This window comes from Dendropsophus ebraccatus, chromosome 13 (genome assembly GCF_027789765.1).
Source record: "Dendropsophus ebraccatus isolate aDenEbr1 chromosome 13, aDenEbr1.pat, whole genome shotgun sequence".
In the NCBI taxonomy this organism is placed as follows: domain Eukaryota; kingdom Metazoa; phylum Chordata; class Amphibia; order Anura; family Hylidae; genus Dendropsophus; species Dendropsophus ebraccatus.
The window spans coordinates 21,052,391-21,312,812 of NC_091466.1; the positions used below are offsets into that span (position 1 = coordinate 21,052,391).

Sequence of the window (260,422 nt, forward strand, 5' to 3'; positions counted from 1 at the left end):
TGCTGCCCCCAGTTATATATAGACCCCCTGTGTGCTGCCCCAGTTATATATAGACCCCGTGTGCTGCCCCAGTTCTATATAGACCTGCTGTGTGCTGCCCCCAGTTATACATAGACCCCCTGTGTGCTGCCCCAGTTATATATAGACCCACTATGTGCTGCCCCCAGTTATATATAGACCCCCTGTTTGCTGCCTACAGTTACAGTATATATAGACCCCCCTGTGTTCTCCCCCAGTTATATATAGCCCCCCTGTGTGCTGCCCCCAGTTATACATAGACCCCCTGTGTGCTGCCCCCAGTTATATATAGACCCCTGTGTGCTGCCCCCAGTAGTATATAGCCCCCCCTGTGTGCTCCCCCAGTTATATATAGACCCCCTGTGTGCTCACTAACCCTTCCCATATAGCAGTAATCCTCCAAAAAACCAAACCAAGTAAAAAAAAAAAAAAAAAAACACATACTCACCTGGAGCGCACGTCTCCTCTTCCCCAAACTCTTGTGGCCGCAGGCAGCATTTTGCCTGCGGACACAAGAGGCCGTACTCCCAATCGCATAACAGTGCACCCACACACCCCTGACCCTGTAGAACAGTGCCCTCAATGTTGTTTACCTCATGCTGATCCTTTACCCTGCACTCACTATACTGCTGCATCATAAACAACCAGGGAAACCAGCTGCCTCATAGAAAGCCCAGCAGAGGAAGATAGCTCCTCCCACACTGGTCACATGGGCATGACGTCATCAACGGTCCTTTACACCTCTCTGTCAGTGCTGCTGTATGTAACTATGAGCGATTGTTACTTACCCATCCAGACTACGCCACCTGATGTTTGGCGCCCTAGGCCATCGCCTACCCCTGCCTACTCTTTGTCCCGGCCCTGCCTGCAGCAGCTGAGCTGTATGTTGTGGGCTCAGTATTACAAAGGGGTCCTGTAGGGGAAACTTAGACAGAGAGGAAGAAACATCATGAAAAGAAATAATATAATACAGTAGCTACTGTATAATCTTGATAGCTTCACGCCTAAAGGCCACAATGTGTAAACAGATCTAAACTTCTTTATCAGATAAGGGAGAAGAGACTGAAAGCTACACTACCGTTCAAAAGTTTGGGGTCACATTGAAATGTCCTTATTTTTGAAGGAAAAGCACTGTACTTTCAATGAAGATAACTTTAAACTAGTGCTAACTTTAAAAAATACACTCTATACATTGCTAATGTGGTAAATGACTATTCTAGCTGCAAATGTCTGGTTTTTGGTGCAATATCTACATAGGTGTATAGACGCCCATTTCTAGCAACTATCACTCCAGTGTTCTAATGGTACAATGTGTTTGCTCATTGGCTCAGAAGGCTGATTGATGATTAGAAAACCCTTGTGCAATCATGTTCACACATCTGAAAACAGTCTAGCTCGTTACAGAAGCTACAAAACTGACCTTCCTTTGAGCAGATTGTGTTTCTGGAGCATCACATTTGTGGGGTCAATTAAACGCTCAAAATGGCCAGAAAAAGAGAACTTTCATACGATAGTCTATTTTTGTTCTTAGAAATGAAGGCTATTCCCTGCGAGAAATTGCTAAGAAATTGAAGATTTCCTACAACGGTGTACAACGGTGTGTACTGCTCCCTTCAGAGGACAGCACAAACAGGCTCTAACCAGAGTAGAAAAAGAAGTGGGAGGCCACATTGCACAACTAAGCAAGAAGATAAGCACATTAGAGTCTCTAGTTTGAGAAACAGACGCCTCACAGGTCCCCAACTGGCATCTTCATTAAATAGTACCCGCAAAACACCAGTGTCAACATCTACAGGGAAGAGGCGGCTGCAGGATTTTGGGCTTCAGGGCAGAGTGGCAAAGAAAAAGCCATATCTGAGACTGGCCAATGGGCAAAAGAACACAGACATTGGACAGAGGAAGACTGGAAAAAAGTGTTGTGGACGGATGAATCCAAGTTTGAGGTGTTTGGATCAAAAGAAGAAGGTTTGTGAGACGCAGAACAAATGAAAAGATGCTGGAAGAATGCCTGACGCCATCTGTTAAGCATGGTGGAGGTAATGTGATGGTCTGGGGTTGCTTTGGTGCTGGTAAGGTGGGAGATTTGTACAGGGTTAAAGGGATTCTGAATAAGGAAGGCTATCACTCAATTTTGCACCGCCATGCCATACCCAGTGGACAGCGCTTGATTGGAGCCAATTTCATCCTACAACAGGACAATGACCCTAAACACACCTCCAAATTGTGCAAGAACTATTTACAGCAGAAGCAGACAGCTGGTATTCTATCATAGGTAATGGAGTGGCCAGCGCAGTCACCAGATCTGAACCCCATTGAGCTGTTGTGGGAGCAGCTTGACCGTATGGTACGCCAGAAGTGCCCCTCCAACCAATCCAACTTGTGGGAGCAGCTTCTAGAAGCGTGGGGTGCAATTTCTCCAGCTTACCTCAACAGATTAACAGCTAGAATGCCAAAGGTGTGCAATGCTGGAATTGCTGCAAAAGGAGGATTCTTTGACGAAAGCAAAGTTTGATGTAAAAACAATGTTATTTCAAATACAAATAATTTTTTCTAACCTTGTCAATGTCTTGACTCTACTTTCTATTCATTTCACAACGTATGGTGGTGAATAAGTGTGACTTTTCATGGAAAACACAAAATTGTTTGGGTGACCCCAAACTTTTGAACAGTAGTGTGTGTGTATATATATATATATATATATATATATATATATATATATATATATATATATTTATTTATTTATTTCTATTTATAGGTTTACGACTAACTTGTTTCTTCTATAGCATCTGGAATAAAAGAGGAAACCTAATGCAAGTAATTGGTTAATAGATTATTTACTTTCCTTTATGTCAGATGAATAAAGAACATTTCACACCGCATGGCGGAGCTGTGGATTTATGGTTGAGTTGTAGCTCATGGCAATTATTTTTCTTTACACATATACCACAACTGGCTGTTTCTTGCCACAAACTAAACATGCAAGATCTAGTACTATGATAGTGTCAAATGATTTCTAGCTACGGTGATGATGAATGTTTCAGATAATCCAGCTACTGTATTTTTCTATAGGATAAAGACAAGATTTATTCAAAATTATATTACCCATCTTAACATGTAATTGCTGTATAAGCCTAGTAATTGGTTGTAGTATTCTTAGCAGTAACAACTGCAACTTAAAAAGGTTGTCAGGCGTTCAGCATTTTTTAACATATTGCTGCTGGCAGTGTCGGACTTGCCCACCAGAGCACTGGAGAATCCTCGGCTTAAGAACCTGCACTAACACTGACTGACTGGTTGTTTCTCATTGGTTCTTCATTGGTGGGCCCCCAGGATCATTTCCTCTGGTGGACCCCAGATGCCCCAGTCCAACACTGGCTGCTGGTGCATATAAAACAATAAACATTCTATGCTTACCTGTCTGTGCTCCCCCGGTTTTCTGTTGCAGTGCCACTGGTGTCCCCCACTGACTGCAGAGTCCCATCTCATCTCGGAAGTGACAGCCTGCTTAGCCAATCAATGACTGAGATGGGAGTGTTCAGACCTGTACTGATCAAGAGGGCAAGCTGCTCTGTGTTAGAAAAAAATATTTAGGCTTATAATGGAGCCCAAATCTTTTTTTCTTACACAGTGTGCTCCTCTCCCCACTTGTTTACTGGATCGTACTGATTGGGCGAAAACTCGAACCTGGACTAATCAAAACATTACATTTAGACAAGACATGTCTAAAGTTTTTTTGAAATGACAGGTACATTTTAAGTAGATGGGGAACAATCTGGTCCCCTTCTTTTTTTTTTTTTTTTATTTAAAATTTTTATTAGAAATTTTTCATATAAATTTTACAAACACGGCCGAGAGATAATCGGCCAAGCCACGAACATGTAGCTTTATCAAATAACAAAATTTTATCAAGTAACAAAGTTTTAACATCCAGCGCTAACTAAACAATAACATTACAACTTACAACATGTAACGTACAACGTACAGTCCTGCAATAATAAAGATACATTGCTTTAAATATGGAACACAGGAAAAAAAAAAAATTTGGTCAGCTCTCCTAGAACACCATTCACACGAGGCAGGAGCACGTTGCTATGGCTGAAGTTGCAAACACACAAAAACACAAAAAAATGCAACAGCTCACCGCAATGGCAATATACAGACCCACTACAGACATGAAAATAGTTAAAAGCAGCCCCCCAACTGCCAAAAAAAACTTCCACAAAAATAATGAGGCTCTTGCTTAACATTGGAAAATGGTGTAAACTACCCCACCACGTTAGGGTGGCCTCATACACGGGGCAGTCCTACACTGTACTATGGCCTCTTCATGGCATGAAATACGCCTATGCTCTGGGCATGCAAGATCTGTCTTATACCGGCATAAGACACGTACGTCAGGGCGCACGGCACTGGGCTTCTGTGTACCAACACACACGAGGTATTGGATATTGTAATCTTTGTTGCCTAGTGATATTATTAGGGCTTACATTAAGGGGAAGCTGTACTATGATGCTCCCAGCGTTTTCACCTCTTGTGTAATTTCCAATAGATGTTTTTCCACTATTAAAGAGAACCAATCACCTAAAATTAACTGTCCCTATAATAAAAGTTTCTCTCTCCCTAAGTCTATTCCTGAAGATACAGACTGCATTTACAGTCTGTATCTTATACTGTACCCAATCCTGTATAGTAGTAAAAGTATTGCTGGGCGCCGCCATCTTGATGACGTCACTTGCGTTCCAGCGGTGCGTTCCAGCAGTGGAACGCAACTGACGTCATGAAGATGGCGGTGCCCGGGAATACTGCACCGCTATACAGGATTAGGTAAAGTATAAGATACAGACTGCAAAGGCAGTCTGTATCTCCATAAGGTCTACTTATAAAGATACAGACTGCCTGTGCAGTCTGTATCTTATACTTTACCTAATCCTATGTAGCAGTGTATTGAGCCGGGCGCCATCTTGATGACTGGAACGCACCGCTGGAACGCAAATGACGTCATCAAGAGGGCGCCCGGCATTACTGCACCGCTACAAAGGAGTAGGTAAAGTATAAGATACAGACTGCAAAGGCAGTCTGTATCTTTATAAGTAGACCTTATGGAGATACAGACTGCCTTTGCAGTCTGTATCTTATACTTTACCTACTCCTATGTAGCGGTGCAGTAATGCCGGGCGCCATCTTGATGACGTCACTTGCGTTCCAGCGGTGCGTTCCAGTCATCAAGATGGCGCCCGGCTTACTACACTGCTACATAGGATTAGGTAAAGTATAAGATACAGACTGCAAATGCAGTCTGTATCTTCATGAGAAGACTAATAGGTTTAATTAGGACAGATATACACAGCGATCTCGCGCTGTATAGCGCGAGATCGCTGTGTATTTACAGAGCGGCGGGCAAAGGCTCATGGGAGCTCTTCCTGCCGCTCTGCATGCCGGGAGCTTCCTGTCACGCGCCGGCTCTTTTGAAAAGAGCCGGCGCGTGACAGTGAAGAGAGACATGAATAAATTAAAAACGCGGACAGAAAATTCCTTAATTCTATTTACAAATATTAATAAAAAAGTAATTTAAATAGAATTAAGGAATAAAAAAAAAAAAAAATCTTCCGTGATTGGTTCTCTTTAAGTATGTAGCCCATGTGCTTTGCCAATTCAGTTCTGATTCTTCTATTCGTTATTTGATATGTATTTTTTAATTAAGTATCAATAAAAAGTAATTTTATTAATATCATTTGGGTTATCAGCTATATGTTTTTATAGTACACAACGCCAGAATTATACATGCAAGGTATATGTTGCTTAGGTGGTTAACAAGATGAATGTAACCCATTCAGTGCAGACTGTCTGATTTGGATATGCAGACATGGTGAACATGAAAACCAGCCTAAGCAATCCCAATAAAGAGTAAGTTTCACAACTGTACTGCATAGATATTTCCAGTGGGTTTATATCACTCTTTACCCCTTAGCGACCCATGACGTACCTGGTACTTTATGGTGCCACGGGGGGGGATCAGAGAGGGGTCCCGCCGGGACCCTGCTATGAATGGTGCCGCTCCTGGCTGTGATCTATAGCCGGGGAGCGCCTCTATTAGCCGGCGCGGGTCCCGTTGCTGTGCCGGCTAATTAAGCACCTCAATGCAGCTGTCAAACATGACAGCTGCACTGAAGTGCTTCATACTTTATAGCCCTGGTGTCTAGTGGGACGGATCTTCCCCCCGTGATGCGATTGCAGGGGTAGATCCATTCTTCTGGCCGTGCCAGGCCTCAGCGTCGCAATGACGCTGATCCCGGCTCGGCAATACATTGCACTGGCCTGCAGCAGGCCAATGCAATGTATCACCGATCTGATTGATCTTTGCTGTGTATATACACAGCATTGATCTCTATGAGAGATCCGTGCTGTGTATATACAAGTCCCCCAGGGGGACTTCTAGTTTATGTAAAAAAAAAAAAAGTAAAAAATGTTTTTATTAATAAAAAATCCCCTCCCCTAATAAAAGTCCAAATCACCCACCTTTTCCCATTTTATAAATATAAATAAATAAACAAATAAATAAACATGTTTGGTTTCACCGCGCCCGTAATCGCCCAAACTATTAAATTATCACATTCCTGATCTTGCACGGTAAACGGCGTCAGCACAAAAAAATTCCAAAGTTCAAAATTGCACATTTTTGGTCGCATCAAATCCAGAAAAAAATGTAATAAAAGTTATCAAAAAGTCGCATTTGCGCAAACAAGGTACCGATTGAAAGTAAAGATCATGGCGCAAAAAATGACACCTCACACAGCCCCATAGACCAAAGGATAAAAGCGCTATAAGCCTGGGAATGGAGCGATTTTAAGGAACATATACTTGTTAACAATGGTTTGAATTTTTTTTAAAAGCCATCAGATATAAATATACAAGTTACTGTACATATCGTTGTACTCGTAACAACTTGAGGAACATGCATAACAAGTCAGTTTTACCCCAGGGCGAACGGCGTAAATGCAAAACTTTCCGAAATCCAAACAAATTCCGTTTTTTTTTTTTTCCAATTTCACAGCGCAAATGATTTTTTTCCGTTTTTGCAGCATATTTTATGGGAAAATAATGCCTGTCATTGCAAAGTACAATTGGTTTTGCAAAAAAAAAAGGGCTCATGTGGGTCTCTTGGTGAAAAAATGCAAGCGCTATGGACTTTTAAATGTAAAGTGGAAAAAAGCAAAAGTGCAAAAACGAAAATTGGCTTTGACCTTAAGGGGTTAATGTAGAGAAGAGCTGCAGGTTTATGGGATATAAGATTTTGAGGATTTATTACTCACTTTTCTAATTTTGATAGAAAACTTTTGTCAGTTCTGTTCATGCCAGGCAGGCTTCCCATAGATAAATCTTAAGTTAAACTGTGGTTATGTAGAAGCTGATATGTAGAGTAAATAGGGGAAGTCAAAATGCAACAGAAACGTGACTATACAGATCTTTCTGTGACCACTAGTGATAAGCATTCCCCACATCTACTACATAGAGTAACACTTCTGGTAGAGACCTACAGTCCTCACCCATCACACTGAGCTGTATACAGTATAACATAGAACCAGGGAGGAATGTTCTGTTGTGTCTGGTGCCGTCCATCATCATCATCATTGTAGATCTCTTATTATACAGCAGTGACAGGATTACACAGGAGGACATGGACCTGGAGAGATTTCTGATATTTGCTGGTTTACAACTTTTTCTTCTGAAATCGGATTCTTATGTAACAGCAGAGACTGAGGATGAAGGTAAGACCCCTCTTATTGTATCTGGATTAGTAATGTGCACTGTACATCTATTACCCGGAGTCCTGACATTTGTCTTCATTGTGAAACAATAACCTGTGCCGGTCCCCTTATTGTATGGATACACAGGATGTCACGATGGAATTATGTTTTATCTGTAGATAATTCTATGGACTGTGTCTGTGTTTTCTGAGATTCATTCTTCTACATTTCAGATGTAATAATATATTTTACGCTTTGCATAAATCAGTATTCTCTTTTCAGTATCTTTAGTAGAGATGAAGAAACTTACAATAAATCCAGGTTTGCGTAAACCCGAACACTCAGCATTTGACTCCTGCTGAAGAAGATTAAAGTGACTCTGTACCCACAATCTGACCCCCCCAAACCACTTGTACCTTCAGATAGCTGCTTTTAATCCAAGATCTGTGCTGCGGTCCGTTCAGCAGGCGATGTAGCTATTGTCCTAAAAAACAACTTTTAAACTTGCAGCCCTGTGCCCAACAGGCGTGGCCTAGAGTGACTATGCATTAGGCTGGAACAACCTCTCTGTCTCTCCTCCCCGCCCTCCTCATCATTAGGAAGGCTCCAGGCAGATTACCTACTATTCGTCAGCCCGACACATGGGCTGGATTGTTAAGACACCTGTGCAATGTTCAGACAGGATAAAATGTTCCAGTGGCATTCCTAATGATGAAGAGGGTGGGGAGGAGGGACGGAGGGGTGGTGCAAAGTTAGGGCACAGATACGCCCGTAGGGCATGAGGCTGCAAGTTTAAAAGTAATTTTTTAGGACAATTACTGCATCACCTGCCAAACAGACCCCAGCACAGATCTTGGATTAAAAGCAGCTATTTGAAGGTACAAGTGGTTTGGTTTGGGGGGGGGGGGGGGGGGTCAGATTGTGGGTACAGAGTCGCTTTAATCACTAGAGCTGCATCCATCTTCTCCAGACAGCGGGAGTCAAACATTGAGTGTTAAGGTTCACACAATCCCAAACTTAATATAGTATAAGTTTGCTCATCTCTAATCATCAGTTTGTCATATATATTATATATACAGTAATATAACATTCCTGCTATAATAAAGTACAGTGGTGCCTTGGATTACGAGTATAATTTGTTCTGGGACTGTGCTTGTAATCCAAATCACTCTTAAACCAAAGCACATTTTCCCATAAGAAATCATTGAAATTTAGAAAATTGGTTCCCCACCCCACTCTGAAATAGCTGTAGTAAGACACCAGCTGACATCCCTTAAAGCCGTTTGGGCAGCAGTATCTTTCATGTCACTTTTCTCCTAAAAAACAGCAACTCCTCTATATTTTGCCATCCTTGTGCAGGTGTACAGACAGGACAATTTCTCAGTGCCTCTAGAAATATAGATATATATATATAACATGCATATATGATCGTGACTATACTGTAATGTGTATTGTCCATCTGTTTGAGAAATAAAGAGGAATTACTATGAGAGTGTCATGGATCTTTCTATCCTTTTAAATTCTAAATTAATATTCATATCTAATATGTATTTCCTATAAGGCTATGTTCACACAACGTATTTTTTCGTATTTATATGGCCATTGTTGCAATTTGCACCAACAGCCGTATAAATACGAAAAAATATGTTGGCCGGGTGTCTATGGGATCCCGGCCGGAGCGTATACACATAGTTAAATGGATAAGTTATGATTTAAAGCTGTTGACACATGCTGCCTTTTTACTATTCTGATAATTTTTTATTGAAGTTTATGGAAAAGCAATTAGGTAATAAATCTGCTGTTAGTGTGGCATTGACAAGCATTGGTACTTTGGTATACTGAGAATACCAAAGTATTATAGAGAAAAGAAATAAATAAACATATATACATGGTATTGTTGTAATTGTAATGACCTAATGTTAGCACTGGGACACTGGCAATATAGGCAGACAAAACAAGAACAGTGAGCCCTAAGTTGAGCCCGTCCACTGTCCCTTCCTACTTGCCACAAGATAGCCCCAGGCAACTGCGGGCAACCAAGGTACCGGTCCCTGCACTGAAATAGGTGGATAACATGTAACAGGACAGATAAACACAATGCAATCAAAGTCCGGGTTGGCAACAGCGGGCAGCGAAGTACAAAGCGACAGGCAAGAGGAAGGTCCAGACACAGGCACAAGGTTCAGGGCAGGCAGCAAACAAGGATAGTCAAAGCAGAGAAAGCTGAGGGTCAGACACAGAATGAGAATCAATACAAAGTTGAGCAATAGTTGTAGAACTACAATAACCAGCAAGGATTGCTAGAGCTGAATACTATTTATGAAGGATCAGGGACCTGATCCTCAACACAGATAACTTGCACAGCAGCAGGGTTAACCCTAAAGCTGCCAGGCAATAGCAAGCAAGATGAATGGGGCTGAACAAACCTAATCGACACCTGTGTTCAGATATTGGTGAAAACCTAGCCTGCCCTTAAAGTGGACTAGGGATTCATCCCCACAGACACATTTCTGGGAAATATAAATTTCTGCAAATTTGGAATAAAAAAAAAAAAAATGGCCGAGTTCTGAATAAACGGTCAAAGTTTGGGTGACCCCAACTTTGACCGTTTATTCAGAACTCGGCCATTTTTTTTTTTTTTATTCCAAATTTGCAGAAATTTATATTTTCCAGAAATGTGTCTGTGGGGATGAATCCCTAGTCCACTTTAAGGGCAGGCTAGGTTTTCACCAATATCTCCCAAACAAATGGGCGAGGTATGGCATGAAGCTTTACAAGCATTGTGAAAATGTATCCGGATATACATACATTTTCCAGGTAAACAAGGGGAAAGACACACGCATTTAGCTCCTAGAGTGTCCATCTGTTTTTAAACAAGCGTAAAAATAGTATGGGATTTTGTTCACCCCATACTAAACCACGGATATCTGCTGTATGTGGACAATTTCTATAACAGAATTTATCTGCTGAATTGTGCATGTGGCACAATTTACAAAAATCAGCAAGAAGTTATTTAAGTTATTTAACAAACAGCCATTGCCCAGAGGGGAAAGTAGGGCTGTTTGCTCAGACAACTTGATGTTGGTCAAATAAAAGGACAGGACAGGTCTTGCAGCCCTCAGTGCCTTCCAGAAAACCTGGTTTTAGTACAAAAAATTGTCAGTGTACCTAACCCAAATGGCTGTATACAATTTTTTTACCAGGAGGAAGTTATAAAGGTGCTCATTTTTGGAGGCCAGGAAGTAGAGGCCAGCAGTTCCTGGGTCATTCAAAACTTTTGGCATATCTCTATTTAAAAGTTTTTCCAAACTACAGTGACACTTTAATTGCAAACCAGAGTGGTGCTGTCTCTGGAAGAAAGTGGCCATGTTTTTTGACGCTGGATAACATCAGTAACTATAGCAACAGCTATGCGTCTGGTAGTAGTAGTAGTGCCATCTCAGCAGGAGTTGCCCATCTGACCAGGAGACATGTTGTTTAGGAAGATACAGCCATTGTGGACCAGTTGGCTTATTCTCACTCATATCAGAAGGAGACAGATTCTGATACTGTGATGTTGAATCAGATGTTAGTGGATCCTTTCTCCTCCTCCTCCTGTACAGTTACTTCTCACAGTGAATGAAGCAATCTTGCCCTTTTGTTTCATAATCTCTGACTTTGCTGCCCTCTTCTAGTGGGGCCCCATTTTTATTCTGAGAAGACAGCACTCAGGTGCTAAGGACAATGATAATGATGATGGTGAGTTGTGTGAGGACAGACAGCTTTTGGAGCGTGTTCCAGAGGTGGTAAAGATGGAAGTAGTGACAAATAGCTGTGTTAGTGAGAATTGTGGTAGATGAAAAAAATATTAAAATAATAGACTCCTTGTTCACTAAGTACTGAAAGAATCCTGAGAGAATTCTGTATAGAAGTGTACTTACATGGAATGGGTTTTTTGAAGGTTGTTGCTATTCAAAAAGTTTAAAAGGTGCAAAAAGATCAAATTAAACATTAGCTTTTAGTGACCAATGAGGCTCAGGCTGTGTGGCTGTGTGCAGAGAATTACAATGTGGTCACACAGTTGGGTCAGACTCTTTCCACTCTGTGCTTTTTCAGTGTCCAGCAGGGGAATACAATAAATTGGGGTTCACAACTGTATGGCTATGACAGATTATACTTAGTGGCAACTGTAATATGGGGACTCAGAACATATACTATACAGTTATTTTTTTTTTAATTTAAACATTGTTCTGTTATTGGGCCCTCTGATAAGCATGTGGTCTTATTAGGAAAATTATAAAAATTATAAAATTAAAAACGGCCTGCACATTCGGCCCACACTGCTGCTGGATTGTGCGACTGGTCCCTTGCCCCATCGTCCCTGGTGCAGGAAGTGCGCCAACGGCATCCCTGGCCACTCGGTGTGGCAGCCGTTCCTTCTGATGTAGCCGCGGCCAAGGCCTCACCAACCCTGGCCCAGTGGTAAGAGGTGTTAGCCATTTGTAATTAGCTGACTGAGTGCCAGCTGTCTGATATGATCTGGGATGGGACTACTGGTCTCATAAGTATCCTCCACTTGTATCCATTCCTGGTCTGCGAAAGAGCCTAAGACCCTGAGTTCCCTCTTGACCTAGCATTTGTTCCTGCATTTATTCCCGGGCATTTTGACTTTCTGGCTTTGACTTCTGACTTCACTACTGGACATGTTTTTGTACTGCTTTGCTAGTGTGTATTTGACCTGGACTTCTGACCCTGAACCATTGTGTTGTCAGACTTGTCTTGTTCGTCCAGTTGTCCAGTTGTCCTCTGCCGCCAAGGGCAGTTGAGGCAAATAGGCAGGGACAGTGGGGTGGGTGCCAGCGTCAGGGCTGCACGTGTATTGTTTCGTTCAGTCCCCTACTCGAACATACTGTATATGGTAGCAAGAATATAATATAAAGAAAAAACATTGTTTTACATTGAATATTGTATTGTTTGAGATATATTTATTTATTTTTACACATAATATATATCTTTTTCTTTATGCAGAAAATAATAAGTTGAGACTTGTGAATGCTGCCAGTCCATGTGCTGGAAGAGTGGAGATTTATCATGATGGAGAATGGTGGGCTATCTGTAGTGATGACTCCTGGGATAAAGCAGATGCAGATGTGGTCTGTAAGCAGCTGGGATGTGGTTCTGCTGTCAATGCTACAACTGGAGCCTTTTTGGGGAGGGGAACTGGGTACATCTTGCTGGATAATGTACAATGTGAAGGAAATGAAAAAAACATACTGAGCTGTCAAGCAAACAAGATTGGGGATCGTAACTGTGATTCCAATGAAAATGCAGGTGTAATATGTTCAGGTAAGAATCTAACACGGTCTTGCTAAATTACTATATATACCTTCCTAATGAAGCAGTTATCTTATTATTTTTTTCCTTTTTTTCTCCTTGCTTTCTAAAAGCCATGTTGGGACATGCTGCATTTTTCACACTTTTGATGTTACTATAGTGTATTATTAAAAAAAAAAAAAAAAAAAAAAAAAACAAACACCCTTGATTAAACAACTTAAAAGAGGGGGGAAAAAAAAATAATGTTAATAAACGTCCCTGGTGGTCTAAGGCAGTTAAGGGGTAAAAGTTTATTGAAGTGACAGGTCCACTTTAACACTCTTTATGACAGAACCTTATATCCACACATACACAGCTGAAAATTAAGTTTATATAAGACTAGTGATGAGCGAGTACTAAAATGCTCGGGTGCTCGTTACTCGAGTAAAGAACCACATTGAAGTCAATGGGAAACTTGAGCATTTTTGCAGGGGACCAAAGCTCTGCACAGGGAAGGTTGTGTGCAAACCTGTCAACCTCTGAAAATGATAGAAACACCACGGAAATGGACAGGAAACAGCAGGGGCAGCATGCATGGATGCCTCTGGGGCTGGCTAATGGCACCATTATGACAAATCATGGGCAACAGCCGGGTGGTGGCCCTTAATACAATTTTGCTGACCCAGACCAAGATGGGCAAGGCACATGTTGGGAAAGCACCCAACTAGGTGCAACTGAGAGGACTTTTGGTGTAGTCTATGGAGTATAGGTGTAGCTGCACTACAGGTCCCAGCAAGCCAAGGTACAGCAGCAGCAAAAATGATTACTAAGAGGACTTTGGGAAATTTCTTTGGGGTCTATGTGGACCACGTGCTGTCCCCTTTCTGGCACCAGTCGCTCTGCACAGTGTGCAGCAAAGATGGCGGTAGCTGCTTTACAAGTCCCAGTCAACAGCCAAGAGGAGGCCAAAAAAATGTAGTTGTAGCCCTTAGAAGGACTGTTGGGTCATTTGTGGATGATTCCTGCCTAATGGTGCGTTTACACAGGCAGATTTATCTGACAGATTTTTTAAGCCAAAGCCAGGAACAGACCATAAACAGGGAATGGGTCATAAAGGAAAGACTGAGATTTCTCCTTTTTTCAAATCCATTCCTGGTTTTCGCTTCCAAAATCTGTCAGATAAATCTGCCTGTGTAAACGCACCATAACAGACACTAATTTCCACCATAACACTCTCCCTGACAGACAGCAGCTCTCTCCCTGAGCTCATCCAGCCTACGTGTGAAGCGAGCATCGCGGGATCTGGATCTTATATGCCCAAGTCATCTGATCTGGCCCGCCAATCGCTGCTATTGACATGTAGGGTTCCCACGTGATGCTACGAGCTAACAAAGACTCTCCTGCATAATGATTGGCTGAGAAAAAGACGCCAAACATGCAGGAAGAGGAAGATGCCTTTGTCTAGAGTATCGCGAGATGCTCGTCCGAGTAACGAGTACCTTAGTACTCGAACAAGTACCAAGCTCGGACGATATAAGACTAAAAAAAACTCTCTTAAAAACTCTATAAATATAAAACAGTTTTTCCTACTTACATTTACCTATTTCTGTATAGACACATACTTTACATTCATCACATGAGAAAGAAGATTGCACTTCCTTGACATTGCCTTCAAAGTGTGGAATAGAGATGGCCATGACCTAGGAGAACTGCCCACATTATCCGTAGTGGGTGTCAGATGAAATATATAACTGACATCCCGCTACAATAACTGCAACAGCAACATTTAAAGGAAACCAAACACCGGAAAAATGCCCATGAAGCTACAGATATAGGGGGAGATTTATCAAACATTTATCAAACATGGTGTAAAGTGAAACTGGCTCAGTTGCCCCTAGCAACCAATCAGATTCCACCTTTCAAAAGAGTCTGTGAGGAATTAAAGGTGGAATCTAATCACTTTACACCATGTTTGATAAATATCCCCATAGTGTATTAAGGCCCCCAGCACTGATACCAAACATGTAGCTGATGCCTGCCTGATTTCAACATAACTCCCCAAAATTTACTTTATAAATGTCCCACATGCCTCTGTGATGAGCAGCAGCGGACCTCTCTGGGCGTGGTTCTCATTGCAGTGCATTAGGGCTCATGCAGACTGAGCAAAAGACAAGGAATTTCTGCTTGAAGATTTCTGCTTGAAATTCCTCTTCTATTCTGCTTCGAGGAGAATAGGAGCTGAATTTGTGCTGAATTCGAGTGGAATTCAAGCGGAATGCAAGCAGAATTCAAGCCGAATTTTAAGCAGAATTCAATCCCCATTGACTTCTATAGGATTCCTCTAGCAGAATCCGCCCATGCCACATGTCACTTCTTTGGGCAGAAAGCAGATCTGTGGCAGAAAATTCTGCTCGGAAATTCTGCAGTGTGAACAACAGAGTGGAAATCCCATTGCTCTGTTCATTCTTTGGGTGGGTTCATACTGAGGAATAATGTCCGTGGAATTCCGCAGTATGTCCACGCGCACCTTTCCGCTGGCTCCATAGACACCATTCTATGGGCCGGCGTATTCCGCTATCCCCCGAAAGAAGTGAATGTTTGCATATTCTTTTTGTTCAGTGCCAGGCAGAATGTAATGGGAAGGCTCAGTGAATACTTTTGGAGTAAAATTAAGATGTTTTTTTGTGGACAGATGTACCCATATTTAGGGGATCATTTCAGTGGTTGTAAATTGCAATGATCACCTGAATATGGGTACATCTTTTCACAAAAAACAGCTTAATTTTACTCCAAAAGTATTTACTGAGCCTTCCCATTACATTCTGCCTGGCACTGAACAAAAACTTGTATGACATGTATTCCTTTGTTCATGTGTTTAGATTGTTACCTGCACTGCTTTCTCCTTAGGGAATTCTGGGCAGAGACTTTATACAGTACTGGGGGGAGGTCTGCACATGGGGAGGGGGCTTCTAAAGTGCTGGGGAAAGTGTTACATGGGGGAGGGGGATAGGGAACAGGTCACAGTATAATGCTGACATTCTTATTGCCGGCTTTTCACTGCTGCTCCTATCCCTGTCAGAGGCTTCTGAGGGGACAGTAACAAGGTGATACATTACTATTATCTAGCTATTTCTTTGCTGTTACAAAACTTGTTACTGCCCACTCTGAAGTGTCTGACACAACTGCAACACTCAAAAGCCAACAATAAGGTTGTCAGTCAGTATTACACCCTAAACTATATTTAATTGCAAAAACATTGATTGGTTTTAATTAAGCTATTGAACAACGAAAATAGCTTTTTTAGGACGAAACTTTGTTTTATTAATTAAATATATTAACTATTGCAGGGATCAGTATTATTGCCGGCAATTACTATTGCTGATAATACCGATCACTGTAATACTGCTTCTCTGCTTCCCCAGGGAGCAGAAACTTTATTAAAACAGCTCAACAATTGTTCAGCTGTTTTATCAAACTCGAATAGTGCAGTATGCTCGTCCGAGTAACGAGTACCATTGAGTACCCTAATACTTTAACGAGTACCAAGCTCGGAAGAACATGCTCGCTCATCACTAATCACGATCAAGAGTATCTTGTGAAGAATAGCGGATACGCTTAGACAACGTCCTTAGGGATAGATGGTCACATGGGCTCTTGTTCGTTTATCCTGACACTACACTCATGCCAAGAGTTCCACTGGTCAACCATATTCTGCTATGAAGGAATTGAAGGCGAAGTTCAGACACCAAAGCGACAGACAAGACATCCTCATGCAATTTTTAAATATCATCTCTAGAGATGAGCAATTTAGTAAAATATTCGAACACAACAACACAACTTATTTTATACTTCATTGCCAAACAGTTATTGACCTGGCTTGCTGGCCTCTCTATTATTGTGTATTCCGTTTGTCTTGTCTGTGTCTTGTGTCTTGTCAGGATGGGACTGGCCTATTAAGTAGTAGTTTTCCCCAAAAGGCAGGGACACATTAGTGGGAGCAGTATCAAAGCTTCACCTAGTCTGTGAATTCCGTGTGCCCATGACCAGTTATTCACTAAGAGGCTGAGGTTCTTCCTCCACACTGGCCGTACGACTGCCTGACTGATATTCTCACTGGAAAAACACAGTCTCGCAGCCATGTCAGAATATATTATATTGCCCATGTATGGGGTGCAAAGATTTTCACCAAGTTGGACCTAAGTGGGGCCTACAACTTGATCCGGATTTGACAAGGGGTGACGACTGGAGGACAGCATTTAGGTTCGCCTACAACAGAACCATCTATACGCCATATTGGAGAAGTGAGTTTTTGAGAAGACATCTCTGCCGTTACTTCATCATATCAGACAAGTGTGCGTGTGTGTGTGGGGGGGCATTAAAATTGGGGCCCATTACAGAGATCGGGGGTATGGAGGTTGGACCCCCTGCGGTCTCTTACTTGTCCCCTATCCTGTCAATAGTTTTGCCTGGACAATATTTTTAAGGACCAGGGTCCATTTTTCAAATCTGATCTATTTCACTTTATGTGTAGTGATGAGCGAATAGTGAGATGTACGAATATCGAATATTTGAATAAATATCCCGCGAATATTTGAATATTCAATCGAATATTCAATCCCATTAAAGTCTATGGGAACAAGTATTCGATTAATTAACTATTAGACCATTTGGGGGGTAAAACCGTGAGCTGGGGGATTTGAACGCTTATCGAATATTTATCGAATATTTGTGGGATATTCGTACGAATATCGAATATTCGAATATCTCACTTCAAATATCTATTCGATCAAACAGTATTCGCTCATCACTATTTATGTGGTTTCAGCTCTGCGATGTTTCTATGGTGTCCCACCACGGGTGTTTTGTATGCCACACCTGTCACAAAAGCCATTTTTCTCCAAGGTGATGAAGGTAGTCCGTTATTTCACCACTGATACCAGTGTGGTTTGTATGTAAGCTTTTATCTATTGCACAGTTCCAGTGAGCGAGAGGTTACTTTTCCTTATGTATTGTGTATTTTATTGACCAATAGAGATATGCTTCTTTTATACCCTATCACTTCTCTTCTTTTCTTTATACACACCTCTCCACCAATCCCAGGGAAGCACACTAGAAATTCCCTGTAGGAGGAGTTTTGCACTGGTGGGAGGAGGTGGAAGTAGCTTAGTCTTACTCAAATTCTCGTGGGAGGAGGACACACAGAGTGGACATCCCTGCTGTAGTTGAGCCAGGGCCTGGCTTTGCCAGGACCCCTATCCCGGACAATTCAGCATAGTCTAGTGTGTTAGTGAGTTCAGTTCCCACGTGTATGAAGCAACTAGAGACTCTCAGTTTCTTTATCTCTATCAACTATTTCTAATATGCAGTGCTAAACACTATAAGGAGGACAAGTCAGGAATTAAATCAAGCCCACACCAAGAACCACTCTACAAAGTGCAGGGCAGTATCCTAAGCTACCAGAGGGACTGGCCTGGATAGGACAAAGCAACCAGATGGTCTACGTGTCCTATCTCGCAGTGCAGGTGAAACCGGGAAGGCTCGGACACTTAGCTTCACCCAGGTAACCAAGGCTGGGGCTTGTGTCGCCCTGTTAGGACGGGTAACTCAATACTGTAGGGAAGAAGCTGGCCACACAACAGTCTAAACATGGGCACAAGTAACTCCTCACTCTCAAGTATCTCTCAAGTATTCTTCTTTTTCTCAAGTTCTGGCAGAGCACAGTAATACCTTGGGTTGGGACTCCCTTAACAAACTCCTCCACACTGCTTCACTCTACTCTAAACTATCTAAGCACCACTACAACTGCCTCTATTGTCTACACACATTGCCCTTAGATACTGAACAAAAGCTTTATACTGTACTACACTTTACAAGGACAAGTTCAGCAGCTACTAAAACAGGGTTGTGGGGCAATAAAATTACACTATCTACAGCCTAAAAAAATAAAGTTTTTTTTTTTTTTTTTTTTTTTTTTAATGAAAATAAAAACACAGACACATGCAGAAAAGCTATGTTGTCAGGGGGTGACAAAACACAGGGTTTTTTTTACACCAGAAATGTAATGGCAAAGTAATGTTGCTGTTTGTTACAACTGTTGCAGTGAATTGTGGCTCATGTTCCTTAGGTCACCGAGAATACAGGCTGGTGGATGGGCCTAACACTTGCTCAGGATATTTAAAAGCGCTCCATGGTAATACATGGGGATCTCTCTGTGAGTTTGATCAAGAGCTAATAGCAGCCAATGTACTCTGCAAAGAACTTTATTGTGGAGAACCAATACCATCATCACTGACCTATACAAGAAGACCTGGACCAATATGGACAGAGCAAATTCATTGCACTGGTAATGAGTCCAGACTATATGACTGTATAAGAGTTCCTGGGGTTGAAAGAAACTGCACCAAACTAAGTCCTCCCTCTATCCAGTGTGAAGGTATGTGATACTTCTTTTGTTTCAGATTTTAAGCCCTAGGTGCTGCAGGAGCTAGCAATTCTAGAGATATTCAAGATAGTTTGGTAATTATTGTGTGTGTTTTTTGTGAAAAACACCAAAAGGAAATCATGAAAACTTGAAAAATTATCATCCCCTCTCTATTTTAAACTTATGCTATTCAGCGTGTGGTAAAAATAACATATTAAATGTATTTTCTGGGTCACTGTGGTTATGGTGATGGCAAATTTGTATCTTTTTTTTTTTTTAACTGTTACTACTTTGGCATAATAGAAGGTATCTTTCAGGTGGATTGACAAAACACAGCAATTCAGTTTTTTTTTTTTTAACAGTGTGAACAATGCGGTATAAATAATGATATAGTTTCATACCTTGGGTCACTACGGACATGGAAATATCAAACATGTATATTTTTTGTGCATTATGCTGACAGCCTCTGACCCAGCTGTGTCGAGGCTTATCCATGGAAACCCTAGGCCATGGAGACAATTGAAAGCCAGGACCTCTCTGCAGGACTTCACATCATATGAGTATAGTTGTTCACCCCACTGGAACCCATAACATTCCGCTGTCATGACTTAACAGCGGCATATAACGGGTTAAACTACCTGGAGTGGCCCAAACACTTATTCTGACCTTGCTGTAGAAAGCTGACAGGATCAGAATATGGCCAATTAGTGTTGGGGTCTCACATCTCAATTAGTTAGAGAATGTTGTACAGGGGGCCTGTCCATTTGGCCAGTTCCTGATGCTGTGCCCATGGATTTTATGTTTGTTATCCACATTTGCTGTGTTCCTGGCTGTCTAGCCATTACTAGCTAAACCACTTGGGGTGTGTCTACCACTGATGAGGAACCAAGGCCTGTCAATGCTAAGGTGGATCTTCAAGTCGTCCCAGCTCTGCAAACCGCATTGAGTTTTTGTCACTAGACAATGGTTGGAGAAGTGCTTCTAGCCTTATGTCACACTGCAACTTCCCCTTTACTACAATAAAGGCTAGAGGTGGGCTCCTCCCAGTAAATTGGCTGGGGCCTGTACTCCTGGAACATGCTGCTCAGTTTTCTGTTACAGACTCTCTTCTATACCATGAGTATGGGTATCTTCAAAGTGTACACAACTGAATCCTAAGCTGTTAGAACCCCCTACATCAGAGTGCCATGTTAATTGTGCTCTCTAGGTAGTCCACCTTGTAACCTTGTTATCAGAGTCAAAACCTCCCAAGTCAAATGCTGCAGAGGTACCCCACTAACTAGCTCCTGATATGCCACCTGCAGCTTCTGGTATCATATTAAAAATGGCTACATCTTTAGGTTTTTCTTTCAGAACCATCACTGTAGCCAGCTTATGTCGGAGGCCATCTTCCCAGGTCAACTTCAAATAGTGGCAGCCAGCAGGGGGCATTATTACTCTATGGGGGCACAGCATGGGGCCCTACTACTATATGGATTGCACAGCGGGGGCATTAATATTATTATTATATGGGGGCACAGCATGGGGCCCTATTACTATATGGATTGAACAGTGGGGGCATTATGATGGGGGCAACCCACATGAAAACTCATATAAAGCAGAATTACTACTGTTAGAGAGCCCATGGGTGAAAAGAAAGTTAAGAAATTGGCTGGAAAAGTGCAAAGCTTAAAGGGTAACTATAATTTAAGTAGCCAAAAAATGAAATTTCTCAAATAAAAAGCCCACGTGTTACCCTTTAAAAAGAGCCCTAAACTATGTTGATAGTGTGTGCGCTTGCTGAGATATCCTCAGTTATTTGGCTCAAAAGAATAAATGAAATTTTCTCCTGGCTGACTGAAAGTGGGCGTCGCCTCTCCCCGGCTGGGTCCCTCCATTCACTGACCAGCACCTTAGAAGGAGGTGGGGAAGCAGGTCTTGTGTCTGTCTGTGTCAGGGCTGTTATCTGATGCTGCTGTTAGAGACCGTAAAAAACAGCTACTCTGTATGGATTTTTAGGAAGGGGCGTGTCCAGCAGGATTGCAGAAATAACACAGGAGCAGACAGAGAGCTGACAGGACATTCAACTTCATGGTTTAAAAAAACTGTTAATTTTAGCTTATTAACCCCTTAGCGACCCATGACGTATCTGATACGTCATGGTGCTGCTCGGGGTGTTCAGAGCGGGGTCCCGCCGGGACCCCGCTCTGAACGGCGCTGATCCCGGCTGACACGTGCAGCCGGGCAGTGCCTCTATTAGCCGCCGCGGGTCCCGTTGCCGCGCCGGCTAATTAAGCCTCTAAGTGCAGCTGTCAAACCTGACAGCTGCACTTAGAGTCTTAGGTAAACACATCCCTGGTGTCTAGTGGGACGGATCTCCCCCCCGCGATGCGATCGCGGGGGGGAGATCCGTTCTTCTGCCCGTGCCGGGCCTCAGCGTCGGAATGACGCTGATCCCGGCTCGGCAGTAGATTGCTATGGCCTGCAGCAGGCCATAGTAATCTATGACCGATCTAATCGATCTTTGCTGTGTATATACACAGCATTGATCTCTATGAGAGATCAGTGCTGTCTATATACAAGTTCCCAAGGGGGGCTTCTAGTTACAGTAAAAAAAAAAAAGTAAAAAAGTGTTTTTATTAATAAAAAATCCCCTCCCCTAATAAAAGTCCAAATCACCCCCCTTTTCCCATTTTATAAATATAAATAAATAAATAAACATATTTAGTATCGCCGCGCGCGTAATCGCCCGAACTATTAATTAATCACATTCCTGATCTCGCACGGTAAACGGCGTCAGCGCAAAAAAATTCCAAAGTGCAAAATTGCGCATTTTTGGTCGCAAAAAATCCAGAAAAAATTTAATAAAAAACGATCAAAAAGTCGTATATGCGCAATCAAGGTACCGATAGAAAGAACACATCATGGCGCAAAAACTGACGCCTCACACAGCCCCATAGACCAAAGGATAAAAGCGCTATAAGCCTGGGAATGGAGCGATTTTAAGGAACGTATTTTTGTTAACAACGGTTTGAATTTTTTACAGGCCATCAGATACAATATAAGTTATACATGTTATATATCATAGTAATCGTAACGACTTGAGGAACATGCATTACAAGTCAGTTTTACCATAGGACGGACGGCGTAAATGCAAAACTCCCCGAAATCAAAACAAATTCGTTTTTTTTTCAATTTGACAGCGCAAATGATTTTTTTCCGGTTTCGCAGCATATGTTATGGAAAAATAATGCATGTCATTGCAAAGTACAATTGGTTTTGCAAAAAATAAGCGCTCATGTAGGTCTCTAGGTGAAAAAATGCAAGCGCTATGGACTTTTAAACTTAAAATGGAATAAGCAAAAGCGCAAAAACGAAAATAGGCTTTGACCTTAAGGGGTTAATGTATATTGCAAAAATTCTTATCATGGCTTAAGCTAACTAAAACTTAATGGTCAAAATGTTTATTATTTACGCTTTAAGATGTTTGACTGGCGAGTTATGAAGTGTGACTGCAAAAAATCTTCATGGTGGTCTGGGCCAGATGGAGAGGTAAAGGAAAATAAAGGCCTCAGATTTGCATTTTGCATAAAATTATTTGGTAAGGGTGTCCTGAGGTAAAAAAGGTTGGGAAACACTTTTCTATGCCATAATACACAAACTGATTCACCCTAGCAATCCCCAACACAAGCAGCCCCCGTCATGTGCCTAGGCCCAGTATGAGCATGTGCGTGGCAGTAGCTGTAGCATCAGTAAGTTAGAGTTTGTAACTCTTCTCCAGAGGTTATGTTTAGAGATGAGCGAACTTTTCAAAAGTTCGGTCCGACCGGACTTTTGGATTTTTTCGGAAAGTTCATTCCGACCGAATTTCTGATTTCTTCGAATTTCAAAGTTTAAAGCATCTTTATGATACGGAGGTAGTGTATTTGGTTGAATTTAGGGCTATACATGTCAGTAACATCATTATCTTTTCGATTTCTCAAAGTCAATGGCAGGAAACTCACCATTACAGGGTCTATGCAGGAAACTCACCATTACAGGGTCTATGCAGGAAACTCACCATTACAGGGTCTATGCAGGAAACTCACCATTACAGGGTCTATGCAGGAAACTCACCATTACAGGGTCTATGCAGGAAAAAAGTCACAAATGCAGTGAAGGAGCAGCAGTAGTCATTGGAGGCCAGTGGAGGTCCAGCAATAGTCATTTGAAGCCAGTACAGGAGCATCAGTAGTCAACATGGAGGCCAGGCAGGAGCAGCAGTAGCCAACATGGAGGTCAGGCAGGAGCAGCAGTAGTCAACATTGAGGCCAGGCAGGAACAACAGTAGCCAACATGGAGACCAGACAGGAGCAGCAGTAGTCAACATTAAGGGCAGGCAGGATCAGCAGTAGCCAACATGGAGGCTAGGCAGGAGCAACAGTAGTCAACATGGAGGGCAGGCAGGATCAGCAGTAGCCAACATGGAGCACAGGCAGGAGCAACAGTAGTCAACGTGGAGGGCAGGCAGGATCAGCAGTAGCCAACATGGAAGCCAGACAGGAGCAACAGTAGTCAACATGCACTTTTTTTTTAAGATACAATGCTATACACCTGAACCAGGTATTTTAGTCTCTCAGGATAAGACGGATGTGATATACACACTTTCAATCAGAAGGGTCCAAGTATAGAAATTGGGTACAGTATATGTATATATATATATATATAAGTAGTAGGCTCTCTAGCGTAACTCCCTTTAAATTATCCAAGTTAATATGTATAGTCTTAGATATATATCGTTTCTGGTTATATCATAAATGATTGATTATAATAAGTCAGAATTGTGTATAGAGACAAATAATTTTTATATTCATAAGATGAAACAAATAAAAAATAAAATTAACCAGTGAAGAATACAAGCAAAATTAAAAAACACACCTGTATCAAGATTCATAAGGCTCTACAGGCATATATATATCAGTATATATATTCATAGTATGATAATCACAGGAGTATATATATTCAAATTCTTAGTGTAAAACATATAAAAAAAACATAGCAAAGCTTGAAGGATGTTTCACAAAAAAAAGGGGTATCTTTGTGTAGTATATTTTATAAATGACTATTTTTTATAAACGATTATAGCAGTACGATCTTGTCCATATGCGACTCTGCAGGGCCCTTGCAGGTCGCAGTGGTTTGTAGTCACTGTGCTTATGGTAAATATAGAACTGTTCCTCTGTTAGTTGATTCGAGATATATTATATCACTTATTAGTAGTTATGCTCGTATATGCAGAGGTAATACAGTTAAAATAGAACATATTACTGAGGAAAGAACGGAGCATCGTTCTGAAACGCGTCTAATAAGAGTTGCAACGTTATATATAGCAGAAAGACGCATTGTGCACAATATATCACCAGTCCGCACTTCAGTTCTGAGCACCCAGCCACATTGGGAGAGGCAATCAGACATGAAACATACCTCCTGAAGCTCCACAAATGTGAGAGACAAGATCTTTGCGGAATACTCTGTGGAGAACCTCCCGAATGAAGGATCTCTGAGCAGGAGAAGTTCCATATCCATCTACATGCTCCTCACTAACTGCGGCCGCAGATACTGCAAACACAGAGACTTCGGACTGGTGAGAGGTGTACTTTCACCGCTTTTATTCTATTCTATTCTATTTTAACTGTATTACCTCTGCATATACGAGCATAACTACTAATAAGTGATATAATATATCTCGAATCAACTAACAGAGGAACAGTTCTATATTTACCATAAGCACAGTGACTACAAAGTCGCATATGGACAAGATCGTACTGCTATAATCGTTTATGAAAAATAGTCATTTTTGAAATACTAGAAAATGTACCCGGCGCTGCCCGGGTAAAAAGTGTCAATGTGTATAGGGGGCCCTGTATACCTGTAGTATAGAGTTGGTGGAGGTGCTGTATACCTGTAGTATAGAGTTGGTGGAGGTCTTGTATACCTGAAGTATATAGTTTGGGGGTCCTGTATACCTGTAGTGTATAGTTTGAGGGTCCTGTATACCTGTAGTGTATAGTTGGTGGAATTCCTGTATACCTTTAGTGTATAGCTTTGGGGTCCTGAATACCTGTAGTGTATAGTTTGGGGTTCTGTATACCTGTAGTATAGAGTTGGTGGAGGTGCTGTGGCAGTGTTATCCAGTCACAGTATGGCGGTATTGGTCAGGTCTGGTATGGCGGTGTTATCCAGTCACAGAATGGTGGTATTGGTCAGGTCTGGTATTGCAGTGTTATCCAGTCACAGTATGGCGGTATTGGTCAGGTGTGGTATGGCGGTGTTATCCAGTCACAGTATGGTGGTATTGGTCAGGTCTGGTATAGCAGTGTTATCCAGTCACAGTATGGTGGTATTGGTCAGGTCTGGTGTGGCGGTGTTATCCAGTCACAGTATGGCAGTATTGGTCAGGTCTGGTATGGCGGTGTTATCCAGTCACAGAATGGTGGTATTGGTCAGGTCTGGTATTGCAGTGTTATCCAGTCACAGTATGGCGGTATTGGTCAGGTGTGGTATGGCGGTGTTATCCAGTCACAGTATGGTGGTATTGGTCAGGTCTGATATAACAGTGTTATCCAGCCACAGTGTGGTGGTATTGGTCAGGTCTGGTATGGCAGTGTTATCCAGTCACAGTATGGTGGTATTGGTCAGGTGTGTTATGACAGTGTTATCAAGTCACAGTATAGCGGTATTGGTCAGGTCTGGTGTGGCCGTGTTATCCAGTCACAGTATGGCGGTATTGGTCAGGTCTGGTATGGCGGTGTTGTCCAGTCACAGTATGGCGGTATTGGTCAGGTCTGGTGTGGCAGTGTTATCCAGTCATAGTATGGCGGTATTGGTCAGGTATGGTATGGCGGTGTTATCCAGTCACAGTATGGTGGTATTGGTCAGGTCTGGTATTGCAGTGTTATCCAGTCAAAGTATGGCGGCATTGGTCAGGTGTGGTATGGCGGTGTTATCCAGTCACAGTATGGTGGTATTGGTCAGGTCTGGTATGGAGTTGTTATCCAGTCACAGTATGGAGATATTGGTCAGGTCTGGTGTGGTGGTGTTATCCAGTTACTGTATGGCAGTATTGGTCAGGTCTGGTATGGCGGTGTTATCAAGTCACAGTATGGCGGTATTGGTCAGGTCTGGTATAGCAGTGTTATCCAGTCACGGTATGGCCGTATTGGTCAGGTGTTGTATGGCAGTGTTATCGACAGTGTGTCCGTATTGGTCAGGTCTGGTATGGCAGTGTTATCCAGTCACAGTGTGGTGGTATTGGTCAGGTGTGGTGTGGCAGTGTTATCCAGTCACAGTGTGGTGGTATTGGTCAGGTCTGGTGTGGCGGTGTTATCCATTCACAGTAAGGCGGTTTTGGTCAGGTCTGGTGTGGCGGTGTTATCCAGTCACAGTATGGCGGTATTAGTCAGGTCTGATATAACAGTGTTATCCAGCCACAGTGTGGTGGTATTGGTCAGGTCTGGTATGGCAGTGTTATCCAGTCACAGTATGGTGGTATTGGTCAGGTGTGTTATGACAGTGTTATCAAGTCACAGTATAGCGGTATTGGTCAGGTCTGGTGTGGCCGTGTTATCCAGTCACAGTATGGCGGTATTGGTCAGGTCTGGTATGGCGGTGTTATCCAGTCACAGTATGGCGGTATTGGTCAGTTCTGGTGTGGCAGTGTTATCCAGTCACAGTATGGCGGTATTGGTCAGGTATGGTATGGCGGTGTTATCCAGTCACAGTATGGTGGTATTGGTCAGTTCTGGTGTGGCAGTGTTATCCAGTCACAGTATGGCGGTATTGGTCAGGCTTGGTGTGAAGGTGTTAAATGTGATGTCTGGGGCATCACAGGGCAGCAGCAGCTAGTAATACTGGCCTGTATACATGTACTGTATAGTAGGAGTAGGGGGTCCTGTATACCTGTAATGTCCTGTATACATGTACTGTATAGATGGAGTAGGGGGCCCTGTAAATACATGTACTGTATAGATGGAGTAGGGGGTCCTGTATACATGTACTGTATAGATGGAGTAGGGGGCCTTGTATACATGTACTGTATAGATGGAGTAGGGGGTTGTGTATACATGTTCTGTATAGAAGGAGTAGTTTGCCCTGTATACAAGTACTGTATAGAAGGATTAGGGTGTCCTGTATACATGTACTGTATAGATGGAGTAGGGGGTCCTGTATACATGTACAGTATAGATGGAGTAGGGTGTCCTGTATACATGTACAGTATAGATGGAGTAGGGGGCCCTGTATACATGTACTGTATAGATGGAGTAGGGGGTCCTGTTTTCATGTACTGTATAGATGGAGTAGGGGGTCCTGTATACATGTACTGTATAGATGGAGTAGGGGGACCTGTATACATGTATTGTATAGATGGAGCAAGGGGCCCTGTATACATGTACTGTATAGATGGAGTAGGGGCCCTGTATACATGTACTGTATAAATGGAGTAGGGGGTCCTGTATAACTGTAATGTCCTGAATACAGTACATGTACTGTATAGATGGAGTAGGGGGCCCTGTATACATGTACTGTATAGATGGAGTAGGGGGTCCTGTATAAATGTACTGTATAGATGGAGTAGGGGGTCCTGTATATACATGTACTGTATAGATGGAGTAGTTGGCCCTGTATACATGTACTGTATAGATGGAGTAGTTGGCCATGTATACATGTACTGTATAGATGGAGTAGGGGGTCCTGTATACATGTACTGTATAGATAGAGTAGGGGGACCTGTATACATGTTCTGCATAGATGGAGTAGGGGGTTCTGTATACATGTACTGTATAGATGGAGTAGGAGGTCCTGTATACATGTACTGTATAGATGGAGTAGGGGGTCCTGTATACCTGTATAGATGGAGTAGGGGGTCCTGTATACATGTACTGTATAGATGGAGTAGAGGGTCCTGTATACATGTACTGTATAGATCGAGTAGGGGATCCTGTATTCATTTACTGTATAGATGGAGTAGGGGGACCTGTATACATGTACTGTATAGATGGAATAAGGGGCCCTGTATACATGTACTGTATAGATGGAGTAGGGGGCCCTGTATACATGTACTGTATAGATGGAGTAGGGGTCCTGTATAAATGTACTGTATAGATTGAGTAGGGGTCCTGTATAAATGTACTGTATAGATGGAGTAGGGGGTCCTGTATATACATGTACTGTATAGATGGAGTAGTTGGCCCTGTATACATGTACTGTATAGATGGAGTAGGGGGTCCTGTATACATGTACTGTATAGATGGAGTAGGGGGTCCTGTATACATGTTCTGCATGGATGGAGTAGGGGGTCCTGTATACATGTACTGTATAGATGGAGTAGGAGGTCCTGTATACAAGTACTGTATAGATGGAGTAGGGGGTCCTGTATACCTGTATAGATGGAGTAGGGAGACCTGTATACATGTACTGTATAGATGAAGTAAGGGGCCCTGTATACATGTACTGTATAGATGGAGTAGGGGACCTGTATAACTGTAATATCCTGTATACATGTACTGTATAGATGGTGTAGGGGGTCCTGTATACATGTACTGTATAAATGGTGGAGGGGGTCCTGTATACATGTACTGTATAGATGGAGTAGGCGGTCCTGTATACATGTACTGTATAGATGGGAGTAGGGGGTCCTGTATACATGTACTGTATAGATGGAGTAGGGGGTCCTGTATACATGTACTGTATAGATAGAGTAGGGGGCCCTGTATACATGTACTGTATAGATGGAGTAGAGGGCCCTGTATACATGTAATGTATAGATGGAGTAGGGGGTCCTCTATACATGTACTGTATAGATGTAGTAAGGGGCCCTGTATACATGTACTGTATAGATGGAGTAGGGGGTCCTGTATACATGTACTGTATAGATGGAGTAGGGGGCCCTGTATACATGTACTGTATAGATGGAGTAGAGGTTCCTGTATACATGTACTGTATAGATGGAGTAGGGGGTCCTGTATACATGTACTGTATAGATGGAGTAGGGGGCCCTGTATACATGTACTGTATAGATGGAGTAGGGGGTCCTGTATAAATGTACTGTATAGATGGAGTAGGGGGTCCTGTATATACATGTACTGTATAGATGGAGTAGTTGGCCCTGTATACATGTACTGTATAGATGGAGTAGTTGGCCATGTATACATGTACTGTATAGATGGAGTAGGGGGTCCTGTATACATGTACTGTATAGATGGAGTAGGGGGCCCTGTATATATGTACTGTATAGATGGAGTAGGGGGCCCTGTATACATGTACTGCCCTGTATACATGTCCTGTAGAGATGGAGTAGGGGTCCTGTGTACATGTCCTGTATAGATGGAGTACGGGGTCCTGTATACATGTACTGTATAGATGGAGTAGGGGGTTATGTATACATGTACAGTATAGATGGAGTAGGGGGTCCTGTATACATGTACTGTATTGATGGAGTAAGGGGTCCTGTATACATGTACTGTATGGATGGAGTAGGGGGTCTACCACTTATTTCTGTGGATCTATTGTGAGGCAGCTTCCCTAGCAACCACAACTCCCTGTGAAAATGAAAGCAATAATCCTATTGGTTACTAAGCCTCTCAACTGCTGTTTTCTCTGGGCAGCTGCAGCTAATTAAATGTGGGCAGTGTGGAGATTTTCCAATTTATCTCTATGGGGCGCCGCTCTTCCCCCTTTCCCTTCCCTCCTGTACATCTGGTGGGGACGGGACTTTTGCTATAACCTTCCCGGGCACCCAATGTATCTGTGTGCCAATTTTGGAGTCAAATGGTTCAGGCGTTTGGAAGTCTATATGGGACAGACGGACAGACAGACAGAAGGACAGACAGACAGACAGACTTTCATTTTTATGATATAGATACTACACAAAGATACCCTTTTTTAATTTTGGTTTTTGTTTTGTGAAACATCCTTCAAGCTTTGCTATGTTTTTTTATCTGTTTTACACTAAGAATTTTAATATATATACTCCTGTGATTATCATACTATGAAGATATATACTGATATATATGCCTATAGAGCCTTATGAATCTTGATACAGGTGTGTTTTTTAATTTTGCTTGTATTCTTCACTGGTTAATTTTATTTTTGTTTCATCTTATGAATATAAAAATTATTTATCTCTATACACAATTCTGACTTATTATAATCAATCATTTATGATATAACCAGAAACGATATATATCTAAGACTATACCTATTATCTTGGATAATTTAAGGGGAGTTACGCTAGAGAGCCTACTACTTCTATCTATATCATAAAAATGAAAGTCTGTCTGTCCTTCTGTCTGTCTCTCCCATATAGACTTCCAAATGCCTGAACCGTTTGACCCCAAGTTTGGCACACAGACACATTGGGTGCCCGGGAAGGTTATTGCGAAGGTCCTGTCCCCGCCAGATATACAGGAGGGGAGGGGGAGGGGGAAGAGCGCCCCATAGAGATGAATTGGAAAATCTCCACACTGTACACAGGAGATATAATTAGCTGCAGCTGCCCAGAGAAAACAGCTGTTGGAGCCTTAGCAACCAATAGGATTACTGCTTTCATTTTCACAGGAAGTTGTGGTTGCTAGGGAAGTTGCCTCACAACATCCACAGTAATAACTGGTAGACCCCCTACTCCATCTATACAGTACTTGTATACAGGGCCCCCTACTCCATCTATACAGTACATGTTTACAAGACCCCCTACTCCATCTATACAGTGCATGTATACAGGACCCCCTACTTCATCTTTACAGTACATGTATACAGGACCCCCTACTCCATCTATACAGTACATGTATACAGAACCCCCTACTTCATCTATACAGTACAAACAGTACATGTATACAGAACCCCCTACTCCATCTATACAGTACATGTATACAGAACCCCCTACTCCATCTATACAGTACATGTATACAGTACCCCCTACTCCATCTATACAGTACAAGTATACAGGACCCCCTACTCCATCTATACAATACATGTATACAGGACCCCCTACTCCATCTATACTGTACATGTATACAGGTCCCCCTACTCCATCTATACAGTACATGTATACAGGACCACCTACTCCATCTATACAGGTATACAGGGCAGTATTACCAGCTGCTGCTGCCCTAAGTGCTAAACCTGAAGGTGCCCCATCCTCACTCACCAATTAGCATCAGGACTGGTAGGTAATAGCTCCATCACATTTAACACGGCCACACCAGACCTGACCAAAACCACCACACCAGACCTGACCAATACATCCATACTGTAACTGGATAACACCACCACACCAGACCTGACCAATACATCCATACTGTAACTGGATAATACCACCACACCAGACCTGACCAATACATCCATACTGTAACTGGATAACACCACCACACCAGACCTGACCAATACCGCCATACTGTGACTGGATAACACTGCCACACCAGACCTGACCAACACCGTCACACTGTGATCGGATAATACCGCCATACCAGACCTGACCAATACCGCCATACTGTGACTGGATAACACCTCCATACCAGACCTGACCAATACCGCCATACTGTGACTGGATAACAACAACTCCATACCAAACCTGACCAATACCGCCACGCTGTGACTGGATAACAACTCCATACCAGACCTGACCAATACTGCCATACTGTGACTGGATAACACTGCCATACCAGACCTGACCAATACCGCCATACTGTGACTGGAAAACAATGCCAAACCAGACCTGACCAATACCGCCATACTGTGACTGGATAACAACTCCATACCAGACCTGACCAATACCGCCATACTGTGACTGGATAACACTGCCACACCACACCTGACCAATACCGCCATACTGTGACTGGATAACACTGTCATATCAGACCTGACCAATACCGCCATACTGTGACTGGATAACACCCCCATACCAGACCTGACCAATACCACCATACTGTGACTGGATAACACTGCCATACAAAACCTGACCAATACCGCCATACTGTGACTGGATGACACTGTCATACCATACCAAATAAGACCGCCACACCAGACCTGACCAATACCGCCATACTGTGAATGGATAACACCGCCACACCAGACCTGACCAATACCGCCATACTGTGATTGGATAACACTGCAATACAAGACCTGACCAATACCACCAAACTGTGACTGAATAACTCTGTCATACCAGACCTGACCAATACGGCCACACTGTGACTAGATAACACTGCCACAGCACCTCCACCAACTCTATACTACAGGTATACAGAACCCCAAACTATACACTACAGGTATACAGGACCCCCGAGCTATATACTTCAGGTATACAAGACCTCCACCAACTCTATACTACAGGTATACAGCACCTCCACCAACTCTATACTACAGGTATACAGGACCCTCTATACACACTGACACTTTATACCTGGGCAGCGCCGGGTACATTTTCTAGTTACTCATATTTGCTGGTTCTTGGTGCCAACCAAGTAGTGCACTCGCTGTACACCCCTCTTCCTAACAGTACTGTTAGGTTGAGTTTTTACACTAGAATTTTTCACACACACACACACACATATATATATATATATAGCACTTTTTTTAAAGATACAATGCTATACACCTGAACCTGAACCAGGTATTATAAGACAGACGTGATAGGACTTGTATATCTGTACTGCACGTTTTGGTTCCGTGCACCCTTTTCTTTCGCCCTCTCTATATTTCTCTCTCAATCACTCGATGTTTCTCGTCTCCGCTTTCCTAATCTTTCCTTTCCCACAATATCTTCTCAGTAGTCTGTAGTACACCACAACAACAGCAGCTTGCTTCCTCTCTCTCTCTGTCCCTCTACACACTGCGTGGTATGGGATCCAAACCAGCTCCCATCCCATCTCTAGTCATGTTGTTTTCGGACAGTGTTTCTCAACCTTTCAAGTTAATTACCCCCATTTGATGAGTTTTCCCAAGGATGCGATTGATTAGAAACGTTGCTTTATTGCTTCTCGGCCTTTTGGCTAAGATCAGGTGTAGTATCTGTTCTTAACAGTTTTAGATCTGATATGTTCCCAATCTGGGGACCATATTTTAGGGTGCCTTCACACCTACCGGATCCGCAGCGGGTCTCACTTCTGCAGATTCGTAGCGAGAACCGATGCGGATATGGTACCATTCACCCCTATGATAGCACATACTCGCAGCGGGATTGACATCCCGCTGTGAATATGTGCTTTAACCCCCCGCTGTCCGCAGCCCCGCTGTCGCATCCCCCATCCCCGGCCGCATCAGCCCATCCTGCAGCTCGCCGCCGCCCACACCCCCGATCCCCGGCCGCATCCTGCAGCCCGCCGCCGAGAGCATACATTACCTGCTCGGCGGCGCGGCTGCAGTGAGGCTCCCGGCTCCGGTCCCGCTCAGCTGATCTGCCTTAATTGTATTTTTAGAACATGGAGAGAAAGGAAGGAAGCCTGAAACACACTGCCACCATAGGCTCTGCCAGCAATTGATTCCCAGATCAGATTCTCCCCATAACAATGTGACTGACCAGGGGACTACATTGTGGTCATGCAGTTGGGTCAGGGGCTCTTTTCACGCTGTTTTTTCAGTGTCTACCAAGGGAATACAATACATTAGAGACTTCCCAACATACAGTATACCACAGCTATATGACAGATTCTACCTAGAGACGTTAGTCATACTTTTACTCCAATGTTAAAAAATAACATACCATGCAGTATGTATTTTTTTTTTCTTCACTTGACCCTGTTCTATGGAATAGCACAGATCCAAGAATTACAGTACATAGAAACGCTGAAGCAGAAACCAAAATGACAATCTTTTGACTTTTATTGTGATATATTCGTTGTGTGCTTTGGAAGATTCCCTGATGCATTTGGCAACGAAAAAAGGTGTGAAAACTGTCTCAGTTATTTTTAAAGCACCAGCAACTATCAATGGTCAGATGTATCTGAAAGGGTATTGTCAGAGGAATGAGACCCGACCGACATGTTGTTCTGTAAGGCAGTCTTCACATTCAGCCAGTGGTCTATCTCAGTTTCCCTCAAGCACAGTAAAAAAGTGTTGGATGGAAACTGTCATTTGAACTAATCCTATTTATTTGAGTGGGACCGTTAAAACTATCCAGCACTTGAATTTGGATGCCAGATCATCAGCCATGAAGGATGGAAGAACACATCTTGTAGGGTTTTTTCCTTTGTTGTCTTCAACAACTGATGGTCAATGAAAAAATAAATAAATAGGAGGCCTGATGACAACTGATGCATTTTTGTGCACCCCCCCCTGATACATGTGAACCTTGCCTAGAGATTTATTTCTATTGAATTTTTTTTATTTTTTATTGCAGAAACCAATGAGCTGAGACTTGTGAATGCTGCCAGTCGATGTGCTGGAAGAGTGGAGATTTATCATGCAGGAAGATGGGGGACTATCTGTGGTGACTCCTGGGATATAGAAGATGCAGATGTGGTCTGTAAGCAGCTGGGTTGTGGTCCTGCTGTCACAGCTACAACACAAGTCTATTATGGGAGAGGAACTGGGGACATCTGGCTGGATGGGGTACGATGTAGAGGAAATGAAGCAAATATAAAGAGCTGTGCAGCAAACAAGATTGGTGACCATAACTGTGATCATTATGAGGATGCAGGTGTAATATGTTCAGGTGACAATTTTACTCAGTCTTGCTTAGTTCAAATTATATGAAGCCCTTTCTAATGGAGCAATTTTTTTATTTTCTCATTTTTTCTTGTTTTCTTCAAGTTGGGATCTACTGCAGTTTTTAAAGATACACTTTATGTTACCTTATATATTACGGAAAAAAAAAAAAAGTATTGTTTGAAATTGAAGAATTGATGTGTCTTTAAGACTAAGGCTGGGTTCACACTGCGTTTTTGTAGTCTGTTTAATGTATCTATTTCTAAATAGTTACTTTTAGGCTATGTTCACACAACGTAAAGAGACCGGCCGGAACGGCCGGTCTCTGCCCAGATCATCCCGGCGGGTACTTAAGTACCGGCCGGAAAGATCATCCGGCCGGTACTTAAGTACCCGCCGGGATGATCTGGGCAGAGACCGGCCGTTCCGGCCGGTCTCTTTACGTTGTGTGAACATAGCCTAAAAGTAACTATTTAGAAATAGATACATTAAACAGACTACAAAAACGTGTTCTGATGTGGACGCATAGCGCGCGCCCGCATCAGAACTTCACATAGCATACAATGTGAAGCCGTTGTGGCCGATGGCAACAACGGCCGTACTTATACGTAGTGTTAACATAGCCTAAATGTACACACACAAAAAAGCAGTCAATTAAAAAAAAAAAAGAAAAAGAAACAACATATCCAGCTAAAGTTTACATATTTCTACACTGCAACATACATTCATAACATGAGCAAGTAGGTAGCAGTCCCTGGTCAGTGCCTTTAAACATCACACTGGAGATTACATGGACCAAGGAGATCTGCCGGCTATAGATGAGCACAACTTGAGCATGCTTGAATTCAGTTATTTGGCATTTGAATACTGATTGCTAAAGAAGTTACATGCATCCCTAGGGAAAGTCTGGGAAAACATGGATGCAGCCATAATTCTGCAACCGGAGTCATTGAATTCAAAAGTGTAAATTAGGCACTTTATCCAGGAATAGAGATGGGTGATTATATTTGTTTGAGTATACTATTCCCTTAAGTATTGGGGGGCTCGAAAGTACGAGTACTGTGTGGTACTCCTACAAAACAGCAAGTCTCCTCCCCACGTTAAATAAACATGTGACAAAAGGGCATATCCTGTTCTACCACCGCAGTGTTGGCTGCTGGTCTAGAGAAGATTGGCCGGCAACATCAGGTGACCTGGATGTATATAGACACAAGTCACCTAATGCTTGATTCACTTGTATTTCATTAGTGTGACGGCAAAAAAAAAATTACATACAATATACTATTATAAGGCTATGTTCACACACAGTAAGAGACCAGCTGTTCCGTAACCCAGCAGGGTCACGGAAAGGCCGGTCTCTGAAAAGATCATACCGGGCGGTACTGCAGTATCGGCTGGGTGATCTTTTGCAGACGCAGAGTTCAGAAGCGGGTGCATCCGTGCACGCCCGCATCAGAACTCCCCACAGCACACTATGGAGCCAGCGGCTGGAGACGCTCGCTCCATAGTGTGCCCTGACAGGGTTTTCTGCGGCCGGTATTCACTGAATAGCAGCCGCAGAAAACTGACATGTCAGTTTTCTACGGCGCCGGAAGAGATCCCGGTCGGAATGTATAAGCTCCGTCTGGGATTCCATAGAAGGCAAGGCAATGTATATTTTCGTAAAAATACTTTTACAAAAATATACGTTGGGTGAACATAGCCTTATACAGTATACTGATTCCAACAGTGGTACAGTATACTAGTACTGTTGTATAGCTAGTAAATACAATTGTAAACTGTGCTACAGTTTGTGTTTTTGAAGTATGCGGTAGCAGTATCCCTGAGTGACACATAAAAAAAGCAACTGACATACAGTATTGTATACCAGTATTAGATGGTGTACTCAGTCTGATAGTGGTGCAGTATACAGTAAGTACAGTTAATATACTATATTTAATTTTTGTGACGTTTCCATCACATTCTGAGGTTTTCAGATGGAACAGACACTTTCCCCTCTGTTGAGCAGGGACTTCTAAAAATTGCTCCAATCTCTAATTGACTTTAATAGGGTTCGTTACTTGATCGGCCAACTCAAGTATTAAAAAATACTTGGCACAAATAATAAGCATTCAAGTATTTTAGTGCTCACTTATCTCTATCCAGGAAACCAAACTATACGACAAAATTTTAAAAATTTCAGAAACATATCGCATGTGCATCTTATTGACTCATTCTTTCAGGGTCAAAGAGTCAAGAGTCAAAGTAATGGATAAGGGTAAAGACATCCGGGTCCGGGTCTGAGTGTTCAGACCTGTACTGATCAGGAGAACAAGCCAGAGATGACCGCAGCCGGTCCCGGTCTGAGTGTTCAGACCTGTACTGATCAGGAGAACAAGCCAAGAGATGACCGCAGCAGCGCAATCCACTTCCGCTCTGTGTTAGCTCTGTGTTAAAAAAAAAAAAAAAGAAACTTAGAAGTCTATGGAGCGGGTCTCTTTTTTTTCTCTAACACAAAGTGGGGAGAGGATGCACTGCAGCGTGATCCTCTCCCCACTAGTTCTCGGACTGATCAAAACTTGTCTCTATGACATTGAAAAAAAAAAAATAGCAACAGCAAAGTGCTTTCCGTACATACTACCGTACATGCAGTGTGTACCATGTCACCACATTGAGGTGTCCTTAGAGACATGGTCTTACTCTGCTAGAATAGGACCATGTCTTTGAGGACAACTTAACGTGGTTACATGGTATACTCTGTTTGCTAATGATTTGCTAAGATCCTCATTTTTTAAGTTTATATTGTACGTATGCCAGAAGGAGTATGTACCGTAAACACTTGCACCTGTAGGTTGCTGTTGCACTTCTTTTTTTTTTTGTCTGTACTTCAGCCAGATGCAGTGTGCAACCTACAGTGTGAACAGAGGCATTGGAGTGCTGCCAACTGCTGTATGTGGGTGTTTTGGCTACCTACTGTTGGCTTGCACTCCACCTATGTCTTGTGGGTGCTATAAATAGACATTAGGAGTAGGGATGAGCGAACCGAACCGTTACGAACCAGATTCGTTACGAACTTTGCAAAAAGTTTGGTTCGGTACCGAACCGAACTTTCAAAAAGTTTGTGACGAAGTTCGTTAAAATCGCAACGGCGTAGCAAAACTGTACTTTAATCAGAGAATAGAATAGGCTACAAGGGATTATTACTCCTATAATCCTTTGTATCCTGTTATTATGTGAATATCAAGGTGTGTGACGTCACTCCAGGAACAGGAAGTGCCTGAGCGTCCATGCTCTTTCTTATTGTGTGTCTAGACTGCAGAGAGAGAAGAGGTGTACGTTAGGCAGAGAGGGAAAACACATAGATTACATATCAAAACAACTGAATAAGTACAGGGAGAGATAGAGAAGGAGTATATATTGTTTGTGAGAGAAGCCGGAGAGAGGAAGATTAAAAAAAAAAAAAAAACGCAAGATACAGGGAAAGCTTGATAAGCTCATACATAGTGAAAGAGGCTGAGAAATCAAGAGTTAGGTAGAGAGAGGGAGAGATAGGCATCTAACTCAAAAATCGTGATATCTAGGGAGAGATAGGGAGAGAAAAAAAAGAAATAGGGAGATAAAAGTGAGAAGAGTCACTCAGGAGTCAGGACACGTAGCATTGAACCAGCTACTGTTCCGTGACAGAGAGGAGACGCTAGACGTTTGTGATCAGCTGTTCTAGGTGACGCTAAGTCAGCGCCTCACAAAAGCTGTCCGTTTGTGCTCTGCTGGTTGCCGTTAACCCCGGCTAGCTGCCCGCAACCAAAAAAGTAAAAAAAAAACCTTAAAAACAAAACAAAAAAAAAATTGGTTTGTTTGTGATCAGCTGTTCTATTTGAGGCGAAGTCAGCGCCACACAAAAGCTGTCCGTTTGTGCTCTGCTGGTTGCCGTCAAACCCCTCTAGCCACCCGCAACCAAAAAAGTAAAAAAAAACCTTTAAAAAAAAATAAAAAAAGTTTGTTTGTTTGTTTGTTTGTGATCAGCTGTTCTATTTGAGGCGGAGTTAGCGCCCCACAAAAGCTGTCTGTTTGCTCTCTGCTGGTTGCCGTCAAACCCCTCTAGCCACCCGCAACCAAAAAAGTTAAAAAAAAAAAACCTTCAAAAAAATTAAAGAAAGTTGGTTTGTTTGTTTGTTTGTTTGTTTGTGATCAGCTGTTCTATTTGAGGCGAAGTCAGCGCCCCACAAAAACTGTCCGCTTGTGCTCTGCTGGTTGCCGTCAAACCCCTCTAGCCACCCGCAACCAAAAAAGTTAAAAAAAAAAAAATAGTTTTTTTGGGATAACCTGTAAATTTCTGCTTTGCTGGGTGCCTCCAACCCACAAAGCAATAGTCACTGAAAATTTGTGACTTCTGCCCAATAGATTAATTCTTTTTCAAAATTTACACCAACCAAAGAACTATGTCCAAGCGTCCTACTTCCAGCACTTCCCAGGCAAGGACTGCAACGGCACGCGGTGAGGGTAGGAGAAGTGGCAGCACCAGGCCCGGCGGCAATGGTTCTGTAAGAACCACACAGCCAGCGGTTCTAGATTGGCTTACCCAATCCTCTACTTCCACCGCCCAAAGCTCCCAAACGAGGTCGGCTGGATCATCCGACACCACCCTTACATGGGAGGGTCAGCGACAGTCCTCTGCCCCGTCCCCTGTTATTACTATGCCACCCACCTCTGGGGCACCTTCTGCCAGGGAACTGTTGGCAAATCTTGATCTGCCTTTGGATTTTCTACCACTTTTTAGTGATGATGAGGAGGAGGATGAGGTAGTCCACCAAAGGCAGCAGGTGGAACGTGCAGAGACTTCAGAGGAGGTGGTGGCTGTAAGCCAGGGAAGGGCATCCAGTGCCACACCTGAGATCCTGTCCCAGCCACTGGAGGACAGTAGCAGTGGTGGTGATGATTTCGTCGATTGGACGTGGCGCCCCCATGCATTATTATCCTCAGTGTCATCAGGGGAGGAAAGTGAGGTGCTACCGAAGCAACAAGATCCCACTGCTGCAAGGATGCGAAGCACAAGAGGGAGGGGTAGAAGACAACCTACCAGGCAGAGTCACTTACCTCCAAGCCTTGGTCCTGAGAGGGGACCCTCAGGCAGCAGTGGCAGTGAACAGCCAGCAAGACCCCCCCCCGTGGCTGGCAGCAAACCACGGTCCTCTGTCGTCTGGCAGTTCTTTCGGCTGGGGACAGATAAGCACATCACTGGCAGGGGTGATAATCCTGGGACAACATCCATGAGGAAGCACATGGGAAGGAAACACCAACAGGCCTGGAAAAACCGTGACCCCAATACCACCTCCTGTCAGGATGCACCATACACTGCAGTTCCCATCATGCAGCATCCTGTCACTGCAACTCAGGCCTTGTCAGCCTCAGTTGCCAGCAGCAGCAGCACAGTCTCACTGCCATGTAAACCCCTAATGAGGCAGCAATCCCTGACCGAGTCCATGGGCAAACGTCAGGTGTACTCCAGCAGCCATCCCATGGCACAGAAACTGGCCGGACACCTGGTTAAGCTGCTGGTGCTTCAGTTAATCTTGTGGACTCCCAGCCTTTCAGGGATTTTGTGGCGTGTGCGCACTCCAGATGGCGAGTCCCCAGCCGGCCACTACTTCTCGAGCAAAGCTGTCCCATCACTGCACAGTTATGTGAAGAGAAAGGTTGGCGACTCATTGGGACTCTCGGTGTCCAAGACCGTGCACCTGAGTGCTGATGTCTGGTCCTCTAATTATGGGCAAGGGCAGTACATGGCAGTTACTGCCCATTGGGTCAACATCCTCCCAGGAGACCATCAGGAAGTTGGCCCATTCTTGCCACTGTCACCTCCACGGTGCTTTAGGGGGCCAGCAGCGGGTAGCACAAGTTCTGCCTCCACCACCACTGCAGTCCAAGCTGACCCAGTGTCTTACCACCGATGTCAGGCCCGCCGCTCTCAGGCTGTCCTCCATTTGGTGAGCCTGGGTCAAAGAAGCCATAGTGGGCATGAGCTCCTTCGGACCATCAGGGAGGAGATAGCTGAATGGCTGACCCCACGTCGACTAACGGTGGGAAGTGTCGTAGCGGACAACAGGAGGAACATTGTCTCTGCAGTTCAGCGGGGAGGGCTGACTCATCATTTCATGCACTACATGACCTTCTGAGGATGTCACGTAGAGTGTGCAAACATTTCAGCCACTCCTACGCTGCAAGGAACACCCTGCTCAGAATACAGAGACATGTCCCAACATCGGCTAATCTGCGACGTGCAAACCCGCTTGAATTCTGCCCTCCATATGCTCGACCACTTGTACGATCAAAATTTAGCTGTAACAGACTACCTCATGGGGCAATCAGGCAGCTTCACGCCACACTGCGACTTCCAAGTAACACACTGGCAGTTAATGCGGGAAGTCTGTCAATTGTTGATCCCTTTTGAGGACGCGACTCTCTTTGTGAGCAGGCAGGACTATGGGATCAACGACATCATCCCACTCCTCCATGTTCTGGAAAGTGCGCTGACCAACATCATCAGCGAGGATTCCCAGGCCACAACTCCAAGGCTGATCATCGCCTTGAGCCCAGAGCTGGATGAAGTGCAGATGGAGGTTGAGGAGGAGGAAGATGTCTACGCCAAGCCATTCCGCACACCGCCACCTGGCTTCTCTGCCTCTCCATCAAAAAAGGAGAAGATGGAGGATGAGGTGGTAGAGGAAGAGGAGGAAGACCCGAGCAGACCCTGGAACTACACTGAGGACAGTAGAGAGGAGAGGCGGTCATTGTCCTTGGTGCAGATGGCAAGGTGTCTGCGGGAGTGTCTGCGGAATGATAGCTGGATTGTGGACATCCGCCAGAGGGACCAATACTGGCTGGCCACCCTGATGGACCCTCGCTTCCGCCGCAAAATGGCAGAATTCTTCCTGCCATCACAGAGGGAGGCTAAACTGGTGTACTACAGGGACATGCTCACCAGTCAGTTGGTCTCAACTTACCTGCGAGACCAGCCAGGTTCCCAGACAACATCCTCTGGGGGGGGAACCAGCGCGCTCCACTCCTACCACCACTAGTGGAGGCATCAGAAGTCGCTACAGCCTGCAAACCCTCATAAGCGATTTCATGCAGCCAGCTGGTGAAGAAAGGACACAGCACCAGACTCATGGCGTGGACCAGCATTAGCTCAGCCACCAGGTCACTGTCTACCTTGATTCTACCCTGCCCCAAAGTATCACCGACCCCTGCAGTACTGGGCAGAAAAACTCGAGATTTGGCCTCAACTGGCAGAGTTTGCCTTGGCTCTGCTGTCCTGCCTAGCCAATAGTGTGGCGTCAGAGAGGGTATTTAGTGCGCAGGGTAACATCATAACACCGCAAAGAACGAGGCTTTCTTGCCACAGTGTGGAGATGCTCACTTTTGTTAAGATAAATTGTGCCTGCATTACATCGGATTATACCACCCCCTGCCTGATGTGAATGACTAAGTCATCAGTCACCCGTCTTGCATGGCAATCTGTGTGTCCAAGAAATTGACCTTGATATCCTAAATATGTGCTCAACGTAAAAATCTGTAATTTAACTTATTAAGTAATGTTCCCACCTTAGACCCCAATTTTTTAAAAAAAATCACCTTAAAAATTCCCAACTTAATTCGGATGCATTTGAAATAACAGATCCCCATTTCCAAATTTGATGCCCATGGTGTGTTGGCCATTTAACATCTCCACACCAGATTTATGCCTCACACCAGTGCACCGTCCAACCCATACCCCAAGAACAGTAGCAACCATAAAATAATCCCCACGACTATGCTTCAAAAAGTGTGGATTTCAGGATTTCACCTTTTGTGAACTATAGCCGTGGGGTTCTATCCCTGGCACCCGTGCCAAGGAACACTACTCACCATTTTGTGAGTGGGTACTAACTGTTCTTTAGGTACTTTGTGGATATCATGAGAGTAGTAAAATCTTGCACCGCAAATCCCCATGGGGTTCTTCTGTGTGCAAATTATTTCACGCCTCTCATGCAGTCACGCGTGAAATAAGGCTGTCTATGGGGTATATATCACGGAGGCTGCTGTCCTTCAACTGTGATATAAAAAACCACCACAGTTAGTTACAGCAACAAACAGTTGCTGAAAGGCAGGTTATCTTGCCTTCTTTACGGGTGCCTTTACAATGGGAGGCTTTTTTGTGGTTCCCTGCTGGCTAAAATCCACAGCGCATTGTTGGCTGATTTTATGCCACCTTCAGTACTATGGGGCTGGGTGCAAATACCCAGTTCATCGCAGAACTGCGTATGTCTGGCCGGAACCCTAGTACTGAATGCCATTTGGTGAACGGTATAAAAAGGCCCTGTGGATTTTACTCAGCAGACCCGCAGCCACATGTGAAGGTACCCATAGGGTGAGGTTTTTTGGGAGTGACAAAAGCGAGGGTGGGAGGTCACTCCCATACCCCATCAGGGTTTTTTCCCCTACCCACTTTAAAAGATAAGTCCAGGCAGTCAATATCTTTCTGTACCCTTACTTGACCCAGAAACTTATTAATTGACCAGACTTATCCTTTAGGCCAGCTGGTGACAGCACTTAAAAAACACAAAAGCATACATCCATTGTATTGGACGCTACACCCGGTTAGGACATCAAACTGGTGTTAAGAAAAAAAAATATATGTGTATCGCCAACAGCCATAGGCCCAGATTCAACAGGTTTGACACCAGAGTAGTAATTTGTAAATTTGTAAAGCAAGTGCCAGTGAGGTGTCAATTTAATGAAAATTGGACACGTATTTTTGGATAATGGAACTGGGGTAAAGCCTTCTTGAATTTGTACCTTTTTGAATGTCCTTTCTTCACCTCATGAATTCTGAGGGTGAGGTTCTCTGTCTATTTTACCGTATCCGTATTCTGCTAGACTAGGTGTAATGTTAGAGGGGGGGGGGGGGGGTTTAACGTAGACTGTCCTGTGCTGAACTCTACATTAACATGTTGTCATGTTTAAAGAAGTATTTTTACACACATGCATATCCTTAGCTTCAAACTTTGGTTGTCTTTACTAGGTCCTTCTGGGTCCGAAAGAATACTACTCCTACTAATGCCCCCACAGTCAATTGTCTATTTGGAAACTGGGTGGAAGCTGCCTTCTCAACTTGTCTGTTTGTAACAATACTAGCCTGAGAGCTATCAACTGCTGCCTTCTCCTGGTCCTCAACAGGTCTGTTTTAAATAATACTGACATGGAATCAATCAACTGCTGCCTCCTCCTCCTCAAGTAGCCGCTCCTCAATAATACTGGCTTGGAATTGATCAACTGCTGCCTCCTCCAGGTGCTCAAGCAGTCTTTTTTTAATTATACTGGGCTGGAATAGATCAACTGCTGCCTTCTCGTCCTCAATTAGCCTCTCCTCCATAATCCTGGCCTGGAATAGATAAACTGCTGCTTCCTCCTCCTCAAGTAGCCTCTCCTCGATAATACTGGCCTGGAATCAATCCACTGCTGCTGCCTCCTCCTGCTCTTCTAGTAGTCTCTTTTTAATTATATTGGCCTGTAATTGATCAACTGCTGCCTCATCCTCCTCAAGTAGCCTCTCCTCGATTATACTGGCCTGGAATCAATCAACTGCTGCCTCCTCCTGCTCTTCTTGTAGTCTATTTTTAATTATACTGGCCTGTAATCGATCAACTGCTGCCTCATCCTCCTCAAGTAGCCTCTCCTCGATTATACTGGCCTGGAATCAATCCACTGCTGCCTCCTCCTGCTCTTCTAGTAGTCTCTTTTTAATTATATTGGCCTGTAATCGATCAACTGCTGCCTCATCCTCCTCAAGTAGCCTCTCCTCGATTATACTGGCCTGGAATCAATCAACTGCTGCCTCCTCCTGCTCTTTTAGTAGTCTCTTTTTAATTATACTGGTCTGTAATCGATCAACTGCTGCCTCATCCTCCTCAAGTAGCCTCCACTCGATAATACTGGCCTGGAATCAATCAACTGCTGCCTCCTCCTGCTCTTCTAGTAGTCTCTTTTTAATTAGACTGGCCTGTAATCGATCAACTGCTGCCTCATCCTCCTCAAGTAGCCTCTCCTCAATAATACTGGCCTAAAATCGATCAACTGCTGCCTCCTCCTCAAGTAGCCTCTCCTTGATAATGCTGGCCTGGAATCAATTAACTGCTGCCTCCTTCTGCTCTTCTAGTAGTCTCTTTTTAATTATACTGGCCTGTAATCGATCAACTGCTACCTCATCCTCCTTAAGTAGCCTCTCCTCGATAATACTGGCCTGGAATCGATCAACTGCTGCCTCATCCTCCTCAAGTAGCCTCTCCTCAATAATACTGGCCTGTAATCGATCAACTGCTGCCTCATCCTCCTCAAGTAGACTCTCCTCAATAATACTGGCCTGTAATCGATAAACTGCTGCCTCATCCTCCTCAAGTAGCCTCTCCTCGATAATACTGGCCTGTAATCGATCAACTGCTGCCTCATCCTCCTCAAGTAGCCTCTCCTCAATAATACTGGCCTGTAATCGATCAACTGCTGCCTCATCCTCCTCCTCAAGTAGCTTCTCCTCAATAATACTGGCCTGGAATCGATCAACTGCTGCCTCATCCTCCTCCTCAAGTAGCTTCTCCTCAATAATACTGGCCTGGAATCGATCAACTGCTGCCTCATCCTCCTCAAGTAGCCTCTCCTCGATAAGACTGGCCTGGAATCGATCAACTGCTGCCTCATCCTCCTCCTCCTCAAGTAGCCTCTCCTCAATAATACTGGTCTGGAATCGATCAACTGCTGCCTCATCTTCCTTAAAGTAGACTCTCCTCAATAATACTGGCCTGGAATCGATCAACTGCTGCCTCATCTTCCTCAAGTAGCCTATCCTCCCTAATACTGGCCTGAAATCGATCAACTGCTGCCTCCTCCTCAAGTAGCCTCTCCTCAATAATACTGGACTGGAATCAATTAACTGCTGCCTCCTGCTGCTCTTCTAGTAGTCTCTTTTTAATTATACTGGCCTGTAATCGATCAACTGCTGCCTCATCCTCCTCAAGTAGCCTCTCCTCGATAATACTGGCCTGGAATCAATCAACTGCTGCCTCCTCCTGCTCTTCTAGTAGTCTCTTTTTTATTATACTGGCCTGTAATCGATCAACTGCTGCCTCATCCTCCTCAAGTAGCCTCTCCTCGATAATACTGGCCTGTAATCGATCAACTGCTGCCTCATCCTCCTCAAGTAGCCTCTCCTCAATAATACTGGCCTGTAATCGATCAACTGCTGCCTCATCCTCCTCCTCAAGTAGCCTCTCCTCAAAAACACTGGCCTGGAATGGATCAACTGCTGCCTCATCTTCCTCAAGTAGCCTATCCTCCATAATACTGGCCTGGAATCGATCAATTGCTGCCTCATCCTCCTCAAGTAGCCTCTCCTCAATAATACTGGCCTGTAATCGATCAACTGCTGCCTCCTCCTGCTTTTCTAGTAATCTCTTTTTATAATTATACTGGACTGTAATCGATCAACTGCTGCCTCATCCTCCTCAAGTAGCCTCTCCTCGATAATACTGGCCTGGAATCAATCAACTGCTGCCTCCTCCTGCTCTTCTAGTAGTCTCTTTTTTATTAGACTGGCCTGTAATCGATGAACTGCTGCCTCATCCTCCTCAAGTAGCCTCTCCTCGATAAGACTGGCCTGGAATCGATCAACTGCTGCCTCATCCTCCTCCTCCTCAAGTAGCCTCTCCTCAATAATTCTGGCCTGGAATCGATCAACTACTGCCTCATCTTCCTCAAGTAGCCTATCCTCCATAATACTGGACTGGAATCGATCAACTGCTGCCTCCTCCTCAAGTAGCCTCTCCTCAATAATACTGGACTGGAATCAATCAACTGCCGCCTTCTCCTGCTGCTCAACTTGTTCCAACAATACTGGCCTGGGTGCAATCAAGTGCTGTCGCATCCTCCTTGTAAACTTTTTTTTCCAATATTTTTTTTCACTATTTTTGCACTTTTATTCACTATATTTTATTAATTTTATTCCTATTATTATTATTATTTTTTTTTTTTCTCATTATTTTTGGAAATTTTATTTTCCCACTTTTTTCATTGTAATAGCAACTGCAACTAAACAAAGCTATACCCCATCACACTCCCACTATTGTAGCTGCAATTATTCAGCCGTTAGAGCAAGGGTAGTTTTCGGTTCGGTTCGGACCGATCCGAAATTCTCGAAAGTTTGCCAGATCGATTCGAACCGAACTTTTCAAAAGTTCGCTCATCCCTAATTAGGAGTCTATCCTCCCAGTTTGAAGGCTTAGTTTTAGCTCAGGAGAGGCCATTGCTTGTGTAAAAATGCTAAAGTAGGACCATGTCTTTGAGGACATCCTAACGTGGTGACATGGTACACTCTGATCAAACGGTTTGTTAAGTCCCTCATTTTTTAATATCTATACAGCAAGTTTTTATTGTGGGTATGCCGGGGGGGGGGGGGGGGGGCGGGGTTGTACGGTAAGCACTTGCAGCTGTAGGTTGCTGTTGCACTTTTTTTTTTGTCTGTACTTCAGCCACATGCAGCATGCAACCTACAGTGTGAACAGAGGCATTGGAGTGTTGACGACTTTTACTTTTTTCTCATGTCTCTATGACATGTCAAAAGTTTTTCAAAATGACGGTGACACTTTAAGAACACAGTGAACACTAGAAATACAATTTCAAAGTAATGTTGTTGTTTGTTACTATAGTTAAAACATTTGTCTCATGATTCTTTAGGTCACAGAGAATACAGGCTAGCTGATGGGCCTAATGCTTGCTCAGGACATATAGAGGAGCTACATGGTGATACCTGGGGATATGTTTGTGAGATAGGTCCAGAGCTAAGAGCTGCCAATGTACTCTGCAAAGAACTTTACTGTGGAGAAGCAGTGCCATCATCACTGACCTATACAAGAAGACCTGGACCTATATGGACGGAGCAAATTAATTGTACTGGTAATGAATCCAGGCTATCTGACTGTATAAGAATTCCTGAAGGAAACTGCTCTAAACTAAGTCCTCCCTCTATTCATTGCAAGGGTATGTGATAATTCTTTTGTTTCAGATTTTAAAGATTATTCCAAGCAAGAAAAGACAAAATTTTATGTATAAAGTTAAAGGTGTATTCTGATGTTACTAGTAGAGATGAAGTTGAAGGGGTTATCCAGCGCTACAAAAACATGGCCACTTTTTCCCCCTCTCTTGTCTCCAGATTGGGTGGGGTTTTAAACTCGGTTTCATTGAAGTAAATTGAGCTTAATTGCAAACCACACCTGAACTGAAAAGAGACAAGAAAGGGGGAAAAGTGGCCGTGTTTTTGTAGCGTTGGATAGCTCCCTTTAATGCTTCGGAATTTGAAGTGGGGGCAGTATTGTCACAAGGCCCATCCACTCTCACCAATCTCAGACCCTACAACGTCTTTTCTACAAAATTCTTCGATACTGAACATAATTATGACATTGGTAACCGGATATTACTTGCCATCAAGGCATGGCTTGCCATGGGTATTTGAGGAATGGAGACATTTTTTGTGGTTACTTACAGGCTTGGTACTAAGAATGTCAACACTGATGTGTTATCTAGAAGTTTTGGCTCCCCTGAACCAGCAAATACTAAACCTGGGAGCATCCTCTCCCCAGGAGTAGTTCTAGCAGCCATCTCCTCTGACCTTTCTCCACATATTATAGCAGCTCTAGAGTCTGCTCCTGAAGCCCTTCCAGAAGACAAATGCTTTAGTTCTCTGTCTCTCAGGTTAAAAGTTTTGGAGGAGGCACATTGCTAGCTGGTCGTCCAAGTATGAGGGATACTCAAAAGCTTCTATCCAAGGTATATTGGTAGTCATGTATGGCCCGAGAAGTTAAGTTATATGTTTCTGCCTGCCCAGTCTGTGCTAAGTGAAAGAACCCTATAAGACTTCTTGAGGGCCCCTTTCTCCATCATTTTGCCGTTATCTCAGGGCAACACCATGATCTGGGTTATAGCAGACAGGTTTTAGAAAATTGCTAATTTTGTTCGGTAAGTTATCAAACGTTAACTTATTGTCTGAATTTTTCTGTGAAAGTTTGAATGTTAATCTTTCATTTGATAATGTCCATGAATGGCGGAATGTCAAGGCACTCACCTCAGCATAAAATCACTTGCTTTATGAACAAATAATGTTACATTTCTTACAGCTGTGATTGCCTCTAATAGTAACCGAGTGGTCATTTCGACCAAGTGGTCCAATCGCTTCAGTCCTTAGTATAAGCTCAGTTTCCTTCTTGATCAGCTGGTTATTCCTGCCACCCCCTATCAAATTTTTTACTTGTAGTCATCCCATAAAGTGCAGTTCAGACAGGTTACCATTGTGCACTGAACGCAAATGTGATATGACTCTCGGACAGCCTTTACCTGTTCTCAAAGAACGTACATGTTCTGCAAATCGTTGATACAGTGGGCAAATGGTCTTACCAATATAATAAAAACCACAACTGCATGTAAGTGCGTAAACTACAAACACAGTGCGGCACGTAATAAAATCTTGTATTTGCCAGGTAAGACCACCTAGCCGCACTGTATCAGTCTCTTTCAGATGCCCTCAATAGCTACAATGGCCACATTTTTAATTACCTTCTAATTTTTTATGACTTAAACCATGTTTTTGTATCATTATTTTTCACCCTGGACAAATTTTTAAACCGTCCCTGAGAGTGAGAGGTGCGGATCAAGGTGGATGTTAGTCTTAGGTTGTTAAAGGGGCGTAAGGCACGGGTAGGGCGGTAGACAGAAATGAGGGAGAAGATATAGGGAGGTGCAGCACTGTGGAGAGCCTTGTGGATGAGCAGGAGGAGTTTTTATTGTATCCTGCGTTTAATAGGAAGCCAGTGTAGTGACTGGCACAGGTGGAGGCATCGGTATAGCGCCTGGACAGGGGGATTAACCTGGCCGCTGCATTGAGAATGGACTGGAGAGAGGAGAGTTTAGAGGAAGGAAGGCCGATTAGTAAGGAATTGCAGTAGTCTAGACGGGAATAAATCAGAGCGACAATGAGAGTTTTAGCAGATTCGACAGTAAGGAAGGGACGGATTTTAGAGATGTTTTTTAGAGGCAGGTGACAGGAACGTGAAAGGGATTGAATATGGGGAATGAAAGACAGAGCAGAGTCAAACATAACCCCAAGGCAGCGGGCTTGTTGTGTAGGGGCAGGCCCGGACTGGTAATCTGGCAAGGCGGGCAAATGCCCGCTGGGCTGGCCAGATCACCAGTTCGTGGGCCGCCCGGGCTGCATAATAGGAAAAAAAAAAAAAAATCACTGCTGCGGCCCGGTCCTGCCACCCGCTTCTTCCTGCCCGCTCCTGACGTGCTCCTCCAATCCAGTGGCCCCTCGTTGATTGGAGAAGCACGTCAAGAGCGGGACAGCCGGGCCGAGGTGAGCGGGCTGTGGTGTCGAGAGGGAGCTGCGGTGGCGTGTCTCCGCCCCGCCTGATCCCCCCCCCAAGTGCTGATGGCCGCAGACGTGCCGCACGCAGGCACGTCTGCAGGCACCTACACCAGGTCCCCAGCGGTGACGTCACTTCCCTGACGCGCCGCTGAGGACCTGGAGGAGAGAGAGGAGAGGGGCCGCCGCTGCCACCCTGCTGCAGCAGGAAGAAGATGCTGTGCATCGAAGATCCGGAGGAGGAAGCTGCTGGGAGCGAGGTGAGGTGAGTTTTTTTTTTTTTTTTACCCCTTCACATGTGGCCACATAGGGAGGGCTATTCTATAGGGGGGGGGGGGGCAGGGGGGCTGTTCAATGTGGAAGGGGGATGCAGGGGGGCTATTCTATATAGGAGGGATGCGGGGAGGCTATTCTATATGGGGGGGTGCAGGGGGGGCTATTCTATATTGGAGGGGGATGCAGGGGGCTATTCTATATTGAAGGGGGATGCAGGGGGCTATTCTATATGGTAGGGGGATGCAGGGGGCTATTCTATATGGGAGGGGGATGCAGGGGGCTATTCTATATGGGAGGGGGATGCAGGGGGGGCTTTTCTATATGGGAGGGGGATGCAGGGGGTTATTCTATATGGGAGGGGGATGCAGGGGGGCTTTTCTATATGGGAGGGGGATGCAGGGGGCTATTCTATATGGGGGGTTGCAGGGGGGGCTATTCTATATGGGGGCGATGCAGGGGGGCTTTTCTATATTGGAGGGGGATGCAGGGGGCTATTCTATATGGGAGGGGGATGCAGGGGGCTATTCTATATGGGAGGGGGATGCAGGGGGCTATTCTATATGGGAGGGGGATGCAGGGGGGCTATTCTATATGGGAGGGGGATGCAGGGGGCTATTCTATATGGGGGGTTGCAGGGGGGGCTATTCTATATGGGAGGGGGATGCAGGGGGGCTATTCTATATGGGGGGATGCAGGAGGGCTTTTCTATATGGGAGGGGGGATGCAGGGGGGCTATTCTATATAGGAGGGGGATGCAGGAGGGCTATTCTATATGGGGGATGCAGGGGGGCTTTTCTATATGGGTGGGGGATGCAGGGGGCTATTCTATATTGGAGGGGGAGGCAGGGGGCTATTCTATATGGGAGGGGGATGCAGGGGGCTATTCTATATTGGAGAGGGATGCAGGGGGCTATTCTATATTGGAGGGGGATGCAGGGGGCTATTCTATATGGGAGGGGGATGCAGGGGGCTATTCTATATGGGAGGGGGTGCAGGGGGCAATTCTATATGGGGGGATGCAGGGGGGCTATTCTATATGGGGGGATGCACAGGGGGGCTATTCTATATGGGGGGGATGCACAGGGGGGCTATTCTATATGGGAGGGGGATGCAGGGGGCTATTCTATATTGGAGGGGGATGCAGGGGGCTATTCTATATGGGAGGGGGATGCAGGGGGCTATTCTATATGGGAGGGGGATGCAGGGGGCTATTCTATATGGGAGGGGGATGCAGGGGGCTATTCTATATGGGAGGGGGTGCAGGGGGCAATTCTATATGGGGGGATGCAGGGGGGCTATTCTATATAGGAGGGGGATGCAGGGGGCTATTCTATATGGGAGGGGGATGCAGGGGGGGCTATTCTATATGGGGGGGTGCAGGGGGGCTTTTCTATATGGGGGCGATGCAGGGGGGCTTTTCTATATGGGAGGGGGATGCAGGGGGGCTATTCTATATGGGGGGATGCAGGGGGCTATTCTATATGGGAGGGGGATGCATGGGGCTATTTTATATTGGAGGGGGATGCAGGGGGGCTTTTCTATATGGGAGGGGGATGCAGGGGGGGGGCTATTCTTTATGGGAGGGGGATGCAGGGGGGCTATTCTATATAGGAGGGGGATGCAGGGGTCTGTTCTTTATGGGAGGGGGATGCAGGGGGCTATTCTATATGGGAGGGGGATGCAGGGGGCTATTCTATATTGGAGGGGGATGCAGGGGGCTATTCTATATGGGAGGGGGATGCAGGGGGCTATTTTATATGGGAGGGGGATGCAGGGGGGCTATTCCATATAGGAGGGGGATGCAGGGGGGCTTTTCTATATGGGAGGGGGATGCAGGGGGCTATTCTATATGGGAGGGGGATGCAAGGGGGCTATTCTATATGGGAGGGGGATGCAGGGGGCTATTCTATATGGGGGGTTGCAGGGAGGCTATTCTATATGGGAGGGGGATGCAGGGGGGCTATTCTATATGGGGGGATGCAAGGGGGCTATTCTATATGGGGGGGATGCAGGGGGGCTGTTCTATATGGGAGGGGGATGCAGGGGGGACATTTCTATATGGGGGAATGTACAGGGGGGGGGGGGGGTTATATGGGGGGGATGTACAGCAGGGGGGCTATTCTATTTGGGGGGATGTATAGATGAGGATGTTGCTGGAGCAAGAAGCCTAAAATGTCTGTCTGGCAGATCCCGTGGAGAGGAGTCATGGCCAGAGAAGCCTTCATGATGGCCGGAGCCAGATGGAGAAGAAAAGGAAAAGTGGACGGCTCTTCATGCAGAGAAGACGCCTACTGTGAGTGACAGGATGTAACTGCACTATAATCACTTATAAGGTCTGCAGAACCTTTATACAGCTGGGATCTACCTCTGTATCAGGGGCGTCAAACCCGTCCCTCCAGGTGTTGCAAAACTACAATTCCCGTCATGCTTTAGCTGTCTAGGCATGATGGGATTTGTAGTTTTGTAACAGCTGGAGGGACGGAGTGTGACACCTGTGTTCTATTGTCACTGTTCTGGGAGAATATTGGTCTTTATATAGTGGCTGTTATTTGGTGCCAGTATAGTGGTATTATCCAGTCACCATATGCTGAGGGTGGTGGGCATGGTGTGATGGTATTACTTGTATTATTGCTAATATTAGTGTTGTATATAGTGGATTGTATTCAGTCACAGTGTAGCGGTATTAGTCATTATGTGGTGATAATGGCTGTGCTCAAGGTGGGGTGATATTATTTGTTACTTATATACTGGTAGTATTGGCAATATTGGTGGGTGTGCTTAGTGACAGTATGGCAGTAACGTGTACAGTATGGGGATAATATTTGCTTACTGGTGTTATCAACTATGACTGTATTATCATGCACAGAAAATTCTAGATAGATAGATAGGAGACAGATAGATAGATAGATAGATAGATAGATAGATAGATAGATAGATAGGAGACAGATAGATAGATAGATAGATAGATAGATAGATAGATATTCAAAGTAGATTCAATGGCACTCCGAGATAAATTGCAAAATTCAGTGTTTATTCCAGTGTCCAAAAAGTTGTAACAGCACAGCAATAGGCAACGTTTCTGTGGCCTCACGCCACCATTTTCAAGCCCTTCAAGGGCTTGAAAATGGTGGCGTGAGGCCACAGAAACGTTGCCTATTGCCTATTGCTGTGCTGTTACAACTTTTTGGACACTGGAATAAACACTGAATTTTGCAATTTATCTCGGAGTGCCATTGAATCTACTTTGAATATATAAGGAAGTCCGTGGTTAAGACTACAAGAGGCACCCGTTCACACCACTGTTAGTGCTGCTGAAATAACTTACAGATAGATAGATAGATAGATAGATAGATAGATAGATAGATGCTAGGAGATAGATAGATAGGAGATAGATAGATAGATAGATAGATAGATAGATAGATAGATAGATAGATAGATAGATAGATAGATAGGAGATACTGTAGATAGATAGGAGATACATAGATAGATAGATAGATAGATAGATAGATAGATAGATAGATAGATACTGTAGATAGATAGATACCCAGTAGGAAATAGCTATCTAGTAGCTTATTATGTATCTTAGATTACACATGAGATCATAACCAGACACATTTTAATAATTAAAACCTTACTACTTTTACCACCATTATATGGAGTGCAGACATAGTCAGGATAAAAGGGATTTAAAAAAATATAGTAACTTTTGTCCAAAAACAGCACCACCCCTGTCTTCAGACTGTGTGTGGTATTACAACTTGGCTCCAAATTACTTCAATGGAACTGAGCTGCAATACCTCACACAAACTGAAGAAGAGTGTGGCGCTGTTTCTGGAAGAAGGTGGCCATGTTTTTATCCTTTAAAGGGAATCTGTGAGGTCCATTCCAGGTCTAGGGCTGTAGATCTCAACAGACAGGTGTGCGGGAGATATCACTGACAGGACCTTTAGTCCAGTGTAAACTTTTATAATTGTCCTTTTCATTACCAACTAAAGTTTCACAACAGCAGCAGCAGCAGCAGCACCACCCTATACGTCCATCAGTCAGAGCAGGCAGGGGCGGGGCAGAAGGTGCTGCTGTGGCTCCACCTCTGTGACACTTCAGCTGGTAATGAAAAGAATGATTATAGAGGTTTACACTGGACTAAAGGTCCGGTCCCTACGCTGGGATCTACAGCTGTGTACCTGGTATAGACCTCACAGGTTCCCTTTAAGGGCATGTTCATACCTAATCCAATGCGGATTTGATGCTTCTGATTTAATCAATTGAAATGAATGCATAAATATGCCACATCAAATCTACAGCAGATTATGTTATAGGATTATTTTTAGGTGCTGATGGTGGGGTTCACATGCTTAAGGGAGTAGTGGGGGACATGGCTAAATGAAGCAGAATTTGCTACAGCGTGTATTTTACACCGCTATCCATGATATGGTATATGGGCTGCTGGGGTCTGATTGCCAGGGCTGGTTTTAAGTCCCAGTCCGGCCCTGTGTAGGGGTTATGGTTGCACCACAGACAGAGATGGAGAAGTCAGGTGGGGGGCGGTTAGCAGAGGGAGCGAATACAAGCAGCTCAGTTTTAGTGAGATTGAGTTTTAGGAATAGGACCTTTTTAGCATGGTCCGGCCATCTTTATAAATAAGGCAGTGCAGTTAAAGTTGGGTAAACCAGTCACCAACCAATGCCTGCCTGCTACAGGTCTAAGTGCTTGAATGCCTGGCATATGTATTTGGGGGGAGGGGGGGGGGGTCAATTTAGGAAACCTGGTAAGCCTGTTTGAACAGATATGTTTTGAGGGAACATTTGAAGCTTTGGGTATTGGAGGTGAGTCTGACAGGGTTGGGCGGTAGACAGAGATGAGGGAGGAGATGTAGGGAGGTGCAGCACTGTGGAGAGCCTTGTGGGTGAGCAGGAGAAGTTTATATTGAATCCTGTATTTAAAAGGGAGCTAATGTAATGACTGCCATGGGGGGGGGGGGGGCATCTGTATAGCGGCTGGACAGGGAGATGAGCCTGGCCGCTGCATTGAGAATGGACTGGAGAGAGGAGAGTTTAGAGGAAGGAAGGCCGATTAGTAGGGAATTGCAGTAGTCAAGACGGGAATGAATAAGAGCGACAATAAGAGTTTTAGCTAAATCGACAGTAAGAAAGGGACGAATTTTAGAGATGTTTTTTAGATGAAGATTACAGGAACATGAAAGAGATTTAATATGAGGAGTGCAGGACAGATCAGAGTCAAACATAGCCCCAAGGTAGCGGGCTTGTTGTGTAGGGGTTATGGTTGCACCACAGACAGAGATGGAGATGTCAGGTAGAGGGCGGTTAGCAGAGGGAGGGAATACAAGAAGCTCAGTCTTAGCAAGGTTTCGTTTTAGGAATAGGGAGGACATAGCAATAGAGACGGCAGACAGACAGTTACTGGTGTTCTGTAGAAGAGCGGGGGAGATATCACGGGAGGAGGTTGAAAGCTGGGTATCATCAGCATAGAGATGGTACTGAAAACCAAACTTGCTGATGATTTGTCCAATGGGTAAAGTGTAAATGGAGAAAAGGAGAGGGCCCAGGACTGATCCCTGAGGAACCCCAACTGTAAGGGGAAGAGAAGATGAGGAGGAACCAGCAAATGATACGCTAAAGGAGCAGTCAGAGAGATAGGAGGAAAACCAGGAAAGAGCAGAGTCCTTGAGGCCGATAGAGCGGAGCGTGGAGAGGAGGAGCTGGTGGTCTACAGTGTCAAAAGCTGCAGATAGATCCAGGAGAATGAGCAGTGAATGGCCACCTTTAGATTTGGAGGAGAGGAGATCATTAGAGACTTTTGTAAGGGCAGTTTTGGTAGTGTGGTGAGGATGGAGACTGAAAGGGGTCAAGGAGAGAGTTGTAAGAGAGGTAGCAGGTTAGGCGGGAATAGACCAGGCGTTCCAACAGTTTGGAGATAAAAGGAAGATTAGAGACAGGTTGATAATTGGCTGTACAGGAGGGGTCTAGGGAGGGTTTTTTCAGTAATGGAGTGATGGAGTGTTTTAAAGCCGAGGGGAAGGCACCAGAGGAGAGGGAGAGGTTGAAGATTTTAGTAAGGTAAGTAGTGAGAGAAGGAGAGAGAGACTGGACAAGGTGTGAGGTAATAGGGTCACTAGGGCAGGTGGTGGGACGAGAGGAGGAGAGGAGTGTGGAGACTTCCTCCTCTATCCCTGCCTCAAAGACTCAGAGGGATGAGAAGGAACAGTAAGAGGGAATAGGATCAACACTACTTGGGGACTGGGAGGTGATTTCCTGATGGATAGTATCGATTTTTTCCTATAAGTGGGATGCTAGGTCTTCAGTGCAGAGGTTAGTAACGGGTTTCTGAACTTTGGGTTTGAGGAGGGAGTTGAGGGTATCAAAGAGAAGAAATGAGAGAGATAAAGTAAGATTGTTTAGCAGAATGAAGAGTGGAGTAGTAGCTTCTTAGCACACATTTATAATGTTAAAGGTCTGCTACAGTTTTAGACTTCCTCCACAAATGTTCAGCACACCTAGAACACTGTAAAAGGAAACAAGTTCTAGGTGTGTGCCAGGGTGGTTGTGGTCTGCGTTTTGCTGATTGAGGTGTGAGGGGTGCCATTTTGTCAAGGATTGTTTTGAGGGTGTTGTGATAGCATTTGACAGCCAGATTGGGACAGGAGAGTGAAGAAATAGGAGGCAGTAATGACTGTACAGAGTCTATAAGTTGTTGGGTGTTGATGGCATGCAAGTTTCTGTACATGACCGAGGTTGGGGTGTCAGGAGAAGACTGAGTATTAGTGATTGAAAAGGAGAGAAGATTGTGGTCCGAGAGCTCGGTAGGAGTGTTATTAAGGTGAGAAACTGGGCAAAGTCTGGAGAAGACCAGGTCCAGGGTATTCCCACCCTTGTGGGTTAAAGAGTCAGAATACTGAGAGAGGCCAAGGGAGGAGGTTAGAGAAATAAACTGATAAGCCGATGGGGAAAGTGGCTTGTCAATAGGGATATTAAATTCCCCCATGATGAGGGCAGGAATGTCAGAAGATAGAAAGTAAGGAAGCCAGGTAGAAAAGTGGTCAAGAAAGCGTTGTTGTGAACCGGGGGGGGGGGGGGGGGGGGGGGGGGGCAATAGATGACTGCGACTTTCAGGCAAAAGGGACGGAAGAGTCTAATAGTGTGCACCCCAAAAGAGGAGAATGAGAGAGAGGGTGCAGGGGGAATGACCTGGTAAGTGCAGTCCTGAGAGAGAAGTACACCTACTCTTCCACCGTGCCTGTTATCAGTAAAGATGAGCGAACTTGACGGATTTCTGGTTCGTATGAAACAGAAATCTCGGCGTCTGACTCCCGCTGTCTGCCGGCTCCGTGCAGCGGGTGGATACAGAATAGGGAATGCCTGGAAAACTGGGATACAGCCATTGGCATTGGCTGTATCCCAGTTTTCTAGGCGTTCCTAGCAAGTTCGCTCATTTCTAGTTATCAGGTCTAGGAGTATGGGTGTCTGACTGTTAAAGCCATGTTATCGGCGATCTGCTCATTGAGCCTGCCTGTGCAGGCTCAGTGTAGCAGATCGCCGATCTGACCGCACGGAGGCAGGTGAGAGACGTCCGGCGGTCCGTTTCAACGATCGGGACCCCCGCAGTCACACTCCCCCTGTCACTTACACTTAAACGCGCGATCGCTGCAGCGTGTCATTACCGGTGAGGTCCCGGCTGCTCACTGCAGCTGGCCCCCACCTCCTATGAAGTGCGCTTCGCTCCGGAGCGCGCTTCATAGCGGGAGAACCACCCAGGACGTACAGTTATGTCCGGGGTCATCTAGTGACAGACTTCCATGACGTAACTCTACGTCCTGGGTCGTCTAGGGGTTAAAGATGATCTCATCCTCTAATTCTGCTAAATACAAATTTGCGAAAGTTGGTGCTACTGGTGTCCCCATCGCGGTCCCAGCCTGCTGACCATACCACTGGTCAGCGAACTGGAACGCATTGTAATGGAGGACAAACCCGAGAAGTTCTCAAATATAAGATGCATATTCTGGTTCACATATCCCACTATGCAAGAGTCGACTCCGTACAGCCTGCACACCGGCATCCTGCGGGATGCGGGTGTACAGGCTCTCAACGTCGACACTTGCCAGGGACAACCCTTCTGACCTCTCAATTGATCCAATATAGCCAGTAGATCCTTCGTATCATGCAGGAAGGAATGAACATTGCTCAACAGTGGACGCAGTACCCAGTCTAGGTATTTTGAAACCCGTTCTGTAACCGAACCCCGACCTGCAATGATGGGATGCCCTGGAGGGCAATCCAGCTATTTATGGATCTTGGGGATCCAATACCAGTAGGGCTTACACGGAAATCTATTTATTCTTAGATGGGTGTATTGCATACATATGTATTGTATAGAGTGTTGGTTCTAATATAGCAGCTGAGTACAGGGAGGTAGGGATACTATGGGTAAAGGGTCCCTCCTGGATATTATTGGGTGTTTTAAGTGTTTTTAATTTAGGGTCTATGTAGGGTTGTTTTGTGTATGTACAGATATATGAATAAAGATTATGTATACTTATTTTTGAATTGATATTTGTGTGCTTGGTGAGTTTTGACATACCTCTGTTTCTTATATTCGGATTTGTGGCTGTATGTGAGGCTCCTGGCTCCCTTCAGTCCATATCAGCCGTTCACTGATTGGCTGATGGGGACTGAAGGGAGCCGGGAGCTTCACATGCAGCCACAGCACAGAGAAGATAATGTATGCTCTGGGCCGCAGGCGGAGAGGGGTTAAAGGGGTTGGGGTTACATACTCGTAGCAGAATAAAAATTCCGCTGCGGGTATGTAACCCCATTGAACTTTACACTACATGGATTTGCAGCGGATTTTGCTGCAAACTCACAGCGTGAAATCCACTGCGAATCCGGTACATGTGAAGGTACCCTAATTATGGTTTTCACCCTCGGATTTCATTCTCTTCTCCACCTGCAATTGACACACCACAGGCTAGCATTTCCACTGACGAACTGTACACAGTGTGGGCTCGGGTTCTGAGGAACTTTCAGGGTAGCCAGGAATGGCCAATACTTAAAACCAATAAGAGATGCACCATCTCTGCACTGTTTGTTGTTGGGGATCCAATTTTACTTCTAAAAATTTTAAATTAAGAGTCCCCTCTTTAAAGAGGACCTGTCACCTCCTGTGCCAGGGCAGAGCCTGCCGACCCCCCGCTAAAGACCCTTATACTTACCCTGTGCCCAAAGTCCCATTCCTGGAGCAGCTCCCGCCGCCGAGATATCACCGCCGGAAGCCTGGCGCGCGCATCAGAGATGAGTCTGACGCTCATAGAGAACGATGTCTCCATTCATTCTCTATGAGCGTCGGACTTATCTCTGTTTTGCGCGCACTTTTCGTTGGCCGGAGCTGCTCCAGGAGCGGGACTTCGTGCACGGGATAAGTATAAGTGTCTCTAGCTGGGGGTCGGCCAGGCTCTGCCCCGGCACAGGGGGTAATAGGTCCTCTTTAAAGCTTGCTCCTTGTTATGTTGATCTGTTTAATATTTTACAGGTCATCAATCCAGTTGTGTATAAGTTATCCCTTCCCCGTTCTTGGAAAGTTCATTATGTGTTCCATAAAAGAAATATGTTGTTCTGATATTGCCCACCCAAGATGCATGTTAATGCAGGGTGAACTTGAATTTGAAATTGAGAAAATAATTAACTGTAGGTAAGTCAGACACTTGCCGCAATATCTGGTACATTGGCGTGGGTTTGGCCCTGAGGAAAGAATGTGGGTCAATGCCAGGGATGTTCCTGCTCCACGTTTAATCTGTTTATTCCACAGGGCCTTTCCTCTCAAACCGGCTCCTAGCCTAAGGTGTTGGGTGTTCCCCCATAGGAGGGGGTACTGTCTCAGTGCTCTCAGTGTGTGAATTTGACTTGAATAACCAGCCCACTCTCTCTCTCTGCCCTTATTCACACTTTAAACTCTTCTGCTAGGAAGCCAACAGCTGCTTTCATGTTTTCTCGTGATTTCTCTTGCTCATTGGGTTAAGTTTTCAAGTGTTGCTATGTGAATCCTGATGCTTGTTCTATTAAGACCACTGGGGAGGGCTCCCTGGCTGCTATCAGGGATTGAGGCAGGAGTTCTGGCAACGTTTATTCATTTACACTCAGTAGTTGCCAGTGTGTTTGATCTCCACTAGTGATGAGCGAACATGTTCATAAATGTTCGCATTTACATGACGTCAATTGTTCAGGTTCAGTAGGGAGAGTAAAAGGAGCAGGGACAGCATCTGCTTTTAGTAAGACAGCAATATTCACAGTGGTTTTGTAGTTAGTCAGTGTAGGGAGGGAGAGCTGATCGAGTAGTTCTTAGAATGTTGTGAAATTGTTAGCGTAGGGAGGGTGTCAGAATCCAGCTGATTGTGGCATAGCATTCCTCACACATATTGCCAAATACATATATGCACGTCATTACGTATATACATATCGGTGAATAAAAGATACGCTAATAAAAGATGAGCACCTCGGAAGTGCTCTGCTATAACGCATTTTAAGCTTTACATCTAATAAACTCTATGCATGTGCATAACTCTAGACTGAAACATATGCTTCTTCTGGTTATTTGTTCGTGAATGTTCAACAAACCAATGACGATCATTTTTTTTATTTTATGTTCGCATTCCGGATTTATTTCTATTAAATATTGTGTGTATTTTTTTTTAATGCAGAAATTAATGAACTGAGACTTGTGAATGCTGCCAGTCCATGTGCTGGAAGAGTGGAGATTTTTCATAGAGGAAGATGGGGGACTATCTGTGGTGATGATTGGGATAAAGCCGATGCAGATGTGGTCTGTAAGCAGCTGGGTTGTGGTCCTGCTGTAAGAGTTACAATAAATGCCTATTATGGGGAAGGAACTGGGGACATCTGGCTGGATGACGTACAATGTAGAGGAAATGAAGCAAATATAAAGAGCTGTGCAGCAAACAAGATTGGTGTCCATAACTGTGGTCATCATGAGGATGCAGGTGTAATATGTTCAGGTAAGAATTCCACACAGACTTTATATTATGTATAAAACCTTTATATTATATATGAAACCCTTCCCAATTGAGCATTATTTCTTCTCTTTGCATTCTAAAAGCCATAAACAAAGTCATATGGAGGCTTTTTTATGGGACACATTGTAGTTTTTAATAGCAACCTTTATGTTACATATAATGTACTTTTAAGCAAAAAAAAAAAAAAAAAAAATCCCATGAGCAAGCAGGTTGCACTCCCTGGACAATCTTCAATGTACAGAATGAAAATGACATGGACCCAAGAGATCTGCCCAAATTATCAGTAAAGAATGTCAAATAAAATGTACAACTGACATCCCGCTACAATAGTTAGTAGTACTTGTTACTGAATCCTGACCACATAACCTCCTATCATATCATGGTCAATAGCTACATGTAAAGGGGAATTATCAGCAGGTTAGACAAATCTAACCTGCTGACAGGTCCCTAAAGCACGCAGGGCGCCGAGGAGGAAGGTATACCATACTGTTTTTATAGTTCTATACAGGGCCAGGAGAAGGGTAGGCACGGGTAGGCGATGACCTAGGGCGCCAACTGGTGATTAATTACATGGGGTGCAATTCATTCATTGATACTTCTGCACAGCAGCCTTGCTCAGACACAGCAAGGAAAATGCTCCTTTCCCCCAGGCATGTCCTTGCGGCCTGGCACCACCCCCCGCCCCCCAGCAGGGCCGCTTATGCAATCGAAGGGAGTCGAAGTGAGGACTTTGCCTCAGGCATGGTTGCCAACTGGTCCGTTTTCTCCGGGACTGTCACAGATTTGACAGGCCAGTCCCGGCTAAGTAATGTCCCGGTAAGCTCCACCCCCTGTGACGTCACCCCCCCCCCCCCCCCCATGACGGCCCCCAATGCACTGAAGCCTAGGCACAGGCTTTTTGGATGGAGGCTGTATATTCTGCCTCCAGCCACCAGAGGCCACTCTCTCCTCCCAGCTACAGGACCTGACAGCGAGGTCACTCACTCCTATCTGGGATAGAAGAGAACAAGATGGCCGTGTGTTGCAGGGAGCCAGGTAATAAGGTGTCCACATGAGGGGGATTATGCTGAAGGACTGGTATACAGTATATACCAGTGACTGGTATACACTGTATACCAGTCACAGCTCTGATTACCAGTCTTCCAGTATACTAGCCTCTCACACCAATGTATAGTTTATAATCCCCCTCATGAGGGCACCTCATTATACCACCAGTATTATACAGTGCTGTAAGACTGCTGGTATACTGAGGTGCCCACATGAGGGGGGTAATGCTGAAGGAGATAAAGCTATATACACTGATATAACCTATATTAGAACATCAAAAATTGTTTTAGATCAAAGAAAAAAATATATAGGGTCCACCTGACCTTATTTACCTATAGTAACCCCATAAATAATCCACAAAAAATTCTTTATAAATCCAAATTATTTTTTATTGAATCACAACAACCCATAGTCCCATAAAAAACATATACACACATGAACAATTAAAAACAGAAGGAGTCAGGACAATGATTGTATACATACTGTACATGATTAGTCAATTTTCTTAGAATGGCACAATTATCCCAAATGTTTATAGCAGTATTCACACTCCTGGTGTGGAGTGAAGGAGTCAGGACATTCAGACAGGGTGAGTGCAATAGCCATTATCTGATGGTTATCAAAGGGGAACACTTATCCTGCAGTGTGGCACTTGGTGTATACACTGGACTGTGGAAACAGGAATATTGAGTGCATAGGAATACATGTAGATATATAGGTGTTATATACTTTCTATATAATGTTTTTTGTGCAATAAATGTCTGCTGCTACTTGGGGTTCAGTGCAAAATACAATTGTGATGATAATTTCAGTTAGTGCAAACGCAGATATTACTATATATAGTGTGAATACTGCTATAATCATTTGGGATAATTGTGCCATTCTAATAAATTGACTAATCATGTATGTATACAATCATTGTCCTGACTCCTGTCCTAACCTCTTAAGGACAGAGCCTAAAATGGCCTTAAGGACAGGGGCAATTGCACTTTTGCGTTTTTGTTTTTTCCTCCTTGCCTTCTAAGACCCATAACGCTTTCTTTTTTCCACCTACAGGGCCATGTGAGGGCTTGGTTTTTTCAGTAACAGGTGCACTTTGTTATGGCATCTTTCAATCTGTCATTAAATGAATGACGGAACCCCCAAAATATCATTTATGGGATTTGGGTCAAAGAATGCGATTCCGCAAATTTTGGGGGGTTCCATGTTTACGTTATGCACTCAACAGTAAAACTGGCATTTTTCCTTTATTCTGCAGGTCGGTATGAAGACAGCGCTATGCAGGTTTACTAGGTTTTCTAACGTTTTACTATTTTTATAAGCAGTAAAACATTGGTTTTGTAAATACACCCTAATGTTCTGTTTGGTCAAATTAACCGAATTTGAAATTTGATATTTTTTTCAAATATTCATTATGCAATTCTGAAACTTGTGGTTCATTGACTTTTCCTCATTTGAGTGGTTCTTGCTGTCACGATCCCCGTGACTTAGGTTCTGGCTAGTAGGCAACCGGGCTCACTTCAGACCGTCTTGGATCAGCTACCAACCAGAACCTAACACCCAGTTACACGTTTTCTGCTGCCACCACACGTCACAATAAGGCTGACGTGACACCTTACCCTTATGCACACCTAAGGCAACTACAAATTAAGTCTATCAGAATCTTATGGTAATCACTTACCCCTGGTAACGTTTTACTTCAGAGACATAGGGCCTTTTTAGAACACAGGAAAGCTCTTATTAAAGTGAAATTTAATATCAAATAAAAAAGGACAGTGCATACAGTACAGGTCACAATAAAAAAAAGAGATGGTACAAAATATACAGACACATACATACACAGTAAAAACAGTTCTTAAAATAAAAATGAGAAAACCAGAACCTTCTTTGCTATCGGGCTGTTTGGAACTGGAACGCTATGGGGATTAGCAGGAACGGCGGGCCAACACACTCATAACAAGTTCCCCAAGTGTTGAACACTCTCCCATCATACTCCCTGCCTTATCAAGCATGGTGAGAGCAGTTGTCTCCCTCCCTCCTCTGACCTCACAGGGGGGGTGACAGGGACTATGCTAATGAGCTAATGGTCCATCTTTTATGACCGGAGACGCTTGCCTGAAGATTTTCAAATCCTCATAACTTGGCAGGCGCGTTTCCGATCAGCATTACAGGGACATCAAACTATGGGGCATCACCTGCCGGTCACGGGCATACCAACCATGGGTCTGGTGTGTACCCGATTAGAGGAGTTACAGGTTTCCCTGGGTTCCCCTAGAGCCACTTTCTTGCTTTTACAATGGTGGGTCCCTCTCCCTACCCTGCTGACCTGTAGCAAATCTCCTCTCTGGAATATGACAGCTTGTCATCTTTCTGAAGAGGTCAAATTTCTCCATAGACGTCTACAGTGACCTCTGTTTGTCTCCTGCGTGAACTCTGGATGCATATTGCAGCCAGACCCCTTGTCATAAAGCCATTACGCCATGAGGACGTTTTATTGCGCCCCCTGGTCTGGTAAGAGATAAGAGAACCCGTTAATATCCTGGACTCTCACTATATGGCCACAATCAACCTAGCCATGACATCTAGTGCCCACAGGAAAACAGGAAACCAGCTTTTAAAAAGAAACAAAAAAGGTGTGTAGGGGGGGGGGGGTGAGGAGCTTTGCCAAATATGAGTGATCAGGGATATTTTATTCAAGATCGTGAATATATATTGATCATCCTCACACTTGCCAATAACAGTTTTTATTTTTTATTTTTTGATTACTTTTCGTTCCACATCTTTTTTTACTCTTGTACTGTTCGGTTAAAAATGACCGATAGCCTTTTATACTAATCTCCAGCCATTTAAAAAATAAATAAATAAAGGAGTTATAATCTCATTTTGGTCCATATAGTTCATCTACTACTTTTTATCAATTTATCTAGGTCCTTTTAGTCCATGCAGAGTTACACATACTGTACATACATTTTCAAATGATGATACTATAGATTGATTCCTTTCCAGTATACAGTAGTTATGTGCTGTTCTTATAGAAATGGTTCAATTCAGTAATCAACCTTTCGCATGGTGATCAATGTGAATTATTTTTCTTAGCTGGTTCCTTTTATTAGCTGGGTCTATTATCTAATGATGACCTGAAAATATGGACTCCGTGCGACGGCAAAAGTTCATATGCTATAAACGCTCAGGTATACAGTACATAGGAAAAACCCTGGAGATTGTCCACAGGATCCAACAGCATGCTGTAGAAAGTGAACCAAGGGCTTCTGCTAGCACTGCGACGATACCCACAGCCTCCACCAGCAATGCAGCCAGCCTAAAACTAAAACGATGCGCCTTCTGTCCAACATCACAATTATTAATCATAATTATTACAATTATTATTTTTTTTATACATAAAAGGTCATTAAGAAAAAAGCAATCTCTGCATTTTTTTACCCCGTTCACCGTGCGGGAAAAGTATGGTTTTATTAGATCGAACGATTACACACGCTACGGTGTATAATATGTTCATTAACTTTATTATTTTTATGTGTTTTATGTATGAAATGTGAAGGGGGGGTTATTTTCACTTTTATTGGGGGAGGGGCTTTGGGACATTTTGTAAAACTTTTATTTATTTATTTTTTTACACTTTTATAGTCCCCTTAAGGAACTATCACTTACATACATTACATTCACTGATCCCTGCTATGCCATAGCATAGCAGGGATCAGTGTTATCTGTAATGTTCTGATTCAGCCTGCCTGTGGCAGGCTGAATCAGAACACTGAACCGAGGACTGCATGGAGGTAAGGAGAGGACCTCCGGCAGTCAGGAAATGTCACCGGGACCCCTGCAGACACGCGGCGGGGGTCCCGATCGCTAAGTGACCAGAGATGCTCCAGTCACCTATACTTCAACGCCATGGTCGTGCCATGGTGTTTAAGGGGCTAATGGCGGGCGCGGTGGGTGAGGGTGAGGGCCTGGCTGCAGATAGCAGCCGGTCCTCACTCGCTATGGGGCGGGCTCAGCTCGTGAGCCCGCTCCATAGCCCGAACCGTGCCAGGGCATACGTTTACGTCCTCCTGCCTTAAGTCCCAGGCAGTGAGGGTGTAAATGTACGCACTGTTTCGTTAAGGGGTTAACTTGTCCATGTGTGTACAGTGTATGATTATTTATGGGGTTACTATAGGTTAATAAGCTATATACACTGGTTTGAGAGGCTAGCATACTGAGAGATTGGTAATCCGAGCTGTGACTGGTATACAGTGTCCTAGCCGCTTACACCAACGTATATAGCTTTGCCTTCTTCAGCATCATCCCCTTATGTGGGCATGTCAGTATACCACCAGTCTCGAACCACACTGTATAATACTGGTGGTATAATGAGGAGCCCACATGAGGGGATGATGCTGAAGGATGATGAGGGGGATGATGCCGAAGTCTGCCCCAGTCACCCCCAGTCTACCCCAGTCACCCCCAGTCTGCCTCAGCTACCCCAAGTAGCCCCCAGTCTGCCCCAGTCACCCCCCCCCCCCCCGTCTGCTTCAGATACCCCCACTCTGCCCCATTCACCACCCAGTCTGCTCCAGTCACCCCGGGTCTGCCCCTAGTCTCCCTTCAGTCTGCTCCGGTCACCCCCGGTCTGCCCTAGCTACCCCCAGTTTGCCTTAGCTACCCTAAGTAACCCCCAGTCTGCCCCAGTCACTCCCCAGTCTGCTTAACCTCTTAAGGACGGAGTCAATTTTCATTTTTGCAATTTCGTTTTTTCCTTGTGTATAAAAGGCCATAGCACTTGCATTTTTCCACCTAGAAACCAACATGAGCCCTTATTTCTTGCGTCACTAATTGTACTTTGCAATGACAGGCTTAATTTTTGCATAAAGTACACTGCGAAACCAGGGAAAAATTCAATGTGTGATGAAATTGAACAAAAAAAACCACATTTCTTTTATTTGGGGGGTATTTGTTTTTACGTCATTCGCCCTGGGGTAAAACTGACTTGTTGTGCATGTTCGTTACGATTACAATGATATATAACATGTATAACTTTTCTTTTATATGATGGCTTGTAAAAAATTCAAACCATTGTTAACAAATATATGTTTCTTAAAATCGCTCCATTTCCAGGCTTATAGCGCTTTTATCCTTTGGTCTATGGGGCTGTGTGAGGTGTCATTTTTTGCGCCATGATGTTTACTTTCTACCGGTTACTTGATTGCGCATATACGACTTTTTGATCGTTTTTTATAAAAAAAAATTCTGGATTTGATGTGACCAAAAGTGCACAATTTTGCACTTTGGGATTTTTTTGCGCTTACGCCATTTACTGTGCGAGATCAGTAATGTTATTAATTAATAGTTCGGGCGGTTACGCACGCAAACTTTTATTAGGGGAGGGGGCTTTTTACTAATAAGAACACTTTTTTTTTTTTTAACACTTATACTAGAAGCCCCCTGGGGGACTTCTAGTATACGTGGACTGATCTCTCATTGAGATCTTTGCTGTATACTTATACAGCAAAGATCAAAGAGATCGGCAATCGCTTGCTTTCGGCTGCGGCAGCCGAAAGCATACGAGTGCCGAGCCGGGATCAGCGCCATTTTGGCAAAGACCCCGGCCAGAGCAGGATTTGTGGACCGCTCCTTCGGGACATTGTCCACATTGATCCACCCCACTAGACACCAGGGAAGTGCTGCATACAGTAATCGGATGCAGCTGTCAACTTTGACAGCTGCATCCTTTTACTGAATTAGCGGGCACGGTCTACACGTGGCACCCGGGATCGCAGTGGTACAGAGCGTGGTCGCCGTGTGGCCCTGCTCTGAACACCTCATGCGGATGCATGACATACCAGTACGTCATGCGTCCTTAAGAGGTTAAGCTACCCCCATTCACCACCCAGTCTGCTCCAGTCACCCCCAGTCTGCCCCAGCTACCCAAAGTCTGCTCCAGTCACCCTCAGTCTGCCCCAGCTACCCCCAGTCACCCCCAGTCTACTCCAGCCACCCCCCAGTCACCCACAGTCTGCCCCAGCTACCCACAATCACCCCCAGTCTGCCCCAGCTACCCCCAGTCTCCTCCAGTCTACTCCAGCCACCTCCAGTCTGCCCCAGCTACCCCAAGTCACCCTCAGTCTACCCCAGCTACCCCAGTCTCCACCAGTTATCCACCAGTCTGCTCCAGCCACCCCCCAGTCTGCCTCAGTCTCCCCCAGTGACCCACAGTCACCCCCAGTCTGCCCCAACCACCCCCCAGTCTGCCCCAGCCACCCCCAGTCTGCTCCAGTTACCCCCAGGTACCAAGGTTTCATAGGGCCCCATGACTACTAGCTGCACCCCTGCCCCTCATCTGTTCCTGTACTATTACACCCCTCATCCATTTGTATTGTTCTGACTGTAAAGTTGTAACTGGCAAATTCTGGACCCCCCCCCCCACACACACACAAACACACAAAAAAGAAAAAAAAAACTCAGGTGACAAGCCACACCCTGTAAACCCCACCCTCAATAGGCCACACCCACCAAGACCACACCTGCTATAAGCCACACCCCTTGTTGACAATGCTAAAGTGTCCCTGGAAAAAAATTTCAAATGTTGGCAACTATGCCTCAGGCGATGAGGAATGTGTTCATGTGTCCTCCTCTCTCCGTGTCAAACACACCCCTGTGCTGAGATGAATCAAGTTCAGGGTCTGTGTGTGCAGCAACAGTGTAACACAGGTTCTGTACCTGATTGGTGCCAGGAAATGAGGGAGCTTTGTAGATGCCTGAGCCGGCTGGAACATCATCTCCCCCAGTGCACTACAGTGTTTTGGCACATCACTGCAAGTGCACATCAAGCAAGTAGTGGCAATCCCGGTGGGCTGCTCTTTAGTTCACACAGTGGGGCAGCTGCTAAGTAATAAGTAATAAGTAATAAGGCTGCCTCTCAGTCCTGCCTGCAATGTTCTGATTAGTAGGTATGTTGTTGACAGAGCAGAGCAGAGTGCTGGTGTCCCCTCCCCCACTTACTGACCACGCTGCTGCTGTCCTCTCCTCACGGCTGGTCCTGGCTCCTAAGACTCTGCTCTGGTAAGTGATTATAACTGTGGTCAGTGATGGGGTCAGAAAGGTCACAGTGACTTCACAGATCCCCTCTGCTGTGCTGGAGACAGTTTATGCCCTGGCAGCTCCAATGACTCATTGACTTAGTGTATTTTAACCCTTTCTATCATTATTACTGGTAAACTCAAAATATAGATTGGCTATTCACTGTGTGGGGTCTATACTACGTTGGGACTATACACTATGTGGGGGCTATACTGTGTGGAGACTATACACTATGTGGGGGCTATACTGTGTGGGGATTATACACTATGTGGGGGCTATACTGTGTGGAGACTATACACTATGTGGGTATTATACACTATGTGAGGGCTATATTGTGTGGGGATTATACACTATGTGAGGGCTATATTGTGTGGGGATTATACACTATGTGAGGGCTATATTGTGTGGGGATTATACACTATGTGGGGGCTATACTGTGTGGGCACTATACCCTATGTGGGGTCTATACTATCGTGTTTACACTGTTCGCCCAATGATAAAACTGACATGTTATATATACTGTATATGTATATGTTTAAAATTTCTCTATTACCATCCTTTAAATGCTTTTATTTGTTGGTCTAAGGGGCAGAGTGAGGTGTCATTTTTTGCGACATGATCTGTCTATCTTTCTATCTATCAGTACCTTACATGTGTATATGCGAATTTTTGATCACTTTTTATTACAACTTTTCCGGATTTGATGTGACCAAAAATTTGCAACTTTGCACTTTGGTATTTTTTTGCGCTTATGCCATTTACTGTGCAAAATCAGGAATTCCATAATTTAGTAGTTTAATATGTTTCTTTATTTTTATTTATAAAAAAAAAAGGGAAAAGGGGGGTGATTCAAACTTTTATTATGGGATGGAATTTTTTTTTTTTTTTTACAATGTAACTTTTAGTCCCCCTGGGGACCTTTACTATTACAGTGCAGTATATTTATACAGCATTGAGCGATAAGATCAGTGCTGGGTTATAATGGGCTGCTGCTTTGACAGCTGCATCTAAATGGTTAATTAGCCGACTGTAACGCCTGGAGAAGTGGATCCACTGGACCGTCACCAACGATGGCACTAACCTCACCAGGGAGCGGAGTCTAAGGGGCCGCTGGTTTTCACCAGAGCCCGCCGCAAGGCGGGATGGACTTGCTGCGGCAGGCGACCCCCAGGTCGCTACCCCTGGCTTGGTTGCTGGTGACGGCAGGCGAGGCGTGGCAGGAGCAGTAGGCAGGAGATGGTACTGGCAGTGGTCTGTAGGCGAGACCATACGTGACAGGCTGAACACAGGAGCAATGGTGTCACAGGGGAACAGGAACCAGGAACAAGGAGTGGGGACCAGGTAGCGGACAGGAATCAGGAACAGGGACTTGGGACCAGGTAGCGGATAGGAAACAGGAACAACAGGGGGCTGGGCCAAACGCTATGGGAATCATGTAGAGGCTCCAACACAAGGGACAGGGCATGCTGGGATTTATAGGGGAGTGATTGGTGCAACTAACCAATTAAGGGCGGACTGGCCCTTTAAAACTGAGACAGCCGGCGCGCGCGCGCCCTAGGAGGCGGGGACGCGCGCGCCGGCCGGCACAGACGGAGACAGGCGCGGAGGAGAGGTGAGGCGCCCCAGGGGCCGAACTAGCAACAGCGCCGGGTCCCTACACAAGGACCCCGGCGGCTGCATGGGACAGGAGGCGGTCGCGGCGGCGACCCGGAACGCGGGAAGCCGCCGCGGCCGTGACACCGACTGGCTAATGCCCACCGCTCATTAACCCCTCAAACGCCGCGATCTATAGCAACCGCAGTGTTTAAGGTACTCAGTGACAAAACAAGCATCTATCACCGGGTGATCGGGACTGCTGCAGTCATGCAGACCCAGATGACCCCTTACTTTTTGCCACTAATTGTACTTTGCAATGGCAGATGTAAGTTTTGCCTAAAATATGGCATGTAACCAGAAAAAAAATATATGTGTGAGGGAATTGAGGTGGGGGCGGGGGGTTGGGGGGTTTGCACTGTTTGCCCTAGGGTACAACTGACTTGTTATACATGTTCCTCAAGTTGTTATGATTACAACAATATGTAACTTGTATAACTTTTATTTTATTTGATGGCTTTTAAAAAATGTCAATCTTTTTAAAAAAATATATGTTCCTTAAAATCGCTCTATTACCAGGCTTATAACGCTTTTATCCTTTGGTCTATGGGGCTGTGTGAGGTGTCATTTTTTGCGCCATGTTCTGTACTTTCTATCGGTACCTTGATTGCGCATATGCAAATTTTTGATTGCTTTTTATTACAATTTTTTTAGATTTGATGTGACCAAAAATGCGCAATTTTGCACTTTGAAATTTCTTTACGCTTACACTGTTTACCGTGCGAGATCAGGAATGTGATAACTTATTAGTTCAAGCGATTATGCACGTGGCGATACCAAACAGGTTTATTTATTTATTTTTATTTATAAAATAGGGAAAGGGGAGTGATTCTAACTTTTTATTAGGGGAGGGGATTTTGTATTAATAAAAAGATTTTTTTTTCACATACTGTATACAAGAAGCCCCCCTGGGGTTAGGGTTATTACCCCTGAGGTTAGGATTATTCCCCCTGGGGGACTTCTAGTATAACTACACTGATCTCTCATAGAGATCTATGCAGTATATGCGATCTGTGCTTTATTGCTTTCAGCTGCTGCAGCCGAAAGAAATAGAGTGCCAAGCCGGGATCAGCGCCATTACGGCACGGACCCCGACCCGGAAGAGATGCAGGGATTGCCCCCCCCCCCAAGTTTAAGACCCCCAGCTCCCTGAATTATGCCACTTTCATTTTTCATTTTGCATTAAAGACACCCAGTTCCTTTAATTTGAAAAATGGGAAAAGGGGGGAAATGAAACTTTTATTAGGATAGGATCTTTTTTTTTTTGTACTTTTAAAAGCTTTTCTAATTGATTCTTTAACACTTATCCCCTAGGAGACTATAGGATATATTGAATGACTGCCAGGTAACCATTTTACCTCTTACGTAAAAAATGAATAAGATAATCCTGTTGCAAAAAGCCAAACATTTCCCACTTCCAACATAGCACATATTAATTCTCACCAAAGTACAAGGTGCAAACCATGCCCCAAGAAAAGGATTATCCAGACTAGAGATGAGCAAGTAGTAAAATATTCGACTTTCGAGAATTCGAATCGAGTAGGCACCGAGATTTGATTATTCAAAAGAATACTCGATCCCATTATAGTCTATGGGAAAAAAATTCTCTGCACTTGGAAATCCAAATTCGACCACTTGGAGGTTACCAAGTCCCCCATGAAACCTCCCGAAACGATGCCAACACCTCCAGAATGATACTGTGACATCAGGGGGAGCATGCCTGGGTGCACCAAACACCCCAAGATCGCAATATAATGCCACTGTTTGCAATTGCAAATGAAAAATATTTGCAAACGCTTTACGAACATTTACGGCAATGTTCACACATTTCCTTTGTACTTCTTGCGCAGTGTTACATACATGATTCCAATGTGCATCCGTAGAGCGTCATGTTATTCGCGCATATCACGTGTAATGCTGTACGTATGTTACTGGAACAGTATGTATGTGTTAGGACTCGAGCCGTGCATTCAGCTCCTGGCATCGCAGATGTGTGTGGCCAAAGCATTCATAACAACCGCTCAGGCCGGTTGCTGTGGGCACGAAGACGGTGTCCATAGCAGCCGGACTGCTTCTCTTGTTTTTCACCTACTCTGCTCTGCTATTCCATGTTGTAGCAGAGGCCAGGGTTTCACTCCCCTGGCTGATCAACTTAGGTGTTGTGTGTGTGCTCACTGATTGTTGACGGACAGCTGACTCACCAGTAAGCTGTCAGTATCTGTGCAGGACCTAGAGCCTCAGCCCCAATCAAGCCTAAGGCTGGGACCAGGGCCGGCGTTAGGGGGGGGGGGTTTGGGGGGGGCAAACAAGGCAAATGCCCAGGGCCCCGTCCTCAGGGGGGCCCCGCACGCAGAGTAAGGGTAAGAGTAGCCAGCCAGCAGCATGAGGAGACGCGCAGCTTCCCCTCTGATCGATCAGACATCAGACCTACAGGGGCACACACACACAGCATCACATTGCCCCGATCGCGCTGCCCCCCTCTCACAACACAGCATCTCCCTGTTACCTGCCGATCGCTATGTACAGGCTGTGACAGGGATCCTTGGATGATGCTGCGACCCCCTGAGCCCGGCTGCTAATGATGCGATTGGTGGCTCCTGATGCTAGTCCTGTCACATGCCGATCGGCAAAGTGCTGCTGTGGTCCTGGAGAAGCTCTGTGCTGTTTGTCCCTGGGGGGAGGGGGGTGTTTTACTACACACAGTCTGTGCTGCCAGCGTCACCTTAAAAAACATCCGACCCACCTCCTCTCCCCTCATGTGATGCTCTGCAGCTTCCTGCTAAGTTATCAGCAGCAGTCGGAACGACAGGAAGAAGGGAGGGACAATATTGTGCAAACCTCTGCACATAAGTGAGACAGACAGCCCTCAGCCACCTAACATCATCCTGCTGATTAACCCCTTGTAGACTGCACCCAGCTGGATAAGTATGCTGTGTTTATGTGTACACTGTGCAGTGTTATGTGTGATGTGTTATGTATTGGTGATGTTGTCTGTCTGTATTGTTCTATGTATAAGTGATGTGCATACTGTGTGCTGTAATACTGTGTTTATATATGTGTAGGAGCATATGTCTGACTAGTTATCCGACTGACTATCTATCTATCTATCTATCTATCTATCTATCTATCTATCTATCTATCTCATCTATCTATCTATCTATCTATCTATCTATCTATCTATCTATCTATCTATCTCCTATCTATCTATCTATCTATCTATCTATCTATCTATCTATCTCCTATCTATCTATCTATCTATCTATCTATCTCCTATCCATCTCCTATCTATCTATCTCCTATCTCTCTCTATCTATCTCCTATCTATCTATCTCCTATCTATCTATCTATCTATCTATCTATCTATCTATCTATCTATCTCCTATCTATCTATCTATCTATCTATCTATCTATCTATCTATCTCCTATCTATCTATCTATCTATCTATCTATCTATCTATCTCCTATCTATCTATCTATCTATCTATCTATCTATCTATCTATCTATCTATCTATCTATCTATCTCCTATCCATCTCCTATCTATCTATCTCCTATCTATCTATCTATCTATCTATCTATCTATCTATCTATCTGTCTATCTCCTATCTATCTATCTATCTATCTATCTATCTATCTATCTATCTATCTATCTTATCTATCTCCTATCTATCTATCTATCTATCTATCTATCTATCTATCTATCTATCTCCTATCTATCTATCTATCTAGATATCTGTGATTGGGTGAATAAATCTTCACTATATACTACTGGAGTGCCGTCCTCGTGTTCAATTTTGTTATCCAGAGGAGTCGGGGGTCGACTTTTATGGGACGTGCACCCACCAGCTTTAAGCTATTTTTTGACTTCAAGCCAGCACAGTGCCGTCCATCTACCACTTTCTATTTATCTATCTATCTATCTATCTATCTATCTATCTATCTATCTATCTATCTATCTATCTATCTGTCTATCTCCTAACTATCTCCTATCTATCTATCTATCTATCTATCTATCTATCTATCTATCTATATATCTCCTATCTATCTCCTATCTATCTATCTATCTATCTATCTATCTATCTATCTATCATCTATCTCCTATCTATCTATCTGTCAGTCTATCCATATATATGTAATAATATCCAGTAGAAATACAACGGCACTCACCGGTGTCAGCGAAATCGATGCTTTATTACAGGAAGAGATATACAACAATAGCGCTCCACACCTCCTTTCTGTGGAACGCACATGCTATTGTTGTATATCTCTTCCTGTAATAAACCATCGATTTCGCTGACACCGGTGAGTGCCGTTGTATTTCTACTTGATATTATTATGATTGCTGGACTTACTGCTGTCTCAACGAGCAACACGTGAGCGAGTACCTTGCACACGGTACGCTTTGTTTACGGAGCCCAGGAAGCCGTAGTGCCTGCTCTGTCTTCTTGTGGCTTATCTATCCATATACACATGTGGGTGGGGGGGGAGCAATGGGTCATTGTCTTAATAAGTTTCATGCACTCACTTAATTGCACAGGAATGAGCAAATTTAGGGTTTTTTTTGCCTTTTGAGTGAAAACTGCATAAGGCAGGCAAACTTAATTTAATGTGCAATTTTTTGCATAAAAACTTGCGCCTGGGGATATGCTGCTGCGCACTATGCACAATACCTGCTGGATGTATATATGTATTTTTGGGGCCCCACTTTAGTTTTGCCCAGGGCCACATTTTGTCTAAAACCGGCCCTGGCTGGGACTACAGGTTGCATAAGTACCAGCATTTGTATCATGTTCCTGCCTGTGATAGTATCTAGCTCCTAGTTTACTTGACCTAGCGCTTTCCTGCATTTATTATCTGGTTACCTGACTTCGGCTATTAACCCTTTGACTACCCCACTGGACAAGATTTTGTACTTTGCTGCTCGGTTGGTTTTGACTTGGACTCCTGACTTTCCCTTTATTGTGTTGTGTATTGTCTTGTTTTGTTCTGTGTTCCACTCAGTTAGATCAGGGACTGCCGTCCAGTTGTCTGTTGCTATTAGAGCTTCTGAGGCAAGCAGGTAGGGGCAGTGGGGCGGGTGCCAGCTTCAGGGCTCACCTGTCCTTGTGTTTCCCTGTCCCTATCCTAACAGTATGACGTGCCTTTTTCTGGGCAACTACCACAATAGGTATCACGTGCCTTTTACTGGGCAACTGGCACACTAGGTATCATGTGCCTTTAACTGAGCAACTGGCACACTAGGTATCACGTGCCCTTTACTGGGCAACTGGCACACTAGGTATCACTACTAAAACCTATCTCTCTCTGCTCTAAGAACTCTCCCTGACTAGGTTGAAAGCGCATCTGCGGTTGAGAGGTGGGAGGCAAGTATTTAAGATTCAAGGTCATGTGGTTCAGCTATCCAATGAGGGTAGACGCCGTTTTCGCGCTGCGTGCGTACTCCCAGGGTCCCTCACGGCCTCCCTGCATGGTGATTGGATTAAAAAAAGCGCCAAGTACTATGGGAGGGCTTTCAAATGTTTGCTGGGTATTCAACACACTACTCGATTGTATTCAAATCTTTCGAATACCGCAATATTCGATCTAATTTGAGTGATTTAAAGCTATAGGAAGGGTTCTTGATGGGGTATATATCACAGAGAAAGATGTCCTCTAAGTGTAATGTGAGAAACTTTTAAAGCTACTAAAGCTTTACCTTCTTTATAGTACATTCTTCCGTCAATGGTTGCTTTTTGGTTTCTGCTGCATAAAACTCTCAGAGGATGCACAGCTGTTTTTCAGCCACCTTTCAGTACTATGGGGCAAGCAAATAATATAAAGTTTAGTAAGTAACTACCTCGTTCAACATTTAAACTGCATGTCTCCCAAATTCTACATAGTACTGACAAGCATAAAGATCCACTGATGGTTTTGTGCAGCAGCTCTGGAGCAACATGTGACTGCACCATTAGGATGAGTTTTTTGAGAGTGACCAAAGTCAGGATGGGATGGTCACTCCCATACCCCATTGGGGTATCCCACTTCCCTGTTCATTTAAGCTGGAGATGGCTTACACACCCCAAGAGATAAATGCATGGGTTGCGTCTTGCAGTTTGTCAAATAAATAACCCGGGTTGATATGTATGCATGTCCTGGAAAAAAGACAAATTTAGAAAGGTTTTTTTAACTTATTTTATTTTTAAAGAAAATACAGTACAGGGGGAAAATCTCCAACTTAAGGTTGTTGGAAAGTTTGCCTTGCCTTTGCCCAATTGACTGCGTGTTCATTTCCATTTTTTGGCAGTTGGATGGCCTATTCAGTTCAACTGTTGGATTGCAGTACGTTTACTTGACGTTGAAAAAAAAAAAAGGTTCTGTGTGTGCTTATTCACTGGGGGCTGTCTTTTTATCTCGTATGTTTTAAAAAATGAAAGTCCAGCAACAGTTACCCCCTTTAGTGTCAAAGAATGCCAGAGTGCTGCTGCTGCCACCTACTGGTGTATGTTCTGAGCCCCTCAGGGTCGATGGGAGTCTGAATGTTGCAGCTGCAATGTCCAGGTGTCTATTCTAGAGCCTTCCAGGACTAACACATTGCCCCTGATGGAGCTGCTATTTTAGAATGTCTACTGCTGTCCTGGGAGAAAGTCTCATTTTACACCGCTGATCCACAAGCGTCCAATGATGTAAATGGAGAAAAGGTAAGTATACACCATTGATTCACAAAGTGATTTGATGCCGCTGGTCCATCAATGTCCCCTGCTATCCTGGGAGAAACCGTCATTTTAGAACACTGATCCACCAATGTCAAATGCTGTGCTGTGAGAAAGTTGATAGACAAGGAGAAAAGGTAAGTATACACCGATGATCCACCAAAATTCACTTCTGTCACAGGAAAAAAATATTGATTTGATGCCGCTGGTTCACCAATGTCCACTGCTGTCCTGAGAGAAAGCGTAATTTTACACTGCTCATTTACCAATGTCCATTGCTATCCTGGGAGAAAGCGTAATTTTACACTGCTCATTTACGAATATCCACTGCTGTCCTTGGAGAAAATTTATTTTACGCCGCTGATCCACCAACGTCTACTGCTGTCTATGGCGGAAATTGAATGATTGGCTGATTGACTTTTTTTTTTTTAATTGTAGTTTTCCAATTTCTGACACTGTTACAGCAACTGCTGTTGAAAATAAAAACATTACTCCGTAATAGTCCCACTACTGTAGCTACTATAGTTTGGCTGTTTTAAATGTGTTGTCTAAAATGTTTTTGCATGCTATGGCATTAATATTTTTCCTCAATTCAATAATTCCATCTCCACTAAATTGTACAGTATGCAACATATGATGTTAATTTTTATTTCTATTATTTTTTTTTTTGTTAGCATTTGGAGAAAAAAATAAAAAATAAAATTAAAATTTACATCATATAAAACGAAAAATATGGTATATATATATATATATATATATATATATATATATATATATATATATATATATATATATATTATACTGTATTTTTCATTTTATAAGACACAATTATTTTCTGGCTAAAAAGTGCCTGCGTCTTATATTCAGGAGACAGAGCAGCCCGACACTGTCAGACTGCCCTGACTCCTTCCCTGATAGTCCGGAAGGCTGCATAAGCTGTGCAGTCCTTTCCATTCTCCTGTCAGGACTGATCAGTGAGATCAGTGCCCAGCAGGAGAGAAATAGGGAGGAGATTTGCACGGCAACCTACTGAAGGACCTTCGGAAGCTGAAGGACCTTTGGTGATGTCACAGTCATGTGACTAATCACATGAATAAAATCCCTCAGGTCCTACACTCCAGCAGGTCCTAAACTACAGAGCAGCAGAGGTATGTATGTTATAACATTGTTTATGCCTGCGGATATGTTTGTTTGTACAGCTGAGTGTGTGTATGAGTGTGTATGATATAGCAGAGCTGAGAGTGTATGGTGTAGCAGAGCTGAGAGTGTATGGTATAGCAGAGCTGAGTGTGTACGGTGTAGCAGAGCTGAGTGTGTATAATAAACTTTGATCCCTTCACTGCATTATCCCCTTCATGACCTTAGACCACCAGGGAAGTTTAATTAGCATGAAATATTTTTTTCCTGTTATCAGTAGTCCAAATCAGGGGTGCGTCTTATAAAGCGAAAAATACGGTATATACATAGGGCCGTATTTACCACTAGGCACCCGTGGTAGGGGGGGGGGGGGACTTTTTTTGTGTGTGTGTTGGTTTTTTGTCTCCCACCTCCTGGTCAGACGTGCCAGTAAATCCGATGACTTTTTGAGGGGGGGGGGGGGGGGTTATGATTAGGTCTGGTATGGCTGTGACTCCTGTAGCTATTACCTACCAATCAACCAATCCTGTGCTGAGAAATCCTTCAGACAATATGCAGACTGCTCTCATCATTCATTGAATGTGGAAATGTATGTTTTAGGGTAGTTTCACACCTACCAGATCTGCCGCTGCAGATTCCCAGCGTGATCCGCTGCGGATCCAGTAACATTCACCCCTATGATAAAACATACTCACAGCGGAATTGACATCCCTCTGAGAGTATGTGCTTTAACCTCCTGCCGCCTGCAGCCCCGCTGCCACATCCCCGCCTCCTGCAGCCCAGCCGCCTACATGCATAATCGCTGCCCCCATCAGCCCCGCCACTGCCCGCATCTCCCTTCCCTGTCGGCCGCCGCCGAGAGCATACATTACATGCTACTTGGCGTGGCTGCAGTGAGGCTCCCAGCTCCAGTCCCGCTCAGCCAACCAGAGCATGGCAGCACTGATCGGCTGAGCGGTATCCGAGCCGGGAGCCTCACTGCAGCCGTGCCGAGGAGCAGGTAATGTATGCTCTCGGCGGCGGCCGGCGGACTGTGGGGAAGGGGGCAGCAGGGGGTTAGAGCACATATTCACAGTGGGATGTCAATCTCACTGCGAGTATGTGCTATCATAGGGGTGAATGGGACTGGATCCGAAGTGGGACTGGATGCGAAATATGCTCGTAATCCAAGGCACCACTGTATGTATAAATTGCTTATAAAAAAACAAACAAAAGAAAAATATAAGGTCTTTTAATCCAAAAGTGTATATTAATCATTTTATCTATGAAAGGCCCCTCCCTGACTATTAAGGGCTTGAAATAAAGTAAAAAAATAAAATAAAATAAATAAAAACAAACCAGGTGCCGCCAACTTAATAGGTGGTGACAGATTTACTTTAAAGCGTAACTGTCATTTCAGGGTCATTTTTCTGAAAACATTAAATATCAAGCAATTTTAAGAAACTCTGTAATAGGTTTTATGTACTAAAAGAGTTTCCTTCTGGACTGAAAAAGCAATCTCCCAGCCTCCCCCCTCACATCAGAAGAAGCAGGATTTCTGTGTCCATTATGTGGCTATGGAGGGGGGAGGGGCTGTTAGGAGTGACTGAGCACGGAGGATTTCTGCACAGCACAACACCCTGCAATCTTCTCTCAGTAAGTTCATAGATAAGCACTGACCTTTCTGACACCTGAATTTAGCGTTTTAGGTGCCCAGAGAGTCTACAAACAGCTGACCTTCATGTCACCTCTTCCTGCTCCCTCATCTCCCTCGGCCCCTCCCCCCTCCCCCCTCCATAAGGATAGAATGGAGAGAGCAGAGCCCGTCTTCACTGGCTTCTCTGTAATGAAGACGTGTTTGCCTGATAATGCACAGATAAAAGTCAGGGGGGGAGGCTGGGAGATTGCTTCTTGAGTACAGAAGGAGGCTTTTTTAGCTGATAAAACCTATTACAGAGTTTCTTAAAATCGCTTATACTACTGATTTCTGCAATAAAAAAAAACATGACAGTTACACTTTAACCCTTTCCGGCACCACGGCGTACAGATGCTTTATGGTGCCAGTAAGACAAATTAGAGTCAGTACCCACTATTGGTAGCTGGAGGTAGCAGCTAGTAGCCAGCACAGAGCTGGCTACTGACAGCAGCATGTAAATGGCTTTTAATACCTTACATTTGTGGTACACTGGCTGGATCGGCTCCACAGAGCGAGATCAAGGGGAGACAATCATTATACAGGCAGCCCAGGTCCTCTTCTATACATGCCGGGCTGCCTGTGTTCGTCGATTGTTAGAATACAGCCCCTAGCAATTAAGTACAGATTCAATGGATCAAAGCAGTACATATATACTGCAATAATCTATTTTAGCAATCAAGGTATTGCTTACAGTAGCCCCATAAGGGCTCTATAAAACAGTTTAAAAAAAATATTTTTTTTTAATAAATAAATTATTCCCTCTCATATTTAACGTTTAAATCACCCCCTTTTTCTGTTTTTAAAATAAAAAATATAAACAAAAAATTACATATTTTCTGTCACTGCGTGAGGAATCGCCTGCACTATTTAACTACATTCCTGATCTCACACAGTAATTGGTGTAAGCACTAAAACCCACTAAAGTGCAAAATTACAAATTTTTGGTCACATCACATCTCAGAAAGCTTAAAAAGTGATCAAAAAGGTGCATATATGCAATTGTGGTGCCGATTAAAAGTACAGATCATGGCGCAAAAAATTACACTTTAAATAGCCCCATAAACCAAAAAAATGAAAGCATTATAGGTATGGTAATAGAGCAATTTTAAGGACATTTAGTTGTTTTTTTTTTTAGGCTTTAATTTTTTAAAACCACTAAAATAAAATATAAGATAAATTGTCTATCCTTGTAATCGTAATGACTTGGAGAACATCAATAACATGTCAGTTTTATCACATGGCGAAAGTGCAATTGGTTTCACAAAATATAAAATCTCATATAGGTCTGTAGGGGAAAAAATGAAAGCACTACGGTTTTTTAAACACAAGGAAAAAAAACAAAAGCACAAAAATGAAAATTGACCATGATGTGTAATGGTTAAGAACACAATTCTTTGCACTGCAAAAATGTTATGGCAAAGTAATGTTGTTTTTGTTACTTCAGTGAATTTTGGCTTTTTATTCTTTAGGTCACAGAGAATACAGGCTGGCAGATGGACCTAACGCATGCTCAGGAAATTTAGAAGCACTGCATGGTGATACCTGGGGATCTGTTTGTGAAATTGACCCAGAGCTAAGAGCGGCCAATGTACTTTGTAAGGAACTTCAATGTGGAGAAGCATTGCCATCATCACTGACCTATGCAAGAAGACCTGGACCAATATTGGCAGAGCAAATTCATTGTACTGGTAATGAGTCCAGACTATATGACTGTATAAGAGTTCCTGGAGTAGGAGAACACTGCAAACTAAGAACACTTGCTATTGAATGTACAGGTTTGTGATAATTCTTTTGTGTGAAATTTTAACTAAAAAAAAAATAATACAAATGTATAAAAGGGTATATTAATATCAGTAAGTTATCCCCTCATCTAAAACAAAGGTAATAACAAGCAGATCTGTGGTAGATCACCTGATGGGACTTGAGAATGGGGATATAATATTCCCATAATTCCTAGAATGAATAGTATTAATGGTGCCTTTGCGGCCACCACTCCAATCATCCATGGGGCAACTGAACTTTTACAAGTACTGAGTTGTTTTGTTGCAGTGATTGGGAATTTGTGTTGGTACTATTAATTGTGAAGCCAATTACATACCCATTCTCGAAATTAAAGGGGTTATTCAGCGCTACAAAAACATGGTCACTTTTCCCCCTCTCTTGTCTCCAGTTTAGGTGTGGTTTGCAATTAAGCTCCAATGGAACTGAGTTTGAAACCCCACCCAATCTGGAGACAAGAGAGGGGGAAAAGTGTCCATGTTTTTGTAGCGCTGGATAACCCCTTTAAGGGGGTCTCAGTGGTCAGACCACCACTGATCTGCTTCTTATATCCTATCTGGGAAATGCCTGATATTAAAGGGATTCTGTCAGTTCCAGGGCCCTACCTAAGGTGCTGACAGTGTGCTGTAGTTTGCAGTCCCCTTGTAAGCATTTTACCTTTTGGTGAGTTGTCCATGCAGTGGATTATACACAATTTCAGGTCTTCTACTGTAATGAAAAGTCAAACAGAAATTGTTTGTACCACACTCTTGCACTCCTCACCACTCCTTCCTCCTCCCTCCTCTTCATGAATATTCAATGCTGTCTGGCCTCCTGCTTGCTCAGCTGTCAGCCAGTGTCTCTGATTGCAGATCAGTTATATTGTTCAGTCTGGCACACAAAGGATTAAGTGAGGATGCCATGTGGTGTCCCACTGTAGCAAGATGCTGCATACTGTAAGGTGTCAAAATGATGGGTGTTCTGCTCCCGGACACATCGCTGCAGCTGATGATTGGCTGACATGATACTACACAGCTTTTACCGGTCCCCCCACCCTTCCTTAACGGAGCACAGTCTGGCCTTTCTGGAGCGGATGTATTCGGGTCTGCATTTTGATCCAAACTTGGACTTTAAACATACATGAAGTACATGTTCAGGAAAAATGCTGACCTGAAAAACGACAAAATTTAAAAAAATATCATTTACAGATAAAGTGTAAAACGCCAGAAGAAATGCCAAAAAATGCTGCAAACACATTGGCGTTTTTAGTGGCAAATAACAAACTAAAAGAATGTGTGAGACCACCCTAATGAAAATAGATTTAGTTCTATAGAATATTGTTTGTATTTTATTTTTATTTTTTTTATTGTTTTAATGCAGAAAATGAGGTGAGACTTGTGAATGCTGCCAGTCGATGTGCTGGAAGAGTGGAGGTTTATCACGCAGGAAGATGGGGGACTATCTGTGATGATTACTGGGATAAAGCAGATGCACGTGTGGTCTGTAAGCAGCTGGGCTGTGGAACTGCTGTCACAGTTACAACAGATGCTGTTTTTGGGAGAGGAACTGGGGACATCTGGCTGGATAATGTACAATGTAGAGGAAATGAAACAAATATAAAGAGCTGTGAAGCAAACAAGATTGGTGACCATAACTGTGATCATCATGAGGATGCAGGTGTAATATGTTCAGGTAAGAATTCTACAGTTTTACATAATTCACGTTATACTGTATATAAAATCCTTCTCAATTGAGCATTTTTTAATACTCTTTGCGTTCTAAAAACCCTAAAAAAAATCTATAGGAAGTCTTTTTATGTGGTACGCATTGTAGTTTTTAATGGCACACTTTGTTACCATATAATCTACTAGTAAATTAAAATATATTTTTGGTCTCAAATTGAAGTGTCTATAAGACTTTTGTATTGTCCCAGTATGTGTCTACTAAGCTTTATTCCACTTTGGTAAAGTACCTCTGTCAGGTATCACACTAGAAGGGGATGATGGTGTTTCCCCACTAGGTGTCACTCTCTGTCTTTTGTGAAAGTCTTTTCTATGATCACAGATAAAGGAAGGTAATTTGTTAAAGAGGACCTGTCACCCCCCCGTGCCGGGGTGACAGGCTCCCGACCCCCCGCTGGAGCACCCTATACTCACCTGATCCCGCCGGGTCCCGCTTCTGGAGGTGGTCGGGTGACTGAGATATGAGTGCCCGAAGCCTGGCGCGTGCGCTCCGCAGATGAGCCCAATGCTCATAGAGAATGACAGGCGAGTCCGACGCTCCGTCATTCTCTATGAGCGTTGGACTCATCTGAGGAGCGCACGCGCCGGGCTTCGGACGCTCATATCTCAGTCACCCGACCACCTTTAGAAGCGGGACCCGGCGGGATCAGATAAGTATAGGGTGCTCCGGCGGGGGTCAGGAGCCTATCACCCCGGCACGGGGGTGACAGGTTCCCTTTAAGTTATATTTGTCGTTTGTTGTCCTATCACAAGTGCAGATGTCTTTCCCTCACTTTCCCACCTATTACACTTCTCTCTCCTGTCTCCAGCATCCCCACCTATCGCAGAGAAGCTCGATACCCCTATAAAATGCGTAGTGTACGGGGCCTAAGAGTGTGTGAGTGGGTGCAGGCAGTACGTAATAGGCCCACCTGACAGAGGTTCTGGATGTCAGGATGGTAACTTTGCAGAGTTATGCGCCCCTTGGCTCGTGCTGTACGGTCGAGAAGGCACTGAATTTCTAGTATTCTGTTTCTGTGTTTTTCTGTGTCTGAACACTGGTTTATCTGCTCACTTGGTTTGGTGGACACTCCAGACTTCACCTGCTGAATTCTGTCTGGCCATGTCATGGTTAATCTTTGTATTTGTTCTGCTGTGACTGACAGGTTTTCCTGCCAGTGGATTTGTTTTGTCAGGTATCTGTGCTTGGAGATCAGGGGGATGGTCCAATTAAGTTCTGGACCAGAGCCCTGACCTCCTATATAACTAACCTTAGTCTATGCTCTCATTGATGGTTATTGACTTTGTCTCTGCCCGCTGGTATTTTCTGTGTATTTGCATTTCCTGATCCTTGCCTTATTCCTTGACCTCCCTTGCTTGCCGCCTGCCCTGACCATATTGCCTGGCCTTTGACTATGCCTCTTGGATTGGGATTTTGCATCTTGCTGCCCGATTGTTGTGACCTGGACTGTGTACTATTCTTTATTCTGTTCCGGAAAGTCTTTCCAAGGACTTTGAATCACAGGCAGCAGCAGAGCAGGATAAGTGCCCCATCTATAGGAAGAACGTAATGGAATACTTCTACTATAGGTTGGAAAATCGCAATAGACTGATTAAAGACATTGCCAATACCGAGAGACTGCGAAAATGCAAGTATTTCAGAGAGTGACTCTAATTTTACTGAATGCATGCTTAAAACCTTCCATGATGTAAAGGATTTATTCTTGAAAGAATTGAGACATCAAACTGATATTGACTTTCTAGAGATTTATATAAAAGAGAACCTCGCACCTAGGGGCCTAAGACATACAGTAGGGCCCATATTTAACAATGATGAGTGTTTTGTAACAGAACGGGAGAACATGTTGAATATGCATGCACAACAATTAATTGAATTAATTTTGGCCAAACGCAAACAGATATGTGAACAACTTACTTCTGAGATACATAGTACTTTAATCCAACTAGATAATTATAAGACACATAAGGATTTCCATAAAATCAACCATCAATTGGTTGAGCGGATTTATAGGTGCAGAAGGACACCATACAGACAAAAGGGTTAAAACTCCAGAGAGATAGGGGTGATAAGACACAAGGAACATATAGAAGGTGGAAGAGACACAATGTTACACCACTAGAAGATAAGGATGGGAGAGGAGAAGAGCCTAAACACACAAGTACTCATGGGGAAATGGTCCCACAATGCGAGAAAAGTGGCCCCAGAGGGTCCTTATATAAAAACAAACGAGGGACCAATTATAGTCCTAGGGGGGATCACGCTGGTTCAAGATATAGAAGAAACCCAAACATTCAAACCAATACACGCACATTTGTGAATCATAATAGAAACGTGCAAAATGGGAAGGAAGATCAACCCAAAGACAAAGATAAAAAGGAAAAAATTCCCCTGAATCCACCCAAGGCCAACATGGGAATGTGCAATGACATGACACCACATAGGAATAGTGGGACACATGATTGCACACCAAATAGAGTATATATCAAGACCCCCCTCCTCTTTAATACCATAGAAAAATTAAAAACGGACATTAGGTTCGAATTTCAAAGCCAATGTAATCTTCAGGCTGATACAACTGAGTTGGAACATTTATCACAACATTTAGATGTGATAGCTCATGAGATTGATACTCCTAATCCCAATGAGGAAGATCACAACGAGGAGACTAATACTATAGTAGATAACACCAATAAAGGAAGATAAGCTCTGGTCCCTTTTCTCAAACCAGCCCAGACCAAAAAAGAACAATGTTTTTTTAGGGGAGACCCCAAAGAGCCAGAAGTCCAAGAAGGATATCAAAATAATAAGGATATCAAAATACCAAAGGCCCAGTGTAATTTTCTCTTCTCGCCCTATGACGGCACCCCTGGAGAGGACCACCTCCTACTCCCATTGGACAGGAAACAGAACACTGGACCTTAAAAGAATCGCCTCCTCTCACCAACACCAGTTACTGTTTCCTGTCCCATGGGAGCAGGACGTGGAGGACGCTTCCTCCAGGATGGACCTTCATAGGGCTGGGGATCACCGGCATAGCTGTCTTACCGGCTCCCGGGGCGTCTTGGCCTGAAGTCTGATGCCCGTCCAGCACCTCCATTTGATCGGGCCCCGCGAGTCCTCCCGGCCCCTCTGGTGTTCTTCCAGGCGAGAGTCCATGGCCGGTGTGCGCACGCGCGAACAAGGGGTCGTGATGACGTAATGACATCAGACGCGGCATCCCCACGTGTCGCGGAACGCTCCCAGAAGCCGTGATGATGCCGGGCGGTACTTCCGGAGGGGGGACGTTCCCTATAGGCCTTGTCCAATAGGCCCAGGCCGGCCTGTGCCTGCTGGGAGTAATAGGAGACTGCGGGAGGGTGTGCCGCATCAGCGCCGCGGCGGGGGCGGGGCCAGCCAGCCCTAGGTGCATTTTGGCGCTATATTTAAACCGGCAGCAAGATGGCTCAGAGTGCTGTGCACTCGCATAGTAGAGCCTGCTGCTATTTTGTTGCTGTGCTTCTGCTGTGCCAGCTGTGGGACCTAAGGACCAATCCTGGGTCAGATGGAGTCCCAAGGCGCTGAACATTCCCAAACCTCTGCTACTGAAAATCCAACGGTATGGTGGGGTAAGAGGGGTTCTCCCCATATACATATTAAATTACACTGTCTTATTAGAATTTTATGGCTTATATTTTAGAAGGAATCCTCTAGAAAGGAGCGTACAAAGGGTAAAGAATGTCCTGTCTGCAGAAAGAGACTTAGTAGTGCATACAATAAGACCTTGTGTGGGGGGTGCATGAACCGAGTATTAGAGAAACAAGGACCATCCTTCATAAGAAACATGAGGGATATGGTTAGGCGTGAAATCAGGGTAGGTAGAAATGTCTTTGTAGTATCTTCTGATTTCCTTTTTTTCTTGACTCCCCCTCCCAGGGTGCTTATTGTTGTATTTCTGCAGGCTTCCTTACCTTCTCGCTCTACTTCCTCTGAGACAACGGTTTCACCTGAAGTCATTGTGATCCCCCGTCCTGACTCACAACCACCTACAGTTGGATGCTTCTCCAATTATTGAGTAAGATCAGGACCAATCAGTTGGGGTGGACGATCAGGGTGAATTAGTCTCCGAACCAGAGGAGGCCTCAGGAGAGGAATCCGCGGGGTCTCTGTTCCCAACTGAATGTATAGACTCTCTTATTAAAACTGTCAGATTGACTATGGAGATAGATGACACTCCTCAACCAATATCCGTACAGGACGTAATGTTCGAGGGGTTAGCTCCAAAGAAAAAATTGGTGTTTCCAGTACACCAGAGTATAAAGACACTTATTTGCCACGAGTGGGCCAATCCAGATCGGAAATTCTCTATCCCTCGGGCCGTAAGTCTGGTGTTAAAGCCATCTGTCTCTGAGATATATTATGTGGTATAACACTTCTATTGATTCTAATTTTTCTTATTTCTAGTACAAAAGGAAATATCCTTTCAGTCAGGAAGACTGTGAATCCTGGGAGGGGGCTCCCAAGATAGATCCTCCTGTTACGAAGATATCCAAGAAGAACGCACTACCCTTTGAGGATACAGCGGTGCTAAAAGATCCTCTAGACAAAAGGGCAGACATCTACTTGAAAAAGTTTTGGGAGGCCTCTACGTCTGCATTCAAGCCTTTAATTGCAACTACTTTAGTGGCTAGATCACTTAAGATATGGATGACTGAGCTCAAAGATAAGGTCAAGGAAAATAATCCGAATCAGGAGTTTAACCAGGCCTTTTCTACAATAGACAATGCAGTATCTTTTATTGCAGAAGCGTCTGCTGATGCGTTAAAACTATCAGCACGGTCAGCTGCCCTTTCAAACTCAGCCCGAAGGTCTATATGGGTGAAAGAGTGGAAAGGAGATACCACATCAAAAGCCAAGTTATGTGGAGTCCCGTGCGAAGGGAAGCTTCTGTTCGGGTCAGCCCTGGAATCTATCCTGGAAAAGGCCTCTGACAGAAAGAAGGGGTTTCCCCTTATACCCCAACAGACCAGTAGACCTTTCAGGGGAAGAGGTAGGAGGCCTAGGGGTGGAGGTTCCAGTGGTAGGAAAGCATGGCAACCTCAGAAGAAGAACAAGGGGTTCCTCTTTCCTTCTTCTGATAAAAAAGCTCCTCAATGACATAAGGTCCCTGTGGGAGGGCGTTTGGCTTATTATTTTTGACAGTGGTGTACAATTTCTGGTAGCACTTTTGTGTTGGAAGTAATAAAGTTTGGCCTTAAAATCTCTTTTTCATCCTCCCCAGGGGAAAGATTCGTATGCACCGATCTATCATCAGACCAAGACAAACACACGGCTCTTCTGGCTGAGGTTCATTCCCTTCTAGACAAAGGAGTACTAATCCCAGTTCCCAGGGAGCAAAGGGGAGTGGGGTTCTACTCTACTTTGTTTCTTGTGAAAAAGCCCAATGGTTCTTATAGGACTATAATTAATCTCAAACCACTTAACAGGGCCCTTACATATCAGAGGTTCCGAATGGAATCAATATCTTCAGCCATTCTGAATCTCTCAGAGAACTGCTTCATGACCACCATCGATCTCAGAGATGCTTATTACCATATTCCTATGCACCCTGACCATTACAGATTTCTGAGAGTGGCAGTAAATATGAGCTCAGAGATTTCACACTTCCAATTTACAGCCATGCCGTTTGGGATTTCCCAGGCTCCTAGAGCATTTACCAAAGTAATGGCAGAAGTCATGGCACATGTTAGGGAAAGAAATATCATCATTATCCCCTACCTTGATGACTTTCTAATTGTTAACAGTTCTCAAGTTGCTCTGGAGGCAGATATTAGGTTCATAGAGTCAGCCTTTTTCTCTCTAGGATGAGAAGTCAATGAGGAAAAAATCCAATAAAGCACCTAGTCAGCGGTGTAAGTTCCTTGGGATCCTCCTAGACTCTAGGGTTCAGAAGTCCTTTCTCCCAGAGAATAAGATTATCCAGGTCCAAACGAGAATCAGACATCTCTCTGCTAACCCCCTTACTACTATGAGATCAGCCATGTCATTGCTAGGACTACTAACATCTTGTATCCAGGCAGTACCGTGGGCACAATATCATACCAGAAGGCTCCAGTATCAAATTCTGTCTGAATGGGATGGAGTAACTGATTCCCTAGATTTCCCTCTCCTTCTATCTCAACAGACTATAAGATCCCTGCCTGGTGGGAGCAGCGGGAACATCTCGACAAAGGTCTTCCATGGAATATTACAGAAGTGAAGACCATCACAACAGATGCCAGTCCTTCTGGATGGGGGGCTCATACGGGGCCCCTTCTTCTACAAGGAGTATGGAGCCCGGAGGAAGCAAGAGAATCCCAGAACGTACAAGAGTTAAGAGCCGTTTTTCTCTCTTTAATACAGGCGCTACCAGAGCTTCAAGGGAAAAATGTAAGGGTGCTGTCAGACAATGCGGCGGTAGTAGCCTACCTCAATCATCAGGGGGGAACCAGGTCACCCGACTTGATGAGGATCACGCACCACATCTTCAGGTTAGCAGAACCCCATTTTCTCTCCCTGACAGCGCTACACCTGAAAGGAGTGAACAATGTGACAGCGGACTTTCTCAGCAGAAACAGATTAAAGCAGGGAGAGTGGGAGTTATCCCAAGAAACTTTTCATCAAATCTGCAGGCTCTGGGGGACCCCAAAGACAGACCTATTTGCCACAAGGACAAACAGGAAGGTACGAGAATTTTATTCCCTGTCTCAGGAGGACAACCCCACGGCCATAGATGCCCTAGCACAGAACTGGGGAAGCAATCTCCTTTACGTCTTTCCACCAATCAGACAGGTCTAAGACAAAGCAGATGCCATTCTAATTGCACCCTTCTGGCCCAGAAGGGTGTGGTTGGCCTGGTTGAGGAGATTATCGATAACAGACCCCTGGGTTCTACCAGAGAGACGGGATCTCCTTCACCAGGGACCAGTGCTTCACCTGACAGCGCAGAACCTTCACTTGACAGCTTGGCGTGTGAGAGGCAGCTTTTGATTGACAGAGGACTATCTCCTCAAGTTATATCCATACTCTTGGCCAGCCGCAAAAGGGTGACATCCGCAATCTACCTGAGAACTTGGAAGGCCTTTTGTAGCTATGTGAATCAGCCGATCAATGTGATTGCTCCTCCTAATATTCCACTTATTCTGGACTTTCTTCAGGAGGGTCTTAACAAGAACTTGAGACCAAGCACTATAAAAGTTCAGGTGTCATCCCTTAGTGCACTATTTGATTTCAGACTGGCAGAACATCCATGGGTCAAGAGATTCACAAGAACTGCCGCTAGACTGGCTCCCAGTATAAAAACCAGAGTTCCTCCATGGGACTTAAATGTAGTACTGTCAGGACTGACCATTTCTCCATTTGAACCAATGTTAGAGTTACCAATTAACCCCTTAGCGACCCATGACGTATCTGATACATCATGGTGCCGCGGGGGGTGTTCAGAGCGGGGTCCCGCCGGGACCCCGCTCTGAACGGCGCTGATCCCGGCTGACACGTGCAGCCGGGCAGTGCCTCTGTTAGCCGGCGCGGGTCCCGTTGCCGTGCCGGCTAATTAAGCACTTCAATGCAGCTGTCACACCTGACAGCTGCATTGAAGTGCTTTATGCACACTATCCCTGGTGTCTAGTGGGTCGGATCTCCCCCCCGCGATGCGATCGCGGGGGGGAGATCTGTTCTTCTGGCCGGGCCGGGCCTCAGCGTCGGAATGACCCAGGCCATAGCAATCTATGACCAATCTAATCGATCTTTGCTGTGTATATACAAGCCCCCCAGGGGGGCTTCTAGTCCATGTAAAAAAAAAAAGTAAAAAAGTGTTTTTATTAATAAAAAATCCCCTCCCCTAATAAAAGTCCAAATCACCCCCCTTTTCCCATTTTATAAATATAAATTAATAAATAAACAAATAAATAAACATATTTAGTATCGACGCACACGTAATCGCCCGAACTATTAATTAATCTCATTCTTGATCACGCACGGTAAACAGCGTCAGCGCAAAAAAAATTCCAAAGTGCAAAATTGCACATTTTTGGTCGCATCAAATCCAGAAAAAATTTAATAAAAAGTGATCAAAAAGTCGTATATGCGCAATCAAGGTACCGATAGAAACAACACATCATGGCGCAATAAATGACACCTGACACAGCCCCATAGACCAAAGGATAAAAGCGCTATAAGCCTGGGAATGGAGCGGTTTTAAGGAACGTGTATTTGTTAACAATGTTTTGATTTTTTTCAAAGCCAATAGATACAATAAAAGTGATACATGTTATATATCGTTGTAATCGTAACGACTTGAGGAACATGCATAACAAGTCAGTTTTACCATAGGGCGAACGGCGTAAATGCAAAACTCCCCGAAATCAAAACAAATTCGTTTTTGTTTTCAATTTGACAGCGCAAATGATTTTTTCCCGGTTTCGCAGCATATTTTATGGAAAAATAATGCCAGTCATTGCAAAGTACAATTGGTTTCGCAAAAAATAAGTGCTCATATAAGTCTCTCGGTGATAAAATGCAAGCGCTATGGACTTTTAAACATAAAATGGAAAAAGCAAAAGCGCAAAAACGAAAATTGGCTTTGACCTTAAGGGGTTAAGATACTATCCTGGAAACTCGCCTTTCTGCTTGCTATCACTTCCACCAGAAGGGTTAGTGAAATCAGGGCCTTCTCTATTATCCCTCCTTACATGACGATTAGGGACGACAGAGTTATCTTATCTCCTGACCCTGCCTTTCTCCCCAAGGTTGTGTCCAACTTCCACAGGTCCCGGGAGGTAGTTCTTCCCTCATTCTGTAATAATCCATCTAATGAGAGAGAAGCAGCCTTTCATACACTAGATGTTAGACGTATCGTATTACACTATCTTGACGTGACTAGAGACTGGAGACAGACGGACAATCTCCTCATATCCTTTCAGGGGAAGAACAGGGGTAAGGCAGCTACCTCTCAGACCATAGCCAGATGGGTGAAACAGGCCATTGGGGAATGCTATAAATCCAGTGGGAGGGATATCCCTGTAGGGTTTGGGGCACACTCCACCAGATCAGTAGCCACTTCCTGGGCAGAGAGGGCGTCTGTCCCACTAGAACAAATCTGTAGGACCGCTACTTGGAGTACTCCACACACCTTTTTTAAACATTATAGACTACAACTGTCCTCAACGGAGGATTTGACGTTTGGTTGAAGAGTGCTTCACACAGTAGTCTCTCCCTAGGCGGGGAAAAATTCCTAGTCTAATCTCCAGGGGTGCAGTCATAGGGCGAGAAGAGAAAACAAGAATTACTAACCGGAAATGTCTTTTCTTTGAGCCCATGACGGCACCCCGCCTAATACCCGCCCTCTAAAAGATCGGACATACCTTGACAGAGTTAATGTATATACTTTATTTAAAAAAAAAAAAAAAATATATATATATATATATATATATATATATATATATATATATATAATATGACACAGATATGCATACTGTTTTTTCTATGGAAAGGAGATATTAAGTCCATTGAAGAATTCACCTGCCATATCAACAGCAATACATGGGGCATTACTTTGACTCTGAATCATTTGAATGTCCAGATTGAGTTTCTAGACTTGATGATTAGTCATAAAGAAGGACATATTATAACATCTACCTTCTTTAAGGAGGTTGACTCCAACAGCTACCTCTCTTTCAACAGCGGCCACCTGAAGAAGTGGAAAACGAATATTCCCTACAGTCAATATAAAATAATACGCAAAAACTGTACAGAGAAGGAGACATTTAAGAAGCAGGCAGGTATTCCAAAAAAGCGTTTTTTTATCTAAAGGATACCCTAAGAAATTACTACACAACGCGTATCAGAGAACATGTGAGTTGACCCAAGAAGAATGTTTAAAGAAAAAAGAGGAAGTACCTGATGACCAACAGAAGACTAGAATTAATTTCATTACTCTACTCGTTACAACAAGTCACATAGAGATATCAAGAAGATCCTCCACAAGCACTGGTATCTACTGAAATTAGATCCATATATAGGTCCAACATTGCCAAAGGAACCACTGATCACCTACAGGAAGGCATCAACCATTAAAAATCTCATTGCCTCAAGAAGAGACGACCAACAAAATCGAGGCAGGTGTTTCAAAATGTGGTAATCCGAGATGCCTATGTTGTTGTTCCGTTGAGACGGGCACTACGGTATTCCAGAGTAAGAAAACAGGGCAGGTCTTTTCCATCAAACAAAAATTGAACTGTAAGTCATGCTATGTGATCTACGTGCTGGAGTGCCCTTGTGGCCTCCAGTATGTAGGCCGAACAACACAACCATTGCACTGCTGTCTCAATGGCCATAGACTGAACATCAAAAAGGGTTTCCTGAAACACGGGGTATCCAGGCATTACTTTGAACAGCACAATTCAGATCCAACATTTTTGAAGATCTGTCCTATTGATCAGATCAATGCTGGAGCTAGCAATCGCTTCGATCAACTTATTAAACGAGAAATGAATTGGATCTACAGACTGCAGACTTTACAACCTTCAGGGCTTAATGAAGTGACTGAACTAATAGTGTAATCTGGCTTTAGGAATAAATGTTTGCAACATCATATAATAACATCAGGCACATTTATAAGACAACATATGGTCTTTTATCTGATCTATATTCGATTATGATATCCAACTGAAGCCTTGACCTTCGTTTTAGAGATGGTTCTTTGTTTTGCTGTTATAGTAACATAACTTCAGAATGAGCCCAATAATCTTATCTATTGACTACTGTAACATCTAATGTAATCAAGGACCCTGATGTGAAGATAAATACTTTAATATTGCAACATGTGGTATTGAGACGGGGAGTTTTTTCCTTATTGTCAAGAAAATGTCTATCCAGGGGGAAATTTCCCTAATGGTAAGAAGAAGTCATGTCCATAGCGGGAATTGAACACATGTACTTGGCTCCCCAACAGTGTCCTCCTGTGTGAGGAGCTACAGCCTTACGCTGTTCAATGGGGAAGATTTCTCTAAACCTATACCTACAGTTATAGTCAGTCTAGAACTCCAGCAGAGTTCATATACTAATATGTTGCAGTAATGGTGTTGATACCTTATAGTAATAGCCAGGGGCGTAGCTAAAATGTCATGGGCCCTGGTGCAAAACTTTAATTTGGGGACCCCCCTTGACCGGTGACGCCATACCACTCCAAACCTACATATCCCCCTAACACCCTCACTCCACGCTGCCATTGCATAATACTACTGGACTGTTACTGCATAAAATCTACTATATAACATTCTCCCTCAGCAGTGACAGCTGGATTCTGCAGACTTTTTAAGTGATACATTCAGTAACTCACAGGGGGCGTTGTCTCTTCTTGTGACCTTTTTGCAAGTCGGAGTTCTTCAATCTTCCTTTTCTTCTCCTTCTTGCCCGGCCATCATGAAAACGTCTTCAGCCATGACTCGTCTCCACAGGATCTGGCAGAAAAACATTTTAGGCTCCTCGCCACAACATTGTCCTCATCTCTACAAAAACTCTCCATGTGTACTGCGTCACACAGTATCAGTGCCCCTCTGTGCCCTCATGTAAGTAATTATGCTTAATATGTCCCTCCAAATAATAATAGACAAGCCCCTTATGTGCTCCCATATAGTTTGTAGGTCCCCTCTGTGCATCCCCCCTGTAAGTAGTCCCCTGGTAGTTGCCCCCCCCCCCCCCCCAGTAAATTGGTATGCTCCATGTAGGCAGTTCCTCCCCTCCAAAAGGGGTAATTGTGCCCCCATGTCTCATGACCCCTGGCTGTAAGACCCCTCACCCTAACCATGCTAACCTGGTGGATATTTCCCCTCATGTAGGTAAAAAAAAAAAATAATACATACTCACCAGGCTCTGCAGTCCTCAGGCATTCCTTCTTCCTCCCTAGTGAGATGAAGGTGTGCCGCGCGTGGCATCGGTAGGCAGAGCATCCACTCTATGACCACGAACTAAGGGTATGGGCCCGGCAGAGGATGGCACTAGCACACAGACAGACAGCCCACCACAGACATATGCACACAGCACAGACCCACCCCACACACAGAACACAGCACACAAGCCCACCACACACCCAGGACACAGCACACAAGCCCACCACACACCCAGGACACATCACACAAGCCCACCACACACCCAGGACACAGCACACAAGCCCACCACACACCCAGGACACAGCACACAAGCCCACCACACACCCAGGACACATCACACAAGCCCACCACACACCCAGGACACAGCACACAAGCCCACCACACACCCAGGACACAGCACACAAGCCCACCACACACCCAGGACACATCACACAAGCCAAGGCCCACAACACACCCAGAACACATCACACAAGCCCACCACACACCCAGGACACATCACACAAGCCCACCACACACCCAGGACACATCACACAAGCCCACCACACACCCAGGACACAGCACACAAGCCCACCACACACCCAGGACACATCACACAAGCCCACCACACACCCAGGACACATCACACAAGCCCAGGCCCACCACACACCCAGGACACAGCACACAAGCCCACCACACACCCAGGACACAGCACAGGCATACCACACACAGCACTATACACACAGAACTTACAGAACGGCACCACAGAGACAGAGGGGCACGACGTGAACGGGCAGGACACAGACTTCACTTGGCTCCGGTGACCGGCCAGTATGTTCGCATAGTTGCCATCAGTCACTGGTAAGCCCCGCCCCCGTCGCGGTAAGCACCGCCCCCTGCGCCCACCGCGGCGCTAACTACACAGGGCCAGAGGAGGAGAGACACCATGGACAACTGGAAATATGGTAAGAGACTGACCCATTATACTTACCATATTTCCTGTTGTCCATGGCGTCTCTCCTCCTCTGGCCCTGTGTACTCTGCTGGATAGTTAGCCCCGCGGTGGGCGCCGGGGGAGGGTTTTACCGCAATGGGGGCGGGGCTTACCCGGGACTGATGTGTGTGGGCAGAGAACGGGTGGGGTACGGACCAAGAACGCATAGATGCCGGCTGTAACTGCTTGCATCCATGGGTCTGTGTGACCCATGAATGCAAGCAGCTTCGGGGACATAGCAAGGTGGCATGGGGGGCCCAGCCGGTCCCCCCTGGCTGGCGGGCCGGGTTGCTACTGCGACCGTTGTGACCTTTGTAGCTACGCCACTAGTAATAACAACCCAATCATTTGTGATAATAGTTTTAACTTCTTTTATAACTATGTGTATATCTTTATTATAATCAGCATTTGAATCTTCTCTTATTAATATAAGCTTTTAGAAAGATTTTAGTATAGAAATTAGAAAAACATTTCTATGGAGCACAGGGGTTGAGAACCCAGGGTGGTGGCAGCTCTTATATGCCAGAGCTCCGCCACTTACCTCAAGACCACCTAGCCTTATACATTTTAACCATAGAAACCACTAATGTTGTTTTAATAGGACTTCAGTCTGATTAGCAGATGGGAAGTGATGTTGTGATGACACCTGGGAACAGGGAAACCCTTCCGGGTCAATCATTTTAGTTTATCTATAAATGCTAGTGTGTAATGTACCTAATTATGCCTGATGAAGAGGGTTGTTAACCCTTGAAACGTTTAGCAATAAAGAACACATCTGGTTGGCAAGAACACTGAAAATCTCTGCCTCTTGATTGAAGTGGAGTGACTGTGCCTGGAGGTTTGAGCGCCAAGGAATCCACCATTGTTGCAAGGTCATTTGGATCTTTATTCTGTTTGTCTGTCTGTCTTGTATTTGTGTTCCACCTAGCCAGTGCAGGGACTTCCGCCCAGTTGCTCGCTGCCATCTTAGGGCAGATTGTGGCAAGTAGGCAGGGACAGTGGGCTGGGTTCAGTGTCAGGGCTCACTATCTTGTCTTGTCCCTGCTGTCGGGTTCCTGACACTGGACTTATCTTTATTCGGTTTCCTCTGTGCTAAATTGCTGTGTAGCGGTGTATGGAGACTGAACTGAGACAGAAGTGCAATTGGTGGCAAGAGAGAACTTCTGAAATGTAGGGGAAAATTCCCAACTGTGTGGCTGAATAATTGTGCTGCTCCTCTGCCTAAGTGATTGTATGATATTACAAAAAGCACAGATCATAGTAATGTATGAATACATTTGACACCTCTCTAATAAAGTGATTCTCTGTAGGAGTGTCTGTAGGAATTATGAGTATTTCTTAAGTGATACTACTGTAATGCCTCTCCAACAAAGGAACCCTCTGCAGGTGTATTTGGAGAAATTATGAGTATTTCTTAGGTGATACTACCGTATTGACTTTTAGCCATACTAACATACAAACAAGAGCCAATATGTCCCTAACAAATCGTCTTTCTCTGGGGAGAAAGTAAAGCCACAAGCAAAATATATAAATTCTTCTTCCCTAGTCAAGAGCCAGGGAAGTTGCGCAGTGTAAGAACAGATCTGAAAGAAGGAGAAGATCTGATTACCTTATGCAGCCCTTCTATGGTTTCTAGTGGGGTGGATCGCTCCTCCAGGACGTTGTCCCGGAGGAGCGATCCACACGTCCGGCTTGGGCCGGGTCTACGCCGTAATAGCGCCAATCCCGGCTTGGCACTCGATTGCTTCCCCCTTTTCCCATGTTATAAATAAAAATAAATAAATAAACATGTTTGGTATTGCCGCGTGCGTAATAGCCCAAACTATTAATTTATCTTATTCCTGATCTAAACGCAGCAAGCGCCAAAAAAATCACATAGTGCAAAATTGTGCATTTTTGGTCGCATCAAATCCAGAAAAATTGTAATAAAAAGCGATCAAAAAGTTGCATATGCATAGTCAAGGTACCGATAGAAAGAACACATCATGGCGCAAAAAATGACACCTAACACAGCCCCATAGACCAAAGGAAAAAGCGCTATAAGCCTGGGAATGGAGCCATTTTAAGGAACATATATTTGTTAACAATGGTTTGAATTTTTTTCAAGCCATCACATAATATAAAAGTTATACATGTTACATATCGTTGTAATTGTAACGACTTAGGTAACATATATAACATGTCAGTTTTACCCCAGGGCGAACGGCGTAAAAACAAAAACCCTCCAAATAAAAGAAATGCCTTTTTTTTACGTTGAATTTTCTCCTGCTTTTGCAGTGTACTTTATGAAAAAATTCGGCCTTTCATTGCAAAGTGTAATTAGTGGCGCAAAAAAAAAGGGCTCATGTGGGTTTCTAGGTGAAAAAACGCAAGTGCTATGGCCTTTTAAGCACGAGGAGGAAAAAACGAAAACACAAAAATTTTAATTGCCCCGGTCCTCTAAGGGTTAATAATAGTTTTTATAACGTAACTTTCCAATCTATGTTTTGGACCTGCGCCCGATACAGCCTCAAGGAGGAGTGGAGGAATTTTTGTCTTTGTGTGATGTGGCCAGACACGTCCTACACATAAAGGGTGTCTTGTTAAAAAAAAAATTAAGTAGAGCAGAATGCCAAATCTTGCCTCACTACAATTAGAATGTAACAGCAAAAAGGTAAAAAAAGGACTTGACACAGTTTTTTTTTTATTAAGTAGCGCAGAGCATCAAAACTACTATTAGGCTATGTTCAGACATTGGCCATGATTATTATGAAAAGATACGTTACCTTGCCATGTATGGGATCCAGGCCGAAGGGTATACACATAGTATACGCTCTGGCAGGGACCCCTAGTGGTGCCGCAAACAACTGACATGTCAGTTTTCTGCAGCCGCTATTCATTGAATAGCGGCTGCAGAAGGCTCTATCAGTGCACACTGTGGAGCGAGCGGCTCAGGCCGCTTGCTTCATTGTGTACTGTGGGGAGTTCTGATGCGGACACGCAGGGATGTGCCTGCATCAGAACTCTGCGGCTGCAAAGATAATCTGGCCAATACTGCAGTACCAGCCCGCATGATCTTTTCAAAAACCGTCCGTTACGTGACCTGGCTGGGTCACGGAATGGCCGGTTTCTTACAATTTTACGATATTTGAACATAGCATTAGAATGTAACAACAAATAGGTCAATAAAAAGGCCTATTCTAAAAATAATTTAAAAAAAAATCCTAGAAATTTTTTGTGCAAATATCACCTTTCACGTATGGCAGCAGCATGGACATGAGTTCTTTTTAAATTATTATTAGTAGCAGAGAGTGCCAAAACTTGCACCGCTACAATAAGAATGTAATAGCAAATAGATCTGGAGAACCTATTCTGGAGAATTATCAGCTGCCTGCCTGTCCAAGTAAATGATGTGCTGGTAGGCAGCCTATTCACTGGACAGAACTATATGCTTTGCTGTGTAGAAGCCCTGAAAAGGGCTTTTGGGATCCTGTCTGAATACAACTACTTAAAATCCTCACTGTCCCTACTCCAAGATCTCTCCCTCGGCTTGTCCTGCAACAACTAGAATGTAGGAGCAAACAGATGAACTAAAGCCTATTCTTCACAGTGAGCAGCTACCCTCCTGTCTGTGAGAATAAGCTGAAGATGTTCTGGTAGCCAGCCTATTCAAAGAAAATTTGTAGAAATATACTGTGTTGTGCATTGTACATTCCTAAGAAGGGCTTTTGGGGTCTTTTCTACCTACAATCAGCAAAATCCTCACTGTCCCTACTCCAGGATTTCTCCCTCACTACCTTCAAGATGGCCTCTAGTGACCAAACAGGAAACATAGTTATCCCCAATTTTTTTTTTACTGCATTTTCGGTCGGATGCTTGAAAACATGTTTTTTGAATAGTGTAGTTTCCGATCAAACAGCTACTCGATCAAGTACTACTCGCTCACCTCTAGTGTAGAGTAGGGATGAGCGAACTTTTGAAAAGTTTGGTTCGGTTCGATCCGGCGAATTTTCGTGAAGTTCGGATTCATACAAACCGAACCTAAAACGTACCTTGCTATAACGGCTGAATAATTGCAGCTACAATAGTGGGAGTCTGATAGGGTATAGTTTTGTTTAGTTGCAGTTGCTATTACAATGAGACACAAAGGACATAGGACACAAAGTTCCTTGGACCCAGTAGGGTGGAAAACAGACATTTGACAGTGGAACCAGCAGCAGTAATAGTACTGTATTGGACCCAGTATGGTTGAGAACAGACAATTGATGGAGGAGGAGGCAGTAGCACTTGATTGCACTTAGCCCAGTATGATTGAAAAGAGACAATTGGAGGAGGCGGCACCACTTGATCGCATGCAGCCCAGTATGATTGAGAACAGACTATTTGAGGAGGAGGAGGAGGAGGAGGAGGAGGCAGTACCTGATTGCTCCCAGGCCAGTATGGTTGAGAACAGACAATTGACGGAGGAGGAGGAGGATGATCAGCCTTGGAGTGGTGGCCTGGGAATCCTCGCTGATGTCGTTGTTCAGCACACTTTTCAGAAAACAGAAGAGTGGGATGATGTTGTTGATGCCTGCTCACAGAGTCGCGCCCTCAAAAGGGATCAACAATTGGCAGGGAATGTTCGAAGAAACCTGTGCACTATGAGGTTTATCAAGTGCCATACAAGGTGTATGTCTCAGCCCTCCCCGCTGCACTGCAGAGATAATGTTCCTCCTTTTGTGGGCTACAACACTTCCCACCGTTAATTGACTTGGGCTCAGCCATTCATATATTTCCTTCTCCTCCTTGATGGTCCGGAGGAGCTCCTGCCCACTGTGGCTCCGTTCACCCAGGCTGACAAAATGGAGGACAGCCTGAGAGCGCCGGGCCTGACATTGTTGGTAAGACACCGGGGCAGGTTGGACTGCAGTCAAAGCGGTGGATGGTTGCAAGCTGGTGGAGGCAGAACTGGCCCCCTAAAGCACCGAGGAGGTGACAGTGGCAAGAATGGGCTAACTTTCTGGTGGTCTTCTGGGGGAATGTTGACCCAATGGGCAGTAACAGACATGTACTGCCCTTGCCCATAATTAAAGGACCAGACATCAGCACTGGGGTGCACGGTCTTGGACACCAAGAATCCCAGTGAGTCGCCAACATTTTTCATCACAACTGTGCAGTGATGGTACAGCTGATGGGAATTTTTTTTGGACAGTTAAAAAAAAAAAAAAAAAAAACTTTTTTGTTGTGGCTATTTTTTTAACCTTTATTGTAAAGATGTAAACTGAGATTTTCACTTAATAAATTCGATCAGCTTGAACACTGAAGTTGCTTTCATGTGTCTTGGTTGATACTCACAGACAGCTGTCACATTACATTTTTGACTAGGCAGCACCCAGCATATCTGAGGAGACTAATTTAAGGTCTCACCCTAACAGGGATGAGGTCACACATCTTGATATTCACAGAAAACCAGGATACAAGGGATTATAGGAGTAATAATCCCTTGTATCCTGGTCTGTTCTGCGATTTTATTTGTTATTGTTATTTGAACCAGATTCGTTACGAACTTTTTTCAAAGTTTGTAACTAATCTGGTTCGTTACGGTTCGGTTTGCTCATCCCTAGTGTAGAGTTATAGATTGGGGTAAAGAGGAATTGTCTCCCATGGAAACTAAATCCCTTCTAGTTTGACCTGATGGGTAGGGAACGGGAGATAAAAGATCAGTGGAAAGAGATGACGGTGAGTACAATTGAGGTATAGCAACAGATGGGATTGTATTGGACACCTGTAAAGCCTTTTTGAGAGGAATTTTAAGAAAAGAGGTGGAAAAAAAGAAAAATGGATTCTAAACAGGAAGAAGAAGAATAAAAGCCATAGGTAATGAATTCCAAGAAGAAGTCTATTACCAATCATCAGCCGGGCATGAAGCACTGGAGCCTTCCTCCAGTAATTCATGCCCGGCCAATGCTCGGTAATAGACTGGCGCCATGTGAACCCGAAATCGATTGGTGGTTCAAAAAAAAGGAGCGCAGCACCAGCACCCCCATTTCAGCGCCAATTCTCCACTAAATTGAACAGTATGCAACATGCATTAGGTAGTCTTTACATCTAGCAGATGCAGACTCTGGCCAATGCTTGACATTTTGCCCATTGTGATCTCAGGCTGCTGTGCAGCTGTTTTACTGTAAGAAACTGGTTTCAAGATAAGTGCTTCAACAGAATCCAAAAGTGTAATTTTCTTTATCACTTTATCCAGGAAAGGCCCCGTTCCCTGACACATTTCGGGGTATGAAAAAAAAGTTGTTTTTAATTAAAAAAATAAATAAAACACAGACACAAAGCTATGTTTGAATATTTTTATTCATAGTCAGTGGTGCCTCCAGCTCGGTAGGTGACAGATTTATTTTACAAACACAATTCTTTGTACACAAAAAATGTAATGGCAAAGTAATGTTCATGAATTTAGGCTTCTCATTCTTTAGGTCACAGACAATACAGGCTGGTGGATGGGCCTAACACTTGCTCTGGATATTTAGAAGAGCTCCATGGTGATACCTGGGGATATGTTTGTGGGATTGATCTAAGAGCGGCCAATGTAATTTGTAAGGAACTTCAATGTGGAGAAGCAGTGCTATCATTACTGACTTCTACAAGAAGACCTAGACCAATATGGACGGAGCAAATTCATTGTACTGGTAATGAGTCCAGGCTATCTGACTGTAAAAGAGTCCCTGGGGTAGAAGGAATCTGTAACAACCTAAATCCTGTGATTGAATGTAGAGGTACAGTATGTAATAATTCTGTTATGTTACATTCTAAGATTGCTATAAATGAAAATACAAAACGCAATGTATAAAGGGGTGTTCTAATATTGGTAAATTATTCCCTTATCCAAAAGATAGGGAATAACAAGCAGATCTGTGGTGTTTCACCTGCTGGGACTTGAGAGTAGGGACATAATAATCCCATAATCCCTACAATGAATGGTATGGATGGTGCCTTCACAGCCACCACTCCAATCATCTATGGGGCCACTAAACATTTACTGAGTACTGAGTTGTTTTATTGCAGTGATTGGAAATCTTTGGTGGTGAAATTAATTGTGGATTGAGAAACAGTGTTATTCAGTGTTGTATTATTTAGCACATAACTGTACTTAATATTTCTATGGCTTAAGTGCATAACCTTACATTTATCCACATTAAAATTTGCTCTTTCTCTGCCCAAGCATCCAACTTATCCAAATTCATCTGTAATATTATAATATCTTCCTATGTGGATACTACATTACCTAGTTTAGATTTATCTGCAAATATGAAGATTCTACTTTGTAGCTCCTCTACAAGGTAATTAATAAACATATTAAAAAGAAGTGGACCCAACACTGACCCTTGTAGTACCCCACTAGTAACTGTGATCCAATCTGAGTAATTTCCATCCATGACCACCCTCTGTTTCCTATCACTCAGCCAGTTCCATTTACATATATATGCTGCTAGTCCCAACATCCTCATTTTATAGACCAACCTTTCATGTGGCACAGTATTAGATGCTTTGTAAAGTCCAGATACACAATGTCCACAGAGCCCCCAGGTTTATTGTACAACTAACCTCCTAATAGAAACTGATCAGATTAGTCTGACAGGACCAATCCCTCATAAATCCTTGCTGGTGCTGTGTTATAAGATTATTCTCATTAAGATACTCCAGTATAGCATCTCTTACAAAACCATCAAAGACTTTAGCCACCATAGATGTTAGACTTACAGGCCTATAGTTTCCAGGATCACTTTTTGACCTCTTCTTGAATATTGGTACCTTATTAGCTATGCGCCAGTTATGTTGAACAATCCCTGTCATTAAATAATCTTTAAAGCGACTCTGTACCTACAATCTGTCCCCCCAAAACCACTTCAGATAGCTGCATTTAATCCTAGATCTGCCCTGGGGTCCCTTCGGCAGGTGATACAGTTATTGGCCTAAAAAAAACAACTTTTAAACTTGCAGCCCTGTGCCAAACTGCTGTTGCCTAGAGTTATCTGTACCCTAACCTTGCACCACCCCTCCGTCCCTTTTCCCCACCCTCTTCATTATTAGGAATGCCACTGACAGGATGTTTCTTATTCCTCTGCAGTGAACACCGCACAGGTGCCTTAACAACCTAGCCCATGTGCCGTGCTGACACAGCTCATGAATAGAAGAAAATCTGCCAGGGGCATTCCTAATGATGAGGAGGGCGGGGAGGAGGAACAGAGAGGCGGTGCCAGCCTAATGCACACATACTCTTGGCCACAACCGTCTGGCACAGGACTGCAAGTTTAAAAGTTGTTTTTAGGACAATAACTGCATCACCTGCTGAACGGACCCCAGGACAGGTCTTGGATTAAAGGCAGCTATCTGAAGGTACAAGTGGTTTGGGGAGGTCAGATTGTGGGTACAGTGTCACTTTAAGTATTAGGAATAAGTGTCTGTCTAAGGCTAGGTTCACACTGCGTTTTCAGCATCCGTTTAACGGATCCGTTTTTTTAACGTCCAGAAAAATAGGGTCAGCAACGTTTTTTGGTCCGTTTTGGTCCGCCAAAAAAAATGGATCCGTTTTTTTTTATAATGGAAGTCAATGGAAAAACGGATGCACACAAATGAATACGTTTTTTGCAATCCGTTTTTCATGCGTTTTTTGCAAAAAACGGATGCGTTAAACGGATGCTGAAAACGCAGTGTGAACCTAGCCTAACACAGTATTTCATTCCTGCAAAACTCTCAGATGGAGATTTATGAAAGGATCCATCATGACAGGCATCTGTGTTCATCGGATAATTTATTTATATTAGGTTCCTTTTTTTACTTATGCGGTTCCTCAAAAGCCTATACAAAAGGTGCAATAAATTATTAATTAAAAAATAAAACTTATATGAGTTTTTTCCCCAAAAAAGTTTGTTGCTGTTTTTGCCTCAGTTTTATTTTTGGGTACAGCGCAAAAATATCTTGAGGTAAAATCAGGTAAGAAAAGTCTTCAAAAAAAAAGACCAAAAAATACATTTACTTTTTGTGACCAACGAGGCTCAGGCTGATTGCAGAGAGTTACTTTATGGTCATTCAGTTAGGCCAGGCTTTTTTCACACCATGCTTTTTCAATGTCCAGCAGGGGAATACAGTACAATGGAGACCTCCCAACATATACCACAGCTGTATGGCTAGGACAGATTATACTTATTTGCTATGTTGTTGTTTTTTTAGCACAATAGCACAAATACAACAATTAAATAAAAACTACCTTAACAGAGACCAAAATGACAATCTTTTCGAAATGAGATCTAACTGACATTGTTATGTTACTTGATCATCTGATATTAAGATATTGAGTGATTTGCGTTAACAAAGGGTATATATATATATATATATATATATATATATATATATATATATATATATATATATATATATTATAGCAGAAACCTTGGCACTGCTTCTTTTGGTCTCTGGGAGACCAAGTCAAATCTAGTCCAGCCTGGATATATAGACACTGTAGCACTGGTGCTCTGCCAAACAATCAATAGCATGTCCAGAACAAATAAAGCTGCGCCAAATTACCATAAATGTGCAACTTTATTGGTGTTCATCCCGCAAGGTCTCTGGCATACAGATCAGATCATTACATAATGGGTGTGTGCTACTTAGGCAACAGCCATTTTGTGCATGTTCGCTTCATCTGACCTCGTAGTACATATTCATTTCAAATGATCAGGAAAAGGATTTGGAAGTAAACTGCCCAGGTATGGAAACTAGAATGTCATATTAATGAATATCGTTCGTTTTTTTTTTTTTTTTTTTAATGCAGGAGCTAATGAGCTGAGACTTGTGAATGCTGCCAGTCGATGTGCTGGAAGAGTGGAGATTTTCCATGCAGGAAGATGGGGGACTATCTGTGATGACTCCTGGGATATAGCAGATGCAGATGTGGTCTGTAAGCAGCTGGGTTGTGGACCCGCTGTCAATGCTACAACAGATGCCTATTATGGGGAAGGAACTGGGGACATCTGGCTGGATACTGTACAATGTATAGGAAATGAAGCAAATATAAAGAGCTGTGAAGCAAAGAAGATTGGTTTCCATAACTGTGTTCATTCTATGGATGCAGGTGTAATATGTTCTGGTAGGAATTTCACACAGTTATGCTTGATTCACGTTATATATAAAACCTATTCCCAATTGAGCATTATTTTTCCTCTTTGCATTCTATAAGCCATAAAGGAGGCTTTTTTTATGGGACGCATTGTAGTTTTTAACCCCTTCAAGACCGAGCCCATTGATGTCCGGATCAAATCATTGCAATGCTGGGCTTCCTGGACACTGATGTGCGCGGGACTGCTCTCACTGCAGCGGTCCCGCACACATCTACAGCCCCTGAAGTCAGGAACGTGCATATACGTTCCTGCTGCACTTGGTATCTGCAGCAGAAACGTATATCTACGTATTGCTGATGGGTTATTAACACCTTTTATGTTACTATGTAATGTACTAATAAACAAAAAAATATATATATTTGTGGTCTCAAATTGAATTGTCTATAAGATTATTACCCATTACTGTGTAAGGCTATGTGCACACGTCGTAAGAAACCAGCTGTTCCGTGACCCCCGGACGGGTCACAGAACGGCCGGTCTCTGCCTGGATCATTGCTGCCGGATGATCTGTCTGGCCGCAGAGCTGTGATGCGGGCGTATCAGCGCGCACCTGCATAAGAGCTTCCCCCTGCACACTATGAAGCAAGCGGCTGGAGCTGCTCGCTTCATAGTGTGAACTGACAGGATTTCCTACAGCCGCAATTCATTGAATTGCTGCCACAGAAAACTGACATGTCAGTTATTCCTGGCCCTGTACGGGATCCCCGTAAGTGTATATGCACACTACGGAAATCACACAGAGAACTTGCTGTGGATTCCACAGCTCGTCCCCGCGCTCCCGCTTCACTCTCTACCAGTCCCATAGACTCCATTCTATGGTCAGACGAATTCTGCCATCCTTCCGAAGAATGAACCTGTCCATTCTTTGGCCGGACAGCGGAATCTATCTGACTATAAAATGGAGTCTATAGGACTGGTGGAAATGAAAGTTATCCTTGTGATTTACGTAGTGTGCACATACCCTTACAACATACATTTATCTTATTAGCAAGCAGATTGCACTCCCTGGACAGTGCCAAGTGCAGAATGGAGATGACATGGACCTGAGAGATCTGCCCACATTATCCGTAATGAATGTCAGATAAAAAATATACAGCTGACATCCTGCTACAATAATTGGTATCAACCACTACTGAATAACCCCCTAAGATACCATAGTCACTAGCTACATTTAAAGGGGTTATCCAGCAGTTGAGAAATATGGCCACTTTCTTCCAGCAAAAACATGTCTCATCTGCAGTTCAGATATGTTTGCAATTAAGCTCCAGAAGATTGCTTCCGTCCTCCTGTCTGTGCCCCTTAAAATGCAATCTTAGGTTTCAGGTGGGCTTTCAATGCAGAGTTCCGTTGTGGTTTGTAGTTAAGCTCCATTCACCCAAGTTTTTTTTTTTTTAATTTGGATGACCAGATTAAGGCTTTCAGCCGCAGAAAGCCCTGTCAGTTCACACAATGAAGTGAGCAGCTCCAACCGCATCAGAACCCTGCAGCCAAAAGATCTGGCCGGTACTGCAGTACCGGCCAGGATGATCCGTGCAGAGACCGGCCATTCTGTGACCCGGTCGGGTCACGGAACGGCCAGTCTCTTTACGTAGTGTGAACATAGCCTAAAGGAGGAAAAAAAACTCTAATTATTTTCCAACTGAGATAATTCTAAAAACATTACTGCTACATATTTGTTACAACACAACCAGTGTTTCTAAATATTTTAATTCATATTCAGTGGTGCCACCAACGCGGTTGGTGGTGACAGAAACCCAAGGGACCATTGTTATTGCACTGGAACAGGTAAGTAAATCCAACATGAAGATATGAGGAAATCTTGTACTCAGGGAGAAAGAATGGAGTTTGGAGACTCAAGACAATGTGGAGTGTATGGAAAAATGTTTTTTTTTTTTCTTTTTCCTTTTAATTATGGCTAGTGATGAGCAAGCATGCTGGACTGAGCTTGGCACTTGTTCGAGTATTACGGTACTCGATGGTACTCGTTACTCTTACGAGCATACTGCAAAGATTCAAGTTTGATAAAATGGCTAAACAATTGTTTAGCTTTTTTAATAAAGTTTCTGCTGCCTGGGAAAGCAGGGAAGCAGTATTACTGTGAATGGTATTATCGGCAAGAGCAATTGCTGGCAATAATACCGCCCTCTGTAATAGTTAATATTTAATTAACAAAAAAAATTCCATTCTAAAAAAGCTATTTTTGTTGTTCAATAGCTTAATTAACAGAAAGCGATGCTTTTGCAATTAACCCCTCAACGACCGCGGGCGTAAGTGCACGCCCCCAAAACCCGTGCCTTAACGCAAACGGGCGTACATTTACGCCCGCGTGTACACACGCAGCGATCGGGTAAGATGGCCTGCTATAATGTATAGCAGGCCATCCTAGCTTGTCGGCACGGGGGTGGTTAACCCCCCCCCCCCCCCGTGCTGAAGATCGCCGCTATTGGCTGATCAATTCAGATCAGCCATTAGCAGCGATCTTCAGCTTTCCAGATCATCGGTGACCCGATGACCTGGAAAAAAATGGCGGCTGGTGCTGTCCGAGGACAGCACCGACTGCCATTACTGAAAAAAGTAACGGTGGCCCGGTGCCACGGTCCCGATCACAGCGATATATGTCCCCAAAAAGTGTTAAATACCTGCTCTAGACCCCTCAGCTAGGTAGCAGAGGGGTCCAGAGCAGGTATTTGGGCCATACTCACTGGATCCGAGGTCCCAATCGGCGTCTTCCAGGTCCACAGCGTCCTCTTCTCGCGTCATCCTCCTTGCCTATTTCCGGCGGTCCCATTCGGCTATTTTCGGGTCCCTCGTGGTCTAACTTTGGCTTTTTCCGGAATACTGCCCCCTAGCGGCTGATAAGTGTATATTATACACTTATCAGTAGCTACAGGGATGGTCAGCATGTAGGAAATTGTTTTTTTTTTTCCCTATTTTTTTTTTTTTTTCAATTTTCCGCACCCTACTGCCGCTGAGTGCTGATCAGCATCGCACGAAAGTGTGCTGCTAACCAGCGACCTCCTCCTTTTTGGTGTAGGGTGTTTTTTTCTATATCCTACCGCCACGGTCTGCTGATAAGTACCGCACATATGTGCGGCCTTTATCAGCAACACCTTTTTTGGCGTCGTTTTTTTTTTATACTTAATGTTAAAAAAAAACGTAAAAAAAAAACACTACATCACACAAAATAAAGTTTTACACTACACCACTACACATTTACATACCCCATATACTAGTCCCCGTATAAAGATGGCCCCCAGGGTGTTTTCAGCGTCGGACGCATACGTTATTATTGCCTCCGACATCGAAACCACCAGTGAGGATGAATGGGGGGATCCTTTTTCCTCCATTCATCCTCATCATCCAGTCTGGGGGTAGCATAGTGTACGCTGTCCCCCAGACACGTCTTTTCCGCCAGTACCGTCCCAATAAGAGATGACGGTATGGTGTGAAATTCTACAAACTCTGTGAGAGTACCTCAGGGTACACTTACAGATTTCGGGTACGTGCACACTGCGGAATAGCGAAGGATAACCCTTTGTGCATTCCGCAGCTGGCACCCACCAACGGACTGATGCGGGCGCACGTCTCCACCCGTGTCATAGACTCCATTCTATGCATGGGCGGATTCCATCATCCGTCCAAAGAATGAACATGTTCATTCTTTGCACAGAGGGCGAATCCACCCGTGCATAGAATGGAGTGTGACACGAGCAGAGACATGCGCCTGCATCAGTCCGCCGTCGGGTGCCAGCTGCGGAATGCGCAGAGGGTTATCCCTCGCCATTCCGCAATGTACATGTACTATTACAGTGTATGAAGGAAGGGACACCCGAATCCAGCCCCAGATGCCCCCAGAAGAACCCACTCCCCCCCTCCCGTCCTCACAGTTAGTGGGAAGATCGTCCGGGAACTGAATTTTTTTCCCAGTGATGAGGCTACTGTCGTCTACCTTATGAGGGTTTTTGCCTTCTTTTGGATCAACACAGGTTGAATTTGATGGACACCTGTAATTTTCAACCTTATAAACTAATAATTGGCCTAATACCCCCAAAGTTAATTAATAATTGTCCCTTTTCCCCAGCTAAGTAGATATGGCCGCCATTCCCATTAGAGACTTGCCATGATGCAATTACAAAGCCTCTGTGCGGCCAGGACAGTAGAAACCCCCCACAAGTGACCCCATTCTGGAAACTACACCCCATAAGGAATCTAACAAGGGGGGCAGCAGGGATATGGCCCCCTGGTGACGCGCACATTCGTGCTTTGAAAATGAAAAAAATTGTATTTTTTTATTTTCACAGCACATGTTCCACATATGTGCCCGTCAACAGTGGGGTCCATATGCTCACTGCACCCCTTGTTAGAATAGGGTCACTTGTGGGGGGTTTCTACTGTCCTGGCAGCACAGGAGCTTTGTAATTGCAACATGGCCTCCATCCTCCATTCCAGCCTCTGAATGGCGCTCTGTCCCTTTGGTGGCTTGCCCTGTGCCCATATGGCACAATATGTCCACATGTGGGGTATTTTCGTACTTTGCGTTTTGTGTTAATTTTCTTTGTTAACCCCTTGTGGAAATGGAAAAAATCAAGGCTAGACCAACATTTAGTGTAATTTTTAAAACATTTTTACACTAAATCATTGATCTTGTCTTGATTTTTTCATTTTCACAAGGTGTTAAAAGATAAGAAAAAAAGAAAGTACGAAAATACCCCACATGTGGACATAAAGCGCAATGCGGGTGCAGGGTAAGCCTCCAAAGGGAAGGAGCGCCATTTGGTTTTTGGAGGCTGGATTTGGCTGGAATAGATTTTGAGGGACCATGTTGCACTTAAAAGGCCTCTGTGTTGCCAAGACAGTTGCAACCCCCCACAAGTGACCCCATTATAGAAACTACACCCCTCAGGGAATGTAACAAGGGGTGCAGTGAGCATATGGACCCCACTGGTGACGGGCACAAATGTGGCGTGAAAATAAAATATTAAATTTTTTACACTATAATGTTGGTTTAGCCTTGAATTTTTCATTTTCACAAGGGGTTAAAAGAGAAAAAAACACACAAAATGTGTAGAGCTATTTCCCACGAGTCCGTAAATACCCCATATGTGGACATACTGCGCCATGTGGGCGCAGGGCAAGCCTCAGAAGAGAAGGAGCGCCATTTGGATTTTGAAGGCTGAATTTGGCCAGAATGGATTATCAAGACAGTGAAAACCCCCACAAGTGACCCCATTCTGGAAACTACACCTCTCAAGGAATCTAACAAGGGGTGCAATGAGGATATGGACCCCTTGTTGATGGGCACATTTGTGGCGTGAATGTGAAAAAAAAATCTAAATTTTCACTTTCACGTCACATTGTTCCATATTTGTGCCCATCACCAGTGGGGCCCATAGGCTCACTGCACCCCTTGTTAGATTCCTTGAGGGGTGAAGTTTCCAGAATAGGGTCACTTGTGGGGGGTTTCCAGTGTCTTGGCAGCACGAGGCCTCTGTAAATGCGACATGACCCTTGAAATCAATTCCAGTGAAATTCAGCTTTAAAAAGCCAATTGGCGCTCCTTCCCTTTGGAGGCTCATACTGCGCCCGCTTGGCACTTTATGTCCACATGGAGTATTTCCGTACTTGGAAGAAACTGCACTACAAGCTTTGTATTTTTTTCTTTTATCCCTTTAAGAAAATGAAAAATTGAAGGCTAGAACAACATTTTAGTGTAAAAAATAAATTTTTCTTTTTTCACTCCACATTGTTCTGAAAATCTGTGAAGCACTTGTGAGGTCCATATGCTCACCGCACCCCTTGTTACATTCCTTGAGGGGTGTAGTTTTCTAAATGGTGTCCCTTTAGGGGTGTTTTTTAGGTTTTGGCACCCCAAAGCCTTTGCCAACCTGAAGTGGTACAGTCAAAAATGACCAAATATAACGGAGGCGTTGAAATTCACTAGGCGCTCCTTTATATCTGAGGCTTGTGGTTGCGTCAAATAGCGCAATAGGGCCACATATGTGGTATTTCTATGAACTGCAGAAACGGGGCAATCAGTATTGGGGTGAATTTCTCTGGTAATAAGTTTATAATTATGAAAAATATTGGTTTTACAATAAAACCTGAACAGGTCCCTAAAAATATCTGATTTTGAAATTTTACTGAAAATTTTGAAATTTGCTGCTTATGTTTTAAGCTTTCCATTGTCTAAAAAAAATTAAAGATAGTTTAATAAATGCCGCCACCATAAATAAGACATGTTGCTAATGCTATTTAATATATAATTTATGTTGCATATCCATTTTCTGTATAAGCAGAAAAGTTTCAAAGGTGGAAAAATTTTTCACGTTATTTTGAATTTTTTCATAAAGATTTGTTATAAGTATCGACTCTAATTTACCAGAAATGTAAAGTACAATATGTCATGAGAAAACAATCTCAGAATCAACCGGATAGGTAAAAGCATTCCCAAGTTATTAATGAATAAAGTGACACTGGTCATATTCATAAAATTTGCCTCTGTCCTTAAGGCCATTTTAGGCCTGGTCCTTAAGGGGTTAAATATACTATAAATAAAAAATAAATATATAAATTAATGTGTTTATTTATTTATATATATATATATATATATATATATATATATATATATTATATATATATAATATATATAATTTACAGTATATTTAATTGAAAAAGAATGGATTCCTGTTTATTATGCTATTGAACAATGAAAATAGCTTTCTTAGAACGAACATGTGCTTTATTAATTAAATATAAGCTATTACAGGGAGCTGTTTTATTGTTGGCATTTACTATTGCCGATAATACAGTTCAATGTAATACTTGAAAAAAGCGAATAAGGTCCTCTATACAAGTTAAATGAGGGAGAGTTGATAATATAATAAATAGGTCAGTAAATATCTGCAGAAAACTATATTACAGTTAGATAAAATACATGGTTAGTTTATTCACATAAAAACATGCATAAATGGGCTAAAAAGAATTATTCTGGTACCAGAGACTAATTACTACGAATTAAACGAACGAACTACGAACGAAAAAATATATAAATAACCTAGATTTGCATTTCCAGGAAAATACATAGTGCTTGAAAAGAGCGCCCCTTTACCAGTGACTTCCTTTTAAGAGAAACTTGGGTCCCGTCCCTTTAAGAGCGACTTGGGTACCGTCCCTTTAAGAGTGACTTGGATCCCGTCCCTTTAAGAGCTACATGGATCCCTTTAAGAGCAACCTGGGTCCCTTAAAGGGACCCAGGTCGCTCTTAAAGGGACCAATGTCGCTCTTAAAGGGACCCATTTCGCTCTTAAAGGGACCCATTTAGCTCTTAAAGGGACCCAGGTCGCTCTTAAAGGGACCCATTTTACTCTTAAAGGGACATATTTTGCTCTTAAAGGGACCAATTTCCCTCTGAAAGGGATCAATTTCACGTCTAAAGGGACCCATTTCGCTCTTAAAGGGACCCATTTTGCTCTAAAAGGGATATATTTCGCTCTTAAAAGGACATATTTTTCTCTTAAAGGGACCCAGGTCGCTCTTAAAGGGACCCAGGTCGCTCTTAAAGGGACCAAGGAAGCTCTTAAAGGGACCCAGGTGGCTCTTAAAGGAACCCATTTCACTCTTAAAGGGACCCAGGTTGCTCTTAAAGGGACCCAGGTCGCTCCTAAAGGACCAATTTCACGCTTAAAGGGAACCATTTAGCTTTTAAAGGGACCCAGATCGCTCTTAAAGGGACCCAGGTCACGCTTAAAGGGACCCATTTTACTCTTAAAGGGACATATTTCGCTCTTAAAGGGACCCATTTTACTCTTAAAGGGACATATTTTGCTCTTAAAGGGACCAATTTCCATCTGAAAGGGATCAATTTCACGTCTAAAGGGACCCATTTTGCTCTTAAAGGGACCCATTTTGCTCTAAAAGGGATATATTTCGCTCTTAAAAGGACATATTTTTCTCTTAAAGGGACCCAGGTCGCTCTTAAAGGGACCCAGGTCGCTCTTAAAGGGACCAAGGAAGCTCTTAAAGGGACCCAGGTGGCTCTTAAAGGAACCCATTTCGCTCTTAAAGGGACCCAGGTTGCTCTTAAAGGGACCCAGGTCGCTCTTAAAGGGACCCAGGTCGCTCTTAAAGGACCAATTTCACGCTTAAAGGGAACCATTTAGCTTTTAAAGGGACCCAGATCGCTCTTAAAGGGACCCAGGTCACGCTTAAAGGGACCCATTTTACTCTTAAAGGGACATATTTCCTTCTTAAAGGGACACAGGTCGCTCTTAAAGGGACCCATTTTGCTCTTAACCCTTTAAGGACATGGCCCATTTTCGTTTTTACGTTTTCGGTTTTTCCTCCTTGTGTTTAAAAGGTCATAGCACTTGCATTTTTCCACCTAGAAACCCACATGAGCCCTTATTTTTTGCGTCACTAATTGTACTTTGCAATTACAGGCTGAATTTTTGCATAAAGTACACTGCAAAACCAGAAAAAAATTCAAAGTGTGGTGAAATTGAAAAAAAAAACGCATTTCTTTTATTTGGGGGAAATGTGTTTTTACGCCATTCACCCTGGGCTAAAACTGACTTGTTATGCATGTTCCTCAAGTCGTTACGATTAAAACGATTTATAACATGTATAACTTATATTGTATCTGATGGCCTGTAAAAAATTCAAACCGTTGTTAACCAATATACGTTCCTTAAAATCGCTCCATTCCCAGGCTTATAGCGCTTTTATCCTTTGGTCTATGGGGCTGTGCGAGGTGTCATTGTTTGCGCCATGATGTGATCTTTCTATCGGTACCTTGATTGCCCATATACGTCTTTTTGATCACTTTTTATTAAATTTTTTCTGGATTTGATGCGACCAAAAATGCGCAATTTTGCACTTTGGGATTTTTTTGCGCTGACGCCGTTTACCGTACGAGATCAGGAATGTGATTAATTAATAGTTCGGGCGATTACGCACGCGGCGATAGCAAACATGTTTATTTATTTATTTATTTGTTTACTTTTATTTAAAACCTGGGAAAAGGGGGGTGATTCAGACTTTTATTAGGGGAGGGGGCTTTTTACTATAAACAACACTTTTTTTTTTTTTTTTTACACATATACTAGAAGCCCCCCTGGGGGACTTCTAGTATATACACTTGGATCTCTCATTGAGATCTCTGCAGCATAGATATGCTGCAGAGATCCATGAGATCGGCACTCGTTTGCTTTCGGCTGCTGCAGCCGGAAACAAACGAGTGCCGAGCCGAGGACGGCGCCATCTTGGACGCGTCCCTGGCCGGCATCAGTAAGGGAGATCGCTCCTCCGGGACAAGGTCCCGGAGGAGCGATCTCCCCCACTAGACACCAGGGAAACGTTGCCTCCGGTAATCGGAGGCAGCTGTCAACTTTGACAGCTGCCTCCGATTAGCTAATTAGCGGGCACGGCGATCAGACCGTGCCCGCTAATAGCAGCGGTCCCGGGCTACTCGCGGCACCCGGGATCGCGGCACTTCAAAGCCCGCTTTGAAGTGCAAGTGAGGACATAGGACGTACCGGTACGTCCTATGTCCTTAAGAGGTTAAAGGGACCCATTTTGCTCTTAAAGGGACATATTTTGCTCTTAAAGGGACCCAGGTCGCTCTTAAAGGGACCAATTTCACGTCTAAAGGGACCCATTTAGCTTTAAAATGGACCTATTTCGCTCTTAAAGGGACCTATTTCGCTTCTAAAAGGATCCATTTTGCTCTTAAAGGGACCCAGGTCGCTCTTAAAGGGACCCATTTAGCTCTTAAAGGCATCTATTTCGCTCTTAAAGGGACCAATTTCGCTCTTAAAGGGACCCAGGTCGCTCTTAAAGGGACTCATTTTAACCTTTAAGGGACCAATTTCAAATCTAAAGGGACCAGGTCGCTCTTAAAAGGACCCATTTTGCTCTTAAAGGGACATATTTTACTCTTAAAGGGACCCATTTCGCTCTTAAAGGAACCCAGGTCGCTCTTAAAGGGACCCAGGTCGCTCTTAAAAGGACCCAGGTCGCTCTTAAAGGGACCCAGGTCGCTCTGAAAGGGACCCAGGTCACTCTTAAGGGGACCTAGGTCACTCTTAAAGGGACCCGGGTCGCTCTAGCGACATGGGTCTCTTTAAGAGCGACATGGGTCCCATACCTTTTGGAGTGACTTGGGTCCCTTTAAGAGCAACATGCGTCCTGTCCGTTTAAGAGCAACTTTGGTCCTGTCCCTTTAAGAGCGACTTGGATCCCTTTAAGAGCTACATGGGAGCCTTTAAGAGCGACTTGGGTACCGTCCCTTTAAGAACGACTTGGGTCCCTTTAAGAGCGACTTGGGTCCCTTTAAGAGCGACTTGGGTCCCTTTAAGAGCGACTTGGGTCCCTTTAAGAGCGACTTGGGTCCCATCCCTTTAAGAGCGACTTGGGTCCCTTTAGGAGCGACTTGCGTTCCTTTAAGGGTGACCTGGGTCCCTTTTTAAAGAGCGATCTGAGTACTTATAATGGTAAAGATCATTGCTCGGTTACCATGACAATCTTACTCATGTCAGTGAGACAAAATCGTTAAGGACCTTCCATATATTACATCTTCTATTGGCCAATAGTGGACATGTGACTGTGGATGGTGTGATACATTGCATGACGAGACCTTAGAGTTCCTATTGGCTGCTATATTTCAGCTATTTTCATATGTGCTGTGATTGGCTGTTAGCGGTTAGAGTGTGGCCATTATTTGCAATGGGCTATTATTTTCTATGGGAAATTAGGGGTCTTTAACCACCAGGGCGTTAGTGTACATCCTGGCAGGAGGTTACTTTCCGCACCAGGACGTACAATAACTTCCCGGCTCCCGGTGCTCACTGTTTACATAAACAGTGATCGGGAGCCAAAACTAAACTGTCAGCTGATAGCTGACAGTTTAGTGTAGCTGCTGCTGGACCCCGTGAAGGGTTCCAGCACAGGCGATCACCGGCATCAGTGGATCAGTTACGATCCACTGATGCCGGTGATAACAGTAGTAAAACCGCCGGTCCCGGTCTCCACTGATCTCCGGGAATCGGGGGAAGCTGGGACGGAACTCTCTCCCCCTCCTCCCCACTCTGCAGCCGCCCCCAACACCGCCCCAAACCCCCGTCACTGCCTCCTCCTTACCACCAGCCCCTCGATCGTGACCTACCCCCCAGACTCAACCCCCCGCCGAGGAGGAGGGGAGGCAGTGACCCCTGCTGTGACCCCCTCCAGTGACCTCCTCCTGCTGCACCATGACCCCCCCATCCCCGCCACCATACGAACCCCCCCCCCCCCCAAACCCCCCCCCCGGTCATTGCCGCCGCCGCCACTGCTGCCGCTGTGCCGATACTCACCGGAGGACAACAGCAGAGGTCTATCCTTCCCCTGCCTCCTGGCAGCACTGGCTCTCCGGATCCCGGAGCTCAGAGTGAGTTCCAGGACCGGGGAGCCAGGGCTGCGAGGAGGAGGGGGAAGGAGCGATCTCTGCAGCAGCATGTACCAGCATCTGTGTAATGACGCTGGTACATGCTGCTATATACTGTGATTGGCAGCTCTGTGATCAGAGCTGCCAATCACAGTATCTGATCGTGGATGCAGGCTCTGATCCCTCACTTGTGAAAAAATCAGAGCCTGCATCCATATACTGTAAAACACACACATATAGTAAAATGTACCCCCTCCCCTGTGATCTCCCAGTAGTAAGGGAGATCTTAGTAAGTGTCCGTTAGTAAACGTCAGTCAGTGTCCGTTAGTAAGCGTCAGTCAGCGTCCGTTAGTAAGCATTAGTAAGCGTCAGTCAGCGTCCGTTAGTAAGCGTCAGTCAGCGTCCGTTACTAACGGACGCTGACTGACACCTACTAACGGATGCTGACTGACACTAATGCTTACTAACGGACGCTGACTGACAATTACTAAGCATCAGTGTCAGTCAGCATCCGTTAATAAGCGCCAATCAGCGTCCCTTAGTAAGGGTTAGTCAGTAAGTAAGTCAGTCAGTAAGTGTCTGTGTCTGTCAGTACATATCAGTCAGCATCCCTTAGTAAGCGTCAGTCAGCGTCCATTGGGAGATGTCAGTAAGCGTCAGTCAGCGTTCATTACCAGGTGTCAATAAGCGCCAGTCACCTTCCGTAAGTGTCAGCTAGCATCAGTCAGCGTCCGTCAGTGTCCGTTACTGAGCATTAATCAGCGTCCGTTAGTAATAGTCAGTCAGCATCAGTCAGTGTGCATTAGTAAGTGTGAGCAAGCGTCAGTCAGTGTCCGTTAGTGTCAGTAAACGTCTGTGCACACACAGATATAGGTGCTCCTTATCTTCTGAGCCCTGTTGTACGCCCATATAATACTTTACGTTCACAAATGGGGTATTTCTGTGCTCAGGAGAATTTGCTTTACAAATATTGGGGGGATTTTCCTCCTCCAAGCTTTTTGAAATTTGAAAAATTTGGGGTTTCACCAATGAATAAGTGTGAAAAATGGGATTTTTCATTTTCACGGCCCACTTTTGCAATAAACTGTGAAAAACCTTTAGGGTCCAAATGCCCATTGTACCCCTTGTTACATTCTTTAAGGTGTTTCATTTTCAAAATGGGGTCACTTGTGGAGGGGTTTCCACTGTCTTTGCACTAGGGCGGCTTTGTAACTGTAACATGGTCTCCTACATTTATTCCAGCCAAATCCACACTCCAAAATTTAAAGGGTGCTCCTTCTCTTCTGAGCCTTGTTGTACGCCCACACAACACTTTATGTCCACAAATGGGGTATTTTTAAAAACTGCAGATTCAGAGGAAGAAATGTTTTATTGCATTTCCCTTTTTTATAGCTGTGCGGTATGAAAGAAATAGGATTGAATTGGAATCTCTGCAAAGAAAATGGAAGTTTTTACTTTTCACACTTACTTTGCAGTTATTCCTGTGAAATGCCTAAAGGGTTAAAAACAGTTTAAAATGTCAATTTGAATACTTCAAAAGGTGAAGAGTTCAAAATAGGGTGATTTATGGGGATTTCTTGTATACAGGCCTCTAGAATATGCTCCAAAACTGAACTGGTCCCTAAAATAATTCCAAGTTTAAATTTTCACAAAAATTTTGAAAATTGCTACTAAACTATTACAGCCTCTAAAATCCTAAAAACATTAAAGCATGCTCACCAAATGCTGCCAACATAAAGTAGACATGTTATAGATATGAATTAATCAATAATTTATGTGGTATAACTATCTTCCTTATTGGCAGAGAATTTCAAATTCAGAGAAATGCAATTTTTTTCAATTTTTTAGAACATTTTGGAGTTTTTCACAAAAAAGTTAAAGGTATCGGCCAAAATGTACCACTAACATAAAGTGGAACATGTCATGAAAAAACAATCTTGGAACCACAAGGATCGGTAAAAGCATTCCAGAGTTATTAATATATAAAAAGACACAGGTCATATTTGAAAAATTTGGCTGTGTCATAAACACCAAAACTGGCTGTGTCCCCTAAGGGTTAAACGTAAATTTCTTAAAAACGACAAATCCGATCGAGGGCTTCGAAACGCAGTTTGAAGACATCTGTGCGCAAAGCGGTTCGGGCTGTATTATGCACAGAAAAATAGCTGGAAGAAGAAGAAACGGAAGAAGAAGAAGAAGAAGAAGAAGAAGAAGAAGAAGAATACGGATTACAATATAGTGCTTTTCAAGCACTATAATAAATAAAATAAAATACAATAAATGGAAAATACAAAGTCAGAATGTGTAATAGTAAAAGAAAAAATGAAAAATGCGGTAAATTATAAAAAATTAAAAAAAGAAAAATATACACAATAATATGCAAAGAATGAATAAAAATGGGTACGAACAAAAATTGAGATGTAACCTGTCCGATATGGATAAACGTTTGTGGACATTATGACTTAATTGAATGGAATACACACTAAGTGTAAATGATAATTGAATATTAATGGTAGTTCAGTGTGGAAGCAATTCATGAGATTACATTCATCCAAATAGCTGAAGTTGATCATCTGTATCGAGTGATAAATGATGACATGCCGATAAAAATGTCTTATTGCTTACTGAGACGTGCTCATGCGTTAGAAAAGCATTATTATTTTGTCCAAACAGTAAGATAAGTTCTTGTAGTTCATGAAAGAAGTGGAATTATGAGCATATTGTGATGATAACTGGCACTGACTGCATTCACTTTTTAAGCAGAGCAAAGGTACAGCACGATACTCTGCTTAAAAAGTGAATGCAGTCAGTGCCAGTTATCATCACAATACGCTCATAATTCCACGTCTTTCAGCAGCGCTTGGTTAAAACAAAAGGCTGTACAGAGCTGAAGTTCCGTAGCAATTGCAGCGGTGCCTAATGGTGCGTTTACACAGGCAAATTTATCTGACAGATTTTGGAAGCCAAAGCCAGGAATGGATTTGAAAAGAGGAGAAATCTTAGTCTTTCCTTTATAACCCGTTCCCTGGTTATGGTCTGTTTCTGGCTTTGGCTTCAAAAATCTGTCAGATAAATCCGGACTTACTTACAGCAGTTAATGTGTAGAACTGACGCTCCGGGATAATGTAGGACTTAAGATCTGGAACCATGTTGTGGTTGCTGCACAGAGCTGGTGTTCTGTGACATTTGCAGCTGGAAAAAATCAGTGAAACAAGAGTTAAATCCACTTGATGGTCGTGATATGAGAAAACACAGGCTAATGGTGTTGTAGGAATGACCTATGCAGTGGGATGCAATTGAAATTGAAGCATCCCGGCAGAGTGAATATTTGCTGAATGATAATGGAATTATGATATTTGAATCATGCTTGAATAAAAGAGCGCATATATAAATAGATGAATGAATCAGATCCGTAGTGAGTCGATTGTAACTAATAACATGGTGTACAGTTAATGGTAATTACTGGTAAGAACTAATAACATAATGTGCAGTGATTGGTATTGCCGATTATGACTAATAACATAAAGTACAGTAATTGGTATTGATATATGAATGAACAAGCGGGAAGAGAATTGAGTGGTTAACAGAAGGGCCTATAACAGCTATCAGTGTGAACTGAGTTGGCAAGATCGTAATGGGGCTGTTTTGTATTAGGGGTAAATTATTTGATGAATGAATAAATGAATGTATATGTGAATAAGTAAATGGATATGTAATTAGATGAGTAAATATGGATGAATGAATGAATAGATGGATAGATCTGTAGTTAGCATAATAGCCATTTTTTTTAGCTATAACAGAATGGATGAATGTGCAATGATGTAACAAAGTGAAAAAATTGATGTTGATGAATGAATTTATTAACCCTTTGAGGACCAGGCCCAAAATGACCCAGTGGACCGCGCAAATTTTGATCTTAGTGTTTCCGTTTTTCCCTCCTCCCCTTCTAAGAGCTCCAGCACTTTCAGTTTTTTATCTACAGGCCATGTAAGGGCTTATTTGTTACAGGAATAGTTGTACTGTGTAATGGCGTCATTCATTTTACCATAACATGTATGATGGAATTCCAAATATATTATTTATGAAGATATAAATTGGTGAAATCGCAAAAAAGAATGCAATATGGTAACGTTTGGGGGGTTCCTGTGTCTACGTAATGCACTATATGGTAACAGCGACATGACACTATTATTCTATAGGTCAGCCCGAACACAACCATATGCAGGTTTACGCAGATTCTCTAATGTTATATATTTTTTTTAAATGAAATCCTTTTTTTTGGCAATTAATTATAAATAAAATGGGACTATTGTGACGCTTATAACGGTTTTATTTTTTCACCTACGGGGCTGTATCGGGTGTCATTTTTTCCGCCATGATCTCTAGTTTTTATTAATACCATACTTGTGAAGATCGGACGTTTTGATCACTTTTTATTAATTTTTTTATATATATAATGTAACATAAAATCGGTAATCCGCGCACTTTTTTCCCTCTTTTCGTGTACGCCGTTTACCGTTCGCAATGACGCTTGTTATATTTTAATAGATCGGACAATTACGCACGCTACGGTATATTATATGTTTATCTATTTATTTATTTTTATATGTTTTATTTATATAATGGGAAAGGGGGGTGATTTCAACTTTTATTGGGGGAGGGGTTTTGGGGTAGTGTAATAGTGTTTTTAACTTTTTTTTTTTTTACACATTTGAAGTCCCTTTGGGGGACTTTTACATTCACTACTTGGATTTTTACACTGATGAATGCTATGCCATAGGCATAGCATTGATCAGTGTTATCGGCGCTCTGCTCATTGAGCCTGCCTGTGCAGGCTCAGTGACCAGAGCGCCGATCGGACCGCACGGAGGCAGGTGAGAGACCTCCGGCGTCCCGTTTTACCGATCGGGACCCCCGCAGTCACACTGCGGGGGTCCCGATCGGTAAGTGACAGGGGACTCCCCCTGTCACTTACACTTAAACGCCGCGGTCGCGCCGCGATCGCGGCGTTTAAGGAGTTAATGACACGCGGCAGCGCGATCGCTGCAGCGTGTCATTACCGGTGAGGTCCCTGCTGCTGATTGCAGCCGGCCCCCACCTGCTGTGAAGCGCGCTCCGCTCCGGAGCGCGCTTCATAGCGTGAGAAACACCCAGGGCGTACAGTTACGCCCTAGGTCGTCTGGGGACAGACTTCCATGGCGTAACTATACGCCCTGGGTCGTCTAAGGGTTAAAGGAGAAGTATGGCAAAAAATTTTATTCAACTATTGTATTGCTCCCCAAAAGTTATACAGATCACCAATATACACTTATTATAGGAAATGCTTATAAAGTGTTTTTTTCCCTGCACTTACTACTGCATCAAGGCTTCACTTCATGGATAAAATGGTGATGTAATGCCCCGACTCCCAGAGCTGTGTGGGCTGTGGCTGCTGGAGAGGATGATGGAAGAGGGATGCTCAGTGTCCCTCCAGTGCCCTGTGTCCCTCAGTGTCCCCTTGCCATCATCCTCTCCAGCAGCCACAGCCCGCACAGCTCTGGGAGTCAGGTCGTGACATCACCATGTTATCCAGGAAGTGAAGCCTTGATGCAGTAGTAAGTGCAGGGAAAAAAGCTGTTTATAAGCATTTTCCATAATAAGTGTATATTGGTGATCTGTATAACTTTTGGGGGGCAATACAATACTTAAATAAAAATTTTCGCCAGACTTTTCCTTTAAGCAAATTAGGAAAAAAACTAAATGGATAAATAATAGGTATAAAATGATTTGTGATTTATGTAAATAAAAGTGATATATACAGAGAAAATTAGATGTGGAGTTGTAACCATCAGCAGATACATAGAGAGTTGTATCAATCCACAGATGCGAATGATATATGTTATCTTTCCAGCCTTATTCATCATTTATCACTAGATACAGATGATCAACTTCAGCTATTTGGATGAATGTAATCTTATGAATTGCTTCCACATGGAACTACCATTAATATTCAATTATCGTTTACACTTAATTAGTGTGTATTCCATTCAATTAAGTCATACTGTCCACAAACATTTATTCAAATTGGACAGGTTACATCTCAATTTTTGTTCTTACCCATTTTTTTCATTCTTTCAATACTATTGTGTATATTTTTCTTTTTTTTCTTCTTCATTGTTTATAATTTACCGCATTTTTCATTTTTTTCTTTTGCTATTACACATTCTGACTTTGTATTTTCCATTTATTGTATTTAATTTTATTTATTTATATATACTTTTTTAATTTATAGTAGTTAGTCTCTGGTACCAGAATAATTCTTTTTAGCCCATTTATGCATGTTTTTATGTGAATAAACTAATCATGTATTTTATCTAACTGTAATATCATTTTCTGCAGATATTTACTGACCTATTTACTATATTATCAACTCTCCTTCATTTAACTTGTCTAGAGGACCTTATTTGCCTTTTTCAAGTATTACATTGAACTGTATTATCGGCAATAGCAATTGCCGACAATAATTCAGCTCCCTGTAATAGTTAATATTTAATTAATAAAGCACATTTTCGTTCTAATAAAGTGATTTTCGTTTTTCAGCAATAGCATAATTAAAATGCTTTTTCAATTAAATATACTGTAAATAAATAAATATATGTATACATTTATTTATATATTTATTTATTTTTATTGACAGTATATTTAAATGCAATAGCATGGATTCGTTTTAATTAAGCTATTGAACAACGAAAATAGCTTTTTTAGAAAGAAAATTTGTTTCATTAATTAACCCTTAGGGGACACAGCCAGTTTTCATTTTTGCGTTTTCGTTTTTTCCTCCTCGTGTATATAAGGCCATAGCGCCTGCATTTTTCCACCTAGAGACACAAATGAGCCCTTATTTTTTGCGCAACTAATTGTACTTTGCTATGGCAGATGTAATTTTTGCCTAAAATGTGCCGGGAAACCAGAAAAAAATTATATGTGTGGTGAAATTGAAAAAAAAAAAAAAGTTTTTTTTTTTTTTTTTTGGGGGGGGGGTTGTTTTACTATGTTCGCCCTGGGGTAAAACTGACTCGTTATATATGTTCCTTAAGTTGTTACGATTACAACGATATGTAACATGTATAACTTTTATTTGATTTGATGGCTTGTAAAAAATTAAAACCTTTTAAAGAAAATATATGTTCCTTAAAATCGCTCCATTCCCAGGCTTATAGCGCTTTTATCCTTTGGTCTATGGGTCTGTGTGAGGTGTCATTTTTTGCACCATGATGTGATCTTTCTATCGGTACCTTGATTGCGCATATATGACTTTTTGATCGCTTTTTATTACAATTATTCTGGATTTGATGCGACCAAAAATGCGCAATTTTGCACTTTGGGATTTTTTTGTGCTGACGCCGTTTACCGTGTGGGATCAGGAATGTGATTAATTAATAGTTCGGGCGATTACACATGCGGCGATAGCAAACATGTTTGTTTATTAATTAATTAATTTATTTTTATTTATAAAATAGGGAAAGGGGGGTGATTCAGACTTTTATTAGGGGAGGGGATTTTGTGTTATTAAAAATACATTTTTCTTTTACTTTACACATATACTAGAAGCCCCCTGGGGGACTTCTAGTATATGCACTCTGATCTCTCATAGAGATCCATGCAGTATAGTTATACTGCATGAATCCATGAGATCGGTGTTCTATTACTTTTTTGCTGCTGCAGCCAAAAGCAATAGAATGCTGAGCCGGGATCAGCGCCATTACGGAGCAGACCCCGGCCCAGGATGGATGCGGGGATCGCCCCCCCGCAATCGCGCCGCAGGGGGGCGATCCCCCCACTAGACCACCAGGTATGCATTTGAGCAAGTATTTAGAAGCAGCTGTCAACTTTGACAGCTGCTTCTAAGTACTTAACCCCTTAAGGACCGGGCCTGAAATGGCCTTAAGGACCGGAGCAAATTTTATGAATTTGACCAGTGTCACTTTATTCATTAATAACTTCGGGATGCTTTTACCTATCCGGCTGATTCTGAGATTGTTTTCTCGTGACATATTGTACTTCACATTTCTTGTAAATTGGAGTCGATACTTATAACGAATCTTTATGAAAAAACTCAAAATAGCGTGAAAAATTGTGAAAAAAATGCATTTTTCCAACTTTAAACCTTTTCTGCTTATACAGAAAATGGTTATACCACATAAATTATATATTAAATAGCATTAGCAACATGTCTACTTTATGTTGGCGGCATTTATTAAACTATATTTCATTATTTTTAGACAATAGGAAGCTTAAAACATTAGCAGCAAATTTCCAAATTTTCAGTAAAATTTCAAAATCAGATATTTTTAGGGAACTGTTCAGGTTTAAAGTGTATTTGAGGGGACTGTGTGTTAGAAAGCCCCACAAAGCACCCCATTTCAGAAACTGCACCCCCTAAACTCTGCAAAAGCACATCCAGAAAGTTTTTTAACCCTTTAGGGGAGTCACAGAAATAAAAGCTAAGTGTGTAAGAAATTTGAAAATTTAAATTTTCTGTGCAGAGATTTTATTGTAATCCAATATTTTTCATAATTATAAACCTATTACCAGAGAAATGCACCCCAATATTGATTGCCCCATTTCTTCAGTTTATAGAAATACCCCATATGTGGCCCTATTGCGCTATTTGACGCAACCACAAGCCTCAGATATAAGGGAGCGCCTAGTGAATTTCAATGGCTCCGTTATTTTTGGTCATTTTTGACTGTACCACTTCAGGTTGGCAGAGGCTGTGGGGTGCCAAAACCTAAAAAACACCCCTAAAGGGACACCATTTAGAAAACTACACCCCTCAAGGAATGTAACAAGGGGTGCGGTGAGCATCTGGACCCCACAGGTGCTTCACAGATTTTCCAAACAATATGGCTTGAAAAAAGACTAAAGTATTTTTTACACTAAAATGTTGTTCTAGCCTTCAATTTTTCATTTTCACAAAGGGATAAAAGGAAAAAAAAAACACAAAACATGTAGCGCAGTTTCTCCCGAGTACGGAAATACCCCACATGTGGACATAAAGTGCCAAGCGGGCGCAGGACGAGCCTCCAAAGGGAAGGAGCGCCAATTGGCTTTTGGAAGCTGGATTTCACTGGAATGGATTTCAAGGGCCATGTCGCATTTACAGAGCCCTCGTGCTGCCAAGACACTGGAAACCCCCCACAAGTGACCCATTCTGGAAACTACACCCCTCAAGGAATCTAACAAGGGGTGCAGTGAGCATATGGACCCCACTGGTGACGGGCACAAATGTGGAAAAATGTGACGTGAAAGTGAAAATTTTCATTTTTTCACTTTCATGGCACAAATGTGCCCGTCATCCAGGGGTCCATATCCTCACTGCACCCCTTGTTAGATTCCTTGAGGGGTGTAGTTTCCAGAATGGGGTCACTTGTGGGGGGTTTCCAGTGTTTTGGCAGCACGAGGGCTCTGTAAATGCGACATGGCGTTCATCATCCATTCTAGCCAAATCCAACCTCTAAAATCCAAATGGCGCTCCTTCCCTTCGGAGGCTTGCCCTGCACCCACATGGCACTTTATGTCCAGATGTGGGGTATTTACGGACTCGGGGGAAATTGCTCTACACATTTTGTGTTTTTTTTTCTCTTTTAACCCCTTGTGAAAATGATAAATTCAAGGCTAGACCAACATTATAGTGTAAAAAATTTAATATTTCATTTTCACGCCACATTGTTCCACATTTGTGCCCGTCACCAGTGGGGTCCATATGCTGACTACACCCCTTGTTACATTCCTTGAGGGGTGTAGTTTCCATAATAGGGTCACTTGTGGGGGGTTTAACTGTCTTGGCAACACAGGGGCCTTTTGAATGCAACATGGCCCCTCGAAATCCATTCCATCCAAATCCAGCCTTCAAAAACCAAATGGCGCACCTCCCTTTGGAGGCTTACCCTGCACCCGCATGGCGCTTTATGTCCACATGTGGGGTATTTCCGTACTCAGGGGAAATTGCTCTACACATTGTGTTTTTTTTATCTTTTAACCCCTTGTGAAAATGAAAAAATCAAGACAAGATCAATGATTTAGAGTAAAAATTTTAAAAAAAAAATTACACTAAATGTTGGTCTAGCCTTGATTTTTTTCCATTTCCACAAGGGGTTAAAAAAGAAAATGAACACAAAACGTGTAGGGTAGTTTCCCCTGAGTACGAAAATACCCCACATGTGGACATAATTTGCCATATGGGCACAGGGCAAGTCACCAAAAGGACAGAGCGCCATTTAGAGGCTGGAATGGGGGATGGAGGCCATGTCGCAATTACAAAGCTCCTGTGCTGCCAGAACAGTAGAAACCCCCGACAAGTGACCCAATTCTGGAAACTACACCCCATAAGGAATCTAACAAGGGGTGCAGTGAGCATATGGACCCCACTAGTGATGGGCACATGTGTAGAACATGTGCCGTGAAAAAAAAAAAAAACATTTTTTTCATTTTCACGTCCCAAATGTGGCCGTCACCAGGGGGCCATATACCCGCTGCCCCACTTGTTAGATTCCTTATGGGGTGTAGTTTCCAGAATGGGGTCACTTGTGGGGGGTTTCTACTGTCCTGGCCGCACAGAGGCTTTGTAATTGCATCATGGCATCCTCTAATGGGAATGGCGGCCATACCTACTTAGCTGGGGAAAAGGGACAATTCTAATTTATTTGGGGGTATTAGGCCAATTATTAGTTTATAAGGTTGGAAATGACAGGTGTCCATCAAACTCAACCTGTGTTGATCCAGGGGAAGGCAAAAAACCCTCGTGAGGCAGACGACAGTAGCCTCATCACAGGGGAAAAATTCCTTCCCGACTCCATATTGGCGATCAGAATAATCCCTGGACCAAGGTGACCCCTGAAATAGGAATAAGGGACAGAATTTAGATAATGTAGATCCCCAGTGACGTGTAGTGCGCCTTGGAGCGATCCAGTATGCAGAGGCCGGGGGGATCAGGACAGGTGGCACACTGGTAAATGGCGTCCTTCCTGATCCCCCTGTTACCCCACACTCTGCACTTCTTCTGGGGTCTCCCTTTCTCCAGTGTGGGGGACGTCACCTGGAAAATGTTGTCCTGGTGCGATACGGGGTCCTTCACATCCAGAAGCGCTGGGTCCGCTCCATGGCTGCTAAATATTAGGGCTCTATTACTGCTTCTGATATTTTCGGATTGTGCCGCAAGCTACAGTAGCTCGGGCAGCGAGGGACCGGAAGAGGGGGTGCTGGTATAAATGTTATCCCCGTACAGGTGGTGACCTTTATCCAGCAGTGGGAAGATCAGTTCCCGGACGATCTTCCCACTTGTTCCGAGGATGGGCGGGAGGGGGCATCTGGGGGCATCTGGGGCTGGATTCGGGTGTCCCTTCCTACATACACTCTAAGGGTACGTGCACACTGCGGAATCGCGACAGATAACCCTTCGTGCATTCCGCAGTTGGCACCCGCCGGCGGACTGATGCAGGCGCACGTCTCCGTCCGTGTCGTAGACTCCATTCTATGCACGGGCGGATTCCGCTCTGCGTCCAACATGTTGATGGAATGACTGATGATGGAATCCGCCCGTGCATAGGATAGAGTCTATGACACGGGCGGAGACGCGCCCCTGCATCAGTCCGCCGGTGGGTGCCAGCTGCGGAATGCACAAATGGTTATCCTTCGCCATTGCGCAGTGTGCACCTACCCTATATCTGTAAGAGTACCCTGAGGTACTCTCACAGAGTTTGTAGAATTTCACGCCATACCGTCATCTCTTATTGGGACGGTACTGGCGGAAAAGACGTGTCTGGGGGGCAGCGTACGCTACGCTACCCCCCAGACATGTCATTGGAGGATGAGGATGAATGGAGGAAAGAAGGATCCCCCCCATTTATCCTCACTGGCTGTTTCGGTGTCGGAGGCAATAATAACGTATGCGTCCGATACCGAAAACACCCTGGGGGGCCATCTTTATATGGGGATTGGTATATAGGGTATGTAGTGGTGTAGTGTAAAACTTTATTCAATGTAGCGTGGTGTAATGTAGTGTTTTTTTACGTGTTTTTTACAGTAAGTATACAAAAAAAAACTACGCCAAAAATGGTGTTGCTGATGAATGCCGCACTTATGTTCGGCACTTATCAGCAGACCGTGGCAGTAGGATATAAAAAAAAACCACCCTACGCCAAAAAGGAGGAGTTGCTGATTAGCAGCGCACTTTCGTGCGATGCTGATCAACACTCAGCGGCGATAGGGTGCGGAAAATAGAAAAAAAAAAATTGGGAAAAAAAATTTTTTTTTTACTACATTCTGAACATCCCTGTAGTGGCTGATACGTGTATTACACTTATCAGCCGCTAGGGGGCAGCAGAGCGCAAGATCCGAAAATAGACGACGCTGGAGCCGGAAAAATACGAAAATAGACGACGCTGGAGCCGGAAAAAGCCGATCGGGACTCACGGAAGAAGCCGAAGTCCCGACAAGATGAAGAGGACGCCGGGAACCCGGAAGACGCCGATCAGGACCCCGGGACAGGTGAGTAATGTACAAATACCTGCTCCGGACCCCTCAGCTACCTAGCTGAGGGGTCCGGAGCAGGTATTTATTACTTGTGGGGACTTTGATCGCCGTGAACGGCCGGCCGGCTGGCCGGCCGTTCACGGCGATCGGGACGGTGGTACCGTGACCACCATTACTTTTTACAGTAATGGCGGTCGGTGCCGTCCTCGGGACAGCACCGACCACCATTTTTTTTCCGGGTCATCGGGCCACCGATGGCCCGGAAAGGTTCCGATCGCCGCTATGGGCTTATCAGCCAATAGCGGCGATCGTCGGCATGGGGGGGGTTAACAACCCTCCATGCCGACAGGGAGAGATGGCCTGCTATGTATTATAGCAGGCTATCTCCCCCGATCGGGACCCGGCCGGCCGCGGCGCCCGTTTAAAGGGCCGACGTACCGGTACGTCATGGGTCCTTAAGTGACAGCGATCCATGACGTGCCGGTACGTCATGGGTCCTTAAGAGGTTAATTAGCGGGCACGGCGATCGGACCGTGCCCGCTAATAGCCGCGATCCCGGGCTACATGCGGCACCCGGGATCGCGGCAGTTCAGAGGGGGGTCGCCGCGCGACCCCCCTCTGAACTCCCATAGCGGCATGAGGACGTTCAATAACGTCCTGGTGCAGCTATGGGTTAAAGGAAAAGTCTGGCCAAAATTATTTTTATAGTGCTTGAAAAGCACTATATTGTAATCCGTATTCTTCTTCTTCTTCTTCTTCCGTTTACTCTTCTTCCAGCCATTTTTCTGCACGTAATACAGCCCAAACCGCTTTGCGCACAGACTCCGTTCAAACTGCGTTTTGAAGCCCTCGGCGGTGTGAGGTGTGATATCTATTTTTCGTTTTGATTGAATTTGTCATTTTTAAGAAATTTACGTTTAAAGACCCCTAATTTCCCATAGAAAATAATGGACAATTGAAAATAATGGCCACACTCTAACCGCTAACAGCCAATCACAGCACATATGCAAATAGCTGAAATATAGCAGCCAATAGGAACTCTAAAGTCTTGTCAGGCAATGTATCACAACATCCACAGTCACATGTCCACTATTGGCCAATAGAAGATGTAATATATGGAAGGTCCTTAATGATTTTGTCTTACTGACATGAGTAAGATTGTCATGGTAACCAAGCAATGATCTTTAACATTATAAGTAGCAGAGTTCAGTCAGTAAAATAGCAGAGCTGAGGCAGGCGTGTAGCAGGAACGGTATGCAAGCCGCACTTAAAGAGACGGTACTCAAGCCACTTTTAAAGGGATGGTACCCAAGCCGCTCTTAAAGGGACGGTACCCAAGCCTCTGTGTAAGAGGAATTATATAAGTCGCTCTTACAGGGACAGTACCCAAAGCGATCTTAAAGGGACGGTAACCAAGTTGCTCTTACAGGGACGGTACCCAAGCCGCTCTTGAAGGGATGGTAATGAAGTCGCTCTTAAAGGGACCCATTTAGAGCGACTTGGGTACCGTCCCTTTAAGAGCGACTTCATTACCATCCCTTTAAGAGCCGGGTCCCTTTAAGAGCGAAATGGGTCCCTTTAAGAGCGAAATGGGTCCCTTTAAACGTTAAATGGGTCCCTTCAAGAGCAACCTGGGTCCCTTCAAGAGCGACCTGGGTCCCTTTAAGAGCGAAATATGTCCCTTTAAGAGCAAAATGGGTCCCTTTAAGAGCGACCTGGATCCCTTTAAGAGCGAAATGGGTCTCTTTAACCCCTTGCCTCTAAAGCCTGTTTTGGCCTTAATGACCAAGCTAATTTTTTTAAAATCTGACCTGTCTCACTTTATGCGCTTATAGCTCAGTGATGCTTTAACGTATGCTAGCGATTCTGAGATAGTTTTTTCGTCACATATGGCATTTTATGTTAGTGGCAAAATTTGGTCACTACTTTGTTTTTTTATGTGAAAAACATCAAAATATCATGAAAAATTTGAAAAATTTGCATTTTATGAACCTTGAAATTATCTGCTTCTTAAAAAAGGAAGTCATAGCACATAAATTAGTTACTAAATGACATTATGAATATGTCTTCTTTATTCTGGCATAATTTGGTAAACATATTTTACCTTTTTAGGGTGTTATGGGGCTTAGAAATGTATCAGCAAATTATCAAATTTTCATGAAATTTCCAAAATGGATTTAGGAGGCTTGTACACTGAAAACCCCCATAAGTGACCCCATTTTGGAAAGTAGACACCTTAAAGAATTAACCTAGGGGTAAAATGAGCATTTTAACCCTACAGGGGCTGGAGGAAAGTGTTCACCATTAGACCGTAAAAAAATTGAAAATTTAAATTTTCCAATAATATATACGTTTAGATTAAAGTTTCTCATTTTCAAAAGGAACATGAGAAAAAAAGCACGCTAAAATTTGTAACGCAGGTTCTCCTGAGTACAACAGTATATATGTGGGCATCAACCACCGTAGGGGCACACAGCGGGGCTCAGAAGGGAGCGCCAAATAGCTTTTTTAATGCAGATTTTGCTGAAGAAGCTTCTAAACGCGCCTGCTTCTGACAGTTAACTGTTTCTGACAGTTAAAATGAAAAACCTGAATTTTTCCAATAATATGTTAGTTTAGTTTGAAATTTCTCGATTTCACGAGCAACAGGAGAAAAAAAAGTACCGCAAAATCTGTAAAGCAGGTTCTTCTGAATACAATGGTACCCCATACGTGGGCATAAACCTCTGTATGGGCACACAGCAGGGCTCAGAAGGGAAGGAGTGCCAATTAGCATTTTCAGTGCAGATTTTGCTGAAGAAGTTTCTGAGCGCCAAGTGCTTTTGCAGTGCCCTTGTGGTTCCAGCAGAGTAAAATTTCCCCAAAAGTCACTACATTTTGGAAAGTACACCCCTCAAAGAATTCATTTTGGGATTAGAGGAAAGTATTCGAAAGTAGAGAGTAAAAATTAAAAACTCGAATTTTTCCAATAATATGTTTGTTTAGTTAGAAATTTCTAAATTTCACGAGGAACAGGAAAAAACATTCACACCAAAATCTGTAACGCAGGTTCTCCTGAGTAGAACGGTACCCCATATGTGGGCATAAACCACTGTATGGGCACACAGCAGGGCTCAGAAGGAAAGGAGTGCAATTAGCATTTTCAGTGCAGATTTTGCTAAAGAAGTTGCCGAGCGCCAGGTGCATTTGCAGAGCCCCTGTAGTGCCAGCGGAGTAAAATATCGCCATAAGTCCCCCCATTTTGGAAAGTGAACCCCTCAGAGAATTTATCTTGGGGTGTGGTGAGCATTTTGACCCCACAGGTATTGGAGGAAAGTATTCAAAAGTAGACAGTAAAAATGAAAAACTCGAATTTTTCCAATAATATGTAGTTTGAAATTTCTCTTTTTTACGACGAACAGGGGAGAAAATTCACCATCAAATCTGTAACGCATGTTCTCCTAAGTAGAACAGTACCCCATATGTGGGCATAATCAACTCTATGGGCACACAGCAGGCCTCAGAAGGGAAGAAGCGCCAATTAGCATTTTCAGTGCAGATTTTGCTAAAGAAGTTTCTAAACGCCAGGTTTGTTTGCAGAGCCCCTGTAGCGCAAGCGGAGTAAAAAAAAAACAATAAGTCACCCCCTTTTAGAAAGTGCACCCTTCAAAGAATTAATCTTGGGGTGCAGTGAGCATTTTGACCCCACAGGTATTAAAGGAAAGTATTCAAAATTGGCCATTAAAAATGAAAAACTCGAATTTTTCCAATAATATGTTGGCTTAGTTTAAAATTTCTAAATTTCACGGGGAAAAGGAGAAAAAAGTAACCCAAAATCTGTAACGCATGTTCTCCTGAGTAAAACGTTACCCCATATGTGAGCATAAACCACTGTATGGGCACACAGCAGGGCTCAGAAGGAAGGGAGCATCAATTTGCTGGAGCAAAACTGCAGCTAGTAATGGTTATTAGAACAGCGCAGTTACTAAAACACAATTAAAAAAAAATGAGATTACAGGTAATGCGGGGTGATTACGGGCAACCTGGGTGGTTATGTGCAACCTGCTGTGGTTACGGGTAATCTGGAGGTGGTTACGGGCAACCTGCAGTGGTTACAGGCAGCCTGCTGTGGTTACGGCCAACGTGAGGTGGTTATGGACAATTTGGGTTTGATACGGATAAAATAAAGTGCTTATGTGTAATTTGAGTTGGTTACGGCAATCTGGCGTGGTTACGGGCAATCTGGAGGGGGTCATTGGCAATTTGGGCTGGTTAGAGGCAAAGTGGGGTGGTTAAAGGCAGTGTGCGGTGGTTAGAAACAATGTGAGGTGGTTAGAGGCAATGTGCGGTGGTTAGAGGCAACGTGTAGTGGTTAGAGGCAGTGTGCGGTGGTTAGAGGCAGCGTGCGGTGGTTAGAGACAGTGTGCGATGTCAGAGGTAACATGTGGTGGTAAGTGGCAACGTGCGGTGGTCAGTGGCAACGTGCGGTGGTTACGTGTAATCTGTCATGATTACGGGAAAGCCGGGGTGGTTACGGTCAACGTGCGGTGGTTACGGGCAACGTGTGGTGGTTACATGCAATCGGGCGTGATTACGGACAACCTGGGGTGGTTACGGGCCACCTGGGGCGGATACGGGTAATCTGGGGGGTTAGGGGTAATCTGGGAGTAAACTGCAATTATTACTTTAATAAAAAGTGTGTGTTTTATTTTTTTGTATGTTTTTCACTTTTTGTACTTTTACACATTTGTTTCACTGTATTATTAGGATTACTGTGATACTTTCTATCACAGTAATCATAGTTCAGTGAAAGAGACCAAATTGGTCTCTGTCACTTTAAAAGAGTTGGCTGGTTGTGGAGTGCATGCACACTTCATAACCAGCCTGGACGTCGAGGAGGAAGGAGCTCCCTAGATCAGGTAATGTATATGGGGGAGGAGGATGACTGGGGGACGGGGGTGACTGGGGGGGTGACTTGGGGGGCGACACTATCATTTTTTATCTCGTCACCAATCATTTATGGTGACAGAGGATAAAAAGTGCTTCTTTGCACTGGAAACAGGTGATCAGCGGTATATAGTATATACCACCGATCGCCTGATCCGGGAACACAGGGGTGGTCCCCGATCACTACCCCATGCTCTCCGCTACCTCCGGTGGCGGAGAGCATGGGGCTTTGATCATTTATTCATTTCCATCCCTGTGATTGGAGGGTGATCTGGGGTCTGATGTGGGGTCTGAGGGGACATTTTTTATCGGTGGGGGGAGATGAAAGCTATCGGCGGCGCCGGTAATTCCCGGTACCGGAGATCACCGCTATAACGGTAATAGCGGTTATCTCCGGTACCGGGGGACGAGGGGAGGGGGGCCGGGGGAAATAAAATTGTTGTGGCGGTGGGGGGAGGCAACGTGCTGCAGCCTCTTCCCGCTGCCCGATCGGCGGGAGGACACAAATCTCCCCATAGACGCTGCGGTCGCATTGACCGCGGTGTTTTTATTGGGTTAACTGCCCGGGGGGAGCGCGGCTCCCCTCCGGGCAGAGGCGGCAGGAGGATGCTGTGTGACACAGCCTCCTCCTGCTGCCCGATCGTACATAGGGACAGCGGGGGAAGGCAGGGAAGCCATGACGTTCCTGGAATGTCATGTTGCATTAACTACCTGCTTTACATGACGTTCCAGGATTGTCATTTTGCGGCAAGGGGTTAAGAGCGACATGGGTCCCTTTAAGAGCGACCTGGGTCCATTTAAGAGCGAAATGGGTCCCCTTAAGCGTGAAATTGGTCCCTTTAGGAGGGAAATTGGTCCCTTAAGAGCGACCTGGGTGCCTTTAAGAGCGACCTGGGTCCCTTTTAAGAGCTATCTGGGTCCCTTTAAGAGCGAAATGAGTCCATTTCAGAGCGAAAGGGGTCCCTTTAAGAGCGAAATGGTTTCTTTCAAGTGCGACCTGGGTCCCTTTAAGAGCGAAATGGGTCCCTTTCAGAGTGACCTGGGTCCCTTTAAAAACGATCTGGGTCCCTTTAAAAGCTAAATGGTTCCTTTAAGCGTGAAATTGGTCCTTTAAGAGCGACCTGGGTCCCTTTAAGAGCGACCTGGGTCCCTTTAAGAGCAACCTGGGTCCCTTTAAGTGCTACCTGGGTCCGTTTAAGTGCGAAATGGGTCCCTTAAGGAATGAAATTGGTTCCTTGATAAGCGACCTGGATCCCTTAAAGAGCGACCTGGGTCCCTTAAAGAGCGACCTGGGTCCCTTAAAGAGCGACCTGGGTCCCTTAAAGAGCGACCTGGGTCCCTTAAAGAGCGACCTGGGTCCCTTAAAGAGCGACCTGGGTCCCTTTAAGAGCGACCTGGGTCCCTTTATGAGTGACCTGCTGGACACTCCCTTGGAATTACAATGTATGTGTGTATGTAATGTAATGTTATGTACTGTACTTTGTGATTGAATACATTTATGGAATACTTTGGGGAGCAAGTGTCCTTACTCCCCAAAGTATCCCATAAATGTATTCAAGAAATACATTTGCAGGGCACCGAGCAGGGAGGGAGAGAAGTGCCATCTACCTCCTCCCTCCTTCCCTGCTCGGTGCTGGACACATATACACAGTACTACTCCCCCATTATCTGCAGATAATGGGGGAGTAGTACCTGTGCTATCTATGCCCATCACATCGCCGCCGCCGCTCACACAGGGGCCGCTCTTCATGCCCCCTCTGCCGCTCCCCCTCCTCTTCCCGGCTTCAAACTAACTATCGTGCCTCTGACTCCCTGTCGCCCGCGCCGCTGACTCCCATACGCCCGCGCCGCTGCTTACACTATCCAACTCTCTGCTCCTGCATGCCGGCCGCCTCAGTCCTCCCCCACCCACGGCACTCCTGGTGCTTCCTGGTGTTCCCGTCCAGGGTGGGGGCGGGCTGACGTGGCCGGCATGCAGGAGCAGAGAGCGGCGGCCAGATAGTGTAACTGTATAACTTTCCATAAGTAATAACATATAAAAAAATCATTTTGGCCGGACTTCTCCTTTAAATATTAACTATTACAGGGGGCGGTATTATTGCTGGGGATCGTGGCAATTGTTTGATTAGGCAGCCTCAGAGACATCCATGCATGCTGCCTCTGCTTTTTCCATCTCCATTTCCATGGTGTTTCCATCATTTTCTGAGGTTGACAGTTTTTCACATGACCTTCCCTCTATCGAACTTGGGTCCCCTGCAAAAATGCTCGAGTTTCCCATTGACTTCAATGAAGTTCGTTACTCAAAACGAGCACCAAAATGATCATTGGGAAATATTTTTCTCGAGTAACGAGCACCCGAGCATTTTAGTACTCGCTCATCACTAATTATGACCCTTTTCTCTCTTGTGATGGGTGGGAAAGGAAGAAAGGAAGGAAGGAAGGAAGGAAGGAAGGAAGGAAGGAAGGAAGGAAGGAAGGAAGGAAGTGTCCTTGCTCCCCAAAGTATCCCATAAATGTATTCAATAAATGCATTTGTAGGGCATGAGGGGGGGAGAGGGGAAGGAAGAGAGAGGAAGGAAGGAACAAACGAACGGACGAAAGAAGGCAGAGAGAGGAAGGAAGGAAGGAAGAGAGAGGAAGGAAGGAAGGAAGGAAGAGAGAGAGGAAGGAAGGAAGGAAGGAAGGAAGGAAGAGAGAGGAAGGAAGGAAGGAAGGCAGGAAGAGAGAGGAAGGAAGGAAGGAAGGAAGGAAGGAAGAGGAAGGAACAGAGAGGAAGGAAGGGAGAGGAAGGAAGGAAGGAAGGAACAGAGAGGAAGGAAGGAAGAGAGAGGAAGGAAGGAAGGAAGGAAGGAAGGAAGAGGAAGGAAGAGAGAGGAAGGAAGGAAGGAAGAGAGAGAGAGGAAGGAAGGAAGGAAGGAAGAGAGAGGAAGAAAGGAAGGAAGGAAGAGAGAGGAAGGAAGGAAGGAAGAGAGAGAGAGAGAGGAAGGAAGGAAGGAAGGAAGAGAGAGGAAGGAAGGAAGGAAGGAAGAGAGAGGAAGGAAGGAAGAGAGAGGAAGGAAGGAAGAGAGAGGAAGGAAGGAAGGAAGGAAGGGAGAGAGAGGAAGGAAGGAAGGAAGGAAGAGAGAGGAAGGAAGGAAGGAAGAGAGAGGAAGGAAGGAAGGAAGAAATAGAGAGGAAGGAAGGAAGGAAGAGAGAGAGGAAGGAAGGAAGGAAGGAAGGAAGGAAGGAAGAGAGAGGAAGGAACAGAGAGGAAGGAAGGAAGGAACAGAGAGGAAGGAAGGAAGAGAGAGGAAGGAAGGAAGGAAGAGAGGAAGGAAGGAAGGAAGGAAGAGAGAGGAAGGAAGGAAGAGAGAGAGAGGAAGGAAGGAAGGAAGGAAGAGAGAGGAAGGAAGGAAGGAAGGAAGGAAGGAAGGAAGAGAGAGGAAGGAAGGAAGAGAGAGGAAGGAAAAGAGAGGAAGGAAGGAATACATAAATGTATTCAATAAATGCATTTGTAGGGCATGAGGGGGGGAGAGGGGAAGGAAGAGAGAGGAAGGAAGGAACAAACGAACGGACGAAAGAAGGCAGAGAGAGGAAGGAAGGAAGGAAGAGAGAGAGGAAGGAAGGAAGGAAGGAAGAGAGAGAGGAAGGAAGGAAGGAAGGAAGGAAGAGAGAGGAAGGAAGGAAGGAAGGAAGGCAGGAAGAGAGAGGAAGGAAGGAAGGAAGGAAGGAAGGAAGGAAGGAAGGAAGAGGAAGGAACAGAGAGGAAGGAAGGGAGAGGAAGGAAGGAAGGAAGGAAGAGAGAGGAAGGAAGGAAGGAAGGAAGGAAGAGGAAGGAAGAGAGAGGAAGGAAGGAAGGAAGAGAGAGAGAGGAAGGAAGGAAGGAAGAGAGAGGAAGAAAGGAAGGAAGGAAGAGAGAGGAAGGAAGGAAGGAAGAGAGAGAGAGAGAGGAAGGAAGGAAGGAAGAGAGAGGAAGGAAGGAAGGAAGGAAGAGAGAGGAAGGAAGGAAGAGAGAGGAAGGAAGGAAGAGAGAGGAAGGAAGGAAGGAAGGAAGGAAGGAAGGAAGGAAGGAAGGGAGAGAGAGGAAGGAAGGAAGGAAGGAAGAGAGAGGAAGGAAGGAAGGAAGGAAGAGAGAGGAAGGAAGGAAGGAAGAAATAGAGAGGAAGGAAGGAAGGAAGAGAGAGAGGAAGGAAGGAAGGAAGGAAGAGAGAGGAAGGAACAGAGAGGAAGGAAGGAAGGAACAGAGAGGAAGGAAGGAAGAGAGAGGAAGGAAGGAAGGAAGAGAGGAAGGAAGGAAGGAAGGAAGGAAGAGAGAGGAAGGAAGGAAGGAAGAGAGAGAGAGGAAGGAAGGAAGGAAGAGAGAGGAAGGAAGGAAGGAAGGAAGGAAGAGAGAGGAAGGAAGGAAGAGAGAGGAAGGAAAAGAGAGGAAGGAAGGAAGGAAGGAAGGGAGAGAGAGGAAGGAAGGAAGGAAGAGAGAGGAAGGAAGGAAGAGAGAGGAAGGAAGAGAGAGGAAGGAAGGAAGGAAGGAAGGGAGAGAGAGGAAGGAAGGAAGGAAGGAAGGAAGGAAGGAAGGAAGGAAGGAAGGAAGGAAGAGAGAGGAAGGAAGGAAGAAATAGAGAGGAAGGAAGGAAGAGAGAGAGGAAGGAAGGAAGGAAGGAAGGAAGGAAGGAAGGAAGGAAGGAAGAGAGGAAGGAAGGAAGGAAGGAAGGAAGGAAGGATGGATGGATTGATTCAGGGCTTTAAAAAAAGGTGTTGTTTAAGGGGTTATCCAGCGCTACAAAAACATGGGCACTTTCCCCCTACTGTTGTCTCCAGTTAGGGTGGGGTTTTGAAACTCAGTTCTATTGAAGTAAATGAAGCTTAATTTCCAAACTGCACCTGAACTGGAGACAACAGTAGGGGGAAAAGTGGCCATGTTTTTGTAGCGCTGGATAACCCCTTTAATTAAAAAAAAAATTGAAACAGACACAAGCTCACACGAGACACAATTCATATCCAGTGGTGCTGGAAAAGTACAATTCTATATACATTAAAATGTAATGGCTAAGTTATGTTGTTTGTTACTTCAGTGAATTTTGCCTCATCATTCTTTAGTTCACAGAGAATACAGACTGGTGGATGGGCCTAACCCTTGCTCAGGACATTTAGAAGCGCTCCATGGTGATACATGGGGATCTGTCTGTGATGATGACACAGGGCTAAGTGTGGCCAATGTACTTTGTAAAGAACTTCAATGTGGAGAAGCAATGCATACATCCCTGACCTATACAAGAAGACCTGGACCTATATGGACGGAGCTAATTTGGTGTAATGGTGATGAGACCAGATTAAATGACTGTAATAGAGATCCTGCGGTAGGAGAAAGCTGCATGAAATTAGGTCCTCCTGTGATTGAATGTAAAGGTAAATTTTCATGTGTCAGTGTCACGTGTCAGTGTATAAAGCAGTATTCCAGTTTTAGTCAGTTTAAAGATAGGGAACAAAAAGCAGATCTGAGGATTTGATAATGGACTTGAGAATGGGAACATAATAATCATTAGAATAAACTAGAAAATGTACCTGGCGCTGCCCGGGTATAAAGTGTCAGTGTGTTCATTAGATTTGTTCTAAGGTGCCCAGGAGGCCAAGCTAAAGGTATTGTTTCATCTGAGATAATCAGTGGAATTAGTGTATACCTGTAGTACATAGTTGGAGGGGTTCTGTATACCCACAGAGTATAGTTTCTAGGGGTCTCGCATATCTGAAGTGCATAGTTGGGGGGGCTGTATACCTATACTATAGTGTATAGTTGGGGGAGGGTCCTGTATACCTGTAGTGTGTAGTTGGGGGGGCTCTATACCTGTAGTGTATAGTTGAGGGAGGTGCTGTATACCTGCAGTGTATAGTTGGTTAAGGTCCTGTATACCTGTACTGTATAGTTTGCGAGTCCTGTATACCTGTAGTATATAGTTGCTGCTGTATACCTGTAATATATAGTTGGTGGAGGTATTGTATACCTGTAGTTTAAAGTTTGAGGGTCCTGGATACCTGAAGTGTATAATTGGTGGAGGTCTTGTATACCTGTAGTGTATAGTTTTGAGGTCCTGTATACCTGTAGTGTATAGTTTGGGGTCCTATATACCTGTAGTATATAGTTGGTGGAGTTCCTGTATACCTGTAGTGTATAGTTTTGGGGTCCTGTATACCTGTGGTGTATAGTTTGGGGTCCTGTATACCTGTAGTATATAGTTGGTGGAGGTCCTGTATACCTGTATTGTATAGTTTAGGGGTCCTGTATACCTGTAGTGTAAAGTTTGGGGTCCTGTATACCTAAAGTATATAGTTGGTGGAGGTCCTGTATACCTGTATTGTATAGTTTAGGGGTCCTGTATACCTGTAGTGTAAAGTTTGGGGTCCTGTATACCTAAAGTATATAGTTGGTGGAGGTCCCGTGCACCTGTAGTGTATAGTTGTGGGGTCCTGTATACCTCTAGTGTCCTGTATACCTGCAGGGTCGTATTTACCATTTGGCACCCATGGTCTGGTGCGTAGGGTGGCTCCTTGCAGAGGGGCAGTACCCTCCCGTTCAGACTTGCCAGAAAATCTGGTGTCTTTTCGAGGGAGGTATGGCGGTATTGGTCAGGTCTGGTGTGATGGTGTTTTCCAGTCATAGTGTGGCGGTATTGGTCAGGTCGGGTATAGTGGTGTTATCCAGTCACAGTATGGCAGTATTGGTCAGGTCTGGTATGGCAGTGTTACCCAGTCACAGTATGGCGGCATTGTTCAGGTCTGGTATGGCAGTGTTATCCAGTCACAGTATGGCGGTATTGAACAGGACTGATATGGCAGTCTTATCTAGTCACAGTATGGCAGTATTGGGCAGGTGTGGTATGACAGTGTTTTTTAGTCACAGTAAGGTGGTATTGGTCCGGCCTGGTGTGGTGGTGTAATCCAGTTACAGTATGGCGGTATTGGTCAGGTCTGGTAGAGCAGTTTTTTCCAGTCATAGTATGGCGGTATTGGTCAGGTGTGTTATGACAGTGTTACCCAGTCACAGTTTGGCGGTATTGGTCAGGTCTGGTATGGCAATGTTATCTAGTCACAGTATGGCGGTATTGGTCAGGTGTGGTATGAAAGTGTTATACAGTCACAGCTGGGAAGAAAGGGTGTAGAAACTCCTGGACGTAGAAATTTTAAATTTAACTTTTATTCGTGCATTTTAAAATTCAGTAGTGGGCATAGCAGGACCTACGCGTTTTGCGCTGCTGCGCTTAATCATGGTCTAGTGTCAAATAAATCTCGTAATGAATAAAAACAGGTGACCAACCAATGGAAAGATCCCTACATCATGGATCATGTGCCTAAACAGCACAGGTGTAGCATGAATACAACTCCCACTCATTACATATATATTTGGATAAATCCTAAAACACTTATAGAGTGAAAGTGCATGCTAAATAGTAAAGCAAATTTAGAAATAATGATAAAGTAGGTCATTTTTGTAGTTAAGACCTTTGGGATACCTGGTGTCTAACCGGAAAATCATTTCTGCTTCCTTATGCAAGACCTGTTTGTGCCAGTCACCTCCTCTCGGTGGTTTTTTAACCCTTATAATGGCATGTGTGCTGAAGGTGCTGACATCCCCTCCGTGTATCTCAATAAAATGTTTCGCTGCCCCTGATACATTGGTCTTGTGTTGCTTCCTGATGCTTGTGAGATGTTCGCCAATGCGTTGTTTGTATTTTCTGATGGTGCATCCCACGTAAGACAAATTGCAAGTAGTGCAGTTGATAATGTAAATTACATGATCACTATTGCAATTCAGGAAGTCACTGATCTCATAGATTCTTTCCCTGGAACTATCGCTGAAGGTTCCTTTGTTATGAGTCACAAACTTGCATACAGGGCAACGTATGTCTCCGCATTTATAACTGCCCGTAAGCCTACGGCTGGTTTGCGGTGTCTCTGGGTGCAACATACTTGGTGACAACAGATCCCCTAGCGATCTGCCTCTGCGTGATACACATCTAAAACCCTGATCCAAGATCTTGGACAGGGTTTCATCCTGACGTAGGATGGAAATATATATTTTTTTTTTTGAGGATATCTACAATTTGTTTATATTGAGGTGAGTATGTGGTAGAAAATGTTATCGGAGTGTGTGACTCCTGTACACTTTGTGCTAAGCGGGTTGCGGTTTCTTTGCATTGTGTCTCAAAAACCGTATTGTCTGAACAAATGCGCTTTACCCGTGTAAACTTCCCTACTGGAATCGCTTGTATGGTGTTAAGGGGATGTTCACTCGTACATGTAATATAGTGTTTCCCGCGGTGGGCTTCCGGAAAACTGAGGTGGTGACAGCTTTTTTGGGAGCCGAGGCCTGTAAAGTAATGTCCAAAAAGGTAATTTCTGTTTTGTGAAAATAATGGGTAAAAGATAAATTAAATACATTGTTATTTATGTACTGGACAAACTGGCGTGCCTCCTCCTCCTCACCTCCCCAAACCAATAGCAGGTCATCTATGAAGCGGCCATACCATTTGATGTGGTGGAGGAATGGATTTGTTGGGGTGACGATGAACTGCTCCTCCCACCAGGCCATATAGAGACCTGCTAAAGTTGGGGAGAACCTGGCCCCCATAGGGGCTCCCTTGGTCTGCAAGAAGAATTCATTGTTGAAGGAAAAATAGTTATGTTTCAATAAGTATGTAGTTAAATCGACAATGAATTCCTTTAATTCATGGCTATACGTACTATATTTGTACGAATGGTGTGACAAAGCTGTAATGGCTAAGTCATGAGATATAGACAAAAATAGAGCTGTCACATCGCAGCTCAACCAGGAAAGATTGGAGTTCCACATAAAATTTTTTAAAATGTTTAACACTGAGCCTAAGTCCTTCAGGTACCCCGGTACTCTCACTACCAGGGGCTGAAGCAATGAGTCCAACCAGGCACATACCTTCTCATTAAGGGAGCCAACCCCCGAGATGATGGGATGTAAAGGAGAGGGGCTGGCTCCCTTATGAATTTTGGGTAGACCATAAAAGATTGGCAAGGTGGGATTGGCAGGAACAAAATAGTTATATTGTTTTTCCTCCATTATGCCCAGTGCTATTCCTTCCTGGACTATGTTAGACAAAGTCTCTCTGAAAGTCACAGTAGGATCTGACTGCAGTCTGCGATAGGTAGTGACATCATTGAGAATTTCATAGGCACTATCACAGTAAGACGTGCGATCGAGTAATACAATCTTTCCACCCTTATCGGCCATCTTGATTATCAAATTTTTATTGGCCTGGAGTTCCTTTATTGCATTTCTTTCCCGGTTAGTAATATTATTTTGGATGGAATTGGTGGATAGTTTCTTTAGATCTCGTTCCATGGCATATTGGAAATGATCCAGCGCCTCAACACAGGATTTGAATGGGTAGAAAGAAGGATTAGATGCCATGGTGGGTACATTGTGTATTTGTTCCTGCTGTTCCGTTTCACCATCTATGCCAAGCTCAATTAACTGTAAAAGGTTCACCTGGTCCTGGAAGAGCAATTCCACAAATTCATTGTTTACTATTTCATGTTCCTTCATAAGTATGGAGGAGGGCTCCAAGCAGGAGTGAAAAAAATGTCTTTTGACTGTGAGTAATCTAGCAAAACGATTAATGTCCATAAGAGTACGAAACACGTCAAAATGGCTAGATGGCACAAAAGTAAGACCCTTTTTTAATATGTTGATGTGGTCCTGGTTGAGTTGAAAAGATGACAGGTTGAGTATTTCATGGTTATCAGTGTTATTTACGGAGCTGGAGTTCTCCAACTTCATGGGGATTGCTGGTTCTGGTGAGTTAGAGGTGTGCACAAAATTGTTGTGTGCAGTGGGTGCGCTAGTTATTACTTGTTCAGACATGGGTGCGGATTGATCAGATTTAGAGAGTATGTTGGTCTGTTTGTGTTCAGACATGGTTGTTAGTAAGCCCTCCTGCGTCTTTCCCGTACGGGGTATCGCTGGGCGGTGTCTGTGTTTTCTCCCCGCACGTCGTGGGTGGAGACATACGTTGCCCTATATGCAAGTTTGTGACTCATAACAAAGGAACCTTCAGCGATAGTTCCAGGGAAAGAATCTATGAGATCAGTGACTTCCTGAATTGCAATAGTGATCATGTAATTTACATTATCAACTGCACTACTTGCAATTTGTCGTACGTGGGATGCACCATCAGAAAATACAAACAACGCATTGGCGAACATCTCACAAGCATCAGGAAGCAACACAAGACCAATGTATCAGGGGCAGCAAAACATTTTATTGAGATACACGGAGGGGATGTCAGCACCTTCAGCACACATGCCATTATAAGGGTTAAAAAACCACAGAGAGGAGGTGACTGGCACAAACAGGTCTTGCATAAGGAAGCAGAAATGATTTTCCGGTTAGACACCAGGTATCCCAAAGGTCTTAACTACAAAAATGACCTACTTTATCATTATTTCTAAATTTGTTTTACTATTTAGCATGCACTTTCACTCTATAAGTGTTTTAGGATTTATCCAAATATATATATGTAATGAGTGGGAGTTGTATTCATGCTACACCTGTGTTGTTTAGGCACATGATCCATGACGTAGGGATCTTTCCATTGGTTGGTCACCTGTTTTTATTCATTACGAGATTTATTTGACACTAGACCATGATTAAGCGCAGCAGCGCGAAACGCGTAGGTCCTGCTATGCCCACTACTGAATTTTAAAATGCACAAATAAAAGTTAAATTTTACATTTCTATGTCCAGGAGTGCCGACTTCTACACTCTTTCTTCCCAGCTAAGTCTTGCATGCGGTGTCTTGCCAACGCCTCGGAGATCGAGCACCCTCTCCAATCCTGCCTGCTGCTACTAGAACTACTTACCGGTGAGCTGTATCTCCTCTTTTTATTCTTTAGGTCTGCTTATCCAGTCACAGTAAGGTGGTATTGGTCAGGCCTGGTGTGGCAGTGTTATCCAGTCACAGTATGGCGTTATTGGTCAGGTGTGGTATGACAGTGTTATCCAGTCACAGTATGGCGGTATTGGTCAGGTCTGGTAAAGCAGTTTTTTTCCAGTCATAGTATGGTGGTATTGGTCAGGTGTGTTATGACAGTGTTACCCAGTCACAGTTTGGCAGTATTGGTCAGGTCTGGTATAGCAGTTTTTTCCAGTCATAGTATGGTGGTATTGGTCAGGTGTGTTATGACAGTGTTACCCAGTCACAGTTTGGCGGTATTGGTCAGGTCTGGTATGACAGTGTTATCCAGTCACAGTATGGCGGTATTGAACAGGTATGGTATGGCAGTGTTATCCAGTCACAGTATGGCGGTATTGGTCAGGTCTGGTGTGGCAGTGTTATCCAGTCACAGTAAGGCGATATTGGTCAGGTGTGGTATGACAGTGTTATCCAGTCACAGTATGGCGGTATTGGTCAGGCTTGGTGTGGCGGTGTTAAATGTGACATGCGGAGCTATTACCTACCAATGCTGATGCTAATTGGTGAGTGAGGATGGGGCGTCTGCAGTTTTAGTGCTTAGGGCAGCAGCAGCTGGTAATACGGCCCTGTATACATGTACTGTATAGATGGAGTAGGGGGTCCTGTATACATGTACTGTATAGATGGAGTAGAGGGTCCTGTATACATGTACTGTATAGATGGAGTAGAGGGTCCTATATACATGTACTATATAGATGGAGTCGAGGGTCCTGTATATACATGTACTGTATAGATGGAGTAGGAGGTCCTGTATACCTCTATAGATGGAGTAGAGGGTCCTGTATATATGTACTGTATAGATGGAGGAGGGGGTCCTGTATACATGTAATGTATAGATGGCATAGGGGGTCCTGTATACATTTACTGTATAGATGAATTAGGGGGCCCTGTATACATGTACTGTATAGACGGAGTAGGGGGTCCTGTCTACATGTACTGTATAGATGGAGTAGGGGGTCCTGTATACATGTACTGTATAGACAACAAGGGCGTAACTAGAAATGGCTGGGCCCCATAGCAAATTTTCCAAGACCCCCCCCCCCCCCCCCTTCCCCTACTGGAGAAGAAATGGATGCGTGGTTTTGGCCACATACATTGGCTGAATCTTTTCTTTTCTACATGGTTTTTAAATGCTTAAAATATATAAACAAGGTTGCACATTAAATGATCTGCATATTGTCTGTAGCGATTCTCTTCATAGGATTGACAGGTAAAAGCTTCAGACAATGCACATTTAACATATACAGCCATATCAGACCTAAACAATACCGCCATACTGTGACTGGATAACACTGCCACATCAGACCTAAACAATACCGCCATACTGTGACTGGATAACACTGTCATACCAGACCTGACCAATACCACCATACTGTGATTGGATAACACCGCCACACCAGACCTGACCAATACTGCCATACTGTGACTGGATTACACGGCCATACCAGACCTAACTATTACCGCCATACTCTGGATAATACCACCATATTGTAACTGTATAACTGCACCATACCAGACTTGAACAATACCGCCATACTATGCTGGATAACAGCCTGGCACTGCAGGTGTGTGTGTATATGTAGTTAAAAAGATAGATATATCCAGCCTTGTACGGCATGTATATGTCCTGTCTGGCACTGCAAGGAAGAATGGGACAATTCAAATTATTCTATGATTGTATGTAGGGTGACTACAATGCAGTCCTACAGGAGCTGCAATCATCCAGTCACCATTTGTGTCTGTAAAAATGGAACATGAATGCTACTATTCCTTCTGACAAGTGCCAGTGACTAAATACCCCACAGCTATGGTAACAACAAGGGAGATCCCCTCTTTGAGAAACAAAGTGATGGTGATTTGTGACTGGATAATACTGTTTGTGGGGTATGGGTTGCAATGTGCACTGGGTAAAGGCATAGAGCTGTTGTGGATAATACATGCCTGTGTTGGGGATTGTTTAATTGGTCTAGCCCATGGAAAGTAATGGTGCGTTTACACGAAACGATTGGCCTGATCGTACGATTAGCGATGTCGGATTAACAATTTTTTTTTCATAACGATCAGCGTTTAGACGGTACGATATATCGTACGGAAATTCGCTCTGCGATCGTTAAAGCCTATCTCACACATTGGTTAAATCGGCGAACGACTGTTCACACGGAACGATTTGCCAATTTTTTGCGTACGATGAACGACGATTTGATAACCTGTTGAAAGATCAAAATGTACAATTTATTGTGCGTCGTTCGATCGTTCGCTACGTTTACACGTACGATCGTCTGAATTTGACCGTTATCGTGCAAATTCGCACGATAATTGTTACGTGTAAACGCACCTGGGCGGGCTGGGTTCACACGCTGTAACTGTGCGGCTGTATTTTTTATGCGGCTGTAAATGTGCGGATGAAACTCCGGCCGTGGGAAAAAATAGACATGCGGCTCAAAACATACGGTCATTTACTTGGAAATCTGGTTCAACTAAAAATAACAAATAAAATGTTAAGAAAGTGATGCAAACACCTCTGGATGCATCTGGGAAAGCAGGGAAACAGTTTACATGAATCGCTATTACCGGGGTTTGCGATCCTCTGCACTATAGCCGATGTCTCTCATGGTTAATATATAGAATTAATAAAACACATTTTCGTTGTAATAAAGTCCCTTTTATTGTTCAATAATTAAATGTAAACGATTCCATCATTTTGCAATTAAATATACTGTTAAAATAAATATATATATAAATAAATGTATATTTATATATATATTTATTTTTTGACAGTATATTTAATTGCACAATGATGGATTCGTTAGAATTAAATTATTGACCAACGAAACTGAATTTATTTAAACGAAAATGTGTTTTCTTAATTAAATATTAATTAGTACAGGAAACTCCATAAGCCAGTAATTCATATGCCGGCAATAGAGCTTTTTGTACTAATCATCACTTTACTTTAATGAAAACATCAAATGTTTCTTCTAATTATGTTATGACAATAGCATTATTAGAAGAAACATTTAGAATTATATGTGCGCTCAGCTGATTGGCTGATCGGCTCAGCGCACATATAATGAGCCGGTCCGCAGTACAGTGACTTCATTGTGCTGCGGACCAGCGAAGAGGACACATCGGGGTGAGTATAGAGCTCTCCCCACCCCCTCCCCGGCACTGCACCCATCCCAGCAAGGAAGGGGGGTCACTTAACCCCTTCCTTGCTGGGATGGGTGCAGTCTGACATCAGTCTGGCCCCCAGGGGGTTGAGGGGGATGCAATACATCCTCCCTTAACCCCTTGGGGGTCAGACTGTAAGCAGCGATCTGTAAAGATGCTGCATACTGTAAGGAGCACAACACCGCTCACAATGATGGGTGTTGTGCTCCTGTTTGTGTGTTTTTTGTGTGTTTCTCCATTTTTGTTTTTCAGATATCGGTATCCTGGGGATTACGTCGGATTCCATGGACTACGTCGATGACCAGCGTTTTTTTAATGTTTTTTTTAATAAAATGGTCAATGAGGGGTGTGGGGGTGTTTTTATTTGAATAAAAAAATTTGTAAACTTGTGTTTTGTCTTTATTTCTTTACTTTATAGACTTAGTAGTGGAAGCCGTCTAATAGACGGAATCCATTACTAAGTCGGGGCCTAGTGTTAGCCGGTATAAAATGGCTAACACTAACCCCCTATTATTACCCCAGTACCCAATGCCACCAGGGGTACTGGGAAGAGCCGGGTGCCAGTGGTCCCGGAGCGTCAAAATTGGCGCTCCTGGACCGGGCGGCAGAAGGCTGGTAAGATTTAGGCTGGGGAGGGCCTAAACCAATGGCTCTTCCCACCCTGGTGTTACCAGGCTGCTGTCGTTTGGTTTTTAACCCGGCTGGTTATAAAAATAGGGGGGACCCTATGCGTTTTTTTTTTTTAAATAAATAAATAATTAAAAAAAAACGCATAGGGTCCCCCCTATTTTTATAACCAGCCGGGTTAAAAACCAAACGACAGCAGCTTGGTAACACCAGGGTGGGAAGAGCCATTGGTTTAGGCCCTCCCCAGCCTAAATCTTACCAGCCTGCTGCCGCCCGGTCCAGGAGCGCCAATTTTGACGCTCCGGGACCACTGGCACCCGGCTCTTCCCAGTACCCCTGGTGGCATTGGGTACTGGGGTAATAATAGGGGGTTAGTGTTAGCCATTTTATACCGGCTAACACTAGGCCCCGACTTAGTAATGGATTCCGTCTATTAGACGGCTTCCACTACTAAGTCTATAAAGTAAAGAAATAAAGACAAGACACAAGTTTACAAATTTTTTTATTCAAATAAAAACACCCCCACACTCCTCATTGACCATTTTATTAAAAAAAACATTAAAAAAACGCTGGTCAACGACGTAGTCCATGGAATCCGACGTAATCCCCAGGATACCGATATCTGAAAAACAAAAAGGGAGAAACACACAAAAAACACACAAACAGGAGCACAACACCCATCATTGTGAGCGGTGTTGTGCTCCTTACAGTATGCAGCATCTTTACAGATCGCTGCTTACAGTCTGACCCCCAAGGGGTTAAGGGTGGATGTATTGCATCCCCCTTAACCCCTTGGGGGCCAGACTGATGTCAGACTGCACCCATCCCAGCAAGGAAGGGGTTAAGTGACCCCCCTTCCTTGCTGGGATGGGTGCAGTGCCGGGGAGGGGGTGGGGAGAGCTCTATACTCACCCCGATGTGTCCTCTTCGCTGGTCCGCAGCACAATGAAGTCACTGTACTGCGGACCGGCTTATTATATGTGCGCTCAGCCGAACAGCCAATCAGCTGAGCGCACATATAATTCTAAATGTTTCTTCTAATAATGCTATTGTCATAACATAATTAGAAGAAACATTTGATGTTTTCATTAAAGTAAAGTGATGATTAGTACAGAATGCTCTATTGCCGGCATATGAATTAACGGCTTATAGAGCTTCCTGTACTAATTAATATTTAATTAAGAAAACACATTTTCGTTGAAATAAATTCAGTTTCGTTGGTCAATAATTTATTTCTAACGAATCCATCATTGTGCAATTCAATATACTGTCAAAAAATAAATATATAGATAAATATACATTTATTTATATATCTATTTTTTTTAACAGTATATTTAATTGCAAAATGATGGATTCGTTAGAAATAAATTATTGATCAACGAAAGTGTCTTGATTACAAAGAAAATGTGTTTGATTAATTTAATATATTAACTATTAGAGGCATCGGCATTCGGCATCATTGCCGGCTATTTTTGAAGTACTCCGTACGGACCGCCTGTCAATCCACGGCCGCATATTCAGCCGCAAACAATGGTCTTGTTCATTTTTTACGGGTCCGTTTACGATAGGGCCGTAGATTCATACATAGTGTGCACTGTGCAGCCGCATATCCTATACTTCCAAGCATACACACAAACCACCAAAAATACCGCCGCACAATTACAGCCGCAAATACAGCCGCACTCTTACAACGTGTGAACCAAGCCACCGGCTAGGTTCACACTATGTAACTGTGCGGCTGTATTTTTTATGCGGCTGTAAATGTGCGGATGAAACTCTGGCCGTGGGAAAAAATAGACATGCAGCTCAAAACATACGGTCATTTACTTGGAAATCTGGTTCAACTAAAAATAACAAATAAAATCTTAAGAAAGTGATGCAAACACCTCTGGATGCATCTGGCAAAGCAGGGAAACAGTTTACATGAATTGCTATTACCAGGGTTTGCGATCCTCTGCAGTAATGCCGATGTCTCTCATGGTTAATCTATTAAAATAATAAAACACATTCTCTTTGTAATAAAGTCCCTTTCGTTGTTCAATAATTACATTTAAACTAATCCATCATTTTGCAATTAAATATACTGTTAAAATAAATAGATATATAAATAAATGTATATTTATATATATATATATATATATATATATATATATATATATATTTATTTTTTGACAGTATATTTAATTGCACAATCATGGATTCGTTAGAAATAAATTATTGACCAACATAACTGAATTTATTTCAACGAAATTGTGTTTTATTAATTAAATATTAATTAGTACAGGAAGCTTCATAAGCCGTTAATTCATATTGCCGGCAATAGAGCATTCTGTACTAATTATCACTTTACTTTAATGAAAACATCAAATGTTTCTTCTAATTATGTTATCACAATAGCATTATTAGAAGAAACATTTAGAATTATATGTGCGCTCAGCTGATTGGCTGATCGGCTCAGCGCACATATAATGAGCCGGTCCGCAGTACAGTGACTTCATTGTGCTGCAGACCAGCGAAGAGACAACATCGGGGTGAGTATAGAGCTCTCCCCACCCCCTCCCCAGCACTGCACACCTCCCAGCAAGGAAGGGGGGGTCAGTTAACCCCTTCCTTGCTGGGATGGGTGCAGTCTGACATCAGTCTGGCCCCCAAGGGGTTAAGGGGGATGCAATACATCCTCTCTTAACCCCTTGGGGGCCAGACTTTAAGCAGCGATCTGTAAAGATGCTGCATACTGTAAGGTGCACAACACCGCTCACAATGATGGGTGTTGTGCTCCTGTTTGTGTGTTTTTTGTGTGTTTCTCCCTTTTTGTTTTTCAGATATCGGTATCCTGGGGATTACATCGGATTCCGTGGACTACGTAGATGACCAGCGTTTGGCGGTGTTTTTATTTGAATAAAAAAATTTTTTCACTTGTGTCTTGTCTTTATTTCTTTACTTTATAGACTTAGTAGTGGAAGCCGTCTAATAGACGGAATCCATTACTAAGTTGGGGCCTAGTGTTAGCCGGTATAAAATGGCTAACACTAACCCCCTATTATTACCCCAGTACCCAATGCCACCAGGGGTACTGGGAAGAGCCGGGTGCCAGTGGTCCCGGAGCGTCAAAATTGGCGCTCCTTGACCGGGCGGTAGCAGGCTGGTAAGATTTAGGCTGGGGAGGGCCTAAAACAATGGCTCTTCCCACCCTGGTGTTACCAGGCTGCTGTCGTTTGGTTTTTAACCCGGCTGGTTATAAAAATAGGGGGGACCCAATGCGTTTTTTTAAATTATTTATTTATTTAAAAAAAAAAACACGCATAGGGACCCCCCTATTTTTATAACCAGCCGGGTTAAAAACCAAACGACAGCAGCCTGGTAACACCAGGGTGGGAAGAGCCATTGTTTTAGGCCCTCCCCAGCCTAAATCTTACCAGCCTGCTGCCGCCCGGTCCAGGAGCGCCAATTTTGACGCTCCGGGACCACTGGCACCCGGCTCTTCCCAGTACCCCTGGTGGCATTGGGTACTGGGGTAATAATAGGGGGTTAGTGTTAGCCATTTTATACCGGCTAACACTAGGCCCCAACTTAGTAATGGATTCCGTCTATTAGACGGCTTCCACTACTAAGTCTATAAAGTAAAGAAATAAAGACAAGACACAAGTTAAATTTTTTTTTAATTCAAATAAAAACACCCCCACACCCCTCATTGACCATTTTATTAAAAAAAAACATAAAAAAAAACGCTGGTCATCGACGTAGTCCACGGAATCCGACGTAATCCCCAGGATACCGATATCTGAAAAACAAAAAGGGAGAAACACACGAAAAACACACAAACAGGAGCACAACACCCATCATTGTGAGCGGTGTTGTGCTCCTTACAGTATGCAGCATCTTTACAGATCGCTGCTTACAGTCTGGCCCCCAAGGGGTTAAGGGAGGATGTATTGCATCCCCCTTAACCCCTTGGGGGCCAGACTGATGTCAGACTGCACCCATCCCAGCGAGAAAGGGGTTAACTGACCCCCCCTTCCTTGCTGGGAGGGGTGCAGTGCTGGGGAGGGGGTGGGGAGAGCTCTATACTCACCCCGATGTGTCCTCTTCGCTGGTCCACAGCACAATGAAGTCACTGTACTGCGGACCGGCTCATTATATGTGCGCTCAGCCGATCAGCCAATCAGCTGAGCGCACATATAATTCTAAATGTTTCTTCTAATAATGCTATTGTGATAACATAATTAGAAGAAACATTTGATGTTTTCATTAAAGTAAAGTGATGATTAGTACAGAATGCTCTATTGCCGGCATATGAATTAACGGCTTATGGAGCTTCCTGTACTAATTAATATTTAAATAATAAAACACAATTTCGTTGAAATAAATTCAGTTTCGTTGGTCAATAATTTATTTCTAACGAATCCATCATTGTGCAATTAAATATACTGTCAAAAAATAAATATATATATAAATATACATTTATTTATATATCTATTTATTTTAACAGTATATTTAATTGCAAAATGATGGATTCGTTAGAAATAAATTATTGACCAACGAAAGGGACTTTATTACAAAGAGAATGTGTTTTATTAATTTAATATATTAACTACTAGAGGCATCGGCATCATTGCCGGCTATTTTTGAAGTACTCTGTACGGGCCGCCTGTCAATCCTCGGCCGCATCTCCAGCCGCAAACAATGGTCTTGTTCATTTTTTACGGGTCCGTTTACGATCGGGCCGTAGATTCATACATAGTGTGCACTGTGCAGCCGTATATCCTATACTTTCCAGCGTAGGCATGAACCACCAAAAATACCGCCGCACAATTACAGCCGCAAATACAGCCGCACAGTTACATAGTCTGAACCTGGCCTTAGTCTGAAAATGTGGTTCTTTAAAAGTATGGAAATTGACTATGTGTATTTCCTAGGGGCCTTCGGAGCAATGATAGCCTGAAGCCTGTGCCCCCAGTTGGGATGCACAGAATGCGTACACCGCTCCTCTTGCGATTGTGGTTATCAGGGGGACGTGAAAGAGAGCTTAAAGCGTAACTATAAAATATTTTGACCATTTAGTTTTAGTTAGTTAAGGCCATGTTAAGATATTTTGCAATATACAATAATAATTTAAAATGTGTATATGACGCACACTTTCAGCGCTACCCTGTATGGTTTTGTTCACACTCACTATTTGCTATAGTGTAGTCGCTGCGTATCAGTAAAGTTGTAACCTGCTAACAACCTCAGTGTGCAAAAGGTCCTATATTAATTTGTATCTGATCGCGCTCCTCAGTTGTATGGCTATATTCACATTGGTAGTGAAGCGATCTTAGATGACACCAAGTTGATATATTCCTATACACAGTCACTCAGATCACTCTGGTAATTAGCTGCACCAGCTGTAAGCTGGAGTGTGTTGATGGCAACAGTTAATCACAATATGTCTTGTTCACATTCACTCACCGGCGTCCTGCAGTTTTATACTATTGTTCTGATGTGCTGTGAGTGTGAAATCACTGAGCACTCTGTTAGTTAGCTGCACCACCTGTAAACTGTAGTGTGTTAATGGCAACAGTTGGTCACAAAATGTCCTGTTCACATTCACTCACCGGCGTCCTGCAGCTTTAAAACTTTTGTTCCGATGTACTATGGTATGGAGGTTTTTGGTATGTAGAAAGGATGTAGTTTCAGAGTAGTTCGTACACACAGAGCGCGCCCCGGCCGGCGGTGTTACTCACTGTTGGTGCACTGCTTTCGGGGGAAAAAAATCCTTCAAAGTCCCGTGTGACGTCACATCTACAGAGTCCACAGAAGAGTCAAAATGCCTTCTATATGTTTCGAGAGGTACCGCCTCCCTTTGTCAAGAAGATCCACCCCTCCTGCAGGTATGACTTTTATAGACAGCGCCAACCTTGAAAGAAACTTTCCTTTATGCATATTTCAGATAAATGCAAACAATTAAATTTCTGAGTTCAATCCTGTTGGCATGATTGTGTTAAAGTTAAAAATATATATGCTTTCTGCTTTTGACATCCTTTTTATATAGTTGCCTTTTCTCCAGTCACTCTTCACTTTCTCAATTGCACCAAACTCTGAGCTGTTCACCTCTCCTTTTTGAATTTCTCTATAATGCTTAGATAGAGGATGTCTATCATATTGCCTTTGGATGTTATATATATATGTTCATTGATATGTGTACATAGGGCCCTTTTTGTCCTCCCTATGTACATCTTCTCACATGGGCATCCTATATAATATATGACACCCTTGGAACGACATGTGATGTGGTCATTGATTTTTACCGTATGTGTTTTTTCTGCATTAGATATTTCTGTTATTCCAGTTTTTCTATACATCAATTTGCAAGGTCTGCAAGTTTTGCAGGGAAAAAAAACATGATGATAACCCAGTAAAATGTCCTTGTTTCTTTGATCAGTCACTTTTGGGTTTTTTACTGTAGGAGCTATAATGTTACCTATGTTCTGAGTTTTATTAAAAACTAGAAAATGTACCCGTCCCTGCCCGGGTATAAAGTGTCAGTGTGTCAATTAGATTTGTTCTAAGGTGCCCAGGGGGCCAATCTAAAGGTATTGTTTCATCAGTGGAATCAGTGTATACCTGTAGTGCATAGTTGGAGGGGTTATGTATACCTACAGTGTATAGTTTTTAGGGGTCCCGCATATCTGTAGTGCATAGTTGGGGGGTAGGGAGGCTTTATACCCATAGTGTATAGTTGGGGGGGGGGGGCTGTATACCTGTACTGTATAGTTTGGGAAGTCCTGTATACCTGCAGTGTATAGTTGGTGAAGGTCCTGTATACACGGAAAGATCTGCAAATTCTTTGTGAATGACAAACGACGATTTGAGAACATGTTGAAAGATCAAGGTGAACGATTTCTCATTTGTTGTTTTAACGTTCAATGCGTTTACACGTACGATTATCATTCGAATTTGATCGTTATCGTGCAAATTTGCACGATAATCGTTACGTGTAAACGCACCTTAAGTAATTTCCCGGGTCCATTGCATTGAAGCCTAAGCATAGGCTTTTTGGCTGGAAGCTGTATATTTTTACCAGTGGCCGCTCTCTCCTGCCAGCTACAGGACCTGACAGTGAGGTCACTCACTCCTATTTGGGATAGAAGAGAACAAGATGACTGTGTGCAGCAGGGAGCCAAGTAATAAGGTGACCACATGAGGGGGATTGTGCTGATGGACTGGTATACAGTGTATACCAGTGACTGGTATACACTGTATACCAGTCACAGCTCTGATTACCAGTCTTCCAGTATACTAGCCTCTCACACCAATGTATAGTTTATAATCCCCCTCATTAAGGGCTCCTCATTATACCACCAGTATTATACAGTGCTGTGAGACTGCTGGAATACTGAGGAGCCCACATGGGGGTGATAATGCTGAAGGAGATAACGCTATATCCACTGATATAACCTATATTAGAACATCAAAACTTGGTTTAGATATAGATATATATATATATATATATATATATATATATATATATATATATATATATTAGAAAATGTACCCGGCCCTGCCCGGGTATAAAGTGTCAGTGTGTCAATTAGATTTGTTCTAAGGTGCCCAGGGGGCCAATCTAAAGGTATTGTTTCATCAGTGGAATCAGTGTATACCTGTAGTGCATAGTTGGACGGGTTATGTATACCTACAGTGTATCGTTTTTAGGGGTCCCGCATATCTGTAGTGCATAGTTGGGGGGTAGGGGGGCTTTATATCGATAGTGTATAGTTGGGGGGGCTGTATACCTGTACTGTATAGTTTGGGAAGTCCTGTATACCTGCAGTGTATAGTTGGTGAAGGTCCTGTATACCTGTAGTATAGAGTTGGAGGAGGTCATGTATACCTGTAGTGTATAGTTTGGGGTCCTATATACCTGTAGTATATAGTTGGTGGAGTTCCTGTATACCTGTAGTGTATAGATTTGGTGTCCTGTATACCTGTAGTGTATAGTTTGGGGTCCTGTATACCTCTAGTAAAGAGTTGGTGGGGGTGCTGTATACCTGTAGTATAGAGTTGATGGAGGTCCTGTATACCTGTAGTATATAGTTGATGGAGTTCCTGTATACCTGTAGTGTATAGTTTGGGGTCCTGTATACCTGTAGTATAGAGTTGGTGGGGGTGCTGTATACCTGTATTATAGAGTTGGTGGAGGTCCTGAATAGCTGTAGTGTATAGTTTTGAGTTCCTGTAAACCTGTAGTGTATAGTTTGGGGTGCTGTATACCTGTAGTATATAGTTGGTGGAGGTCCTGTATACCTGTAGTGTAAAGTTTGGGGGTCCTGTATACCTGTAGTATAGAGTTGGTGAAGGTCCTGTATACCTGTAGTATAGAGTTGGTGGAGGTCATGTATACCTGTAGTGTATAGTTTGGGGTCCTATATACCTGTAGTATATATATGGTGGAGTTTCTGTATACCTGTAGTGTATAGTTTGGGGTCCTATATACCTGTAGTATATATATGGTGGAGTTCCTGTATACCTGTAGTGTATAGATTTGGGGTCCTGTATACCTGTAGTGTATAGTTTGGGGTCCTGTATACCTCTAGTAAAGAGTTGGTGGGGGTGCTGTATACCTGTAGTATAGAGTTGTTGGAGGTCCTGTATACCTGTAGTGTATAGTTTTGGGGTCCTGTATACCTGTAGTGTATAGTTTGGGGTCCTGTATACCTGTAGTATATAGTTGGTGGAGGTCCTGTATACCTGAAATATATAGTTAGTAAAGGTCCTGTAAACCTGTAGTGTAAAGTTTGAGGTCCTGTATACCTGAAGTATATAGTTGGTGGAGGTCCCGTTCACCTGTAGTGTATAGTTTTGGGGTCCTGTATACCTCTACTGTCCTGTATACCTGCATGGTCGTATTTACCATTAGGCACCCATGGTCTGATGCCTAGGGTAGCACCTTGCAGAGGGGCAGCACCCTTCTGTTCAGACTTGCCGGAAAATATGGTGTCTTTTCGAGAAGGGGTATGGCGGTATTGGTCAGGTCTGGTATGGCAGTGTTATCCAGTCACAGTGTGTCAGTATTGGTCAGGTCTGGTATGGCAGTGTTATCCAGTCACAGTATGGCGGTATTGGTCAGGTCTGATATGGCGATGGTTATTAAGTCACCGTGTGGTGGTATTGGTCAGGTCTGGTGTAGCGGTGTTATCCCGTCACAGGGTGGCGGTATTGGTCAGGTCTGGTATAGCGGTGTTATCCAGTCACAGTGTGACGGTATTGGTCAGGTCTGGTATGGCAGTGTTATCCGGTCACAGTATGGTGGTATTGGTCAGGTCTGGTATGACAGTGTTATCCAGTCACAGTATGGCGATATTGGTCAGGTCTGGTGTAGCGGTGTTATCTAGTCACAGTGTGGCGGTGTTATCCAGTCACAGTGTGATGGTATGGGTCAGGTCTGGTATGGCGGTGTTATCCAGTCACAGTATGGTGGTATTGGTCAGGTCTGGTATGGCAGTGTTATCCAGTCACCGTATGGCGGTATTGGTCAGGTTTGGTACAGTATGACAGTGTTATCCAGTCACAGTATGGCGATATTGGTCAGGTCTGGTATGGCAGTGTTATCCAGTCACAGTATGGCGGTATTGGTCAGGTCTGGTATGAGAGTGTTATCCAGTCACAGTATGGCGATATTAGTCAGGTCTGGTGTAGCGGTGTTATCTAGTCACAGTGTGGCGGTGTTATCCAGTCACAGTGTGACGGTATGGGTCAGGTGTGGTATGGCGGTGTTATCCGGTCACAGTATGGTGGTATTGGTCAGGTCTGGTATGGCAGTGTTATCCAGTCACAGTATGGCTGTATTGGTCAGGTTTGGTATGACAGTTTTATCCAGTCACAGTATGGCGATATTGGTCAGGTCTGGTATGGCAGTGTTATCCAGTCACAGTATGATGGTATTGGTCAGGTTTGGTATGAAAGTGTTATCCAGTCACAGTATGGCAGTATTGGTCAGGTCTTGTATGGCAGTGTTATCCAGTCACAGTATGGCGATATTGGTCAGGTCTGGTATGGCAGTGGTATCCAATCACAGTATGGCGGTATTGGTCAGGTCTGGTTTGGCAGTGTTATCCGGTCACAGTATGGCGGTATTAGTCAGGTCTGGTAAGGCAGTGTTATCTGGTCACAGTATGGTGGTATTGGTCAGGTCTGGTATGGCAGGTTTATCCAGTCACAGTATGGCTGTATTGGTCAGGTTTGGTATGACAGTTTTATCCAGTCACAGTATGGCGATATTGGTCAGGTCTGGTATGGCAGTGTTATCCAGTCACAGTATGATGGTATTGGTCAGGTTTGGTATGAAAGTGTTATCCAGTCACAGTATGGCAGTATTGGTCAGGTCTGGTATGGCAGTGTTATCCAGTCACAGTATGGCGGTATTGGTCAGGTCTGGTGTGGCAGTGTTATCCGGTTACAGTATGGCGGTATTGGTCAGGTTTGGTATGACAGTGTTATCCAGTCACAGTAGGGCGGTATTGGTCAGGTCTGGTATGGCGGTGTTATCTAGTCAAAGTATGGCGGTATTGGTCAGGTCTGGTATGGCGGTGTTATCCAGTCACAGTATGGCGGTATTGGTCAGGTCTGGTATGGCGGTGTTATCCAGTCACAGTATGGCGGTATTGGTCAGGTCTGGTATGGCAGTGTTATCCAGTCACAGTGTGGCAGTATTGGTCAGGTCTGGTATGACAGTGTTATCCAGTCACAGTATGATGGTATTGGTATTGGTCAGGTCTGATATGGCAGTGTTATCCAGTCACAGTATGATGGTATTGGTCAGGTCTGGTATGGCAGTGTTATCCAGTCACAGTATGCCGGTATTGGTCAGGTCTGGTATGGCGGTGTTATCCAGTCACAGTATGGCGGTATTGGTCAGGTCTGGTATGGCAGTGTTATCCAGTCACAGTATGATGGTATTGGTATTGGTCAGGTCTGATATGGCAGTGTTATCCAGTCACAGTATGGCGGTATTGGTCAGGTCTGGTATGGCGGTGTTATCCAGTCACAGTATGGCGATATTGGTCAGGTCTGGTATGGAAGTGTTATCCAGTCACAGTATGATGGTATTGGTCAGGTCTGGTATGTCAGTGTTATCCAGTCACAGTATGATGGTATTGGTCAGGTCTGATATGGCAGTGTTATCCAGTCACAGTATGATGGTATTGGTATTGGTCAGGTCTTATATGGCAGTGTTATCCAGTCACAGTATGATGGTATTGGTCAGGTCTGGTATGGCAGTGTTATCCAGTCACAGTATGGCGGTATTGGTCAGGCTTGGTGTGGTGGTGTTAAATGTGATGTCTGGAGCTATTACCTACCTATCCTGATGCTAATTGGTGATTGAGGATAGGGCTCCTTCAGGTTTAGTGCTTAGGGCAGCAGCAGCTAGTAATACTGCATATATGTACTGTATAGATGGAGTAGGGGGCCCTGTATATACATGTACTGTATAGATGGAGTAGGGGGCCCTGTATATACATGTACTGTATAGATGGAGTAGGTAGCCTACCATATATTTCTGTGGATGTGTTGTGTGGCAGCTGGCCCTAGCAACCATTCACATGGTTGCTAAGGCTCCAAACTGCCATTCTCTGGGCAGCTACAGCTAATTATATCACCCGTTTGCAGTGTGGAGATTTTCCCATTCATCTCTATGGGGCTCCGCTCTTCCCCCTCCCCCTCCCCTCCTGTACATCTGGCAGGGGCGGGACCTTCACTAAAACCTTCCCGGGCACCCGATGTATCTGTGTGCCAAATTTGGGGTCAAACGGTTCAGGCGCTTGGAAGTCTATCCGGGACAGACAGACAGACAGACAGACAGATAGACAGACTTTCATTTTTATGATATAGATGAACTTTGGATTTGGTGGTAACTTATCCCCAATAATTTTGTTTTGTTTGAGGATTTCCCACCTATTTTTTATTATTTTCTTAAAAGTCCCTGATTGGTTTGAATACGTTGTTATGAGAGGAATCTCCAAGCTGTCATTTGTTGCCTTTTTAAAATCCCTCTTATGGTATTTTTACACGGTGTGATAATTCTCCCGATCGCACGATTAACGATTTTTAATGAACTATGTTTTTTTCATAACGATCAGCGTTTAGACGGAACAATACATCGTATGGAAAATTCGCTATGCGATCGTTTTGCGATCGTTTATCTCACACATAGGTGAAATCGCTGAAAGACTATTTACACTGAACGATCTGCAAATTTTTTGCGAACGATCAACAATGATTTGAGAACATGTTGAAAGATCAAAATGAACGATTTTTTGCTCGTCGTTTGATCATTCGCTGCTTTTACACATACGACTATTGTTCGAATTCGATTGTTATCGTGCAAAATCGAATAATCAATTGCTCCGTGTAAAAGGACCATTAGTCCTACACCTTTCACTGCCCTCCTCATCTGTATTATTTGGTTTAATCAACTCACATCTATCCATGTCCTCCACTTTCTTTATTGTGTCTGTCAGAGAACCAGCATTATATCCCTTTTGAATGAATTTATTTTTTAAGTTTTCAGCTTCCATTTGGAAATCCCCCATGTGTGAACAGTTCCTTCTGAGTCTTAAAAACTGGCTCTTTGCTATGTTTAATAGCCATGAAGGCAAGTGACAGCTATCCAAAGCTATAAAGCTATTTCCATCCGTAGGTTTGGTGTACGTTTTGCTGCAAATTTCCCCATCCTTAATAAATATATTTAAATCTAAAAAATTAACTGATGAGCGACTATAAGTAGGTGTAAAATTTAAATAAAAATAATTTTTATTAATATCAATTAAAAATTCCTCCAACGACTTCTCACTCCTTTTTCAAATAAAAACAATATCATCAATAAATCTTTTCCATAGGACGAGGTTTGCATCGGGTACCTCATTGGCATAAATGGTAGATTCTTCTCATTTCCCCACGTATAAATTAGAATACGCCGGCGCGAACCTCGTCCCCATTGCGGTACCCCACGTTTGAAGATAAAAAGACCCCTCGTATAAAAAATAGTTTTTAGTTAAAATAAATTCGATACATTCCCCTATAAAATTTACTTGATCTTCTGGATATTTTTTAGATTTTTTTAAGAAAATATTCCACTGCTTCCCTGCCTTTGTCATACCTGCAGGAGGGGTGGATCTTCTTGACAAAGGGAGGCGGTACCTCTCGAAACATGTAGAAGGCATTCTGTGGACTCTGTAGATGTGATGTCACACGGGACTTTGAAGGATTTTTTCCCCGAAAGCAGTGCACCAACAGTGAGTAACACCGCCGGCCGGGGCGCGCTCTGTGTGTACGAACTACTCTGAAACTACATCCTTTCTACATACCAAAAACCTCCATACCATAGTACATCGGAACAAAAGTTTTAAAGCTGCAGGACGCCGGTGAGTGAATGTGAACAGGACATATTGTGACCAACTGTTGCCATTAACACACTACAGTTTACAGGTGGTGCAGCTAACTAACAGAGTGCTCAGTGATTTCACACTCACAGCACATCAGAACAATAGTATAAAACTGCAGGACGCCGGTGAGTGAATGTGAACAAGACATATTGTGATTAACTGTTGCCATCAACACACTCCAGCTTACAGCTGGTGCAGCTAATTACCAGAGTGCTCTGAGTGACTGTGTATAGGAATATATCAACTTGATGTCATCTAAGATCGCTTCACTACCAATGTGAATATAGCCATACAACTGAGGAGCGCGATCAGATACAAATTAATATAATAATCTAAAATGAACAGTTTTTCTAATACATGTGGCTGAATGTGCTCTTAGAGCTCTCTTTGTTACTGCATTATTTGTCCATTCCTGCCGGCCACGCCCTCTGGAGATCCTTACTCTCTGTACGGATTCTCAGACAGGAAGCACATGTCAGGCAGCTCTCACACTGTAATCCTCCACCCACTGTTCTATGTACTGTAGGGCAGGGCTGCTTTGGTTAGGGGGCGCTGATAGCAGCAACAGTGTGCACAAAGGGGCATAACTAGGATTCATGGGGCCCCATAGCAAAAAAGTGTATGGGGCCCCCCAACATATTACCTGTTCCGGCGATGTGGAGCTGTCCCCCCGCCTTCGGCAGCTCTGAGACGTTGTGACCTTTTGTGTGTGTGTGTGGGGGGGGGGGGGGTGAGTGGTAGCAGGCCACTCGGAGTCCCTGCTGGTTGGGGCAGCTCTGAGACACCTGTGGGGTGCGGGCTGCTTTAAGACCGTGTGTCTGTGTGGGAAGAAGGGTTTAGGGGCTGCTCTGAGTCCCTGCAAGTCTGGGGGGTGCAGGGAGGCTGAGTGACCCCATTATACAGGATGCCAGGGAAGCTGGGTAACCCCCATTATACAGGATGTCAGGGGATCTGAGTGACCCCATTATACAGGACGCAGAGAAGCTGGGTGACCCCATTATACAGGATGCCAGGGAAGCTGAGTGACCCCATTATACAGGATGTCAGGGAAGCTAAGTGACCCCATTATACAGGATGCCAGGGAAGCTGAGTGGACCCATTATACAGGATGCAAGGGAAGCTGAGTGACCCCATTATACAGGAGACCAGGGAAGCTGAGAGATCCCATTATACAGGATGCCAGGGAAGCTCAATGACCGCATTATACAGGATGCCAGGGAAGCTGAGAGATCCCATTATACAGGATGCCAGGGAAGCAGGACGACCCCCATTATAAAGGATGCCAGGGAAGCTGAGTGACCCCATTATAGAGAATGCCAGGGAAGCTGAGAAATCCCATTATACAGGATGCCAGGGAAGCTCAATGACCACATTATACAGGATGCCAAAGAAGCTGAGAGATCCCATTATACAGGATGCCAGGGAAGCTGGGTGACCCCCATTATACAGGATGCCAGGGAAGCTGAGAGACCCCATTATAGAGGATGCCAGGGAAGCTGAGTGGACCCATTATACAGGATGCCAGAGAAAGCTGGGAGATCCCATTATACAGGATGCCAGGAAAGCTCAATAACCACATTATACAGGATGCCAGGGAGACTGAGAGATCCCATTATACAGGATGCCAGGGAAGCTGGGTGAACCCCCATTTTACAGGATTCCAGGGAAGCTGAGTGACCCCATTATAAAGGATGCCAGGGAAGCTGAGTGTCCCCATTATACAGGATGCCAGGGAAGCTGGGTGACCCCATTACACAGGATGCCAGGGAAGCTGAGTGACCCCCATTATACAGGATGTCAGGTAAGCTGAGTGACCATCATTATACAGGATGCCAGGGAAGCTGGGTGACCCCCATTATACTGGATGTCAGGGAAACTGAGTGACCCCATTATACAGGATGCTAGGGAAGCTGAGTGACCCAATTATACAGGATGCTGGGAAGCTGGTGACCCAATTATACAGGATGCCAGGGAGGCTGGGTGACCTCCATTATACAGGATGCCAGGGAGGCTGAGTGACCCCATTATACAGGATGCAGGGAAGCTGAGTGACCCCATTATACAGGATGCCAGGGAAGCTAAGAGATGCCATTATACTGGAAGCCAGGAACGCTGAGTGACCCCTATTATACAGGATGCCAGGGAAGCTTAGTGACCCCCATTATACAGGATGCCAGGGAGGCTGAGTGACCCCATTATACAGGATGCAGGGAAGCTCAGTGACCCCCATTATACAGGATGCAGGGAAGCTCAGTGACCCCCATTATACAGAATGTCAGGGAAGCTGAGTGACCCCCATTATACATAACGCAGGGAAGCTGAGAAATCCCATTGTACAGGATGCCAGGGAAGCTTAGTGACCCCTTTATACAGGATGCCAGGAAAGCTCAATAACCGCATTATACAGGATGCCAGGGAGACTGAGAGATCCCATTATACAGGATGCCAGGGAAGCTGGGTGAACCCCCATTATACAGGATGCCAGGGAAGCTGAGTGACCCCATTATAAAGGATGCAAGGGAAGCTGAGTGTCCCCATTATACAGGATGCCAGGGAAGCTGGGTGACCCCATTACACAGGATGCCAGGGAAGCTGAGTGACCCCCATTATACAGGATGCCAGGGAAGCTGGGTGACCCCCATTATACTGGATGTCAGGGAAGCTGAGTGACCCCATTATACAGGATGCTAGGAAAGCTGAGTGACCCCATTATACAGGATGCTGGGAAGCTGGTGACCCAATTATACAGGATGCCAGGGAGGCTGGGTGACCTCCATTATACAGGATGCCAGGGAGGCTGAGTGACCCCATTATACAGGATGCAAGGAAGCTGAGTGACCCCATTATACAGGATGCCAGGGAAGCTGAGAGATCCCATTATACTGGAAGCCAGGAAAGCTGGGTGACCCCCATTATACAGGATGCCAGGGAAGCTGAGAGATCCCATTATACTGGAAGCCAGGAAAGCTGGGTGACCCCTATTATACAGGATGCCATGGAAGCTGAGTGACCCCCATTATACATGACGCAGGGAAACTGAGAAATCCCATTGTACAGGATGCCAGGAAAGCTGAGTGACCCCATTATACAGGATGCCAGGGAAGCTGAGAGATCCCATTATACAGGATGCAAGGAAAGCTGGGTGACCCCCATTATACAGGATGCCAGTGAAGCTGAGTGACCCCATTATACAGTATGCCAGGGAAGCTGGTGACCCCATTATACAGGATGCCAGGGAGGCTGGGTGACCCCCATTATACAGGATTCCTGGGAGGCTGAGTGACCCCATTATACAGGATGCCAGGGAAGCTGAGAGATCCCATTATACAGGATGCCAGGGAAGATGAGTGAGCCCATTATACAGGATTCCAGGGAAGATGAGTGACCCCATTATACAGGATGCCAGGGAAGCTGAGTGACCCCCATTATAACGGATGCCAGGGAAGCTGGTGACCCCATTATACAGGATGCCAGGGAAGCTTAATGAGCCCATTATACAGTATGCCAGGGAAGCTGAGTGACCCCATTTTACAGGATGCAGGGAAGCTAAGAGATCCCATTATACAGGATGCCAGGGAATCTGAGTGACCCCATTATACAGGATGCCAGGGAAGCTCAGAGATCCCATTATACAGGATGCCAGGGAAGCTAGCTGACCCCCATTATACAGGATGCAAGGGAAGCTGAGTGACCCCATTATAAAGGATGCCAGGGAAGCTGAGTGACCCCATTATACAGGATGCCAGGGAGGCTGAGTGACCCCACTATACATGCTGCCAGGAAAGCTGAGTGACCACATTATACAGGATGCCAGGGAGGCTGTCTAACTCCATTATACAGGATGCCAGGGAGGCTGTCTAACTCCATTATACAGGACACAGGGAAACTGTTGACCCCATTATACAGGATGCCAGGGAGGCTGAGTGACCCCATTATACAGGATGCCGGGGAAGCTGAGTGACCCCATTATTCAGGATGCCAGAAAAGCTGAGTGACCCCATTATACAAGATGCCAAGGAGGCTTAGTGACCCCATTATACAAGATGCCAGTAAGCTGAGTGACCCCATTATACAGGATGCCAGGAAAGGTGAGTGACCCCATTATACAGGATGCCAGGGAAGCTGGGTGACCCCCATTATACTGGACGCAGGGAAGCTGAGTGAGCCCATTATACAGGATGCTGGGAAGCTGAGTGAGCCCATTATACAGGATGCCAGGAAAGTTTAGTTACCCCATTATACAAGATGCTAGGGAGGCTAAGTGACCCGATTATACAGGATGCCAACAAAAGTGAGTGACCCCATTATACAGGATGCAAGGGAAGCTGAGTGACCACAATAAAAAGGATGCCAGGGAAGCTGAGTGACCCCATTATACAGGATGCCAGGGAGGCTGAGTGACCCCACTATACATGCTGCCAGGAAAGCTGAGTGACCACATTATACAGGATGCCAGGGAGGCTGTCTAACTCCATTATACAGGACGCAGGGAAACTGGTGAGCCCATTATACAGGATGCCAGGGAGGCTGAGTGACCACATTATACAGGATGCCGGGGAAGCTGAGTGACCCCATTATACAGGATGCCGGGGAAGCTGAGTGACCCCATTATTCAGGATGCCAGAAAAGCTGAGTGACTGTACATAGAACAGTGGGTCAGGGGTGGATTTACATGGGTGGGGTACTCTGGCAGAATGCAAAAGGGCTGTACATCATGTGTAGTATTAACTCTTTCTGTTAAAGTTCACCCAGCTTTCCCAGATTGCTCATCTTCCATCAACTGATACTCCACCAGCAGCCCACTGATTCATAGTAGAGCTAGCTGTGGTGTGCACTGAGGGAGAGGGGAGGCCACGCCCATTTTCTGACAGCCAGAAGAAAAATTCATTTATTTTTTTGAGCCAAACAACTGGGGATACCTCAGCAACCGCACAAGATATCCACACAATTTAGGGCTCTTTTTAAAGGTTAACACATGGGCATTTTATTTCAGAAATTGAATTTTTTGGTCAGCGCTTTAAGGGCGCAGACGTGAACTGTCAAGTCGTCTGCACGGCCCTTGCCAGCAACAGCGCATGCGTGGAAAAAGATGATGCCAGGGTGGAGCGGGAGGCCAGACATCTGTTAATATACAGCGGAATTAGGGAGGAGGAAGTAGTGGTGAGGCAAGCCGAAGTGCGGCACAAATGCCAAGCCACTACTCTTTGACGCTTGGTTACAGCGTGTCTGGCAACACTGTATCAAATCTACAGCACTGATGTATTTAACACAGGCAATATGCGCGCAAATATATATACGCATAAATAAATTGAAATTAAATTGACACTTATATTGGCACCACTTAAACTAACAGAGGGTACAAAGAGTGCCACACAAGGGGAGGTGAAAGGTTACTTGAAGGGGTATTGGAACGTGTTAAATGGTTTATTAGAAAGTTTATAAATTGTAAGCCACTGAAACACCAAAGTCCACCGTTGTCCAGGGTGAAAATTGAATGGATAACATTTTTTACAAATAGCAATTTTCCACTTTTTGACACAGTCACAGTAACAGAACAAACATGAGTCGCGAATATACATGAATCTGACCTAATTTTCGCAAACCTTGCAAAACAAATTTTCGACTGCTTTGCTCATCTCTACTCAGTTGTTTTTTTTATTTTATTTTTTTTAATACATGCATTAACTAAGTTGATTTTTTTCAGGCTTTTTTAATAGCTACAGAGTTGTGAACAGTAGTCAGGAGTGTTCTGGGAGAGTGGAGGTGTTATATATTGGACAGTGGATGGCAGTGTGCAGATCCCATTGGACTCTACAAGCAGCTAATGTACTCTGTAGACAAATGAAATGTGGAGTTGCTGCTTCTGTACCACATGGAGGCCATTTTGGACAATATAATTTAACCACCACATACAGATTCCATTGTACAGGAACAGAATACCACCTGGTGAAATGTAACTTAACTGCACTTGGAAATAGTAATTGTTCATCCTGGGATACTGCTGGGGTTATATGTACAGGTAAGAGTCATTCTGAATTACTTACTGAACTAAACATTATAGGATTATTTTACAGTATCTACTTTAATGGGGCTCTCTTGGGCAAAAACATTGATGCCCTAGTTAACCACTTAAAGCGAAGGTACCATCAGATGTACCCATGGATAGAATGGCACCGGCAGTAGCGGATTATAATAGGTCCTTTTTGGGCGGTAGCCCGGGGCCCTGAGCTCCAGGGGGGCCCATGGCCACCCAAAAAGACTTATACTTTGATTGGTGTATTGTCTCCTGGCTACAGTTCTGCAATAATTTGTAAAAAATCGCAGCTTTTTTACTGCAATTTTCCACAAATCAGGACATCATGACATTATCTATCCTGTATTATGAACACCACGCTAGTGGTTACAGTGGGGTAGGGGGGGCCCAAGCTTGGCCAACAGCCCAGGGCCTATGGTCAAGTTAATCTGCCCCAGGGCACCGGTGCAGGGAAGCAGTTTTTTTTTTTTCCAGTTTACAGCTCAAAGTTCGAAGTTTGCACCATTTGGCTTCAATAATATTATATTTTAATAGTTTGGGCAATTCTGTACACAATAATACCAAGTAGGGATGAGCGAACTTTTAAAAAGTTTGCTTCGGTTCGATCCGGCAAACTTTCGTGAAGTTCGGATTCGTACGAACCAAACCTAAAACGAACCTTGCTATAATGGCTGAATAATTGCAGCTACAATAGTGGGAGTCTGATAGGGTATATTTCCGTTTAGTTGCAGTTGCTATTATAGTGAAAAAAGTGTAAAAAATCAAAGTGCAAAAATAGTGAAAAAAAAAAATAGCCAAGGTGTAAGTGATTACACGGGACATAGGACACAAAGTTCCTTGGACCCAGTAGGGTGGAAAACAGACATTTGACAGTGGAACCAGCAGCAGTAATAGTACTATATTGGACCCAGTATGGTTGAGAACAGACAATTGACGGAGGAGGAGGCAGTAGCACTTGATTGCACCCAGCCCAGTATAGTTGAAAAGAGACAATTGGAGGAGGCGGCACCACTTGATTGCACGCAGCCCAGTATGATTGAGAACAGACTATTTGAGGAGGAGGCAGTACCTGATTGCACCCAGGCCAGTATGGTTGAGAACAGACAATTGACGGAGGAGGAGGATGTTCAGCCTTGGAGTGGTGGCCTGGGAATCCTCGCTGATGATGTTGTTCAGCACACTTTTCAGAACACGGACGCGTGGGAAGATGTCGTTGATCCCATAGTCAGGCCTGCTCACAGAGCAGAGGGATCAACAATTGGCAGGACATGTTCGAAGAAACCTGTGCACTATGAGGTTTATCACGTGCCATACAAGGTGTATGACTCAGCCCTCCCTGCTGCACTGCAGAGACAATGTTCCTCCCTTTGTGGGCTACAACACTTCCAATCGTTAATTGACCTGGGGTAAGTTGACCTAATGGTCCGGAGGAGCTCCTCTCCACTGTGGCTCCAGTCACCCAGGCTCACAAAATGGAGGACAGCCTGAGAGCGCCGGGCCTGACATTGTTGGTAAGAAAATGGGGCAGGTTGGACTGCAGTCAAAGCAGTGGATGGTTGCAAGCTGGTGGAGGCAGAACTTTTGCAGAACTGGCCCCCTAAAGCACCGGGAGGTGACAGTGGCAAGAATGAGCTAACTTTCTAGTGGTCTTCTGGGGGAATGTTGACCCAATGGGCAATAACAGACATGTACTGCCCTTGCCCATAATTAAAGGACCAGACATCAGCACTGGGGTGCATGGTCTTGGATAACAAGAATCCCAGTTTTCTTCAAAACTGTGCAGTGATGGGACAGCTGATGGGACTTTTTTTTTTTTTCTTGGACAGCAATGGGACCTTTTTTTGGACTTTTTTTTTTTAACTTTTTTTGTTGCGGCTAAACGGGGTTCTCATATTTTTTTAACCTTTATTGTAAAAATATGAACTGAGATTTTCACTTAATAAATTCGATCAGCTTGAACACTGAAGTTTCTTTCATGTGTCTAGGTTGATAGTCACAGACAGCTGTCACATTACATTTTTGATTAGGCAGCACCCAGGTGTATGTGAGGAGACTAATTTAAGGTCTCACCCTAACATGGATGACGGCACACATCTTGATATTTACAGAAAACCAGGATACAAGGGATTATAGGAGTAATAATCCCTTGTATCCTGGTCTATTCTGTGATTTTATTTGTACTTTTTGTACAAAGTTCGTAACATAATTAGTACTTTTTGCAAAGTTCGTAACAAATCTGGTTTGTTATGGTTCGGTTTGCTCATCCCTAATACCAAGTATGATTATTTTTGTTCATTTTTTAATTTTAAAAATAGGAGAAGGAGGGTGATTTATGCGATCATTGGATGCATTTCCAGTCTATCCCTTTACAGTCCCAACAATAATTCACATCAAGGTAACCATTGTAACTTATAGATAACATATTCTAAATCCAATTCCCTCTTCCCAGCAGGATGGAACTTTCCAGGTTAGTCCTGGCTTAACAAAGGGAGTGAGAACATTTCTACTCCAGTTTTAGTGCTAGTCACAGTCACAGTCACAGCAAATCACAGTTTCTAGTAGCTTGCCATCCAGGGGGGCAAATTGACTACAATGGCACCAGGATCAGTTTTCAAAACGGTTGCAATTGTTTGTGCACCTGACTGGTTTATGCACCCAGCTCATGTGCGAACGGAGGGAACTATGACAAGGTGCAAATAGGTATCTGGTGAGAGAGGGGCAAGCCTTAGGCTATGCTCACACAATGTATTTTTTTTAATTAACCACGGCCATTGTTGCAATTTTCATCAATGGCCGTGATTAATTGAAAAAAGACTTTCGATGGAAAATTAATGGGATCCCAGCCGCATTCTCCATTGTGTTCAATGGCGAATTGGGATGCAAGCTCACAACAGAAATGAAGATCAACCGGCCGGTACTGCAGTACCAGCTGGAATGATTTTCACTGACACCGGCGGCCTTAAAGTTTCACTATCGTTTAATTTATTTATTTATTTTTTGCAGAAATCAATAGTACAGGTGATTTTAACCCCTTCACGTCAGCCATCTGTATATATACGTTCCTATTGCACATGCCCCGTGCAGTAGGAATGTACATATACGTTCCTGACTGACAGGGGCTTTGTGATGAGAACGGGATCGCTGCAGGGACAGCGATCCCGCTCTCATCTGTGTACAGCACCGGAGATAATGAGGATCAGCGGCGATTCCGCAGCTGACCCCCATTAACCCCTTAGTGACCGCCGAAACGGCGGTCACTAATGGGCTGGTGCCGTCGCTGTATTTCATCTCCCCCCACCGTGAATCCACGGTGGGGGGAGATGAAATAAGTAAAAATCAGACCCCAGATCAGCCCCCTAGTGCCCCAGTCACTAACCCCCCCTCCCGCGGCGGCCATCGGATCCAAGATGGCCGCCGCGATCACTGTGAACAGACTAATGTCTGTTCACAGTGATCAAAAAAGAAAAATGAATGAAAGCCCCATGCTCTCCGCCACCGGAGGTAGCGGAGAGCATGGGGCAGTCATCGGGACCCCCCCCGTGTGGGGTCCCGGTACAAGCGATCAGCGGTATATAGTATCGCTTGTGCCATGTGCTCCAGGAACTTTTTATCCCCTGTCACCATGAATGATTGGTGACAGGGGATAAAAAGTGATGTCCCCCCACCCCCCAAGTCGCCCCCCACCCCCCCTGTCACCCCCGTCCCCCAGTCACCCTCCCTTCCTCATATACTCACCGGATCCACGGAGCTCCTTCCTCTTCGGTGTCCTGGCTGGTTATGAAGTGCGCATGCGCTCCACAACCAGCCAAGCTCTGAAAATTTAAAGTGACAGAGACCAATTTGGTCTCTGTCACTGAACTATGATTACTGTGATAGAAAATATCACAGTAATCATAGTAATACAGTGAAAATGAATGTATAAAGTACAAAAAGTGACAAACATACAAAAAAATAAAACACACACTTTTTATTATAGTAATAATTACAGTTTACTCCCAAATTACCCCTAACCCCCCCCCAGATTACCCGTAACCACCGCAGGTTGCCCGTAACCACCGCACGTTGCCCGTAACCACCCCAGGTTCTCCGTAATCACGACAGATTGCACGTAACCCCCCAGATTACCCGTAACCACCGCACGTTGCCCATAACCACCGCACGTTGCCCGTAACCACCGCACGTTGCCCGTAACCACCACACATTGCCAGTGACCCCCTCCAGATTGTCCGTAATCACCCCAGATTGCCTGTAACCACCCCAAATTACATGTAACCACCCCAGATTAGCTATAAGCACTTCACTCTATCCGTAACAATTCTAGATTGTCTGTAACCCCTCCAGGTTGCCCCTAACCACCGCAGGTTGGGCATAACCACCCCAGATTGCCCGTAATCATGCCAGATTACATGTAACCCCCCAGATTGCACGCAACCACCGCAGGTTGCCTCTGACCACCGCACGTCGCCTCTGACCACCGCACGTCGCCTCTGACCACCGCACGTCGCCTCTGACTACCGCACGTCGCCTATGACCACCGCACCTTGCCTCTGACCACCGCACGTCACCTATGACCACCGCACATCGCTTATGACCACCGCACCTTGCATCTGACCACCGCACCTTGCCTCTGAACACTGCACCTTGCCTCTAACCACCCCAAATTGCCAGTGACCCCCTCCAGATTGCCTGTAACCACGCCAGATTACAGGTACCCACCTCAGATTACCTATTAGCTCTTCAGTTTATCCGTAACCACAGCAGGTTGCCTGTAACCACCCCAGATTGTCCGCAACCACCCCAGATTGTCCGTAACCACAGCAGGTTGCCTGTAACCATACCAGATTGTCTGTAACCACAGCAGGTTGTCCGTATTCACCCCACGTTGCCCATAACCACCCCAGGTTGCCTCTAACCACCCCAGGTTGCCTCTAACCACCCCAGGTTGCCTCTAACCACACCAGGTTGCCTCTAACCACAGCAGGTTGCCTGTGACCACCCCATGTTGACCGTATCCACCCCAGATTATCCGTAACCACCGCAGATTACCCGTAACCACCCCAGATTGCCCGTAACCACCCCAGACTGCCCGTAACCACCCCAGACTGCCCGTAACCACCCCAGACTGCCCGTAACCACCTCAGACTGCCCGTAACCACCTCAGACTGCCTGTAACCACCTCAGACTGCCCGTAACCACCTCAGACTGCCCGTAACCACCTCTAGATTACCCGGAACCACCCCAGACTGTCCGTAACCACCCCACATTAGCTGTAATCTAATTTTTTTTATTGTATTTTAGTAACTGCGCTATTCTAATAACCATTACTAGCTGCGGTTTTGCTCCAGCAAATTGGCGCTCCTTCCCTTCTGAGCCCTGCTGTGTGCCCATACAGTGGTTTATGCCCACATATGGGGTACCGTTGTACTCAGGAGAACCTGAGTTACAGATTTTGGGGTACATTTTTTATCCTGTTCCTTGTGAAATTTAGAAATTTCAAACTAAACCAACATATTTTTGGAAAAATTCAAGTTTTTCATTTTTACTGGCCAATTTTGAATACTTTCCTCTAATACCTGTGGGGCCAAAATGCTCATCCTACCCCAAGATGAATTCTTTTAGGGGTGTACTTTCCGAAATGGGGTGACTTTTGGGGGGAATTTATTCTGTAGACACTACAGGGGCACTACAAATGCACCTGGTGCTCAGAAACTTCTTCAGAAAAATCTGCAGAGAAAATGCTAATTGGCGCTCCTTCCCTTCTGAGCCCGGCTGTGTGCCCATACAGTGGTTTATGCCCACATATGGGGTACCGTTCTACTCAGGAGACCCTGCGTTACAGATTTTGGGGTGAATTTTCTCTCCTGTTCCTCGTGAAATTGAGAAATTTCCAACTAAAGGAACATATTATTGGAAAAATTCGAGTTTTTCATTTTTACTGTCTACTTTTGAATACTTTCCTCTAATACCTGTGGGGTCAAAATGCTCACCACACACCAAGATGAATTCTTTGAGGGGTGCACTTTCCAAAATGGGGTGACTTATGGCGAGATTTTACTCTGCTGACACTACAAGGGCACTGCAAACCCACCTGGCGCTCAGAAACTTCTTCAGCAAAATCTGCATTGAAAAAGCTAATTGGCGCTTCTTCCCTTCTGAGCCCTGATGTGTGCCCATACAGTGGTTTATACCGACATATGAGGTACCTTTTTACTCAGGAGAACCTGCGTTACAAATTTTGGGGTACTTTTTTTCTCTTGTTCCTCGGGAAATTGAGAAATTTTAAACTAAACGAACATATTATTGGGAAAATTTGAGTTTTTCATTTTTACTGTCTAATTTTGAATACTTTCCTCTAACACCTGTGGGGTCAAATTGCTCATCCTACCCCAAGATGAATTCTTTGAGGGGTGTACTTTCCAAAATGGGGTGACTTATGGGGTTTTTTCTCTCTGCTGACACTACAGGGGCACTGCAAATGCACCTGGCGCTCGGAAACTTCTTCAGCAAAATCTGCAATGGAAAAGCTAATTGGCGCTCCTTCCCTTCTGAGCCCTGCTGTGTGCCCATGCAGTGGTTTACGCCCACATATGGGGTACCGTAGTACTCAAGAGAACATGTGTTACAAATTTTGGGGTGCTTTTTCTCTCATGTTCCTTTTGAAAATGAGAAACTTTAATCTAAATGTATATATTATTGGAAAATTTAAATTTTTCATTTTTTTACAGCCTAAGGCTGGGTTCACACACGGTATATTTCAGGCAGTATTTGGTCCTCATGTCAGGTCCTCATGGTAACCAAAACCAGGAGTGGATTGAAAACACAGAAAGGCTCTGTTCACACAATGTTGTAATTAAGTGGATGGCCGTTGTTTAATGGCAAATATTTGCTGTTATTTTAAAACAACAGCCATTGTATTGAAATAATGGCCTTTATTTACTGTTATATGGCGACCATCCACTCACTTTCAACATTGTGTGAACAGAGCCTTTCTGTGTTTTCAATCCACTCCTGGTTTTGGTTGCCATGAGGACCTGACATGAGGACCAAATACTGCCTGAAATATACTGTGTGTGAACCCAGCCTAAGGCTGCGTTCACACTACGTATATTTCAGTCAGTATATGTATATTTCAGTCAGTATATTTCAGTCAGTATTGCAACCAAAACCAGGAGTGGATTAAAAACACAGAAAGGATCTGTTCACACAATGTTGAAATTGAGTGGATGGCCGCCATGTAATGGCAAATATTTGCTGTTATTTTAGAACAACGGCTGTTGTATTGAAATAATGGCAGTTATTTACTGTTATATGTCGGCCATCCACTCAATTTCATCATTGTGTGATCAGATCCTTTCTGTGTTTTTAATCCACTCCTGGTTTTGGTTGCAATACTGACTGAAATATACTGACTGAAATATACGTAGTGTGAACCCAGGATAATGGTGAATACTTTCCTCCAGCCCCTGTAGGGTTAAAATGCTCATTATACCCCTAGATTAATTCTTTAAGGTGTCTAGTTTCCAAAATGGGGTCACTTATGGGGGTTTCCAGTATACAAACCTCCTAAATCAACTTAAAATAAGAACTGGTCCCTAAAAAAATCAGTTTTGGAAACTTTCACAAAAATGTGGTAATTTGCTGATACATTTCTAACCCCCGTAACACCCTAAAAAAGTAAAATATGTTTATGAAATGAAGCCAGAATAAAGAGGACATATCGGTAATGTGACTTAGTAACTAATTTATGTAATACAACTTTCTTTTTTTAGAAGCAGAGAATTTCAAAGTTCATAAAATGCTAATTTTTTCAATTTTTCATGATATTTTGATGTTTTTCACAAAAAACACACAAAGTAGTGACCAAATTTTGCCACTAATATAAAGTGCCATATGTGACGAAAAAACAATCTCAGAATCGCTAGCATACGTTAAAGCATCACTGAGCTATAAGCGCATAAAGTGAGACAGGTCAGATTTTGAAAAATGAGCCTGGTCTTTTAGGTGCAAATAGGCTTGGTCTTGAAGGGGTTAATAAACGTTGTAATGGAGTTTATTAGCGAAAAATGCATTTTTATCATGAAAAAGAAGTTTGAAGCTCCCCCCTGTTTTCATTGTTGTCTATGGAGAGGGGAGGGGTAGAGGGAGATGAGGCACCAAAACAGGACAACAAAGAGTAAACAAAAAGGATTGATTATTTTTCTTACATTGTATTTAAAATAACATGAATAAAAAATTGATCAATACGTCTTCTCTACACAATATAGTATTAAAAACTAAAGATCATGGCACAAAAAATTACACCCAATACAGCCGAGTACATGAAAAAATAAAAACGCTTTAAGAGTCAAAAAAGGGCCTTTGTAATCACACCTATTTGCTAAAAAAAAGTTTTACTGTTAATAAAAATAGTAAAACATTAGAAAAGCTATATAAACTGTATATCGCTATATTTAGACTGACCAATAGAAGTGCATTACATAAACAGGGAAACCCCCCCCACAATTTGCAGAATCGTATATTTTTTTTTTCCAATTTCACAGCATCTATATCATAAAAATCAAAGTCTGTCTGTCTGTCCTTCTGTCTGTCTGTCTGTCCTCTATAGACTTCCAAACGCCTGAACCGTTTGACCCCAAATTTGGCACACAGATACATTGGGTGCCCGGGAAGGTTATTGAGCAGGTCCCGTCCCCGCCAGATGTACAGGAGGGGAGGGGGAGGGGAAAGAGAGGCGCCCCATAGAGATGAATGGGAAAATCTCCTCACTGCAAACACAGGGGATATAATTAGCTGCAGCAGACACGGCAGTTGGAGCCTTAGCAACCAATAGGATTACTGCTTTCATTTTCACAGGGAGCAATGGTTGCTAGGGAAGCTGCCTCACAACATCCACAGTAATAACTGGTAGATCCCCAACTCCAACTATACATTACATGTATATACAGGGCCCCCTACTCCATCCATACAGTACATGTATATACAGGACCCCCTACTCCATCTATACAGTACATGTATACAGGAGCCCCTACTCCATCTAAACAGTACATGTATACAGGACCCCCTACTCCATCTATACTGTACATGTATATACAGGGCCCCCTACTCCATCTATACTGTACATGTATATACAGGACCCCTTACTCCATCTATACAGTACATGTATATACAGGACCCCCTACTCCATCTATACAGTACATGTATATACAGGGCACTACAGGTATACCAAACTGTGACTGGGTAACATTGCCACACCAGACCTGACCAATATCGCCATACTGTGCTGGATAACACTAACATACCAGACCTGACCAATACCGCCATACTGTGACTGGATAAGACTGCCATACCAGACCTGACCATTACCGCCATACTGTGACTGGATAACACTACCACACCAGACCTGTTCAATACCGCCATACTGTGACTGGATAACACCACTATACCAGACCTGACCAATACTACTATACTGTGACTGGGTAACACTGTCATAACACACCTGACCAATACCACCATACTATGACTGGAAAAAACTGCTATACCAGACCTGACCAATACCGCCATACTGTAACTGGATAACACTGCCAGACCTGACCAATGCCGACATACTATGACTGGATAACACTGCCATACCAGACCTGACCAATACTGTCATACTGTGACTGGATAACACTGCCATACCACACCTGACCAATACCGCCATACTGTGACTGGATAACACTCTATACCAGACCTGACCAATACCGCCACATTGTGACTGGAGAAAACCGCCACACCAGACCTGACCAATACTGCCATACTGTGACTGGATAACACCGCCATACCAGACATGACCAACACCGACACACTGTGACTAAATAATACTGCCATACCAGACCTGACCAATACCGCCATACTGTGACTGGACAACACCGCTATACCAGACCTGACCAATACCGCCATACCCCCCTCGAAAAGACACCAGATTTTCTGGCAAGTCTGAATGGGAGGGTACTGCCCCTCTGCAAGGTGCTACCCTACGCACCAGACCATGGGTGCCTAATGGTAAATACGACCCTGCAGGTATACAGGACACTACAGGTATACAGGACCCCAAAACTATACACTACAGGTGCACGGGACCACCACCAACTATATACTACAGGTATACAGGACCCCAAACTTTACACTACAGGTATACAGGACCCCAAAACTATACACTAAAGGTATACAGGACCTCCACCAACTATATACTTCAGGTATACAGGACATCCACCAACTATATACTACAGGTATACAGGACCCCAAACTATACACTACAGGTATACAGGACCCCAAAACTATACACTACAGGTATACAGGAACTCCACCAACTATATACTACAGGTATACAGCACCTTCACCAACTCTATACTACAGGTATACAGGACCCCAAAGCTATATACTACAGGTATACAGGAACTCCACCAACTATATAATACAGGTATATAGGACCCCAAACTATACACTACAGGTATACAGGACTTCCACCAACTCTATACTACAGTTTTACAGGACCTTCAAACTATGCACTACAGGTATACAGGACCCCCGAACGATATACTACAGGTATACAAGACCTCCACCAATTATACACTACAGGTATCCAGGACCCACAAACTATAAACTACAGGTATACAAGACCTCCACCAACTATACATTACAGGTATACAGCACCAACGATATACTACAGGTATACAGGACCCCCGAACTATACAGTACAGGTATACAGGACCTTCACCAACTGTACACTGCAGGTATACAGGACCTCCCTCAACTATACACTACAGGTATACAGCCCCCCCCAACTACACATTACAGGTATACAGGACCCCCCCAACTATACACTATAGGTATACAGCCCCCCCAACTATGCACTACAGATATGCGAGACCCCTAAAAACTATACATTGTGGGTATACAGAACCCCTCCAACTATGCACTACAGGTATACACTAATTTCACTGATTAACTCAGATGAAACAATACCTTTAGCTTGGCCTCCTGGGCACCTTAGAACAAATCTAATTACAACACTGACACTTTATACCCGGGCAGCGCCGGGTACATTTTCTAGTAAATGATATTTATGAATGAAGGTTCAGTAATACATGGTATAGTAGATCAAAAGGCGCCTTTATGGTGCGTTCACACCTACAGGATCTGCAGCTGATTTTCTGCAGCAGATTTCATTTAAATAACTGAACACAGCATCAAATCTGCTGCAGATCTGCTGCAGATCCTGTAGGTGTGAACGCACCCTTACAAAGTATACCTGTTTTAAAAAAAAAAAAAAAAAAACAAGCCCTTACATGTCCCTGTAGCTGGAAAAATAAAAGAGTTATGGGTCTTAGAAGAGGAGGAGGACATCTAGTATTAGTTATTCATCTTACTTTTCTACTTATTTTTATTTTACTTTCCCATTGGGGACTTCCCTTGGTGATTTTCTGATCAGATAGAAAATACATTGCAGGGCTGTTCTGCAGTGCCATACCACCCAGGTCAAATGCTTATATTACACATAGCAGTACAGACTCTGCCTTAGGGCAGAGCCTAATCAGTATTCGTAAATATGATACTGGAGGCCTCAGTGAGGCCTCAGGTAGCCAGAGCTACCATTAGAGCTCTTAGGGTTAACTTCCAGAATATGAGTGCAGCTTGCGTCTCAACACTTTTAGCAGTCTCTCGGCTATCAGTAACAGCCAGGATCCTCCATGGATGGCATGGGCAAAGCTCCATGCAATAAAGTACCAGCACGTATGCGGGAACAGGGGGTACAAGTGGATGTGTCAATGTTTCCTTATGCAGGAAGATGTTTAGATTGCAAGCCTACTTACAGCACTTGTATAAACTTGTAGAAATTCAAATCATAGTTTACTCTGGGTATACCCACTTCAGATTGCTATTATTATACTTTACAGAAATAAAAAACTGAGTGACAAATATTAACCCCCAGCAATCTGTATATATATACGTTCCTATTGCACATACCCCGTGCAGTAGGAATGTATATATACGTTCCTGACTGACAGGGGCTTTATTATGAGAGCGGGATCGCTGCACAGAGAGCGATCCCGCTCTCATCTGTGTCCAGCACCGGAGGTAATGAAAGTCAGATGTGATCCCGCAGCCAACCCTCATTAACCCCTTAGTGACCGCCAAAACGGGGGGGAGATGAAATGTGTCCATCACACCCAAGATCAGCCCCCCTAGTAGGCTGGTCACTAACCCGCTCCCTCCCCCGACGGCCATTAGATCCAAGATGGCCGCCGCCATCGCTGTGAACAGACTATGGCTGTTCACAGCGATGGAAAAGTAAAAATGAATCAAAGCCCCATGCTCTCCGCCACCGGAGGTAGCGGAGAGCATGGGGCAGTGAACGATTGTGCCATGTGCTGCCCAGCACTTTTTATCCCCTGTCACCATAAATGATAGGTGACAGAGGAGAAAAAGTGGTGTGTCCGTCCCCCCCAAGTCGCCCCCCCACCCCCAGTCACCCCCTGTCCCCCAGTCACCCCCCCTTCCCCATATACTCACCTGATCCAGGGAGGTCCTTCCTCCTTAGCGCCCTGACTGCTTCTGAAGTGCGCATGCGCTCAAGAACCAGCCAACTCTGATAATTTAAAGTAAGAGAGACCAATTTGGTCTCTGTCACTGAACTATGATTACTGTGATAGAAAATATCACAGTAATCATAGTAATATAGTGAAAATGACTGTGTAAAGTACAGAAAGTGACAAACATACAAAAAAAGAAAACACACACTTTTTATTATAGTAATAATTGCAGTTTACTTCCAAATAACCACTACCCCCCCCAGATTACCCGTAACCACCGCACATTGACCGTAACCACCGCCCATAACCACCGCACATTGACCGTAACCACCGCACGTTGCTTCTAACCACCGCACGTTGCCAGTGACCCCCTCCAGATTGTCTGTAATTACCCCAGATTGCCTGTAACCACCCCAAATTACATGTACCCACCCCAGATTATCTATAAGCACTTCAGTTTATCTGTAACAATTCTAGATTGTCTGTAACCCCCTCCCAGGTTGCCCGTTAACACTGCAGGTTGCGCATAACAACCCCAGGTTGCCTGTAACCATGCCAAATTACATGTAACCCCCCCCCGATTGCACGCAACCACCGCAGGTTTCCTCTGACCACCACACGTCGCCTCTGACCACCGCACGTCACCTCTGACCACCGCACCTTGCCACTGACAACCGCACCTTGCCTCTAACCACCCCAAATTGCCAATGACCCCCTCCAGATTGCCCGTAACCACGACAGATTACAGGTACCCACCTCAGATTACCTATAAGCACTTCAGTTTATCCGTAACCACCCCAGATTGTTCGTAACTGCCCCAGATTGTCCGTAACCACCCCACGCTGCCCGTAACCACCCCATGTTTCCCGTAACCACAGCAGGTTGCCTGTAACCATCCTAGGTTGTCTGTGACCACAGCAGGTTGTCCGTATCCACCCCGCATTGCCCATAACCACCCCAGATTGCCTCTAACCACCCAGGGTTGCCTGTTGCTACCCCAGGTTGCCGTAACCACAGCAGGTTGCCCGTGACCACCCCATGTTGACTGTATCCACCTGATTAACCGTAACAACCCCAGGTTGCCCATAACCACCTCAAGATTACCCAGAACCACCCCAGACTGTCTGTATCCACCTCCAGATTACCCGAAACCACCCCAGACTGTCCGTAACCACCCCACATTACCTGTAATCACATTTTTTTAAATTTTATTTTAGTAACTGCGCTATTCTAATAACTATTACTAGCTGCGGTTTTGCTCCAGCAAATTGGCACTTCTTCTCTTCTGAGCCCCGCTGTGTGCCCATACAGTAGTTTATGCCCACATATGGGGTACCGTTGTACTCAGAAGAACCTGCGTTACAGATTTTGTGGTACATTTTTTCTCCTGTTCCTTGTGAAATTTAGAAATTTCAAACTAAACCAACATATTATGAGAAAAATTAGAGTTTTTCATTTTTACTGTCTAATTTTGAATACTTTCCTCTAATACCTGTGAGGTCAAAATGCTCATCCTTCCCCAAGATGAATTCTTTGAGGGGTGAACTTTCCAAAATGGGGTAACTTTTGGGGGGGGTCTATTCTGTAGACATTACAGGGGCGCTGCAAATGCACCTGGCGCTCAGAAACTTCTTCAGAAAAATCTGCACGGAAAATGCTAATTGGCGCTCCTTCCCTTCTTAGCCCGGCTGTGTGCCCATACAGTGTTTTTTTTCCCACATATGGGGTACCGTTCTACTCAGGAGAACCTGCTTTACAGATTTTGGGGTGATTTTTCTCTCCTGTTCCTCGTGAAATTGAAAAATTCCGAACTAAATTATTGGAAAAATTCGAGTTTTTAATTTTTGCTGTCTACTTTTGAATACTTTCCTCTAATACCTGTGGGGTCAAAATGCTCACCACACCCCAGAATGAATTCTTTTAGGGCTGCACTTTCCAAAATGGGGTGACTTATGGCGAGATTTTACTCCGCTGGCACTACAGGGGCACTGCAAACGCACCTGGCGCTGAGAAACTTCAGCAAATTCTGCATTGAAAAAGCTAATTGTCGCTCCTTTCCTTCTGAGCCCTGCTGTGTGCCCAAGCAGTGGTTTATGCCCACATATGAGGTACCTTTTTTACTCAGGAGAACCTGCATTACAAATTTTGGGGCACTTTTTTTCTCTTGTTCCTCGTGAAATTGAGAAATTTCAAACTAAACGAACATATTGTTGGAAAAATTTGAGTTTTTAATTTTTACTGTCTAATTTTGAATACTTTCCTCTAACACCTGTGGGGTCAAAATTCTTGGAGGGGTGATTTTTTTTTTTTTCTCTCAGCTGACACTACAGGGTCACTGCAAACGCACCTGGCGCTCGGAAACTTCTTCAGCAAAATCTGCAGTTGAAAAGATAATTGTCGCTCCCTTCTTTCTGAACCCCACTGTGTGCCCATACAGTGGTTTACGCCCACATATGGGGTACCGTAGTACTCAAGAGAACCTGCCTTACAAATTTTGGGGTGCTTTTTCTCTCATGTTCCTTTTGAAAATGAGAAACTTTAATCTAAACGCATATGTTATTGGAATTTTTTTTTTTTTACGGCCTAATGGCGAATACTTTCCTCCAGCCCCTGTAGGCTTAAAATGATCATTATACCCCTAGATTAATTCTTTTATGTTTACACTACGTATATTTCAGTCAGTGTATTTCAGTCAGTGTATTTCAGTCAGTATTGCAACCAAAACCAGGAGTGGATTAAAAACACAAAAAGGATCGGTTCATACGGTGTTGAAATTGAGTGGATGGCCGCCATATAACAGTAAATAACTGCCATTATTTCAATATAACAGCCGTTGTTCTAAAATAACAGCAAATATTTGCCATTAAATGGCGGCCATCCACTCAATTTCAACATTGTGTGAACAGATCCTTTCTGTGTTTTTAATCCACTCCTGGTTTTGGTTGCAATACTGACTGAAATATACATATACTGACTGAAATATACATAGTGTGAACATAGTTAAGGTGAGCAGTTTCCAAAATGGGGTCACTTATAGGGGTTTCCAGTATACAAACCTCCTAAATCAACTTAAAAAAAAGAACTGGCCCCTAAAAAAATCAGTTTTGGAAACTTTCACGAAAATGTGGTAATTTGCTGATAAATTTCTAAGTCCTGTAACACCCTAAAAAAGTAAAGTATGTTTATGAAATGAAGCCAGAATAAAGAGGACATATCGCTAATGTGACTTAGTAACTAATTTATGTGATACGACTTTCTTTTTTTAGAAGCAGAGAATTTCAAAGTTCATAAAATGCTATTTTTTAAAAAATGTTCATGATATTTTGATGTTTTTCACAAAAAACACACAAAGTAGTGACCAAATTTGCTATCATACGTTAAAGCATCACTGAGCTATAAGAGCATAAAGTGAGACAGGTCAGATTTTGAAAAATGAGCATGGTCATTAAGGCCCAAATAGGCTTGGTCTTGAAGGGGCTAAGGGGTATTCCTTTCATAGTGTAAAATATAATATGCTGCTGAGGCTGGGGAAAAAATAGGAAAAAGAAAAACACACATACACAGCCCCCTTCTGCTCAGTTATGGTGAATCCTATAATCTTCTCTCATAATAATTGTTTGTCTGTATCTTCTGTTCTCATAAGATATTCCATTCATTTTGCTTTTTTAGCATTATCAAAAATTAATAAATAAAAAATTCACATTTAACTACATTTTATAACCACAGGTAAAGAGGAGACAGTGAGGCTGATGGATGGAGAAGATCACTGTGCAGGAAGACTGGAGATTCTCACTGATATTGATACATGGAGCAGAGCTGTCAGTGACCAATGGGGCATCAATGAGGCTCAGGTTGTGTGCAGAGAATTACATTGTGGTCATGCAATTGATACATTTATTATCACATCACAAACAACTGGTGATTTGTATCTGAGGGGAAATTGTCGAGGAAATGAGACCCAACTGGAAAAATGTGCCCTTAATAGTTCATCTAATATGAGGGCATGGAAAGATCAGAAACAGAATATAGAGGTCATCTGCTCAGGTATCATAGGGTCATATTATACTATTATGGGTAGATACTGTAATATGGTATATAAAAAAAAATATTTTATATATATATATATATATATATATATATATATATATATATATATATATACACACACACACATACACACTAAAGTACATTCCTTCCATCACCCTACATAATAACCCGAACTTTTTCCTTCACTTTTTCTGTAGAAAACATATAAAAAGTCAGGCAAAAAATAAGCCCTTATATGGCTATGTTGATGGAAAAATAGAAACTTAAAAAAAAAGACTTGGTCATTAAGGCCTGAATGAGTGACAGGGGGTTAACCACACTTTAGATGATAGAGACAAACACAGAGATGGAAAGCCAAATATAAGTATAAAGACACAGGGGGATACAGGAAATATAGAAATCATCTGCTCAGGTATAATCAGTCTATTATATTATTGTGGATCGATATTATGATTATATGTAACAGTTTATATCTTTCTCCTACTATAGAAAGTAAACGGATGAGACTGGTAAATGGTTCTGCCCGATGTGCTGGAAGAGTGGAGATTTACCATGCAGGAAGATGGGGGACTATCTGTGATGACTCCTGGGATAAAGCAGATGCAGATGTGGTCTGTAAGCAGCTGGGTTGTGGTTTCGCTGTCACAGCTACAACAGAAGCCTATTATGGGAGAGGAACTGGGGACATCTGGCTGGATGATATACAATGTAGAGGAAATGAATCCCACATCTGGGACTGTCCTTCAAAGCCGATCGGAAACCATAACTGTGGTCATAAAGAAGATGCAGGTGTAATATGTTCAGGTAAGAGAGTTTCTATTTTTTAATGGTACCATGTAAGGCTTTGTTCGCACAACATAAAAATTAATTGAATAATGGCCATAGTTGCAGGTATGCAACCATGGCCATTATTTAATGAATTTGCCGATCACATTGAAGTCTGTGAAATCCTGGCTGGAGTGTACACACACTCTGTACACTCTGACTGGGATTCCAAGTGGTGCCACAAAAAACCGACATGTTGGTTTTGTGCAGTCGCTATTCATTAAATAGCAACTGCACAATACTGGCAGAGCAGACTCAGCCGGGTCACAGAACGGCCACTGTCATACTGCATGTGAACCCGGCCTAAAGGAGTATTCCCATCTTGTAAAGATGCAAAAGATCATGCATAGCCTCAATTAAGAGTCTCGAAACACAGGACTAGCCAGATATCCCTCCAGGGAAGGACCTAGAAAAGGGGTGGTTCCAGTAAGGAAACCACCATAACCACCAAGTGGCAATGTATTATGACTAGAGATGAGCGAACCGGATGGACTCGAACCCGAACGTTCGGTATTTGATTAGCTGGGGCTGCTGAACTTGGATAAAGCTCTAAGGTTGTCTGGAAAACATGAATGCAGCCAATGACTATATCCATGTTTTCCACATAGCCTTAGGGCTTTATCCAACTTCAGCAGCCACCGCTAATCAAATGCCGAACGTTTGGGTTTGGATGGACTCGAGCATGCTCGAGGTTCGCTCATCTCTAATTATGACCCCAATTATGTTAATTTTTTATGCTGTGATCTGTATTTCGTATTGGTGCCATTTTTATGTACATGCTTTTTAAATATATATAATTTCACCAAAAATCAGCAAATCTGTCATGTATAATTATTAATTTCATTTACAGTGCTCACTGTGCTGGATCATTGTATTTTAATTGATACGCCAATATTTTTGTTTGCATGTTTTGTTTTAAATGGAAAAAAGAGGATAATTAGAATTTTTATTAGAAAGGGGCCTTAGATAGATTTGTTTGTTTTAAATGTATTTCTTAAGCCCATCTAAGGAACTTTTATAACCAATTGTTTTATAACTAATGATTAGAGATGAGCAAAAGAAATCTGGTGAAGTCATTTTTTGCTTCATTTGGTTAAAGGGGTTATCCAGCGCTGCAAAAACATGGCCTCTTTCTTCCAGAGACAGCCCTACTCTTGTCTCCAGCTTGGGCAGGGTTTTGCTGCTCAGTTCCATTGAAGTGAATGGAGCTTAATTGCAAAACGCACCTGACCTGGAGACAAGAGTCGTGTTGTCTCTGAAAGAAAGTGGTCATGTTTTTGTAGCACTGGAGAACCCCTTTAAGCGAATTTACAGTGATTTGTTAAGAAAATTCGCTAAACATGGTAACTGTAATGGTGGCCACACATGTTGGCTTACAATACTGTCACTGGGCAGGAAAAAGGGTTTAAATATAATCCCTTGCACCCGTCCAGTCAGCTGCAAACCCCTCTGTAATGACAGCACCTCCCCTCTATATAAGGTGATTCGTTTCTTGAGGTGGCCAGTTGGCTGTGTGTGGAGGAGAGAAGAGGACAGGCAGTTAGAGCAGAGGAGAGAATAACAAAGAGATATAGGGAAAAAGAAGAGAGGACAGGATAGGAGGGTGGATTGAAGGTTGATTGTGGGAAGATATTGGATAGATTGTGGGTGGCTTTCAGTGAAAGCTGTCAAGCCCAAATCCAATTTACCAAGTAACTGGATGCCTGTTGTACATTATATGAAGTCACTGGGAACAGTGAAGACAAAGTACATATTATCGACTCACTGGGTGCAGGAAACTCATAGTTTACAGTGTAACACCAATTTGCTTACATAATTGAATTGAGTGTCAGCCTTCCAAACTTAGTAGGTGCAGTCAACTTGTAGTGTGTTATACAAATTATCTTACATCAGTAAAGACAACATCTGCCATTATAAATTAGTGGGCACTGGAAAAAAGGTCCTATTGTCAGTTATTGAGTGCTTTGAAATCGCTGGCACTAACCATAATGTAATAAAATGTATTTTGTACCTCCTAAAAATCCAAACACAAGCAATATGTCCAAGTGTGTAAAAACAAAACAAAAAAGGCTTTTCAGGGTATGGACAGTGTCAGCAGCCAAGGTGGCACACAGGATGGTGCCAGTGAAAGACAGTCATTGGAATGGTGATTGGGTATCTGAGACCCAGTTGCATTTGCCAGTGTCATCAGCCAGAGAGCTCATGCTGAGCCTAGTGGCTTTACTAAACCCTGAGACACTGGATTTAGAGGACCTTTTTGAGGCAGCTCTTGTGAGTCAGCAAGTTCAAGGAAGCAAACCAAAAATTGGGGCCTGCACTACCAGACAGTGAAATGCAGAAAAGGGTGCTTCCTAAGAAAAACCAATATATATACACTAATAACAAAAGAAACAGGGGTATGTCATATAAAGGAGCACACCAGAATAATATCATACAAAAAATGTATACATTTATTAGACAAAGCAAAACATATACAAAAAGACAACAACAATGACAGAGGAACAGAGATCCCTACACACTTAAAAACAATTAAAATTCCCACAAGAGAAAACCAAGTGAGACCCATAAAAGTCCAGGGTCCCCCATGTCAGCAGTATGGTCACAGAATAAGACTCAACAATCCCTCCACAGAAAATTATAAAGAATGAGAAAGTGAAAACCTCCTAATCAAAAATCCATAACTGAACAATAAATCAGTGCAATAAAAAATAACAGCCATCAATAAAGATGCATATCACCAAGTAAGGAGGGAGAGAAGCGACTTGTTGCGACCCATAATGCCCCTACACGTTACGTTCCACTTAGTCCCTGACGAAGTTCCGGTGGAATGTAACGCGTAAGGGCATTATAGGTCGCCACAAGTCGCTTCTCTCCCTCCTGAACCAGTATCAGGTCCCATCAAAGATTTAGGGTCAGGAGGAAAAGGCATGGAGCAGCAGTCAAAAGCACACAATGGGTACAATAAGCTACCAGTGTGTCTGCTTGGAGGAACCGTCCACTGACATCAGCAGTGTGGCAATTCTTTCATCTTGGTGGCAGAAAAGACTATTTGGCCATCTGTAATATCTGTAACTATAAAGTGGGTCTGGATTTGGGTCCAAACTCAGCCACCCCTTCTATTCATCAGCATATGGAGTGGCACCACACCACTGAGTGAAAAAACAGGGACCCCCAGGGCACGTGCCAGTCTTCATAAAAGTAAAGTCCCCAATAAAATATTTCCCCACCTTTAAGTTTTTTTTTTTTTTTTTACATACTAAGTCATTTTACGCCTTACGCCAAAAATGAATAGGATAATCCTGTAGCAAATACCCACAGGCAATTGGATGGCCCATTCAGCTCAACTGTCAGATTACAGTAATTTTATGCTCTGTGAGTCTATTCATTGAGGGTTTTCTTTCATTCCTCGCATATTTTAGAGAAAAAAGTCCCGCTACAGTCCCTTTCCTCAAATGTCTGTGCTAGGCCCTTCATGGTTAGTCATTTTATGTCCCTCATTTACCAATGTCTACTGCTGTTCTTGGAGAAAGTGTCATTTTACCCCACTTATTTACCAATATCCACTGCTGTCCTGGGAGAAAATTGATATTACATCACTGTTCCCCCAATATCTACTGTTATCCTGGGAGAAAGTTTAATTTTATGCTGCTCCTTTACCAATGTCCACTGCTGTCCTGGGAGAAAATTGATATTACACCACTAAACCACCAAGGTCCACTGCTGTCCATTTAAATGATTGACTGGCTGACTGACATTTTTTTTTTTTTTTTGTCATTTTCCAATTTTTAACACTATAACAATATCTGTTGGAAAAAATCCCAACTCTGTAATAGTCCCACGATGCTATATCGGCGCTCGATTATTGGGCCTATTCCACGGCCCGACAATCGTTTAGCGAGGGCAGCAGGGACATCGTTACTGATGTTTTTGCAGCCCTTGTTTCATACTTTACCTTACCAGGCTGCAGGTCTTCTCCTTTTCCCCGGGACCCACACTGCAGCAGCTTCGGAGCGGCTTGTCTGAACTAACAGACCGCTCAGGCAATCACTGGCCGCAGCGGTCCTGGCCAGTGATTGGCTGAGCGGTCTGTCAGTTCAGACAGGCTGCTCTAAAGCTGATGCTGCTGAGTGGGACCGGGAGAAGGAGAAGACCTACAGCCTGGTGAGGCAAAGTATGATATGTCTGTGGAGGGGGTTGGCGTCCTCGCCAGCAAGTGCAGGTTCATGGATTATGGCCGCATGAAATAAGAATAAAGAAGTGAAATAACAGGTGAGTGCACTCTTCTTGTCTCTTTGAAGTTCATTGGAATATAATGGCTAATACTGCCCTCATAGAGTAAGCACCTGCACTGCTTTGCACACTCTTGCCATTCTCTTGATGAGCTTCAAGAGGTAGTCACCGGAAATTGTCTTCCAACAGTCTTCACACTGCGGTCTAACTCACCCCAAACCATCTTGATTGGGTTCAGGTCTGGTGACTGCGGAGGCCAGGTCCTCTGGCGTAGCACCCAATCACTCTCCTTCTTGGTCAAATAGCCCTTACACAGCCTGGAGGTGTGTTTGGGGTCATTGTCCATTGAAAAATAAATGACGATCCAACTAAACGCAAACCAGATGGAATAGCATGCCGCTACCTTCTACAATTTTCATAGTCATGAAAATACAGAAAACTCTTTGAATGAGAAGGTGTGTCCAAACTTTTGGTCTGTACTGTGTGTGTTGCCATAGGATAATATACATTATATTGCTAATTTAAAAGTTTATGGGAACACCTTTTATATGGTCCATCGGCTATAAATCTGTTATATTTCAGTATATATTATTTCTTTTGCAGAATTTTTGGATATCCGCTTGGTTGATGGAAAACAAGAATGTGAGGGGTGGCTGGAAGTCTATTATAATGGAAGCTGGGGCTCGGTGTGTGAAAATATGCCACACGTGTCAGTCTCTGTTATCTGCAAACATCTGAACTGTGGGTCAAAAGGACGAGTGGAGACTGGAATATATGAGAGTAGGAGAAGGCCCTTCTGGGTGGATCATATTAACTGTACCAAGCAAAGTAAATTATTATGGGAGTGTCCATCGTCCCCATGGAATATAGAATCCTGCAGAGATAGAGAAGTTGTTAATATAGTTTGTAAGTATCTGTGTATATATAGGGTTGCAGATATGCTAACTTAAAACAGACTGTGCTCTAGGACTAGTGACAGTGAGTGCACATAAAATAGGGGAAAGGGAAAAAACCTAGAGTGCTTATTTCATAAACCGTACAGCTCCCTTTACAATTTGTGCACTTTAAGTCTTTTGTTACAATTATTTTAGCTGTTACGGTGCCCTCACACAAAGGTATTTTGTGGTGTTAAGAACGAAAAAAAAAGCATTTTTTGCTCTATGTGTGAAAGTCTATGAGCGTTTTTTCAATGCTGAAGTCCATGCTAGGTCAAAATGCCGACCCAAATGCACCCGTTCCAGAAAGGAAGGGGTTAAGTGACCCCTTCCTTGGTGACGTGTGTGGCAGTCACGGCACACAGAGTTTTTGGCTCCATGGATGAATTAACTGACCCTCGGTCCACACCGCATTGACCATTTTTATTTAAAAAAAAAAATGCTCTGGTCATCAACATAGTCCAACGAATCCAACGTAATCCACAGGATTTTTCAACATAAAGTGGAAATGGAACTAAGATCATTAGAATCTGAGGTGTTTTCCTAGACGGGATATAAACATCATCTGAATTAGTCCCAGCAGAGAGCTCTGAAAGAGTTAAGTAAGAACCCTTATATTGTAATTCGCCAGTCTGATAAAAGCGGGTCAATTGTGGTGTTAGATAAAGATCTATACATCCTTGAAATTGCTAATACACTCAGTGACACCACAACTTACCAACCTTTACCTTCTGATCCCACAGAATGTATCAGACAAAAACTTGAAAATCTTGGATGTCAAATTGGGGGAATATCTTAATGTTGAGTTTCCGATGGTTCCCATCATCCATGCTCTCCCCAAAACACACAAGAATACTTTTCCTTCTCCCCTATGACCCATTGTATCCCGAGTGGGCTTACTCTTGGGGTGCTAAAGTGTCTGGGTTGATGATCTCCTTCAACTCTTAGTAACACGTACCACAGAGTTTATTAGAGATAGTAAAACCTTACTCAGAGCAGTTCGGGATTTACATGTTCTTCAGAATAGTTTGTAATTGTCCTGTGATGTAATGGGGTTATACCCTTGCATACCGCATGACAGAGCGATTTTTGCTCTTAAGTATCACCTTGAAAAATATAGCAACTACAGTAAATCCTTACAAGAGTACATAATTCTTGTTATCAAATTTTTGTTGAAATATAATTTTTTTGTTTTTCGTTTTGGTGATAGTTTTTTCACCCAAATTGTCGGTTGTCCTATAGGGGCGAGATTCTCACCATCATTGGCAAATTTATACATGTCATATTGGGAGGAAGTCGTCGTGTACAGCACTCAGAATTTGTTTACTTCTTACATTTTTTGGTACATCGACGACGTCCTCCTAATATGGACAGGTCCCCGATCGGGTTGCTGACTTTGTAAATTACATCAATGCCAACAATCTGAACCTAAAAGTTACATATGAATTTAATTTGCAGACAATTTCTTTTTTGGATATTACTCTTTTTTCCAGAATGGCAGGATTTCTTCGTCCCTCTATAGCAGGCATGTCCAAAGTCCGGCCCGCGGGCCATTTGCTGCCCGAGTTCCAAACTTTTACGGCCCCCCAGGTATCCAGCAGCAGCAGATACCTTGCGGCTTTGCCAGTGTAGTGCACCGAACTCTAGTGCACGGAAAAGAAAAGCCGAAATCTCGCGATGCCCGAGATTTCGGCTTTCCTTTTTCGTGCACTAGAGTACTGAGTACTGACATCTCGGACATCGCGAGATTTCGGCTTTCCGAGATTTCAGTACTGAGTACTGACGGTGATCCGGCCAGCTGGAGATCTCGCACGTCGTGAGTTCTAGGGCTGGAGATTCTTACAACTCCTCAGAGGTAAAGGAGGCTGATGACCTCAGCTTAGTTATATATAACTTATATAAATAATATATATTAAAAGTTCCAACGCCACCCTACTCTTCCAGAAGGGTTAGACCAGCAGGGTCCTCGAAAAAAAAATTTCTGCAGCCATACATAGCTAGTTGTAGTCTCTGAAGAGGAGTTGGCTACTATAGGCAAGGAAAAGCAGGGCTATACACTCACGATACATAAAGGGAGCATATAGGAATCTGTGGTAGCAAGCTGTCATACTCTTCATTAACCCCTGACTGCCTTTCGCTGTGCTATAATTCCATTATCTGATGTGCGACTATTTCACAGCTTGCTATTATCTGCCTGTGTTATAAAGCATATAGCATGTAGCATGTAAAATGGTCGGCCCTCGCACATGTTCACTTCATCAAATTTGGCACACTTTAAAAAAAGTTTGGACATGCCTGCTTTGTAGGAAGCCGAGTGCTGGCAATGGCATTTTACATGCGTCCAGCAATCATCCCTATCACACAAGAATTTGTTAGGTTACAGAGTAGGGGGTATCTTGGCGTATAGAAAGAGCACATAATATTGCTGATAGTAAAAGCAGAGAGTTTCACTTGACAGATAGTAAAAAATTTACTACATAGTCTACATTTCCCCTTACTTTCTCTACACCTTACTTCCCTCAATTTATTTATATCCAACATACACTACCGTTCAAAAGTTTGGGGTCACATTGAAATGTCCTTATTTTTGAGGGAAAAGCACTGTACTTTTCAATGAAGATAACTTTAAACTAGTCCTAACTTTAAACAAATACACTCTATACATTGCGTGTAGGTGTATAGAGGCCCATTTCCAGCAACTATCACTCCGGTGTTCTAATGGTACAATGTGTTTGCTCATTTGCTCAGAAGGCTAATTGATGATTAGAAAACCCTTGTGCAATCATGTTCACACATCTGAAAACAGTCTAGCTCATTACAGAAGCTACAACACTGACCTTCCTTTGAGCAGATTGTGTTTTTGGAGCATCACATTTGTGGGGTCAATTAAACGCTCAAAATGGCCAGAAAAGGAGAACTTTCATCTGAAACTCGACAGTCTATTCTTGTTCTTAGAAATGAAGTCTATTCCATGCAAGAAATTGCTAAGAAATTGAAGATTTCCTACAACGGTGTGTACTACTCCCTTCAGAGGACAGCACAAACAGGCTCTAACCAGAGTAGAAAAAGAAGTGGGAGGCAGCGTTGCACAACTAAGCAAGAAGATAAGCACATTAGAGTCTCTAGTTTGAGAAACAGACGCCTCACAGGTCCCCAACTGGCATCTTCATTAAATAGTACCCGCAAAACACCAGTGTCAACATCTACAGTGAAGAGGCGGCTGCGGGATTTTGGGCTTCAGGGCAGAGTGGCATAGAAAAAGCCATATCTGAGACTGGCCAATAAAAGAAAAAGATTAAGATGGGCAAAAGAACACAGACATTGGACAGAGGAAGACTGGAAAAAAGTGTTGTGGACGGATGAATCCAAGTTTGAGGTGTTTGGATCACAAAGAAGAACGTTGGTGAGATGCAGAACAAATGAAAATATGCTGGAAGAATGCCTGACGCCATCTGTTAAGCATGGTGGAGGTAATGTGATGGTCTGGGGTGGCTTTGGTGCTGGTAAGGTGGGAGATTTGTACAGGGTAAAAGGGTTTCTGAATAAGGAAGGCTATCACTCAATTTTGCATTGCATTACCCAGTGGACAGCGCTTGATTGGAGCCAATTTCATCCTACAACAGGACAATGACCCTAAACACACCTCCAAATTGTGCAAGAACTATTTACAGCAGAAGCAGCAGCTGGTATTCTATCATAGGTAATGGAGTGGCCAGCGCAGTCACCAGATCTGAACCCCATTGAGCTGTTGTGGGAGCAGCTTGACCATATGGTACGCCAGAAGTGCCCATCCAACCAATCCAACTTGAAGCGTGGGGTGCAACTTCTCCAGCTTACCTCAACAGATTAACAGCTAGAATGCCAAAGGTGTGCAATGCTGGATTTGCTGCAAAAGGAGGATTCTTTGACGAAAGCAAAGTTTGATGTAAAAACAATGTTATCTATATCATAAAAATGAAAGTCTGTCTGTCTGTCTGTCCCGTATAGACTTCCAAACGCCTGAACCGTCTGACCCCAAATTTGGCACACAGATACATTGGGTGCCCGGGAAGGTTATAGCGAAGGTCCCGTCCCCGCCAGATGTACAGGAGGGGAGGGGGAGGGGGAAGAGCGCCCCATAGAAATGAATGGGAAAATCTCCACACTGCACACACAGTTGATATAATTAGAAACGGCAGTTGGGAGCCTTAGCAACCAATAAGATTACTACTTTCACTTTCACAGGGATTGGTTGCTAGGGCAGCTGCCTTACAACAGATCCACAGAAATAAATACAGTAAGGGCCTTCACACCTACCGGATCCGCAACAGATTTCACGCTGTGAGTTTGCAACAAAATCTGCTGCAAATCCAGCAAATCCAGTAGTGTGAAGGTGAATGGGACCCGGCCCCTTTAACCCCCACGCCTCCGGATGCCTGCTCACCCGCAGTCCCTTTAACCCCCGGCCGCCCGCAGTCCGCAGCCCCCAGCCCAGAGCATACATTACCAGCTCGGTGCAGGGGTTAAAGGGGCCGGGTCCCATACATGCAGCGTGTATGAGACCCATTCACCTTCACACTACTGGATCCACAGCGGATTTAGTTGCTAACTCACAGCGTGAAATCTGCTGCGGCTCCGGTAGGTGTGAAGGCACCCTAAGGCTGGGTTCACACTATGTATATTTGAGGCTGTATTTGGTCCTCATGTCAGGTCCTCATAGCAACCAAAACCAGGAGTGGATTGAAAACACAGAAAGGATCTGTTCACACAATGTTGAAATTGAGTGGATGGCCGCCATATAACAGTAAATAACGGCCATTATTTCAATACCACAGCCGTTGTTTTAAAATAACAGCAAATATTTGCCATTAAATGGCGGCCATCCACTCAATTACAACATTATGTGAACAGAGCCTTTCTGTGTTTTCAATCCACTCCTGGTTTTGGTTGCTATACAGCCTCACAAATACAGCCTCAAATATACATAGTGTGAACCCAGCCTATTACAGTGTATATACGGGTGGAGATTTATCAAACATGGTGTAAAGTGAAACTGGCTCAGTTGCCCCTAGCAACCAATCAGATTCCACCTTTCATTTTCCAAAGAGTCTGTGAGGAATGAAAGGTGGAATCTGATTGGTTGCTCGGGGCGACTGAGCCAGTTTCACTTTACACCATGTTTGATTAATCTCACCCATTGTGTATACAGTAAGGGGCTTACCTCCTGGGTGGTGACATTGGGGAATGTATACAGTAAGGGCATGTTAGGTAATGTATACAGTATGGGGGCTACCTGGGGGGCAGGGGGTGGTGGTGGTATATACAGCATGGGAGCCACTTAAAGGGGGGAGTGTATACAGCATGAGGGCTACCTGCCGGGGTGGAGTGTATACAGTATAGGGACTACCTGCAGGGGGGAGGGGGTGTATACAGCATGGGGGATACCTGCCGGGATGGAGTGTATACAGTATAGGGACTACCTGCAGGGGGGGGGTGTATACAGCATGGGGGCTACCTGCCGGGGTGGAGTGTAACAGTTTAGGGACTACCTGCAGGGGGGGAGTGTATACAGTATGGGGGCTACCTGTCGGGGGTGGAGAGTATACAGTATAGGGACTACCTGCAGGGGGGAGGGGGTGTATACAGCATGGGGGATACCTGCCGGGATGGAGTGTATACAGTAGGAGGACTACCTGCAAGGGGGGAGTGATACAGTATGGGGGAAACCTGTGGGTGGTGAAGTGTACAGTATGGGGGCTACCTGCAAGAAAGGGGGAGTGTATACAGTATGGGGGCTACCTGCAAGGGGGAGGGGGAGTGTATACAGTATGGGGGCTACCTGCGGGGGTGGAGTGTATACAGTATGGGGGCTACCTGCAAGGGGGGGTGTATAGAGTATGGGGGCTACCCGCAGGGGTGGAGGGTATATCCAGTATGGGGGCTACCTATGGGGTGGAGTGTATACAGTATGGGGGAAACCTGCAAGAAGGGGGGAGTGTATACAGTATGAAGGCTTCCTGTGGCGGTGGAGTGTATACAGTATAGGGACTACCTACAAGGGGTAGGGGGTGCATAGAGTTTGGGGGTTACCCGCAGGGGGGGTTGTATACAGCTATCTGCAGGGAGGGAGTGTATACAGTATAGGAGTACCTGCAGGGGGAGGGAATGTATACAGTACAGGGGCTATCTGCAGGAGGGGGGGGAGTATACAGTACAGGGGCTACCTGCAGGGGGGGGAGTGTATACAGTATTAGAAACTTTGAAACCTCATCTGTGTTTTCCTCACCAAGGATGAAGGATAGTACCTAAGAGGGCAAGATTGTGATGATGCAGGATTGTGTATGCACTTATTATTATAAGCTGCAGGTTTTCTACATACACACACACTTATGGTCTGCAGTCGGGGGGGGGGGGGGAGCCCCAAACTATACACTACAGGTATACAGGACCCCAGAACTATACACTACAGGTATACAGGACCTCCACTAACACTGTCAATGTTGTATATAACTAGGCTCAGCATAACACTGCCAATGTTACACATAACCAGGCTGTATATAACACTGCCAATGTTGTATATAACCAGGCTGTATATAACACTGCCAATGTTGTATATAAACATGCTCAGTATAACACTGTTAATGCTGTATACCGAGCTGTATACTGATAACACTATCAATGTTGTACATATGGCTCCTGGCAATTTTCCCTTAAACAAAAAAAAAACACAAGGGCATAGATTGGCCTCCTGGACGACCTTAGAACAAATCTAATTAACACACTGACACTTTATACCCGGGCAACGCCGGGTACATTTTCTAGTTTCAAAGACAAATCATTATTTCTAACCTTGTCAATGTCTTGACTATATTTTCTATTCATTTCACAACGTATGGTGGTGAATAAGTGTGACTTTTCATGGAAAACACAAAATTGTTTGGGTGACCCCAAACTTTTGAACGGTAGTGTATTATCAAAAAATATATTCCCATATTATTTCAAGATGAGACGTGAAAAAATTCTAGCAGTTGGGGTGAGATGTGTTGCTCACAGGGGTGTTACTCTTGGTACCATCCTCTCCCCTAGTGTAATTAGAGATAGAACTAATCAAACCAATATGTGGTTTCACATTCAGGGTTTTTATAAATGCGCCCAACCACGTTGTCACATGTGTAAATTTGTACGTCCCAAAAAATCTTCTTTTGCATCTTCCAGGGGTAAAATTTACAATATAAAATCATTTTTGAACTGTATTTCCACACATGTAATTTACGTTGGGGGGGCTATTTATACTCACCTTAATTATTTTTGTCTTGAGCAGAGCCTGGCACACTGAGATCCAAGAGTGCCAGGCTCTGCCTCTTCATAAAATTAGCCCCAGCAGCAGTAGCACTGCTGCAGTTGCTGATTGGCAGAGCAGATGATACTCAGCCAATCAGCGGCTGAAGCGTGTTCATGCTCAGCTGATGATATAAGAAGACCAGGAGAAAACTGGAGGGTAAGTTAATCATCCCCCCCCCCCCCCCCCCCCCCCCCCCTCGGACAGAGCACAGTTTGACCCACAGGTTAATTTAAGTTAGGTTAACCCCATAGGGACCAGTGACACTTTTCCCCCTGAAACGCTCCACTAAAAACCACCATATGCATAAGCTATAGCGTTTTTTAGTGGAGCTGAAGACTTCCATTAAAGTCTAAGGAAGAAAACCACCGCAGTTTGAGGAAAAACGGCCAAACCCTCAGCCTGCTGCATTTTTTGTAAAACTGCCACAGAGCTATAAAAACTCCAGAGAGGAGAGAGAAAAACGCCACAATATAAAAATGCCATGTGTGCAAGGGAAATAATAAACTTCCATTGATTTTCAGCTAACATCTGTCCGAAAGTGTTTTTGGGAAGAAACAAACAAACAAAAAAAAATATGCCATGGCGTTTTTATTGGGGGGTTGGTGGATTTTACATGTTTTACAAGGTCTAACTTTGGGCTGGATATCCTGGAATCCCCAAAAAGTAAGACAAATGAAGGGTTTTTAAGATCTTATGACAGTCCAATTATATGTCAAAATCGAGAGCTAACGTAGGTAAGTGCATTGACTGGCACAGACCCCATTTCTTTTATGAATGTAGTCTGCTACTGACTAAGTTCAAGTCATTTCCTACATTGATACCATTGTTTACTTAAAGTCAAAACTGCAGCAAACCACACTTTTAAGATTTAAGACCGAGCAAACACTTATATAAGTACAGGAAATGGCCCACACGTAGTCACTAGCGGGCAACATTTCAGCATTATTTATAGATATTATCATGTGGGAGAATCCTGATAGAAATGCTCCAATTTTACTGATGCCCTCTGTAATTTTATTTTACTTATATGGTAAAGTATAGTATATACTGTATACTTTTATATAGTAAAGTATAGTAATATAATAGTTTTTTTTTTTTTTTTTTTTTTAGTTTTAAAACTTTTCATCAAATCTGAATTTATATAAATCTTATTTTGTTATTTCTTCTTTTGATATTTAGGTGAAGAAAACAGAAAATCACTTCAGAGCTACACAATATCCCAGCCTTCTTCAGGTTAGTACCAATTAGAGATGAGCGAACCTCAAACATGCTCGAGTCCATCCGAACCCCAACTTTCGGTATTTGATTAGCGATGGATGCTGAAGTTGGATAAAGCCCTAAGGCTATGTGGAAAACATGGATATAGTCATTGGCTGTATCCATGTTTTCCAGACAACCATAGAGCATTATCCAAGTTCAGCAGCCCCCGCTAATCAAATGCCGATTGTTCGGGTTCGGATGGACTCGAACCCGAACCCAGTTCGCTCATCTCTAGTACCAATACTTTCATAAGAAGTAGTTCACACCATACAAGCTAATTAAGGATGGTCCGAACCTGCCGAGGTTCGGGTTCTTATGAACCCGAACGCTCGGCATCAGATTCCCGCTGTCTGCCTGCTCCATGTAGCGGGTGGATACAGCGGGAGGACCGCCTGGAAAACTAGGATACAGCCTATGGCTATGGCTGTATCCCTGAGTGGGCTGTATCCCGGAGCGGGCAGACAGCGGGAATCATTGTCGAGAGTTCAGGTTCGTACAAACCTGAACCTTGGCCGGTTCGGACCATCCCTTAAGCTAATCTCTAAATTAAACTCTCTCCTCAGTTTATTTCAGATGCTTGTCAAAGACCGATCAAACAGTAGCATTGTAGACAGGCTGTGATAGTGGTGTAATACTGCAACTTTGGTGTGTTAGATGCAGCCAGGCATGCTTCCCTGGTGTCCCAGATGCATTCCGAAGGTGTTGGCATCATTTCCTGAGGTGTCATTGTGGACTTGGGGATCTCCAAGTGGTCAAATATTGATTTCCAAGTCCCGAGTATTTTTCTCCCATAGACTATAATGGGATTCGATATTCGATTGAATAGTCGAATATCGGGAGCTTTTCGAATCGAAGTTTCAAAATTTCACGATTCGCTCATCTCTAGTTAACATGTTACTGCTTTTCAACACTTTTACTGTTAATATCTAGAATATTGTGACAAAACTGCAAGAAAACTGCAATGCATGAACACCAAAATGTCATTTTGTTATTTTTTTTTTTTCTTTATTTATTTTTCTTTGAAAAAGGTTGACAGGAACTTAAGAACATTTCAAAGGTATGCTTATAAAGTGTAAAGTACAGTAGATTGTAGTCCTCTAACAATGTGTTCTAGTATAACATTCCAAGGATAGATATAAGAAAAAACATAACAGTTTTGGTTCTTTAAACTTTGTGAGCTAAAAGCTCATAACTTAGGTCATTAGAAAACAGTGAACACAAAAATAAACATGGAAATAAGAACTTAGCATTCATGCATTGTGCATGCACGAGAGTTGAGCCTTCATTTTGAGGCGGTGTGTAATTGACGGCAGGGGGTGGGGGTAGGGGTATGGGGACGACGAACTCGACTTACAAGACAAACCAATATAATGGTATAAGAAGCTTAGCCGCTGCAAATAGGTGGGGCCACAGAGTGTGTTTGTTTAGTGGGATGTCTTTAGTCGGTAGTCCTAAAAGGATTACTTCTGGGTCAAGTCTTAGTTTGGATTTACATACTCTGTTTATGGTCTGTATCACCTCTTGCCAGAATTTAGCTATGTCCAACATTTGTCTGAGTCAGTCAGGCCCATTTTACGTAGGAGATCTGGTGTTTTGTACCATCGAGATAGCACTTTATAATGATTTTAACAGGTTTTAACACATCTAGAGAAACCCATAGCATTCTTGATGATCTTAGTACGTTCTGAGTCAGAGAACATTTTTCTTTCCCAGGACAAGAGAAATCCAGGCGTCCCTTGTGATTGGTCATCAATTACATATGTTTGTAGTAGGTTTTGTCTACCAATCCAGGATAGGTATGGGATTTTATAGGATTGTAATTGTTTCTTTAATTTTTCATATAGTGGGGGGTAGTTTAATGCAAATAGTTGCGTTAGATCTTTAGGTAAGTTAATGTCTAAGTATTTTATGGAAGTATTGGGCCAGTGGAAAGGTGACGTGCTTTTTAGTTTGTTGGCTTGGGTATTACTGAGAGTTATGTTTAGGATTTCTGATTTTGTGTAGTTGACTTTGAAATTTGATAGTTTTCCGAATGTATCTAATATCATTTGAACTTTTGGGAGGGCTTTTTGTGGGTTGGTAAGTAGTAATAGCAGATCGTCTGCGAACGCTGCTGTTAGGTGTGTATGGGAGCCTACTTTAAGGCCTTTCAGGTCTTTGTCTAATCTCAAGGCTTGGAGGAGGGTTTCCATTACTATTATGTATAGTGTGGGGGAGAGAGGGCAGCCTTGACGCGTCCCGTTGGATATTTTGAATGTAGGGGATAGAGTGCAATTGACTCTTATTCTTGCACTTGGGGCCTGGTATAGCGACAGGGTGGCAGAGACGAAGGCTGGAGGGAATCCCATATTTTCCAGTGTGAGGGCCATGTAGTCCCATGCCACCCTGTCGAATGCCTTTTCGGCATCGGTTCCTAGGAGTACTAAGGGTATGCGATGCTGGTGGGCATAATGCATTGCGTGCACCACCCTTATGGCGTTATGTTTGCCCTCTCTCCCCTTGATGAATCCTGTCTGGTCAGGGTGTATAATTTTCAGGATTAAGTTACTAATTCTAGTGGAGAGCAGTTTTGCCCAAACTTTAATGTCCAAATTAAGGAGCGATATCGGTCTATAACCTGGGCAAAGCTTCGGGTCCTTACCCTCTTTTGGTAATATGGTAATGTAGGCTTCCAGTGATTGTGCAGGGAGACTAGCGCCTGTCATCAGGGCGTTGCAAACAGTGGTCAGATTGGGTATCAGGATGTCACTGAACCTTTTATAGTAAGATAGGGGGAGGCCATCTGGCCCTGGGCTTTTTCCCGGAGGGAAAGAGGATAGTACATCCCTAACTTCTTGTGTCGTTATTGGTGCTGTCAGTGCATTTTTATCAACGTCATATAGAGTGGGTAGGGAGAGTTTGTTTAAGAAATTTGTTATTTCTTCTTTTCTGTCTACTTCGTGTGTCTTGTCTGTATTATTCAGGTTGTATAGCGATGAGTAGTAGTTACAAAATTCTTTTGCTATATCAGACGTGTTTGTGAGTTTGAGTCCATTGGAGGTTGTGATGGTGTGTGTGTATGAATGGTTTCTCCTTCTTTTTCTTTATCATTGCAGACATCAGTCTACCCCCTTTGTCGCCGTGTGCGTAAATTCTTTGTTTAAAGTATATTGCCTTTGCTGCTGCTTGTCTGTTAAGAATGTCCTTTAGTTTTTCTCTTGCCAGTCCCAAGGCATCTAAGGTAGTTTGTAATCTGTTTCTTTTGTGAGCTGTTTCCAGCTGTGCTATTTGCGCTAGTAGGTCAGAGATTTCTTTCCTTTGGTCACGTTTAATCTTTGTGGCAAGGGAGATTAGTAAACAGTGGTGGAGGGCTGTAGCTTGTAGATAGATTTCAACCTTGTTCTAGAGCAAGATGGTATAGGGTGTAACTAAAGAACACTATTAGATTAACATTAATATATATTTATCATTTAAACTGAGATAACTTCTCTTCAATGTGGCATGGCCCAGGTAGGCACAAGGAAGGAGAGTTCATCATCTTGAGATGAAGACTTGGAACTGCTACAGTTTATTTTCAGTCAGGTAGGGTCCTCTTCAATTTCAGATCTTTGCAGATGCTTCTTAGCTCGAGGGGATTTGTGTTTGTCCATTTTCTTCCAGAGCGCCATCTTTGGGAGCGCGGGTAGATGTTGGCATGCTTGTACTGGTAGCCATGATGGTATGTCCATCGGTTCCATATCAAGGATAGTCCAAGCCTCGTTGAGATCTGCCGGGGTACAGATAGTGATTTGTTTGCCATCTTTGTTGATGATCAGCCCGAATGGATATGCCCAGGCGTATAAGATTTTCTTCTCCCTTAGTTTCTGCAGTAAGGGTGCCACGATGCGCCGTTTTGCAAGCGTGGAGGCTGCAATATCTTGAAACAGCCGGATCGGGTTTGACTCGAAATGGAGGTCGCCATTTTCTCTGTGTGCTTTCAATATTGCAGCAGTGTCTACGAACCTTAGGAGGCCACAGATTATGTCTCCCAGAGGTTTGTGTGGTTTGGGTGGTGGTCTCAGAGCTCGGTGCACTCTTTCTATGGTGATCTCTGCAGCTCTGTCTTCCCCCAGCAGTTGTTTAAACAGCTGCGTCATGACTGATGGCAAGGCTTCTGCTGCATATGACTCTGGTAAGCCTTTCAGTCTTAGATTCTTCTTTCTGCTTCTGTTCTCTTGATCTTCTATTTGTAGAAAAGATCAGTTTAGCTGGTTCTCATGATGCTGCACAGTATGTGCCATCGAGTCACAGAAGGAGACTGTTTCGGAGGCTAGTTCTCCTAGCTGCTCCGTTCTGTTCCCAATATGGTGGATATCCCCCCTGAGTTCTGTTAGACCTTGTAATATCGAGTCTAACACTGCCTGGAGCGATTTTTGTATAGCTTTTTGGACTGTCTTTGTTAGAAAAGCTTTGGTGATCATGGCGGGCTCACCTTCACATGAGTTAGGTGCATCTGAATCACTGTCTGCCTCTGTGTCATGTTCGCGCTCTCTGGAGTAGTCCGGCGCCATCTTGTGCGCGCTGCCTGGGTTCTTTCCACTTGCTTTTCTGAGGAATTTCTCCATCTCAGCTCGTCCTCACAGTGTTCTCGGGGTGGCTGGGGGTTCTCTGTTCTTATCTCTGCCTCCTCCTCGCATTTTGGTGCTTGTTAGGTGTCTTGTTAAGAGGATTCAGGCCGCCACTGAGGAGAGCTGATCTCTCAAGCTGCCATCCTGCTCAGCGGTCAGGCTCCACCCCCCCCCCCCCCCCCCCTGTCATTTTGCTATTAATTGCATCCAGAACTTTAGCCCCTACCCCACCATGATGTGCAGTTATGGTGGCTTCTGGCTGCTATCAGCATCATTGCTTCTCTGGAATGGACTGATCTCCATTGCTAACTATTTTAAAGTGTCACTATTATAACTTTTGAAATCAAAGTCATAAGATGCGAAATAAAGCATGTTTGCAACTTACATTCATAAAACATGTGACTTCCTGTGTTTTCTCTCTCTCTCTCTCTAAAAAGTTCATGTTGTGTAGCCAGCTCGGCACCTTGATACAGCAAACCGCTCTGCACGAGCCCCCACTCCAACAGCGTGTAGGTAATAGGAAAGAAAGTTCACCTGGGCTCAGCGATGCAGTGCATGAATGTACTTGCTTTATTTGTGATCCGAAAAACAATGGAGACATGTGATGCGCTCTCTCAGACCCAAGCCAACGAGTTTCCGGTACGTCACGTACCCTTAATCATGGCTAGGGAGTAGCCATACAGGTGTGTTTAAATAGGTAACCTGACCTACGCTAGGAAGCGTAATGGCGTCAGATCTTTACATAGAGAAACCTACTAATAAACAATGACAGCTAAAAACTAAAAACTAAAAACTCAATCATGCATGCATACAAAATGTGTAACTGTTACAACCTACCAGGTCACAGCAAGATGTTAGTCATTGAAATTGAGGAAAAAAAAAAATAAATAAAAAAAAAAAAAAAAAAAAATATATATATATATATATATATATATATATATATATATATATATATATCAGAAAGCATGTGGACACTACATTAGTAATATAATAGAAGTTATGTACGGAGATTTAACCCATTCGGGGCAGTAGTGTTCAAATGGAAGATCCAATCCAAAAGAGCATGTCTGATGTCGCCCCCTCTGGATGACAAGTGAACACGATCTATGGCAAAGGCCCTAAAAGAATCAGTACTACCGCCATGTATGTTGGCAAAATGACTTGAAGCTTCAAGTCATTTTGCCAACATACATGGCGATAGTACTGATTCTTTTAGGGCCTTTGTCATAGATCGTGTTCACTTGTCATCCAGAGGGGGCGACATCAGACTTGCTCTTTTTAGAAAAGAAGCGTATTGGATCTTCCATTTTAACACTACTGCCCCGAATGGGTTAAATCTCCATACAGAACTTCTATTATATTACTAATGTAGTGTCCACATGCTTTCTGATATATATATATATATATATATATATATATATATATATATATATATATATATATATTTCAATTTAAATGACTAACATCTTGCTGTGACCTGGTAGGTTGTAACAGTTACACATTTTGTATGCATGCATGATTGGGTTTTTAGCTATGTCATTATTTATTAGTAGGTTTCTCTATGTAAAGATCTGACGCCATCACGCTTCCTAGCGTAGGTCAGGTTACCTCTTTAAACACACCTGTATGGCTACTCCCTAGCCATGATTAAGGGTACGCGACGTACCAGAAACGCGTTGGCGTGGGTCTGAAAAAGCGCATCACATGTCTCTGTTGTTTTTTGGATCACAAATAAAGCAAGTACATTCAAGCACTGCATCGCTGAGCCCAGGTGAACTTTCTCTCTCTCACTCTCTCTCTCTCTCTCTCTCTCTCTCTCTCTCTCTCTCTCTCTCTCTCTCTGTGTTTTTTTTTTTTTAAAGAGTCTAAACACAGAAAGTCCTGTGTTTCCCAGGTAATCTGCACTCACAGAGAAGGCAGTAATGATAGACACAATGAGCTGTGACTCTCTGTACTGGCTGGGACCAAGGCCGATTCTAGCTTTTTTGCTGCCCAAGGCGGGAAGTGAAATGGCGCCTATTTAAAATTTCTTTAGTGATACAAATATTACTATACATATTACTGTTACACTGTTATTGAGTGAGACTGAAAAACTGTATTGAGACAAACATTGTGAGTAAATATTATCACTATAAAACAATATACCAAAGATTCCAGATTCCAGGCACGCATTTAGTCATTTCTGACTGTAGTTGTAGTTTAATGGCAACATCTATATAAAGTATTCTGCATTAGGTATTCTTTCTTTTTATAGCCTGTCTCGTGAACAATTAATAATGTTAGATTTTGATAGTTCAGAGAAAACATGTTGAAACAAATCTCAATACATAAAGTGGATTTTTCTGCAACAACTCCATCAAATCCACATAAAAATCTGTGGATTTTGCAGCAGATTTTAGCCTAGTATCATGGCCCAGTATAATGATACTGTCACTTCTCATACCACAATGAGAAGTGACATGTGATTTTAAAATCTAAATCTATAGTGCAGGCCAGATTCCAGGAAAATGTCCACATGTAGTGACTGGTGAGGAGTAGGGATGAGCGAACTTTTGAAAAGTTTGGTTGGGGTTCGATCCCTGAACTTTCCTGAAGTTCGGATTTGTACGAGCCAAACTTAAAACGAACCTTGCAATAACGGCTGAATAATTGCAGCTACAATAGTGGAAGTGTGATAGGGTATAGTTTCGTGTAGTTGCAGTGGCTATTACAATGAAAAAAGTAGAAAAAATCAAAGTACAAAAATAGTAGAAAAAAAATTGCCGGCAATAATTCCGACTCCTCTAATGGTTAATAATTAATTAAAAACGTAACAAATCTGGTTAAAATAATAATAACAATAAAATCAAAGACATCCAAGATATCTTTTGAAAGTGATACAAACACCTCTGGAATGCATCTGGGAAAGCAGGGAAACAGTATTACAGGAATCGACATTACCGGGTTAGCGATCCTCTGCAATAATGCCGACTCCTCTAATGGTTAATATATTTAATTATTACAACACATTTTTGTTGTAATAAAGTCACTTTCGTTGTTCAATAATTTAATTAAAACAAATCCATCATTGTGCAATTAAATATACTGTTAGGGTACAAACCCACACACCGTATACGCAGCTTATTTACTGCTGCGATACGCAGCAAATACGCAACAAACACGCAACAAATACGCAGCAGATTAGATCTTAATAACTGGACACAGCATCAAATCTGCACCACCAAATCTGCTGCGTTTTTGCTGCGTATCTGCTGCGTATACGGTGTGTGGGTTTGTACCCTTAAAATAAATATATATATATATATATATATATATATATATATATATAAATATATATATATATATATATATATATATATTTACAGTATATTTAACCCCTAGACGACCCTGGACGTACCGTTACATCATGGAAGTCTGTCACCAGACGACCCTGGACGTAACTGTACGTCCTGGGTGATTCTTCCGCTATGAAGCGTGCTCCGGAGCGGAGCGTGATTTATAGGAGGTGGGGGCCGGCTGCAATCAGCAGCCGGGACCTCACCGGTAATGACACGCGGCAGCGATCGCACTGCCGCGTGTCATTAACCCCTTAAACGCTGCGATCGCGGCGCGGCCGCGGCGTTTAAGTGTAGGTGACAGGGGGAGTCCCCTGTCACTTAACGATCGGGACCTTAACCGATTGTTGAAACGGACCGCCGGAGGTCTCTCACCTGCCTCCGTGCGGTCCGATCGGCGATCTGCTACACTGAGCCTGCACAGGCAGGCTCAATGAGCAGATCGCCGATAACACTGATCAGTGCTATGCCTATGGCATAGCAATGATCAGTGTGTACAATCACACTAGTCTATGTAAAAGTCCCCTAAAGGGACTTCAAATGTGTAAAAAAAAAAAAGTTCAAAACACTATTACACTACCCCAAAACCCCTCCCCCAATAAAAGCTGAAATCACCCCCTCTATACTATTATATAAATAAAACATATAAAAATAAATAAATAGATAAACATATAATATACCGTAGCGTGCGTAATTGTCCGATCTATTAAAACATAACAAGCGTCATTGCAAACGGTGAACAGCGTACACGAAAAGAGGGAAAAAAGTGCGCGGCTTACCGATTTTAGGTTACATTATATATAAAAAAAAAATCAATAAAAAGTGATCGAAACGTCCGATCTTCACAAATATGGTATTAATAAAAACTAAAGATCATGGCGGAAAAAATGACACCCCATACAGCCCCGTAGGTGAAAAAATAAAACCGTTATAAGCGTCACAATAGGGCTATTTTATTAATAATTAATTGCCAAAAAAAGGATTTCATTAAAAAAATATATATAACATTAGAGAATCTGTGTAACCTGCATATGGTTGTGTTCGGACTGACTAATAGAGTAATAATATCATGTCGCTTTTACCATATAGTGCATTATGTAGACACAGGAACCCCCCAAACGTTACCATATTGCATTCTTTTTTACGATTTCACCTATTTATATCCTCATAAATAATATATTTGGAATTCCATCATACATGATATGGTAGAATGAGAGGCGCCATTACACAGTACAACTATTCCTGTAACAAATAAGCACTTACATAGCTTGTAGATAGAAAACTGAAAGTGCTAGAGCTCTTAGAAGGGGAGGAGGGAAAAACGGAAACACTAAGATCAAAATTTGCGCGGTCCACTGGGTCATTTTGGGCCTGGTCCTCAAAGGGTTAATTGCAAAAGTATAGATTTGTTTTATTTAAATTATTGAACAATGAAAGTGACTTTATTACAACGAAAATGTGTTGTATTAATTAAATATTAACTATTACAGGAAGCTCTATTAAAGCCGTTAATTCATATTTCCAGTACACTCCTCTAACAACTTACGACTAAGGGCCCTTTTACACAGAAAGATTATCTGACAGATTATCTGCCAAAGATATGAAGCCAAAGCCAGGAATGGACTATAAACAGGTAATAAAGGAAAGCCTGAGATTTCTCCTCTTTTCAAATTCATTCCTGGTTTTGGCTTCAAATCTTTGGCAGATAATCTGTCAGATAATCTTTCTGTGTAAAAGGGCCCTAATGGTGCGTTTACACAGACAGATTAATCTGACAGATTTTTGAAGCCAAAACCAGGAACAGACTATAAACAGGGATCAGGTCATAAAGGAAAGACTGGGATCTATCCTCTTTTCAAATCTATTCCTGGCTTTGGCTTCCAGAATCTGTCAGATAAATCTTTCTGTGTAAACGCACCCTAACAACCACCTTAATCCGCACCTCTCACTCCCGTCTCCAGGACTTCACCCAATCTGCACCAGTTCTATGGAAGTAATATAGGTAACGCTGGTGCTTAACACACTGTGTGACGACGTCCCAGAAAACCAAGCCGCTGACTCGGTACCAAATCCAGTAAAAAATACAGCAATGGAACTTTAAGCCAACTTGAAGTTGCAAAACGGTAGTTTATCTTTATATTGAATATGCTTGAAACAATACAAATAATAAAGTCTTTCACATAAATATAAGTAGAAAACGTCACCACAGTGTGAAGGACGGACGCCAGATGGTCTTCGCACCACGCTTCGGTGCTCGGCAAGTCTCTGTCCTTCGAGGCTCTCACCCTCTGGGGAATGATAACGTAGACTCGCACGCTACGTTTCGAGGGAGGAGCCCTCTTTCTCAAGCGCTGTCAGTAAGTGAACCATATTTATACTATACACGTAATGGTTTACATTTCACTATAAAAACAAAAATAACGAATATTAAGAAAACAAAGTAACAATCCATTACACTTACTAAAAACAAGGCTGTACCTATGTGCATACATTCTTAAATTTATTTATTTATTTAATCTCATAGTTTTATATCTAAATGCACTAGTATAACCTATTCTAACGTCATCCAAATAGAAGTTGTATAACCTTTACACTATCGAATATATATAGAGCCCAGAACTCCCCTTAATTACATTTTTTACAGAAATACGGAAAAGTTACATATTTCATTAAGTCCTTTGGGGGCTACACAATCCAATGTATATATCCAATACGTTTCTTTTTGGAGTAATCTTTTTCTCATGTCTGCCTTACTCCCTATCACAATTTAGATAACCCATTTTAGATCAAATACCTTATGTCTATGTTCGTGGAAATGTCTCGCCACTGTTGTTTCTCCATAATTTTTTCTCTCACTTGTGTCACTTTCTGAGGTCTGTTTTAATTTCTGTGCGTAAGTGCGAATCGCAGACCTGTGTTCATTAATTCTAATACGCACCTCTCGTGATGTCTGACCCACATATACAAGCCCACACGGGCATTTCAACATATAAATTGCATTGCTGGTCTTACATGTGAACATTCCCTTAAGCTTAATTGAACTACCACTGTGGATGACATATCGAACCACCCTTTATAATACTGCTACAGTTCTGGCAAGATAAGCAGGGGAAGGTACCAGTTTTGCAAGACCTCATCTTCATTTGTCTTGTTCTTGTTGTCTTACCTATATCGGACTTGATGACATTATTAGCAATGGACTGTCCCTTTTTATAGACAAAATGTGGAATTTGTTTAAAAAGTCTACCATATTTTTCATCATAAGTCAGTAGTGGCCAATATTTATTTATAGTCTTTCTAATCAAAGTGGCATGACTATCATATTTTGAAATAAACATTACCCCATCTTTTTCTCTTTCTTTTTTATCCTTTTTATCTAGCAGGCACTTACTTCCATAGCAATTTTATTTATTTCATTACGTCTATATCCTCTATCACATAATCTCTCTGCCATTTGTTCACTCTGTTTCCTATATGTCTCATTATCTGTACATATCCGCTTCACTCTCATCATCTGACTTTTAGGTATTCCCTTAAAAGTCGTAGGGGCATGGTAGCTAGTACGTAACAACAGGTTGTTTCGATCCATCACTTTTTGATACAGTTTGGTATCTAGATGTCCATCCATCAACGTGATCTCAACATCTAGGTACCGTACCATATTCTTATCAGCTTCTACAGTGAATTCTATCAGTTCATGAGCGCAATTAAGGTACTCCACAAAAAACGGTCAGCTCCTCTTTACTGCCACTCCATAGTAACAGCACGTCATCCACTTACCTATACCAGGAGTGGATACGGTGACTGTGCTCATGTGCTGGGAGAAATTTATCTTCAAACATAGACATAAAGATGTTGGCGATACTTGGGGCCACTGGGGACCCCATCGAAACACCTTGTAATTGGAGAAAAAACTCATCGCCAAACCTAAAATAATTTCTGGTCAAAATTAAATCTAGTAATGACAATAGAAAATTGATGGTATTATTATCTAGTTTGGCATCTAGGCACAATTTTTCACGGACTACCTCCATAGCCTCCACGCACGGAATGTTGGTATACAGGCTCTTGATGTCAAGAGTGCACAAATACGTCACACTCCCGACATCAAGTGCACTCAACCGCGTGAGGAGGTCCGTGGTATCCCTCAGGCATCTTGGTAGTAACTTAACAATTTTTTGTAAATACTGGTCTACATATGTGGAAGATACATAGTATAGAGAACCCGTACCAGAAACGATTGGGCGGCCCGGAGGCCACTCCAATCGTTTATGGATCTTGGGCAACAGATATAGGACTGGAACTCTAGGATCTTCACTAACCAGCATGGACATTAAATCTTTCTCTATAACACCATTCTCGTAAGCATTCTCCATTAGCAGACATAGTTCTTTTTGAAATTTGTCAGTAGGATCGGCATCTAGTTTTTTATATACCAACGGATCAGACAGCTGCGATTGGGCCTCATGCACATAGTCAGACCTATCCAACACAACTGTGGCACCGCCTTTATCGGCCTTCTTGATTATAATATTTTTGTTATTCCTCAAGCTATGTAACGCCTTAAGCTCTTCCACAGTTATGTTGGGTCTAGTCTGGCCATGTGCATGGTCCCACTTTGACATTACTTCTTTTGCTTATTAGAATTAATAAACACAGGTCTGTGATTCGCACTTACGCACAGAAATTAAAACAGACCTCAGAAAGTGACACAAGTGAGAGAAAAAATTATGGAGAAACAACAGTGGCGAGACATTTCCACGAACATAGACATAAGGTATTTGATCTAAAATGGGTTATCTTAGAGGAAATTGCGATAGGGAGTAAGGCAGACATGAGAAAAAGATTACACCAAAAAGAAACGTATTGGATATATACATTGGATTGTGTAGCCCCCAAAGGACTTAATGAAATATGTAACTTTTCCGTATTTCTGTAAAAAATGTAATTAAGGGGAGTTCTGGGCTCTATATATACTCGAGAGTGTAAAGGTTATACAACTTCTATTTGGATGACGTTAGAATAGGTTATACTAGTGCATTTAGATATAAAACTATGAGATTAAATAAATAAATAAATTTAAGAATGTATGCACATAGGTACAGCCTTGTTTTTAGTAAGTGTAATGGATTGTTACTTTGTTTTCTTAATATTCATTATTTTTGTTTTTATAGTGACATGTAAACCATTATGTGTATAGTATAAATATGGTGGCGGGTTCACTTACTGACAGCGCTTGAGAAAGAGGGCTCCTCCCTCGAAACGTAGCGTGCGAGTCTACGTCATCATTCCCCAGAGGGTGAGAGCCTCGAAGGACAGAGACTTGCCGAGCACCGAAGCGTGGTGCGAAGACCATCTGGCGTCCGTCCTTCACACTGTGGTGACGTTTTCTACTTATATTTATGTGAAAGACTTTATTATTTGTATTGTTTCAAGCATATTCAATATAAAGATAAACTACCGTTTTGCAACTTCAAGTTGGCTTAAAGTTCCATTGCTGTATTTTTTACCAGTTTTATGGAATGCATTACGCAAGACTGTCAGGCTCACCTCCAATACACAAAGCTTCAAACGTGCCCTCAAAACACATCTGTACAAACAGGCTTATCAGGTTCCCTAAATTGCCCCCCTCCCTCCCCCAAATACATACTCCAGGAATTCAAGCACTTAGACCTCTAACAGGCAGGCATTGGTTGGTGACTGGTTTACCCACCTTTAACCCCTTGCCTCTAAAGCCTGTTTTGGCCTTAATGACCAAGCTAATTTTTTTTAAATCTGACCTGTCTCACTTTATGCGCTTATAGCTCAGTGATGCTTTAACGTATGCTAGCAATTCTGAGATTGTTTTTTCGTCACATATGGCATTTTATGTTAGTGGCAAAATTTGGTCACTACTTTGTTTTTTTTGTGTGAAAAACATCAAAATATCATGAAAAATTAGAAAAATTTGCATTTTATGAACTTTGAAATTCTCTGCTTCTTAAAAAAGGAAGTCATAGCACATAAATTAGTTACTAAATCACATTATCAATATGTCTTCTTTATCCTGGCATAATTTGGTAAACATATTTTAGTTTTTTAGGGTGTTATGGGGCTTAGAAATGTATCAGCAAATTATAAAATTTTCATGAAATTTCCAAAATGGATTTTTTTTAGGGACCAGTTCTTTTTTTAAATGGATTTAGGAGGCTTGTATACTGGAAACCCCCATAAGTGAAGTTTCTGAGCGCCAGGTGCATTTGCAGTGCCCCTGTAGTGTCAGCAGAGAGAAAAAAAAACATAAGTCACCCCATTTTGGAAAGTAAACCCCTCAAAGAATTCATTTTGGGGTGTGGTGAGCATTTTGACCCCACAGGTATTAGAGGAAAGTGTTCAAAATTAGACAGTTAAAATGAAAAACCTGAATTTTTCCAATAATATGTTAGTTTAGTTTGAAATTTCTCAATTTCACGAGGAACAGGAGAAAAAAAGTACCCCAAAATCTGTAAATCTGTTCTTCTGAATACAACGGTATCCCATACGTGGGCATAACCCTCTGTATGGGCACACAGCTGGGCTCAGAAGGAAGGGAGCGCCAATTAGCATTTTCAGTGCAGATTTTGCTGAAGAAGTTTCTGAGCGCCAGGTGCGTTTGCAGCGCCCCTGTAGTGCCAGCAGAGTAAAATCTCCCCATACGTTACTCCATTTTAGAAAGTACAACCCTCAACGAATTCATTTTGGGGTGTGGTGAGCATTTTGACCTCACAAGTATTAGAGGAAAGTATTCAAAAGTAGAGAGTAAAAATGAAAAACTCAAATTTTTCCAATAATTTGTTTGTTTAGTTAGAAATTTCTAAATTTCACGAGGAACAGGAGAGAAAATTCACCCCAAAATTTGTAACACAGGTTCTCCTGAGTAGAACGGTACCCCATATGTGGGCATAAACTACTGTATGGGCACGAAGCGAGGCTCAGAAGAAAAGGAGCCCCAATTAGCATTTTCAGTGCAGATTTTGCTGAAGAAGTTGCCCAGTGCCAGGTGCATTTGCAGAGCCCCTGTAGTGCCAGCGGAGTAAAATCTCGCCATAAGTCCCCCCATTTTGGAAAGTGCACCCCTCAGAGAATTCATCTTGGGGTGTGGTGAGCATTTTGACCCCACAGGTATGGGAGGAAAGTATTCAAAAGTAGACAGTAAGAATGAAAAACTCGAATTTTTCCAATAATATGTTCCTTTAGTTTGAAATTTCTCAATTTCACGAGGAACAGGGGAGAAAATTCACCCCAAAATCTTTAAAGCAGGTTCTCCTGAGTAGAATAGTACCCCATATGTGGGCATAATCAACTCTTTGGGCACACAGCAGGCCTCAGAAGGGAAGGAGCGCCAATTAGCATTTTCAGTGCAGATTTTGCTCAAGAAGTTTCTGAGCGCCAGGTGCATTTGCAGAGCCCCTGTAGTGCAAGCGGAGTAAAAAAAAAAAAAACATAAGTCCCCCCATTTTAGAAAGTGCATCTTGGGGTGTGGTGAGCATTTTGACCCCACAGGTATTAGAGGAAAGTATTCAAAATTGTCCATTAAAAATGAAAAACTCAAATATTTCCAATAATATGTTGGTTTAATTTAAAATATCTAAATTTCACGAGGAAAAGGAGAAAAAAATTCACCCCAAAATCTGTAGCGCAGATACCCCATATGTGGGCATAAACCACTGTATGGGCACACAGCAGGGCTCAGAAGGAAGGGATTGCCAATTTGCTGGAGCAAAACCGCAGCTAGTAATGGTAATTAGAACAGCGCAGTTACTTAAAATACAATAAAAAAATTAGATTACAGGTAATGCAGGATGGTTACGGGCAACCTAGGATGGTTACGGGCAACCTGGGGTGGTTATGGGCAACCTGCTGTGGTTACGAGCAACCTGGGGTGGTTATGGGCTACCTGCTGTGGTTACGGGTAATCTGGAGGTGGTTACGGGCAACCTGCAGTGGTTACAGGCAACCTGCTGTGATTACGGCCAACGTGAGGGGGTTACGGACAATCTGGGTTGGTTACGGCTAAACTAAAGTGCTTATATGTAATTTGGGTTGGTTACGGCAATCTGGAGGGGTTCATTGGCAATTTGGGTTGGTTACAGGCAACGTGGGGTGGTTAAAGGCAGTGTGCGGTGGTTAGAGGCAACGTGCGATGGTTAGAGGAAACGTGCGGTGGTTAGAGGCAGTGTGCGGTGGTTAGAGGCATTGTGCGGTGGTTAGAAGCAGCGTGCGGTGGTTAGAGGCAGCATGCGGTGGTTAGAGGCAACGTGCGGTGGTTAGAGGCAACGTGGGGTAATTTGAGGCAAAGGGGGGGTGGTTAGAGGCAACGTGCGGTGGTTAGAGGCAACGTGGGGTGGTTAGAGGCAACGTGCGGTGGTTAGAGGCAACGTGCGGTGGTTAGAGGCAGCGTGGGGTGGTTAGAGGCAACGTGGGCTGGTTAGAGGCAGTGTGCGGTGGTTAGAGGCAACATGCGGTGGTTAGAGGCAGTGTGCGGTGGTTAGAGGCAACATGCGGTGGTTAGAGGCAGTGTACGGTGGTAAGAGGAAGTTTGCAATGTCAGAGGTAACATATGGTGGTCAGTGGCAACGTGCGGTGGTCAGTAGCAGCGTGCGGTGGTTATGTGTAATCTGGCGTGATTACGGGAAACTGGGGGTGGTTACGGTCAACTTGCGGTGGTTACGGGCAACGTGCGGTGGTTACGTGCAATCTGGCGTGATTACGGGAAACCTGGGGGGGTTAGGGGCAACGTGCGGTGGTTACAGGCAATCTGGCATGATTACGGGCAACCTGGGGCGGTTACTGGTAATCTGGGGGGGTTAGGAGTAATCTGGGAGTAAACTGTAATTATTACTATAATAAAAAGTGTGTGTTTTATTTTTTGTATGTTTGTCACTTTTTGTACTTTTAGACATTTGTTTCACTGTATTGCTATGATTACTGTGATATTTTCTATCACAGTAATCATAGTTCAGTGACAGAGACCAAATTGGTCTCCGTCACTTTAAATTTTCAGAGTTGGCTGGTTGAGGAGCGCATGCGCACTTCATAATCAGCCTGGGGGTCGAGGAGGAAAGAGCTCCCAGGATCAGGTAATGTATATGGGTGACGCGGGTGACTGGGGAGGGAAGGGGGGGTCCCCGATCACTGCCCCATGCTCTCCGCTACCTCAGGTGGCGGAGAGAATGGGGCTTTGATCATTTATTCATTTCCATCCCTGCGAACAAACATTGTTTGTTTGCAGGGATGGGGGCGGCCATCTTGGATCTGATGGCTGCCCGGGGAGGGTGATCTGGGGGCTGATCGGGGGGCTGATCTGGGGTCTGAGGGGACATTTTTTATCTCTCCCCACCGTGGATTCACGGTGGGGGGAGATGAAAGCTATCACAGCGCCGGTAATTCCCGGTACCGGAGATCAACGCTATAATGGTAATAGTGGTGATCTTTGGTATCGGGGGACAAGGGGAGGGGCCGGGGGACATAATTGTTGTGGCGGTGGGGGGAGGCAATGTGCTGCAGCCTCCTTCCGCCGCCCGATCGCCCGATCTCCCCATAGACGCTGCGGTCGCATTGACCGCGGCGTTTATGGGGTTAACTGCCCGGGGGGAGAGCGGCTCCCCTCCGGGCAGAGGCAGCAGGAGGATGCTGTGTGACACAGCCTCCTTCTGCTGCCCGATCTTACATAGGGACAGCGGGGGGAGGCAGGGAAGCCACGACGTTCCTGGAACGTCATGTTGCATTAACTACCTGCTTTACATGATGTTCCATTAATGTCATTTTGCGGCAAGGGGTTAACTGCACTGCCTTATTTATAAATATGGCTGGACCAGAAGAACAATGATGCAGTTTGCCTCTCTGCCATTTTGTCTTGCACCCCCTTCTGATAGTCTGTAAGCTCATGCATGCGAGCAGGGCCCTCACTCCTCATGTATGGATATGTATATGTATATCTCTGTAATGTCTGATTTTTGTCTATGTATGTAACCCCAGAACTGTAAAGTGCTGCGGAATCTGTTGGCGCTATATAAATAAAAATTATTATTATATTATTATTATAGAGCTTTCTGTAATAATTAATACTTTACTTTAATTAAAACATCAAATGTTTCTTCTAATTATGCTTATGCAATCACCAACAAAAGCGGCTGGAAAAAGTAAACTGCACCTCCTAATAGTGAAAAAAAATATATATACAATCTTTATTTATACATGAATGCAAAAGGACAAACATTTAAAATCCTTTAAAAATACACACATAACTATTCACCGATTCCAATCCAACACGGCGAAAACTGACCTAACATGGACTAATACAAGGAGCAGCAACGTAAATCATATAATAATAACAAGAGTATTGCAAAAAGAAATGTGAAAAATCGCAATTCATAAATCCTAGAAGCCACCAAGATCCAAAAAGAGTGGTTTGAGGCACTGGGCCAAAGATCACCAAAAAATATCAGATACTAAATAATGAGACAAAATATTAAGTGACTGCTGCCACTCCAGGTTAGGTCAGACTAGAACATCCCACGCATTCCGTCACCAGGACTTTCTCAAGACCCTTGAGACCCTTGAATCAAAATGTTTCTTCTAATAATGCTATTGTGATAGCATAATTAGAAGAAACATTTGATGTTTTAATTAAAGTAAAGTATTAATTATTACAGAAAGCTCTATTACCGGAAATATGAATTAACGGCTTTAATAGAGATTTAATTAATGCAACACATTTTCGTTGTAATAAAGTCACTTTCGTTGTTCAATAATTTAAATAAAACAAATCTATACTTTTGCAATTAAATATACTGTAAATATATATATATATATATATATATATATATATTTATATATATATAAATATACATTTATTTATATATATATTTATTTTAACAGTATATTTACTTCCACAATGATGGATTCGTTTTAATTAAATTATTGAACAACGAAAGTGACTTTATTACAATGAAAATGTGTTGCATTAATTAAATATATTAACCATTAGAGGAGAGCATTATTGCAGAGGATCGCTAACCCGGTAATGCCGTTTCCTGTAATACTGTTTCCCTGCTTTCCCAGATGCATTCCAAAGGTGTTTGTATCACTTTCTAAAGATGTCTTGGATGTCTTTGATTTTGTTATTGTTATTTTAACCAGATTCGTTACGAACTTTTTGCAAAGTTCGTAACGAATCTGGTTCGTTACGGTTCGGTTCGCTCATCCCTAGTGAGGAGGTTACCTGTGCAAATCTGCAGGTTGCATCCACAGCTCATCTGGTCATATATGGGTTGACATTTATGCTATAGACAGACAGGACCAGAATTACTACAGAAATACAACATCACTGTACAGATTTGTCATGCTTGATCTCATGCTGAAAGTGTCAGGCTGGGGAGACACGTACAAGACAGTGATCCCTGAACTTGCCCCAACCAATGTCCCGGCCTACTTGCCACACACAGCCCTAAATGGCCGGGGACAACCACGAAGTCGGTCCCTAAACTGAGTAGGTGAACACACAGAATGTAGACAGACAAACAAACAAAATGGAGGAGGGTCAGCTAGCCAAGTCAAAACCAACCAGACAACGCAGTACAAAATCAGAAAGAGAGTGGATAGTCGGAGGTCAGGCAAAAGATCAGAAAACTGGGAGAATAGCAGATGAATTACGACAGGGGAATGCTGGGAAAGGAGCATTGGAGCTGGGACTAGTAACAACTAATAGCCAGCTCAGAATGCTGGGCTTACCTACTATTTATACAGGATCAGGAACTCAGTCCAGCAGCTGATTGAACCAGCCCCTGATCTTCCACACAGATCACCTGCACAGCAGCAGGTTAACCCTCAAGTTGCCAAGGCACAACAAGCAAGACAGGTGGGGCTGAACAAACCTCAAATAAACCTGTGTTCAGACAGGATTCTGGAATGCACCAACTCAGCGCCTTCTTGGCCGCACAGCTCGAACCGAGGAGCGCCAGCGCACAGTCCTGACAGAAAGTCTGTAAAATCAGGGGCTACCTCATATACAGTGTTTCATCTGAGGAGAGAAGTGAGGGGGAACCAGGGGTTCTTCTAGTTGTGCTTATACAGGATGAGGCCACAGAACTATAAAGATTGTTATTGTCCTGACCTGCTATTAGATGTCTGTCCAGGATAGAATGCAATGAAGAACAAGCTTCTCCCTCCCCCGACCTGTCTGCAGCAGAGGGACACCCTGAGAAGAGATAAGAGAACTACCGGCTGACGGCTGCCCTAATCAGTCACACAGAGGAGACTGACCTTTCACATCATCCCTCTTTTCTTATTGCCTCCTAACCCCTGCTGATTGCCAGGAACTTACTGGTAAAGTACTGTAGCTCCTATGGATGCAAGTACTGTACCATGCTTTGTTAGTTCAGAGATGACTGCACTGTCTGAAATCTGCCGCCCCCTGCAGGATGAAGGAAGTGCCGCCTGAGGCAAAGTGCTCACTTTGCCTCATGGTTGGTGTGGCCATGGCTGGGACTTTCTGTGCTTAGTCTCTTTTTTTCAACCAGCACAAGACTAAAAAACTGCCTTCAGGAGACTGGACCTTGATACAAGTAAGTATAGCTTTGTTTTAAAGCGACTCTGTACCCAAAATCTGACCCCGCCAAACCGCTTATACCATCATATATCTGCTTTTACTTCAAGATCTGTCCTGGGGTACGTTCAGCAGGTGATGCAGTTATTGTTCTTAAAAACAACTTTTATACTGGCAGCCCTGTGTCAAATTGGCGTGGCTTAGAACACCTATGTCCTAGGATTGCGACACCCCTCCATCCCTCCTCCCCGCCCTCTTCATCATTAGGAATGCTCCTAGAACAATTTCTCCTGTTCATCACCTGTGTATTCATCACCCTGCACAGTTGCCTCAATGATTCAGCTCATGTGCAGTGTTCACACAGGTGATGAATAGAAGAAAATGTTCTAGGGGCATTCCTAATGATGAAGAGGGCGGGGAGGAGGGACGGAGGGGTGTCACAATCCTAGTTCATTGGTATTCTAAGCCAGGCCAATTTGACACAGGGCTGAAAGTTTAAAAGTTGTTTTTTAGGACAATAACTGCATCACCTGCCGAATGGACCCAAGGAAAGATCCTGAAGTAAAAGCAGCTATCTGATGGTACTGGTGTGTGTGTGTGTGTGTGGGGGGGTCAGATTGTGGGTACAAAGTCACAAAGTCACAAAGTCACTTAGTTTTTGAGCTTTAATTTTTTTCCTCCTCGTGTTTAAAAGGCCATAGCTTTTTTTAACAACCCGCGTATCAAAAGCTATTACTAAATTTAATCATATCAAAACTTCTTAACATTCTTCTTCATCATGTAATATTACAAATGCAAGCAAGCAGAGTTGGACTGGGGTACCTGGTGCCGGCAGGGAAATTGATTGTAGGGGACCCACCCTACATACATCAGATATAACCAGTGGCAAACTTTTTACATTACTACAGCGACTTTGAACAGAGCTGTATATGTTAACAATGATGCTAGCTCACTGCTAGTAACTTGTTAGTCACTTTGTGCAAACAGCATAGCATGCCACTTAATATGAACCAATCAGCCCAATTGGGATGATATGGTTCTCTGTAGCACTGTATAAAGCCGCATGGACGCTGATGCCGCATGGCATCCTTGCTGTCCAAGTGGATTTTAAATGGACTAAATAAAAAATATTTTTATTGGTGAGTGCCCTTCCTATTTTCAATATTTTTCTGAAGAAGAGGTTTATTATAGATAGATATAATACACAAGAGGTAATGGAACTCCGGTCTGTATAATTCTAGAACAGAGCAGTGTATCTGCAGGACTTAAATCCCTGTTGTTCCTGTCAAAAGTATTTGTGGTAGCAGAGGGGCCATGTCACCCCCTTACCGCTGGCACTAAATGGAAGTATGTATGTAAAAAAATAATCTTTTTAAAATAAATTTATATTACAAAGCAATATAGCTTTATCAAAGCAATGTTATGTTTGCGCCTTTGTAGACCTCAGTGCGGTCTTCTGCCCATAAAGTATGGCCAAGACTAAACTTTGGCCATGATTCAGTTTGAATATTTTCTACCAGTCTGAACGCTGACTGATTCCAGCACTTGCCGTGTGGTGATCGACAGGTTCCACCATACCTGTCTTGTTTCTTCCGCCAACCCTAGCCATGCTGCAGATGGTTTGAGTAGTCATGAACAGTTGCCTTGTCCCCTCATCTCCCTTCCCTGCCAGTCAGTGTCCCGTGTGGTCTGGAGGGCTGGTCCAATTGTGGTTTCCCAATTTGAACACCCTTTGCAAAGCCTTGTCTGATAAGGAACTATGTGGTAATGAAGGTGTATATTTTACTTTTAACACAAGAGGTCACTGTCTATATATTTGTAACTGTTGCACAGTTGTAGTGGACTAAGGGTTATTGTTTTGTTTGTGATCTGCACACCAATGGGAGCTACTCTTCTCTTCTACCTATCTCTATCCTCCTTTCTTGTTGCACTCTCTTCTCCACCACTAACAGGAGCTTTTACATCCACGCTGTAGGGAGTTGTCACATGGGGAGAATAAGTGTATACCCACATCTAGTTCAGTTCTCTTCTGTTTCTCAGTGGAGCAAGACACACAGATCAGGCATCCCTGATGAGTTAGTCAGGGACCTGGCTTTGCCAGGTTCCCTGTTCGGAACAGACCAGATGTAGTGTACAGACGCTTATGGAAGAAACAGAGACTTTTTTTTCTAAAGCAACACTTCTACCTATAATGCAGTGCTAAACACCTAAAGAGAGGACAAGTCAGAGATCAACCCAACCCATGCTGTGAACATCTCTAAATGTGCAGGACGATATCCTAAAGCAGAGGAACTGATCCGAATAGAGCAAAGCAGCTAAGAGTCTACATACTCTATCTCACAATGCAGGTGATACCGGGGCACCCTCGGACACGTCACTTAACTCTGGTAACTAGGACTGGGGCTTATGTCACCCTGACAGGACGGGTAACTCGACACTGCAGGGCAAAAGGTGGTATAGCGACAAAGGTCGAAATACGGGCACAAGTAGTCTTCTTTCAAGTATTCTCTTCAAGTATTCTACTTCTTCTAAAGTTCTGGCAGAGCACAGTACCACATTGGGTTGGGACTCTAACAACCTACTCCTCTCCACTACTCTGAACTCTCCTTACTCTTCTCCGCACGCAACTAAGCCAGTACTGCTACTCTCCTTTTTACCTCAAACAGTTCTTGGTGCAGATCTAGTAAAGTCAAGCTTGTATTATATCATTTACTTGTATCACAGAAGATTTACCAGTAAAGAACAAATCTATTTATTCTACCGGGACTCTGTGGTTATTGCACCAGCACCTACACACAGGCTACACCGTCCTTGGGTCATCTCCCTTTTCTGTGGGTGGCGGTACCAACAGTCTGGGTGGGTCAAAACTGCACTCCAGACCACCGTGATAAGCGCCCAAGGGACTCATCACAACCCGGCAGGTCCCGACCATTGGGGAAAAGTATAGCCATCCACAAAGAACTAAAAGCAGGTGTGCCTCCATACCTGTGTGCTGAGTTAGCACTGGCGTCACAACAACATACCATCTGACTGAGCTATACTCCACCGACCAACCACCACGGTAGTAGAGTCACACAGTACCATCGGTCTCAGCTGCAATACCACACGGCAGCCCACCACACAATCATGCCATGGACCAGGACTCTGGCATCTTGGACTTTACATTCAATAGTCTCTTGTAGCTAGAGCTTGTGTTTTGTTTCACATTGGATTGATTTTTATTCTGTGCTCTTTATCTGTCCTTCATACCTCTGGTTTGACTGTTGTTTTTATGTACTGTTTTGCTATCTCCAGTTTTAGCTGTATTTGCCTGACAATTCTTTATTATGTTTGTCTTGTCTCATGCTGAGTTTCCAAGTGAAGGGACTGTTGCCCAGTTGTTGCCAACCATTTATGGTTAAGTGGGAAGTAGGTAGAGAACGTTTGGGGGGGGGGGGGGCGTCTAGCACTAGGGCTCACACTGTCTGTCTGTCCCTGTCTCCATCCAAGTCCCGGGTTCCCATACAAATGTTTTAGCATAAATAAATAACTTAGTCTCTGGAGTACCCCTTTAAGCCAATTATAAGCTGGTCAGCTTCTCATAGTTCAACCGCTTATAAATCACAAGAGAACATTTTTATTTTTTAGCTTTACTAAATACAATAGTGCAGTGAAATCATTCTATATACTGTAAATAACCCTTCATAACATTCCTTTTTATTTATAATTTTCAATCTTTTCTACACCAGACAATAACAGGATTCGTCTCAGTGGAGGAAGAAACAACTGCTCAGGCCGAGTAGAAATGTTTTACCAGGGAGAATGGGGAACAGTGTGTGATGATGACTGGGATATCAGAGATGCAGAAGTCGTCTGTAGACAGATAGGATGTGGCTCAGCTATAAACGCCACTACAGAGGCCGTGTACGGAGAAGGAGATGGACCCATATGGCTGAGTGAGGTACAATGTAACGGATATGAGCAAGCTCTACAGGATTGTTCATCTAAAGGCTGGAATAAAAGTGATTGTCTCCATAAGGAAGATGCTGGAGTCACATGTCATGGTATGAAGACTTCTTCTGTGCATTATTATAATTGTGTAATTCAGTTATCGTAATCACTTTGCTTTTGTCTTCATAGCCTGTTCCAACCACAATATACAGTACATCAGAAAGGTGAAGTTAAAGGGAATCTGTCAGCTGTTATTTACATTCCAAACTGCAGACACTGTTAGATAACTGGTACTACAAGGAGACACATGGTACCTTTCATATATCTAGTTATGCTTCCAGGATGTAGAAACATGCTTTTATTCTGCAAGCTGAAATGTTTTTTCTCTTATTCCTCCCTGCTTGATTGACACCTATCAGCGAAGTCCCAAGCAGGGTCAGGTATGGGAGGGGGAGTAAGGACGTGTTATAGCTTGGTGCACTTCAGGAGCTTGGAAAAGCCTCTTTGACTCTTCTTGCTATATAATTAAAACATGTTTTATGTTCTGAAATCACAGACATATATGAAAGGTAACAGGTGTTTTCTTGATCTAACAGCTCTCTAACAGTGTCAGAAGTTTGGAATGTAAATTACAGATGACAGATTCCCCTTAAGATATTGCGTAATATGTAAATGATCTGATTATACATGACATATTAATTATACACAAATTATAAAAAGAAGATCAGAAAAAAAAAAATCCAGTGAAGTACTGCATTTATACCTTGCCCCCTGAAAAATTTTAATGTGCAAAAACAGGGTCCGTTAAACCACCCTGATATATAGCCCCTTAAAGCTAATGTACCATCAGGTACATTCTTTTTAAGTATTGCCTATGTATAGAATGGTGCCGGTGCGGGGAAGCCAGTGCCGCAGTCCTTTTTTTTAACCATGGTCCCTGGGTATGGCGCCGTTCTATTCATGGACACCGGGCCAGGCGTGACACACTGGAGGCGGCCTGGACCACCCCCAGTGGGAGGAAACCCCCACCCCTTTATGATGTGGCTCCATTAGAATCAATGGAACCCTGTCATAGAGGGGTGGGGGTTACCTCCCACTGGGGGTGGGCCAGCCCGCCTCAAGTGCTTCACCTCGCCCACTTGTCTGTGAATAGAATGCCGTTCTATACATAGGAGAAACAGATTGCTGAACTCAGGGAGACCAGCTAAACAACAACACTGCCGGCTGCTAGTGAAAGCGCTCAATGCAGTGAAGTCCTAGGTGCGTTGCCCCCTGGGAAACATGAATATGCAAAAGAGGAGCCCGTGGAGCCTCATTGAAGAGTCTCAAAACACAGGACTAGCCAGATATCCCTTCTGGAAGGACCCAGCTAAGGGGCAGCTCCTGTTAGGAAAAGCAAAAAGGAGCCCGTGGAGCCTCATTGAAGAGTCTCAAAACACAGGACTAGCCAGATATCCCTCCAGGAAGGACCCAGCCAAGGGGCATCTCCTGTTAGGAAATCCTAGCCAGAATCCTGCTCCACACTGATGAGGGGCAACACCCCGAAACAGCTGTATGTTGATGGTTTACTAGCCTTGGTTTATCCCTTGTCATTACATTGACTTATAGGGCCACTTAATATGGTGGTTTTGGTAGTTTCCTAACAGGAGCTGCCCCTTGGCTGGGTCCTTCCCGGAGGGCTATCTGGCTAGTTCTGTGTTTTGAGACTCTTCAGGCTCCATGGGCTCCTCTTTTGCATGTTCTATACATAGGCAATACTTAAGTCTCACTCAGTTGTTAATAATAGGCATACTAATAATCAATAGTAATAGAATACTTGCAACCGAGTGGGACTTAAGAGGCTGGGTGAGAAGCAGTGCTCAGCTGCATGTTTCTCCCTTCTGGTTCTAGGTATTGTGGGGGCCTTAAATCGTAGACACTCACTAATCAAAACTTTCATGATTTTTCCAGTACTTGTCAACTTTTTTTTTAACATGACGGGTAAATTTTAAAATAATGTTCAGTAATAAATTCTCATTAACATATTCTAGGATTCTAATAGTCCTTTTAAATTTTCTTAGGCATATTCTAAATACCAACAAAAATGATACCATTATTTCATGTAGAAATGGGAGATATGAATTATAAAGGCAAATATGGACAGTTATTTTAACCATAAAGTACCTTGATTACATGTTAGATATAGCTAGATATGATTACTGAGCGTGAGATGAGTGAGATGAGTGAGCGTGCTCTATCGAGTATAGTATTCGCGTGAGTATCAGGTTACTTGAAAGTACTCAAGCAAGAACTGCATACTCGTGTACATAAAGCTTGTTGAAAGGCTGAGCCGCCTTTTTACAAGCTTTAAGGCTGTGGAAATGCATAATTGAGACCCACCCTTTAGGATTAACAGAGAATCTTTCAGCTCATCTGGAAGGTCCAATTGTGACAGATACTGTACGCTTTAAACAATATGGGGGAATATACTCAACAGAAAGGTCTTCCTACTGTTTCCACTTTCGTGGCTCAGCCAATCAGTAGCTGAGGTGGGACTGCAGTTGCTGTTTGGCTTAGTGGAGTCTGCTCAGCCATTGTGTGGCAATAGTGAAAGCTGATGAAAAAACAAAGCCGTAAGGATAATTTCCCCACTCCCCTCCCCACCAACAGAGCACAATCTGGCCCCAAGGGGGTAGCTTAACCCCCTGTGAACCCCAACTGTCACTTCTAGATTAACCAGAGTGGGGGGCACCTAGTTAAATTCTCAAATCTCCCATTGATTTTAATTGGGCTCATTACTCGAATTGAGCACTTGAGTATTGAAAAATTAACTAGCATTTGATTATTTTGGTGCTTGTTCATTTTTAAAGGGAAATTCCAGGTACAGGTAAAAAATAAATAAATAAATAAACCTGCTGCAGAAGTATATAGCATTTCTTACCTGTCTAACCCAGTTTTGAAACTACAAAAAATCCATTTGTCTTAGAGGTTTTCGTTCTGTATTTTGTTGCTGTACTTCCTGGTTGACCAGTGCCAACTCTGGTCCTCTGTGCCTTTTAGCATCATTTAATTGTGTTACTGCATAATTTTTAAGATTATGTTTCAGTACTACATTGAAACTCAAACATGTGTGAATATAGCCCTAATTTCACTGCAGACTTTTTGCACAACCAGTGAAGTTGCAGCACCTGCTTTAGTCACTCTTGCTTGCTCAGGTATAGACAGGATAGGCTGCTCAGAGATGGTGAATCATGTAATCTCTGTCCCCTGAGGGGAGAGCAGTGGGAGCAGGAGACAATGTGGATTGGCACAGAGGACAGTTTTCTTCACTTCCTGGCTGTCAAACAGCTACCAGTGTAGCAAAACTACATAGATATGGTAATACATAATATAGAGACATCTTTATAAGTTTTAATGTACTTTTATTAGAAAATAATTTCCACTATCCGGAGTTTCCCTTTAATGATCATTTAACTCATTTTAACATAAACTTATTTCTATTTGCTTACAGTTGGGCGTCCTCCACTGTGGTCAACTTCCACTATTCCAAAAGTGTTTGTTATAATCTTCATTACTTTACTGCTCCTCCTCAGTATTGCAGTCATTATAATAGTATATTTGATGAGACAATCCAAACGGTATAAACAAGGTGAGTGTAGTAATAAGGATTGTGGTTATTTAAAAAACCACAGTAAAATATTTTCACAGAAGTATTAGTGCCCCTAAAGAACACTCTGTGCTGAGTCTTATTGATTAAAAAAATGTTCATGTTCCTTTTGATTCTTCCTCAGGATGGCCAGGTTCTAATTAGAGGGATCCCTGGCTAGCACCTTCTCTGCCCTTTTAACTGTACTTGCTAACTCCTCCTCAACTTTTCTCTTACCCCTCCGAAACATTGCAATATTTCTACTCAATATTCCTCTTAGGTAGGCCTTGGTAGTATCCCACACAATATCTATTTTTGCTGTATCTTTGTTGATTTTCCCAATTTCCTTTATTTCCTCCTTGATCCCTTCACATACCTGTCCAACTGTCAACCAATACATATTAAGGGTAGCTTCACATGTACTGGATCCGCAGCGGATCTCACGCTGCGAGTTTGCAGCGAATTTTCATTCCGCTGCCTGTATGTGACCCAGCCCCTTTAACCCCCCTCATCCCGCTGCCCCGGCCCTCAGCATACATTACCTGCTTGGCGACTCTGCTGTGTGTGAGGCTCCCAGCTCCCCTCGCTCCCCATCAGCCAATCAGTGCACGGCAGCACTGACTGGCTGATGGGGAGCGAGGGGAACCGAGAGCTTCACTGCAGCCACGACGCCGAGCAGGTAATGTATGCTGAGGGCCGGGGGTGCGGGAGGCGGGGGTTTAAAGGGGCTGGCTTACATATCTGCAGTAGATTGAAAATTCTGCTGCGGATATGTAACCCACAGACCTTCACACTACATGGATCCGCAGCAGATTTCGCTGCAAATTCGCAGCATGAAATCTGCTGCGGATCTGTTCCGTGTGAAGGCACCCTAATTCTGATATTTTTGGCCCTTCTGGTCTTTTTGTTGTTTTTTCCACCGGTATGGGAGATTGATCTGATGTGGTCTTTGGCTCGTAAGTGATCTTACTAACTGAGCACAGTGCTTCCTTGTTTCCAAAGACCATACCAGTTCTTGAGGCAGAAAGTTATGTTATGGTCTTGAACTCCTCCTATTCAGCTCATAGTACATTATCGAGTTGAAGTCTCCTCCAATATATATATATATATATATATATATATATATATATATATATATATATATATTACATTTTTTGGTTTTACCAAATTCAACCAGGTCTGTAAGAACCTCTGTAGAGAATGAGGGTGGAACGTAAACAAAATCTAATACTGTTCGAGACTTTATCAATATACATAAAAAAAACATATCTCCTTTCTTTACCTATTAATGTTTGAAACACAGTCACGTGAATGCTCCTATAAATGTAGACCAAGACCCCCGTCAAATATTTAGAAAAAAACTGAGTTGAATTCTTCCACTGCCTATCAACCATATCAAATACGGCACACCCTTTGTTTTGTATTGTGTAGTTCCCTTACGTTCTATATCAATATGTTGTCCAACATTCAAGTGAGTGTACATAAAAGACCCCCCCCCCCCCCCCCATTTCCTTTCTATGCCTCGCAGCATTGCGGGATTCTATTCTCAGGAATACCCTGAGTCCATCCATATTCTAGTTTCTTCTGAGTTTCTAAAAAAAAAACTGAATATATGCATAGTGGGCTCTATCTACTGCGCCGCTGCAGAAAGATGAGACGGGCTGCTTCTCGCGCATGCGCAATTCATCCGGGCCGCCGCCAATCCTCCCGGAGGTCACTCAAGATGTAAGTATATGTTTGTCTGTGAATGTGTGTGTGAATTGAAGTGATTGTTTTTTTTTTTTTGCAAACTGTATGAATGAGAATGAGTTGTAGTATGTGGCTGTTGAGAGAGTAAGAATGATAGGAGTGTGCATGGTGTGGATGGTGAGAGTGTGCATGGTGTGGATGATGGGAGAGTGCATGGTGTTGATGAGAGTGTGGATAATGGGAGTGAGCATTGTGTGGACCCATCATCCACACCATGCACACTCCCATCATCCACACCATGCATACTCTCATCAACCACACTCTCGTAACAGCCACACACTACAACTCACTCCCATCCACACATTTTGCAAAAAAAAACCAAAAAAAAAAACCAATCACTTCAATTCACACACATTGACAGACAAGCAAGCTGATAGTACCGCTTTAACATTACTGAAGGATGCTCTGGCTTTTTGTATCTACCATCGGTTCCTACTGAGGGGAGCAATCACATTGGAACTTAATGCGCCCTCTCAACTGCAAAAAGAGTTGACAGCAATTCTCCAAATAGTGCTTTAAGCTATTCTTGGACAAATCCATCTTTTTCAGCTCCTTCTTGGAAACCTAGTATCCTTGGTTTACAGCCTCTAGATCTATTTTCAGTCACTCAGTTTGTTTTTTTAAATTTGCATTGCTGATAACTCTTTTTTGGACCTTATACATTTCATCTTGCAACTTACTGACCCTATTTTTCTCACACCTTCCATGTAATATATTTATATAATCCCTTACCAATTATTGTTCAGTCTTTAGAAACATCACTTCGGTTTCTTTCCATAACTCTGTGTATGAAGAAGTAGACTTTCGGCTAACAGAGAAACGAGAGAGATTTTTCCAGAAATCTGGTGAGGAACTTGTAACTATTCCATTTAGAGGTATCTGTAGTAAGATAAAATCCATTCTTCTATGTGAATGAGTAAATCTAATACTATATATAAGCGGTAATATACAGTGAGGACCTCTTTAGTAAATAATTTTGTTTTATTAGCATATTGTACATTGGTATGACATTGGTTTTGGGAGAAAGCAGACATGATTTTCTAATCTTGTGAAAACCCTCCATCACTGATTTATTATACTACTATCTGGATATCACTAGTTGCAGAAAAATGTCCCAAATTTGGGGGAGATGGTGGTTATAATTTACTGTATGTAACTGTAATACCTTAACTCACTATGATCTACCTTTATATCATAGTGATGTTAAAGGAGAAAAATCAGCAGGTTACACAAATCTCTTTATAGTACCCAGGGCGCTGAGGATGAAATAATGTCTCTTACCTTCATCCTTGTTGCCATTCCCTTGCCATTTTAATGTAATGTTCCGTACCTTAAAGCGTAACTGTTATGTTTTTTTTTATTTCAGAAATCAGTAGTATAAGCGATTTTAAGAAACTCTGTAATAGGTTTCATCAGCCAAAAAAGCCTCCTTCTGTACTCAAAAAGCAATCTCCCTGCCTCCCCCCCTGATTTCTTATCTGTGCATTATCAGGCAAACACGTCTTCATTACAGAGAAGCCAGTGAAGACGGGTTCTGCTCTCTCCATTGTAAGCCTATGAAGGGGGGAGGGGCTGAGGGAGATGAGGGAGCAGGAAGAGGTGACATGAAGGTCAGCTGTTTGTAGACTCTCTGGGCACCTAAACCGCAGGATTCTGGGGTCAGAAAGGTCAGTGCTTATCTATGAACTTACTGAGAGAAGATTGCAGGGTGTTGTGCTCTGCAGGACTGCTCCGTGCTCAGTCACTCCTAACAGCCCCTCCCCTCTCCATAGCCACATAATGGAGACAGAAATCCTGCTTCATTTGATGTGAGGGGGGAGGCTGGGAGATTGCTTTTTCAGTACAGAAGGAAACTATTTTAGTACATAAAATCTATTACAGAGTTTCTTAAAATCGCTTGTACTGTTGATATTTAATGTTTTCAGAAAAATGGCCCTGAAATGACAGTTACGCTTTAAGGCCTTTTAGAGCATTGTCCTGCCCCCAGGGCACTGGTCCGGCCTTCTCCCTGCTGGTCAACTTTATTGGTAATCATTAGTAGGGGCAGGCCAGCCGAGGGATGATCGGCATTCTGGGGAAGGCACATTACTCCAAACTGCCTTACTATTCTGAGCACTACAATAAAACTGCTCGGGAACAGTGCCGAGGATGAAGGATGGGGCTATGGGTTCAGGAGCCAAATTCACCTTATACATGAAGTAGACATTGTAACAGCAGCTCAAAGCTGTTGCCAGTGCCAAAAATAGGGGATAGGGCTGATACCAGCTATTTGAATAGGTGGTTAGATCCTGCCTGCTGCCACTTAGCAGCCCCATACAGCTGCCATACACAAAGTATGATAGGAGAATGATGTACTGTACAAGCAATTAGTCAATCGAGTTCCCAGCGGTGACTAAAAAAAGGAGGGAGGTAAACTATGTGCAGAATGCCGTTAACTCTGATACATGCTATGCCTATGGCATAGCATTGAACAGTGTATGCAATCTAAAGATCGCATTTAAAAGTCCCCCAGGGGGACTTAAAAAGTGAGAAAGAAAAAAGAAAATGGTTTTTAAAAGTACCACAAAGCCCCTCCCTGAATAAAAATTAAAATCACTCTCATCCCATTATGGAAATAAAACATGTAAAAATGATTAAACAAATAAACATTTTATATTCTGTAGCGTGCGTAATTGTCCAATCTAATAAATTATAACAATAGTGCTCCCATATGGCAAACAGCATAAACAGAGAAGAGGAAAAAAGCGCCAGAATTTCTGTTTTGTTAAAAAGTGATCAAAACTGCTGATGTTCACAAAAACTAAATAAAAACTAGAGATCATGGCACAAAAAATGACACCCCAACCAGCCCAGCAGGTGAAAGACTAAAACTGTTATAAGAGTTACAATAGGGCCATTTTATTAATAATTAATTGCATAAAATATTATTTAAAAAAATATATATATATATAGAAAATCTGTGTAAACGTGCATATGTTTGTGTTCAGACTGACATATAGAATAACATTATCATGTCACTTTTAGGCTGGGTTCACACTACGTACATTTCAGTCAGTATATTTCAGTCAGTATTGCAACCAAAACCAGGAGTGGATTAAAAACACAGAAAGGATCTGTTCACACAATGTTGAAATTGAGTGGATGGCCGCCATGTAACAGTAAATAACGGCCATTATTTCAATACAACAGCCGTTGTTTTAAAATAACAGCAAATATTTGCCATTAAATGGCGGCCATCCACTCAATTTCAACATTGTGTGAACAGATCCTTTCTGTGTTTTTAATCCACTCTTGGTTGCAATACTGACTGAAATTTACTGACTGAAATATACATATACTGACTGAAATATACGTAGTGTGAACCCAGTTTAGCGTATATAGTGCTTTACGAAGACACAGTAACTCCCAAAAGTTACAATATTGCATTTTTTTTCTGATTTCACCAATTTTTTATTTTCATAAATAATATTTTTGGGGTTCCGTCACACATGTTATGGTAGATTGAAAGACGCCATTACAAATTACACTTGTTCATGGAAAAAACAAGGCCAATCATGGCCCTGTAGATAGAAAAATAAAAGTGCTATAGCTCTTAGAAGGGGAAGAGGAAGAAACAAAAACGCAAAAATTCAAATTGGCGCCGTCACATGGGTCATTTTGGTCTGGGTCATGAAGAGTTTAAAAAAAAAAAAAAATCAACCGCTTTCCTATTGACACTCCTGATGAAGCCATGTTGATGGTGGAACGTGTGAGAGTGCTTTTCCACCCGAGCCCCCCCCCTTTTTTTTATTATCATGACATTTCATCATTTTATCATTTTTTTCAATATATATTTGTATTACTCTTTGTTTTTAGATATCAGTTGTTAGTGTGTACTATCTTGGACGCAAGCAGGATATTGATTTATGCATTTTAAATGTTTTTACCCTGGCCACATTCTGTTTGCATTTGTATTTTATAAGATGTTCTCAGTAGTCAGTATTCTTACTCTTCAGAGATTTTTATTATGGTCTGCAACCACTTAACCAATGTAACTCTATGTGACTCAATGAGTGTCTCCTAGACTTCCCTAATAAAGTTACTTTTAGTTCACACCAGAAGCATTATGTAAGTCAGCTAGTTAATTTATGAGCAAGGAGACTGAAGCCAACATTGTATTATGGAAACGGAGTGCTTGCCAAGAGCCAGTGCACACGCGCCCTAGGAGGCAGGATGTGTGCGTCGGGGCAGAGCAGGGGGAGACAGGAGCATGAATGGGTAAGGCACTCCAAGGGGCCAAAGAGAAGGCTGCACCATGTTTCTAAATTACAAGATAATCCTACTTTGAATTCCATCTATTCTATCATTACAAGTTACTGATAGTCTACTCTTCTTATGTTTATTTCTATTTTTTTGTTTGTTTTTTTACCTATAATTTCTAGGAGATGAGGATGACAGGAATTTTTCATATGATGATGTAGAGCTTGAAAATGAAGGAAAAAATTCACCAGGTAAGTCTGCTTATGGTGTACCTCTCACTGTTTAATGTTTTGACTGGTCCTAGAGACTTGTCAAAGTCTGAGTATTCAAACCCTGACGGAGCTAAAAAGAAACACAGAGCAAACTGTGGGGTTGAGCCCTTCTCTTCCTGTTTTCTGTCTATTGGACTAAGATGGTCCCATGGACTTACTGTACATTATGAGCATATGCAATGCTTCCGGCTCTATCTAGTGATTGTTTGGTGTTTGAACACACACAGACACTAACCAATCACAACAATTTATATGTCTCCATAATATTTATATTTTTCTAAACTACAGTGCTCATTTAGTTGATCAAATAGTTTTTCATATTTTGGCGCCTACCAGGAGAACTTTTGGAAGACTTTTTGGGATAATGCAATTATATTTGCATTATTTTATGTGTTCTGGCAGCCATAACTTTTTTTTTTTTTTTATGTACACTACATAAAGACGACATGGGCAGCAAAACACATCTTTATTTAGATATCAAGGAATGAATATGAGGTTCTCTGTACACTTTCTAATCAAACCATATAAACCATATTGCCACTTTTCTGTAGTCTATTAGAAACCTCTTTACTTGTAGGGAAATGGGACTCATGGCACAGTACCACAGTCATAGATCCCAACACACAACACTAACACGAAACTAAATTTATAAAAAAAAAAAAAAAAAGCTTTGTTTTATGTGGCTCAAGTCAATGGATTAAGAAGAGATGGGTTTTGATAAGAGTCAATACAAATGTAAGAATATTACTACAGCAGTATTCAGCGCTCATATACTATACTCGGCATATACTGTATGATACTGTATGGACTAGTAAGATATTATGTATCTATAACACCACTATTTTTACATAAGATGAATTAAGAATTGTCGCTGTTAAAAATGGTGAAGATTTAGTGAAATAAATAGTTAATACTGTTTATTGGGGAAAAATATCAATAAAAACTAAAAAGGTGATCTGGCAAGCTAGAAAACACTTTTGTTTGTCAATCACATCTTTACTGTAGCTATTAAAATCATTGTTGTTGGTCACACATTGTGATGCGTGGCTGCTAGAGACGAGCGAACTGAACTTCAGGAAGAGAGATTCCTTATAACTTTACAAAATTGGTTTATCAAACCAAATTTTGTGCAGTATTCATAACAGATCGTAAAGATGGTGGCTGCACAATTTAATGCGCATAAAAACCAAAACAGAGCTTACCATTACATTCTGCACTCCCCCTGTGTCCTCCTTTAAGTCTCCGGTGTACCCCATCAGCATGTTTTCCTTCCAATATTGCTATTTTTCATTTCTAACAGCAACATTGGAATGAAACCATGCTGCCATAATAAAATATACACAAAAAGCTGGCGGGGTACAAAGCAATAGGAGCGATCCCTGTGTATGCTCATTGCTTTCTACCTCGTCAGCTTGTTTTGTGTATATTTACTTATGAAAGCATGCTCATTCCGATGTCACTGTCCATCTTTGTTTCCAATAGCAACATTAAAAACATTAAAAACATGCTGTCATAAGAAAATATACACAAAACAAGCTCGCAGGGTAGAAAGGAATGGAAGTGATCCCCTGTATGCTGATTACTTTCTACCCTGACAACTTGTTTTGTGTATATTTTCTTATCTCAGCATGTCTTTGTTCTAAGGTTGCTATTGGAAGCAAAGGTGAGCAGCGACATTGGAACAAGCATGCTGTCATAAGTGAATATACACAAAAAAAACTAGAGGAGTAGAAAGCAATAAGTTTACACAGGGATTGTGTCAATGCAAAGCTAGCATACAGAAAGCTAACTGTATGTAACTGCTTTAGGGGATTAGGAAAAGTTTGGGTTCTTCCACTTCTATTTGCTCTATTTGCTATTTGCGATCACTTATATTGCTTTCTTCCCTGCCAGCTTGTTTTGTGTATATTTTCTTATGACCGCATGTCTTCATTCTAATGTTGCTATTGGAAGCGAAGAAGAACAGCGACATTGAAACGAGTATGCTTTTATAAGTAAATATACACAAAACAACCTGGCGAGGTAGAAAGCAATGAGCATACACAAAGATTACTTCTATTGCTTTGTACCCTGCCAGCTTTTTGTGTATAATTACTTATGACAGCATGCTCGTTCCAATGTCGCTTTTTCACCTTTGTTTTCAATAGCAACTTGGAACTATGCTTAAAACATCTTCCGTGATGTTGATGCGGGACTGTGGCATTCCCCTATTCTGACCATGCCATAAAAAGGCATATTGGTTTGAATAAGGCCTATTAGTCACCACTGTAAAAAGGGGTATATTTGGTCACTAAGGGGTTAATAATAGGATTTATATTTGAGGTGTCATGTTAAGTCACTGTATTAGGTAAGTCTTCACTACACCCATCCAGGTCAGGAAGGAATTTTTATCCCTGTCATGGGGCAATTGACTCATAGAAGTTTTGCCCCCCTCTAGATCAACGCAGTGGTGTTTTTGTCGGTTGAACCCTCTGTAGGTTGTAGGTTGGACTCTTGTCTTCTTTCAAACTTATTTACTATGTTACTATGCTTTCATCATTGGGGTTTTAATTTAGTCATTAACTCCTTTCCAAGACTTCCCATGCCTTGTGTCATATTCTGACTCCCACGAGGAGCAACAACTGCACCTCACAAATAATTCATAATGCACTAGAAAAAAAATTATTGATATAAATGCAGGGGCAAACGATTAGGAAGATCTAAAATACACACAACACCCCACTGACAATGATGCGGTCTGGTGGGGCCTGACACCCTTCTTCAAAATAAAAGTAGTATATGGGGTCCCAAATGACAGCCATAACAAATACACAATATAACCAAATAAAAATAAAGGTGTATAAATATACAGAAAGAAATCACAAACCGATATACATGGTCAGGGGAGCCCCTCACGCACCTCAATGTGCCCCCCGCTCTTACCCGCTGGCTGTCGGCGCATGTAATAGCACCGGCAGCGAGCAGGGAACCAAGTACTGATCTGATGACAGGCCGGCACTCGCTTGCTTCTCACCATCAGCCCATGTAATAGAAAAAGTTTTAGCATTAAGAAGAAAACTCATTACAATATAAAAGTTTATATTACCCCCCTTCATAGTTGAACTTTTAAAATATCACATTTCTAATCTTGCACGTTAAATGCAAAAAAAATTATACCTCAATTAGCCCCATAGACCATAAAGTAAAGGTGTTATACATTTGAGGAACATGGTTAACTATCAGTTTCACTAAAAAGTTGATCAATAAGTTTCATGAATTGCTTTTGGTACCAATAAAAAGAAAAAAATCCCGCAAAAAGTTGCAAGGGTTAATCATTTAATAGTTTATAATATAAAGATTAAGCTAATAACATTTCTTTATGGTTTTCCACCTAGGAGAAGAACATGGATATGATGATGTGGATACTATTGATTTGTCTCAGCCTCTGTACCCTAATAATGAAGTCAATGCATATGTTGATAAAGAAGCATTGGGATCATCTAGGACAGGTTTGTACAGATGGATAGATAGATAGATAGATAGATAGATAGATAGATAGATAGATAGATAGATAGATAGATAGAGTGTTCATATTTATTGTCAGTGTTTGTAAAAGCATCAACCCTACCGCAATGCAGTCACATGTGTCCAATTATTTAATATCTATGGAACTGAAAAATAATGAGAAAGCACAAATGTAAATCTCAAGTACAGTAATAACTTACTAGCAGTGTAGACATTGTATAAGTCCTCTGAGATTCATACTCATGTTGTCATCACTGTTTTTAGGTTTTAGTCACCTAAGTGATGAACAGAACCAGAACCTTTTTATATCCTATATTGAAGATAAGGACCTTCCTTCTGTTGACCAAGATTATGATGATTCAATGTCTGCATGACCGACACCATAACTAGTGGCATTATGTAATTGCCGCTAATATATAGAGAATAGTAAATAATAAAGCTTTTCTTCATGTCAGTAGATCTAGTCTGAAGGAAATCTACCTACCCTGCCATTCCAACAGCTCCCGGTCCCTTATAGTCACTGCTTCGCCTTGTTACCTTAATGCACCAAACCCCCAGGAATTGCCCTGTTAAGTCAACCTTAGCAGCTCCTTTGTTGAGGATGTCACAGGAACCAGAAAGAAGCTGCGATTAACAGAGACCAAGAGCCATCTGGATGACACCTGTAGACCTGTGTGTGTAAGACATGGGGGGGGGGGGGGGGGTTGGTTTTTTTTTTCAAATTTTTGACACCCCCTGCCACACATAAAAAAAAAAAAAACATTTATCCTGGAAAAGCTCTTTTGGATGCAGCTTATGTGGCTTTCATGACACAGCAATGGTTTTGTTTTTTTATGCATAAGGCTATGTTCACACAACGTATTTTTTATGACAAGGACGGCTGTTGTTTGCAATTAAAACAACAGCCGTTCTTGTCATTAAAAAAAAAAGTTTTGCGTTATATTCAATGCAATCAGAGGCCGTTGTTTACACAATGTATTGGACAACAGCCATTGTTCGCTCGCTACGACCGTGAAAATAATTGAAGTCAAGGCAATTTTCACTGCAACAACGGCTGTTGTTTTACACTCACAACAACGGCCATTACTTTTCAGTGCACAATAATCGCTGTTGTTGTTACTTTGTGTGAGTATAGCCTAATAGTGTTATTATTTAGACGGGTTACAGATTACATGTTGTAATGTATATAATATACTGATTACAGAATTGCATTATATTGATACACAGCATAATAATTTTTATTTCATTTTGTTTAATCAGTTTGATGTATAATTCTCCAAATAAAGTCTGAATGTGCAGGCACTGTGTATACTTTATTATGATATAATATAGAGGTTTATAGGAAGATTTATTTACTAACGCATTGAGCTGTGACACTCTGTACTGCATATGCCTCATATGTTCAGCAGCCAGACTTTAAACAGACGCATGCGCAGTACAGAATGTCTCAGCTACACCACTGTATGGGCACACAGCGGGGCTCAGAAGGGAAGGAGCGCCAATTACCATTTCCAGTTCAGATTTTGCTGAAGAAGTTTCTGAGCGCAAGGTGCGTTTGTAGTGCCCCTGTAGTATCAGCAGAATAGAACCCCCCAAAAGTCACCCTATTTTGGAAAGTACACCCCTCAAAGAATACATGTTGGGGTGCGGTGACCATTTTGGGTGACGGGCAATCTGGGGTGGCGTCAGGCAAACTGGGGTTGGCGACGGGCAATCTGGGGTGTCAACGGGCAATCTAGGGAGGCGGCGGGCAACCTGGGGAGGTGATGGGCAATCTGAGGAGGTGACGGGCAATCTGAGGAGCTGATGGGCAATCTGGGGAGGTTGCGAGCAATCTGGGGTGGTTGCGAGCAATCTGGGGTGGTTGCGAGCAATCTGGGGTGGTTACAGGCAATTTGGGGTACATACGGGCAGTCTGTGGCAATCTGTGGTGGTTACGGGCAATCTGGGGTGGTTACGGGCTGTCTGCGATGTTTATCGGCTGTCTGCGATGGTTACGGGCTGTCTGGGATGGTTACGGGCTGTCTGGGATGGTTACGGGCTGTCTGGGATGGTTACGGGCTGTCTGGGATGGTTACAGGCTGTCTGGGATGGGGACGGGCTGTCTGGGATGGTTACGGGCTATCTGGAGGGGTTACAGGGAATCTGAGGAGGTGACGAGCAATCTGGGGTGGTGATGGGCAATCTGGGGTGGTTACAGGCAATCTGGGGAGGTGAAGGGCAATCTGGGGTGAGACGTGCACCCGCACACTGTGTTTTTTCTAGTGCTGCTGAACATATTTTTGAATTGCAATCTGGGGTGGTTACAGGTAATCCGGGGCACTTGACTTTGGTGACAGGGGTAAAAAAGTGCCGGCACCATTTGGAACAAGCGATCAGCAGTATATAGTACATACCGCTAATCACTGTTCACAGTGATGGCGGCGGCCATCTTGGATCAGATGGCCGCCCAGGGAGGGGAGGGTCAGTGACCAGGTCACTAGGGTTAATTCTGGGGACGGGGGGGGGGACATGTTTTTCGATCAGCTGCGCTGGCAATGTCCGTTACCCGTGGCCGCCGTTATACTGGTAATAACGGCGATAGCCGGTGAGGGGACTGGCCGGGACTGAGTTCACTCCCTGCCCCAACCCCTCAGCTACCTCCGGTAGCTGAGAGGAGGGTGCTGCGGGCCTTGCCGGCGCCACTGCACTATTCTGCACCATCGCCATAAAGAGCTGATGGCAGCAGAATAGAGCATAACATAACATAATACATGTATTCGCTGGGTCACTACGGTTACGGCGATACCACATTTGTATAGTTTTTTTTTTTTAACTATTACCACATTGGCGCAATAGAAACTAAAAAATCACAAAAACTGTCGCCACATTGCAAGATCTATAGCGTTCTTATCTTTTGCGCGACAGAGCTGGTTTTGGGCTTATTTTTTTTTAGGAAAATCTTTAGTTTCTATTGATACCAAGTTTTATATGTATATGACTTTTTAATCTCTTTTATGACGTATTTTCTGAAGTGGATTGATAAAATACAGCCATTCTGGTGCTGTGTTTTTTTTTTTTTTTTACAGCATGTGTTGTGCGGTATAATTATTGATATAATTTTATAGATTGGGTCGTTACGGACGTAAAAATAACAAATATGTATAGGATTTGTGTTTTTGATCACTTTTATGTAATGTTTTAGGCTATGTTCACTCTACGTATCTTTCCGGCCGTAGTGCGCACGTAGTTTTGAGGTTGATGTGTTCGCTTAAAAGTATACGATATACGGCCGGACAATGCACACTACATATGAGCTTACGGCTGGATCGTATACGGCGGCGTGAAAAATGAACAAGACCCTTGTTTGAGGACGGAAATGTTCCGACTCACGGCCGTGGATTTCCATGCGGTCCCGTACGAAGTTCTTATTTCAACCAAATTGAACTTGATTTTTAGATCCAAAAGGTTCTGTGAGTTTTATTGGGCTGGGCGAAGATTTCCAAGTAAATGACCTGTCTCAGATCGCTTCGAAACAAGCTAGGGAAGCATAACTGTACTACGGGCGTATGTTCGCGGTTCGCCAAGTAAGTGACCCACGGTGCTGACTGGGACCCGTTAGATGCCGCTGTCATGGTTTGACAGCGGCATTTAACGGGTTAAACTGCTCGGAAACGGGTTAAACTGCTCCGCTCCGGGCAGTTACGGGGGGGGGGTCAGCTGTCACACTGACCGCTGATCCCCCCACTGCTGCCGCCGCCGGCAGTTTATTCCAGTGCCTCCGCATCGGAATAAAGCCCATTAGTGACCGCCATTAAAATATGTGCAGCGGTCACTAAGGGGTTAACTACTGACATTTCCGAGATCAGAAAAGGTCGCAAAAATTACGCAAGCATATTCACCTGGTACTGACCAGATGTAAACCTGCACCTGTTTGTGAGACTTTTTAAAAAGTCATAAATGATAAATTAGGCGCTAATCCCAAATTGTGCAAACTTTGGGGTAAATACTCAAAACAGGCAGATTAAAAAGAGTTGCATCTAAAAAATATTTGCCTGTTGAATACTGGTTCATAAATAGAACTTAGACCAAAAATGGGTGAAAAATGCAATTATTCACCTAAAAATAGGTGCAAAGCCCTTGAGAAATTCTCCCCAATGTCTTTTGGTGTGGCACTAAGCTGGCGTGGATAATATATGCCTGTGTTTGAAATGTTTTTAAAGGGAACCAATCACCTAAAAAATCAATATGAGGCCAATAATTTGTGCTTATACACCCTCTAACACACTTTCCACACATATATCTATAGCAGCTGCCCCTGTCCCATACACCCCAAAATCATACTTAAATCTTGTCTCGCGGTGTATGCTAATTCCTCTCAAGTAGTTACGTTCAGGCCAAGTAGTCACGGCCGGTGGCTGGGTTTGGCTGTAATCACGCCTCTATGGGCGTCATTCACTATATAATTATCGAGGGGGCGGGCCTGAGACCCATACACAGCATAGCGGCTATCTATCCCCCTGTACTGTGTATGTGTGAACCGGCCTCTCATACAGGCAGCTGCTGCTTTACAGAGAGTCCCTGAATGAATCATTCTAACTCACCTGCAGCCTCCACATAAACCATTCCTGTGCTGCTGGCTGCATTCAGGGACGCTCTTATCCCCCCTCCTCCATGTGTGTCCCCCTCCTCTCTCCTCACATGCTTCTCTGATGCTGTCACAGAGGCAGATGGGAGATAAGGAGTGCAGCGGCCACAGCAGGAGGAGGAAAGGAGAGGGGAGAGGGGAGAGGAGGGGGGCAGCTGCTGTCACAGGAAGATGGAGCAGCAGAAAACATGAGGAGAGAGAGGACGGGGGATAAGAGCATCCCTGAATGAATCATTTTCAACCCTTCTGCAGGCAGCAGCACAGGAATGGTTTGTATGGCTGCAGGTGGGTTAGAATCATTCATTCAGGGACTCTGTAAAGCAGCAGCTGCCTGTATGAGAGACCAGGTCACACATACACAGTACAGGGAGATAGGAAGTCGCTGTATGTCAGTGTCTCAGGCCCGCCCCCGTGATGATGATGCAGTGAATGACGCCTATAGAGAAGTGATTACAGCCAAACCCAGCCCCCAGGCCGTGACTACGTGACCTAAACGTGACTACTTGAGAGGAATTAGCATACACTGCGGGACAAGTTCAAATCATGATTTTGGGGTGTATGGAGCAGGGGCAGCTGCTATAGATATATGTGTGTAAAGTGTGTTAGAGGGTTTATTAGCACAGATTATTGGCCTCATATCGATTTTTTAGGTGATTGGTTCCCTTTAAGGGTATGCAACATGGGCACTAAATGTAAAGATTGGGTTGTTTATTTGTTACAGGGGTAAGATTATTTGATTTTTAGAGAAGAAAAAAATTCTTAGTGTGGCTGAATATTTTATTGGGGATGTTATGTGGATAGAGATTTGCATGTGTCTGAGTGCTGACTGACGGCTGATGTTTCAATCATCAACATCAGGCACGGGGGGGGGGGGGGGGGGGATTCGGTCCTGTCAAGGCTTGATTCCTCTTCAGGAATGTAAGCCTTACCTCCTGGGTCCTCCGGGGGGGGGGGGGGGGGGGGGGGGTCACAGTGGCCCTTGCCACACTTAACACCCTCTTCGATGCAACGCTGCTGGCTGGACATGACAGAAAGATGACAGCACACTCTCAGCTGTGACCAGATGTCCAGCTTTTCTGCCCAGAATTACATCAGGTTGGACATATTCAGGGGATGATGCCAAGTATGACTTAACCTGGAAATTCAGCTGTTGCCCGATGGACACTTTAGTGTGGGTCTGCCGGGTTTCTTCCTCTGGTACCATAAGGAAGTCACTCATTGATTGGAGGCTCAACCGCCCACCGTAGCCACTCTTGCACCTCAGCTCCAGTAGCAGTCGTTATTATAGAGCAGCAAAGGTCCTCATGACTTGGTGTTGCAGGCTGGCGCTGTTGCTTATAGGCCTCAACCAAGCGACTGCGCAGTAGCTCATGGTAGAGATTGAGTTTGGTTTCCCTGTCTGTCAGGGTAAAAAAATCCATCATTGAGGGTCAGCCGGGGTGGCCAGCCAGTACTCGTCTCTCCTACGGATGCCCTTTACACAAGTGTCGCAGCACAAACACTAAAACAAGCGGATTGTCTTATGGATGAGGTTCACTGAGCACCTGCACTGGAGTCACCCTCTTCTGCAACAGATTCCTTCATCTGCAATGGTGTTTCCAGGCCAGAGATGCTTTTCTTTTGGTGTTTGGAACAGCTGGCCATATACTTTCTCCTTCACCATCAGTTCGTTCACCTCCAGGCTCAGATTACCATCATAGATGGTCACACTGCTAACTCAGCAATGATGTTACTTAGTGTGATATATGTACTGTATACTGTATGTTATATACATGTATATGTATGGTATATATATATACACTGTATGTTATATATACACATGGTGTATGTATGATATTTGTATAATGTATGTAATATACATGATGTATGTATGTATATAGACACTGTATGTTATATTAATCAGCTGTTTGGTGCCTGCACTATAGTGAGCACAGAACCAAAACCAGTTGTTCTGCTCCCTGTAGAAGCCACTGCAGTGCACCAATGTCACAGCTACGCAGATGGTTGATCTGGGAACTGCCATTTTGCATAAAGCTGCCAGAATGTGTGACAAGGAAGTCAGAGACCACCACTCTCTGTTGGTACAGCTGATCTAACGTGGAGGGACAAATTCCAACAAGTCGGCACATTAAAGATCAGCCTATGTTCTTGCAGTCCACAATTGCTTTCTCTCTTGTGGCGGGTGTTCCATGCCATGTACAAGTGGCTGAAATGGGTAGATAGTTTCCTTGCCATATTCAGGAGATCCTTAAAGCGTAACTGTCATTTCAGGGTCATTTTTCTGAAAACATTCAATATCAACAGTACAAGCGATTTTAAGAAACTCTGTAATAGGTTTTATGTACTAAAAGAGTTTCCTTCTGTAGTGAAAAAGCAATCTCCCAGCCTCCCCCCTCACATCAAATGAAGCAGGATTTCTGTCTCCATTATGTGGCTATGGAGAGGGGAGGGGCTGTTAGGAGTGACTGAGCACGGAGGATTTCTGCAAAGCACAATACCCTGCAATCTTCTCTCCGTAAGTTCATAGATAAGCACTGACCTTTCTGACACTTGAATTTAGCGTTTTAGGTGCCCAGAGAGTCTACAAACAGCTGACCTTCATGTCACCTCTTCCTGCTCCCTCATCTCCCTCGGCCCCTCCCCCCTCCATAAGGATAGAATGGGAGAGCAGAACCCGTCTTCACTGGCTTCTCTGTAATAAAGACGTGTTTGCCTGATAATGCACAGATAAGAAGTCAGGGGGGGAGGCTGGGAGATTGCTTCTTAAGTACAGAAGGAGGCTTTTTTGGCTGATGAAACCTATTACAGAGTTTCTTAAAATCGCTTATACTACTGATTTCTGCAATAAAAAAAAACATGACAGTTACGCTTTAAGTCCTGGGAAGGAGTGGAGGAACCTATTTACAATAAGGATCAGCACGTGAGCCATGCATGGAACATACATGATCTCACCTCGCTGCAGTGCCAACACAATGCTCCTGCTGCTTTCCACCACTACGGTGGCCACCTGCAAATGCCGAAGGGTCACCTGCTTGGATATTTCATCCTCCATGGCCTAAAGAAGTTCCTGTAAAGTATAGTATATCTGCGTAGGTTAAGGTAATCCTGACAGCGCTGAGCTTGGCAGCATTGATAATCTACAGGGACAGGGTGTGCAGTGGAGCGATAACCAGATGAGGTGGTGGAGGCAGATGATGGAGTCTCAGGATATGGACATGCTATCTTGGAGGAGATAGTAGTGTGACCTCCGTTGCTTCTTCTTCTTCTTGTTGCTGCATCTCTCCCGGAAGGACATTTATCCAATGTGCAGTCATGGGTATATACTGGCCCTGGTTATATCTCGAACTCCTGATGACCATTCTTAGGTGCACCCAATGAGAGACAGCCACAAAGAGTTGCCAACCTTCTTCTGCAGGTATACATGCATAGACAGAATAGCCTCGTTGGTAAAGAAATGGTGACTCTCCATCTTGGTTGTGCACAACTTTAAAGAACATCTCAAAAATCAACTTTAAAGAAATCACTACCTAGATGACTGTGTTGCCTGCAGATGGAGGCAGATCGTTAATGAAGTCCACGGCAATGTGCTCCCAAGGATGATCAGGTTAGTGTAAAGGCTAGAGCAGGCTAGCAGGTTTCAAACGAGAAGCCTTGTTTTGGGCACAGGTGGTACAAGAGGCCATGTAATTCTTGACATCTTTGGAAAGGCTGGGCCACCAGAAGTGCCAAGAGATCAATTGTCCAATCTTCTGGACTCCAGGGTGTCCAGCGAGAAATGACCCCATTTAAAAAATTTTCTTTGGAGCTCTGGACATACGTAGGTCTTGCCAGGACGAAGATCCTGTAGGACAGAGGTGTCTACTGGTATCAGGCATTCAGGTGGTATGATGTGGCAGGGAGCTGCCACCTGACCCAGGACGGCAGATGCCTGTAAGAGAAAGAGAGCTTTCAAATTCTTCTCCACTGGGCGGAAATGGATGATGAAGTTGAATCAGGAGAAGAAGAGGAACCACCTGGCCTGCCTGGGATTAAGTCGCTCTGCTGACTGTACTGTAGGTGAAGGAGGTTCTTGTGTCCTTGAAGATGCTAATTGGATGCTTCACCAACCAGGGCCAACTTTATCGCCAGTAGCTCACAATCCCCTTCAGTGTAATTCCTCTTGGCTGAAGAAAAGGTCTTTGAGAAGAAGCAACAGGTCTTGGTCTTCCCAGAAAGTCTTTCTGAGTAAGAATGGCTTCGGCACCCACAGAAGAGGCATCCATCCACAACAAAAATGACCAGGCAGAATCTGGATGGGACAGGACTGGAGCAGAAGCAAAGGCTGAATTTAATCTAGCAAATGCTTGTTCAGCCTTTGGCGGACAGAACAAACTACTGTACATACACAACACAGTGTAACACAGTATATACAACAATGTTACACAGAACACATTGTATAGAAACATAGAAGATTGTCGGCAGAAAAAGATCACCTGGTCCATCTTGTCTGGCCTTTTAGTATTTCCTTTCTTATCATCTTAGAATAGATATATGTTGATTCCAGGCATGTTTAAATTCTGTTATTGTAGATTGACCAACCACATCTGCTGGAAGTTTGTTTCAAGCATCTACTACTCTTTTGGTAATATTTTTTCATGTTACTTCTGATCTTTCCCCCAACTAACCTCTCACTGTGTCCTCTTCTTCTTGAGATCAGTTTTTTTCAAAAAACACTTCCCTCCTGAACCCTATTTAGTATATTTTAACATATTTAAAGGTTTCGATCATGTCCCCCTAAGTCATGTTCTTTCCTCCAGACTATACAGACTAGTGATGAGTGAGTAGTAAAATACTTGAAGGCTCGAAATTCGTTTCGAATACTCTGTAATGCTCGAAAATTCGATTGAATCCAATCCCATTGAAGTCAATGGGAGATGCATGCTCGTTTCTTGGAAACTTAAATTCAAAAATTTGGAGGTTATCAAATTGACAATGATACCTTAGAAAATGATGCAAACACCTCTGGAATGCAACTGCAGGAGAAGCATGCCTGGGTGCATCTGACATTCCCAAATTGCAGTATTATGCCACTATCACAGGCTCTCAACAATACACTCCAAATACGACATATCTATTAAAAGTGAAAAAAATACAAGGACATCTTCCGTCCTCTACCTTAACTTTGACAGAAAGCTAAATCCTAAGAATAAAAATTCTCAGACCCCTTTAAATCACCTTGCCACAGATGGCATAAGCAAGGGGCAAATCAGACAGCACCCACCGCTAACTGTCATTGTGTTTGTGTGTGTCAAAAACGTCCACATAAAATGGTGTGGGTCTCATGAAAACCATATAAAAATTGAATTTGAGGCCCTTGAGGTGAGCCCACAATAGTAATTAATTGAGTTTGAGGGCCTTGAGGGGAGCATACCAAAAATTGAGTTACAGGCCCTTGAGTAAGGCTAGCCCTCCAAAAATTATGCATGAGGCCCTTGAGGTGAGCCTTCCAAAAATTGAGTTAGAGGCCTTTGAGTGAAGTGAGCCCTTCAAAAAATTGATTGACAGGCCATTGAGGTTAGCCCTCCAAAAATTGAGTTTGAGGCCCTTGAGGTGAGGTTACAAAGATGAATATTTGAGTTTGAGGCCCTAGAGGTGAGGGCTGACTTCAAGGGCCTCAAACTGATTTTTTAAAAGGCTTCATAAAATGAGTTTAGAGCCCTGGAGATGAGACCTCCAAAAATTGATGTATGGGCCCTTGAGTAAACTGACCCCTCCAAAAATTGATTGACAGGCCACTGAGTAAAGCCCTCAGAAAATTGGTTTTGAGGCCCTTCAGGTGAGGGCTGACTTCAAGAGTCTTAAACTTAATTTTTGGAGGGCTTCATAAATTGAGTTATAGGCACTGGTGACAAGACCTGCAAAAATCAATTTTGAGGCCCTTAAGGTGAGCCCTCCAAAAATACCCTTGCGCTGAGTACACTCCCAGAGATAAGGACACCGACCTATAACTGTCATTGCATGTGTGTGACATGGTCAGACCCATCCTGTTTACATTTTGAAGAATAAACTAGTAGATTCATCGAGCCAATGCAGTCGGTCCAAGGGCAGCTGACAATTTAAGGAAAGAGGGAATCCTATACACCCTTCATTACATATAAAGGAGTTAAAATAGGACCATTTTATTCATCATTATTTGAAAATATAAAAAGTTTTGCTGTTCAAAAATAGTAAAATGTTAGAAAAGCTATGTAAACATGCAAATTATGGATGAGCGAACTTTTGAAAAGTTCGGTTCGATCCGGTGAACTTTCGTGAAGTTCGGCTTCGTCCGAACCGAAAACTAACCTTGCTCTAACGACTGAATAATTGCAGCTACAATAGTGGTAGTGTAAAAGGGTATAGTTTCGTTTAGTTGCAGTTGATATTACAATGAAAAAAGTGAGGGAAAAAAAAGTGCAAAAATAATGAGAAAAAAAAAAAATAATAATAATAGGAATAATAATAATAAAATATAGTGAATAAAAGTGACAAAATAGTGACAAAAAATATTGAAAGAAAAAGTTTACAAGGAGGATGCGGCAGCACTTGATTGCACCGAGGCCAGTATTGTTGAGAAAAGACAAGTTGAGCAGCAGGCCAGTATTGTTGAGAAGAGACAAGTCAAGGAACAGGAGGAAGCAGCAGTAGATTCGCCTCTCAGGCCAGTATTGTTGAGAAGAGACAAGTTGAGCAGTAGGAGGAGGCAGCAGTTGATTGATTCCAGTCCAGTATTATTGAGGAGAGGCTACTTGAGGAGGAGGCAGAAGTTGATTGATTCCAGGCCAGTATTATCGAGGAGAGGCTACTTGAGGAGGAAGAGGAGGTAGCAGTTGATCGATTCCAGGCCAGTATTATTGAGGAGAGGCTACTTGAGGAGAAGGAGGAGGCAGCAGTTGATTGATTCCAGACCAGCATTATTGAGGAGAGGCTACTTGAGGAGGAGGAGGCAGCAGTTGATTGATTCCAGGCCAGTATAATTAAAAACAGACTACTTGAGCAGCAGGAGGAGGCAGCAGTTGATTGATTCCAGGCCAGTATAATAAAAAAAAGACTACTTGAAGAGCAGGAGGAGGCAGCAGTTGACCGATTCCAGGCCAGTATTATCGAGGAGAGGCTACTTGAGGAGGAGGAGGCAGCAGTTGATCGATTCCAGTCCAGTATTATCGAGGAGAGGTTACTTGAGGAGGAGGAGGCAGCAGTTGATCGATTCCAGGCCAGTATTATTGAGGAGAGGCTACTTGAGGAGGAGGAGGAGGAGGCAGCAGTTGATCGATGCCAGGCCAGTATAATTAAAAACAGACTACTTGAGCAGCAGGAGGAGGCAGAAGTTAATTGATTCCAGGCCCGTATAATTAAAAACAGACTACTTGAAGAGCAGGAGGAGGCAGCAGTTGATCGATTCCAGGCCAGTATTATCGAGGAGAGGCTACTTGAGGAGGAGGAGGCAGCAGTTGATCGATTCCAGGCCACTATTATTGAGGAGAGGCTACTTGAGGAGGAGGAGGAGGAGGAGGAGGCAGCAGTTGATTTATTCCAGGCCAGTATTATTAATTCAGGCACGATTCATCTTCACAAAAGTCAGCATCTCAACACTGTGGCAAGAGAGCCTCGTTCTCTGCGGTGTTACGATGTTACCCGCCGCACTGATTACCCTCTCTGATGCCACACTACTAGCTGGGCAGGACAGCAGAGCCAAGGATAACTCTGCCAGTTGAGAACAAATCTCCAGTTTCTCTGCCAGCAGAGCAGTTGATTGATTTTAGGCCAGTATTATTAAAAACAGACTACTTGAGGAGCAGAAGGAGGCAGCAGTTGATCGATTCCAGGCCAGTATTATTGAGGAGATTCTACTTGAGGAGGAGGAGGCAGCAGTTGATTGATTCCAGGCCAGTATAATTAAAAACAGACTACTTGAGGAGGAGCAGGAAGAGGCAGTAGTTGATCGATTGCAGGCCAGTATTATTGAGGAGAGTCTACTTGAGGAGGAGGCAGCAGTTGATCGATTCCAGGCCAGTATTATTGAGGAGAGGCTACTTGAGGAGAAGGAGGAGGCAGCAGTTGATTGATTCCATGTCAGTATTATTAAAAACAGACCAGTTGAGGAGCAGGAGAAGGCCGCAGTTGATGGCTCTCCGGCCAGTATTGTTAAAAACAGACAAGTTGAGAAGGCAGGTTCCGCAGCTCTTGATTCCACCCCGTATGTTTCCAAATAGACAATTGACGGTGGGGGCATTAGTAGGAGTAGTATTCTTTTGGACCCAGAAGGACCTAGTACAGACAACTGAAGTTTGAAGCTAAGGATATGCACATTTGTAAAAATCATTCTTTAACCCTTAGACGACCCAGGGCGTATAGTTACGCCATGGAAGTCTGTCCCCAGACGACCTAGGGCGTAACTGTACGCCCTGGGTGTTTCTCACGCTATGAAGCGTGCTCCGGAGCGGAGCGCGCTTCATAGCAGGTGGGGGCCGGCTGCAGTGAGCAGCTGGGACCTCACCGGTAATGACACGCTGCAGCGATCGCGCTGCCGCGTGTCATTAACTCCTTAAACGCCGCGATCGCGGCGCGACCGCGGCGTTTAAGTGTAAGTGACAAGGGGAGTCCCGATCGGTAAAACGGGCCGCCGGAGCTCTCTCACCTGCCTCCGTGCGGTCCGATCGGCGCTCTGGTCACTGAGCCTGCACAGGCAGGCTCAATGAGCAGAGCGCCGATAACACTGATCAATGCTATGCCTATGGCATAGCAATGGTCAGTGTAAAAATCCAAGTAGTGAATGTAAAAGTCCCCCAAAGGGACTTCAAATGTGTAAAAAAAAAAAAGTTAAAAACACTAACACACTACCCCAAAACCCCTCCCCCAATAAAAGTTGAAATTACCCCCCTTTCCCATTATATAAATAAAACATATAAAAATAAATAAATAGATAAACATATAATATACCGTAGCGTGCGTATTGTCCGATCTATTAAAATATAACAAGCGTCATTGCGACCGGTAAACGGCGTACACGAAAAGAGGGGAAAAAGTGCGCGGATTACCGATTTTATGTTACATTATATATATAAAAAAATTAATAAAAAGTGATCAAAACGTCCGATCTTCACAAATATGGTATTAATAAAAACTAGAGATCATGGCGGAAAAATGACACCCCATACAGCCCCGTAGGTTAAAAAATAAAACCGTTATAAGCGTCACAATAGTCCCATTTTATTTATAATTAATTGCCAAAAAAAAGGATTTCATTTAAAAAAAATATATAACATTAGAGAATCTGTGTAACCTGCATATGGTTGTGTTCGTACTGACCTATAGAGTAATGGTATCATGTCGCTTTTACCATATAGTGCATTACATAGACACAGGAACCCCCCAAACGTTACCATATTGCATTCTCTTTTACGATTTCACCTATTTATATCTTCATAAATAATATATTTGGAATTCCATCATACATGTTATGGTAAAATGAATGACGCCATTACAAAGTACAACTATTCCTGTAACAAATAAGCCCTTACATGGCCTGTAGATAAAAAACTGAAAGTGCTGGAGCTCTTAGAAGGGGAGGAGGGAAAAACGGAAACACTAAGATCAAAATTTGCGCGGTCCACTGGGTCATTTTGGGCCTGGTCCTCAAAGGGTTAAACATGACAGCATGTTGATGTAGAGTTGAGCACAGGACAGTCAACGTTACCCCCCCCCTCTAACATTACACCTAGTCTAGCAGGATACGGTAAAATAGACAGAGAACCTCACCCACAGAATCCATGAGGTGAAGAAAGGACATTTAAAAAAGCACAGATTCATGAAGGCTTTACCCCAGTTCCATTATCCAAAAATACGTGTCCAATTTTCATGAAATTGACACCTCACTGGCACTTGCTTTACAAATTGACGCAACTACTCTGTTGTCAAACCTGTTGAATCTGGGCCTAAGGCTGTTGGCGATATACACACACACACACACACACACACACACACACACACATATATATATATATATATATATATATATATATATATATATATTTTTTTTTTTTTTTTTTAATTTCTTTTTTTTCTTAACACCAGTTTGATGTCCTAACCGAGTGTAGCGTCCAATCCAATGGATGTATGCTTTTGTGTTTTTTAAGTGCTGTCACTAGCTGGCTTAAAAGATAAGTCCGTTCAATTTATAAGTTTCTGGGTCAAGTAAGGGTACAGAAAGTTATTGATTGCCTGGACTTATCTTTTAAAGTGGGTAGGGGAAAAACCCCTGATGGGGTATGGGAGTGACCTCCCACCCTCGCTTTTGTCACTCCCAAAAAACCTCACCCTATGGGTACCTTCACATGTGGCTGCGGGTCTGCTGAGTAAAATCCACAGGGCATTTTTACACCGTTCACCTAATGGCATTCAGTACTAGGGTGCCGGCCGGACATACGCAGTTCTGCACTGAACTGGGTATTTGTGCCCAACCCCATAGTACTGAAGGTGGCATAAAATCAGCCAAAGATGCGCTGTGGATTTTAGCCAGCAGGGAACCACAAAAAGCCTCCCATTGTAAAGGCACCCGTAAAGAAGGCAAGATAACCTGCCTTTCAGCAACTGTTTGTTGCTGTAACTAACTGTGGTGTTTTTTTATATCACAGTTGAAGGACAGCAGCCTCCGTGATATATACCCCATAGACAGCCTTATTCCATGCGTGACTGCATGAGAGGCTTGAAATCATTTGCACACAGAAGAACCCCATCGGGATTTGCGGTGCAAGATTTCACTACTCTCATGATATCCACAAAATACCTCAAGAACAGTTAGTTTCCGCTGACAAAACGGTGAGTAGTGTTCCTTGGCACAGGTGCCAGGGATAGAACCCCACGGCTATAGTTCACATAAGGTGAAATCCACACTTTTTGAAGCATAGTCGTGGGGATTATTTTAGGGTTGCTACTGTTCTTGGGGTATGGGTTGGACGGTGCACTGGTGTGAGGCATTAATTTGGTGTGGAGATGTTAAATGGCCAACACACTATGGGCATCAAATTTGGAAATGGGGATCTGTTTTTTCAAATGTATCTGAATTAAGTAGGGAATTTTTAAGGTGATTTTTAAAAAAAATTTGGGGTCTAAGGGGGGAACATTACTTAATAAGTTAAATTACGGATTTTTTACGTTGGGCACATATTTAGGATATTAAGGTCAATCTTTTGTGGACACACGGATTGCCATGCAAGATGGGTGACTAATGACTTAGTCATTCACATTAGGCAGGGGGTGGTATAATCCGATGTAATCCAGGCACGATTCTTCTTTACAAAAGTGAGTATCTCCACACTGTGGCAAGAGAGCCTCGTTCGTTGCGGTGTTACGATGTTACCCGCCGCACTAAATACACTCTCTGACGCCACACTACTGGCTGGGCAGGACAGCAGAGCCAAAGCAAACTCTGCCAGTTGAGGTCAAATGTCCAGTTGTTCTGCCCAGTACTGCACGGTGTCGGTGACACTTTGGGGCAGGGTAGAATCAAGGCAGGCAGTGACCTGGTGGCTGAGCTCATGCTGTTCCACGCCATGAGTCTGGTGCTGTGTCATTTCTTCACCAGCTGGCTGCATGAAATCGCTCATGAGGGCTTGCAGGCTGTAGCGACTTCTGACGCCTCCACTAGTGGTGGTGGGAGTGGAGCGCGCTGGTTCCCCCCCCCAGAGGATGTTGTCTGGGAACCTGGCTGGTCTCGCAGGTAAGTTGAGACCAACTGACTGGTAAGCATGTCCCTGTAGTATACCAGTTTAGCCTCCCTCTGTGATGGCGGGAAGAATTCTGCCATTTTGCGGTGGAAGCGAGGCTCAAACAGGGTGGTCAGACAGTATTGGTCCCTCTGGCGGATGTCCACATTCCGGCTATCATTCCGCAGACACTCCCACAGACACCTTGCCATCTGCACCAAGGACAATGAGCGCCTCTCCTCTCCACTGTCCTCGGTATAGTTCCAAGGTCTGCTGGGGTCTTCCTCCTCTTCCTCTACCACTTCATCCTCCATCTCCTCCGGTGATGGAGAGGCAGAGAAGCCAGGTGGCGGTGTGTGGAATGGCTGGGCGTAGACATCTTCCTCCTCCTTAACCTCCATCTGCAATTCATCCAACTCTGGGCTCAAGGCCATGTTCAGCCTTGGAGTTGTGGCCTGGGAATCCTCGCTGATGATGTTGGTCAGCGCACTTTCCAAAACATGGAGGAGTGGGATGATGTAGTTGATCCCATACTCCTGCCTGCTCACAAAGAAAGTCACGTCCTCAAAAGGGATCAACAATTGTCAGACTTCCCGCATTAACTGCCAGTGTGTTACTTGGAAGTCACAGTGCGGCGTGAAGCTGCCTGATTGCCCCATGAGGTAGTCTGTTACGGCTGACCTTTGCTCGTACAGGCGGTCAAGCATATGGAGGGCAGAATTCCAGCGTATTGGCACGTCGCAGATTAGCCGATGTTGGGGCATACCGCGCTGTCTCTGGATTTTGAGCAGGGTTTTCCTTGCAGCGTAGGAGTGGCTAAAATGTTTGCACACTCTACATGACATCCTCAGAAGGTCATGTAGTGCATGAAATGATAGGAGAAACCTGTGCACTATGAGGTTGATCACATGTGCCATACAAGGTGTATGAGTCAGCCCTCTGAACTACAGAGACAATGTTCCTCCCATTGTCCGCTACGACACTTCCCACCGTTAGTCGACATGGGGTCAGACATTCAGCTATCTCCTCCCTGATAGTCCGGAGGAGCTCCTGCCCACTGTGGCTTCGTTGACCCAGGCTAACCAAATGGAGGACAGCCTGAGAGCGCTGGGCCTCACATCGGTGGTAAGACACCGAGGCAGGTTGGACTGCAGTGGTGGTGGAGGCAGAACTTGTGCTACCCGCTGCTGGCCCCCTAAATTACAGTGGAGGTGACAGTGGCAAGAATGGGCCGACTTCCTGATGGTCTCCTGGGAGGATGTTGACCCAATGGGCAGTAACGGACATGTACTGCCCTTGCCCATAATTAGAGGACTAGACATCAGCACTCAGGTGCACTGTCTTGGACACAGAGAGTCCCAATAAGTCGCCAACATAACTCTGCAGTGATAGGACAGCTTTGCCAGGGAAGTAGTGGCGGTTGGGGACTCGCCATCTGGGGTGCGCACACGCCACAAAATCTCTGAAAGGCTGGGAGTCCACAACATTAAAAGGCAGGGTCTGAAGCACCAGCAGCTTAACCAGGTGTCCGGTCAGTTTCTGTGCCATGGGATGGCTGCTGCAGTACACCTGACGTTTGGCCATGGACTCGGTCAGGGATTGCTGCCTCATTAGGGGTGTACATGGCAGCGAGACTGTGCTGCTGCTGGCAACTGAGGCTGACGAGCCCTGAGTTCCAGTGAGAGAATGCTGCATGATGAGATCTGCAGTGTATGGTGCATCCTGACAGGAGGTGGTATTGGGGTCACGTTTTTTCCAGGCCTGTTGGTGTTGCCTTTCCATGTGCTTCCTCATGGATGTTGTCCCAAGATTATCACCCTTACCACGACTGACCGTCTCATTGCACAGCAGGAACAGAGTGATGTGCTTATCTGTCCCCAGGCGAAAGAACTGCCAGACGACAGAGGACCTTGGTTTGCTGCCAGCCACGGGGGTCTTGCTGGTTGTTCACTGCCACCGCTGCCTGTGGGTCCCCTCTCAGGACCAAGGCTTGGAGGTAATGGACTCTGCCTGGTAGGTTGTCTTCTACCCCTCCCTCTTGTGCCTCGCTTCCTTGCACCAGTGGGATGTTGCTGTCTCGGTAGCACCTCAATTTCCTCCCCTGATGATGCTGCGAATAATGGTCCTTGGGGGCACCACGTCCGATCAGCGACATCATCATCACCACCACTTCTACTGTCCTCCAGTGGCTGGGACAGGATCTCAGGTGTGGAACTGGATGACCCTCCCTGGCTTACAGCCAACACCTCCTCTGCAGTCTCAGCACATTCCACCTGCTGACTTTGGGGGACTACTAGTACCTCCTCATCATCATCAGTAAAAAGTGGTAGAGAATCCAAAGGCAGATCAAGATTTGCTAACAATTCCCTGGCAGAAGGTGCCCCAAATGTGAGTGGCATATTAATAACAGGGGCAGAGGACTCTTGCTGACCGTCCCATGTAAGGGTGGTGTCGGATGATCCAGCTGACCCCGTTTGGGAGCTTTGGGCAGTGGAACTGGAGGATTGGGTAAGCCAAACTAGAACTGCTGGCTGTGTGGTTCTTACAGAACCACTGGGTGTCTGTGGTAGCTGCACCCTGCTGCCACGCCTGTTGCCCCGGCTGCCACCGGGCCTGGTGCTGCCACTACTCCTAGCCTCACCACCTGTTGCAGTCCTTGCCTGTGAAGTGCTGGATGTAGGATGCTTGGACATGGTTCTTTTGTTGGGGGAAAATGAAAGAAGCTACTGGCCGCAAGGCACAAACTTTCAGTGACAATCTTGTGGGGTGGCGGCACCCAGCAAAGTAGCAATGTACAGGTAATTACAAAAAAAACATTTTTTATTTTTTTTATTTTTTACTTTTTTTTAATGAATTTTTTAAAGAACTTTTTTGGTTGCAGGCAGCTATATGGGGTTGACAGCACCCAGCAAAGCAGCAAAGTACAGGTTATCACAAACGAACAAACAACCTTTTTTTTAAAAACTTTTTTAGGGGTTTTTTTAACAACTTTTTTGGTCGCAGCTCTACGGGGTTGACAGTACCCAGCAAAGCAGCAATGTACAGGGTATCACAAACAAACAAACAAACTTTTTTTTTTTTTATGAACTTTTTTGGTTGCAGTTATACGGGGTTGATGGCACCTATCACAGCAGCAACAACTAGCGTCTCCTCTCAGTCACAGAGCGGTAGCTGGTTCTGACTCTTCTCACTTTTCTCTGTCTATTTTTAATCTCCCTATCTCTCCCTAGATATCACAAGTTTTTTACTTCCTATCTCTGCCTATCTCTCCCTCTTTCTACCTCCCTGTAGCTATCTACTTGTTTTCCTATCTATCTATGTGCTTTCCCTCCCTAACTAGCACAGAGCTCCTCTCTCTCTGCAGTCTAAACACACAATGAGAAAGAGCATGGACGCTCAGGCACTTCCTGTTCCTGAAGTAACAGCACACACCTTGATATTCACATAAAAACAGGATAAAAGGGATTATAGGAGTAATAATTCCTTGTATACTCTTCCATTCTGTGAAAACAATACAGTTTTGCGACGCCGTTGCGATTTTAACAAACTTCGTAACAAACTTTTTGCAAAGTTTGTAACGAATCAGGTTCGTAACGGTTCGGTTCGCTCATCCCTAATGAAAATCGTTGTATTCACCCTGGCCTATTGAATAAAGATAACTATTCAGACTATTCATTGCAGTTTGCCTGATTTGGATATCCAAACACAGTGAACATGAAAACCAGCCTAAGGCCATGTTCACATGACATATAACACCGGCCGTTCTGTGACCCAGATGATCTTAATTTCTGGTGAATTCAGATGCGCCCACATCCCAATTCCCCGCTGCAGACAATGGAGCGTGGGTCCGGAGCTGCACTCTCCATTGTGTAAACTGACATGTTCTGTGCTGCCGCTATTTAATGAATAGTGGCCGCAAAAAACTGACATGTCAGTTTTTCATGCGGCTGGATGGAATCCCGACCGGAGTGTATACTGTATACTATGTGTATACGCTCTGGCCGGGATTCCATTCATTGCATCCATCTATGTAAATTGCAACAACGGCCGTAATTTATGCTAAACATATGTCATGTGAACATGGCCTAAGGGTGTGTTTACACAGAGAGATTTATCTGACAGATTTTTGAAGCCAAAGCCAGGAATGGATTTGAAAAGAGAATAGATCCCACTATTTCCTTTATGACTTGTTCCCTGTTAATAGTCTGTTCCTGGCTTTGGCTTCAAATATCTGTCAGATAAATCTGAGTATGTCTAACACCTGTATTTCACAGATATTTCCAGTGGATTTATATCACTCTTTAATGTAGCGAAAAGCTG

The 260,422-nt window shown here is 43.6% G+C and overlaps 1 protein-coding gene and 1 pseudogene across 1 annotated transcript; both read left to right on the top strand.

Annotated features, from left to right (window-relative positions):
• The first annotated feature begins 7,693 nt into the window (after positions 1–7,693).
• On the top strand, positions 7,694–230,153 carry LOC138770477 (scavenger receptor cysteine-rich type 1 protein M130-like). Its single transcript, XM_069949583.1, has 21 exons — positions 7,694–7,784; positions 12,771–13,088; positions 19,180–19,488; positions 34,829–35,143; positions 37,359–37,380; positions 48,110–48,180; positions 61,542–61,856; positions 82,621–82,839; positions 84,290–84,601; positions 103,969–104,268; positions 107,325–107,639; positions 141,602–141,910; positions 170,428–170,748; positions 187,062–187,373; positions 187,866–188,180; positions 193,035–193,341; positions 215,110–215,137; positions 225,546–225,564; positions 226,159–226,476; positions 229,854–229,991; positions 230,134–230,153. Exons 1-21 carry the CDS (start codon positions 7,694–7,696, stop codon positions 230,151–230,153), a joined length of 4,674 nt encoding a protein of 1,557 aa, XP_069805684.1.
• On the top strand, positions 33,463–33,574 carry LOC138771595 (U2 spliceosomal RNA; annotated as a pseudogene).
• Positions 230,154–260,422: the final 30,269 nt, after the last annotated feature.

Coding starts and splice junctions, on each gene's coding strand:
- LOC138770477 (XM_069949583.1), top strand. CDS start 7,694: ATGGACCTGGAGAGATTTCTGATATTTGCTGGTTTACAACTTTTTCTT. Junction 104,269..107,324: donor TCCTGTGATTGAATGTAGAG/GTACAGTATGTA, acceptor TTTTTAATGCAG/GAGCTAATGAGCTGAGACTT. Junction 229,992..230,133: donor ATCCAAACGGTATAAACAAG/GTGAGTGTAGTA, acceptor ATTCTTCCTCAG/GATGGCCAGGTTCTAATTAG.